At 41.3% G+C, this 288,358-nt stretch overlaps 3 protein-coding genes across 6 annotated transcripts; 1 reads left to right on the top strand and 2 right to left on the bottom strand.

Moving 5' to 3' along the window:
* The first annotated feature begins 52,081 nt into the window (after positions 1-52,081).
* Positions 52,082-216,030, top strand: USP24 (ubiquitin specific peptidase 24). Of its 4 annotated transcripts, none has more exons than XM_036911209.2 (70): positions 52,082-52,543; positions 86,405-86,567; positions 87,877-87,944; positions 103,526-103,669; positions 104,355-104,477; positions 109,530-109,565; positions 109,917-109,982; positions 128,178-128,243; positions 130,477-130,551; positions 131,166-131,324; positions 132,418-132,532; positions 132,771-132,874; positions 134,993-135,100; positions 135,298-135,393; positions 135,486-135,647; positions 135,849-135,896; positions 136,633-136,712; positions 137,783-137,846; positions 141,168-141,275; positions 141,938-142,087; positions 143,162-143,293; positions 144,139-144,250; positions 145,763-145,839; positions 147,073-147,213; positions 147,393-147,446; positions 148,450-148,565; positions 151,383-151,449; positions 151,578-151,688; positions 152,393-152,491; positions 152,585-152,758; positions 155,656-155,741; positions 155,891-155,984; positions 157,027-157,182; positions 162,297-162,394; positions 165,163-165,258; positions 165,375-165,603; positions 166,394-166,553; positions 167,342-167,497; positions 169,805-169,875; positions 170,536-170,696; positions 172,849-172,910; positions 174,763-174,954; positions 175,934-176,051; positions 178,235-178,379; positions 180,505-180,624; positions 180,908-181,033; positions 182,857-182,955; positions 183,632-183,714; positions 184,091-184,232; positions 184,447-184,566; positions 184,893-185,113; positions 185,480-185,604; positions 186,661-186,802; positions 187,284-187,434; positions 188,393-188,488; positions 189,162-189,265; positions 190,811-190,924; positions 194,912-195,008; positions 197,333-197,449; positions 197,872-197,964; positions 199,527-199,629; positions 201,216-201,337; positions 202,226-202,339; positions 204,291-204,356; positions 206,379-206,445; positions 207,637-207,715; positions 209,842-209,917; positions 210,336-210,422; positions 210,721-210,831; positions 213,260-216,030. In XM_036911209.2, exons 1-70 carry the CDS (start codon positions 52,220-52,222, stop codon positions 213,320-213,322), a joined length of 8,004 nt encoding a protein of 2,667 aa, XP_036767104.2. In that variant the 5' UTR covers positions 52,082-52,219; the 3' UTR covers positions 213,323-216,030. The 4 variants fall into 4 exon arrangements, with proteins under 4 accessions (XP_036767104.2, XP_036767103.2, XP_057356221.1 ...); XM_036911208.2 differs by having other exon boundaries at positions 86,402-86,567; XM_057500238.1 differs by lacking the exon at positions 136,633-136,712 and having other exon boundaries at positions 86,402-86,567; positions 137,787-137,846.
* Positions 216,031-248,004: 31,974 nt separating this feature from the next.
* Positions 248,005-277,315, bottom strand: BSND (barttin CLCNK type accessory subunit beta). The gene is made up of 5 exons (XM_057500236.1): positions 277,222-277,315; positions 260,683-260,892; positions 254,018-254,112; positions 251,981-252,247; positions 248,005-250,603 (listed from the first exon to the last, which is right to left on the bottom strand). Exons 1-5 carry the CDS (start codon positions 277,234-277,236, stop codon positions 250,174-250,176), a joined length of 1,017 nt encoding a protein of 338 aa, XP_057356219.1. The 5' UTR covers positions 277,237-277,315; the 3' UTR covers positions 248,005-250,173.
* On the bottom strand, positions 268,100-277,348 carry TMEM61 (transmembrane protein 61). Its single transcript, XM_036911207.2, has 3 exons — positions 277,222-277,348; positions 272,491-272,831; positions 268,100-268,519 (listed from the first exon to the last, which is right to left on the bottom strand). The coding sequence occupies exons 1-3, from the start codon at positions 277,234-277,236 to the stop codon at positions 268,243-268,245; spliced, it is 633 nt and encodes a 210-aa protein (XP_036767102.1). The 5' UTR covers positions 277,237-277,348; the 3' UTR covers positions 268,100-268,242.
* Between the last annotated feature and the right edge of the window lie 11,010 nt (positions 277,349-288,358).

The raw sequence follows: 288,358 nt of genomic DNA, 5'->3' as shown, positions 1-288,358 counted from the left end.
ACGTTGAACCTGTTCTGTCCACTTAAGGGTGTCCCCCGAAAGACTGAGGTCCTTCAGCCACTACTCTGGCACACACACGCATGTATATACACCTTGTCTACCTATATCCCACTCATCCTTGAGCTTTATGCTTGTAAATCACTCCTCATCCGGACAGCCTGCCCAGTTACCAGAGACTGAGGCTGGGGAAGCGGGGAGATGCTGGTCAATGGATACAAAATTTCAGTCATACAATAAATAAGTCCTGCAGACCTAATGTACAGCATGGTGACTATAGTTAATAATATTGAATTGTCTACTTGAAAAATTTGCTGAGACAGTAGATCTCAAGTGTTCTCACCACACACACAAAAATGGCAACTGTGTGAGGTGATGGATATCTTAGTTTTATTGTAGTCATCACTTGTGTGTATGTATACTAAGACATATTATACACCTTAAATATGTATACCTTTTCTTTGTCGATCATACCTCAGTAAAGCTGGTACTGGGGGAAGAAACCTAAATTGTACTTAGTAATAACAGCTATGATTATTGAGCTTTGTGTCGGGCACTCACTATACTGAGCACTATATATACACACATACATACATGTATATAATCTTATTTAATGATTAATCTCCAAGTCTCTTGGGTGATCATTATCACTGTCCTCATTCTATAGGAGGTAGGGGTGGGAGCTGGCAGAGAATGAGCCTCAGAAAGGTTAAGTGATCTTCCCAAAGCCATGCACATGTACGTGTGTGCGTGTATGTGTGTGTGTGTGTGTGTGTGTGTGTGTGTGTATGGCAAAACCAGAATTTGGGCCCAGGTCTGTGTCTCCAGAGCCCAAGCTGTGGGCCACCATGCTGAACAGCCTCAAAACAGCACGACTTACCCTCATACTCTCATGCAAAAGCCAGCGGCCTTCTGAGACCCAGTTCAATCCTGGCATTGTTCTCATCTTACTCTGACTTCAACTACTAGAAAAATTATCAGGTTGTGAATAGCCCATTGAACTTAGTCATCAGAAGTTGTCAATAAATAGCAAAGTATTTCCAAAAACTGATGCAAAAGAGATCACATGTTGGAAATGGTAAAAGAAAGGGGACTTGGGGGTTTGTTCCCATTTCCAAAGCTTGAGAAGGAACTACTGAAGCAAATCAAATAAGACCCAGAACATCAGACCATATACAAATTCACCTCACATCAACATTTCTTTATAAGGAAAGAGATGTATAACAAAAGAGATTTTGTTCCTTACTGCTTCTCCCAGAACCCAGAACAGTGTCTAGCACAGAGCAATGGTTCAAAAATTTTTTAAACTATTGAATGACTGAATGGATTCATATTAACCCAGATGACGGCATCACGTGGGTGGTGGTAGAGATCATGGGTGACCCCAAAGCACTGTTAAAAACTCTCCATATGTGGCACAAGTTTGTTTAATGTAAATGTAAATAGTCAAAATTACATCCACTTTTTAGGAGCACACTTATCCTTTTTTCTTATATCCTCCCTAACAAAAATAATAAAAATTGTTTAATATAAAATACACTAATAATTAAAGCACAATACTCTTCTTATATCATCCTTCACAATAATAACAATATGATATAAAATACACTAAAAATTAACACACAGTATATCACATATATGGATATGTTTGAGGAAAAACAGTGAACAGACTGTTACCAACTCTTGTGAAGGGCCAATAAAAGCCCATTGAGTGGAAGGGGACAGAGGAGCAGGTGTATGTTGAACAACAGAGGCCAGGGGATAGAGGAAGGAATGGAGAGAAGGCTCTGGAAATGGGGCAGTAGGAGGCTGAAGACAGATGAGGGAGTTTCTAGGCAGTGGCAAGTTAGGAGAGGTTTAGGAGCGGTGTCTGAAGGAGGGCAGGTGAGGCCATGCTCAGCAGCCCAGCTGGGTGCAGAAACTTTGCTTTCTAGCCCCCAGGACTCAGCCACTGTGCTCTGCTGTCTCTGCCTCCCAAGGCTCATTTGTTGTCTTTTTTTTTTTCCTAAATGCTCTGCCTTATTTTTAATCATGGGTATTCTGCAAAGCAATTAATCCACCCCACCCCCTCATTATGGAGAGCTAATTCTAAACCAATTAACAAACTCTTAAAATAAAAATGCACAGGAACTGGGAGGAGGTCTTTACAAAAAACTGTTAGAGAAAATGAGATAGATCGCTCCTGAGGAGCGGTAAGGGTGGCCTTTCCAACCCCTGACTCAGCTGCCTCTTAAAGCCTGTTCAGCCCTGACAGTAGTAGGTGGCTAGGAAGAAATGCCCTGAAGTGACACTGCAGTCATTGCAGCTGAGCCCATGTCCACAAGGGGGCAGTGATGTATGTGGTCAGAATCAAAGTTCAGCGGCTAAGATCAGCATTAGGGATGGCAATCTAAGATCCAGAGTCAGAGGGCCAAGGAGCAACACAAACACACACTCACAAACATATGCACATGCACACACACGTTACAGATGGGGCTCTGAGGCCCAGAGAGAAGGACTCGCCTGTGATCCTACAGAAAATAATTACAGAGCCAGACTCCTTCCCTCATCAGTGGGTCCTGTGCAGAGAGCTCCTGGTAATGTAACACTGGCTGCCACCTAGGCCCAGTGTTCAGAATCTCTGCATGGGGCTGAGGTATCAGTAGTTTCTAAAACTCTGTAGGGAGAAGGTCTACTTATTGCTGCCTCTCAACACAAGAGCTGCAAAAGAAAGAAAAATGTGAGTCTTCCATACTTTAATAGGTGTTGTGACACTAAACAGAAAGAAGTCAAGAAAAATATGCCATTTTATGAGAAAATGACTATGGAACATCACGTAAGTCATGATCCCAGCAGAAAGCAGATGTCTCACTCAAACTGGGTACCTGAAAATGAAAAAAGAAATTACCTATGTATAATCAGAGTGCGGAGAAACCACAATTAAGGGTAGAGTAGAACCTACCAGGACATTAGCCCCCAGGCCAAAGCCAGAGGAGGGAGCCCTTGACAGTCCAGAAACAAAGCAGGCTGGTGGGAAGGTGCTCACCAGAGGGAGGCGGCCCAGGAGTAAGTACCCCAAAGCCACTCCTCTCCACCCTCTGAGCTCCTGCCAGTGCTTCCCTTTGAGCCAAACAACCAGAAGCCAAAGGCAAGGACGCTATTGCGAGAGCCCCTGAACGGGCGTCAGGGAGGCGCCGGGTGGAGAGGAGCTCAGGGAGGACCCGCGAACACACTCCATCAAGCACCTGTCCGTCCAGCAAAAGCTGGGTGAGCACTACTATATAAAGACACTACTGAATGTAAAACAAGGCGACTTGAAATCTCTATGGGTGAGGAGCAGATGTTCTTTGCTGGTTTGAAAGCAGTCTAGGCAAAGTCACTTCAGAAAAAAACAATGACAGTTTTCACTGGACAGAAGAGGAATTCCTAAACATTCTTACTTTTTGAAATATAGCAATGAGCAACTTTTCTTAGAAAAGGACAACAGGAAAATGTTTTCATTAAGTTCCAATAAAATAAGTTTAGTAACTTCCTGATCGCAACTATAGACTCTTTTCTGAGGCATAGAAAAATTGAAATAAGTTCCTGAAACTTCTTATGCAAGATCTGCCCTTTCAAACAAGAGTCATATATGATCTCATTTATAACAGAGTATCTTGCTTACCATCTTACAGATGAAAAAGCTCAAACATAGAGAAGCCCAGCCATTCTCGAAAGGTCAGCAACAGAACAGGGGACAAAGGACAAGGCCAGGCCCTCTGATGTCCAACCCACATCCCCCAGACCCCCTGAAAAGTAGTGTTTATCTGACCCTGGGGATTGAGTCAGGGGGTTACAGTCAATAACTCAGCAAACCTGAGTCCCAGCTGTAACATGAGCTCACTAGATGAGTGTGGGCTTGTTGCTTCCCTTCTTTGGGCCTCAGTTTCCCCAATCATGACATGGGAGAGTTGAACTAGACTTGCACTGCCAAACATTTTTAGCAGGAGGACTTTTTCAAACAAAATCTTACATGGCAACCAATACTTTAACATATTTAGTAGCTCTGTTCTTGTTGAAACAGGGCCCTCTCACACCAAAACCCCTGAGGAAATTCTAGAGGACTTTTCAAATTCCTTCCTGGTCTGTGTTCTATATGGAATATTTGTTACATGAGGTAGTATAGTGTAAGCATTTGGGGAAAAGAGAAAAACATGGCCAGGTACGTGATCAGCAAAGCTCAGCAAATGTCTTTATTTACAGGGATTTTCACGGTCTTTCATATGCTAACATGTACTGTCACTCTCCAAGTGGGCAATATAACAGATAGTTGGGGAAACAGTGATCTAGACAAGGGTTTTGCAGTCTTTTTTAACATAATCCACAGTCATGATCTAAGACACAAACACAGAAACAAAAATTTCACATAACATTATCTTTACTGTGCTCTGATACTATCTCGTGTTTTTCAAATGTTTAGACTATGGGTGAGAGTGTCCATGCATGTGTCTGTGTGTTTCACTACATCATGATGCCAAATTGATTTCTCACTACAGGCTACAGTCAAAAATGTTTGAAAACTGCTGTCTTGGCAGCTCTCAGCTCTCTGACTCCAGCCATGCAGGCCGGCGGGCTTCTTGTGGGTCTCCAAGACACAAATTAACTGATTCTTTTTAGGACTTTAAACATGGGACCCTGTGTGCCTCTCCTCGCAGCTGAGTTGGGCCAAAGAATGTGGACAGGATGGCGTGAAGAAAGCTGGCACTGCCCTCGTCTGGGAGGTACAGCTCAGGAACAAAGAGTGAGTTTGTCTCAAGGGCTGCCAATCCCACCTCATTCACAGGCACTAAATTCATTCAGCCTCCACGGCCTGCAGTCATCCCTTCTCGCTTCTGGGCCTGCCAGCCACTTCTACAAGGGGTTAGTGTCAGATCTGGGCAGCTCTCCCTGCCTGATGTGATGGGCATTCAGGTCGCCTGTGAGAATCGGAAATGGAGTCACTCTTGTCAGTTGAAAAACGTCCTTCCCCCCACATGCTCCTTGCTTTCACCCCCACCTTCAAAGGGACCCAGGAAACAAACCTGTCTTGAGATGTGCAGCAGCCGTGGGAAAGGGCTCTGGCTGGCCGCTGTGCGCAGGGCCCCCAGGGTCTTCACTCTCCGTTCTTTTCTCCCTACCCTGTCCCCTTAACTGCTTACTCTGAAAGGGAGCAGTGGGGTCAGGAGAGGAGGAAGGAAAGGGAAGAAACCCTACTCTGGGCCAGGCAGTGCTCTGGTGCCATACGGCAAAACCAAGTGGTGTTCCCCATTTGATCCAGATGAGGAAAATGAGGCTGAGAGAGGTTGTCGCTCAAGTCTGCCTGGTTGCAAGATTCAAGACCTACTAAGCTGTGGAGAAGAGGGAGGGAGCGGGGATAGCAGGTCAACCTTGAGTGAATCCGAGGAAGCCTCAGGCTTAGGTAAAATGAGCAGCCATTTAAAGCATGAAGCCCCGAGGGGTCTGTGTGGACAGCTGAATACCATGTGAGTCCTGAGCTGAACACAGAGATGGGAGCAATAGTGTAAGAGAGCCCATTCTGCAGGCACATACTCACAGTTTTTTAATTAAGAATCTTTTTTTGAGCAGTTTTAGATTCACAGCAAAACTGAGCAAAAAGTATGATTTTTACATACCCACACACACCCCCAGGCTACCCCACCCCCTCATCAACATCACCCACCACAGTGGCGCATTTGTTACAATGAATGAACCTACGGGGACACATGATTATCACCCAGAGCTCATAGTTTATGTTAGAGTTCATTTTTGTACGTGATCCATCTGTGAGTTCTGACTAAGGTATGGCATCAGTCCATTGCTACAGTACTGCACACAGTCGCTTCACTGCCCTTAAAAGCCCTCAGAGCTCCACCTGTTCGTCTCTCCCTCCCCCAAAGCTCTGACAACTACTAATCTTTTGACAGACTCCATAATTTTGTCTATTAATGAAATTGAATTCATTTAAACTCTCCAAAAGCAAACATCCAGGCCAGACTTTTGTACTAGACAACCCTACCAAATGTTTAAAGAAGAATTAGTACTAGTTCTACACAAACTCTTCCAGAAAATAGAAGAGGGCCCGGCTCTCCGTTCATTTTATGAAGTTAAATATTATCCTGATACCAAAGTCAGACAAAGATAATAGAAAAAAGGAACACAAACCACAGACCAAAATTCCTCATGAATGGAGGTACAAAAATCCTTTAAAAATATTAGCAAATAGAATTTTAGTGACATATGAAAAAGAAGTATATACCATGACAAAGAAAGATTTCTTCCAGGGATGCAAGGTGGGTTCAATATTTAAAATTCTACCATGTTAACAGGCTAAGGAAGAAAAATCATATGATCATATCAATCAATGAAAATAAAATCTTATGACAAGACTTAACATTCATTCATGATAAAAACTCTCAGAAAACTAGAATAGAGGGAAACTTCTCAACTTGATAAAGATCATCTACAAAAGATCTACTACAGCTAACATATATCTGATGGTGAAAGCTTGAATGGGCTTTCTCCCTTAAGAACAGAATCAAGGCAAGGATGTATGCTCTTAACACTCTTAATCAATATTATGCTGGAAGTTTTAGCCAGTAAAATAAGGCAAGAAGAGGAAATGAAAAAATAAAATGCATACAGATAGAAAAGGAAGAAGTAAAACCATCCCTCCTTGCAAATGATGTAATTGTCTATGTAGAAAATCTCAAGGAATCCTCAAAAAATTTTTTAAATGCATAGTACTAAAAGTGAGTTGAGTAGGGTCATAAGGTAAGGGATAAATATGCAATAATTAATTGCATTTGTATAAACTAACAAATTAAAAATAAAACACCATTTAAAATCACTCAAAAAACATGAAACACTAAGGTGTAAATCTAACAAAATATGCATAAGGTTTATATGCTGAAAATTATGAAATAACAGTGAAATAAATCAAAAAAGATAAGTGAGAAACATACAGCATTAATGAATTAAAAGATTCAACATATTAAAAGTGTCAGTTCTTCAGAAATTGATCTATAGGTTAAATGTGATGCTTATCTAAATTCCAGCAAGACTTTTTGTAGATATAGAGAAGATTTTTCTAAAATTTATGAAAAAGCAAAGGAACTATAATAGCTAAGACAATTTTGGAACAGAAGAATGATGTGGGAGGAATCAGATTACTGCCTTTGAGACTTATTCTATAGGTATAGTATGCAAGACTGTGTAGTATTGGCAGAGTGACAGACACATGATCGATAGAACAAAATAGAGAACCCAGAAATAGATCCACACAAATACAAATGCGAAAGTCGTCCACTGGAGGAAAAAGAGCCTTTTCAACAAATGGTGCTAAAGTGATTGAACATCCAAAGAAGGGGGAGAAAATGAACCTTGAGGCAAGCCTTTACACCTTATACAAAAATTAACTCAAAATGGCAGACCTTAATGTAAGATGTAAAGCTATAAAGCTTGGGGGGAAAACATAGGAGAAAATCTTCAAGATCTATAAAAGGAAAAATAGATAATATGTACTTTATCAATATTAAAAACTTTTGCTCTGTGAAAAGGATGAAAAGACAAATTAGAGATGGGGGAAAATGTTTGCAAACCACACATCTAACAAAGGACTGGAATATATAAACATCAATCAAATTTCAATATTAAAAAACAAACAATCCAGTTAGAGACAAAAAGATACATAGAGACATTTCACTGAAGAGGATATTCAGATGGCAAATAAACGTATGAAAAGATGTTTAACATTGTTAACCATTAAGGAGATGCAAATTAAAACCAGTGAAATATCGCTACAAATCTATCCCAGTAGCTAAATAAAAGGAGTAACAACACCAAATGCTGGCAAGAACTCTGAGAAACTGGATCACTCACACACTGTTGGTCAGAACATGAAATAGTACATCCACTTTGGAAAACACTTTGGCAGTTCCTTTGAAAATTAAGCATGCAACTAACATACAAACTAGCACTAGAGTTTCTGGGCATTTATTCCAGAAAAATGAAAACTCATGTTCACATAAAAACCTGTACACAAATGTTTATAGCAGCCTTATTTTTAATACCCAAAGACTAGAAACAACCCAGATGGCTTCCCAAATTTTTTACAAATACCAACAATTCCACTGTAATGACCATTCTTGGGACGAGTCTTCTAGTAAGCACATGAGAGCTCAGCAGACACTGCTGGATGCCTGCCCATAACCCCTCCTCACCTTCTACACTATTTTAATGAATAAGACAGACATGGTCCCTGCTATTATATTGCTCACAGTTTTGTGGGAAGGATAGACAAGTAAAGAAATAAGTAGAATTGATTGCTTCAGAAATGGGCTGTGGTTATAAACCTGTCAGTTCATTGCTAGCCTAACCCGAAAAATGCCACACTCAGTAGGTGATTTCACCATTTTGCACAGAGAAGTCTAGGACTATTTTATATTTTTATGTAAAACTCAATACAAAACTTTCCAAAGGACTAGATGATGGCCCCAGAAACCCTAATTAAATCCGTCTGACTTAATTAGAAATGCTGAGGTTCTCTAATCAATGGAGCAAAGAAGAGTTTGCCTGACTTAATTATTTTGTAAAAAGGCTAGCTTTTCACCCTCTTCTTGGACCTATGTATTAGTGAGGAAATAGAGTAAGCAATTTTTTTAAAGTCCACCCAACTGAATCAGATAATCCCAACTTCCCCTCTTATTCACAGTAAGTGACCTTTACTTAACTTCCTTTAAGCCTCCGTTTCCTGTCTTGTAAAAAGAAACTTCATGTAAGTACCCACCTGATAAAGCAATTGTATAGGTAAAGTGAATTAATGCTATTAATGTACTCAGCACAATGCCTAGCACAGAGTAATCTCTCTATTCCATTATAGTAGTACCCCTTGCCTGAGGGGGATATATGCTCCAAGACATACCCAGTGGATGCCTAAAGTACCAAACCCTATGTATACTATGTTTTCTCCTCTACATGCATACCTATGATAAAGTTTAATTTATAAATTAGGTGCAGTAAGAGATTAGCAACAATAACCAATAACAAAATAGAACAGTCATAACAATATACTGTTATAGAAGCTATATGAATATGGTCCATCTCTCTCTCTGTCTCTCAAAATATCTTATTGTACTGTATTCACTCCTCTTGTAATGATGTGAGATTGATTAAATGTTTACGTGATGAGAAGTGAAGTGCATGATATAGGCATTGTGACATGGCATTAGACTACTGACGATAGGTCACAAAGAGGATCACTTCTTTCTAAATGGAAGTCAAACCATGGATAAGGAGGGGCTACTGTGTATGATAATAGTGAAACATTTGGATTATTTCCTTAGGATGATTCTTATAAGTAAAAGTAAAAATCAAAAAGTTTAAACATTTTTAGATCTCATGAAACATACCATAAAGTTATTCTCTAAGAATAGTTAGATGAATCTACATTCCTACCAGCTGTGAGAAAGCACCCTCTCTCCTTGTCCTTGACAGCTTTGTGTGCTCTTATTTTGAAGTCTTTGTAATTTGATAAATTAAATGTATGTATTCCTTTATTTTGTGTTCCTTTGATTATCTCAATGTTGAACAATCTTTTTAATATCTGTTAGCTATTTATACTTCCTCTTGGTAGAATGTTGATTAATAACCTCTACCTACATAATCTTCAAAGTCTTAATTTTTACTGAACTGTAGGAGCTCTTTATATATTAAGGATATTAGTTCTGTATTGGCTATGTAGCATTTAATAATATGTGTATAAGGGTTAAGAAAATTTCTACTGCTTTGTCACTAGAATGAAGAGTAATATTTATGAGTTGATGTATGTGACTTTCAAGTCTTTTAATTCTGCATGGATGGTAGAGCAACCATTTTTTGTTTTTTAACTACCTATACCCCATTTGCCATCCTACAAGACCTGAAGATACAACTTCTATTTATTATTTCTACACTAGCTATACTGAATCCCATTGGTGACCCTTTTCCTGCTCAGTGGATGTGAGTATTGATGACAAAATTCTGCTGCCCTTTTCTAGATGGAATTGCTCTGGACCAAACAAGAGCACCCTCATCAGAGAGCCTACAATAGTCCCTCCTCCACCCACCTGGCAACAGGCCTCACCCAGTAACTGACTGCCATCTGGGTACAAAAGACCCACTCCCTTACTCTGAGATGAGACTAACCCTGTGGCACAATTTGTGCTCTAGAGCTTCCCTATGGGAGCAGACTGAAGCCAGACTCAGGAGAGACCAGACTCTTGCTCAGCTGTTCTCCTCTGTCTTGTGCCACTTCCCTCTCTCTCCTTCCCCTGAGAGCATTCTCCCAGTAAGTCTCTTGAACAAGAATCCCTGTCTTATGCTCTGCACCTAGGGAACCCAAGCTAAGGCCATAGCCTTTCCAGGAATAAACATTCATTTGTACCTTTGTTGCCCCAACCACTCTTAGACACACTTCTTCATGGCCACCCTGAACATGTAACTACTTGCTTTTCCTTGATGGTTAGTTAACCAAGTGGTGAACTGTTTCAGTAACTTGACCAATGTCATTCAGTATGTTAATTAATATTTAGTGAGGCCCCTGAGGCGAAGTAACCTGAATGTGAACTTTGGGCCAATGGCAGCTGAAACTATTACTTGGCATGTCCCTGAAGAACTGAAATCTCACATCTTGTTCCCAATTTGGGGGTTGGCTCATTCTGAGCAGAAAATGATTCACACTGGCTCAGCGGCTCCAGTATAGAAGGTGCAGAAAACGCCTCTCCCCCAGAGAACCAAGAGGCTGGGACATGCTGGTTTACACAACCATGCACTCGTAGAACTGGAGAATGCCACAGTGATTATGGAATCGTACAATGGGGAAGCTGAGAACCAGAAAGGTGAAGTTACTTATTCAAGGAGAAGCAACAAGCCATCTGACATAGGGGGAAACATGGGCCGAACCATAATTTCTTTGCTTTGATCCCTCTTTTTCTCCTAACCTAGCAGCTGCCTTTCTGTTCCTTCTTTCCTATCAAGCTCAGCCTGTAGTTGGTTTGCCTGAAGAGACTCGCCTCCACTTTCTCAGCTCCTGCCTCATCTGTCTCTGTTGGTCTTCTTGGTTCCTGCACCCAGCTCTCCAAGTGCTGCTGGGGAAAATGGCATAGGCAGACTCATTCATGGCCCCCGCCCTCTGCTGGCCCAGCCTTTGACAGCCTTTTGCTAATCAGTGATTAACCCTCCCTCTTAATTCCATCATTGCTCACCCCAAACACACATATTCTGGACTTCTTTGAGAAAACAAAGGTGACAATGTATGTACCCCCTGAGCTTTGTCTCCTGCTGCAAGAGAATTTACATCTACACCCAAATACTTCATCTTTCCCCTGCCCTGTTCATTGTTCCCCCACCAGCTTCTGCTCCCAAGGGGCTGGGCCCTAGGGTATAGCTTCTTCCCTCCGGTACTCAACCGTGCTGTCTCACCCCTACCTATAAGCCTATGGACTTGCTCAAGGTCCTCACATCCTAAAAACAAACCAACCAACAAAATGCACCCTTGCTTAAAACCTTTCATTCAGGAGTCCATGGCCCAGAGGCCTGATCAGGCCAGAGTGGTCCTGATCTAGCCCCTAGCCCCTCTCCTCCAGCTCCATCAGCACCCACCACCCACCTCAGACTTGCTTGTGTGCATTAAGCTATTTCTTGCCTTGCTGTCTTTGCCTATATAGGTCTCTCCATTTGGAACATCTTCCCCTCCTGACTTCTCCCTTATTTCAATACTTGGTTCAGCTGACATTTCCTACAGGAAGCCTTGTTTGACAACCTAGTCTCTCTGCTTTCAAGCTAAGTAGAATTCCTCCCTGCGTGTGCATCCTGTTGTGTAGACAACCAGCAATTCCCTCCCTGCATTATAGCTAAGCTGTTTATTTCTGTGTCTGTCTTTTCCACTAGGCCTGCACCTGGCAGGCCAAAGCTGTGGTTTATCCCTATTTGATTGGGTTTCCAGCACCTGGCATATGGTAAGTTCTCAGTACCTGGTTATTCCTCCTGCTGTTCCTGTTCAGGGGGTTTCTAGGGACCCTCTGCCTTGCTTCTTTCACTCTCAGACATCACATGATGGTGCTATGTCAATACAAGTAAAACCATTACCCCCACCCTGTTGCAAAGTGCTGTGGCTATCACAGAAACTGAGCTCAGAAAGTGATTTCTAAAGAACTTGACCCTTTGTGTTTTCTAGCCCATGAGGGGGATTCATGCAGTAAGAATATGTGTTTAGAGTGTCCCCTTTTTCTCTCCTCCATTTCCCTGGTATGCCCCGGCTGCATCCATGCCAGTGTCCTCACCGCACGCCTTCATCTTTGCTCTTACTTTATCGTCCTTCTGACAAGGACCTCAAAGAACAAGCCTGGCAAAGCCAGAGCCTCTGAGCAGGACAGAGAAAGAAAGGAAGGTGGCATTCTTTTCCTGAGGAGGGAGGCAGGGGACAAACTGAGCACATGCATCCCAATTTATGGGTGTCTTCTCACTGACCTATTTGCCTCCTTCTTAGGGTGTTTCTGATGCTTTACTTGTGTAAAGTATATCTCAAAGAACATCTTTGGCCAGGGATGTTTGCCCCAGCACCTCTGCTTACTAGATTTTTTATTTTTGACCTTGAACAAGTTTCCTAGTCTCTCAGTGCCTCAGTTTCCTCATTTGTAAAATGGAGATTCCCACCTAGTAAAGTTGCTGTGAGAATCAAATGAGACAAAAAATGCAAAGCACTTAGAACAAGTTCTAGTTAGATGATGGTTGAGATTGTTGGCTTATTGTCATCAAGCCTGTACCTGACTTGACTTCTCAACTGACCACCAAACTGTTATGTTGACTTGGAAATCCCACAGGCATCTCAAATACATGAGAGTGAAGACTGTCATCACCAAACACCATCTCCCCTTCCACTTCGTCACCCACTAACTGGCTCCTTCTATTTCCCTCCTCTCAATAAAGGTCATTGCCAGACTCATATTCTCCCAAGTAATAAGCTTAGGAGTTGACCACCCACCCCAATTTCCTTGGGACTGAGGGGTTTCAGGACATAGGACTTTCAGTTTAAAACTGGTAACGTTCAGACAAACCAGGAGACTTTGGTCACCCTCATTCTTGACCTTCTTCCCCACTTCCCACATCCATCAGCCACTAACTTCTATAACCTCAACCTGCAGATCCATCCGTCACTCCACCACCAGCAACAATGCCTTATTCTAAAGCTTTTGTCTCCTGCTGTGACTTCCCTGCATCCAAGTCTGGCTCCCTCCTGTCATTTCCCCTAGGGCTATTAGAGTGACCTTCCTAAAAGACAGAGGCAGAAGCCTCCTGCTGAGATGCCCACTGGCTCCACAACTCCATACCCTGTCAGTCCCAGCTCTTTGCCAGCACTGGGGTTCTGTTTGTCAAGACTCCACTGATAGACCACTGTTTATGGCATTTTAATGTTTTATAATTACATATTACCTCTAAGTACTCATTTTGTATAAAATGATATTCACAGGTGTTGTGCTGACCTAATACCTGTAACTAATGTGAATGACAAAACATTTTGATCAGAATTCCTGTTAAGATGGGTAACCTATCTCTGTTGGCAAAATCCAATGATAAGTGCTTGGGTTGGGGTTAGTTTGTTTCCCTTGTATGAGACGGGAGGAATTTATGCACAGGCTCGAGAGAGGAGAAGGAGTTTTATAATTTATAAGAAGACAGACCCAGAAAATGGAGTACTGGGACTGAGAGAAGGCAGAAGGCTGTGTGCCTGGGAGGTGACCCAGACCTGGACTACCCCGTCCATCTTCAGTACATCACTAAGTTCATAAGAAAATCAGTGCATGTGGATTGTTTGTGGAGCTTGGTGGAAGGGCTGGGCTTTGCCTCTGCCTTGACTGGGGCAGCACAAAGCAGTGAGTGTTGGAAGAGGTCAGAGCCAGAGAGACCCATGTGGAGGCCTTGTGATGTCACAGGCCATGGAATTAGGGTTCAGGTCATGGTTACCCAGACTTCCCAGGTATAGTGAGTCCCTGTTGGTATCTAGATTACACAACCCACTTCAGAAACACAGTCTCACCCCTGCAGGTCCTGGTTTGGGTTCAAGCATTGCAATCCAACCACAGCACGGAGAGCAGAGAACTATAATCTATCTTCAGGAAGAATCAGGCCTCAACAAAACTTGGCCCTCTCTCCCTGATTCTGATCAAAGCCTGTGTTGGCTGCATCCTCTCCTGTCCACCCTCTGCTCCAGTTCCCATTCCCCTCATCCTTATTAAAACATATCTATCTTGTATGTCCCCCCTCAGATTCCACCACCAAGGATCCCTGTCATTTCTCTTCCCCCTCTCCCTCCTCTCACCCATATTTTGAAAGATTTTGTTGGCTAAACTGCATTTACTCTCAGTTCATCCATTTTCCATCGAGACTTCAGATTTGCTTAAGATAACAGAATTAGGGTTTAACTGAAATAATTCTGCGTCAAAGCAAGAAGCATTGTAGTTTAATAATAGCTAATGTTTACAGAAACCTTACCGCTTGCCAGGCAGTAACCCGTGGAAGCAGGCATTATTATTAACTTCATTGTATAGACAAAGAAACCAGAGAGATTCTCTTGCCCAGAATCCCTTAGCAAGTAGGTAACAAGGCTGAGATTCAAACTCAGATGATCTGATAACAGAAACCAAGCTTTTATAGACTTAGCTGTTGCCAAGGTGATTAAATATGTACTTAAAATATACCATTTCCATTATATTTTGTGAAATATAGCAAAAAATCCAGAGCCCCACCATCTTAATATACCTCCAACAGTCCTCAAATCCCAGATGAGGAAATATTGTAATGAACAAATCCCTCTCAAGATAATAATTACTTTTTACTTCAGTTTTCAAGAAGTTAGTTTTACCACTTATATCTAGTAGTTTTTTAAAAATCTATCTCCTTTTCTTTAACTTGCTTCTATATGCTTGCTTTCTCTTTAATTGAATACAATATTTAAACTCTCCAAAAATACAACAAAGGAGCTTCCCACACTAGTCATCTGCATAACTCTAAACACTTCTCTGATCCTTACTGGCATACAGATGTCAATTTTCTCTAACTTTGAGAACTGTGTATATACTCTCTGTGGTACTATTTTGCATTCTGTCCTTTTTACTAAATATATCAGATGCCCTCTATTGGCATGATTCATGTATTTGCCTTTGGAAGTCTGCTACCTTATGTTAATATGTGGCAGCTTGCCTCTCCACCTTCCAATTTGGGGTCATAGAGCTATGTGATGAATATGAACTATAAATACTTTATGGCTTTGGTTTTGTTTTAACCATTGACCTTTACTTTTCAAATTATTTACTTAGGACATTTTCTCAAAAGTGGGATTGCCAGGCCCAAGAGTAAAAAGGCACAATGGGGTTAGTACAGATGCTGGAGTCAGGCCTGTCTGTGAATCTTTTCCCATCACTTACTCTCAGGTGGCTTTAGACAGGTTGCTTCATCTCATCCTGAGCCTTATAAATCAAAAGGCAGTAATACTATCCCCGCAGGGTAGTCACAGGACTAACAATAAAACAAAAGACGTCAATCATACAATAGACTAACTAAAGGGAGGCAGCTACTGTTAGTATTACTAATTTAAGACTATTTTGCAAGTTACCATCTTACTTCTCTAGTTTGCACAATAAATAGCTTAATTATTAAGACAATAGTTTAGATTGATCATAGTTTAATGTTTTCCCTTTAAGGTATTTTTTTTTAATTGGGCCTCCCAGAGACAGCACACCTTAAGACAAACACTAACTGTGGAATTTATCAGCCAAAAACAAAATATAGAAGGAGAGGATAATAATAACAACAATATTCGGGGCTTTTGTTCACATCAGTGCCATATCGATAGCTGCCATGTATCGGTTACTATCTTCCAGGCACAGCTCAGGAAGCTATATTGTGTTTTCAGACTTTATCTTCACAGCTTTACAAATTATGAATCACAAAGACCATTTTAAAGATGAGAAAACTGAATCATAGGGAGGTTATATAAACCATACCGGGCTATTCAGATAGAAGAGGCTGAGTTCAGTTTCAAACCCATCTGACTCCCAAGTCCATGCTCTCTTTTTTAATCCAGGCCTTCCCAGTGAACAGGAATAAGAGTCTCAAAAGTAATCACTGATATGTGGACACCTGAGCAATAGCCTGGGTCATGATTGGATCTCTCCAGAATCTAGTGTTTTTGATAATTATTCTTTGCTGGACCCTTGCATGGGAGACCATGATATAATTTGGTATCCTTATCCCCAGGCCAAAATTTCATCAAGGGCTCCCTGTCTTCAGCTGTAGGCACACTTTTGCTATTTATTGACCTTGGGAAAGTTTCTTAACTTCCATAAACCTCAACTTTCTAATCTAAAGGTGAGAATAATAATAGAATCTAACTCAAGGGGTTATAATTAAGAAAATTAAATGAGCTAATATATGCACAAATTCTAGTACAGAATCTGGACCTAGTAGATGTTTAATAAATGCTGTCTATTGTTATAAAAATAACATGTTATTATTAAACAAGGAACTAACCTATTTCCAAGCTAGGTGTCCTTGTCCTGATCTCTTTCCTCCCCTGTATGTTCCCCCATCCTATCTCAAATGGTACAAAAGCTGTTTGGAGACTGTTTCTGCCTGGGGATAGGAATTTGGAAAGAAAACAAAATTAAACCAATCAGGCTATTAAAAGTCCTCTTTGCCAAGATGGCTTTGAGCCAGGCCTACTGGCAGTCAGCATGTATGAGCCAAGGGGAGATGAAGGGTACAATTCCCTTCAGAAAATGTCACAGCCAGGCTCAATCTCTGGCATGGAGTTAGAGCTCACCTCCTCCTCCTTAACAGGGTGAACTAGGCTGGAAAAGCAGCCTTGGTTGTCCCAGAGGCCGCTGCAGAGGTCAGGCCTCAATCCCCAAGTATCAATCAACCTGGCTTTCCCACCATCACAGTGAGGGCAGAGCCAGGGCCACCAGGGGGTCCCCTCTCATGGTGCTAGGCAGGCCTGGCCAGGATGTAACACATCCATTCCCAAGCAGGGCAGAGAGGTGATCCCCCCAGGTACCCAGAGACAATGTAACAGGGTAGGTCAGCAGACTAGTCATGACTAGAGCCAAGGTCAAGGTGGGGAAAGAGAGCCCAGTTATCAGGTAGAGAGAAAGCAAGTGAAAAGGTCCTGAAGGAGTGGTAGAAGGAAGGTATAAGAGTGAACAGAACATTACTGTTAGCTGGGCAGCAGTGAGGGAGGGGGAGAGGTGGTACCAGGTGAGGCTAGCTTGGGGGACTCATCTATCAGGACTTTCTGGCTGTATTGAGGATTTTCATTTTTATCCTAAAGTGAATGGGACATTTTAAGCAGAGGAGAGACATAGTCAGATTTGCATTTTTAAATTATTCACTCAACGAATATTCTTGAGTATCTACAAAGATCATGCAGAATACTAAGTGCACTAAGAACAAAGAATAACACCTACTGAGCACACAGTTTAGGGGGGCAATAAAATGAGTTAACAGATAATCATAATTTCAGTTAGAAAGATAATGTTTCCTTAGAAAACCTTTACAAATAGAGTACCTGGAATTCAAAGGCAGCGGGTAATATTTCTAAGTGGGGGATCTGGAAAGCTTCATGAAGAGTGTGGAATTTGAGCATAGAGAGATTTCCCATGTAGGTATAACATAGCCTAATGTTGTAGTGTAGACACTGTAGAGTGTGGACTTTAGTTAGCATCTGACAGCCTAGCCCCAGCCTGGTACTACCACTTACCTGAGAGTTGTGAGATGTTGAGCAAATTGCTTCGCCTCTTTGTTCATTACTATTATTCTTATTCAAGCCAGAACTTAAAGGAGAAATAGGATTTGGACATCCAGAGGTAGAGAGAGGGGGAGTAAAGAGGGAAACAGTGTCAGAACATCAAGAAAGACACAGAGGGCTTGAAAGTGGAAGAGCAGAGCAACTGCATTTGGCTAGGACAGTGTTAGAAGAATTGCAGAATCGAGAAGGGTATTAACACTTTTTGAATTTTTACCAGGTGCCAGAACTCCATACATATTAGTACATTTAATCTTCACAGCAACCCCTAAAGGAAGGTGGGATTTCCTTCATTTTATCTGCAAAAAGTCTGATGCTCTGTGACACTGAGCAGCTTGACCAAGCTTCTAAGTGGGAGGGAGAGGATCTGATCCCAAGCCGTCTCATTCCAAAGCTCACCGCTCCACATGACCACCCTTCCTCCCCGGCATAGCGCTGGAGGGGAACAGCCTATCCTGAGCTGACGCCCTGCATGCCCCAAGCACAAGGGTTGCTATCACTGAGCACATTCCAGAGTCTGGTCCACACCTCGGAAGGTAGTTCTGGAAAAAGTATTCTAAAATGCTTTGAGCAAAATGATATTGTCCAATCAAGTGCAATGCCTTCCAAGGGGCTCTTTGAGGAGTTTTACATTCATTTGGTTGTGTAAGATCTCTGGTGTTTTTTAAAGCATCAGTCATGTTACTTTATATTCACACCTACATGCTACTTTGGAGTAGTAACAAATTAAGCCAGAATCTGGTATTCACACTGAATGATTTTAGAGCTTTCTTTGCTCCCACAGCTTGGCTAAGTTAGCTGCAAGCTCCTTGCCTAAGGAAGCACGTTCAGAAGAAACTGCATTAAAAGGCTGCATAAATCTCACCAAGATTCTGGACTCTTTACTTTCAGAATTCCTTTGTCACTGACTCTCCTAGTTCTCCGGCACACAAAAAGAAAATGTATGGGCAAGGAAAAAAAGTTACTTCTTCCAAAAAGTACAATTAATGACTGAAGTGTGCCTTTTACATTGCAGAGTAAACGCTGCCAGGAAGAAACAAACAAACAAACCAGCATGTCTTTGACAACAGGAATTGACAGTTGAGACAGAATTGGCATTTGGTAGTTTAAAAATAGATACGCCAATAGAAAGAGCATCTGCCCGCTAAAAATATGAATCAATGCAGGGCCTGCTGCACTCTTGAGAGCTCTGACCAGGTTATTAGGCTATTTAATAATGCCCTATTTTTAGGGCTGTGGAGCCAAGAAAAACAGGCTGGCTTCAGTGGCTCAAACACATAATTCAAGGACATGCAGAACGTGCCTCCAACATACCTAGAAAAATAAGGGCTTTTAATATGGAACAAAATTTTGTGGCAAGAGATGATGGCATAAACTTTGAGAGGCTGCTGAGGTTAGTGGAAAGGACAGTGAAGTGAAAGGTGTACCCGTTCTCGCTTTGCTGGTAGATGAAAGAATCGCTAGCATTGGAGGAACCTTAGAAAGTTCTGGACATTTGATGTTGACTGGCTGTCCAGCATCTGAACCCTCTGATTCCTGCAATGGGAACCCTCCACTTTAGGAGGGTTAATGGTCAACAGAGTCTGCCTCCCTCTCTAGGACCCTCTGTTTTCCCAGTTCCACTACAGCTCGGACTCCAACATATGACCGAGCCCAGGACATCAGAGGCACCTGCTTCAACTTTCGAGTCAGAACTTCAGAGCACACAAGAGGAGGGAGAGTGGAAAGTTCTCTCCCCAGGTGGTAGCAAGGCAGTGACACCCAGCTCCCAAGGGCAGCATCCAGGGGCACCCACAGGGTGTCCGGTGCCCACTTCTGGCAGGGGCGCAAGCCGTGGCACTCAGTGTGCGGTGGCTGCGGCATTCTCATGGAGCCTAGCCATTCACTGAGACTCTGGCCTTGGATTTGCCTGTGTAGTCGCCCTCGTGCTTGCCAGTGCTCTAGGTCTGGTGTTTTAGGCTTCCTGTAATCCTGTGAGCTGGCCAATATCATTTCAATCAGTTCATTTTCTGTTTAAATGGCCCAGGGGCAATATTTGTCCTTTGTAACTAAGTACACTGACTGCTAAAATAATCCAACCCTATTTTACAGATGAAATTAAGAATGAGAGGGAAAATCACACAGCTAGGTATCATGAAATCCAGGCCTTGAAAGCAGTCTCCTGACACAATTTGGCATGCTTGCCCCCACATGACACAGCCTTACAGAGGCACAGAGGGTGCCTGTGGACATGTGCTGTGTGCCACCATGCCCTTTCCATTCTCTCCTGCCCAAAGGTCATCACTGTTGTGGCCCACCCACCAAACTGCCTGTATCTTTCCTGGGTCATTCCAAAGGTCATGACCTACCTGCCCTCGGTTGCTTTTCCTCTGCACCCTTCCAGGTTACAAAGTCTCTTTAGGCTTCCTTCCTTCCAAAAACTACTTATTTAAGCACTACTATGTGCCTGACACAGCACTAAGCACTAAGGATGAGGAAAACAAAAATGGATTCAGATATGACAGACTTTACAATGTAGAGGGGAAGACAGATATTAATCAAATAATCATAAGCATATAATCACAAACTGACAACAACTAAGAAAGAAAAGTATGGGCTGTCAGGACACCATTTAACTGAGGGGCCATACCTAGTATAGAGTTCCGGACTGCCTGAGGATGCAGCATTTGAGCTGAGATCTAAAACCAAGTCTTTTTGGTGAAAGGAGGGGAAGGAGAATTCCAGGCAGAAGGATTAGCACTCCACGGGTCCTGAAACAGAAGTACAAAAGTAGCAACAACCGAAAAAAGCCACTGTGTCTGGCAAGGGAAAGAATGAAAAGAGCTGGGCTGAATGTGGGCGTGCAGAGCTGGGTCGTGTAGGGCCTCCAGGCCTTGTTAAGGACTTTGCTCAGGGCAGCAAGCAGTCACTGAATGACTTCAAGCAGAGGAATGACATGGGCACACTGAATTTTGAAAAGATGGCTGTGGCTGCCGCATGATTAATGAATTGAAAAAGAGTGGGCAGATGCAAACAAATTAGCAGGCCATTCCATAGTTCAAGGGAGAAATGATGGTAGCTTAGAGTCAGGAGTTGAATTGGAGAAGGAGAGATACAATCAGACTGGAGAGATACTTGAGGACATAGTGTTTGGGGAGATTGGAGAGATGTTAAGAAAGATGCTACATTTCTGGACAGACAGTGAAGTTGTTCTCCAGAATAGACACTGGAGCAAGGCAGGTTTGAGCTGGAACACCATGAGTTTGGTTTTAAATAAATTGAATTTGAGACGCCTTTTAGACATTCCAATGCAAATGCCAAAATACTTGCATCTGAATCTCAGGAGAAAGAATTGGGCCAAAGACATACACTTATTTAACTGTTACTATTGTGTTGATGATCACTGAAGCCACAAGCACAGATGAGTTTGCTTGGGAAAAGAGGAAAGAGAGACAAGAGAAAGAAGCTTAGGGAAATCTTTTAGGAATTCCACTTAAAGATCATATAGAGGAAGGTAATACAGCAAGCAACACTAAAAAGGAATAGCCAAAGGAAGAGGAGGAAAATTAGGAGGTTTCACAATTGTCAAGTCAGCAAGTGGATCTGGAGACTACAGCATCAGATGTTCCTGAGAGGTGGAGTAAGCTAAGAATTACAGTGTTGCCAAGTCACTCAAGCAACAAAGAGGCCATCATCAGTCTCAGGATGGTTGCGACTGCATGACGGGAGTGGAGGCCGGGATGGAGTGAGCTGGAAGATGAGAAGTAATTTGGAGGTGAAAAAATGATGGCAGCAACGAAGGAAACAATCCTTTGGAGAAGTTTTGCTTTTCAGAGAAAGGGGAGACATAGAGTGGTGGGGGAATGAACTCCAGGGAGAATTCTTTAGGATGTACAAGGCTTGAGCATCTGTAGGTGCTAAAAAGAAGCATAAGCAGGAAGAAAGAGGGTTGACTATGTTCTATGAAATTGATCTGAAAATTATTAATGGGTAAAGTTAACATCACCCACCTCCCAGGAAACGTTGATGTTTTTATGTGGGTGTTTGATGAGTTAACCCAAGTAATGGATGATGTGGGACTTGGTAGTGTCATTTTACTGCCCCAGGCAAAGTTAACAGCTCTGTCCTCTGTCACCAAGACCTGATTGTGTCTGTGGCAAAACTCCCAATGTTGCAATGTGATTTATCATCTGTGTCTCCCACTCATTGTATATTCCTAATTTTATACATTGTGCATTGTATGCCTGTACATTGTATGTTCCATATTTTACCCATCTTTATATTCCTGGGCCAAGTATAGAACCTAACAGGGCTATGGCATTGCTCAAGTCAGGGTGTGCTAGAACTGAGTGACAGGGTGGCCTCGCCTGACCCATTGCATTCAATAAATATGTATTGAATGAATGGATGAGTAAATAACAAAAACAAGATAGAAATAGGAACTTCTGTACACTGGAATTCAAAAGTAATTTTTCACCTTCCATCAAATCTCACCCACTCAGATAGACTCTTCATCCATATAGCCAGCCCAGTGGCAGGATGATCCCTTCTTTACACTAAGCAATATGACTTCTGGTCATGCAGTGACAGTCATATGACCCAGGAATGGCGCTGACAGAAGATGTCACAAGGCTTTGTTGTCCTTGGGAATGAAAGACCTGGTGACTTAAATCAGCTCTTCTTCAGCCAAGACAATTTCTCAGAGAACTCATGCCTCTTAAATCAACCTTTGCCTTAATTCTTTGTAAAATCAAGCAACATTTTGGCAGGAATTGGCCAGAAATTATTGCAAATGTGGGGCAATTGCTTCAAATTTGGGCGTCTGCTGCCTCTAGAGACCAGCCCAGAGCATGCAGTCTTCTCTTCTTTCATTCAGTGCAGAGTTCAGGTCTGGATGATTTCATTGGTTTTTATGAGAAAAAAGGCACCCCAAAGTTTCTTATCCACTTCCACCTTCTCTCCTCAACGATTGTAACCAGAGGGAATCAGCTGCCTCAAATTTTTCTTTTACCTGGAATACCAAGCACATTGATATAATTTGGCAATTAATTATTATTTCACTCTTTTTGCCTCCCCCAACTATGCTCCCCTCCCTCCTGGGCTTTCTGTGTCCTAAGGAGTTAATACTATGGGTCCTACTCCCTGGTTCCCTTGCCCGTTGGGTTTCAAGGGGTTTGGCACCAGGGAGGGGGGATTGAGAGCTAGAGGAGTGTGAGGTCAATATTGTCCCTCCATCCCTCTGTGTTCTACACAGCGGTTGTGTAACATCCCTCCATGACCTCAGCCCTTGCTGGGAAGCCCCTCCTTCAAGATTCCAGCCCCCAGGAGGCCTAGGGAGGGGCCGAGACTTCCCACTGTGGCTAGTTCTGAGTGCCTCAGCAGTCCTTGTGGTTTCCCGAATGTTCCCTTAACTCTGTAAGGGACCCCTTCATCCAGCTCCTTCTGAATTTCATCTGGGGTGCTCTGTTTCCTGCCAGGACCCCGACTGACATATCTGCCTTTTTTCCCCTTTTCATGAGGGAAACAAGGGATAAACAGTTGAACATTTAAATGGCAGTATGAGTCAAATAATAATAAATACATGAGAAAAATTTAAGCACCTGTGGAGCCAGGGCTCTTACATTTTCCATCTTCCTAATTTATGAAAGTGGATTCCCAAAATCTGTCTTTAAAACACTTTCTTGTGGGTTTTAGGACGCCACTCATGTTTTCCACCAATGTGGATATATTTCTGACTAGAAGACATTTTCAAAGGTCAGTTGATTAAGATTTTTTTCCTGCAATGCTAAACAACACCGATTAACATGGGAGATCTGTTAGTTTTCTATGACTTGGTTTCCACAAGTAGGCATTAAGTAACATTCAGAGCAAATAAAAATCTGTGTTTCTCTGCCGTTTCCCTTCTTCATGCTGCTCTGGAGCTTTCTTGCATAGGAAAGCAAGCAGAAAAATTAGTTCTAAGCTATTAGTGACCTATGACAGCTCTTCAAAATCCCAAAATTATTCCAAAGCAGTGTATCTGGTTTTGTCATACAGCAACCTCTCACTCCTCTATCCCCTGGGTGTCACACACACACACACACACTCTCTCTCTCCCTCTCTCTTTCTCTCTCTCTCACAGAAACACACACATACGCATACACACACTGAAGCATTTGACAGAGAAGAGCATAAAGGTGGAGCTAAACTTTGTCGAATGGGCTCAACCCAAACCAGACAGAAAGGGAAAAAAATAATAAATAAATAAATATACACACACACACGTATGCACACGCACACACACAGCTGGAGAAATAGTGGGGAAACCTTCAAGAGGAAGCTGGATGTATGTGTTAAGCAATAGTGGTCAATGTGGTCATTCGGTGGTGATGGTTTAGAAGAGAAACTTTTCATTTTTCTTAAATGTTTTCTGTTTCAAGTTTCTTGGAGTTAGGGGTGTTGTTTATTCCCCACACTTTTGTATATCCCATATTCCTTTCCTCTGATTCTGCTGACAATTACCTTTTTTTAAATTGAAGTATTCCTGATATACAATCCTATATTGGTTTCAATTATACAGTGAAGTGGTTCAGCCATTACCCATATTATTAAATCCTTATCCCCACTAGTGCAGTTACTATCTGTCGATATAAGAAGATGTTACAGAATCATTGGCTATACTCTCCATGCTATACTACCATCCCTGTGACCAACTTAAATTATGATTGAGAATTTTTGTGCCCCTTTATCCCCCTCTCCCTCCCCACCCACTCACCCCTTCTCCTCCCCCTCCCCCATGGCAACCACCAGTCACTTCTCACTGTCTGTGAATCTACTGCTATTTTGTTCTTTTTGTTTTGTTTTGTTTTTATATTCCACAAATAAGTGAAATCATATGGGACAATTACCTTTTTTGTCTCTTATTCTTAGCTATAAGCCGGACCGCTTCGGATAATATACCTATTTGGTTCCCGAAAACTCTTATTTGCCATTAAAGGAAATGCTGTGGTTGTGGTTTGTAACTTATGAATTATCTTTTTTTCTAATTCAACTTCTGATTAATATCACACTTTACAGTAGCTGACAAATATGCATGTTAGGTGTGCTTTTATTGTTTTGGGGACAAAGAATTGTGGTAAAGACATAAACTCCACTAAGGCTTAATACTGTGCCTGCATTTGGTACCCATGTGAACTTAGTCATAGAAAAAGCAATCACTCACACCTCCCCAAATCATGAAACTGGCACTGAGATAAATAAGCAGATGGGGGTGGATAAAAAGATGTGCAACTACCCTCGGCTTCACCACAAACAGCTTCCCAATGCTTTGGCTAGCATTTGAGATGTTCTACAGGCTCCCTCCTACCTGTGTCTCAACCTTCCTCACCGGATTCTCCATCTGAGCCTGTACCCTTCAATCAGCAGGCTGACCTCTGTGCCTTATTCCCCAGCCCAATATGAGAGATGACCCAGGAATTCATCACAGCCTTTATTTCTTCCTTCTTTCATTCACACAGTATTTAGGACGCACCTATGTTCCAGGTGTTGGAGAAGGAGGGGCTAACCCTGTTCAGATCTGACTGGGACCTGATGTGTAAGGCTGCCAAAACTGTTAGCATTGCCTGAGCTATGCTTCTGAATTCAACCCAACAGGTAATAACAATATTTTCACTTCTGTTTTTACCCTTTTGTAATATTTCTTGCAATTGTTAGGAACCTAGAGGGTGAAGAGAGGTGCTGCTGACTGCAGGTGTGTGGAGAGGGAGGTGTCTGTGGGGGTCAAGCGGAGTCACTGTCTGAACCACTAGAAAAAATGCTATGTCTAAGACAGCAAGTACCCAGTTCCAAGAGTTTCCATTTCTGACGGAGGAAGACAGTTGATGAAGAAAGACAAAAGGTAAATTCAAACAATGGCAGGTGCTAGGAAGAAAATGAACTGTGTGATGACATGGAAAGCAACAGAGAGAAGGGGAATGTTTTAGATCTGGGGTAAAAGGATGTTTCTTTGAGGAGGTGGGGCTAAATGACAAAACATACAGATGAGATATGTGAGGAGCTTTTCAGGAAGGAAACAGCAGGCGAAGCATCTCAGAGGTGTGAACGAGCAGGAAGAGAACAGTGTGTGCATGGGAAGATTTGTGTGGGTGGCTTCAGCTTAATACAATGAAGAGTGAGATGAGGTCAGAGTTAGGCAGGGAGCTGATGGCATAAGGAAAGGAACTTGGAGTTCCTTTTAATGCCATGGTAAGCCATCTAGTGATTTTTTTTTTTTGTAGACAATTATTTTTTATTGAAGGGTAGTTGACACACAGTATTACATTACATTAGTTTCAGGTGTACAACATAGTGATTCAACATTTATATACATGATAATTCTAGGTACCAGCTATCACCATACCAAGTTGTTACAATATTTTGACTATATTCCTTATGCTATACATTACATCCCGGTTACTTATTTATTTTACCATTGGAAGTCTGTCCTTTTTTTTTTTTTTTTTGAGGGCATCTCTCATATTTATTGATCAAATGGTTGTTAACAACAATAAAATTCTGTATAGGGGAGTCAATGCTCAATGCACAATCATTAATCCACCCCAAGCCTAATTTTTGTCAGTCTCCAATCTTCTGAGGCATAACAAACAAGTTCTTACATGGAGAACAAATTCTTACATAGTGAATAAGTTACATGGTGAACAGTACAAGGGCAGTCATCACAGAAACTTTCGGTTTTGCTCATGCATTATGAACTATAAACAGTCAGTTCAAATATGAATACTCATTTGATTTTTATACTTGATTTATATGTGGATACCACATTTCTCTCTTTATTATTATTATTTTTAATAAAGTGCTGAAGTGGTAGGTAGATACAAGATAAAGGTAGAAAACATAGTTTAGTGTTGTAAGAGAGCAAATGTAGATGATCAGGTGTGTGCCTGTAGACTATGTGTTAATCCAAGCTAGACAAGGACAATAAAACATCCACGTATGCAGAAGATTTCTCTCAGAACAGGGGGGGTGAGGTTCTAAGCCTCACCTCTGTTGATCCCCAATTTCTCACCTGATGGCCCCCCTGCGACTGTGCCTGTCTTAGGTTGTTCCTCCCTTGAGGAATCTTACCCGTCTCTGGCTAACCAGTCATCTTCCGGGGCCATACAGGGAAATGTGAAGTTGGTAAGTGAGAGAGAAGCCTTATTGTTTGAAATGGTTAGCTTTTTATTTCTTTGCATATTTATGCCCTGTAGCTTCTATGCCCAGCATTTGTCTTGAGGTATCTTTACCACTTGGAAGAATTATGATACTCGGTAAATTTGATATGAGGCACGAATTCTATTTAAGGGTTGTAATTAGGAAGGAAGAAGAAAAGCTATAGAAGTAGCAGGCGGCAGAAAACCTGGGAAGATTGATTATTTCTTTGACATATCTTCTTGTAGAGTAACTTCAGCATGTATAGGTTTTAAGCTACTACTTAAATTGCGCACACACTTTAACATAATAGGAGTATAGTTACATAACCAAAGCATATCTGTAATTACCAGCTATCTCCAGTGAAACCAAGAAAACCAGTTAGGCACCTTAGGCATTTGTGAAAACTTATCTATGATATGGTGGATATTGTCCAACTGAACTTGAACAGTCTGAGAGAAATCAGACAAATTAAAACAACCCATTCCTGGGGAATGTTCACATCCCTTATGTTCTTTTAACAGTAAATAGTCTGTGGTTGTAAGATTTTGGAGCGCTACAATTTGCACTTCTCCTAATTCTTGGTTGAGTTCCAACAGTATAGATCCCATCTAGTGATTTTTAAGTAGGAGATTTGATATGATCTGATTTACTTTTTTTTTGAAATAATTATAGATTCCACAGAAAGTTACCCACAAATGTACAGAGAGGTCTTATAAACCTTTACCTCTTCTCACCCATTGTTAGTATTTATATAACTATAGTACAGTAACACCACCGTGACATTGACATTGCTGCAATCCACAGAGTATATCCAGATTTCACTAGTTATACATGTACTCATTTGTGTGTATTTGTGCATCAGTTCTAGGCAATTTTATAACATGAGTGGCTTTGCATGGCCATGGCCACAATGAAGATGCAGAACTCTCCCATTATGTTACCCCTTGTAGCCACACAGGCCCCCTCCCCTCAAGCCCTAGCCACCATCCCCCCAAGGGCAACCACTAATCTGTTTTCTATCTCTATAATTACAACATTTCAAGAATATTATGTAAATAGAATCATATAGTATGTAACATTTTGGAATTGGCTGTTTTCACTCAGCACAATTCCCTTTGAAGTCCATTCAACTTGTTGCCTATGTCAATAGTTCATTCCTTTTTATTGCAGTGTAATAGTCCATGGCGTGTGTGTACCACAGTTTGTTTATCACCCATTGAAGGACATCTGGGTTGTTTCTAGTTTTCAGCTATTATGAATAATACGAACATTCATGTGCAGGTTTTCACGTGAACATAGTTTTAATTTCTCTGGAATAAAAACTCAGGAGAAACTGCTATTTTCTAGAGTGGCTGTGCCATTTTATATTCCCACCAGCAATGTATAATTAGTAATCTAGTTTTTCTATATCCTCATCAGAATTTAGTGTTATCATTATTTTTTATTTTAGCCATTCTGATAGGTAAATAGCACTGGCTTATTTGTGGCTTTAATCTGCATTTGTCCGATGGCTAATAATGTTGAATATCTTTTCATATGCTTATTTGTCATCTGTATTTCAGTGAAATATCTCTACATGTCTTTTGCCCATTTTCTAATTGAATTGTTAGTTTTTACTGTTGAATTGTGAGTGATCTTTGTATATTTTAGATAGAAATCCTTTGCTTCTATGTGATTTTCAAATATCTTTTCCCAATCTGTAGCTTAACTTTTCAGCTTCTTAACATCTTTACAGAGCAAAAGTATTTAATTCTCATGAAGTCCAATGGATCATTTTTTCCTCTTTTGGACTGTGCTTTTACTGTCAAGCCTAATAAGTCTTTACCTTGTCATAGGAACTGAAGGGTTTCTATGTTTTATCTGAAAGCTTTATGGTTTTATGTTTACATTTAAATCTTGGATCTATTTTGAGTTAATTCTGTGAGGATTAGAGAATGGTTCTTTTTTATTTTTATTTAATTTTTAAATTACTTATTTATTATGGATGTCCAATTGCCAGCAGCATTTGTTATAAAGCCTCTCCTTCCTCCATTGAACTGCTTTTGCAACTTTGTCAAAATCACTTGGGCTTATTTGTGTAGGGTGTCTATATGCCATTGATCTACATGTGCCTGTCTGTCTGTCAGTACTGTACCACATTGATTACCATAGCTTAATAGCAAACTTACAGCAAGTAGACTGATTCCTCCCACATTACTCCTCTTTTCAAATTTGTTTTAGTTATTCTAGGTCCTTTGCCTTGGTGCATAAATTTTAAATTAAGCTTTTTTAATCTGTAAAAATTCTTGCTGGGATTTTGATAGGAATTTCATTAGACCTATAGATCAGTTTGAGGAGAACTGACATTGTTACTATGTTGACTTTCAATAAATGAACAATAAATGAAATGGTTTATGTCTCATTTGTTTAGCTCTTTGATTTCTTTCATCTGCATTTTGTAATTTTTAGCATAAATATCCTTTGCATGTTTTGTTAGATTTATATCTACTTCACTTTCTGTGGAGCTATTGTAATTGGTATTGTTTTTAATTTCTGTTTCCACACATTCCTTGTTAGTATATAGAATTATTGTGTTCATCTTGTAACCTGCTACCTTGTTGAACTTATTTGCTCTAGGATGTTTTCTTGTTTGCTTTTTGTTACAGGGATTTTTTGTTGTTGTTCCTTAGGGTTGTCCACACAATCATGTTTCTTGAAAATCAAAACAGTTTTACCTCTTCCTTTCCAATCTGCATGTCTTTTATTTCTCTTTCTTGTCTTTTTTGTGGCTAGAATCTCCAGTACTATGTTGAAGAAAAGTAGTAAGAGTAAAAGCTTCCTTGCCTTTTTCCTAGTCTTAAGAGAAAAGTACTGTTTTTCACCATTAACTACAATGTTACCTGTAGATTCTTTGTGGGTTGCCCCTTACCAAGTTGAGCTTTCCCTCTATTTCTAGTTTTCTGAGCATTTTCATGAGTAGGTACTGAATTTTTCGAATGCTTTTTCTCATCAGTTGATATGATCATGTGACTTTTCTTCTTTAGCCTGTTTATATGGTGTTTTGTATGTTATATAGCCTCCATATAAACTGATTTTCATTGAACCAGTCTTGTGTCCCTGGAATAAATCCCGTTTACTTAATATATGTGTGTGTGTATATAAATATGTATATCTATGCATGTATTTGTACATGGCTGGATTCAGATACTAATATTTTGTTGAACATTTTTACATCTAGATTTACAAGAGGTATTGGTTGATTTACATCTTTAAAAGATTGCTCTGGTTTCTTTGTAGAGAATGGATAGAAGAGGAAGATTGGCAGCAGGAAAGCTGGTTATTGTCCTTTTCTTTCAACCTTGAGCTCCCTCCTCAGCCTTAATCTGCATTTGCTTCTCAAACTGCATTTGCCTCCTTTGGGTGCTGGTAACATCACAGTTCAACTGTGTATAATCCTGGTGACTGCAACCCATCAGCTCCTCTTAGTCTGCTCCAACTCCAACAAAAGGGAAAAAACATTCCACTCCAGCCACACAAGTCCTTATGTTGAATGTGCTGTGTACCTTATTTATGCTCTACCCTCCCTTCAAGATCCTACCCAAGTCCTCTTTAAAGCTTTCCCAACCATTCCAGTCATTGGTAAGTGTTCTTTGCTCTCACTTCCTACAGCTCTTATTGTCTGTACTATTCATTCCATTTCATTAATTCACTTATACTTCCAACAGAGATTGAGTGCCTACTATCTTCCAGGCACTGTGGAGATACCAGGACACAGCTGTGAGCAAAAAAGATGCAGTTACCTTTCTTAATGGGACTCACTGTCTAGTGGAGGACACAACATTAAACAAAGGTTCACACAGTATATATGTGTACATATTCCATTTGTGCATATGTGTATGTGCACATACACTCTATTATATATATATATGTGTGTGTGTGTATATATATATATATATAGAGAGAGAGAGAGAGAGAGAGAAATACAAATCAACGTAAGTGCTGTTAAGAGAAAGTATGGAGTGTTCAAAACAGACTACTTTCATTTATTTTTTTCTGTGCATATTCCAGTTTAATCATAAGCTTCTTAAGAATAGAGACCATATTTGATTATTTGATGTTGCTTGGTTAAACTCAGATCCTGATCCATAGTAGGTATGCAATGGGTGTTTGTTAATGATGATAGGTGGCCATGAAGGGGAACAGTATTATTTGAGGATGACTCTTAAGTACCAGGAGCTGAAGTAAGCGACCTATGGAATACATTCTAATTATGTAGGCTTAAAGCATAGTGAGCCATCTCTGTGTTTTATCTCTGGCAAGGCTCTGAAAATTGTCTTGAAATACCTACCTACTTACCTCAAATGTACATGAATATCCATCCTTTCTCCAAGTTATCGTTTCCTAGGACTGTGTACAAGATGTGCTGGTAAATGTCAAACAAATGACTCTCAAAAAAAAAAGAAAAGATAGATATAGCATTTGCTGATTTCTGTAGTGTATGTTCTCCCACCATGACTAATTTAAAGCTATCAACATACTGTCACTAAACACAGAGATGTGAAGAAATGTACAGCTGCTCATTTGTTAAATACTGTACAGATACAACAGATACAACCTCAAGAGCATAGTTAGTAGTAAAATGTAGTAAAATATTAGGAGTGGTGAGGATTTTTTGAATATTTATACCTTTTTATATAATTTATCTGATTTTAAGTTCATATAATTCTGGTTTAATAATGACTGCTTGTCAGCTGGCTTACAATGCTCCTAAAAATGTACCAATTGGCACTCACGCGATGGTAGGACTAGCTCCAGCACCACTGACTGTGCAGCTTAATGGAACCATATATGTCCCAGAGGGGATCCAACTATGCTAAATTGGGTCTTTAGTTAGACAAAAGGGAAAAGGCAAAGCTGAATTTTGCTAACTGACCCTCAACTCTCCTCCATGTGCAGAACAGCTGAGAGTCATACTGAAAGCTTCAGTGTGGCAATACTTCAAGTTAGCTGGCCAAAAGACCCATTTCTGACCACCTCTCCCTTGTCTACCTCCACTATAAAGACTGAAAAAGCTAAGCACTCATTTTCTCAACTTCCAATGAGGCTGAGAGGCCAATGAGACATGAAACTACTGGTGGGTAGAGAGTGGTCTGGAAAAACTTTTTTGCTTTCCTGATAAAAGGACTAGATGGATCTCTTACCCTTCCTTGCTATCTCAGATATGAATATAATGGCTGGAGCTGCAGCAGGTAATTTAGGACCATGAGGCAATATGCATGAGGAAAAGGCCAAGAGAACTGAAGAGCTACTGACTGTGGGTTCACTGGGCTTCCAGACTAAAACCAAACTGCTGATTCCGTCAGACTTCATGTCGTGTAAGGGGAAAAGCTCTTATTTCCTTAAGCTCTTATGTTGAGTTTTCTGTTATTTACATCCAAAACCATTCCTCGCCCATGCCCATAGGAATTCCATCTGTTCAGGCTTCCATTACCCTAAGAGCTGGAAAGCGACTAAGAAGAGAGGCACCTGATATGCCAAGGATTGTGCGGGGTGGTTTTCACACTTTATGCTCTTCAAGTTTTGCAACACTATGAGAGATGGCATTTATAAACATTTATAATTTACCATAGCTAGTCACACTTTAAAGGAAGTGTGTTTTAAAGGAAGATTTGGCAGAGCTACAGATATGTGGACCTTGAAAAATTAATTTCAGTGTAAATTTGCAAAGGTTTGAACACTTATCCTTCTTCAGTAAATTAAAAGTACATCACACAGATATTTCCTTTGGATAAATTAGACACAAACTGCCTGCTGACAGATATAGCATAGTATCCACACCTACCTTCTGCCAAACAACTAAGGACATTTGGTTTGATTAACAAACACTGAAGAATACTTTTCCTCCTGTTGAAGTTGTTTTAGGTTTCAAGATTAAGAAAAGGCTTACCTCCCCTGGGACTGGTGGTGTGACCCACTAAAGAGGAGGAGAAAGTGGTGCTTTCTGTGGTGTGGGCTGGTCCTTTCTTAGGCAGGAAAGTGACCTGTGTTCCTCAGGGATCTAGAATTCTCCAGTGAGAGTCAAGAGGGAAATGGAAGACAGCACTGCCCTCCCAGGACCCAATCATTCAGTCAACAAGACTTAGAGTCCCTGGGCCTTCATAATATATGGAAGGGGAGGTTTCTCTGGCATAAGCCAAGGAGACTGGGAAATAGCAGAAGATGCCAGAAAGAAAAGCAAGGGCAGGGTGACAGAAGCCACATCAGAAATTATATAAATAGCAAAGGATATATTCTATCTCAAATTGTGGAATTCTTGCTGTTCATTCTTCAGTCATTCAGAGCAGAGAAGTATTAATTGTCTGCTCTGAGTCAGGCTGGGGATGTAGTAGGGAACAAATAAGCAGACGTAGATCCTGCTTTCATGAAGTTTACAGTCTCGTAGAGAAACCAAGTTACAATAAAGTGGGATGAGTGTTACAACATGTGAATGTTATTATTTCTATTCCTCTTCTTCCCTATTTATGGTGTTATTATGTGTGACATGGAATGAAGAAAGCACTGGACTAGAGTACTGGGAGTCTTGTTTTGTTCAGGTACAGGTAGTCTTCAGTTGCATGTCCCTGGAGAAATCTCTTTATCCTTTCCATGTTTCTTTTTTACTTTCAAACAAGGTCAGACTAGATAGTTATGATTCTATTATTTATGCTAAAAATAGTCTTGGTGACTTCTAAGAATAGCTCCCACCCTGCTTGTGACTGCCCCATTTTAACAAGTACCACATGTTTATCAGTGTGCATCAAAGTTAGTGTCCCAAGGAATACACTATTGCCTGAGCTTATCCTCTTTCTGCATGGTTCTGATCTGGGCTTTCTGGGCTCTCCTTGTTAGTATTAAAAGACCTGCATCTGAAGTTGACCAGTTTACTGCTGGCAATAAGAACATTCTACAGCAAGGCAAGATCTTTTGAACTGGTTCTTCTAGGTAAGTACATTTTTCAAAGCAGTAATTATTAACTCAAAGTCTCAAGTAACTTTGGAGAACCAAGGATGAACTTACGGAGTCCATCAACATCTTCAAAAAGCATGTTAAAAAAAAGGAAGAGAAATGCTGTGTGTGTGTGTGTGTGTGTGTGTGTGTGTGTGTGTGTGTATTTAGAGTTCCCATGGTTCATCAAATGAGCCCTGGCCTGGAGATATGATATAGTTATGACACGATCTGTCCATCCTCCAAATGCCCATGGATGGTTCTGGTACCTTTTACCACTATTACTACAGTGTTGTGCATTTTTTCCTACCAGACTATTCCTTCCTCAAGAGTGGAGATTGTATCTTATTGAAACAACAAGCTATAGAGGTATATATATACATACATATATATATATATATTTATTTATTTATTTATTTATTTATTTATTTATTTATTTATTTATTTTCAGACTAAGTGACCTGAGACAGGTTACTTGACTTTCAAAGTATTGTGCTGTTGGAATCCCTTTCTGGTCTTGTGAAAACATATCTTCCTTGTCCATAGGACGCATAACACTCAGTCCAAACCAATCATGGTACCTATTTCCCTGGCCATAGAGATGGACACATGACCCCCACTGGCAAATTTGAGTCCCTCTCCAGGATTTTGCTAAGTGGTGCTGAGGGCCACTGGGATCCTTTGCTTTCTGCTGCAGAGTAGTCCTGGCATGAACCTAAATTGTGCACAGTTGTGCCTCCATTCTTGTGAGGACACCTGCCGTAAAAGGAATGAATAGACTTGACAGACAGAGGGAAACAGGGGTAGGGGAAAGAGAACCTTGCTGGTTTCAATGTTCTAAGCTTCTCAGTTACATGAACTAATACATGCCTCTTCTCATTTAAGCAAGCTTGAATTCAGTCTATCACAGGCAACCAGAGCCTTGAGCCCATCCGTAAACAGGGATATGATACCTACTCCGAAAGTGTTTGAAGATAAAATAACATGTAGTGAAGAACCTAGCAGGAAGCTTCCACCCTGCCTGTGACTGCCCCATTTCAACAAGTACCCGTTATTTGTTCTTCAATGTATTGCAGGGAGCACGAATTATACAGGCAATTACTAGGTTTTCTTTTCTATTCTAAAATGATTAAATAATTTGAGAACTAGTTGGTTAAACAAAATTCTTTCCCAAGGGGCTTTCCAGAGTCTCCAATCTTGTAATTTGCCTCAAGAATTCTCAGTTGGGCAAAGAGTATGACCACAGAACCTTATGTCAGGAAACATCTATGAATGCATTTTAGGAACTGCTCTCTGTGTGGCTAATTCAGTAGTTGTGCTGTGGCAAACACTGCTTCAGTGAGAGTTTGACTCTCATCATCCAGTTCTTTCTCTGTTTGAACAGAAGTCTGGTAGGTTTTTGTCCCAGTTCTGGGGATTACTAGTTGTGAGACCTGGAAAAGTTATTTTAATTTTCTGAGTCCCAGCTTATACATCTGTCAGGTGATGATGTGAGACTCCATGACCTTGAAGAACCCATCCAACTATCCAATTCTTTATAAAAAATTCTCGGAAATTCAAATGTGGAGTGTATGGACATTCTCACCCAGGAAGGTTCAAGAAAGGCCCAGGCTGTTGAATGAGGAAAGTGAGCAGAAATGGTGTTCTCCAGTGAAAGTTCCCAGCAGTCACTAGAACCAGCTCCACTTTTGGGGGATTTTATGCCAACATTCCAGCATAAGCAATCTCTGGATTAATCCCAACTTTCTTAAATTGAGGTTTCTAATGGCACTAGATTCTGTGAGTATACACTTTAGGTTTGGATGGAACAAGACAAAAGCCTCAAAACAAAAGGTTAATGTGACTGAATGTTTGCCTTAATGATCCTCAAAGGCCAAGAAAACCTAACAGAAAGAGGTGGAGAGCAATGATTATACAATTTGGATTCTGACTCCTGAACAACTCTGTGTTCTTTCTTATTCCATCAAAATTTAATCTAGACAACTGTGAACCAAAGTTTCTTTTCTCTTCTCAACTAACCAACAGGAAACCTTAGGGCTGCTTAATAAGTATAAATAAAATGAAAAAGGAGAAAATATTTTGAAAACTGCAAGGCACTCCACAAATATATTATTTTTATTATCATTAACGTAACATGTAAAGTATAATTTTGGCTTTACCACAGACATGACTTCAGGCAAGTAATTCACCAGCTCCGCCCTTCATATAAAATGAATGCAGTAATGGCTGGGAAAGATTAACTAGAAAATGATGGTAGACGCCTTTGAAAATTGAAGGTCACTGCAATACTTACTAATTAATGGTAACCATACAATTCTGAAGTTATAAATAGCTTTGCATTTTGAGCAGAACCCAGAGTGTTCTGCTTTTTCACTTGTTGCCATTTTGATTTAGTCCATTAGCTCCACTAGCCTATAATTAGCACAACACCCTGGAAAATTAATCCAGGCTGGTGAGTCAACACTGGGAAAATGAAACAGACTTCTAAATCATGAATTAGAATCATGTTGGAATTAAACTGAAGCCCAGAGCCAGGTCCTCCTGATTTCAGAGGGAACTAAAAGCCTCAAATCTTGACTTTTCAGCTAGAGGAGTTCATGTTTCTATTTGCAACAACTGAGTTTACATTGTGTCTTGCCAATGGGTTTCAGCCCCGGGCAAGTTCGCTATGGATTCAGTGTGACCAAAGAAATTAACAGTAAAACGTTCTTTGGGGTGAAAGGGTTTATTACCCAGCTTGTTCTCCTGTGGTAGGTCGAGCACTAGCGTCTCTGTCTCAGCCCAGAGCACTGGGCCGAGCTCTCTATATAGCGCAATAATAGCTTATTGCCTAAAGGTGTGGAAATGGTATCCTAGCAACAGGCCAGTTACATCATCAGGTGGTTTAAGTTCAGTGAGGATCCTGGCCATAGAAACCCCAACTTCCCCACACTCCACCCCTCCAGGATTCTCGCCTTACAATCTACATGCTTCCAATCCTCCGCAATGGTCCCTGTGCAAGAAAGCTGGAGCACTGTAACCAGATTCCACAATAGCAACAGAGGATAACAACAACTTAGAGATAATAAAAATTAAGACATGGCAAGATTTTGATACAAAAATTATAATAATCCTCAAGCCAGAGGAGGTTCCCAATCCACAAAGACTTTAGAGGAGATAAGACACATGTTTTAATGCCACCAACATAGGCAAATCTTGTCCATCAGGTAGGATGCATGCAAGAGAGTGGTACTGTGATATGACTGTAGCAGGAAGGGGGTCTCTTCCAGGTCTAGTATACCATACTTTTACCCCTTTCCCCATGGGGGTTATTGAAGGGTCTATGTATAGTGCTACTGGAGGTGCATGCACTGGCCATAATGATAAAACAAAACTCCCCGGTAAGATGCTCTTACCTTCTGGCCGTTCAGGATACACTACTGTGACCTTTGGGGGCCACTCTGCTGTTATTCCAGGAATACACAGGAGGCCAGCTTCCAGGCCTTGTCCCCAAGGTGCCAGGAGAGCCAGCCATCATTGGTCTATGTGTCGAAAGGTCCAAGGCCATGTCCACTCAATGGAGTCTCCGGGGTTCCGTGCAGTTGGTGCTGGCAGCAAGATGTTATGCTGGTGGCCAAACCTCGGCTTCAGTGATTCTTCCTTGGTTTGTACTTGCAGTTGTATGGGGGAGGCAGCCATATGTGTTAACATGTCTACGGGGCTCAGGGCTCCCTTTCGAGGTCTCTCATTCAAACGCCGTAGCACGGTCCATAAGCGGACTGAACATCCCCGCAGACTATTGGTATCTGACTTTAGTCCGGATTTTAACAAGCCATTGTGCCTCTCTATCATGCCTGCTGTGGTAGGATTGTATAGCACTTGGAACTTCCACTTGATTCCCAGCTGTCATACCCATTCTTGCAGTGTATGTCCAGTAAAATGGGTGCCCTGATTACTCTCAATCACCTGTGGTCGGCCATAGGCAGCAAAGAGACGCTCCAGGCCTCTTTTGGTAATCTGCTGCTCTGCACAATGGGTAGGAAAAGCAACCAGAAGTCCAGTAGCTGTGTCCACACAAGTCATTACATACCGATATCCTTCTGACACAGGTAGAGGCCCAATATAGTCTATCTGCCACCTGATGAGGGGTATAGACCCCTTAGCTATTTCCCCATATTGCTGTGGAACTCGGTGTAAGTCCCTTTTGGAGCACACGATACACTCCTGCCAGGCTCTACTAACTTCTTCAAAAGTCAAAGGCAAGCCCCACCAATGGGCTATAGCCCACATTGTCTTTTGCCCCGCATGCAACAAATGCTGATGTAGCCATTGGGCTACATCAGAGGCAGGCTTTCCTTCTAACCAACGTATCTGGGTCAATTTATCTGCCTTATCATTTCCTGGGGATGCCAGTGGCAAATGACCTGTCACATGGTATACTGTAATTATTTTAGTCTGACCACAGGCCCATAAGTCCTGCCATAATTCTTGCCCCCAGAGGGGTCGGTGACCAACCAGCCAGGTGGCATGGTACCAGGTTGGTAGCCACAGAGTCAAGCCCCGATAGCCCAGCTGTCAGTACAGACAACTATAGGGGAGGGCTCCTTGCTGATCACAAGCCACACAGACTGCAACTCTGCCCATTGGCTGCTCTTCCCCTCACCATCTTCCATCCATATTGTCTCAGTCTTAGGATGGAAAGCTATGACCCTTCATTTTGGGGGCTGCCCACGGCTGGAGCCATCTATGTACCATGCATCTTCGAGTATAGGGGCTCTTCCCTCCCGATAGGGACTCTCTGCTACTAATGGTTCAAAAGCAAGTTCTTCCTGCTTTTCACTAGTATATGTCACCTGCCCTAACAAGCGTTGGTGTTCTTCGCTCAAGAGGCTACTAGAGAGGACACTACACTGCTGTAGGTAAGCACCCCACTTGGCTAGTGTGGGTGTTTGTGCCACACCACTCCTTGGCTTTTGGGTCCAGTCTCATACCCACCCCAAGATGGAATAGGTGGTTATTACCTTTATCCAGGCCATTCCAGTGATGGGTTCTGTAGCCAGCAAGGCATGATACACGGCAGCCAGTTGTTTTTCTATCAAAGTGTATCATATCTCTGCCCCTTTCCAGAGTTGTGACCAGAATCCAACAGGTTGGCGAGTTCTTTCAAGCCGCTGCCAGAGACCCCAGCCATAACCATCTTCAGTGACATGAACATCCAGCTCACAGGGCCTTGATGGGTCTATCACACTCAAGGCCTGCATGGCCTTGACTGACCGTTTTGCTGTAGTAATGGCAGATGCACATGTTCCATTCCCATCCCACCTGAGTCCCTTATGTACCAACCAATATAAGGGCTTCAGAATTTGCGCCAAGTGCCGTATAAACACTCTCCAGTAGCCTAGAAGAACCCCAAAACTCCTGTAGCAATGCTACAGTTGTGGGGGTAGGAAAGGCCTGGACTTTGTCTATAACTGCTTCTGGTATAACTTTGGTCTTACCTGACCAGACGACCCCCAAGAATTTGACAGACAAACCAGGTCCCTGAACCTTGGTGCTGTTCACAGCCCATCCTTTCTCCTGTAAATGTTGCAGCAGTCTAGGTGCTACACCTCCTAGATCTGAAAGAGAATCAATGTGAGCATGACATCATCAATATAATGGTAAAGCCGCACCGTTGGTGGTTTCTCCCATGTAGCCAAGTCCTGGGCTACAAGTTCATGACAGATGGTGGGGCTGTGGAGGTATCCCTGTGGGAGGATGGTGAAAGTCCATTGCTGTCCTTCCCACATGAAGGCAAACTGCTCCTGACTTTCCTGCTCAATGTCAATGGAAAAGAAGGCATTAGCAAGATCTACAACATAATTATATGTTCCTAGTTCATGGCTGAGGTTATCCATCAAGCCTGCAATAGAGGGGACAGCAGCATGCATAGGGGGTATGACTTTATTCAGTTCTCTATAATCCACAGTCATATGCCAGGAGCCATCTGGCTTTTTTACAGGCCACACTGGGGAATTGAAAGGACTATGGGTGGGCTTTATAATATCCACCTTTTCCAGCTCCTGGAGAGTTTCTGCAATCTCTTTACGCCCTCCAGGCAGTTTGTATTGTTTGGTATTAGTCACCCGCCAAGGCACAGGCAAAGCTGTGGGCGGGTGCCTAGCATGTGCCCTCAGAACTGCCTTCACCACACGTACTCTCAGTCTGAACTCACCTGCAGTGGTCTGCAACCATAGACCCTGCAGGATATCTATCCCCAAAATATACTCAGGAATAGGAGATATACACACAGTATACTCCTTGGGGGGTACTATTTCCAAAGGGATTTGGGCTTTTTTCACCCTGATAGCCTTCCCCCTGTATCCATCTATGATAGTGGGGGACCTGGGGAACCACTCAGCATTACCATGAATCAGTGAACATTCAGTCCCTGCATCCACCAGAGCCAGGACACATTGTATGTTCACTGGGGACCAATGGATAGCTATTTCAACATGTGGCCTCTGGTCCCCCCTGGTCCCTCAGGGTAGATACCTTGACCTTTCCCTCAGTCAAACTGTGTTCCCCAATCACTTTCCTGTGTGGGCTCAAGTGAGGTTGGCTCGTTCTCCAGCAGGAAGTCTTGCAAACACACCGGCTGGGCTCATGGCTCTGTCTCTGACCTCTGCTTCTTTGGTCTTAATGGCTGGAACTGCTGCTCTGGTTTCAGCTGTTGCCATAGCTCCAGTAAGATCCTATTTGACTCCCCATCTAATTTCCTTCCATCTGCTCCTGCCCGTATTAAATCAACCCACATCTGGGTCCTCGTAACCTTCATAGGGCCCTATAAATTCTTCTTGTGAGTAACAGGTCTTATTTCTTTCCAGATTCTCATTGCTTCTGCCTCTCCTAAGTCTGCTACTGTACATGTCACCTTGCTTATGGGATGCCCTAAGTGAGGGGAAAGAGACCCAAAGAGGGATGTGGGAGCTGTTTGAAGTACAATATTTCTCATACCAGTAATGAAAATCTCTTCAGCTGGGTTATAATTCTCTGGACTACAGATGGCATTTCTTATGCCTAGCTCTGGTAGCACTTGTTGGAGTTCAGCATATGTCTGCCATCTAACAGGCGTGGATGGCAGATCACCCGGATTGGGCCACACAGCTCGAAGTACAGCCATAATCCAATTGAGGAGGGAGTGACTCCCTGGGATCTGATGTGCATTTTGTAATCACTGCCTCAAGGCAGGCTGCACTGTCAGGGAAGACAGCTTTCCCATCTCTGATCCCGACAGAACAATTCCATCCACCCAAGTCCCCCAGACACAGGAGCCAAGCTGACATTGACTCCGAGAGCTTCTGCCTAAACCGGCAGCCCAAATCCACCAGCTCAGCCTGAGTATAGGGGTGGACCATAGAGGGCTCCATGACCTGGGGAGGGGGCTGCTCCTCTCCTTGGGGAACTTTCAGCTGCTGGGTCTTTATTTTCTTTACAACCACTGGGCGTGCTTTCAATACAGGAGGCAACAGTGCCTCCGGCACCACCCCTTCATCCTTCTCCAGCTCCTCCATTTCTAGGGCTGATGGCACCTTTCTCTCCCCTCCCCCAAGTGCCTCTTCTGCTACAATCTTTACCTTTTCTACTGTGCCTCGCAGCAATGCTACCTCAGTCTTCAGAAGGTTTCTTACCTTCAGCTCAATGCTTCGCAGCTGATGTTCTCGTGCCACCTCCGCCTGTGCTTCCCTCAGGAGTTTGTCTTTTTCCTTGATGCCTCTTTCTCCTTCAGAACACCTGGCAGCACTGCCGTCTTGTCTCCAATGGCACCTTGCTGCCGGCACTCTCATGCTGCCTCCTCCCGCATCAAGGCCATCTCCTCCTCAGAGAATCCACAGAAGTCTGCAGGTCACATTCTCGTGCCGCCTCTTGCAACAATGCCACTTCCCTCCTCAGGGAATCTACTGAAGTTTGCAGCTCGCATTCTCGCGCTGCCATTTCTTGGGCCTCCTCTGTACCCTTTTTAAGGCTGTGAGAAGCAGCCAACCCACAGTCCCCACTGCCTCACGGGCACTCTGTTTCTCAAAGGATCTGCTTACTATACCGAGGGCCACCCCTGCTGCCTCAGGTATCACCTCCACTTGCCTCCAGTCCTGGGGTGGGGCCATCCTCTAGGAGGCAAGCCACTTCAGACCACATACCCATGGGGGGATGATCCACTGTCTCCCCATTCACAGGGGCAGCCCGCTGAAGCACCCCTCCCATAAGGGCAGCCTGTCTTTTTCCTTGGTCAACAGTGAATCCTGCCAACTATGCCACTTGTCCTGCCAATGGGTTTCAGCCCCAGGCAAGTTCACTATGGATTCAGTCCGACCAAAGAAATTAACAGTAAAACGTTCTTTGGGGTGAAAGGGTTTATTACCCGGCTTGTTCTCCTGGCAGTAGGTCGAGGAGCACTAGGCCTAGCTCTTTATATAGCGCAATAATAGCTTATTGCCTACAGGTGTAGAAGCGGCAGCCCAGCAACAGGTCAGTTATATCATCAGGTGGCTTAAGTTCAGTGAGGATCCTGGCCATAGGAACCCCAACTTCCCCACACATTGCTATAGAGGCAATGATATTCCCTACCAGAATTTTCTATCAGATTTGCAAGCTGTTACATTATGACCATATATTCCTTATAAAATGTGGCTTTGGAGAAGCTAAAACTTAAAAATATAATTAAGATAAACTGCCCAAATCACTATCTGGCAGAGATTCTGTGTCAGCCTGAGCAGGAGGATTCTGAGGGTCTGGGCTGGAGAGAAAGTCTTGTATTGGAAACCGTGAGACTGCTGAAATCTGAGCCAGTAGAGAGAGAAATCCAACTAGCAGAAAGGGGAATCACATGTTACTATAGTGAAGAGGCCACAAGCAGACTAAAAACAATATGAAGGCTTGAATATGGTGTTGGAGGAGATTACTGAGAGGATGTGACTGCCAATTGACCCATAAACTGGACCCAGGCAATCAGAGGCTCCTTACCTGCTTCCCTGTCCTTGAAATATGCATTCCACTTGCCCTCCCCATGCTAGAAGCTGCACCAAGGACATAGCCTTGAAATAGTAAATGCAGTGCTGAGACCTTCTGAATAGTGTACGAGACTGAACCTTGTTAAAGCCTCTATAAAACTTTTAAGATTTGGCAGGCAGGTTCAGAGATCTAAACGTCTTGCAGCTGCCCAAGACTAACCTTGTAGGTTAAGTTGTCTTTTTTATTAAAACCACCACCTACCAATATGGAATGGTCTGCCTATTTCTTTAGTCTCTCCTTGCCCTCTGTCTACAGGGGCCAGTTTGCAAACCAACATATGGAACCAGCCACCCAGGATTAGGGAGTTGAAAATGAGAAGTGGGATAAAAATGGAACTATGTACTTGGGTTGCTTCTCCCAGAACAAGCTTTGCTCTCTTCAGCTGGCACATAGCATCATGTAGAGGTGAATATGCTGAGTTAAAGGCCAGGAACAAGGTCATCAAAGAAATAAATGGGTCCTTTCACCTTTCTCTTTTTATAAAATCTTCTCATTTTCCAAATTAAAGAGCTCCAGTGTTCTTGTATTGTAAATACCTATCAGCTTTGTTTCTTTCCAACTGATGCATGTGATATGATTGGGGAATTCCACAGGCAAACTTTTCTAGTTAAATGTCACCTCATCTAAGGCCAAAGTCATCTGCTTCCCTTCTATCAAACTCTGGCTTCAGATCATCCAGCCTTAAAATCTAGGAATCTTTCCTTTTCCTTGATCATCAAATCCAATTGCCGAATCCTAAAACGTCTTTCTTACTTCTCCATACTTCTTTTCATTCTCACCCCACAGATGCTGAATCTCTTATGTTCAATACACTAATGCCAGTTTAATCTTCTTAAAGTACATCTTCAATCATGTCATTCCCTGACTCAAAACATTTAATAGCTGCCCACTGCCTAACAAATTAAGGGAAAGTCCTCAGTTTTGCAGCCTTACTTTCATGTCTTTCTCCACTCAACAATCCAATGGCATGCATTTCTTTATGCTGTAGACTGCTGGATTCATACCTCATCTAGGACAAGTGACAGGCCTTCCAGAGTGGAGGCAGTGGAACCAATTTGCATGCCCAGGGAACAGATCTGCCAATTAGTCATGATGGCTCAGGAAAACCCATTGCTGGAAAAATAACCAAAGGCTAATGTTGGACTGCCATTAACTGAGTTTCATCATATTCTTAAGTGAAGGAAAATACCACATTAACTTTCAAATGATCCCCCATTTAGTAATATACTCCCTTTACTAAGGGGTTGGGGAAAACTTGGACTTAAAAATTACTTTTCCTCTTCTTTCTTTCAGCTTTCTCCATTTTTCATACTGACTTTTTTTTGTAGTAAATAATCAAAATCTAGATTTTTCTAAAAGTAATTGCTCTTTTCTCTCAATATTATCAGTGTATTTTGAAACAAAATATTAGCAAACTGAATCCAGTAACATATATACATTATTAAACACCATGACCAAGTGGGATTTAGCCCAGAATGAAAGAATGGTTTAACATCTGAAAATCGATTAAAGCAATACACCATATCAATAGAATAAAAAACAAAAAATCTTTCATGATAAAAACACTCAACAAACTAGGGCTAGAAGGAAATTATCTCAACATAATAAAAGCCATTAAAATAAAGAAAAAACACAGTAAACATACTTAGTGGTTCAAAACTGGTTGCTTTCCTCCTAAGATCAGGAGCAAGATAAGGATGGCTGCTATTGCTATCTCTAATACCACACTGAAAGTTCTAGGCAGGCCACTTAGTCAAGACAAATAATCAAAAGGCATCCAGACTGGAAAGAAAGAAGCAAAACTATCTCTTTTCATAGATAACACTATCTTGTATATAGAAAATCATTAAAAAATCTATGAAAAACATGTAGATTAATAAATTAAGCAAGATTTTTGGTTATGACATCAATATATAAAATTTAATTGTATTTTTATACATTTGCAACCAAACAATCCAAATATAAAGTAAGAAAACAACTCCATTTACAGTAACATCAAAAGGAGTAAAATATTTAGGAAAAATTTTAGCAAAGGAAGTACAAAACTTGTACTCTGAAAAGTACAAAACACTGCTGAAATAAATTAAAGATTTAAAGAAATGGAAAGACATCAATATTCATGGATTGGAAGACTCAATATTGTTAAGATGGTAATAATCCCCAAATTTGTGTACAGATACGATGCAGTCCTTATGAGAATCCTAGTTGACTTCCTTGTAGATATTGACAAGCTGATTCTAGAATTCATATACAACTGCAAGGGACCCAGATGGCCAAAACAATCTTGATAAAAAACAAAGTTGGAAGGCTTACACTTGATTTTAAAACTTAATGCAAAGAATAATAATAAGAGTGTGATATAGGCATAAAGATAGATATATAGATCAATGTAATAGAATTGAGATTCCACGTGAAAACCCATGTGTCTATATTTAGTTGATGTTTGTAAGGGAGCAAGACCATTCAATGGGAGAAGAATAGTCTTTTCCACAAATGGTACTGGGACAACTATACAGCCAAATGCAAAAGAACGATTAGGATCTTTACCTCACACCATATACAAAAATTAACTCAAAATGGATCAAAGACATAAATCTAAGATCTAAAGCTATAAAACTCTTAGAAGAAAATATAGGCCAAAACTTTCATGACATTGGATTTGGCAATAATTTCTTGGCTATGAAACCAAAAGCACAAGAAACAAAAGAAAAAAAAAAGATAAACTGGACTTTATCAAAATTAAAAACTTTTGTACTTCAAAGGATATTACTAAAAAAGTGAAAAGACGACCTACAGAATGGGAGAAAATGTTTGCAAATCTTTTATCTGATAAAGGACTTGGACCTAGAATAAAAGAACTCTTACAACTTAATAATAAAAAGACAACCTAATTAAAAAGGGGCAAAGGACTTGAGTAATCATTTCTCCAAAGAAGATATACATATGACCAATAAGCACATGAACAGATGTTCAATATCATTAGTCATCAGGGAGATGCAAGTCAAAATCATTAGATACCACTTCATACCCACTAGGATAGCTACAATAAAAGTCAGCTTATAATAAGTATGAGAGAAATCAGAACCTTCCAACACAATTGATGGGAATGTCAAATGGTTAGGCCACTTTGGAAACAATTTGATATTCCTCAGTAAGTTAAACATAGAATTAATATTGGACCCATCAGTTCCACTCTTAGGTATATACCCAAGAGAAATGAAAACATAAACATATGTTCACACAAAAATTTTATATAAATGGTTTTAGCATTATTCATAGTACCCAAATGATAAAAACAACTCAAATTGTCCATTATGAATGGATAAACAAAATGTAGTATCCATAAAATAAAATACTATTCAGCCATAAATTGGATCAAAGTACTGATACATGCTATACAATATGAATAAACTTGAAAACAGTAAACTAAGTGAAAGCAACCAGACAAAAAGAAGACCACATATTGTAAGATTCCACTTCTGTGAAGTTTTGAGAATAGGCAAGTATAGAGACAGAAAGTAGATTAGTGGTTGCTTAGCACTGTGGGGAATGAGGAGACAGAAGAGAGATAGCTAAAGGGTACAGGTTTTCTTTCTTTGATGATGAAAATGTTCTAAAATTGCAGTGGCAGTGACACATATCTTTGAATATACTAAAAACCATTGATTTATACATTTTAAATGCATGAACTGAATGGTATGTGAATGGAATAAAGCTGTTACCACACACACACACAAAAAAAGTCAATGCCCAAGTAGAGTATTCAAAGTATGGTCTTTGATTCCAATTTTCAGGTGGCTATTTTTATTATTTTTTAAATATATAGAATGGGTATGAATTTGCATCCATCAAAATATGGTACATTAAATAACACTTTATTTTTTCTGAAACAAAGGTCACCTGAACCTCTGTGTGCCAAAGTATTCAAATACTGCACTACAGTCATAATTAGGGTTCTCTCCCAACTGCAGGGGGTGATTTATACAAGTTTCATGGGTCTTCTGCAGTCTAGAACACCAAGAAAGTCCTGAGCCTATACTAGTTAACACTGAAATCACAGTCTAAGCCTGCACAGGCTTAGGTCCTTTGAGGGAAAGTGGCTCTGTTGCTTCCCTGCCCTACTAGAGGTTGGGGATTTTGTGGAAGTTGGAAATCTGAGGTCCAGGCAGTCATTTCTCCTTCAGCACTTTCTACTTCCTAGAGCACTGGGAGGCAGCAAGGCAAGGCTTTTTCTCCTCCAGGATCTCCAAAATGTTAACCTCTTCCTAGTCTTCAAAAATCTTCTGTCAGCATCTACTCCTTTTATCTCCTATCTTGAAGTACTTTTCTCCAACTTCTTCCCTTCTATGGGATTTCTGCTTCCAGCAGTGACAGATCTCCTTGTTTAAGACCATTCTTGTTATTGGGAACAACTAGACAAGCTGGGGAATAGAAGAAACATGTGTTTAAAGGCCCTGGAAAGATTCCAAGTGAGAACCTGTAGAGCCAAATTCCAAAGAGAAAATGAAGTACAGAGAGGTAATCCCATCATTCAACACTGCTTTTCCCTTTGATACATTTGTCAGTTTTTAATCAGCAACTAGGAGGCTGAAAAGCTGAGAAGAGCTTTGGGCAGTCTTACAGGACTGAGATGACAAATAGCGGAGATCAAGGGCCACTAAAGAGAAGGTACCCTGGTAAACACCCTAGGCTTTCATTTGGCAAGGCAGTCTGTTACACTGGTGGACCCTCAATGAACCACTAGCATCTCTACTGTTTGTGCTTTCGGGTTGTCCTCTTTACATTCGCTCTGGACTTGGCCATATAATTTATTTTTATCAATAGTGCATCACTAAAAGTGACAGAAAGAGAATCGATAAGCACTTGCTCACCACGGTTTGCACTTTGGGAATTCTCTCTCTTAGGACCTATCCTCCATTTTTAAGGAAGTCAAGGTTATTCCAATGAAAAGACAGGCCATGAGGAGAAGCCCTGCAGGATGGAATACAACACTGAGAGTGAGGCCATATGGGAAGCACCAAAATGTCCAGGCAAGCTCTCAGGTGAATGTTGTGTTGTTAGTGACCCCACCAATTCCAAACAGGGCAGAACTGTCCAGTCAACCCAGAGAATTATGAGAACTAATAAATCCTTGTTGTTTTAAGCCACAAGTTATGGGGTGGTTTGAGATATGACAAATAAAACAATTGGGAACCCTAAAGAATGCTAGGAGTGAGGGTGAACCAAAAGTAGATGAACCCTCAGAGAGACTGAAGTCTGGCTTCAAAAAAACACTTAATCTTTTTCTTTGGATTAATTTGCTCATCACTCCAATTGCCAGGAACTAAATAAATCCAGGAACTAAAATAAATCCTCTCTTAAGGAAAATAACATCATCTAGAACTTCAGGTCACTTATATGGTTTTAAACAATATATAATATATAAAATAAAATTCCCAGAAAGTTTTTGAAAAATTGTAAGATTTCAACCTTACAAAAATGTAAGAATTGACTGGCAATCAAAAGAAAATCAGATAGATAGAAACAGACCAATAGGAGATACAGATATGGAAATTATCAGACATGTAACTATAAAATACCTTATTTTCAAGACATTTAATAATAAGTTTTAAGAGTTTTATCACAGATATGGATGCCCTAAGAATTAAAGTTATAGAACTTAAATATACAATAACTGAATTTAAGAACTCAATAGACTTAATAGCAGATTAGATGTAGCTAAAGAGAGAATATGTGAATTAGATGAGAGGAAAGAAAAAAATATCCAGACTGAAGCAAAGAGACAAAAGAATAAAAAATACAGAAAACAACATAGGAGACAGATGTGATTCAGTGAAAAGAGCCTCACATTCATGTAATTGGAGCCCCAGAAGGAGAGGAGAGAGAGAGAATGAAACAGAAGTAATAATGGCCAAGAATTGTATAAGCTAATGAAAGACTTCAAGGCCCATGTTCAAGATACTCTACAAACTCCATTGTAGATAAATACAAAGAAAACCACCTCTAGACACATCACAGTAAAACTGCTGGACAAACAAAAAGACAAAGATTGTAGACTACATATGAAACAAACTCAAATCTGCATTTCAAAGTGGTTGCCTAGGAAGGTTAACTGCTCTTATCTCTTAATTGGATTTTCTATCTTTACTCTTCCTCCCTTCTAGACCTTTCTCTATATACTACATACTACATCCTTCTAAAATTTAAATAACATCACCCCTGTCCTCTACATAAATGCTTCAGTAGCTTCCCATTTTCTCAGAATAAAGCTCAAACTCCTTATCACAGTTTAAGTTGCCCTCTCAAATCCACTGTCTACCCTTCTAGATTCCTCTCTTGTTACTACCTCTCTGGAATTCTATATACTCCAGGCATACTCCACTGGCTTTTAATTCCTGAAATTGTTTTCCTTCCACCCACCCACTCTAGGGACTTTACACATGCTGCCTATTCTTTGGAACTCTCTCCCCTCATCTCTTTTTCATTTTCCTGGATTTCCTACTTTCTGATGGCTTATAGCTGAAATCATTTCCTCTGGGAAACTTTACAGATTTCCTAGGTGGTAATTTATCTCCACAGAAGAAATTCACCCCTTACATACTGAAATTCCCCTATTGAAGTACTATCACACTTTATTACTGCTTTAATGTCTATCTCCCTTAAAGACGGCAACTTCTAAAAGAGCAGAAACTGCATGTCCTTGCTCACACTTACCTCTCTAGTCCTCAGCCTTGCTCAAAGTAGACAATAAATATTTTAAAATTATTTTTATATTAGAAACCTTCATATTATCTTCAAGCCAGTACATCATACTTCCCTTCTACATGTAGATATTTTTTATTTTTCTTGTAGAAGCTTCTAGAGAAGGATAAATGTGAATTGAATGTAATTTTCACTTTTTGGGGTCCTTTCTACATTTTCAAGATTTTGCTGCAATGAAAATTAAATGGTAAGTGAAAGTATGAATATTTATACCATAGACTCTCCCCTGCTATCCCAATTCAACAGTTTTAAAGTTGCTTTCTTACATGCCAAACAGTGTGATTACACTACTTGCATCCTCAAATGACACTTGCTTTTCAGGCCCTCCAAGATCTGTTTCAAAATGGCCTTCCTTGTTTTTTGTGCCTTTTGTGGCTCCTTTCCAGTTTGTATCACACTTTGTTTTTCTGTTTCCTTCTTTGCTTCCTCTTCTCAGCTCAGTACCGCTTCCTCTGTCATGTTCTATAAACCTGCCACTGTTGATGAGGCTTTTATGTGCTAGCTGAATTGGTCGGCTCTGTCTCATTACCTCTTGGGTTCTATTTCAAATTTTAGTGGCAAACAATTTCTTTTTACCTGTTACTTTCTCTCTCCCCTTGTAGCTAATTTCCTAATTTGGTCACTGAATTAATTCTTCAAAGACTAAAATTAATGCCATCACTTTGCCATCATCAAATTTTGTCTGCTTTGTTTAGAGTTACATCATCAGTGCCAAGAACAGGACTTGGAAACTGATACTGAGTACATACTTGTTGAATAAATAGTTTGGCACATATTCTATGACAGGCTGCTTGGGTTTATTTACATTACTTTATTTCAGTATATATATTATGACCTGATCCAGTTATAAGCATTCTTCCTTAGCAGGTTCTGTGTTGTTCAGAAATATAAGTAGAGGATGTAATTGCTTTTTGTTATTTTCATTCACAAATTAAGATACTTTACTTCCTTTGGGTATTAGACCTAGTCTTTAGTCCAAAATCTAGTCTTTAATCACTATGATAAAAAGTCACTTCATTTAAATGTAATACTGAGATAAGGGAAAAACATCAGGATCTTGGGATATGGTGGAAAAAGAACCTATACGCATGAATTAAAGGAAACTTAAAGAGTAAAATAGCAAGGGCCAGGGCTTGCATGGTGGCGTTAAGGGGACTAGATGTGGCCGCTGAGCACTAATGCTAAAGGGAGAAAGAGAAAGCAAAGAAAATGGCCTTAAAAGAAAGAGGAATGCCCAAAGGTAGAAATGAACAGGTGTGGACTCTCCCCCTTAAATGGCAGAAACAGAGAAGGGGTGGAATTCTCCCCTCAACGGGCAGAAACAAAGGGAATCTGAGCCGAAAGGTGTAGTAGAGCGGGTGGGTGGGTCAGTATCGGGAGTGGGGCAGAGATCAAGGTGTTGCAGTAAGTCCGTGGCTGAAAGAGGGTTGTTGCAGCCTCGGTTCTGAGGTCTTCGTAAAGAAAGCACTGGGATTGAGAGTTCAGATTGTAAAAAATGTTTCACTCCTGGGAATTTCAGCTTTAGAGTTTGGTAGAGTTCAGTCAGGTTTGGTGGGGACAAGTGGTCAGTCCTTGTTGGAAGAAAAATTCAGTGTGGGCTGGGAATTTCGATCGGTTTCGGGCGATTTCAGGGAGAGTTGTTGGAATTTAGGTCAAGTGTTATCGGGGAGTGAATTTCCGCTCAGGTGGGTCGCTATGACGGGCGTAGGCATGAATTTATGGCGGCGTTGAGGTGTGTGTCGGGCAGCGTGGCGGGTGGATTTCCGTGGAATTAGGGTGAATTTTTTTCAGGGCTGCGGTGCTCTTCAGGCCGGGCTGGAGGTGGAGTCCATTTGGCAAGAGTTTCATTGAGGATGGGGGGCAAGCGAGTCCGGGAGTTGGTTTGGGATGCCAGGCGGAGCGGCATCCGGCAAGGCTGGGCAGCCCCAGGACTCGGGGACCTCGGGACGCTCCGCGAAGGGAGCCGCTCTTCCCTCCCGCCCCTCCCGCTCCCGCGGGAACCTGTTGCTGGAGAAATGAGCGGGCGGTGGCAGTGGCTGAGGATCCTCCCTCGCCTCCGCTCCGGCCTCACGGCGGCGCTTTCACCCCAGAGACGCTCCGCGGCGCGGCGCGGCCCCGCCCTTCGTTCCATTAAAAAAAAAAAATCACCTCCCCAGCCTTCGCCTGTAAACGGCGAACCTGGTGGCGGCTCGTGCTGCTTCCGGGAGCGGAGGCGCGGCCCCGCGGCGGGAGGAGGCGGAGGCGGAGGCGGGGGAGAGGGCCAACATGGCGGCGCGCAGGGCTGGGCTGGGCCGCCGCCGCGCTTGAGCGCCCCACCGCCCTTGCTCGGCTCGCGGCGCCCACGCCCGCAACCCAACCTGGCCCGGCGGCTGCGGAGCGCGCAGGTCAGGAGCGCGCGGGCGGCGCTGAGGCAGCGCCCCGCGGCTGCCAGGCCGAGCACCCGCCGCTTCGCCGTCCGCCGGCCGGCGCGGCCCGGAGGCCCGAGCCATGGAATCAGAGGAGGAGCAGCACATGACCACGCTGCTGTGCATGGGCTTCTCGGACCCCGCCACCATCCGCAAGGCCCTGCGCCTGGCCAAGAACGACATCAACGAGGCCGTGGCGCTGCTCACCAACGAGCGGCCGGGCCTCGACTACGGCGGCTACGAACCCATGGACAGCGGCGGCGGCCCCAGTCCCGGGCCTGGCGGGGGCTCGCGGGGCGACGGCGGGGGTGACGGCGGCGGCGGCGGCCCCTCCCGTGGGGGCGGCACCGGAGGCGGGGGCGGCTTCGACCCCCCGCCCGCCTACCACGAGGTTGTGGACGCCGAGGTGAGGAGGGGGGTCCCGTGACTCCCGCGGGAAAGGCCGCCGGGCTGGAGGTCCGTGGGGAGGGGACACACCCCACTGGCCTCGGAGTGCAGAGGGAGTTTGGGACGGGTGAAGGCGCAGAAAGAGAAAGGAGCTCCGGGCTCGTCAGGGACGGAGGTCACGGGACTAGGGTCAAGTGGGGAGAGGGACCCGTGGGGTGGGGCTGAATGGGAGTTAGGGATGCGGGGCAGGGCTGTGCGGCCGAGTCTCCTAGGCTTCCGGCTGATCAAGCCGTCAGAGCGGCCAGGGTCCAGAGGTAGCATCCGAAGTGGGGGAGGCACACACATTAGCCTGGAGTATGTCATGGGGCGACGCATGTTCAGGGATCAGAAATGGGTTCGTGGCCCCATTTCAGCGGAGTGGGGGGTTTCAGCGGAGTGGGGAGAGACACCAGGTTCAGAGTCGGAGAAAAATACTCTGGATGGGCCAGCCAGAGTAGCGGCCTTTGCTAGGGTCAGAGGAGGACTGCTGGGGCTACGAATGGGGTTTGGTTTTAGCCAAGGACCAGAAAGAGGGGACATAAGGCAGGGTTTAAAATCAAGAGGGACAGACCAGGGGCCCGCAATGACAGGATTTGATATAAGATGGGGGAGGGGCCTAGCCGCACTAAGGTCTGGCTTGGGGGAACCCACCAGAAAAAGGTCAGGTGTTGAAGCAGTGGATGTCGGACTCAAAGAGGTTAGAGGGTGAGAGGCACCAAGGCCTTGCAGGAATCTAAGCTGAGAACTAGAATTGGAAGATGAAGCTGGGACCAAGTCTGGGTAAGGGTGGGACTGGTCATCGATGAGGTCAGAACTGAAGAAAAACTAGAGGGAAGAAAGGCACTGTAGTCATACTGAGGGTGCTGTGCAGAGAGACGGGACAGGACGGGAGATTACTGTCAGTGGAGGAGTGTTACGGAGAAAGGGCCGTCTTGGTGAATGGCTTTGGTCAGAGACCTGGGTGGAGGAAATTAGGCGTGTTTAGTTTGGGATGTGAGCAAACAATGTGGGGAAGAACATGAACTTGAACTGCAATTTTAAAAAAGGATCAACCAGAAGCAACGGTCCCTGTGGTAATTACTTTGCTGAAAAATGGCAACTCACAGCAGGAATTTTGGTCAGATCCATTGGATAGTGTCTATTAAGGGTCAAGTAGAGCAGCTTGGCCTGATCACAGAGGAGCACAGATCTCAGATAAGGGGGTTGTGTTTTTAAATAGAGCTATGTGTTTTCAATAGAGCTTTGGATAATTCTTAATAAAGCTTAGCCCTCTAAAAGAATTTTTTCTAAATTGTTATATCCTTTTAATTACATGTTTCTGGAGCAGTTTCTTGGGCTGAAATAGCTTGGAAATGAAGGTGGCATTTCAAAAAAAAGGTTTCCTTACAAGATTTCTTTGGTTTCCAGACTTGCACATACTTGATTGATTCCACTCAGTTACCCAATAACTCAGCTGTATCATTGACTAGTGTATGGAAGTTTCTTCCCAAAAGATTGCTATTCCTAGTTTGGGAAGAAATTCCTACATAATTAAGTAACTGTACCTAAGTCACTTAAGAAATAAGCTCTTTGCAAGTCCCCATTACTCCTCTCCTTGTTCCTTCCAGTTTTGATCCAATTTTACAATCAGGAAGAAAGCCATTGCTTTTTTTGAATGTGTTTGTATAATTCTACAGGGTTCAGTGTATCCTCATTTTGTGAGAAATTTATTTTTTCTTTTGTCACACCTTCTAATTTCCTATAATTGAAAAATCAAAGTATAATGTTGGATGGTACTTTAGCATTAGCTGAACTGCCTATACATTTATGTACAAGTAATTGGGACTGGCTTCTTTAATGACAGGCTGAGGAGTTTGCTTTCAGGTAAAATCTAAAGAACCTACATCTTCCTGAAGAACTTTTTTCATTTTCTCTTGACTTGTGGATTTGGCCTGAGGAGGCTGCACTACCTAAATCTGAGAGTTCATGAGGGCCTGGTGACAGAGGCTGCTTTACCCAGAAGCAGATTGGCGGGAATACAAGCAGACGCTTCTCCAGCACACAGGAGCATGCTGAGAATGTTTAATCCAATTTTTGCTTCTAGTTTTTTACAAATCTTGCATGCCACCTGTGCAGCTTGTTGGTCATTGTTGCTGTGAACAGTGGGAAACTGAAGCTTTTGGTCTTGGGAAATAATAGGGAAAAGTGCTAATTGTTGTTGAGTGTCTAGCGTACTTTATATTTAACCTTCAGTGAGATAGTTAATAACATCAGCAATTTAGAGATAGAATTAGTTAGTGGCTGAGTCTGAATTTGAACCCGAGTCTCTTGGCTTCAAAGAGTGTGCTTTTTTACTCTGCTCAATTCATGGTTGTAGATTGAACTCATTTTAGGGTAAGAAGGAAAAACAAAGAGGGAAAGAGACATTTTGAGGCTACTGTACGGGTCTAGGAATGATGTGGCAAGCACTGAATCAAGGCATGGCGAATAGAATAATGGAGAACAAAAGGAGAATCATAGACTTTTGAGCAGAAGACTAGAAATTAATCACTTGTTCAGTTCCCTTGTTTTACAACTGCAGCTTGCTGGTCCTAAAGGGGAAGTGGCGTGTCCTCACCAGCGCCAATTAATAGAAAAGATGAGACTAGAACTCAAGCCTTCTCACTGCAAGTTCAGTGCACCTCTCCTTACCTGTTGGCTTCCTTTCAAATGCAAAAGAGTCAGAACTCATTGATGGGCTAAAGGTGATAGAGAAAGGGGAAGTATTGTAAACTGGATGAAGTTTGTCAGCTCTTGTATAATCTGTTTTAGTTCTAAAAAATGAGTACCTTATTTTAAATTATGTAAAGTTTTATTTCATGCATAGGAAAGTTCAGTGTTAACGTCCTCTTCAAAACATTTGGGAAAACACAGATTAAAATATGATTATTAAAAAGAAGAAATTACTTTATTTTTTATTTGCAGTTTGGGGATAGGAGTGATCCTCATTAAGTAAATATTTAATACCTCCCATGTCCTGGGGCTGGGAATAGAGTGGTGAACAGAACATGAAGGTTACATTCTAGTGGATCTTAGTGCAAGCCTCTCATTTTGCAAGAAGTGACTTCCCAAGGTCATGTAGCTAGTTAGGTAAATCAGTTTAGTAATTTGGGCCCATACTATAATTAGGATTTGGTTTACAAATTAAAATTTGGTAAGTAACAGCAGTTAACTTTTGGTTCAGTAGAAGCAAGGAAAACACAGAACACATTGAAATCACACAGAAATCCACCATTTAAATACCCTCCAAGGAAGTAAAGGTATTGCTTTGCAGAAGTTGTGTTTGATTGTTACTGCTATTGTTGAGTGTAATTCCTGGTCTTGGTCTGGAAGGGACTTTGAGAAGCTATCCAATTTTGGTTTTGAATGGCATTACTTCAAAACCTTTTCACAGCAGGTAAGAGTGTGTTGTATTATTAGAGTGAGATCTCACAGCTGCCCTAAATAACTTAGCCAGATGTTTAACACCCCCAACTGTCAGAATTTTTCATTCTTCCTTATGTGGCTAATGTAAACTGCTAAGTTCATGTCACCTGGTTCTGCCCTTCACAGAGCTGGGAGAGTTGGTCCTGTAAGAATTGTGCCAGGAGGTCAGTGAAATCAGAACCAGGTGCTGCTGTGGGCCTCTTAAAAAATTTAACAGTTGTGAAATGCATCTTACTCCTTACTGTTTCCTTATCTTTAGAAAACACTAAAGTGGAATTGCAAGATTTCAATTAACAGCTAGAAATACCTTCCATGGCTGTCTAGTTTTGTGATAATTAATAGTCCTAGAAGTGACATTTAATATTGTGATCTAACAAATATTGCAAACTCTTGTTTTGATCTTGTTAAAATGTGCACATTTCTTCAGGGGTGTTTTGTCAGAAGTCTTTGCAAGATTTCATTGCGTTTTTGTTTCATTGAGTGCCCCAAAGTTGGTCCTGTTGTAAGACACCTAAATCACCTTAATTTGTAGTTCCTTAATTCAGCTTATTTCTGCCTGTTTTTTCCCCTTTGGTAGTAAGTGATAGTTATAAATAAATTAAAATTATAATACTGTAAATATTTAGATTTAGATTTAGATTCAAGTTTATGGGTTTTCCCCTGAAAATACATAATTAGTCCTAGTGTATTTGAGTGTGAAGTAAAATATCAAATAAATAAATTTTAGTCAGTTATTAGCGATTTGAATACATGACCTACAGTTTGTGACTTACTATGATTTGGTAAATTAAAGAAAAAAATACATTTAAAGGTTTTAGAGTACAAAGTAAAATACTTCAAAAAATCAGTTGAAAGTAGATGAAATGAAAATAGGGAATCTGCAGTATTAATTAGCATAGCCTAATTTTTAAAATGAGAATTTCTTTATAATTTAGTATATATATCTCTTTGGGGAATTAGGCCTATGAGTTAATCTAACAGTTGGATTTTCATCTTGTAATTACCTGGCCGTATGGTTTCAGAATGAATGTAATTTGGCAAGAAGGAAGTACATTTGTGTGTTGGCTACTATAGTTCTAGTGAAATCATAGCAGGCAGTGACAGCTTTGTATTGGCATAATAATGCTGTTAGCTTAAAATCTAAAAATTACAGTATTAGGAAAGTAAATGTTTAATATTTTAACAATTTGGGAGAAGAATTTCAACTTTCATACAGCCTAAATAACAGATATCATTGTACTACATATTTTTGTTTATTGACCAAATATCATGTAACGTTGATTTTATTTGAATGAATGTGAAGATGAAAATTTTTCATTTTTAATGAGAACTGTTGTATTTAGAAAGATTTAATTAATACTTTTCATATGTGGAGTTCAGTTTTCCAGGAAATTTTTCATATTTGGAGCACCAGAGAGGAACAAGAAGTAAATGAATGAATATGTAAGATTGAGCCATATCACAACACTCCCACCCATTTAATGCACTAAAGCTTGTGCATTTCACTCATTTATGTTTTAACTTGTTTTTGTAAAAACATAGCTCAGGTAATTTTAGTGTTAGGCTTCCTGTCAAATTAGGAGTAGCAGACTGAAAGGGTGTGTAGTCCAGACATGAACTGATGAGCTGTTAAGAGGCCAGCACTTTGATAGTAGTGAGAAGTGACAGGCAGCAGCTCAGTGGTGAAGGGGGAGACAGGAGCACTTTAAAAGCAGACTTAGCCAAGCAGGTGAGCCAATTCGTGTAGGGCCAAATGAACCAGCTGTATGTTCTTCATGCCCTGAGGGGATAACGGTTTTTAGTGATGCCACACTCAAGAAGAGATTCCAGTATGCTCTGCGAAAGGTCAGCAAATGTGTAATATGTTTTAGCAAGGTTTTAGTTGTTAAGAAAAAAGAAGAAAAAATTTGGGTACATAATGAAGTAAGCCTCAGGTACCTGAAAATTCAGATACAAAGGACATTTCAGTTTGAGGATTCTAGTTTTCAGAGGCGCTACTAAGAATGTTGTGTTTCATTTGCAAATCAATATTGTTTCTCACCTTCCTTTTTTATTTTTTTTTAATTGAAGTATCATTGATATACAACCTCATACTGGTTTCAGATGTACAACACAGTTGTTCAACAGTTACCCATATTATTAAATCTTCACCCTCTCTAATGAGGTTACTATTCTATCAACATAGAAAGATGTTACAGAGTAATTGACCAATTTGTATTGTGATTGTGAACTATTGTGTGCCCCTTTACCCCCCTCACCCCTCCCACCCCTTTCTCAACTTCCTTTTAAGGAAGTTTTTAGTTTCTTTTTTAAAAGTATGTATTTCTTATCCTCATTATCATAGGAGTTTTTATTCATTATTAAACATTTTTCAGTCAGACTTTATAAAAATTTTTTGTTAAGCTCATATTAGCAGTAACATTATTGTTTATTGTTGATAATCTCTTTAGGCGAAGTGTTTTATAACCATTTTGTTTTTATGATACATTTATGAGGTCACAGCTCTCTCCAACAGTGAGACACCTGGTTACCACCATTGGTGGCTTCCATATTTTAATCTCTTTCCCTGTATATGTGGTTTGTGAGGGAAGTGGAATCTACTTGCTTTAGAAGTTAATCTTAAGCTAGTTAATGGAACATATAATTAGATTTGTTTTATTTTTATTTGTTCTGAAGAAAAGGGCTAACAAGTTGAAATTTTATTCTGCTACTCTTTGCAGAAATTGGAATGCTTCAGCCAAGATGCAAGGGCCTGGGGAATATTTTTTCTAGAGCTGAATTGAAGATTTGGCTTTCCTCTTAGAGATGAATTACATTTTAGGTGTCCACCAAAGTCTTGTCACTTCCAAAGACAAGCTTGTTCTAGTGTGCAGTTTGCTTTCCTTAGCAGTATCTTAGTTACTGTAAAATTCAGTTCACACTATATGATACGATTTCACTTAAGTTTAACGTGTTTATGTTAGAAATATTTAAGAATTTAGTGAATACATGATACATTCTTTATTGGTAAGTTTCCATAATGGTTTCTGAAATTAAAATCTTTTTCCAAAGACTTGTTGTTTAAACATTCTATTGCCAAGACTTTTGTGCTTTATGAGCTTTTGAAAACTAGTTTTTCATAAACAAGTCAACACTTTTTTTTTCCTCTTTCATTTCTCCTATATTGTCAATTTTGGCTTAAAATTGAATTCCTTTCTGAAACCTATAGTTGGAAACCTGTAGTGAAGCATTTTTATAGCAATTTAAAATATATTTCAGGTCCTAGGAAATAAAAGTATTCCATACTGCAAATGGCAACACCATCCACCAGTTCAATTTATTCTAGACTCTTTACTTTGTTTTCTTTTTGAATAGCCTGTTTATTCAAATCCTGTATATCTGTCCTCCTCCCCTTCTGTCTATCCCCACTGTTACTGCTCTGGTTTTGTTCATGTTCTTTCCTTAACTGTTTCTCTGTGTCACTTAGTGACACCAGAGTGATCTCTCTAAAATGCGAATTTTAATTACAGGGTAACCTTGCTTAAAAATGTTTGGTGGTTCCTCATTTTTATAGGTAAAATATAAACTACTTTTATCTCAAGGTCTCCATACTTACTTCTCTATTCTAATCTCTTGCCTTCCAGTTCCGTGCTCTCCATTGCAGTTTAAGGGCTATCAGTTGTTCCCCCCATCATCTCTAAACCCCAATATCCATCTGCCTGGCTGACAGTGATTCATTCTTCAAGATTAGCTCAAATGCCATTTCTCTTCCAGGTGCATTTGTCTCATATCACCAGTTTGCCCACTGCGTTTTGTGCATACACCAGTTAAAGCAGTGATTATATTTTAGTTAAAAAAAAAGTTGTGTTTACCTATCTGTCTTTCCCTTAGGCTTGAGGAACAGGACTATTTCTTTTTATCTCTGTGTCTGTAGTACCCCTGGCTCACAATATTTGATTGGATAGAGAAACAACTAAATGAATGGATGGAAAGAAAATCTTAAATAAAAAGTCAAATGATATATGAAAAAGTATTGAACCAGGAATTTGGGAGATAGTACATTTGTGTTCAGGGTTCTGTTGCTTGCTAAGTATGTCATTGGGCAAGTCAGTTTACCTCTTTGAGCCTCAGTTTTCTTGTCTATAAAATGGGGATCTTGGACTAGATCTGTGGTTAATTTTTTTCATTGACCTCTGAGAAATTAAAAGAGGTGAGGCCTCTTAGAAAACAGCATATATATAAATATACACACTTACTTTTTAAAATAACCTGGTGCTAAAATAGTAATACTGTTATTTTTGGGTGATGGGATCACAAATGATTCTCTTTTTCTGAATTAAGAAATATTTTTTAATGAGCCTTTAAAAAGCTTATAAGCTTTATTAAAATGAAGACAAGCCAAACTGTGGTGTCCATTAAAATGAGAGTAGCTAAAGCAACAACTGATAACAGCAGAAGCCCCAATACTGTAGTATTTCGTGAGTGTTTGGAAAATTTTACCTAGACACTGCAATTATTTTAAAACTTCACTACTAAATATAAAAAATATTTATGTTTTATCTAACTGAAATATAGAAAGCATACTGCTCCCTAGCTTATCATTGGGAATCTTAAGTCTAGGGTTCATATTTGATTAGCCACTTATTAGGTAGTTTCTGGTTATTTCTAATTACAAGAAAACTGTGGCTCAGAAAATATGTATGATTCAGCAGGACTTTTCAAATTTGAGTCACAGTTTAAGCTTTAATGGACCTTAGGTTTAGTAGTTTTTCCCTCCCTTCTCCTTTTCTGCATGTTCCCTCCAGCCTTCCTACTATCTCATAGCATTTTGCCTTATTGATTGGTTTTGGGATATTGTATATATAACACCAGTGTGTTTTGATTGGTCTTAAGATTACCTGCCAGTTTTTAAAGACTCTCAAAGGTCTATGTCTGTAGAAAACAGTTATCTTTGAAGAATAGATTTTTGTTTTGTTTTGCTTTGCCAAAGGGCTGGAGTAGAGATACACACTTGGCAGACACAGCCTTCCCTTGCCACCTCTATTTCCTGTGACCTGTGTTACTCATGATTGTTGGGCTCCTGGCTCCAGGCCCAATCTCATTTGTTCTCAAGAAGCATTCCACTCACTTGACTCTTTCTGTCATTCACATACTTTAATGTACCCTCTCATGTCTGTTTGTACATTTTTTAAGAGGGCAGGATGGCTATTTTTGGTATTTTTATTAAGTTGAGAATAGTTGAAGAGTTCTAAGAATTAAAACTCTAGATTTATATTAAATAATGATAACAAATCAAATTCCAGTGATAAAAACAGACACTAAACTAAAAATATCAGAGCAACAAAAAGTTAATAGCCCTTTTAACAAAATAGCTACTCATTCAGTAGGTTTTTATTGAGCTCTGATTTGTGTGTGAGGCACTGAACTAGATGATGGGAATACAGCGGTAACCCAATCAGAGCCCCTTCTCTTCATAGTTTCAAGGCTGGTAGATTTCTTAGGCTCTAAGTCTAATTAAGTGTAACGTTCTAATTCAGAAACTAGAGGCCTTGAAGAGTTACGAGTTAAATATGAAAGAGCTTAGATCTATCAAAAGCATTTGAATAGTGCCTCAGAATTTTTTGTGATGTGATTTGATCTATAGTGGTATCCATTGCCAGGAAACCATGTGATATTTGTTTCAAGTGATATTTCTTTAGTGCCATGGAATGTACAGAATTTGTACTTACTTATTTGTGGGATGTTTAATATTAGCAGGTTAATGATTATCTCAATTAGTATGTCTTCCAAGAATGGTGCTAATTATTTCAATTAAATGTCATTACTTTTTGCCCAGTCATCATGAAAGTATATAGTTTTTCCTAGAAAAGAGAAATTAGTCTAGTAACTGTTCTTATTTTTGGCTAAAATACTTTATGATTGTTGATAATACAGAAAAAGCTATTTTAAAGCTAGAGGAATGTTGATTTTAAAAAGACTTGTGATGGTGGAAATAGCAGTAACTTTGTAAATGAAAACCTGCCTGGGATTAGTTAACAATAGAAATCCTTAATTTAATTTTTAATATTTTTGTTTTTGTGGCCATTTTGATGTTGAAGTGGACTGCCTTGCTAAAATAGTACTTTGTATTAGTAATTTCCATTTTGTAAGATTTACTACTTACAATGTCTGCTTCATTTGAAATATTTAAGTGAGTTATAGTCATGACAGATCAACCTATATTTCACTAGTTTATGTATCATAGTTGTTTTTGAGAAGATGTTAGTTATCTATTGAACAACACTCAGTACTCTGTTGAAATTATGCCAGACAAAACTGTATGTGTGTGTGGGGGTGCGTGTGTGTGTATAAAATATATAAAATTTGAACCATAAAGACAACTGGTTCATGGTACATATACAGATACACTGACACCTGTATGGAATAACAAGAAAGTTATGTTTGCATTTGATTACTGAGGTTTTTGGATTGGAATATGAAACATACTTTGTTGAAGGAATTCCAAGATAGCATTTATCCCATTGTATTGGATATTTGTCACCCGCCTGAACTGTGAGTCTTGTTGAGGACAGAGTCTGATCTTTATTTCCCCTAAGTCTAGGGTAACACTTGACATGCAAGGTACTAAATTAAATGAAAGAATTTGATCTGAAAAAGATTTAGTTTACATTACCATTTTGGAACACATTTTCCTTCACTCGTATGTATCAGCCAGTCTCTTAAAGCTAATCTTGCCTAAAATAACCTACTCCATAGCGTGAAAGTCACAAATATTTTGGTAGTTTTATAGCAGATTTCTGTCATGGTATTTACCTTATTTTACAGTTTGTGGGAAGGAACTTTTTTTTGAACTGTTGCCAATATCTTTATAGTGGACCCCATTTGGGACATAAAACATTAAATCTGAGCTTTGGTATTCAGTACTACTCCTTTTGCTTTGTAAGTTTTTTTCTGTAACTCACATAGAAAAATATTGTACACAGGAAAGAACATAATGAATGCTAAAAGAAACAAACCTTTTTTTAGCCTTTGGTAGGACTGTTTGCCATTCTGTTTTTGTATAGTTTTGTTACGTCTTGCTTGAACTCTACATCAGTAAGGAGATTATTTGCAGAGATTGTTATTTCTGAAGAAGAGAAAACATGCTATATAGTACAATTAAAACAGGAAACTGATTTTTACTGTTTTTTTATTTCAAGTTGTCTTATTTCGTTTATCACTATAATGATTAATGTACTCTTAATTCAAGTGAATTTGTTTTACAGTAGAGTTAATGAGAAACTGTTCATTTTTTTTACTCCTTTCTCATCCCAGTATAAAAAAAAAAGTATGTGGAGGGGAAGTAGGAGGAGGAAAGAAACAGTAATGTGGGGCCATTTGTTCAACACTGAACAAATATTTATCAAATGCTTTTGCGGCTGGTCTGGCCTCTGATTGCTAAGACACAGTCCCTGCTTATAAGCAGTTCAGAGCCTATTGCAGTATTTCTGAAGGGTAGGCAGGGATGGCTGGCACCAGATCAGAACCACTTGTGTTGCCTTTTCGGAATAGCTTCTCCCCAACAGAGCCTCCAAGTATCCCAGGAGATTCTGAGAGTGGGGAGTGTTGGGTGAAAGTACTTAATATTAAGTGTTAGGAAAGATGTATGTGTAATGGTCACTACAAATCTAATGTGGATGTAACTTGGTTTCTATACTGTACTTTTCATAAGTTTCTATTTTAATCAATTTCCAACCTACAGAAAAAGTTGAAAGAATAGTAGTGAACACTCTGTATACCCTTCACTTTAATGAATATTTGCCAACATTTTGTCACATTTGCTTCTTCTGTCTCTGAAGACACACACACACACCTTTTCTTTTTCTGAACCTTTTGAAAATAAGTTGCAGACTTCATGACACTTGACTCCTAAATACTTCAGTATGACTCTCCAGAGGAGAAAGACATTCTACAGAACCCACAACACTCTCACCTCACCAAAGGAATTTAGCAATGATACATTAATATTCTCTGTTATTTAGTCCATATTTAGATTTTCCCAATTGTACCAGAAATATCCTTTAAAACATTTTAAAAATAAACTAAGACTGGATCAAAGATTATGCATTGCCTTTGGTTATCATGTCTCTTTAAAGTAGATTCTAAAATAATCTTTATATCTTTTAGCCTTTGATACTTTTTTGAAATAACCCAATTTTCTTACTGTATTTTGAAAAGATTTTAAAATTGAATCAGTTTAAATACACAAGCTTTATCATTATCTAGTAAGGTAGTAAGGAAAACTGAACAAAGATTTTAACTTCTTTCATGTCATAATTTGTTCTCCCTTAGTAATAATGCACTTTCAGTCATCTTTATTCTGATCTTTTATAGAATTTTAGCATGTTTAGAGCCAAAGGCAATCTTAGACCTAGAAGTAAATGTGTTCCTTTTGTAGATGAAACTGACAGATAACAGGTATCAAGTCTTATCTAAGACTGGTTCTCAGGCAAGGGTGATATTTTGCCCCCAGGAGACAAAAATTCACACCCAAAAAAAAAGGTTCACAAAAATTACATCCCATCTGTTGGTGATGAGGTAGGTATTAGTCAAAATTACACGGAGAGAGATTTCAGTTGAACTTTTATCTGTGCAAAAAAGGAACAGGCAGTCTCAAAATGTCATAAGGTCCTGGTCTCTAGACATATCTAGGCAGAGGTTCTGGGATATTTCTGGGGTTATAGAAGGGATTTAGGTATCAGATAAAAGTTTAGACTTTAGAAATAGAATGGAATCTGGATTATAGCTCCTCTCATTGAATAACACAATCTAATTGGGGCACCAGACCTGTAAGTACATAAAGTTAAATAGAACTCAGTATTTGATGATAAGGAGATAGAAGAAGGCATTTGAAGTATTCCATACTCTCTCTTTAATGGCAGGCCCTCACACAGACAGTTCTCTGGGCCTAGAATCTTTTCCCATTCCTGAAACTTTTGTGAGTATTTATTAGGTGCTTAACGTTCATTCATTCACCAATTGTTTGTTGAGCACCTACTCTGTATTAGGGACTATTGAAGATAATGCAACAAACAAAACAAAAATTCTTCCCTGGTGGAGTTATATTCTAGATTAGGAGAGACACAACAAATAAGATAAATAAATAAAATGTAACTTGTCAGATGATAAATGCTATAGGAACAAGGCAGGGAATGGGGATGGAGTCATGCTGGACTAGGGTGAGTATGACAGGGCTGCCTTTTAAAGTAGGTTATTCAGGAAAGGCTTCACTGAGAAGGTCATAGTTGAGCAAAGGCCTGAAGGAGATGAAGCAAACTGCATGGTTATCTGGGAAGACTGTTTCCAAGTCAGGTAGGCAAACTTTTTCTATAAAAGGCCAGATAGTAAACATTTCTACTTTGCAGGCCGTGTAGTCTCTGTTGCATCTGCTCACCTCAGCTATTGTAGTGTGAAAGTAACCATGGACTGCATAAACAAGTAGGCAGGTCTGTGTTCCAGTAAAACTATTTACAAAAAGAGGCAGTACATTGCCAACTCTTGCACTAGTGGAAGGAATAATCAGTGTCCCTATGTGGGAGCATGGCTGGCATGTTTGAGGAGCAGCAGGAATGCCAATATGGCTGGAACTTAGAAGGAGGGGAAGAGCAAGAGATAGGCTGGAGGTGAAGGATCGGGCAGCCCCTCACTAGGACCTTGAAGGCAACTGTAAGGATTCCTTTTTGTCAAAATGAAGAAGGCAACATCAAGGATTCTGAACAGGAGGGTGACTTGATCTGGTAAGAAAGATCAGAGTTTATTTTGGAATGTGTTAAATTTAAGATGCCTATTAAATATCCTAGTGGAGATGTCAAAGGGAGTTGGATAGATACCTGTAGTCTAAGGAAGAGGTCTATACTGAGGCTGAAACTTGAGCGCCCTAGGCTTAGAGATGATTTTTAAAATCATTAGATTATGCAATCTCAGCAAGGCCAACAGCACTCCAGAGGGGGCAAAAATTGGTTCTTGGGGGGATTAAAAAAATCTTAGGTATTACAGTGGTTTGCTCCAAAGTTCAACCCTACCCAACACAATCTAATACTTTAGTATTTAATTAATAAATACAGGATGATTAAGAAAAAAGTGTTTAAAAGCCTCCTTAAAGGAGTGATAATAAAAATAGAGTTGAGACATACTGTTTTAGATTCGACTCAGTGAGATGACCGAGGGAGTGTGTATATATATATATATATATATATATATATATATATATACAAAGACAATAATGAGACCTGGGCTCTAGGGTATTCTAGTGTGTAGAGATAGGGTGATCAGGAGGAACCAGCAGAGGAGCTTGAGACTGGCTAGTGAAGTAAGGAGAGCCAGGAAAGGGCTTTGTACTGGAAGCTAAGAGAAGAAGTGTTTCAAAGAGAAGGGAGTGGTCAGGTGTATTGAATGTTACTAATGGGCTAGGTAAGCTGAGGATTGAGAAATAGCCATGTCTATGAGATTGTGGTAAAGAAGTTAGATATTTACTTAGGTCTCATCTTAAATGTCATTTATAGGTTGCATTTGACCATGATTAGGGTCTCCTTAGTATTATTCTAATTTTTCAAAAAACTACGGTAAAAAAACATCTTAGCCATTTTTGAGTATACTGTTCAGTAGTGTAAAGTATATTTATTTACACTGTTGTGAAACAGATCTCCAGAACTTTTTCATCTTATAAAATTGAAACTCTATACTCATTAGGCAACTCCTTTTCTCCCCTCCAAGCCCCTGCTAAATAGTACTCTACTTTCTGTTTCTATGAATTTGACTACTCTATAGATACCTCATATAAGTGGAATCAGACAGTATTTGTTGTTTTGTGACTTGTTTCACTTAGCGTAATGTGCTCAAGCTTCATCCATATTACAGGATTTCCTTCCTTTTTAAGGCTGAATAATAGTCCGTGGTTCCTCCTTATATGCTTTCATAACTCTCTGTCATTATAATGGGCTCCTACAAAATAATTGTAATCTCTTTTTTTTGTCTTCTCTGATAGGCAGTGAATCTTAAGTCTTCAAAGGCACAGTGTGTCTTATTCATTGATGTATTCAGTTACTGGGAAATATTGAATAAGAATCTGTATAAAATTAGAAGACAGAATACCTTACTTTGATTGGAGGAATCTTGAAAATTTTGTTGAAGTGATGATACTTGAACTGGTTTTGAAGAATGTCTTAGTCTCTTTGGGCTGCTAGAGCAAAATGCCATAGATTAGGTGGCTTATAAGCAACAGAAATTTACTTCTCACAGTTTTGGAGGCTGGGAAGTCCAAGGTCAAGGTGCAGGCAAATTTGGTGTCTGGGGAGGACCCGCTTCCTGGTTCATAGACAGCTGTCTGCTTGCTATAACCTCACATGACAAGGAGGAAGGGAGCTCTGTGCAGTCTCTTTTATAAGAGCCAGAGCTCTGATGACCTAGTCCCCTCCCAAAGACCCCCATTTCCAAACACCAGCACACTGGGGACTAGGTTTCAACATAGGAACTTTGGGGGGACACAAACATTAAGTCTGTAGCAAAGAGCAAGTAGTGATTTATTAGGTTGAGAAAGGGCATTCTAAGCATTCTGGGCCGAGGAAACAGCGTAGAGCTATACACAGTTCCATGACAAGGCCTTGTGTACTCAGGGGCCTGCGCAGTTCCTTGTGGTTAGAACAGAAGCAGTTAAGAAAGTGGCAGATGAGGTTCTGCTTGTAGGTTGTGGTTGGGTGGTAAAGAGCCTTACATGCCAGGGCAGGAAACTTGCTTTTATTTTCTAGGCACAGGCAAAGATTTCTTTCTTTGGTTTAGTTTTTGACTTTGAAAGGAAGATCACTCTGGTGACATTTTGGAGGGAGCACAGGAGTGGGGATGGAATGGTGGCAGGTATGGCAGAAGGGTTGCAGCAATCTAAGCAACTTGCAGCAAGGACTCCAGCTGAGACAGTAGTTGGCTAGGAGAGATGATTCAGGGGAAATTATGAGGTAGATCCTTGTGGCATTGTGGTAGCCTATTGGTTGGGAAGGTGACACAAGTTTCAGAGAAGAATAATAGAGAAGAAACATATTTGAAGAAGAACACTGAATTTGTTTTTGTGTGTGTTGGTAAATTTGAAGGGTCTTTAGTGCTCTGAGGGTGAAGAGTGTGACAGGAAGATAGAAACACTCATCTGAAGTTTGAGGAGAGCTTTAGGCTACTGTTAAGATGTGCCTGTTTGCTGTAGGTGGCCCTGTACATGGATTATCTATCATCTGCATGTAATTCTGTAAGTCAGACACTATTTTTATTTGTATTTTTATTTATTTATTTTTAAAGAAAAATGATAATAGGCTCTGGTGGAGAAAAAACTTAATGGAAACATTCTCCTTTCCTTTTCTGGATACCCCACTCTAATTTTTCCTTAAACTATTTTTATTTTTTATTAAGAAAACTAAGACATACAGAGGGGTTAAGAAGCTTATTCAAGGTCATATAGCTAGCAGGTGATGGTACTAAATCAACATTTAGATCTGTCAGATAGGAATATTTAGTAAAGGATGTTTCAAAAAATTAATGGTAAAAGGTAATTGCTTATGCTGGATAACCCCTTATCCAAAACTTCAGGAATATCAATGGATGCAGAAATACTAGTGCTTTGGAGGAAAGAAAAATTAATTAGTAATCGTCTTCTACCTTCCCAAATCTTGGTTTAGGGTACAGTATGTAAGTGTTTTTTGTTTGGTTGGTTTTTTATAAAAACGTTTTACCCCCATTTTGGAGTGGTGGTTTTGGGGTCTGTACCATTCTACCGATTTTAGGAGGAATTGGAATACTTAAAAGTGTGCTTAATCTAAACTGAGTTTTGGAAAAACCTTGGCTTGAATTCTCATCCCTTTCTGAACCCAAGAATGACTATTGATGTTAGGCAAGAGACCTAAGAAGGGTATGACTGAGTAATTTGTCTTATTTGAGCTTCAGTTTACCCATCTAAAAAATGAAGGTGATAATTCTTGTCTCATGGAGTTGGACACAATTCCTGACCCATGGTAGCTACGTACTCAGTAGATACATTCGTTCTCCTTTTGCCAAGCACTCGCTTCTTTCTCATCTGACTGTAGCTGTCTGTTAAAACTGAAGGTCTGACTTTAGCTACCTACTTTTTTTTGTCACTGGGCTCAATAACCTGTAAGTCCCAAACCTTAAATCTAAATAAAAGAATAAATTCCACGTGTAAGGTATCACCTTTTACCTGTAAGACAACCTCTCATGAAAACTCCTTTCTGTATATTCTAAATATATGAATAACCATCAAGTTTATGAAAGAAAAGGAACACAAAAAATGCCAGCTTTCATAGAAAAGTTAGGAAATTCTCTACTACTTAAAACATGGAATGAAAATTAATTCCAAGAAGACAATTTGCAAAACAGACTTGAGACACAGTGTATTAGTAACACGAGTACTGCCTCACTTGTCTGTCATCTCTTTCCAAGAAGCAGTATTTTAGGAAACATTTTCTGTAGTCTGAAATAGCAGAAGGAATATAGATCTGCATAGAATTGTCTGAATTGTTTTGAAAAACATTTAATAAGTAACCCTGGTAGTCTCAAGATTTAGTGAAAGGTATTATAATGACTTGGCATCAAATGTTTCATGTTTTCATGTTATTCCTTAAACACTTGATGTATATGGTTATTGTTGTTTATTTTAGGTAATAGACAAATCCATTTAAAAGGATTGTGGAGGAATCAACTTGGCATCTTCATTTTTCTGTATATTAATCAGAAACTTAGAAGCTCTTTTGAGTACACTATTGGTTAATAAAACAGTTCAGTAATTGAATTTAGTATTAAAATAATCTTAAGCAATATTGGCAATCTACTGTCTATTAAGTTGCATAATTTTCTTTATCTGTATTTATTGTGTCGTTGGGTAGACAGGCATTTATCTCTAAACTAACAGGCATAGGCGGAACCTATGTGAGTAGGTTTTGCCTTTTTAAACAAAGGATTAAATTTTAATAATATATCCTTAAGTAAGGATATATTTTAAGGATATTATATATATTGCATAATATATATATATATTGCATAATATATGTATATATTGCATAATATATATATATAATTATATAAGGACATAATCTTTATATATCCTTATTAAGTTATATAATGATATAATTTACTGAGTTCAAGAGCAAAGGGCTTGTCTTTTTTAAAACTCAAAGTAGTTTTTTAAATGAGAAATTCTGTTATTAACTTAAAAGCTTATGTGATGATATTTTAAGACTTATTTGCAAAGGTTAAATAAACTATTATCTTATGTACTCAGTCCCCAATTAAGATACTGCCCTTATTCACATTGGTTCATCTGCATTTCTCACACAGGCAAGATTCTGAATATGGGTAGTGACATATATGAATATGTCTAATTGTAAATGGAAGGTTTCATACAGAAAAATATTTCTGTTGAAATAATCCATTTGTTAAATCTAAAGATCTTTGCTAAACTCTTTGGGGGTAGATTGACACTCTACAGTGACAGCATTTATCAATTCCTTGAAAAAGTTCATTTCCAACAATTAAAAGTTCTAAGTTGTCCTTCTAAGTAAGTAAATAAAAAGCTTTATGAACAGTTTGCCAATAGATGAAGTTATAATCACAACTATTTGAATTTCTACATACTTACGACACTATCAAGTATTACGGGAGCTACAGAGGCCTAGTTTATATTTTCATTCTATTTAGGGGTATAAATAAGATTATATGTTTGAGAATAGCCTGATTATATGTCTAACAATGTTAATTGTTTTGATTGATCCTGAAATGACCAATTTGGAAATCATGATTTAACGCATTAGGTCATCTGTTATTTTTCTTGGATGATTTAATATACAAGATTCAGTGTTATTTGAAAATTTTGAGGTTAAAAGTGACATTGAAAAACTATTTGAGAGCTCATTACTCTTCTGCCTTGCTGGCAGAATTGTACATCTCCAACAAATGCTGAATTCACCTAAGAATTGTAAACCATTTTAAAAATCAAGTATCTTTAAATTTTAAATGAAATTTCAAAATGAATATACTTGAAATATTAAGTAATACTCGTTTTGAAAATAATACACTCTGTAACCCTCTGCCTGGAATACTATTTCCTTTAAACTTCTTCAACTTTGCCTACATCCCCACTGCACATCCAAGCACAACACCTTCTCTGCTTCTACACTGTCCTGCTCTTCAAAAACAGGAATTGTGTCTTTATCTTGTTCCCCAGCACTAAGCACCTTGTCTGGAACATAGTGAGCTTTTGGTAAGTGTACTCTAATCAGTTTGGAGTCATTGCTTGGGTTAATGGTTAGTTGGGTATCATTTGGATTTGGCATTTAATGAGAAATTAGTATATTACTATAATAGAATTAGAGTTCTTATTAAAATCCCAATTCTTATGTCTGTTGGGAGCTGTTTTGAAATAAGACAATTCTGAGCTGCTTTGTGTGTGTTCTCTTGCTCAAGATGTAATACTTGCCAAGGATAGGCTCTACTCAATAGTGATGACTCAAAAATATTAAACCAACCTAAATATGGGTTCATGTCACTATTTCCTCTTGTCTTGTGATTCCCTGTCTCTGTGTTGACAGCAACCTCCTCAAAATGTAATGCTGCTTTGCATCATTCCTTAACCCTAGGTTATACTGTGTCCATTTTCTTCTTTTTTTTTTTTCATTTTCTTCTTTTTGAAGACCAAGCATGTTAACTGCTTAAGAGGCCGCGTGAAATTTTTCTCCTGTTAGGTCTTAAATATATTATATTTTAAGTTACTGTTTAAAACTGTCTACTGGGCATATTATCATTTTTATTATAGATCATCAGGTACAACTCTTCATTTTGAAATTCATAGATATGATATTTATATACTTACACCTGATGACTGTAATCATTTAACTTATTTTTTAATTGAAGTATTGTTGATAAACAGTTTTATATCAGTTTCAAGTATACAACACAGTGGTTCAGCAGTTACCCATATTATTAAATCTTCACTCCCACTTACTATCTGTCAACATAGGAAGGTGTTAGAGAATAATTGGCTGTATTCTCCATGCAGTGCTACCATCCCTGTAACCAACTTTTATTATGATTGAAATTTTTGTGCCCTTTATCCCCCTCACCCTTCCCACCCCCTCCACCCTAGCCACTCCCCCATGGTAACCGCTAGACATTTGTCAGTGTCTTTGAGTCTAGTGCTATTTTGTATAGTTAGTTTTGTTTTTGCTTCCACAGATAAGTGAAATCATATGGTAATTGTCTGTCTCTGCCTGGCTTTTCACTAGCATAATATCCTCCAGCTCCAGCCATGATGCTGCAAATGGCAGGATTTTCTTTCTTTTTTATGGCCAAATAATATTCCATTGTGTATATGTACCACATCTTTTGTTATCCTTTTCATCTGTTGATGGACACTTTGGTTGCTCCCATATCTTGGCTATTGTGAATAATGTGTCAGTAAATATAGGGATGCATATATCTTGTCAAACCAGGGATTTTGTTTTCTTTTAGTAAATTCCAGGAGTGGAATTCCTGGGTCATATGGTATTTCTATTTTTAGTTTTTTGAGGAACCTCCATATGCTTTCCTCAGTGGCTATACCAATTTGCATTCCCACCAATAGTAGGAGGGTTCCCTTTTCTCCACATCCTTGCCAGTATTTGTTAATTCTTGTCTTTTGGAAAGTGGCCATTCTAACTGATGTTAGGTGATACCTCATTGTGGTTTTGACTTGCATTTCCCTGATAATTAGTGATGTGGATCATCTTTTCATTTGCCCATTGGCCATCTGTATTTCCTCTTTGGAGAAATGTCTGTTCAGGTCCTCCACCCATTTTTTTAATTGGGTTATTTATTTGTTTGGGGTTGAGTCATATGAGTTCTTTATATATTTTGGATGTTAACCTCTTATTGGATAAATTGTTTATGAATATATTCTCCCATGCTTTAGGTTGCCTTTTTGTTCTGTTGATGGTATCTTTGTTGTACAGAAGTGTTTTAGTTTGATGTCATCCCCCTTGTCCATTTTTCATTTTGTTACCCTTGCATGAGGAAATGTGTCCAGGAAAAACTTGTCATACTCAAGTTCAAGAGATTTTGACTATGTTTTCTTCTAAAAGTTTTATGGTTTCTTGTCTTACATGTAGGCTTTAATCCATTTCAAGTTTACCTTTGTGTTTGGAGTTAGACAGTAATCCAGTTTCATTCTTTTGCATGTAGCTGTTCAGTTTTCCCAACACCAGTTATTGAAGATGCTGTCTCTTCTCCATTGTGTATTCATGACTACTTTATCATATATTAATTGGCCATATATGTGTGGGTTTATATCTGGGCTCTCTATTCTGTTCCATTGATCTATCAGTCTGTTCTTGTGCCAGTACCAAATTGTCTTGATTACTGTGGCTTTAGAGCTTGAAGTTAGGGAGCATAATCCCCTCTGCTTTGTTTTTTCTTCTCAGGATTGCTTTGACAATTTGGGGTCTTTTGTGGCTCCATATGAATTTTAGAACTATTTGTTCTAGTTTGTTGAGGAGTCCTGTTGGTATTTTGATAGGGATTGCATTGAATCTGTAGATTGCTTTAAGACAGGATTGCCATTTTGACAATATTAATTCTTCCTACCCATGAGCATGGGATGTATTTCCATTTATTGGTGTCTTCTTTAATTTCTTTCATGAATGTCTTGAATAGGTCTTTCACCTCCTTGGTTAGGTTTATTCCTAGGTATTTCATTCTTTTTGGTGCGGTTGTAAATGAAAATGTGTTCCTGATTTCTCTTTCTTCTAGTTCATTGTTCATATATAGAAATGCCGGTGATATCTGTGTATTAATTTTGTATTCTGCAAGTTTGCTGAATTCAGTTATTAGTTCTTGTGGTTTTGGGGTGGGTTCTTTAGGATTTTTACATACAATCATGTTATCTGCAAACATGGACAGTTTAACTTCTTCCTTACCAATCTGGATCCTTTTATTTCTTGGTGTTGTCTGATTGCTGTGGCTAGGACCTTCAGTACTCTGTTGAATAAAAGTGGGGAGAGTGGGCATCCTTGTCTTATTCCTGATCTTAGAGGAAAAGCTTTTAGCTTTTTGCTGTTAAGTATGATGTTGTCTGTGGGTTTGTCATATATGGCCTTTTTATGTTGAGGTACTTGCCCTCTGTATTCATTTTGTTGAGAGTTTTTACCATGAATGGATGTTGAATTTTGTTGATTGCTCTTTCAGCATCTATGGAGATGATCGTGTTATTTCAGTGCTTCTTTTCGTTGATGTGGTGTATGATGTTGATGGAATTTCTACTATTGTACCATACTTATATCCCTGAAATAAATCCTGGAAAAATGGATCATGATAGATGATCTTTTTGATGTATTTTTGAATTTGGTTTGCCAATATTTTGTTGAAGAATTTTGCATCTATGTTCACCAGGGATATGGTCTGTAATTTTCTTTTGTGGTGTGTTTGCCTAGTTTTGGTATTACAGTGATGCTGGCCTCATAGAATAAGTTTGGAAGTATTCCCTCCTTTTTTACTTTTTGGAAAACAATAAGGAGGATGTGTATTAAGTTGTCTCTAAATATTTGATAAAATTCAACAGTGAAGCGATCTGGTACAGGCATTTTTTTCTTAGGTAGTTTTTGATTACCAATTCAATTTCATTGCTAGTAATTTGTTCAGATTATCTGTTTCTTCCTGGGTCATTCTTAGAAGGTTGTATTTTTCTAGAACGTTGTCCATTTCTTCTAGGCTATCCAATTTGTTAGCATATAATTTTGCATAGTATTCTCCAAAAATTCTTTGTATTTCTGTGGTGTCTGTAGTGACTTTTCCTTTCTCATTTCCAGTTCTGTTTATGTGTGTAGACTCTCTTTTTTTCTTGATAAGTCTGGCTAGGGGTTTATCCATTTTGTTTATTTTCTCTAAGTTCCAGCTCCTGGTTTCATTGATTCTTTGTGTTCTGCTCTTCTTGATTTCATTTATTTCTGCTCTGATGTTTATTATGTCCCTCCTTCTACTGATTTTGGGCCTCATTTGTTCTTCTTTTTCTAGTTTCAGTAATTCTGAATTTAGACTGTTCATTTAGAATTGTTCTTTCTTGAGGTAAACTTGTATTGCAGTATGCTTTCCTCTTAGACTGCCTTTGGTGCATCCCACAGGTATTGGGGTATTGAGTTGTTTTCATTTGTCTCCATATATTGCTTCCTCTCTGTTTTATTCAGTCATTGATCCATTGATTATTTAGGAGGATGTTGTTAAGCCTCCATGTGTTTGTTGGCTTTTTTGTTTTCTTTGCATAATATATTTCTAATTTCATACTTTTGTATATGAGTAGCTGGTTGTCACCATTTCAGTCTCTGAATTTACTGAGGCTCTTTTTGTGGCCTAGTATGTGATATATTCTGGAAAAGGTTCCATGTACACTTAAGAAGAATGTGTATCCTGCTGCTTTTGGGTGTAGAGTTCTGTAGATGTCTGTTAGGTCCGTCTGTTCTAATGTGTTGTTCAGTGCCTCTGTGTCCTTATTTATTTTCTGTCTGGTTGATCTGTTGTTTGAAGTGAGCGGTGTGTTGAAATCTCCTAAAATGAATGCATAACATTCTGTTTCCCTGTTTCGTTCTGTTAGTATTTGTTTCACATATTAGGTGCTCCTATGTTGGGTACATAGATATTTATAATGGTTATATCCTCTTTTTGGACTGACCCCTTTATCATTATGTAATGTCCTTCTTTGACTCTCATTACTTTCTTTGTTTTGAAACCTGTTTTGTCTGGTGTAAGTAGTATTACTCCTACTTTTTTCTCCATATTATTTGGATGAAGTATATTTTTCCATCCCTTCACTTTTCATCTGTGATGTCTTTGGTTTGAAGTGAGTCTCTTGTAGGCAGCATATAGATGAGTCTTGTTGTTTTTATCCATTCTGTAACTCTGTCTTTTGATTGGTGCATTCAGTCCATTTACATTTCAGGTGATTATTGATGATATGTACTTTTGCCATTGAAGGTTTTAGATTTGTGGTTACCAAAGGTTTAAGGACAGCTTCCTTACTATCTAAGAGTCTAACTTAACTAACTCACTTAGTATGCTATTTCAAACACAGTCTAAAGGTTCTTTTTTTTCTGTCTTCGTCCTCCTCCGCTTTTTATATATTAGGTATTATATTCTGTACTCTTTGTGTATCCCCTTGACTGTGTGAGTAGTTGATTTAATTTTGCATTTGCTTAATAATTAATTGGTCTGCTTCCTTTACTGTGGTTTTATTTTCTGTGGTGACAGGTATTTAGCCTTAGGAGCACTTCCATGTATAGCAGTCTCTTTAAAATACACTGTAGAGACGGTTTGTGGGGGTAAATTCCCTCAACTTTTGCTTATCTGGAAATTGTTTAATCCTCACTTCAAATTTAAAGAATAATCTTGCTGGTTAAGGTATTCTTGGTTCAAAGTCCTTCTGTTTCATTGCAGTAAATATATCATGCACTCCTTTCTGGCCTCTAAGGTTTCTGCTGAGAAGTCTGATAATAGCCTGATGGGCTTTCTTTGTATGGATTTTTTTCTCTGACTGCTTTTAGTACTCTCTTCTTGTCCTTGATCTTTGCCATTTTAATTATTATATGTCTTGGTGTTGTCTTCCTAGGGTCCCTTGTGTTGGGAGATCTCTGCACTTTCATGACCTGAGAGACTATTTCCTTCGCCAGATTCCAGAATTATTCAGCAATTATTTACTCAAAGAGACTTTCTATCCCTTTTTCTCTCTTATTCTGCTACCCCTATAATGCTAACAATGTTCTGTTTGGGTTGGTAGCACAGTTCTCTTATTATTCTTTCATTCCTAGAGATCCTTTTTTCCTTCTGTGCATCAGCTTCTTGTTTTCCAGTTCTCTAATTTCTTATTCATTTACCATCTCCTCTACCACATCTATTCTGCTTTTAAATCCCTCCATTGTATGTTTCATTTTAGATACTGTATTTTTCAAAATTTCTGTCTCTTTCTTGAAGTCATCCCTGAGATCTTGACTATTTTTCTGTAGCTCTGTGAGCATGTTTATGATTTTATTTTGAAATTTTTATCAAGAAGATTGGTGATTTCAGTTTCACTTAGCCCTCTTTCTGGCCTCTTCTCCTATATATTTGTGCAATTTTTTTTGGTGTGTCATATTTTTAGTGATTCCTATGGAATAATAACTCTGTATATACGGCACCCTCTAGTGCCCAGAAGCTCTACTCTCTGGAGCTGCTGATCACTCCAGAGAGTAGCAATTGCGAGGGTCACAGGCACACAGAGCACTGGCAGCTGGCACAATGGTGGGGGCAGCAGATATGCAGACCAGTGCCTGCCAGGAGGAAGGAGCAGTAGGTTGTGTATTGCAGTGGGAGCCATGGGGCTGCATTGCTGGCCAGCGGGTGGAGCATCTGAAGCTCTCTGAGTTTTCAACCTCCTGGACTGAGTGTTCTGGGATGGTTTTGTCCACCTGCCCTTTCTTCTGAGCAGCGAGCTCTATGTAATCTTTGTTCCTTTAGCATCCTTCTCCCCGTTGGGAGGTCTTTCAAAGTGCCTGCTTTTCTTTTTTTCATGGCAGGCTGGTTGTGCATACCTGTTCTCCACAAGTGGCTCGAATCTCAGTCTCTCCAGGTATTCAGCCTGTCTTTGCTTTCTAACCCTGCTAATCTCCAAAGCACCAAGTAACATGGGTTCATGCTCCCAGAGCAGATCTCCACAACTGGGTGTTCAGCAATCCTGTACTTTTATTCCCTCCATGCTCCCTTCTCTTCTTCCTGCCTGTGGGCTGGGTTTTGGGGAGGGCTTGGATCCCTCTAGATGGCAGCTTTGTCTACTTTACTCTTTTCTGTGAGGTCTTCTCTTTTCCCCAGCTGTAAGCAGTCTGTTCTGCAGTCTTTGGATGGCTCTTTTAGGATTAGTTGTATTTGCTATATTTTCCTGTTATATGTAGTTTTGGGAGTAGGTTTCTGCCTTGCTTCTCACACTGACAACTTTTTCCCATCCTATTTCCCCCTACTTTTTTGGATACTTTAAGAAGTATGGGTATTACTCTTCTTTAAATGTTTGGTAGAATTAAGCTGTGAAGCTATCTGGTTCAGAACTTTTGTTTCTTGGGAGTTTTTTAAATTACTAATTCAGTTTCATCACTGGTATTGCTCTGTTCAGATTTTCTGTTTCTTCCTGTATCAGTCTTGGAAGGTTGTCTTTTTCCAGGAATTTGTCCATTTCTTCTAGGTTGTCCAATTTTTTGGCATATAATTTTTCATGGAATTCTTTGAATTTCTGTGGTGTCCATTGTAACGTCTCCTTTTTTCTTGCTGATTTTATTTGTGTTCTCTTTTTTTCTTGATAAATCTGGGTAAGGCGTGTGTCTGTTTTATTTTCTCAAAGGACCAGGTCTTGGTTGCGTTGATTTTTTTTTTTGCTTTGTTTTATTCTCTTTTTTCTTAAATTTCTGCTCTGATCTTTATTATATCCCTCCTTCTACTAACTTTGGGTCTCATTTCTTCTTTTTCTAGTCTCTTTAATTGTGAATTTAGACTTTATTTCACTGTCCCCATATTTGTAATTAACTTTGAAAATAACAACCTTATTGAGATATAATTCTCATACCGTAAAGTTCATCCTTTTAAATTGTGCACTCACAGTTGTACATTTTATTTTTAGACTATTTTAGAACATTATCTAATTTCAGAATATGTTCTTCCCCCTAAAAAGAAACTGTATTCATTAGCAATCACTTTCCCTTTCTCTCTCCTTCTATCTTGTAGCAACCACTAATCTACTTTCTATGTTTGCTATTCTAGATATTTCATATAAATAGAATCATAATATGTGACCTTATATGTGTGGCTTCTTTCACTTAGCATAATGTTTTTGAAGTTCATGTTGTAGCATGTATCAATACTTGGTTCTTTTTAGGGCTAAAAAGTAATCCATTGTATGGATGTACCATATTTTATGTATTCACTCATTAGTTTTGATGCCATTTGGGGTTTTACCAGTCTTTGATTTATTAACAATGCTATTATGAACACTCATGTCACGTTTTTGTGTGGACATGTTTCATTTATTTTGGGTATATCTCATAAGTATACCTACAGGTAGGATTGCTTTGTTTGTTGAAGTATGATTGACTTTTGAGGAACTGCCAAACTGTCTTGCAAAATGGCTGCACCATTTTATAATCTAACCAACAATGTATGAAGGTTCCAGTTTGTCCAAATTCTTACCAATACTTGTTACTGTCTTTTAATTTTAGCCATTCCAGAGTGTGTGAAGTGATAATCTTTTGTGTTTGATTTGCATTTCCCTGATGACTAATAAGGCTGAGCATCTTTTCATGTGCTAATTATTGGCCACTTGCACATCTTTGGAGAAATGTCCATTTAGATCCTTTGCTCATTTTTTATTGGGTTGTCTTTTTATAACTGAATCATAAGAGTTCTTTTATCTTCTAGATAAAAGTCTGTTATCAGATATAAAATATAAAATATTTTCTCCCATTCTGTGATTGTCTTTTCATTTTTTTAATGATGTCCCTTGATGTACAATTTTTAATTTTGATGAAGTCCAAGATTCAAAATTAATCTTTTTTTCTTTTGTCATTGTTTATGGTATCCTTTTCCAAGAAATAATTGCCTAATACAAGGTCATATAGATTTACTCCTGTGTTGCAATTTTGAGTTAATTTTTGTATATGATATGAGGTAGGGGTTCAGTTTCATTCTCTTGTGTATATTCAGTTGTCACAGAACCATTTGTTGAAAGGCTAACCTCCTTCCATTGCTTTTATACCGTTGTTGAAGTTTATATTGTCACCCTTGTTGAAACTTAATTGACCACAAATACAAGGGTTTGTTTATGGAATCTCACTTCAGTCCCACAGATCTGTATGTTTGTCACTATTCCAGTACGATATTGCCTTGATTACTATAGCTTTGTACTGTTTTGAAAGTATGGAGTTTTTTTTTTTTTTTCAAGATTATCTTGGCTATTCAAGGCTCCTTGTGTTGCTGTGTTTTAGAATCAAGTTTATGAATTTTTGTAAAGAAGCCAGCTTCAAGTTTTAAAATTTTTTATTAAGGTATCATTGATATATAATCTTATGAAGCTTTCACATGAGCAACACTGTGGTTACTATATTTCCCCTATTATCAAGTCTCCACCACATACCCCATTACAGTCACTGTCCATTAGCATAGTAAAATGCTATTAGAGTCACTCCTTGTCTTCTCTGTGCTATACTGCCGTCCCTGTGCACCCCCATATTATGTGTGCTCATCATAATACCCCTTAATCCCGTTCTCCCTCCCCACCCACCCTCCCCAACCCTTTGAACTTTGGTAACCACTAGTCCATTCTTGGGTTCTGTGAGTCTGCTGCTGTGTTCCTTCAGTTTTTGCTTTGTTGTTATACTCCACAAATGAGTAAAGTCATTTTGTACTTGTCTTTCTCCTAAAGCCAGCTCGAATTTTAACACCCACTGCATTGCATCTGTAGACCAATCTGGGGAATATTGCCATCATACCAGTATTAAGTTCCAATCCATGAGCATGGGGTATCTTTTATTTAGGTCTTAAATTTCTTTCCATAACATTTTGTAGCTTTCAGTGTACAAATCCTGTACACTTGTTAAGTATTTTATTCTTTTTGATGTTATTATAAATGAATTGTGTTCTTAATTTTATTCTAGGATTATTCATTGTTAGTGTATAGAAATATAAGTGATTTTATATATTGATACTGGATTCTGCAACCTTGCTGAACTCATTTATTAGTCCTAGTAGGTTCTTTTGTGGATTTCCTTAGAATTTTCTATATACAAGATCATGTCATCAGTGAATATAAAGTTTTACTTCATTTCTTCAATGTTAATGAACGCTTTTTATTTCTTATTTTGCCTAAGTGTCCTGGCTAGACACTCTAGTATAGTGTTGAATGGAAGCTGTGAGAACAGACATCCTTGTCTTGTTCCTGATTTTAGAGGAAAGCACTCAGTCTCTCACTATTTATTATGATGTTAATTGTAGGTTTTTGTAGATGACTTTCATCAGGTTGAGAAAATTCCCTTTTCGTTCTTTTTTTTTAATCATGAGAGGTGGTTGGAATTTGTGGGTATTTTTTCTGCATCTGTTGAGATGATCATGAGCTTTTTATCCTGTATTTTGTTACTATAGCATGTAATATTGATTGATTTTTGTATGGTAAACCAACTTTGCATGCCTGGGATAAATAACACATGGTCATGGTTTATAATCGTTTTTACATATTCCTGGATTTGGTTTTCTACTTTATTATGAAGGATTTTTGTATCTATATTCATAGGTATATTGGTCTGTAGTTTGGAGTTTTTTCCCCTAGTGATATCTTTGTCCCTTTTTTTAAGTTACAGCAAAATGTACTTAACATTAAATTTACCATTTCAGCCATTTTCAAGTATACAGCTCTATGACAGTAAGTACATTCCATTGTTTTAAAACCATCACCACCGTCCATATCCAGAACTTTTTCATCTTTCCAAATTGAAACTATGTACACATTAAACAGTGACTCTTCATTCTCCTTTTTCTCCAGCCCTTGACAACCACCATTCTACCTTTTGACTTTATGAATCTGACTATTCTAGTTACCTCATATAAGTGAAATCATATTCTATTTGTCCTTTGATGACTGGCTTATTTCAGTTAGCAAAATGTCTTTAAGGTATGTGCATGTTGTAGCATTTGTCAAAATTTTTTCCTTTTAAAGGTTGAATAATATTCTGTTATATGTATATGCCACATTTTGTTTATCCGTTAATTCATTGATGGACACTTGGGTTGACTCCATTATAGAAATCTGTTCAAATCCCTGCTTTCAATTCTTTCGTTGGATATATATGCAGAAGTAGAATTGCTGGGTCATGTGGTAATATTTACATTTAATTTTTTGAGGAACTACCATACTATTTTTCACTGTGGCTGCATTCCCACCAGCAATGCACAAAGAATTCAATTTCTCCACATTCCTGCCACTATGGTTTTGATAACAGCCCTCCAATGGATGTGAAATGTTTTGTTTGGTTTTAATGTCAGGTTAATACTGGCCTCATAAAATAAATTGTTAAGTATTCCCTCCTTTTCTTTTTTTGGAAGAGTGTGAAGGATTAATGTTAATTGTTCTTTAAATATTTGGTATAATTAACCAATAATGGCATCTGGTCATGGGTTTTTCTTTGCAGGAAGCTTTTAGTAAAGCACTCTCTTTACTTGGTATAGGTCTGCTCAGATTCTCTGTTTCTTCTGGAGTCAGTTTTGGTAATTTATATCCTCCTGAGAACTTTTGCATTTCATCGAGATGTCTAATTTGCTGGCATACAATCATCAATAGAATTTCTTAAAGTCCTTTTTATTTCGCATGTCAATATGGGTACCTCCTCCTTCATTCGATTTTAGTAGTTTTGGTCTTTTTTTCTTGGTCAGTCTAGCTAAAGATTTCTCCATTTTGTTGATCTTTTCAAAGAACCAATTTTTAGTTTTATTGTCTCTATTGCTTTCTTTTCTCTCTTTTATTTCCACTCTAGTCTTTATTGTTTATTTATTTCTGCTTGCTTTGGGTTTAGTTTGCTTTTCTTTTTTTAGTTCTCTGCAAGACTTGGTTAGATTACTGATTAGAGATCTTTTTTTTTTTAATTTCCGTATAGTCACTGCATCACATAAATTTTATCATACTGTTTTTAATTTTCATTTATCTCAAAACATTTTCTAATTTTTCCTGTGACTTCTTTTCTTATTCATTGATCATTCAGGAAATGTTGCTTAATTTTTACATATTTTTGGATTTTCCAGATTTCCTTCTGGTATTGATTTCTAATTTCATTCCATTATGGTCAGAGAACATACTTTGTATGATTTTCTTCCTTTCAGATTTATTGAGGCTTGTTTTATGACCTAACATATATTTTCTCATGGACAGTGTTCCATGTGCACTTGAGAAGAATGTATATTTTGTTGTTACTGGGTGAAGTGTTCTAAAAATGCCTTTAAGTTATAGTTGGTTTTTAGTATTATTTAACTCTTCCATTTCCTTGTTGACCTTTTGCCTAGTTTTATTATTGAAAGCGAGGCATTGAAGTCTCTAGCTATTCCTGTTGAATCGTATATTTCTCTCCAATTCAGTCAGTTTTTACTTCCTGTACTTGTGTCTCTGTTGTTAGAGGCAAACATGTTTAAAACTGTTAATGTCTTCCTGATAGATTGATAACCCTTTATCATTAAAAAAATCCTTTGTTTCTAGTAACAAATTTTCACATGACATCTATTTTTTTCTGATATTAGGGTAGCAACTCTAGCTCTCTTTTGATTGCTGTTCTCATGCTATATGTCTTTCCATTCTTTTGTTTTATCTTCCTGCTGTATTGACCTTTTTGACATTATGAAATGTCCCTCTTTTTCTCTAGTAATATATTTCTTGTGGTAACATCTATTTTTGTCTCATACTAATGTAGTCACTCCAACTCTTTTATGTGTGCATGATATATCTTTTTCTATCCTTTCATTTCAACCTTTAAAATCTTTGAAACTAAAGTGTATCTCTTGTAGACAGCATACAGCACATAGTTGGACCATTAAGAATCCATTCTGCAAACCTTTGCCTTTTGACTGGAGTGTTTTATTTTAACATATTACTGATAAGACAAGATTAACATCTGCCATTTTGCTGTTTGTTTTCTGTATATGTCTTAGGCATTTTTGTTCCTCTAATCCTCTGTTGCTACCGTCTTTTGTATTAGGTAGATATATTTGAGTGTGCCATTTTAATTTCCTTCTTTTTTTCTCTCACTATACCATATTTTTTAAGTTTTTTTCTTAGGGTTTTCCCTGTGAATTATAGTTAACATCTGAATTTATAGTAATGTAGTATATAGTCTCCCTCTCCTCAGGCCTCCCTAGTCCCTGAGATACAACAATACTGAAATTAAAACAATTAATAACCCTACAATCGCCTCTAAGTGTCCAAGTGAAAAGAAGAGTCCATGTCTCTCACTTTAAATCAAAAGCTAGAAATGATTAAGCTTACTGTGCATGTTGAAAGCCAAGACAGACCGAAAACTAGGCCTCCTGTGCCAAACAGTTAGGTAAGTTGTGAATGCAAAGCAAAAGTTCTTGAAGGAAATTTAAAGTGCTACTCCAGTGAACACATGAATAAGAAAGTGAAGCAGCCTTACTGCTGATACAGAGACAGTGGTCTGGGTAGAAGGTCAAACCAGCCACAACATTCCCTTCCTTACTCCAAAAGCTAATCCAGAGCAAGGTCCTGACTCTCTTCAATTCTGTGAAGGCTGAGAGGGGTGAGGAACGGGTGAGGAAGCTGCAGAAGAAAAGTGTGATGCTAGCAGAGGTTGGTTCATGAGGCTTAAGGAAAGAAGCCATCTGTGTAACATAAAAGCACAAGGTGTAAAGTAGCAAGTGCTGATGTAGAAGCTGCAGCAAGTTATCCAGAAAATGTAAATAAGATCATTCATGAGGGTGGTTACACTAAATAACAGATTTTTAGTATAGACTAAACAGCCTTCTATTGGAAGAAGATGCCATCTAGGTCTTTCACAGCTAGGCTTTCAAAGCTTCAAAGGACAGGCTGACTCTTTTGTTCAGGGTTAATGCAGCTGGTGACTTTAAATTGAAGCCAGTGCTCATTTACCTTTCCAAAAATCCTGGGGTCTTTAAGAATTATACCAAATCTACTCTGCCCATGATCTATAAACAGAACCATAAAGGCTGGATGAAAGACAGTACATTTATTCACAACATGGTTTAGACCACTGTTGAAATCTCCTGCCCAGAGAAAAATTCCTTTCAAAATGTTACTGCCCATTTACAATGTACCTGGTGATCCAAGGGCTCTGATGGAGATGTACAAGATTAATGTTGTTTTCACACCTGCTAGCACAACATCCATTCTGCAGCCCATGGATTAAGGAATCGTTTTCAACTTTAAGACTTATTATTTAAGAAATACATTTCATAAGGCTATAGCTGCCATAGATAGTGATTCCTCCGATGGATCTGGGTAAAGTAAATTGAAAACCTTCTGGAAAGATTCACCATTCTAGGTGCCATTGAGAATATTTATGATTCATGGGAAGAAGCCAAAATATTAACATTAACAGGAGCTTGGAATAAGTTAATCCCAACCCTCCTGGATGACTCTGAGGGGGTTCAAGACTTTAGTGGAGGAAGTAACTAGATGTAATAGAAAGAGCAAGAGAACTGGAATTAGAAGTGGAGCCTGAAGATGGGACTGAATTGCTGCAATCTCATGATAAAACTTTAACCAGTAAGGAGTTGTTTCTTATGGATGAACAAAGAAAGTGGTTTCCTTAGATAGAGTCTGTTGGTGAAGATGTGGTGCAAATTATTCAAATGAGAGCAAAGGATTTAGACACTATATAACCTTAGTTGATAAAGCAGCAGCAGCATTTGAGAAGACTGACTCCAGCTTTGAAAGAAGTTCTGTGGGTAGAATGATATCAGATAACATCACATACCACAGAGAGATCATTTGTGAAAGGAAGAGTCATTCAATGTGGACTTCATTGTTGTCTTGTTTTAAGAAATTGCCACAGCCACCCCAACCTTCAGGAACCGCCATCCCAACCTTCAGGAGCCACTACCCTTATCAGTCAGCAGCCATCAACATCAAGACAAGACCCTCAGCTAGGAAAAAGATTATGACTCATGAAAACTCAGGTGATGGTTAGCATTTTTTAGCAATAACACATTTTTAAATTAGAGTATGTATACATTTTTTAAGACATAATGCTACCGCACACTTAATAGATGACAGTGTAGTATAACATGCCACAACATTCATTTGACTCACTTTGTTGCAATATTCACTGTATTGCACTGGCCTGGAATTGAGCCCACAATATCTCTGAGGTATGCCTGTATAGTGTTGAGTGGTGACCATAACAATAGGTAATTTGGGAGAATAGGAACCCTAAAATCTATATTGGTGTGGTGTCAGAAACGAGGCAGTGGTGAGGAGTTGGAGACAACAAATACAGATAACTCTTTGGAGAAACTTATCCCCTTAGTGAAAAAATAGCAGATAAGAGATACAATGGCTGTAGGTGAGAGTGGGTTTGATACTTTATAATGAGAGATTGAGAGAATGCATTTTTTAAGGAAAAGATGGGATCACCTGAGGAAGGGATGCTGCAGTGATAAAAGTTGAGAATATTTGAGATAATCTTGGTGAAAAATATGATTATGGGAAAGAAATGTGGAATCCACACTATTGGTATTAATAGCTACCATTGATAAAGCATCTGCACTGTTAAATTTAAAAATTTTTAAGCAGTCACTAATTAGTTGATTATTTTTTAAACCATAATCCCTTTTTTGTCAGAAGAATGATGAAAATGGAAACTGCTCAGGGGAAGGAATTGAATTCCCTACAACAAATTTATATGAATTGGAAAGCCGTGTTTTGACTGATCATTGGTCTATCCCTTACAAGCGGGAGGAATCACTAGGCAAATGCCTGTTGGCGTCTACCTACCTAGCAAGACTTGGTAAGTGTTCAGACCTCATGACACATGAGGACATTGTTTTTTGATGGGAGGCCTGACTTTAATCTTTACTCTTGTCATTGTATACCTGTATAATCTTGAATCATTTACTCTCTTAGTCTTTGTTTATCCCATGATGCAAGCTTTTAATTTAATCAACTGTTTTCTTCTAGCTCCTATAGAATGTAAGATTCTTTAAAATATAGTTGAAGTCTTTATAGAAACCGAAATGAACTTTTTCCAGACAGCTGGGGCACTGAATTCAGTGGCTTTTTTGTAAGAGAAGAAAGTAATACTAACAAACATTTTGTGCTTATTAAGTCCTTTACAGATATTAAACTAAGAAAGTGATTAAGTATTTCTGGGTTGGAAGAAGAGATGTCAACATAAGGTTCTATGCTATAAATAAAATAAAGAGAAAATAATTTACTTTCATATTCAATTCAGTTATAAGATGAATTGGTCCGCTATTGTGGATCATTTTTTTTTTTCTCATTAAAAGTGTGCATAGTTTACCGCCATGATTAAATATAAGGCATATCAAAAGGAAATACTTTGATTAGGATTACATTTGATCCTTCTAGGTTTTTCTGGTGCATTTATGACTGGCTCCTCAGCAGCAGCAGCATTTATAGAGTTCCTGTTAGGGTATAGGTAATGTGCTAGGCAGTGGGTCTGGGGGAAAAAAAGTGTGTTCAGCAATATTCCCAATGATAAACAAAATCCATTATCAAGGTTTTTTTATTTAAATTTATTCTAATGGATTCATTTCAGTGGATTCATTCATTCACTTAGCAAGTATTTATCACTTACAGTGTGCTAGGAGCAGTTCTGTCCATTTTATTAAAGAGAGTCCTTCAGTTTATTTTTGGGAAAAAGTGATTGGCATTTATTCAGAATATTTGTGTTTTTATAGAGCTGCTTAGGAAAACAGTAATGGCTAGTAAGTACCTGTTGGTGGTGTTTTATTGAATATTTAACCAGATGATTTAAGGTTATTCTGACAATGAAAACATAAGTTTGACCACTTTAGTTCTAATTCGTACGTATTTATTATAGTATTAACAAATGCATAATTATAATTAATAAAAATAAATATATTGTTGTTTTAATAAATACATTAATATGGTGGTTGTTTCTCAGCCTGTTCCTTCATCAGAATATGTATATCCATCCTGCCTTTTAGTAATTCCTTAGGAATCAAGGTTTCTATATTAAGGAGTTCTGTTGTATGTATTTAGAATGATGTATATGATTACTACAAAGTACCTAAAATCTAAATAAGGTATGTTGCTTCATTTATTTTACTAAGGTCTTTCAGAGTCTGATGAGAATTGTAAAAGATTTATGGATAGGTGTATGCCTGAAGCATTTAAAAAGGTAAGAAAATTTGCTAGTCTGATTTTTTTTTTCTTGTGGGATTAAGATGAATAGGCTTTTTGTTTTAGTTTTAGTTTTATATGTGTAAGACCAGTTTATGAATTTTGTTCAACTGTGGAATCCTCTAATATTAAATAAGTAGAATTTAGGTCTATTAAATTATTTGCTTCTTTTATGTTTAATTGTATATGTCTTTGGTTGAATATCCCTTTTACTTCTATTTAATTGCTAAAGAATAGGTTGACTTAATTATACTAGGAAATTATGCATATTACTAAACTAAGGATTGTGGCAGTTAGAAACATAATATTTATCAAAATATAAGCCATTTTATTCTTATTCTGTTGAGACAGAAGCAGATGTTTTAAACTACAGAAAGTTTGACTGAATTGAGTATTCTACTGGCATATGGTAGCATCTCTGTCAGAGCTAGAGTGATATGCTTGCTTCCATTCTGGTCACATCTCTTATAAAACAGTTTTTCTCAACAGTGAGAACAGGTCACAGGACTTGTGTTTCTAAATGCGTTCTACTTCAGCATGATTCCCTTTCCAGGACACGAGTCCTGAATCCCCACAAGAGCAGGAACAGTGTCATAGACAACGTTGTTTTCCCCAGTGTACAACCAGTGCCTAGCTCAGAGGAAGAGCTCAATAAATTTTTGTTGAACAAATAGATGAGTCTCCTGCTACTTTATACTTCTGAGTTTGACTTCCAATTTTGTCCCATATGCATATAAGTCACTGGAACAGACAGGTAGTTTGTATTTATCTTAAAACCCAGTAAAACAAAGTGCCCACTTGCAAACTATTAATCCCATCTGCATCTTGATAGAATCTCCTTTGATTTTGGCTTAAAAATAACAAAATTAATTTTAGGAACAAAAATAGCTTCCTCTTTGAAAGAAGAAGGAAATCTTTTTAATTGCCCTTAGGTCAGGGATTACATGGAATCAAGATTTATCTTCATATTGGATGAATTCATCTACCAACTGGTAGTTTTTAGTAATTATGTTAAGAATTGTAGCTTTTTAAAAATACTTAAATTTTTATAATGTAACACTGTGACTCATAAAAATACATGGATAGATTTGTAGAGAAAGAAAGTACAGGTTTATGCAGAGTCATGGAAAAGGATTTATTAGTGTAAGGACAGAGCCTTTAGGTTGATGATTTCCAGATCCAGAAAGCCCTGTGACAAGTTAGCTTGCTCACAAGGTGCACATTGGTATATAATACTAACTCTACACAGAGGTACTTCCCTAAACTGTATACATTAGCTGTTTGTAATAGTATAAAATGATCAAAAATGATTGTTTCTATTTTCCTCATATAACAATGGGCACAAATGTAGCCTGCATTATGTTGTTCAATGTCATTTATGTAAAAATGTATATGTCAAATTTTCTTAGAGTTTAGAGCTATTAAAAAGGTTTTTTTTTACCCCATCAATGATGCATACTTTTATTATTATTAAATAGGAGAGCTGTAGAATTATGTGTGCTTTTAGACTTGGCTGCCAGAAAACTCATTAGTATTTTATATAATTGGTATTGCTTGGTATTGCTTCCCTTAGCTGTATTCTCTGGTATAATGACTCTCCCTTTACTCTCGTCACTATTATAAGCTGCCCCATAATATTTTAGAAATAGGGTAAAATAATAAGCAATTGTATGAATAAGGTACACAAAAGGAGCTTTCTTGTCAGTTCTGCTCTCTTCACCTTTCACCAGACTAGCCTGGACTCTTTTCTTTTAAGGTATCATTGACATACACTCTTATGAAGGTTTCACATGACTAATGTGGTTACTACATTCACCCATATTAACAAGTCTCCCCCACACCCCATTGCAGTCACTGCCCATCAGTGTAGTAAGATGCCACAGAGTCACTACTTGTCTTCTCTGTGCTACACTCTCTTCCCCATGACACACCATGTGTGCCAATCATAATGTCCATCAATCCCCTTCTCCCTACCTTCCCGACACCTCCCATTTGGTAACCCCTAGTCCCTTCTTGGAGTCTGTGAATCTGCTGCTGTTTTGTTCCTTCAGTTTTGCTTTGTTGTTATACTCCACAAATGAGGGAAATCATTTGGTATTTCTTCCTCCTCCTGACTTATTTCAGTGAGCATAATACCCTCTAACTCTAATCATGTTGTTGCAAATGGTAGGATTTGTTTTCTTCTTATGGCTGAGTAATATTCCATTGTGTATATGTTCATATCTTATCCATTCGTCTACTAATGGACACTTAGGTTTCTTCCATATCTTGGCTATTGTAAATATTGCTGCAATAAACATAGGGGTGTATATGTCTTTTTGAATCTGTGATCCTGTTTCGTAGGGTAAATTCCTAGGACTGGAATTTCTGGGTCAAATGGTATTTCTATTTTTAGTTTTTTGAAGAACCTCCATACTGCTTTCCACAATGGTTCAGATAATTTACATTCCCACCATCAGTCTAGGACGGTTCCTCTTTCTCCACATCCTCGCCAGCATTTGTCTTTTGGATGTTGGCCATCTTAACTGGTGTGAGGTGATATCTCATTGTGATTTTAATTTGCATTTCCCTGATATTAGTGATGTGGAGCATCTTTTCATGTGTCTGTTGGCCATCTGAATTTCTTCTTTGGAGAAGTTTCTGTTCATATCCTCTGTCCATTTTTTAAATGGGTTATTTGCTTTTTGGGTGTTGAGGCATGTGAGTTCTTTATATATTTTGGATGTTAACCCCTTGTGGTATAAGTCATTTACAAATACATTCTCCCATACTGTAGGATGCCTTTTTCTTCTGCCGATGGTATCCTTTACTGTACAGAAGCTTTTAAGTTTGATGTAGTCCCATGTGTTCATTTTTGCTTTTGTTTCCCTTTCTTGAATAGATGCATTCAGAAAAAAGTTGCTAATGTTTATATTCAGGAGATTTTTGCCTATGTTATCTTCTAAGAGTTTTACAGTTTCATGACTTACATTCATGTCTTTAATCCATTTCAAGTATACTTTTGTGTGTGGGGATAGACAATAATCCAGTTTCATGCTCTTGCATGTAGCTGTCCAGTTTTGCCAACACCAACTGTTGAAGAGGCTGTCATTTCCCCATTGTATGTCCATGGCTCCTTTATCGTATATTAATTGACCATATATGCTTGGGTTTATATTTGGGCTCTCTAGTCTGTTCCATTGGTCTATCAGTCTGTTCTTGTGCCAGTACCAAATTGTCTTGATTACTGTGGCTTTAGAGCTTGAAGTTAGGGTGCATAATCCCCTCTGCTTTGTTTTTCCTTCTCAGGATTGCTTTGGCTATTTGGGGTCTTTTATGGCTCCATATGAATTTTAGAACTGTTTGTTCTAGTTTGTTGAATAATGCTGTTGGTATTTTGAATAGGGATTGCATTGAATCTGTAGATTGCTTTAGACAGAATTGCCATTTTGACAATATTAATTCTTCCTACCCATGAGCATGGGATGTATTTCCATTTATTGGTGTCTTCTTTAATTTCTTTCATGAATGTCTTATAGTTTTCAGGGTATAGGTCTTTCACCTCCTTGGTTAGGTTTATTCCTAGGTATTTTATTCTTTTTGATGCAGTTTTAAATGGAATTGTTTTTCTGATTTCTCTTTCTGCTAGTTATTGGTTAGTGTATAGGAATGCAAAAAATTTCTGCATATGAGTTTTGTATCCTGCAACTTTGCTGAATTCAGATATTAGTTCTAGTAGTTTTGGGGTGGATTCTTTAGGGTTTTTACATGCAATATCATGTCATCTGCAAACATGGACAGTTTAACTTCTTCCTTACCAATCTGGATCCTTTTATTTCTTGGTGGTGTCTGATTGCTGTGGCTAGGACCTTCAGTACTCTGTTGAATAAAAGTGGGGAGAGTGGGCATCCTTGTCTTATTCCCGATCTTAGAGGAAAAGCTTTTAGCTTTTTGCTGTTAAGTATGATGTTGTCTGTGGGTTTGTCATATATGGCCTTTTTATGTTGAGATACTGGCCCTCTGTACTCATTTTGTTGAGAGTTTTTACCATGAATGGATGTTGAATTTTGTTGATTGCTCTTTCAGCATCTATGGAGATGATCATGTTATTTCAGTGCTTCTTTTTGTTGATGTGGTGTATGATGTTGATGGAATTTCTACTATTGAACCATACTTGAATCCCTGAAATAAATCCTGGAAAAATGGATCATGATAGATGATCTTTTTGATGTATTTTTGAATTTGGTTTGCCAGTATTTTGTTGAAGAATTTTGCATCTATGTTCATCAGGGATATAGTCTATAATTTTTTTTGTGGTGTGTTTGCCTGGTTTTGGTACTACAGTGATGCTGGCCTCATAGAATGAGTTTGGAAGTATTCCCTCCTATTTTACTTTTTGGAAAACTGTAAGGAGGATCAGTATTAGGTCTTCACTAAATGTTTGATAAAATTCAGCATGAAGCCATCTGATCCAAGGGTTTTATTCTTAAAAATTACAGATTCTATTTCACTGCTGGTAATTGGTCTGTCCAAATTTTCTCTTTCTTCCTAGGGAAGTCTTGGAAGGTTGTATTTTTCTAGAAAACTGTCCATTTCTTCTAGGTTATCCAATTTATTAGCATATCATTTTTCATAGTATTCTCTAATAATTCTATTTCTGTGGTCTCTGTAGTGATTTTTCCTTTCTCATTTCCAGTTCTGTTTATGTGTATAGACTCTCTCTTTTTCTTGATAAGTCTGGCTAGGGGGTATCTGTTTTGTCGAAGAACCAGCTCCTGCTTTCATTTGATTCTATTATTTTATTCTTCTCGATTTTATTTATTTCTGCTCTGATCTTTATTGTGTCCCTCCTTCTACTGATCTTGGGCCTCATTTGTTGTTCCTTTTCCAGTTCATTAATTGTGAGTTTAGACTGTTCATTTGGGATTGTTCTTCTTTCCTGAGGTAGGCCAGTATTGCAGTATACTTCCCTTTTAGCACAGCTTTTGCTGCATACTGCATATGTTATGTGTTGAGTTATTGTCATATGTCTCCATATATTGCCTAATCTGTTTTTATTTGGCAATTGATTCATTGATTATTTAAGAGCATGTTATCAAGCCTCCATGTGTTTGTGGGCTTTTTGGGTTTTTTTGCATAATTTATTTCTAGTTTCATACCTTTGTGTTCTGAGAAGTTGGTTGGTACAATTTGAATAGTTCTGAATTTATAGAGGCTCTTTTTGTGGCCTAGAATGTGATCTGTTCTGGAAAGTGTTCTATATGCAATTGAGAAAAATGTGTACCCTGCTGATTTGGGGTGAAGTGTTCTGTAGCTGTCTATTAGGTCCATCTTTTCTAATGTGTTGTTCAGTGCCTCTGTCTCCTTACTTACTTTCTGTCTGGTTGATCTGTCCTTTGGAGTGAGTGGTGTGTTGAGGTCTCCTAAATGAATGCATTTCATTCTATTTCCCCCTTTAATTCTGTTAGTATTTGTTTCACATATGTAGGTGCTCCTATGTTGGGTGCATTGATATATGTTTTAAAATTTTTTATTAAGGTATGATTGCTATACACTCTTATGAAGGTTTCACATGAAAAAACAATGTGTTACTATATTCGCCCATATTACCAAGTCCCCACCCATACCCCAATGCAGTCGCTGTCCATCAGTGCAGCAACATGCCACAGATCCACTATATGCCCTCTCTGTGCTACACTGTTCTCCCCCACCCCCTGTGACCCCCCCCGACACCATGTGTACTGAACATAATACCCCTCAATCCTCTTCTCCCTTCCTCCCCACCCGCCTTGCCACAACCCTCTCCTTTGGTATCCACAAGTTCATTCTTGGAGTCTGTGAGTCTGCTGCCATTTTGTTCGTTTAGTTTTGCTTCATTGTTATACTCCACAAATGAGGGAAATCATTTGGCATTTGTTTTTCTCTGCTTGGTTTATTTCACTGAGCATAATGTCCTCCAACTCCATCCATGTTGTTGCAAATGGTAGGATTTGTTTTTTTCTTACGGCCGAATAGCATTCCATTGTGTATATGTACCACATCTTCTTTATCCATTCATCTACTGATGGACACTTAGGTTGCTTCCATATCTTGGCTATTGTAAAAAGTGCTGCAATAAACATAGGGGTGAATATGTCTTTTTGAATCTGACAAATTGTATTCTTTGGGTAAATTCCAAAGAGTGGGATTCCTGGGTCAAATGGTATTTCTATTTTTAGTTTTTTGAGAAACCTCCATATTGCTTTCCACAGTGGTTGAACTAGCTTACATTCCCACCAGCAGTGTAGGAGGGTTCCCCTTTCTCCGCATCCTCGCCAGCATATGTTGTTCTGAGTCTTTTCAATGCTGGCCATCCTTACTCGTGTGAGGTGATATCTCATTGTGGTTTTAATTTGCATTTCCCTGATGATTAGTGATGTGGAACATCTTTTCATGTGTCTGTTGGCCATCTGAATTTCTTCTTTGGAGAACTGTCTCTTCACATCCTCTGCCCATTTGTTAATCGGGTTATTTGCTTTGCAGGTGTTGAGGCATGTAAGTTCTTTATATATTTTGGATGTTAGCCCCTTGTGGGATAAGTCATTTACAAATACATTCTCCCATACTGTAGGATGCCTTTTTGTTCTGTTGATGGTGTCCTTTGCTGTACAGAAACTTTTTAGTTTGATGTAGTCCCATGAGTTCATTTTTGCTTTTGTTTCCCTTTCTTGAGGAAATGCATTCAGGAAGAAGTTGCTCATGCTTATATTCAGGAGATGTTTGCCTATGTTGTCTTTTAAGAGTTTTATGGTTTCATGACTTACATTCAAGTCTTTAGTCCATTTCGAGTTTACTTTTGTGTATGGGGTTAGACAATAATCCAGTTTCATTCTCTTGCATGTAGCTGTCCAGTTTTGCCAACACCAGCTGTTGAAGAGGCTGTCATTTCCCCATTGTAGGTCCATGGCTCCTTTATCGTATATTAATTGACCATATATGGTTCAGTTTATATCTGGACTCTCTAGTCTGTTCCATTGGTCTGTGGGTCAGTTCTTGTGCCAGTACCAAATTGTCTTGATTACTGTGGCTTTGTAGTAGAGCTTGAAGTTGGGGAGTGTAATGCTCCAACTTTATTCTTCCTTCTCAGAATTGCTTTGGCTATTCGAAGTCTTTTGTGGTTCTATATGAATTTTAGAACAATTTTCTCTAGTTTGTTGAATAATGCTTTTGGTATTTTGATAGGAATTGCACTGAATCTATAGATTGCTTTAGGCAGGATGGCCATTTTGACAATATTAATTCTTCCTATCCATGAGCATGGGATGAGTTTCCATTTATTGGTATTTTCTTTAATTTCTCTTGAGAGTGTCTTGTAGTTTTCAGGGCATAGGTCTTTCACTTCCTTGGTTATGTTTATTCCTAGGTATTTTATTCTTTTTGATGCAACTGTGAATGGAATTGTTTTCCTGATTTCTCTCTCTGCTATTTCATTGTTAGTGTATAGGAATGCCACAGATTTCTGTGTATTAATTTTGTATACTGCAACTTTGCTGAATTCAGATATTAGATCTCGTAGTTTTGGAGTGGATTCTTTAGGGTTTTTTATGTACTATATCATGTCATCTGCAAACAGTGACAGTTTATCTTCTTCCTTGCTAATCTGGATGCCTTTTATTTCTTTGTGTTGTCTGATTGGCGTGGCTAGGACATCTAGAACTATGTTGAATAGAAGTGGGGAAAGTGGGTATCCTTGTCTTGTTCCTGATCTTAAAGGAAAAGCTTTCAGCTTCTTGCTTTTAGGTATGATGTTGGCTGTGGGTTTGTCATATATGGCCTTTGTTATGTTGAGGTACTTGCCGTTTAAATCCATTTTGTTGGGAGTTTTTATCATGAATGGATGTTGAATTTTATCAAATGCTTTTTCAGCATCTATGGAGATGGAGATGATCATGTGGTTTTTGTCCTTCTTTTTGTTGTTGTGGATGATGTTGATGGATTTTCGAATACTGTACCATACTTCATCCCTGGAATAAATCCTACTTGATCATGACAGATGATCTTTTTTATGTATTTTTGAATTCTGTTTACTAATATTTTGTTAAATATTTTTGCATCTATGTTCATCAGAGATATTGGTCTGTTATTTTCTTTTTTTGTGGTGTCTTTGCCTGGTTTTGATATTTGAGTGATGCTGGCCTCATAGAATGAGTTTGGAAGTATTCCCTCTTCTACTCGTTGGAAAACTTTAAGGAGGATGGGTATTAAGTTCTAACTAAATGTTTGATAAAAATCAGCGGTGAAGCCCTCTGGTCCAGAGGTTTTGTTCTTAGGTAGTTTTTTGATTAACAGTTCCAATTTAGTTGCTGGTAGTTGGTCTGTTCAGATTTTCTGTTTCTTCCTTGGTCAGCCTTGGAAGGTTGTATTTTTCTAGAAAGTTCTCCATCTCTTCTAGGTTATCCAGTTTGTTAGCATATAATTTTTCATAGTATTTTCTAATAATTCTTTCTATTTCTGTCGTGTCCATAGTGATTTTTCCTTTCTCATTTCTGATTCTGTTTATGTGTGTAGACTCTTTTTTTCTTGATAAGTCTGACTAGGGGTTTATCTATTTTGTTTATTTTCTCAAAGAACCAGCTCTTGCTTTCATTGATTCTTTCTATTGTTTTATTCTTCTCGAATTTATTTATTTCTGCTCTAATCTTTATTATGTCCCTCCTTCTACTGACTTTGGGCCTCATTTGTTCTTGTTTTCTAGTTTCATTAATTGTGAGTTTAGACTGCTTATATGGGATTGTTCTTCTTTCCTGAGTTAGGCCTGCATTGCAACATACTTTCCTCTTAGCTCGGCCTTGGCTGCATCCTACAGATTTTGCAGTGTTGAATTATTGTTGTCATTTGTCTCCATATTTGCTTGATCTCTGTTTTTATTTGGTCATTGATCCATTGGTTATTTAGGAGCATGTTGTGGAGCCTCCATGTGTTTGTGGGATTTTTTTCATTTTCTTTGCATAATATATTCCTAGTTTCATACCTTTGTGGTCTGAGAAATTGGTTGGTACAATTTCAATCTTTTTGAATTTACTGAGGCTCTTTTTGTGGCCTAGTATATGATCTATTCTTGAAAATGTTCCATGTGCACTTGAGAAGAATGTGTATTCTGCTGCTTTTGGGTATAGAGTTCTATAGATGTCTGTTAGGTCCATCTGTTCTAATGTGTTGTTCAGTGCCTCTGCCTCCTTACTTATTTTCTGTCTGGTTGATCTGTCCTTCAGAGTGAGTGGGGTGTTGAAGTCTCCTAGAATGAATGCGTTCATTCTATTTCCCCTTTCAATTCAGTTAGTATTTGTTTCACATATGTAGGTGCTCCTGTGTTGGGAGCATAGATATTTATAATAGTTATATCCTCTTGTTGGATTGACCCCTTTATCATTATGTAATATCCCTTTGTGTCTCTTGGGACTTTCTTTGTTTTGAAGTCTATTTTGTCTGATCCAAGTACTGTAACTCCTGCTCTTTTCTCTCTATGAGTTGCATGAAATATCTTTTTCCATCCCTTCACTTTTAGTCTGTGTATGTCTTTGGGTTTAAAGTGAGTCTCTTGTAGGCAGCATATAGATGGGTCTTGTTTTTTTATCCATTCAGTGACTCTTTGTCTTTTGATTGGTGCATTCAGTCTGTTTACATTTGGGGTGATTATCGTTAGGTATGTACTTACTGCCATTGCAGACTTTAGATTCGTGGTTACCAAAGGTTCAAGGTTAACTTCCTTACTATCTAAGAATCTAACTTAACTAACTGAATATGCTATTACAAACACAATCTAAAGGTTCTTTTCTTTTACTCCTCCTTTTTCTTCCTTCTCCATCCTTGATATATTAGGTATCATATTCTGTACTCTTTGTCTATCCCTTGATTGACTTTGGGGATAGTTCATTTAATTTTGCATTTGCTTAGTAATTAGCTGTTCTACTTTCTTTACTGTGGTTTTATTACCTCTGGTCACAGCTATTAAACCTTAGGAACACTTCCATCTTTAGCAGTCCCTCCAAAATAGACTGTACAGATGGTTTGTGGGAGGTAAATTCTCTCAGCTTTTGCTTATCTGGAAATTGTTTAATCCCTCCTTCAAATTTAAATGATAATCTTGCCAGATAAAGTAATCTTGGTTCCAGGCCCTTCTGCTTCATGGCATTAAATACATCATGCCACTCCCTTCTGGCCTGTGCGATTTCTGCTGAGAAGTCTGATGATAGCCTGATGGGCTTTCCTTTGTATGTGATCTTATTTCTCTCTCTGGCTGCTTTTAACAGTCTGTCCTTATCCTTGATCTTTGCCGTTTTAACTACTAAATGTCTTGGTGTTGTTTTCCTTGGGTCCCTTGTGTTGGGATATCTGTGCACCTCCATGGCCTGAGAAACTATCTCCTTCCCCAAATTGGGGAAGTTTTCAGCGATTACCTCCTCAAAGACACTTTCTATCCCTTTCTCTCTCTCTTCTTCTTCTGGTACCCCTATAATGCAAATATTGTTCTGTTTGAATTGGTTACACAGTTCTCTCAATATTCTTTCATTCCTAGCGATCCTTTTTTCTCTCTGTGCCTCAGCTTCTTTGTATTCCTCTTCTCTAGTTTCTATTTCATTTATTGTCTCCTCCACCATATACAATCTGGTTTTAGTGCCCTCTATAGTGCTCTTAAACTATTGGGTCTCCGACCGGAATTCATTCCTGAATTCTTGAATATCTTTCTGTACCTTCATGAGCATGTTAATGATTTTTATTTTGAACTCCCTTTCAGGAATAGTCATGAGGTCCATGTCAACTTTCTCCAGGTTATATTAATTTTGCTCTGAACCAGGTTTCTTTGGCGTTTCATATTTGTATATGGCACCCTCTAGTGTCCAGAAGCTCTACTCTCTGGAGCTGCTTAGCCCCTGAGGCAAAGTCAGGGGTCGCAGGTGGTGGGATTGGTGCCTGGGGGAAGAAAAGAGCTGTTTCCTGCTTCCCAGCTGCTATGCCTGTCTGCACTGCCTGAACCAGTGTGCCGAGCACACAGGTATAAGCTTTTGCCCCAGAGCAGACAGGTATGGATTCCTGCTCTCCACAAGTGGCTGGAATCTCAGTCACTCCAGGAATTCTGCCTGACTTAGTTTTCCAACCCCATAATCACGAGAGTCTCATGAAAGCACCATGAAATGTAGGTGTGCTCTCAGAGCAGATCTCCAGATTTAGGTATTCAGCAGTCCCAAGCCTTCCACTCCCTCCCCACTCCGTTTCTCTTCCTCCCGCTGTTGAGCTGCGGTGGGGGAGGGGCTCGGGTCCGGCCGGGCCACAGCTTTGGTCCATTACCCTGTTCCATGAGGTCTGCTGTTTTCTCTAGGTGTATGCAGTCTGGTGCAGTCCTCTTTCCTGTTGCTCTTTCAGGATTAGTTGTATTAATTGTATTCATATTATATGCGGTTTTAGGAGGAAGCCTCTGTCTCACCTCTCATGCCAACATCTTTAATCCTCTCCCAGGGTGCATAGATATTTATAATGGTTATATCCTCTTGTTGGACTGATCCCTTTATCATTATGTAATGTCCTTTGTCTCTCATTACTTTCTTTGTTTTGAAGTCTGTTTTGTCTGATACAAGTTCTGCAACTCCTGCTCTCTTCTCCCTGTTATTTGGATGAAATATCTTTATTCATACCTTCACTTGTAGTCTTTGTGTGTCTTTGGGTTTGAAGTGAGTCTCTTATAGGTATATAGATGGGTCTTGTCTTTTTATCCATTCGATAACTCTATGTCTTTTGATTGGTGCATTCAGTCCATTTATATTTAGGGTGATTATCAATAAGTATGTACTTATTGCCATTGCAAGCTTTAGATTCATGGTTACCAAAGGTTCAAGATAGCTTCTTTACTATCTAAGAATCCAGCTTAACTCACCTACTATGCTATTTCAAACACAATTTAAGGGTTCTTTTTTTTTTTTCTCCCTTCTTTTCCTTCTCCTCCATTCTAAGTATTAGATGTAATATTCTGTACTCTTTGTGTATTGCTTGACTGACTTTGGGGGTAGTTGACTTAATTTTGCATCTTGTTAGTAATTAATTGGTCTGCTTCCTTTACTGTGGTTTTTTTTTCTCTGGTGATAGCTTTTTAGCCTTAAGAGCACTTCCATCTATAGCAGTCCCTCCAAAATATACTGTAGAGATGGTTTGTGGGAGGTAAATTCCCTCAACTTCTGCTTATCTGGAAATTGTTTAATCCCTCCTTCGAATTTGAATGATAATCTTGCCAGGTAGAGTATTCTTGGTTCGAGGCTCTTCTGTTTCATTGCATTAAATATATCATGCCATTCTCTTCTGGCCTGTAAGGTTTCTGCTGAGAAATCTGATGATAACCTGATGGGTTTTCCTTTGTATATGACCTTTTTTCTCTCTCTGGCTGCTTTTAATACTCTATACGTGTCCTTGATGTTTGCCATTTTAATTATTATATGTCTTGGTGTTGTATTCCTTATGTCCCTTGTGTTGGGAGAGCTGTGCACTTCTGTGGCCTGAGAGACTATTTCCTTCCCCAGATTGAGGAAGTTCTCAAAAATTATTTCCTCAAAGACACTTTCTATTTTTTTCTCTTTCTTCTTCTCTTACCCCTTTAAAGTGAATATTATTCCATTTGGATCAGTCATGCAGTTCTCTTCATATCCTTTCATTCCTAGAGATCCTTTTTTCTCCCTGTACTGCAGCTTCTTTGTATTCCTGTTCTCTATTTTCTGTTTCATTTATCATCTCCTCTGCCTCTTGTAATCTGCTTTTAAATCTCTCCATTGTATGTACCATTTCAGATACTACATTTTTCAAAGTTTCTTTTTTGAAATCATCCCTGAGATCTTGAATATATTTCTGTAGCTCTGTAAGCATGTTTATTATTTTTATTTTGAAATCTTTATTAGAGTATTGGTATTTTCAGTTTCACTTGGCCCTCTTTCTGGTGTTTGTGGAATTTTGGATTGTACCAGTTTTTTTTTTTGCCGTTTGATATTGTAATGAATAATACCAACAATAACTTGGTGTCAGCAGCGCCCTCTAGTGCCTAGAAGCTCTACTCTCTGGAGCTGCTCAGCACCTGGAGTGGTGGTGGGGGTCTCAGGCGCATGGTGCTGGTGCCTGCTGGGAGGAAAGAACTGTTTCCTGTTTCCCAGCTGCAGTGCCTGCCTCCACTCCCAAGGCCAGTCAGCCTAACATGCAGGGGGAATCCTCTGTGCCATGCCTCTGTACCTGCCATTGGCAGAGCCTCCCTCTGGCTAGCCTGTCGCAATGACAGGGGCAGCCAGTTTGTGAACCAATGTCAGCTGGGAAGAACAAGTGGCTGGCTGCATATCATGGTGGGGCGCTTTGGCAGGTGTTTCCAGCCAGGGAAATGGCATGCCTGAGGCTCCTGAAAGTTCTCAACCTGCTAGGCTGAGTACACCGGGACGATTTTGTTCACCTTTCCTTTTTCCTGAGTAGCAAGTTCTGTGTAATCCCTGCCCCTTTAGAAGCCCTCTTACTGTTGGAAAGTCTCTCAGAGTGCCTGCCTTTCTTGTATCCCGGAGTGGCCGGTTTGGGGTACCTGTTCTCCACAAGTGGCTGGGATCTCAGTGTCTCCAGGTAGTACACCTGTCTTAGCTTTCCAACCCAGCTAATCTACAGAGCACCATGTAATGTAGGTTTGTGCTCCCAGAGAAGATCTCCAGGGCTGGGTGTTCAGCAGTCATAGACCTCTGCCCACTCCCTGTTGTATTTCTCTTCCTCCCACCAGTGAGTTGGGGTCATGGGAGTGCTTCGTTCCCACCTGATAGCAGCTTTGTACTTTACCCTTTTCCGTGAGGTCTTCTCTTTTCTCCAGATGTAGGCAGTCTGTCATAGTTTTCTTTCCGGCCACTTTTTCAGGATTAGTTGTATTTTCTATATTTTCACATTGTTTGCGGTTTTGGGAGGAGGTTTCTGTCTCACTTCTCACACCACCATCTTTAAGCCTCTGCTCTTGCCTGGTTTCTTTACTAGTATATTCAGTCAGGGAAAAAATCTAGGTCTAGCCATAGCACATAGTTGTGTTTAAATCTTGTGCAGAAGATGCACATCTTCCTCCACAAGGTGCTGCCTTTCTTTCTCTACCTCTTCTAGAAGGTAGGTAGAATTCCATTTTCAAAGTAAAAACTGAACAAATGAGTTAACAGGAGGGCTTGGTGTTTAAACCACGTACACTTTATTTTGCAGTCACATGAAACTTTAAAAATTTTAATCTCTGCTTCCCTTTATTATTTAATCTGTGCATATAGAAAAATAAGCAGGCAAAAAAAATAATTTATTGGTTATATAAAATCAGCCATATGATTATTGCTCATTTGAGCAAATGGTGTAGCTAATTGACATTTAGAAAATCTGGAACTGAGGTTTTCCTTTGTAGCTACAGCAGGGTAGGCTCTTTGAGCTGCTCTTGTTAAGGGGTTCTCAGTGTGGCCAAGATGACATTTTTATTGCACAGTATTTTTCCCTCTGAAGGGGAATTTTACAAAAACATTAAACCACCTTACCAATTTGCCATTATTTTATTAAGTGAAATCCTTTGATTTCTCATTTCCTACTCTGGCAGTTGTTTCTGAATTAGACTTCCTGAAAGATAGGAAAACTGAGGATTGAGGAAATTCAATGAGAATGATTTTAAACTTAACTATGACTTTTCCCTGCTTTTTAACAATACTAAGATGCTGAGTGTAAGATGCACCACTGTTTTATATTTTGTGTTTTATATTTAAGAAAAGTAGCTGAAAGGTAAAGTGTTACAGTAACTTATCACTTAGAGCTATTTTTGATTTGCTTAAACTTTTTTTAAATTGAATATTAATTTTATACATACCAAAAAAGAAAATATAAACAAAGTAAGTTGAAAGGTATTTCTGAAGTGTTTTCACATTCAGAGTCCTGCTGTAATCTAGTCAATAGGTGAGAAGATACAGTCCTGTTTCTGAGATACAAAAGGGAGGAAAAGAATGTGTATATTTGACTCCTGAAATAATAGCATCCATTTCTTAGATTCCAGGAATATTGATTAATATTCAGCCAAGATTGATTTGTCATTCAGCAGTTAATAACAGTCAAGATATATTCATAATAATACTTTACTGTTTATAAAATTCAGTTTTGTTATTTCTTTTGATGCTCATAACATCTGTATGAAGGGGACAGAAGTTATGCCTCTTCAGAGAGGAGAGAACTGAGCCTCTGAGAATGCAGGTAAATTTGTCCAAGGCCATGCAGCTAGAGGACCATGGTGGCAGGAAGTCATCTTGGGTTCTTAATTATTCCACACTGTTTGACCTCCCCTAGTAATAAAGAGAAGTAGAGGAACAAATAAAAATTTTCTTTTAAACAAACTGCTTTAATGTAAGGGAATTGAAGTTCAAAAACAAAACTCATTGTTGACTGTGAAATAAATGAATGGAAATAGATGGACTGTAGCTATGGACTAGAGCAAGTCATCTGCCTAAAAATAAAAATTATGTTAATAATCTCTTGATTATTTGAGATTGAATTGATAAACTATAGACTTCTCTTTCCAGGTTAGACTCTAAGCTCCCCTTTATATTTTTGTAGCTCCTGACATCAAGTGCAGTTCACAAGTGGGGTACTGAAATTCATGAAGGAATCTACAACATGTTGATGCTGTTAATAGAACTGGTTGCAGAAAGAATTAAACAAGATCCAATTCCCACTGGTCTTCTGGGTGTGCTTACAATGGTATAATACCTAAAATGAAGTACTTTGTGTTTTGATTTTGTTTAAAATACCTACTGTCCTCTGGCTTGTAATTAATAATGAGTGATAATGAAATTATCCTTAAACATATTAACTTAGCTGTTAGGGTCCTTGCTTTTTATTTTAAAAACAGAGTGATTATTCTGTGTTTTGGTTTTAAAGAAACACCTTCCTAATTCTAATAGCTTTTTTAACTCTTAGAGTGATTAAATAGCTTTCCATTATGTTTTCCTGATAATTCACATCATAAATACTTCCACATAGGGTGTTCATGTAGTTTAGTTTCTGGCCTTTCCCCCGACTAGTAGCAGTAGCCCCGTGAAGAAGGGGCACCCGTGGTTTCCCTCCTGAGTTCTGTCTTCACTGCCTTGCTGCCTAGCTCTTCTTGGGGTGGCCCTAGGACATCTGGGGTATTGGCATTATCTTGCTTTAAAGCAGATCTCTTGTCCTGTTAACCTTCTTCTCTTTGCTGACAACAAACGTGGAGGAGAACAGGAGGGCACCATTTCTCCTCAGCCTGAGCTAAGGAATATGCTTGGTTGCGATACTTGAAAGACTCCATTAGCAAAGAGGCCCAAGGCTATATTTTTATCGTCTTTTCTAATGGTAATATGTGTTGCTATAGAAATAGATAATAATAATATTTTCCTGTTCTCTTTGAATCTAGGCTTTCAATCCTGATAATGAATACCATTTTAAAAACAGAATGAAAGTGTCTCAAAGGAATTGGGCAGAAGTGTTTGGAGAGGGAAATATGTTTGCTATTTCACCTGTATCTACTTTCCAAAAGGTAAGCATAGTTTTGTTTCATCTTTTTATAGGGAAATTTATTGAAAAAGATTTTCTGTGCTGTAAAGATGACAATTTATATGAAAGGATTAAAACAGTCTATGAAAAATGACAAACAGTCCATGTGGCTCATAAAATTGCTTAACATTTTTTTGGGTGTGGGGAGTATTGCATATTTTTCCATTGCTTTTAACTAAAATCATGAAATGATGTTTAGTGGAATGAGAAATGACCACATGACATCAGTGCCCTATTTACTGAATTATCACAACCCCAGTTAAATGGGTGTTCTAGTTTCTTACAGATGTTTTGAGAGGCTGAAATATTTTAAATCATTTGAAATGACTAATTATACCTAGAAAAAATGATCTAGTAAGTTAGTCTCATATAGTTTTCTTTCTCTATAAGCATTACAACTTTTGTTCCTTTTTCAAGCATAGAACCAATATTTTTATTTTATATTTAAAGGCCTGCAGTGTGCCATTAACATTATACCCACATGGAGTACATCATTTAAACAATCTGTTGATGAAACACTGTTTGGTTTTTGAAAAACAGTTGAAAGAAATCAATTCAATGGATAGAAAATTTATCCATTGCTTTAGTAGAAGCAGAGATTTAGTTTTCAGGCATTTATTGAGCATTTACTCTGTGTCTGGCATTATTCTAAGTGTGAGAGATATAAGTAGTCTTTGTTCTTAATATGAAGAGAAATAAGATGTAGTTCCTAACTTGGAACATAGTACAGGAAATATGAAAACAAAAAATTACAGTGTGACAAACAGTAGGTACAATGCTAATAATACGTGCTGTGTGTGGAATACAGGGGAGAGGGTAGTTAATGCAGTCTCGAAGCATCAGGCAGTACTCCAGGGAGGAGGTAATAGTTGAGTGGAAAGGGTAGAGAGTATGTACTGTGGAATTTCATTCCCACAACTCTGGGTTAGGTACTATTTTTACCCCCACTTCCTGGATGAGAAACTGAAGCACACAAAGTTAAGTACTTGCTCAAGTCCACATACCTGATTGTAGGAAAAACCCTTCCAGTCTAGCTCCATAGTCTGCATTCTTTAACTATATGGTCATGCCTCCCAAAGTATTAAAATCTTGTATTTAGTTTTTTTGTGAAGAGTAAATAACAATGTAAATAAAAACATTGAACACAATGGTTCACTATAGTAAGTACTCAGCAAATGTTTCTTCTCTTCCCCCGAGTGTTTGTATGCAACATCTGAAACCCAGAAAGATTCCGTCTGTTTATTTCCTCTGATTACTACAAAGGAATTCTCTTTCCTACCAAGGCCATAGGCCTCTCCTCATGCTTTCTTGAGCCGTCTCCTCCTGAGGTTTTCTGTTCTTTGTTTGTTCCCCTCAATCTTGTCCTCTCTGGTGGACCATTCCCATTGTACACAACGTGTTGTAGTGTTTCCCATCTTTAAAAATTCTGCCTTTGCTACCACATCCCTCTCTAGCTTCAGTATGATTCTCTGCCCCCTTTACAACCATACCAGGTGAAAAATTCCATGTCCTCCTCTCCCACTTACTCTTTTAGTGGTTACCTGAAATTTTTAACTAAACAAAAGCCAAATTCCCTCAATATCTTTATCCTCCTCTGAGCAGTACACAATGACCTTAGAATGTTATGTGTACTCACTCCCAGCCTGACTTATTTATTACCCCTTTGTCTTTATTATACATTGTCTCAGTCCTCTCCTTTCTTGTTTAAACCCCTCAGATAGATATCATCATTGTTGTTTTATACAGTGTTTTGACTTAGCTGTATTTGTACACTATCTTTGTGTACTACTTCTTCTGTATCTCAGACCTTCCATTGGGATAATTTTTCTTCCTGAAGTGCGTCCTATAAAGTTTCCTCTAATACAAGTCTATTGATGGGTTAAGTGTATTTTTGATGGTCTGAATTTGACTTTATTTCCCATTCCTTAAGGAATATTTTCACTGGACTTCAAGTTCTAGATTGACATATATTTTCTGTCAGAATATCAAAGACACTCCAGTGTTCTGGGTTTGATTTTTGCTGTTGAGAGAGTGGTTGCTGGTTTAACTGTTGTTCCTCTGTAAGAACTCTGTCTGCTCTCCATGGCTGTGTTTTGAAATTTCTTTTTTCTTTTGGATGTTTGGCAGTTTGACTCTCATGATATTAACCAAAGTATTCTTTTTATATATTTTGCTTCAGATTCGCTGGGCTTTTGAATCTAAGGATTAGTATCATACCAGTTCTGGGAGAGTCTCTACCATGACCTTTCTAAACATCACCTCTTCCCCATTACTCTCCCTTTTTTAGAACATAAATTAGGTACATGTTAAACTTTCTCATTCTGTCCTCCTTAACCTCTTTCATATTTTCCATCTTTTTGTCTCCTTATACTGCATTTGTGATAATTTTTTTCAGATTTATAGTCCAGTTCACTAATTTTGTTTGTTTGTATCAAATACACTGTTTTACCTGTTCATTAAGATTTTAATTTCAGTTACTTTTAAAAAAATTTCTGTAAGTTCTGTTTGGTTCTTTTTTGACTCTACATAGTCATTTTTTGATTATCTCATATCTTGGCTCATATTTTCATTCTCCTCTTTGTTTACATATGACGTCTGATATCTACAGGTCAGATTCTGCTGGATTTTACTCACTAGTTTTGTACATATGTGTGTGTATATAGAAAATTATCTGTACTTGTTTATTTTCCTGTGAGCTCATGTTTCTTGGAATTTAAACTAGGAGGAGTTTTTGAGGAGAGTTGAAAGCTCTTTGTTCCAAAAGGATTTACTTCTTCCAGTTGCCTGGGTGTACTATGATCTGGGACCACTTTAGGATATATTCTCTGCTTAAAGTTTTTCATACCATAAAGTCAGTGTGAATTTGAACAGCAAAACCATGTGAAGGCAATTGTGTGGTCACGAATTCTTGGGAGAATCTTTTTCTTCCCTCCATCCAGTACCAGTCATGGTAGGCAGACGTCCTTGTTTTCCTTTTCTGCAGGTACGTTTATTTCAGTCCACCTCACACTGCAGGCTTTGTGTGATAATCGTGTAGTCATCCAGCCCCCACGTGGGCTTCACGCCCTGTTTCTCAGTCTCCATAAGGCTATGAAAATGGAGGCTAGAGATCACTAGGGTTACACTGCCTGCAGAGTGAAAGCTGGCTTCAGAGTCTGCTTACCTCACAGGATTTCTGCTTTCTTTGTTTTAAACTTCTGACAACTTTGTGCCCATTCAGTTATATGTTTTAAAAGATTTTTTAAGGTGTTTATCCAGTTGTGTTATTTTTCAATTGAAGAGATGTTTAGGGTAATGACGGCAGTCCCATGAACTCTCCAGGGCATCCCATTCTGCCTTCTCTCGCAGCACTCCACTGAGGCCGCTTTCATTAAGGAATCAACACCCTCCATATTTCCCAGTCCAAAGGAAATGTCTTCCGACCCCGTCAGCAGCAATGGTCACAGTTTCTCCTTCCCTGAAACCATGTCTTCCTATGGTCACTCGCTTTGCAGCCTACCCACAGGCCACATTTCCTATCTTGACTCCTTCACCTCCATACAGCTTTGATCCAGAACCTTCTTCTCATTGTTCACTGTACTTTCTCTAAGAAAATTCTTTGGTTCCATGGATTTAGATGCCATCTTTATGCTGATGACCCTCTAGTTTATATCTCTGTGGCCCAGTCCCCTTTTCTGAGCACACCAGGCTTGAAGAGCCAGCTATCTCTTTTTGGTTGCCACACAGACATCTCAAACTTAGTGTGACTAAGATGCAACTTCATTTTTGTCCCAGCCTTCTCCCTATAACTAAATAGCATCATCATCTACCTAGATGTTCAAGCTGAAAACACAGGAGTCAGCCATGATTCATCCCTTTTTCTTATTCTCCATATCCAAACCATAAACAAGCCCTTTGAATTAATCTCAGATCTATCTTCAGTTGACTTCTCTCTGTTCTGCTGCTGTCCTACCCCAAACACCATCAAGTCTTATCTAGTGATTGTACTAGTATTCTATCTAACCTGATACCTCTACTTTTCACTCTTACTCATCTATTCTCTTCTCCACAGAACTGCAAGACTGGTCGTCTTAAAACAAAATGTATCTCTTTCGTACTTAAAACTCTTCTCTTGCTTTCCTTTTGATCACAGTCTGTGTGTTTCTGCATGATCTGGCCTTTGCCTATCTCTGTGCCACTCCCCTCAGGCTTAGCATGTCTCAGCTCGGAGAGTTTCCTCTCAATTCTTCAAACAAGGTAAGCTCCTTCTTACCTTCCCCAAATAGGACCTTTGCCGTTTCAGCCTCTGCCTGGACTATTTTTTGAATGATTGAATCTGTCTCCTCTTTTAGATTCCAGCTTAAAGACCATCTCTTCAGAGAGTTTTTCCATGACTGCCACTTTGAGCAGAGGAGGCTGCTTCTATTTCTCATTTGAGGACCTTTTGTTTTTCCTGTTGTGGAAGTTATTGCAGTTTGAATTATCTTAGGGATGTGTAGGTTTACCTGTTTTTTTTGACCCTGCTAGAACATGAGCTCCATAAAAGCAGGTACCACATCTCTTCTTAGTCACCTTTCTATATCCAGCCCCTACAACATTATTCAGCCCCTAGAGCAGTAAATGCTAAGGAATGCAAAGGAAGAAAAGAAAGTTTCTCAGGGTCACAAATTAATGGTACAACTGAGACTAAAACTTTAATCTCTTTATTCCTGATTGCTACTCTTAAATTAGTGATTCTTAATTTCACAAAGTAATTTTCTTAAAATTTAACTCAAATTATCCTATATCTTAGAGAGCTTAAACAGTTGGTATCAGCTACCCAAAAATGCATAAATGCTCCATATTATAGCACATCCATCAAAATACACACTTACTAGACTCCTAAAATTGTATGCAGTAATGTCAGAGTCTCACATTAAAAAACATTTGGAAAACTCTTTTGTAGTATTTTTCAAATTTTAATACTTTTTCCTCCAACTTTTCACTTAGGATAAAAGAAATATAAAGGTTAATGAAGTTTTATTGCCATCTCAACTTCTGTTTTCTTTTCTCATAGGAGCCTCATGGATGGGTTGTGGATTTGGTGAATAAGGTATACAACTTTTATTAATATAGTCATGTTTTCCAGTTTGTGATGAGATCTCCTATAATTTGGTATTATAATTAAGCTACAGAGAAAAATTAGAATATTTTTTCCCAAAGAGATTCTGTAGTTCCTCCTATATATGTGCTGTTACTACAGACAAACATTAGGTGTTAGGACGTAGCACATCTCCTGCAGTATATTAAAGGGGCATTAGAATGATTTTTGTGATGACTATCTCAGGACCAGTATTATAGAGCACACTGACAGTGTAGAATGTTAACCATAGTTCTGTAAATTTTTACATTTTACATAAATATTTAACATTTTAAAATTAGTTTGTGCCTTTTTTCTTCTCAGTTTGGAGAATTAGGTGGATTTGCAGCAATCCAAGCCAAGCTTCATTCAGAAGATATAGAACTTGGGGTAAGTTAAACCACTATATATGCCTAATATGGAAGTTCACTTTATTTGGCTGGTATGAAACTCAAGGAATATGGGATTAAAGATGGCGGCATGAGAGGTAAGACAGAGACTTCCTCCTAAAACTGCATATAATACAAAAATATAATTAATACAACTAATCCTGAAAGAATAGCAGGAGAGAGGACTGCACCAGACTGCATGCACCTGGAAAAAAGAGCAGACCTCATGGAAAAGGGTGTATAATCCTCTGGTAGGGCCTTGTTTCCTAGAAGAGGAAACACAGTGCCACCTCCTCTCCTGTGTGAAATCGCAATGCCTTGAAGATGCCTTTGTAGTAAAGTGTCAGAAACTGATGCAGGAGATTGGATTAAAAATGGCAGTGTGAGAGGTGAGACAGAGGCTTCCTCCTAAAACTGCATATAATATGAAAATATAATTAATATAACTAATCCTAAAAGAGCAACAGGAGAGAGGACTGCGCCAGACTGCACACACCTGGAGAAAAGAGCAGACCTCACGGAACAGGGTAACGTACCAAAGCTATGGCCCGGAGGGACCCAAGCCCTTCCCCCACCCCAGCTCACCGGCGGGAGGAAGAGAAACAGAGTGGGTAGGGAGTGGAGGCCTGGGACTTCTGAATACCTAACTCTGGAGATCAGCTCTTGGAGCACAAACGTACATTTCATGGTGCTTGCATGAAACTCTCATGATTAGGGGATTGGAAAGCTAAGTCAGGCAGAATTCCTGGAGAGACTGAGATTCTAGCCACTTGTGGAAAGCAGGGATCCATATCTGGCTGCTCTGGGACAAAAGAAAGGTGGGTAGTCTGAGAGACTTACTAACAAGGAAGCCCTTAGCAAGAGGGATACTAAAGGGGCAAGGATTGCACAGAGCTTACTGCTCAGGAAAGAACAGGTAGACAGAATTGTCTGGGTGCACTGTGTACAGCAGGTTCTGAACTTAAACAGTCTTCAGGCGCTCCAGCTCCCTGGCTGGCTACACAGCTCCAAGGACCCCCTCCGTGATAGGCAGCCTACTGAGCCTTTCTACCAGCCAGCCCCACCTGGCTTGTAAACCGGCAAACCCTACCCCGGCATTAGGCCAGCCACCGGGAAGATCTGTCTACAGCAAGTACAAATGCAAAGCATAAAGGCTTATACCTGTGTGCTCAGCCCACTGGTTCAGGCAGTGGAGACAGGCATAGCAGCCGGGAAGCAGAAAACAACTCTTTTCTCCCCCAAGGCACCGATACCACTCCCCTGCAACCCCTGACATTGCTTCAGGGGCTGAGCAACTCCAAAGAGCAGAGCTTCTGAACACTAAAGGGCACCATATACAAATTTGAAATGCCAAAGGAACCTGGTTCAGAGTAAAATTAATATAACTCCTGAGAAAGATGACATGGACCTCACGACTCTCCCGGAAAGTGAGTTCAAAATAAAAATCATTAACATGCTCATGGAGGTATGGAAAGATATTGAAGAACTCAGGAATGAATTCCAGTCGGAGATCCAATCATTGAAAAGCACAATGGAGGGTATTAAAAGCAGATTAGACATGGTGGAGGAGACAATAAATGAAATAGAAACTAGAGAAGAGGAATACAAAGAAGCTGAGGCACAGAGAAAAAAGGATGTCTAAGAATGAAAGAATATTGAGAGAACTGTGTGACCAATCCAGACGGAACAATATTCGCATTATAGGGGTACCAGAAGAAGAAGAAGAAGAGAGAAAGGGATAGAAAGTGTCTTTGAGGAAGTAATTGCTGAAAACTTCCCCAATCTGGGGAATGAGATAGTCTCTCAGGCCAAGGAGGTGCACAGATCTCCCAACACAAGGGACCCAAGGAAAACAACACCAAGACATTTAGTAGTTAAAATGGCAAAGATCAAGGATAAGGACAGACTATTAAAAGCAGCCAGAGAGAGAAATAAGATCACATACAAAGGAAAGCCCATCAGGCTAACATCTGACTTCTCAGCAGAAACCTTACAGGCCAGAAGGGAGTGGCATGATGTATTTAATGCAATGGAACAGAAGGGCCTTGAGCCAAGAATACTGTATCCAGCACTATTATCATTTAAATATGAAGGAGGGATTAAACAATTTCCAGACAAGCAAAAGTTGAGGGAATTTGCCTCCCACAAACCATCTTTACAGGGTATTTTAGAGGGACTGCTCTAGATGGGAGCACTGCTAAGACTAAATAGATGTCACCAGAGCAAATAAAATCACAGCAAAGAAAGCAGACCAACCAAATACTAACTAAAGGCAAAAATAAAATCAACTACCCACAAAAGCAGTTAAAGGAAACACAAAAGAGCACAGAATAAAATAACCAACCTATAAAGAATGGAGGAGGAGGAATAAGAAGGGAGAGAAATAAAGAATCACCAGACTGTGTTTATAATAGCTCAATAATCACGTTAAGTTAGACAGTAAGATACTAAAGAAGCTAACCTTGAACCTTTGGTAACCACGAATCTAAAGCCTGCAATGGCAGTAAGTACATATCTTTCAATAATCACCCTAAATGTAAATGGACTGAATGCTCCAATCAAAAGACACAGACTAATAGAATGGATAAAAAAGCATGACCCATCTATATGCTGCTTACAAGAGACTCACCTCAAACCCAAAGACATGCACAGACTAAAAGTCAAGGGATGGAAAAAGATATTTCATGCAAACAACAGGGAGAAAAAAACAGGTGTTACAGTACTAGTATCAGACAAAATATACTTCAAAGAAAGTCACAAGAGATAAAGAAGTACATTAAATAACAATAAAGGGGTCAGTCCAGCAAGAGGATATAACCATTATAAATATATATGTACCCAACACAGGAGCACCAGCACATGTGAAACAAATACTAACAGAACTAAAGGAGGAAATAGAATGCAATGCATTCATTTTGGGAGACTTCAGCACACCACTCATTCCAAAGGATAGATCCACCAGACAGAAAATAAGTAAGGACACAGAGGCACTGTACAACACACTAGAACAGATGAACCTAATAGACATCTGTAGAACTCTACATCCAAAAGTAACAGGATGCACATTCTTCTCAAGTGCACATGGGACATTCTCCAGAACAGACCACATACTAGGCCACAAAAAGAGCCTCAGTAAATTCCAAAAGATTGAAATTCTACCAACCAACTTTTCAGACCACAAAGGTATAAAACTAGAAATAAATTGTACAAAGAAAGCAAAAAGGCTCACAAACACATGGAGGCTTAACAACATGCTCCTAAATAATCAATGGATCAATGACCAAATTAAAATAGAGATCAAGCAATATATGGAAACAAATGACAACAACAACACAAAGCCCCAACTTCTGTGGGACGCAGCGAAAGCAGTCTTAAGAGGAAAGTATATAGCAATCCAGGCATACTTAAAGAAGGAAGAACAATCCCAAATGAATAGTCTAACATCGCAATTATCAAAATTGGAAAAAGAAGAACAAATGAAGCCTAAAGTCAGCAGACAGAGGGTCATAATAAAGATCAGAGAAGAAATAAATAAAATTGAGAAGAATAAAACAATAGAAAAAATCAATGAAACCAAGAGCTGGTTCTTTGAGAAAATAAAATAGATAAGCCTCTAGCCAAACTTATTAAGAGAAAAAGAGAATCAGCACACATCAACAGAATCAGAAATGAGAAAGGTAAAATCATGACAGGCCCCACAGAAATACAAATAATTATGAGAGAATATATGAAAACCTATATGCTAACAAGCTTGAAAACCTAGAAGAAATGGACAACTTCCTAGAAAAATACAACCTTCCAAGACTGATCAAGGAAGAAACACAAAAATTAAACCAATTACGACCAAAGAAATTGAAGGGGTAATCAAAAAACTACCCAAGAACAAAACCCCAGAGCCAGATGGATTTACCTCGGAATTTTATCAGACATACAGAGAAGACATAATACACATTCTCCTTAAAAGTTTTCTAAAAAATAGAATAGGAGGGAATAGTCCCAAACTCATTCTATGAAGCCAACATCACCCTAATACCAAAACCTGGCAAAGACCCCACCAAGAAAGAAAATTACAGACCAGTATCCCTGATGAACATAGATGCAAAAATACTCAACAAAATATTAGCAAACTGAATTCAAAAATACATCAGGGCGGAGCCAACATGGCGGCGTGAGTAGGACAGTGGGAATCTCCTCCCAAAAACATATATACTTTTGAAAATACAACAAACACAACTAGCCCTAAAAGAGAGACCAGAAGACGCAGGACAGTGGCCAGACTGCAGCTACACCAGCGAGAACCCAGCGCCTGGTGAAAGGGGTAAGATACAAGCCCCGGCCCAGCGGGACCCGAGCGCCCCTCCCCCCAGCTCCCGGCGGGAGAACAATAGGCAGAGCGGGAGGGAGACGGAGCCCAGGACTGCCGAACACCCAGCCCCAGCCATCCGGGCCAGAGCGCAGACACAGTATATGCCCAGGGGGCCCTGGATACTGGGGGAACAGGGAGTAAGACCTCTGAGCGGGTGCCGAAGCTGATGCCCCTGTGACAAAGAAAAGCGGGGGCTTTTTGAAAGTCTTAAAGGGACAGGGACTTAACAGCTTGACGGAAACAACCCAGGTCACAGTACAGCAGCTGGAAATTACAGGGAAAACCGGGTGCACTAACCCCCTGGGCAACAGCTCTGAGACCCCTCACGGAGGCAAACAGTCAAGCAGCCCCCCCATCCATCACCCCACCGGGCGCTGCGAAAGCAGAGAAGCAGCCTGAGACAAATTCCGCCCACAGAAAGGGAAATTTCTCCCTCCCAGCCAGGCAAGACACAAAGACCCACTCTACACGCAATTACCCAACACAAGCCACTAGGGGTCGCAGTTGCCCCAGTAAAGAAAGGCCAGTAGTAAGTGAAAAAAATTTTGGCCCTCCCAGCTGACAGTCAATAGCACCTGTCAACATGAAAAGGCAAAAAAATATGATCCAGACAAGACTAACCCAGACAGCTTCAGCATCTGCTACATCTTCCCCTGAGAAGGAATCTGGGGAGATAGATTTAGCCAGTCTACCTGAAAAAGAATTCAAAACAAAAGTCATAACCATGCTGATGGACTTGCAGAGAAATATGCAAGAACTAAGGAAGGAGAATTCAGAAATAAAACAAGCTCTGGAAGGACTTCAAAACAGAATGGACGAGATGCAAGAGACCATTAATGGACTAGAAAACAGAGAACAGGAACGCAGAGAAGCTGATGCAGAGAGAGATAAAAGGATCTCCAGGAATGAAAGAATTTTAAGAGAGCTGAGTGATCAATATAAAAGAAATAATATAAGAATCATAGGCATTCCAGAAGAAGTAGAGAGAGAAAAGGGGATAGAAAATGTCTTTGAAGAAATAATTGCTGAAAATTTCCCCAAACTAGGGGAAGAAATGGCCTCTCAGACCACAGAGGTACACAGAACTCCCATGACAAGGGATCCAAGGAGGGCAACACCAAGACACATAATAATTAAAATGGCAAAGATCAAAGACAAGGACAAAGGATTAAAGGCAGCCAGAGAGAAAAAAAAGGTTACCTACAAAGGAAAACCCATCAGGCTATCATCAGACTTCTCAACAGAAACCCTACAGGCCAGAAGAGAATGGCATGATATACTTAATGCAATGAAACAGAAGGGCCTCGAACCAAGACTACTGTATCCAGCACGAATATCATTTAAATATGAAGGAGGGATTAAACAATTCCCAGACAAGCAAAAGTTGAGGGAATTTGCCTCCCACAAACCACCTCTACAGGGCATCCTAAAGGGACTGCTCTAGATGGGAGCATTCCTAAAAAGAGCACACAACAAAACACCCAACATATGAAGAAGGGAGGAGGAGGAATAAGAAGGGAGAGAAATAAAGAATCATCAGATTGTGTTTATAATAGCTCAACAAGCGAGTTAAGTTAGACAGTAAGACAGTAAAGAAGCTAACCCTAAACCTTTGGTAACCACAAACTTAAAGCCTGCAATGGCAATAAATTCATACCTTTCAATAATCACCCTAAATGTAAATGGACTGAATGCACCAATCAAAAGACACAGAGTAATAGAATGGATAAAAAAGCAAGATCCATCCATATGCTGCTTACAAGAGACTCACCTCAAACCCAAAGACGCGCACAGACTTAAAGTCAAGGGATGGAAAAAGATATTTCAAGCAAACAACAGAGAGAAGAAAGCAGGTGTTGCAATTCTGGTATCAGACAAAACAGACTTCAAAATAAAGAAAGTAACAAAAGACAAAGAAGGACATTACATAATGATAAAGGGCTCAGTCCATCAAGAGGATATAACCATTATAAATATATATGCACCCAATACAGGAGCACCAACATACCTGAAACAAATATTAACAGAACTAAAGGAGGAAATAGAATGCAATGCATTCATTCTAGGAGACTTCAACACACCACTCACTCCAAAGGACAGATCCACCAGACAGAAAATAAGTAAGGACACAGAGGCACTGAACAACACACTAGAACAGATGGACCTAATAGACATCTACAGAACTCTACATCCAAAAGCAACAGGATACACGTTCTTCTCAAGTGCACATGGAACATTCTCCAGAATAGACCACATACTAGGACACAAAAAGAGCCTCAGTAAATTCCAAAAGATTGAAATCCTACCAACCAACTTTTCAGACCACAAAGGCATTAAACTAGAAATAAACTGTTCAAAGAAAGCAAAAAGGCTCACAAACACATGGAGGCTAAACAACACGCTCCTAAATAATCAATGGATCAATGACCAAATCAAAATGGAGATCCAGCAATATATGGAAACAAATGACAACAACAACACTAAGCCCCAACTTCTGTGGGACGCAGCAAAAGCAGTCTTAAGAGGAAAGTATATAGCACTCCAAGCATATTTAAAAAAGGAAGAGCAATCCCAAATGAACGGTCTAATGTCACAACTATCAAAATTGGAAAAAGAAGAACAAATGAGGCCTAAGGTCAGCAGAAGGAGGGACATAATAAAGATCAGAGAAGAAATAAATAAAATTGAGAAGAATAAAACAATAGCAAAAATCAATGAAACCAAGAGCTGGTTCTTCGAGAAAATAAACAAAATAGATAAGCCTCTAGCCAGACTTATTAAGAGGAAAAGAGATTCAACACAAATCAACAGTATCAGAAATGAGAAAGGAAAAATCACAACAGATCCCGCAGAAATACAAAGAATTATTAGAGACTACTATGAAAACCTATATGCTAACAAGCTGGGAAACCTAGGAGAAATGGACAACTTCCTAGAAAAATACAACCTTCCAAGACTGACCCAGATAGAAACAGAAAATCTAAACAGACCAATCACCAGCAACGAAATTGAAGCGGTAATCAAAAAACTACCAAAGAACAAAACCCCCGGGCCAGATGGATTTACCTCGGAATTTTATCAGACATACAGGGAAGACATAATACCCATTCTCCTTAAAGTTTTCCAAGAAATAGAAGAGGAGGGGATACTCCCAAACTCATTCTATGAAGCTAACATCACCCTAATACCAAAACCAGGCAAAGACACCACCAAAAAAGAAAACTACAGACCAATATCCCTGATGAACGTAGACGCAAAAATACTCAACAAAATTTTAGCAAACCGAATTCAAAAATACATCAAAACCATCGTACACCATGACCAAGTGGGATTCATCCCAGGGATGCAAGGATGGCACAACATTCGAAAGTCCATCAATATCATCCACCACATCAACAAAAAGAAAGTCAAAAACCACATGATCATCTCCATAGATGCTGAAAAAGCATTTGACAAAGTTCAACATCCATTCATGATAAAAAGTCTCAGCAAAATGGGAATAGAGGGCAAGTACCTCAACATAATAAAGGCCATCTATGAAAAACCCACAGCCAACATTATATTGAATAGCGAGAAGCTGAAAGCATTTCCGCTGAGATCGGGAACTAGACAGGGATGCCCACTCTCCCCACTGTTATTTAACATTGTACTAGAGGTCCTAGCCACGGCAATCAGACAAAACAAAAAAATACAAGGAATCCAGATTGGCAAAGAAGAAGTCAAACTGTCACTATTTGCAGATGACATGATACTGTACATAAAAAACCCTAAAGACTCCACCCCAGAACTACTAGAACTGATATCGGAATACAGCAAAGTTGCAGGATACAAAATCAACACACAGAAATCTGTGGCTTTCCTATATACCAACAATGAACCAACAGAAAGAGAAATCAGGAAAACAACTCCATTCACAATTGCATCAAAAAAAATAAAATACCTAGGAATAAACCTAACCAAAGAAGTGAAAGACTTATATTCTGAAAACTACAAGTCACTCTTAAGGGAAATTAAAGGGGACACTAACAGATGGAAACGCATCCCATGCTCATGGCTAGGAAGAATTAATATCGTCAAAATGGCCATCCTGCCCAAAGCAATATACAGATTTGATGCAATCCCTATGAAACTACCAGCAACATTCTTCAATGAACTGGACCAAATAATTCAAAAATTCATATGGAACCACCAAAGACCCCGAATAGCCAAAGCAATCCTGAGAAAGAAGAATAAAGTAGGGGGGATCTCACTCCCCAACTTCAAGCTCTATTATAAAGCCATAGTAATCAAGACAATTTGGTACTGGCACAAGAACAGAGCCACAGACCAATGGAACAGACTAGACAATCCAGACATTAACTCAGACGTATATGGTCAATTAATATTTGATAAAGGAGCCATGGACATACAATGGCGAAATGACAGTCTCTTCAACAGATGGTGCTGGCAAAACTGGACAGCTACATGTAGGAGAATGAAACTGGACCATCGTCTAACCCCATATACAAAAGTAAACTCAAAATGGATCAAAGACCTGAATGTAAGTCATGAAACCATTAAACTCTTGGAAGAAAACATAGGCACAAACCTCTTAGACATAAACATGAGTGACCTCTTCTTGAACATATCTCCCCGGGCAAGGAAAACAACAGCAAAAATGAACAAGTGGGACTATATTAAGCTGAAAACCTTCTGTACAGCAAAAGACACCATCAATAGAACAAAAAGAAACCCTACAGTATGGGAGAATATATTTGAAAATGACACATCCGATAAAGGCTTGACGTCCAGAATATATAAGGAGCTCTCACGCCTCAACAAACAAAAAACAAATAACCCAATTAAAAAATGGGCAGAGGAACTGAAGAGACAGTTCTCCAAAAAAGAAATACAGATGGCCAACAGACACATGAAAAGATGCTCCACATCACTAATTATCAGAGAAATGCAAATTAAAACTACAATGAGGTATCACCTCACACCAGTAAGGATGGCTGCCATCCAAAAGACAAACAACAACAAATGTTGGCGAGGCTGTGGAGAAAGGGGAACCCTCCTACACTGCTGGTGGGAATGTAAACTTGTTCAACCATTGTGGAAAGCAGTATGGAGGTACATCAAAATGCTCAAAACAGACCTACCATTTGACCCAGGAATTGCACTCCTAGGAATTTACCCTAAGAATGCAGCAATCAAGTATGAGAAAGATCAGTGCACCCCTATGTTTATCGCAGCACTATTTACAATAGCCAAGAATTGGAAGCAACCTAAATGTCCATCGACAGATGAATGGATAAAGAAGATGTGGTACATATACACAATGGAATACTACTCAGCCATAAGAAAAGGGCAAATCCAACCATTTGCAGCAACATGGATGGAGCTGGAGGGTATTTTGCTCAGTGAAACAAGCCAAGCAGAGAAAGAGAAATACCAAATGATTTCACTCATCTGTGGAATATAAGAACAAAGGAAAAACTGAAGGAACAAAACAGCAGCAGAATCACAGAACTCAAGAATGGACTAACAGGTACCAAAGGGAAAGGGACTGGGGAGGATGGGTGGGTAGGGAGGGATAAGGGGGGGGAGAAGTAGGGGGGTATTAAGATTAGCATCCATAGCGGGGTGGGAGAAAGGGGAGGGCTGTACAACACAGAGAAGACAAGTAGTGATTCTACAACAGGTTGCTACGCTGATGGACAGTGACTGTAAAGGAGTATATAGGGGGGACCTGGTATAGGGGAGAGCCTAGTAAACAAAGTATTCGTCATGTAAGTGTAGATTAATGATTAAAAAAAAAATGCAGTTCCTATGTGGTGACCTCTAATGAGTTCTACACAATGATATAAAGGACATATAAAAGTGTAGGCAAAGGGTCTGTTTGTGTTTATACAGAGGATCAAAGCCTAATTTGGCTACCCCGAAAATGAACTAAGAAACGATATGAAAGAGAACTTCCAACATCAGCACTCTCGGGAAGACTCATGCCAGAAGATGATCATCAAAAAACCCCAACAAAGATCCACGCACTGCTACAGCTGTAGATGCACTCATCCCACCAGCTCCTGGACTTGCCATGGGAATGAAGGAGATATCTAAGCTGGCCTGTGCATACAGTAAAACAACAAATTTGACTGGATCTATACTGTTGGAACTCAACCAAGAATTAGGAGAAGTGCAAATTGTAGCGCTCCAAAATCTTACAACTACAGACTATTTACTGTTAAAAGAACATACGGGATGTGAACAGTGCCCAGGAATGGGTTGTTTTAATTTGTCTGATTTTTCTCAAACTATTCAAATTCAGTTAGATAATAACCATCATATCATTGATAAGTTTTCACAAATGCCTAGGGTGCCTAACTGGTTTTCTTGGTTTCACTGGAGATGGCTGGTAATTACAGGTATGCTTTGGTTATGTAACTATACTCCTATTATGTGAATGTGTGTGCGCAATTTAAGTAGTAGCTTAAAATCTATACATGCTGAAGTTACTCTACAAGAAGATATGTCAAAGAAATAATCAATCTTCCCATGTTTTCTCCCGCCTGCTACTTCTATAGCTTTTCTTCTTCCTTCCTAATTACAACGAATTCTTAAATAGAATTCGTGCCTCATATCAAATTTACCGAGTATCATAACTCCTCCAAGTGGTAAAGATACCTCAAGACAAATGCTGGGCATAGAAGCCACAGGGCATAAATATGCAAAGAAATAAAAAGCTAACCATTTCAAACAATAAGGCTTCTCTCTCACTTACCAACTTAACATTTCCCTGTATGGCCCCGGAAGATGACTGGTTAGCCAGAGACGGGTAAGATTCCTCAAGGGAGGAACAACCTAAGACAGGCACAGTCGCAGGTGGGTCATCAGGTGAGAAATTGGGGATCAACAGAGGTGAGGCTTAGAACCTCACCCCCCCTGTTCTGAGAGAAATCTTCTGCATATGTGGATGTTTTATTGCCCTTGTCTAGCTTGGATTAACACATAGTCTACAGGCACACACCTGATCATCTACATTTGCTCTCTTACAACACTAAACTATGTTTTCTACCTTTATGTTGTATCTACCTACCACTTCAGCATCTTATTAAAAATAATAAAGAGAGAAATGTGGTATCCACATATAAATCAAGTATAAAAATCAAATGTGTATTCATATTTGAACTGACTGTTTATAGTTCATAATGCATGAGCAAAACCAAAAGTTTCTGTGATGACTGCCCTTGTACTGTTCACCATGTAACTTATTCACTATGTAAGAATTTGTTCTCCATGTAAGAACTTGTTCGTTATGCTTCAGAAGATTGGAGACTGACGAAAATTAGGCTTGGGGTGGATTAATGATTGTGCATTGAGCATTGACTCCCCTATACAGAATTTTATTGTTGTTAACAACCATTTGATCAATAAATATGAGAGATGCCCTAACAACAACAACCAAGAAAAAGTACACACTTCCAATTGTAAAATAAATAAGCAACCGGGATGTAATGTATAGCATAAGGAATATAGTCAAAATATTGTAACAACTTGGTATGGTGATAGCTGGTACTTAGAATTATCATGTATATAAATGTTGAATCACTGTGTTGTACACCTGAAACTAATGTAATGTAATACTGTGTGTCAACTACCCTTCAATAAAAAATAATTATCTAAAAAAAAAAATACATCAAAAGGATCATACACCATGACCAAGTGGGATTCATCCCAGGGATGCAAGGATGGTACAACATTCGAAAATCCATCAACATCATCCACTACATCAACAAAAAGAAGGACAAATCCACATGATCATCTCCATAGATGCTGAAAAAGCATTCGACAAAATTCAACATCCATTCATGATAAAAACTCTCAACAAAATGGGCATAGAGGGAAGTACCTCAACATAATAAAGGCCATATATGATAAACCCACAGCTAACATCATACAGCGAGAGGCTGAAAGCTTTTCCTCTGAGATCGGGAACTAGACAGGGATGCCCACTCTCTCCACTGTTATTTAACATAGTACTGGAGTTCCTAGCCACGGCAGTTAGACAAAACAAAGAAATACAAGGAATCCAGATTGGTAAAGAAGAAGTTAAACTGTCACTATTTGCAGATGACATGATATTGTACATAAAAAACCATAAAGACTCCATTCCAAAACTACTAGAACTGATACCAGAATACAGCAAAGTTGCAGGATACAAAATTAACACACAGAAATCTGTGGCTTTCCTATACACTAACAATGAACCAATAGAAAGAGAAATCAGGAAAACAATTCCATTCACAGTTGCATCAAAAAGAATAAAATACCTAGGAATAAGCCTAACCGAAGAAGTGAAAGACCTATATCCCGAAAACTATAAGACACTCTTAAGAGAAATTAAAGAGGACACAAACAAATGGAAACTCATCCCATGCTCTTGGCTAGGAAGAATTAATATAGTCAAAATGGCCATCCTGCCCAAAGCAATATACAGATTTGAGGCAATCCCTATCAAATTACCAGCAACATTCTTCAACAAACTGGAACAAATAGTTCAAAAATTCATATGGAAACACCAAAGACACCGAATGGCCAAAGCATTCCTGAGAAGGATGAATAAAGTGGGGTGGATCTCACTCCCCAACTTCAAGCTCTACTACAAAGCCACAGTAGTCAAGACAATTTGGTACTGGCACAAGAACAGAGCCACAGACCAGTGGAACAGAATAGAGACTCCAGACATTAACCCAAACATATATGGTCAATTAATATACGATAAAGGAGCCATGGACATACAATGGGGAAATGACAGCCTCTTCAACAGTTGGTGTTGGCAAAACTGGGCAGCTACATATAAGTGAATGAAACTGGATCATTGTCTAACCCCATACACAAAAGTAAATTCGAAATGGATCGGAGACCTGAATGTAAGTCATGAAACCATAAAACTCTTAGAAAAAAACATAGGCAAAAATATCTTAGACATAAACATGACCGACTTCTTCATGAACATATCTCCCCAGGCAAGGGAAACAAAAGTGAAAATGAACAAGTGGGACTACATCAAGCTGAAAAGCTTCTGTACAGCAAAAGACACCATCAATAGAACAAAAAGGTACCCTATAGTATGGGAGAGCATATTCATAAATGACAGATCCAATAAAGGCTTGACATCCAAAATATAGAAAGAGCTCACGCACCTCAACAAACAAAAAGCAAATAATCCAATTAAAAAATAGGCAGAGGAACTGAACAGACAGTTCTCCAAAGAAGAAATTCAGATGGCCAACAGACACATGAAAAGATGAATGCTCCACATCGCTAGTTATCAGAGAAATGCAAATTAAAACCACAATGAGATATCACCTCACACCAGTAAGGGTGGCTACCATCCAAAAGACAAACAAAAACAAATGTTGGTGAGGTTGTGGAGAAAGAGGAACCCTCCTACACTGCTGGTGGGAATTTAAATTAGTTCAGCCACTATGGAAAGCAGTATGGAGGTTCCTCAAAAAGCTCAAAATAGAAATACCATTTGACCCAGGAATTCCACTTTTAGGAATTTACCCTAAGAATGCAGCAGCCCAGTTGGAAAAGACAGATGCACCCCTATGTTTATCGCAGCACTATTTATAATAGCCAAGAAATGGAAGCAACCTAAGTGTCCATCAGTAGATGAATGGATAAAGAAAATATGGTACATATACACAATTGAATATTATTCAGCCATAAGAATAAAAGAAATCCTACCATTTGCAACAACATGGATGGAGCTAGAGGTTATTATTCTCAGTCCAATAAGCCAGGCGGAGAAAGACAAATACCAAATGATTTCACTCATATGTGGAGTATAAGAACAAAGAAAAACTGAAGGAACAAAACAGCAGCAGAATCACAGAACCCAAGAATGGAGTAACAGTTTCCAAAGGGAAAGGCACTGGGGAGGATGGGTGGGAAGGGAGGGATACGGTCAGGGTAAAAGAAAGGGGGTATTATGATTAGCATGTATAATGTGGCGGGGACATGGGGAGGGCTGTGCAACAGAGAAGACAAGTAGTGAATCTACAGCATCTTACTCTGCTGATGGACAGTGACTGATGGGGTTTGTTGGGGGGACTTTGTGAAAGGGGGACCCTAGTAAACATAATGTTCTTCATGTAGTTGTAGATTAATCATTACAAAAAAAAAAAAAAGACTTATGCACCCCTATGTTTATCGCATCATGCCTTACAATAGCCAAGATGTGGAAGCAAACTAAATGTCCATCAGTAGATGAATGGATAAAGAAGATGTGGTACATATACACCAAAAGGTCAGCAGTCAGAAAAATAAAAAATTAAGTTATTCCCTTTACTACATGGTTGAAATTTTTAGAGAAAATGGAGCTGGTCTATTCGGCCATCAGAAAGAAACAAATCCTACCATTTGCAACAACATGGATGGAGCTGGAGGACATTATGCTCAGTGAAATAAGCCAGGCGGAGAAAGACAAATGCCAAATGATTTCCCTCATTTATGGAGTATAACAATGAAGCAAAACTGAAAGAACAAAATTGCAGCGGACTCAGAGACTCCACGAATGAACTAGTGGTTACCAAAGGTGAGGGGTGTGGGAGGGCAGGTGGGGAGGGAGGGTGAAGGGGATTGAGGGGTATTATGTTTAGTACACATGGTGTGGGGGATCATTGTTTTAAGAGTGTATATCATACCTCAATAAAAAATTTTTTAAAAAAACTCAAGGAATGTGGTCTGGACACATTAAACTAAACATTTAAGTATAAATTAATCTTTGCAGGAGCAGCCTCAACCGTTCTGATAACCAAAGAAATGTTTATTTCTAATTGTAACCAAATCTTGATGTAGAGTGTTCTGGTTTTTTACCTCATTAATTCCTCTTTGCCTATGGTGTTTTTCTCTTAATTAGTGGTAGATGCATGAAATTATCTTAATTTTTAAGGACACTTTGCCATATGTGGCAAGTACATATGTACACAACATTTTTGTATCTCAGTTAAATCAGATTTTATTTCATAGTCCCAGACACAAATACAATACTTCATTTTAAGGCTGTTTAATAAGCTTTTTGGTTTTAGAGAGGTAACAGAGGGCTCTAAGAAGAGCTGAGAGTCATCCCTCAAATGCAGGATCAGTTTTTCATGTCAACTCCATTTTCTCTAAAAAGTTCAACCTTGTGGTAAAGGGAATAACTTAATTTTTAATTTTTCTGACTGCTGACCTTTTGGTAACTGAGAGCACTTTATTCTCTTCTCTAGTTAATCTTTCAGTTAAAAATATTTCTGAATGTACTTACCATGTATAAGATACTGTGCTAGATAATGAGATTTGATCAGGGCAGAGAATGATACGCTAAAATAATTCATTGCACCTGAGTGATGCACCATTGTGCTTAGAGCAGCAGTTATTTCTGTGGAACCATGACAGAATAACTGAATCCCTTGGCCCATCTTTAGATGAGAGGAATAACCAAGAGGGGACTAATGGTTTGGTTAGTAATAAACTGACCCTTTCTTGCAGCCCACTGTTTATCCTTAAAGATCAGATGTCTGCTAGATCATAAATATTCTATAGACTGATGAGGGAGCCTCTTCTACCTTCCCTGAACCTTAACTAGGTTGTTAGGCTGTTATTTTGATCCCTATTGAGTAGATCAAGTATATTAGAAATGAGTTTCAGAAAAACTGTGTATTTTGCTGCAGTTGATATAGAATTACATTGTTTAAGTTGTGTTTAGGAGATGGTAAAATTCAGGCATAGGAGAAGGAGATTCCAAAGATTGAGACTAATTTTAACAAACAAGTATGATTAAAATTGCACAATTAAGTGCCTGATTTCTGACCATTAAAGAAGGTGACTGTGGCCCAGAGTAAATTTAGGCCATATTATAAGACATACTGTACATTGTAAGTACAAGTAAATGTATCCATTTTATATTTACATATTTTGAATTTGAAAAATAATGGGAAAAACCACCATTCACAATCCTTCAGATAAAAATACCTGTACAAAATAAATTGCCTGTCTACTCCTCTTTCCCCAACATATGTACCTACCTCCTAGGTAATGGTTGCCATTTAATGCCTACCCTTCCTGACTTTTCCCTATACTTATATATCTGTGTCCATTCTCTCCCTCTTTCTTTGTTTTCAGGCTATACCTAGTAGCATATTTTCATTTAACATTAAATCATGAAATCTTTCCAGGTTAGTACTGTCAGTGTTTTTAATGGTTCTAATGTATTTCTGCAAATACTGTACCATGATGCAGTCACTTATTAATGGGCACTGGAGTATTTCTAAGTTTTTGCTGTTACAGAGAGCATTCCATGTAAATTTGTCTTTATGTTCATATGCTACCATTAATGAAGGATAGATTTCTAGAAAATGGGATTTCTGGGTTAAAGACTATATACTTTTTAAAATCATAGTTGATGGTAATCTCTTTCTAAAAAGCTGTACCTGTCTGTACTCCCACAAACCCATTTCCTATACTCTTGTTAGTACTGAATGTTTTCAATCTTTAATTTTCCAACAAAATGGACAGAAAATAGTGTTTTATTATTTAATTCGTAATACTCAAGATTTCTTGTGAATTTGAGCATTTCATCATGATTATTGGCTGTTTGCATCTCTTCTGTAAATTTCTCTGGTTATTTAGGTCTCTTCAGGGTTATTTAGCTTAATAATTTTTAGGATTCTTTTTATATTAAGCATATTGATGCCATCTGTATTTTGTATGTTTATAAATTTTTTCTTCCAGTCTTTTGCTTCTCTTTTCATTTTTATTGATGGTGTCTTTTGTTATTCAAAAGTCTTGAGATTTTATATAGTCAATTTTTTTCCTTAATGGCTGAAAAGTTTTCTAACTTGCTTGGGAAGTGTTCCCCCATCCCAAGGTTATAAAAATACTCGTTTTGTTTTATGCCTTTACAGTTTTATTTTTTTATACTTAATTCTTGAATTAATTTAGAATTTATTTTTGTATGTTATATAAGATAGAGATCAATTTTATTTTCTTCCAAATGGGTAAATAATTGTTGGAAGATCTTTTATAATGAATAATCCATTTTTTTCTTTACTATTTTGATTATTGGCTTTATCATTTGTCAAAGTCCCCCATGTACATGGATTTGTTCCTGGACTTCTGTTCTAGTCAGTCGTTCATCTGTTTGTTCGTTCTTTAGCCATTCCTATACTATTGCTCCCCTGTTTTAATTATTAGTAGTGCCCAACATCTTCCTTTTCTCAAATTTTCTTTGTCATTCATTTATTTTTATTCTTCTGAATGTAGTCAACATGTCAGGTTTTCTTGTGTAAAGTCTTACTGAGATCATATTTGAAATTGTGTTAATTTTATAAGTCAGCATGTGGAGAACTGACATTTTTACAATATGCACCCTTTCAATTCAACAACATGGTGTCTCCTCATTTACTTGGGCTTTCTTTGATGTACTTCAGTTAAGTTTTATAATCTTTGTACAAATCTTATGTATCTTTTTGTTAAAGGCACATTTCACTCCTTCCCCAACTATTCTCTTTTCCAAATAAAAACTTTTAGTTTTCTACAATATGAACTTTAGAATCATTTCATCCAGTCCTCCAAAGAAGTTTTATTGGAATATGTTTTAAATTACATTAAATTTGTGTTATTTAAATGGATTAACATCTTTATATCAATTCTTCCTATCCAGGAATATAGTTTGTCTAGCCATTCATTCATGACTTGATCAAATCATTATTTAAAATTTTCTCTGATATATTGAGAAGAATTTGTTTAATGTTCAAAGGGAAAAATCTTCTCTTCTATTTCTAACCCTCACTGTCTTTGCAGGCAGTGTCAGCACTGGTGCAGCCCCTAGGGGTGTGTGCAGAATACCTCAACTCCTCAGTGGTACAGGTAAGATTGTCCATTTGATGTTTGCTTGAGGAGGTGATCTAAGACATATAAACAGTAATAATTATCTTTTTATCAGGTTTTTCAGAATTGTGCCTAATCCAGAGCAAGTTTTTTTTTTTTCAGATTAGCTATCCTAGTAAAAACATTATCAAAAGATAAATAAAAAATAGTAATTTCTGATACAGGAGACCTCTAGCATTTAAAAAAGCTGTTTACCTTTTCAATTTATCATTTTATCAAATATAATTTATATATGATAACATATATTTTTTCTTTATTCCCTTATCTATAAAATAGGTAGCATATGTCCCTACCCCCTTCATGGGATTATTTAAGGGCTGGGTGCTATTATGTATCAAATTAGGTGAGTGTTGAGCAGTCCACTGAGCTCACTTACTAGCTAAGTTACTCACTACTGAGTAACAGCTTTACAACACACCTTGTCTGATTCCTTGCCTCTGCAGATTGTAAGTCACCAGGTCATAGATTAGTCAATGCTATGAGTGTTCAGTTTTCTGATGCTTAAGGCCCATGATACATTCTTGTTTCCTTTCCATTTCAATTAACTTTTCCTGAATAAAAAGTCATTTTGAAATAATTCCATTTATTATTTTCTTTATAAATAAATCTGTGAAACTTTTAACTTTTACAGACTTTTTTTTATATCACTATAAAAGGTTGTGAAAGCCATTGAGGGCCAATGGGAGCAATATTTTTGTATGCACTATTCTTTCTTATATCTAATTTACTTAAGGCCTTTTTAAATAGGGGCATGTTTTCTTAGCAGATTTTGGAAATTTCTACTGTAATGTTAAGTTCTTTCAATGTCAAAATAATACTACAAGATTTTTAAATGAAGTAGGATGGCTATTTATGTATTTCTTCATTCTGGAGATTAAGCTCTTTAGAAACATATAGTGTTCTTTCAGTTTATTAAGCATAAATATAATCATTAGTTTTATAGCTGGTGTACTAAAACATAATAGGCAAAATGACTTGACTTTTTAATAATTTAATAAATATTAATAATTAAGCATTGGCTTTTTAATATATCAGAGCCAGGACTGGATTTTTAAATACATGCTCTTTACCCATGTATTGCTCCATGGAAAGAGATTTAGATTAAATATTCCAGCTGCCAATTAGTATAAAATAATAGGGTTTATATGTAAGCACAGTATACTTAAAAAGAGGAAGAAGTATATGAATTTCCAACCAAAGCATATTTAACTGCATTTAATTATATCAAACTATCCAACCTTAAAATCATTCAGCAGTAAATTCATACCATAAACTTATATTGTATTCATACCATGTTACTTGACATAAATTAATAGTTGGGTGACTTTGGGGGCTCTCTTGTCCCCTCCTGGCCTGAGCCAGGAGCTCTGTCCTCTCGCTTTATCTCTAAATAAAAGCCTCTCACTTGCTCTCCTAAAAAAAAAAATAGTTGTGTAACTTCGGAAGACATATAACCTCTCTGCCTGGCTCCCTTATCTATAAAATGGTGAGAATAGTCATGCCTGTCCCACAGAGTGAGTTAAGCAGGGCTGGCACATGCTGACAAGAACAGTGGGACTTGCCTCTTACCCTAATAGGCCTCAGTCCTCACTGTACAACTGGCATAAATATAAATGAAGAAATTCTATTTGGATAGTTGGTTGATGTAATTTTAATTCATTGCTAATGTCTTCTTGGCTTTGACAGTCAAATAAGTTTTTAAAGTTATTTTTACTACTTCTCACATACTGTGAGCTAACATTTTACTACTTCTCACATACTGTTTACAATTTATCTGTTTGTGCTACCATTCTGGAACAGTGTGTTGTATGAGTCTCATTTGCAGGCTTCATTTATATCAGCAAGCAAAAGTAGTGCATATAACAGCATATTTTTGTGGTCTCTGCTTACATTCATTTTTTAAAAATCAAATGCAAAATATTAACATTGTTCAAAAATAATTTACATACCCATGTTTTAGAAGTTAGTCCCTGTGTCTGTCTTTGGCTGCTCTTCAAAAAGACTCTTAATAAGGTAGTAGTGACAAGGATTACTAAAGGACCTAGTGCCCAGAGTCATTTAAGGGTTTACTTGAGGAATGTATTGTTAGTTATTGGCAGCTCTGATACAGAATTTAGATCTTTGCATGGCACTCTCTCTTTTGTGAAATATGAATGAAGAAGTATCTCATGTCTAGTTTTGGAACAGACTCAGTAGTGCTTTGTTTCTGCAGCCCATGCTAGATCCAGTTATCCTTACTACGATCCAGGATGTGCGGAGTGTGGAGGAAAAGGACCTCAAAGACAAGGTAAATGCTGTCTCCAGCCAGGTAGGCCCCTGTGCCTGTTAGTCCGTGGAGGCAGAACCAGGACTTGGGGCAAGGTTGACATTACCATTGCTCTGTGGATTCTGGTACACAGAACTCACTCACATCAAGTTAATATTACATTTCCTAACTGAAAAATGCTTTTTTCTGAAATGCCAGTGGTGGTTGGTGTTACCTTAGTAAAGAATGAATATAGGGTTCTCAGTATCACCTTTCAGAATTTTGCTAGCCTATTGATTTTGATAGGATTAAAATTGGTATAGCACTGAAGAAGCTTTAAGGTAATTCAATACTCAAAGCTTATCCAAAGTTGTTTAAAGCAATCTTGACATTTAAATTGAACATGATTTATTTTGTCTGCCTTGAATTTCTTCCCTTCCTTTGCTTACCAATGTGCTAACTTCTGCTTAGAAGCAAAATGTAGTTAATCAACCATATGGAGTATATTAGATATCAGTATCTGATCCAATATCAGTACCACACCATTGTTTTTGAAAATGTCTTATAATCCTGTGAGTGTTAAAAGAAGTGAGATCAAAATGTTTTCATGGATCCTTTTTTGTTTTTTGTTTTTTTGTGTGTCTTTTTAATGAAAGAGATTGGTTAGCATTCCTGAGCTCTTATCTGCCATTAAGTTACTTTGCATGCGCTTCCAACCGGAGCTGGTAACTGTTGTGGACGACCTTCGACTAGACATCCTACTGCGCATGCTGAAATCACCACATTTTAGCGCTAAAATGAATTCTCTCAAAGAAGTAAGTTTTTCATTTATTTCTAGAAGACTTTTTTTAAGTACCGGCACTTTAAACTCTGCCAAAACTTGTGGTAATTATTATAAAAATCTTAGGACTTAAAGAATTTTTTGTAATCATACAAATAAAGAGATAACAATGGTTGCATATAAAATAGTGTATATATTTATAATGGTTAATAAAATGACCTGAATTCCTTGGAGTATACAGTTTGAGACTTACCTTTAATAAATCTGAAATGTACCTAAGTGTACAATTCTATTAATATATTTCAGGTTAAGTGTTTACTTAAGCCAAATCTTCTAATTGGGGTTAGAACAAAAACATGGACTACAGCTGTGATGTTTTCTAATAAGCAAAATGATAGAAATAATTTTGTATAGCTACCTAAACGTTATATGAGCATAGGCAGTTTTGGTCAGTGACAGGTGAAGCCAGTACAGTTCAGTCACAATTCCAGTTATTTTTCCTTCAGTTGTATATTAATTAGGATTCTTGCTACAAGTGAAATAAACAGCTTGAACCACCTTAGACCAAAAGAGGAATTTAATGGAAGAAGGCCAGACCATTTCATATGAATGAACAGTTAACTGGCCAAACCATGTAACTACAGGGTCACATGAATGCAACAGGGAACAATTAGAATTTGAGATTTGACCCCTGCCAGGACTCTGTCCAACTTTGTCTCTGCTTTTCTAAGCTTGTTGGCTTTGTTCTCTCTCTGCTTGCAGAGTTGATACCTTTCATATGAGAAATATCATGGCCATGTATAGCTCCCATCACCGAGAGGGACTGACACTTTCTCTCTGGTCCCAAATACAGAGTTTGGAGGATGTGCCCTGCTTGAAGTTTGTCAGGTGCTCATCTCTGAGCCAATCAGCAGTGGCCCGGGGAATACGAGCTATAAGTTGTCTGTGTTCTTTTTAAAGAGACATCACAAATTAGTAGTCTGTTCACTTGTAATAACTGACCTTGGATACATTTTGGGAATTAGCAGACCACATTGTAACATTATAAAAGTCACAGTATGTGTGTGTGTGTGTCTTAAGATTTTGATGATGTGTGTTTCCATTAGATTTTAATCCTATCTTTTTAGGTAACCAAACTAATAGAAGATAGCACTTTATCCAAATCTGTGAAGAATGCTATAGATACAGACAGACTGTTAGATTGGCTAGTTGAAAACTCAGTTCTATCCATTGCATTGGAAGGTAAGTTGCTTTAAATATATATATATATATATATATATATATATATATATATATATGTTACCTAACAGATTATTATAAAAAATGTGTATTTGTTTTTAAAAAGTTGTGAAATTGTTACTTTGGCTATATTAGCCTTTAATCTTATTAGCAAGTTAATGTTGCTTTGAAGTAATAGAATCATGTTTAGAAAGTCAGTGTTCACTGTATCTGTCTGCCTCTTTGCTGTTTCTTCTCTTAGGCAATATAGACCAAGCACAATACTGTGATCGTATAAAGGGAATTATTGAGCTCTTGGGCAGTAAATTGTCTTTAGATGAGCTTGCTAAGATTTGGAAGATACAGGTAAGTTGATTGGAATTACTTTTGCCTTTTTCTGACATTTTGTTAGTAGGAGAGGTAGGAGGGTGGTGAATGAGCAGAGAAGTAACCAGAATAGCCCTGGTCAAATCTGTTTTACATCTTAGGGTTTCTGTTAAGATTGTATATCTAAAAAGACTTGAACTACTCAAAAGATGTAAGACTACTGATCAAGGCTAGTATTCCCATTTCTCAGATTATAAAATGAAAAGCCTTCCTGCAGGCTCCATAGCAGTTAGTGGCAAAACTAGGAGTAGGTATGTCTTTTGTTTATCAGTCCAGTATTCTTTCCACTATATTGCATTCCAGTTTTCATTGATAAGCTTTCCCTGTGTAATTCTATTAACTGAGGATGATACTAATATTTACTGAGTTTACAGATCTGATCTCACTAGAGTTCTCAGCAGCTGTGACAGGATTGACCCTACGCTTAATTTTTTTCCTTCACTTTGTTAATAGTCCATTCTACTGGTTTTCCTCCCATTTTCTGGCATTCCTTCTTAAGTCTTCTTTACTAACTTACTGTCTTCTACTTTTTAAACAGGAGTTTTTTCAAGCCTTATTCTCACTGTATAGTGTTTCACTAGTCAGTTTCATCCACTCCTGGGGCTTTGACCGTATTTGGATGCTGCTGACTCTCAGAATTATATCTTTAATTTAGACCTCTTCTTGAACTCCAGTGCAGAATATCTAAGGATACAACAGTTACACCTTCACATGTGTTATCTCATAGGCATCTCGAATTCAATATGTCTAAACATAATCATTTTCCAGTCTTCTTCAGTAATTGTATTCTTCATCTAGTTGCTAAGCCAGAAAGAAGCCTGGAACTCACCTTATCTGTATTCACTTAGTCACTGTGTCAGTTAGAGTCTACTCAGGAAACAGAAGCTCTGCTAGGTATTTCAGAGGGAATTGAGTACAGAGCTTTGTTTGCAAAAAAGTGTTGCTAAGGTGGAGGGGCAAAAAGGGAAGTATGAATGCTAGGAGAGCAAATGTAAAAGGGCGTAGTAAGTCCAAGAAAGGAAGCCCTTTTGGAGGTGCTTTCTCTGCAAGTGCTGGAACTATCAAAAAGGGGACACTGCCACCAGCACCTCCAGAATCCCCTGGTGCCACAGATGGCAGCACCTTCATCCAGTCTGAGCATAAACCAGAAACACTTCTTCCTTCCTCCTGCCTTCTCCTCTCCCCACAGTGCCTCTCATTGACAGAATACAACGGGAGTACAGCTGGCAGAGGAAATATAAGTTGCCAGCTCCCAGTCTAGCATTACAAACCATATTATATTAAGTTAGGTGCAAAACTACAAGAAAACAGTCCTGAATCCTATAAATTTTACTTCCTACATCTTGACCTTAGTTGAATACTCATGTAATTTTGTTTTGTAAATATAAGTTTTGAATCCACATAAGGTTGAAGATTAGAGACCATGATGTATAATATTGTATGTCCCTATTACATTCAGTAAATGTATGTGTATGAAAGATACTAAGAAAATTCTTATAGAATTGAATCTAAAAATGTTCCTTGCCCCTTCAAAGTCTCTCACATGTGAACAGTGAGGCATGGCAGAGCCATGATTGAGGTTGTAAAGTAAGTATCAACCATAAGTTCTGTGTCTCTGAAGCAGAGACTTACTACCTTTCACATCAATAAATATTAATGAAGTCATAAAATATATGAGTAAAATAAAAAATGAGGCAAGTAATATTCTCAGCTGAGGCCCTCAAGATCATTTATAAAATGCCAAAAGTGAGTAGGTTTGTCTTGTAATCAGCTGGATTTTCTTTTTTTAGCCAGTTGGAAATAATTTTGTTCTCTTGAAATGAGTATGTCAGTTTGAGAACTAGATTCTCTTCTCTTTTTACATTGTCTTTTTCAAGATTTAATGCTGTTAGGAATTTAAACAAGGCCAACCGATAGCTGTTAATAATGGTTGCTTCATTGTAGTCTTGCCAGTATTATCATGCAAGTGAGTGCTGATTATGCTAGAGTCCATTAATTTTTGTTACTGTATTGCTTTTGCTTCTATAAATTGCCAGGGAGAAGACAGGTTTTTCCAAGTGCCGAGACTTAACTTTTTCCCAATGTCTCCTTTTCTAGTCAGGACAATCATCTACTGTGATCGAGAACATTCATACCATTATTGCTGCTGCAGCTGTCAAATTTAATTCAGATCAACTTAATCATTTGTTTGTTCTCATTCAAAAGGTATGTTCAAACGTGCTTACTTTTCTAAAATAAGCTTATTTTGAGGTCTCCCCGCTCTAAATTAGCAGTGCTTAAATGTGCTCTTCTTACTTCATTTAGCTTTTTTAGCTCAAGTTTTAAAGTTTTCTGCCTATTTTTGCCAGTGTGATAAAATTGGATTGTGAGGCAATTCCTGTGTTTTCTTTTCCATTCTGCAGAGCTGGGAGACAGAGAGCGATAGAGTAAGACAGAAGCTATTGAGCCTGATTGGACGAATAGGCCGGGAAGCTCGCTTTGAGGCTACTTCTGGAAAGGCAGGAGAATCAAATGAATTTTTCTAGCTACAACTACTTGAAGCAGTTTTACTTGAGTGTTGCAGCGCTCATCACGTGTGGTGTCATTGTAGGTGTTAGATGTGCTCTGGGACCTGGCTCATCTTCCAACCCTGCCCAGTAGCCTTATTCAGCAAGCCTTGGAGGAGCACCTGACAATTCTTAGTGATGCATATGCAGTAAAGGAAGCAATCAAGAGGAGCTACATCATTAAGTGCATAGAAGATATTAAAAGGGTTGGTTTTACCTGTGGTCTAGTTTTGTTGTCAGAACAAGAGTATTGTATGAGTAATTAAAGCCAAATAATTGTCTTGCCCTCTTATGTAAATTAGACTAAATGTCCTATCTGGAAGCTCTTACCTTAGAGTATAAGATTGGGAAATTATAGATACTGCTTTTCCCAAATCACTTATGTTTCTCTTAAAATTAATTTTCAGCCTGGAGAATGGTCAGGTTTGGAAAAAAACAAAAAGGATGGATTCAAGGTAAGAATTTGCAGATGGAACCAACTAAAAGGTATACTAACTTAATAATTCCTCTTAATTAATTAATTATATAATTTTAAGATAATAGTATGTTTTAGTGTTTCTTAAAGTGATATTCAGATACAAACTGCTGTTGAAATATTCATTTTTGACTTATGTTTTATTATTTAAAGCCTGGGGAGTTACTGACTCTCAAAGGGGAAAAAAACAGGTTACAAGGGTAGCTTTATTATATTATTTTCATAAAATTATAAGACCTTAACTTTGTTTTTCTTTTTTAAATTAAATCCAAAGTGTGCACAAATCCCTGCGATTCTACATAAATATCGTGCCCATTTTTCTCCCATAAAGGAGACATGGAGGGCCATTCACAGAGTCAGAAGAAAGAAAGAAGGGAGGAAGGGGGTGGTCATTCAGTGCTGGCACATATTCATTCAGGTGCTTGATTCAGCTGTGTTGCTAAAGCAGTTTCTTAGACAAAGATTGAGTGCGGGCCTGCTGCTGGGGTTCAGTCTGAGACATAGGCTTGGGTAGTGACTGCAAGACGGAGCCCTTCCCTTTGGGGCTCTTGCCTCCAGGTTGCTGTGGCCTTCTAGACTGTCATTTGGAAGGGTGGTTAGCAGTGAGCAGTGGTGATTATGGCTGTCCTGTTGCTGCAGTCCTTGCACATCAAGTCTCTCCTCTGAGACGGCTCATCTCGGTGGCTGCTCACTGGAACCTGTTTCCACTGTTGCAGCAGCCCTGTTCAGAGAGGTGGTCTCCTCCCGCACAGGCCCTCCAGTTGCCCAGACCAGACATAAAGCCTCGCAGTGAGAGGTATTTCATTTTACTGTTAACATAGGAAAAGTTTTTGGTAAATAGCTAGTGCCTTAGTAATTTCACTGGTAAATATTTTTCTTGGCTTTCATTAATATGTATTTCTTTAAAGGATCTTGAAGACTGCTGTGTCATTGATATATTCAGAGATTTTTAGTTCTCGTTAGAGGCTTGGTGATTCAGTGGGCTTTATTTTTTTAATTATGTTTGGTCATAAAGATTAGTTGGAGATATTTAAGAACTTTGTTTTATATTCTGACATTGAAATTTGATCAAGTGGATTTCCTACATGTAATCTAGCTTTTAAGATTTTAAAAGTGTTCAGACTGGAGCTGGTAATGCTCAGGTTATGAGGAATTATTCCCTTAATTCAACAATAATGCTGTCTTTCTACTCAGATACATTTGAATTTTTCTAATTTTCTTAGCTCAGTGATTCAGATAATTAAGCAGCCTCTGTCTTTCTGATTGAAACTCATCCAGAGTTATTTAAAGTTGTTCCTTCAATACTAATAGTAATAGAGGAAAAGGGTATCTGGTCTTTTCTTTTCAGATAAAGATCTGTACAGATATCAAGGTCAAAGCTGAAGGGACTTTTCCCTCCATCCAGGGAAATGGCTTTTGAAACCAGAAAGTCCTTCCTGCCCTCTGCTCCTTCCTAGTTACAGCAATGCATCACTTAGCTCTTCCAGTTAACATCATCGTTGCATCTTTATTGCTTCTCTTGTTGTCACTTCATTCATGTCTGTTGTTTTATGTAACAGAACTCAAAAAGTAACAGGGAGATTTTGGAGTCATTTTGTGAGACTTGAATATCCTTCCTTTTTTATTTCCCACTGCTCCCAAGTAAAATTCTGATGTACTATTATATCATTCCAAATAATAGTATCTTGCCTTTACATAGCACTTGTCTGTTGACTAAGTGCTATCACAGTTACTCTCATAAAGAACACACATAGCTGAAGGGGGGCAGTTGGAAGTTCAAAGCCCCCTGGATATGACTCCAAGCAGGGGGGTGAATTATATACTGCCACTAAAGGTGTTTTTCTATGCTATGCCCTTTCCTGCCAGGCAGCAAGGTGGGCTGACTGGGGATTATGTCTCCCTGCCAGGCTACACAGAAACTAAGCGAAGGGTAAGACAAGATCACCCACCTCTTACTCCCCTCCCACCCTCAGCTACCTCTGTTCCCCCAACTGATTGCCTTTCCCTCGGCTTTTGACACTCTTAAAATTCCCGGATTCCACTGTTGTGTTGAGAAATTCTGACCTTTGTTTCTTAACTTTATTTCTACAGATTCTGCCAGGATACTCTTGGCTCCCTTGGTCCTCTTTCCTTTGCTTCCTTTACACCTTCCACCATTTACCCCAACCCTCTCCCTCTTTTATTTCACTTTTTCCTTCAATTAAAACGTTTAAATGTACTCATCCAAAGAAAAAAATTACTAAGCCAAAAAATAATTTTTATTCAATTAGTACTATATTGCATATTCCTTAAGTTTATCTTAATTTCTCCTAGCACAATGCCTGGCAGCCTTTCAGTAAGTGTTGTTTCCCTTCATCTTACTTCCTCCCCTCCACCCTGTGAGGACACTAAACTCATTACTGACCTGTAGTTGAGTGGCCTCTTCTCGCCAAAACATCATTGAAAGTAAAAGTTGCAAGATGCCCTCAGTATATAGTATCACAGTGATGTGGTCAGCACAGGAGGAAAGACTTCTTTAAAATGTCCTCCCATGCAAAAAATATTACTTTGAGTCTGGATAAATGTCTGGGTCTGGAAAAACAAGACAGATGAGGAAGTGGGTATGTTCAGCTTTGAGAGGAGAGAATGTAAAGAATGTAAAAGCTTTTTCTTCAGATTTTTAGAGGATTGTTGTAGAGAAGTTTGATTCAGCTTACTTTTCATATCTCCTAGAAGTTATGGGAAGGCCTGTTTCAGTATGATAGATCAGTGAACTCTCTGTGAGAACAGTCTGAAACAGAATACACTGCCTCCTGAGTTCCTCGTCACTGGAAATACTAGGAGACAAGTCATTTAACAAAAATAAATAGGGAGAATATAGGTGTAGGTGTGCAGGCTAAACCAGTTCACCTTTGAGGCTTTATCTAGTGTTAAGAGTCCAATTTGGACATACTATTAACTCCTGCTTATGTAACCTCAGCTCTGTTATCAGACATTATCAAATATGTTCATCTTAATTGTTCACCATAGTCTTCTGCTCTTTTATAAGTGGAAAAGAGTAGTTTAAATTTTTCTTGTAATGTAGCAGCATAGTGTGAAAGAGATGATGGAATAAATAACATCTTTCCTGTTTGCTAAACTTAAGAAAGCCTATGTCAGAAACACTTTTTAAATTCAAATTTTATGTGAATTTTCTCTATTTTTATTGGATAGTGAGCTACCTTCAAAGGGTGATTTTCAGTGTTGAATAAAAATACTCTAACCGTAATTGACATAATTAGTTAAAATGAAACTTTAATACATCTGCTTTTTGCTAAAGTGTTCGTATTTATATCCTAACATCTTTTAATCCCTTTGGAAAGTGTCCATTTGGACTTAAGCCTTCCAGTTTTGTAATTTGTCATTTTGCAACTTTTATATCTTAGCAGAAATATTCTAGATAGTCTCATAAATAGTTGGCTTTTAATATATACCTTATTTCTGTGATTCTAAAATGCCAGTGATTACAACCTGCATCACAGATTTAGTAAGTTTGCAAAGAAGAAAGAAGAAACTGTACATTTTACTTTTACCATCCGTGTGTTTAGAATCACACTCAGAGTGTAAGTCTAAGTCTCCTTTGACCAGTATGTACAGCTTCACTTGTGACACACTGCTTTTCATTGTCAATAGTAGTGCTCTGGACCTCTTTGAAATCTTTAAGATTGATTGTATAATTAGAGGCATGTTGAAGAATATGGAGTTTTGTGTCCTTGTCCTTTTTTGTAAAACTCAAGCTGCTTTTTTCCTTAGTTGAGTTATGTATACCACAAGTTAAACAGCTTCTCTTGAATTAAGATACAGCTTTGGACAAAGAGACATTTAGTGCTGAGTGATACAGACCTTCACAGGGTATGAGTCTGTTGCACCAAATTCTCCTGGCTTTGAAAATGCTTTAGTCTGAGGCCACTGGTGACTTCCTTTGCTTTTAATTGAATGGATGGACATGACAGGCTAGTCAGTACCACATCATAGTGTAATCTTTTTGATAGCATGTAAGTAACAAATCAGTAATCTAAATTTAAGTTAAAAAGCCATCCTTGTTTGGTGCTACCTATACCTAGTAAAAATAAAAAAGACAGGTAGATCAGCAATACCTTTTGTACCCAGTGAAGTTTGCACATGTTCAGGTAAGGAAAGCTGTGTCAGAACTTACTCTTATGCCTAGTGGCTGGTAAGTTTCTTTTGACATAACTGTAAAAGGTGACAATTTCAGAAATGTTAAAATTTATCAAATCTGTATCTTAGAATCCAGAAAATACGGTATTTGCTGATTGATTGGCTAATCTCTAAGAAAGCCAGTATTGTTTTGGCATTAGCTCTCTCATACTTACATATGCAGTAGTAGAATGTTTTTCCCCAGAAGACATCTAAAGTATTTTTCCACCCTATAGAGATCTTCATCTTATAGAAAGACTTGAGGAAGCAAGAAGGATTTTTAAAAAGACAAAATTCAGACTTTAAAATAAATGCTAAGGACTTAAACTTTTCTCAGTTTTTTAAAGACTTAATTGATAAATTGATAGTGTTTAATCTAGCAGTTCTACAACTATGAAATCTCATAGTTCAGAAGATGCTATATATTAAAAAGCAATTCTCTTTTTAAAGATTATTGCATGAACATCAGACATTTCAGATAGGTACTACGAAAGATCTGGATTGTCATGTATCAGTTTCAGAAATGTCTTTTTGAAAAATATAAAGTATAAAGTGGTTGAAATAATAAAGATAAAAATCTCTCTTACAAAATTGTTTTAACTAGGAAATATAAGCAGATTATGAATATTTTCTTTATATTCAGACCACTCTCAGTAACTTGATCATATCCTTGGTATTTTGTACTTATCAGCCAGTTCAGTATTATCCAAGTCAAGCTTTTGCCACCAATTTACTTTGTTATGTCAACATGTCCTAGCAGCCTGCACTACTTAATCTATCTTCTGGAGTTGCTAATTCTTTATTGTCTGTTTTTTGCTGATGTACCCCTACACATTTACTGTCACTTCACATCCACTCCTGTTTGCAGTTCTTGGCTTTAGGAAATTGCATGCAGAATAAGAAGTTGAAGACTGAATTATGAATGCATGGAGATAAGCTATAAATGAGCAGTGTGAAAAGAAAAATAATAGAACATGTAACAATAAAGCCTAATTGTTTTTATTTTTTATAGCTAATAACTTTAGTCTGCCATTCATTTCTAAATTTAACTGATGTAATTTCTTTTTAACTTCAGTCAGCTCAGCTTAATAATCCCCAGTTTGTATGGGTGGTGCCAGCTTTGCGTCAGCTCCACGAGATTACCCGCTCATTCATAAAACAGACCTACCAAAAGCAAGACAAGGTGAGAGTATAGCTATATTGTATTATCATATAATTAAATATATAACCTTTTGTACTAACAAAACATGAATAAAATTGCTGTGTTTTGTGGTCAGTATTTTACTTTTTTGTGCTTAATAATACAATTAATTTATATTACTTAATATGTCTTGAGTTTACATATCATTTTCCTTTGGTTTCTGAGGAGCTTTTCTTTTGATATATCCCTAACTCATTTCCTTTTTATTTCCTTAACTTATGGAAATAATTAAGCCAATTTTTGAAAGTTAGAATGGTATTTTAGAAATTTATTTCAAAAGATTCAAGACTAATTTTAAATTGCAGAGAGATTAGATTGCTTCAGGAGCTAGAACTTCCTCAGTGTAGTGGACTTGGGAAGAAAGATCTGGAAAAGTACAGATGAAGTGAAATAGTTCTTTTAAAAGACTTTTTTAAAAAAAGAATCTCTTTACAGATATTTGTTATTGATAACAAAAATTAGCAAGTTTATTATTAATTCCCTAGTAACTGTACATACCAGGTTGATTTTATCTACACTGATGTCATTTCAGTTTGAGTGAAGAAATCCTGTTTGCTTTCCCTCACCTAGGACTGTATTTATATTAAACTGACATAATGACTGCAAATTCTCATACCATTTTACTTCTTGTTGTTTTTGCCAAGAGCATTATTCAAGACTTGAAGAAAAATTTTGAAATTGTGAAATTGGTAACAGGAAGTTTGATAGCTTGTCATCGACTCGCAGCAGCCGTGGCTGGACCTGCAGGCTTAACTGGTTCAACCCTAGTGGATGGCCGATACACTTACCGGGAGGTATCCGGCATTGTGCTTTTGTTTCATGATTTACAGCATTCATTTGGCCACTTTGCCCTTAAACTATAAAAATAGTATCTGTTGGGTGTAACTCTAAAGAGGTAATAACATGAGATACCTTTGTAGTGATGGAACAGTTTTGTATTTTAACTAAAATCATTTTTAAATAAAATTTTTTTAAATTGGTATTTGTAGGTAAATCAGTAAATCATGTAAGAACTATATATGATAAAAATATAAAAATCATTTTATTTTGTCTTTGATCTGAAATAATAATTGTCAATTCTCTAGAAGATTGCTTTTGTTTTTCAAATCAGTTGATTAGTAATATTGTTTCTAAAAAACTAGGAAAAAAACATCTTAACTCACCACATGTGAATTTGTGGTGTTTTGCTTTGAGATTGCTGAAATTATAGTAGTCCTCAGGAGATTGTTCCAAGACCCCCAGTGAATGCCTGAAACCACAGTGTACTACCCTATATATGCTGTGATTTTTTTCCTATACATACATATCTATGATAAATTTTAATTTATGAATTAGGCACAGTAAGAGATTAACAACAATAATAACAACATAGAACAACTATAACAACGTATTGTAATAGAAGTTATGGGAATATGGCTCTCCCTCAAAATATCTTATTGTACTGTATTCACCCTTGTGATGATGTGAGATGATAAAATGCCTGCGTGATGAGATGAAGTGAGGTGAATGATGTAGGCTTTGTGATGTAGCCTTAGGCTGCTGTTGGCCTTCTGATAATAGGTCAGCAGGAGGGTCGTCTGCTTCTGGGACAACAGCTGATAGAGGATAATTGAAATGCAGAAAGCAGAACTGCAGATAAGGGAGTGGTGAGGCAACTGTATGTTTTATGGCATCTAATGTCAGCTGAATTTGTAATAAACTTGAAGTAGCTTTTACTACATTGTATTGTCAGCTTGTAAACTGGTTTCTCATATCTACCATAAGTTATATGAAAAAGCACTAGGTAAACTTTAATTTTAACTTCATTTTTTTAAATTTTGCTTTGAGATAGGAATTCCTGGATTAATTAGCATCACTTCTTTTTACAGTATTTAGAGGCCCATCTAAAATTTCTGGCATTTTTCTTGCAAGAAGCTACTCTGTATCTGGGTTGGAATCGTGCCAAGGAAATCTGGGAGTGTCTTGTGACTGGCCAGGATGTTTGTGAATTAGATAGAGAGGTAAGATGATGATACTATGAATAAAATAAGGCAAAAGTGGTACTTAAATATTTTACTTTTTTCTGTCTCACATTATTTTGTGTGTCTCACAACATCAATTCTAAACACTTTTCAGCTTACTAAGCTTACCTTTATACTAATTGTCCAGGAACTGTAAGTGCTGAAAAAATGTTTTATATAATATATATGTATGATACAAATTAATGTGTGTGTTCCTTGGTAATTTTTATACCATTCTGGATAAAACCAAATTCAGCCAAGTGAGTACAGCTAAAGAATTCTTCGTATATCTTTTAGGTTTTTGTTTCTGTCCCATGAAGCTAATTTTAAGTTAGCAACAGAAAACTTTTAATTCCTGTAATGATGTTGTACCCCAGAAATACTAAAGAATAATAAATGCCTAGACAGATTTTTAAAACTGTAATTAAGCAGCTGAAAATGAATGAAACCAGGAGAACACCTACTTTGACATTTTCTAACAGTGGATCACTGTTCCCTCATTTCATTTTATAGTTAATGACTATTTCATAGGATTGTTGAAAGAACTAAATATGTGACAGTGCCTTTAACACAGTGCCTGACACATAGTAAGGCTCATTAGTGGAAAAACCCAAGTATAAAGTTGAATGAAAAGTGTAAGTATATATTTTCATTATCTAGGACAAAGACTGCTAGTGAGCTGCTTTATTTAGTGTCAGAGTGCCAAGATTTCACTTTTGAGTGGTATTTTGGTAATAGAAGTTTTCAGAGAATTAAGAGTGATTTATCTTTACTCTCCCAATTTGGAATTTGTATTTGTCTGAAATGGATTTTAGTTATAGGGTGATATTTGTCTTGATCCACAGATGTGTTTTGAATGGTTTACAAAAGGGCAACATGATCTTGAGAGTGATGTTCAACAGCAGCTTTTCAAGGAGAAAATTCTTAAATTGGAGTCATATGAAATCACTATGAATGGTAGGAGAAAAACAATCTTTTTTTTTTTCCAATTCTTTAAGTAAGAAATTCTATTCTTTCCTTTCCTTCTAAGCCACTTCTCAGATACAACTAAACAGTTTAAAATATCTTTCTGAACTTTTATTTATGCGTATAGAGACCCACCATTATATCCATGTGTTTATGTACACAGATAAATTTCTTTGTATAAATGGTTTCTTATAATCATTGTAAGTTTTAAATATATGGTCTGATAGCTCAAATTGCCAAACTGTCCTCTAATGAAATTACTTAGATGGCAAAAGCATTCATTTGAGGCAGAAATTTGGCAAAGTATAGAAATCCTCCTTTCAGGTGTTTCTTTTAATTGAAATTTTTTAATTGAGATATAATTCACGTAACATAAAATTCACTTTCTTAAAGTGGACAGGCAATGGCTTTTAGTATATTTACAAAGTTGTGCAATCCCCAGAAGAAACCATTAGCAGTTACTCTCCAGTTCCCCATTCCCCCAGACTCTAATCTATTTTCTGTCTTTATGGGTTAGCCTAGTCGGCCATTTCATATACATGGAATCATATAATTTGTGGCCTTTTGTGTCTGGTTACTTTCATTATGCCAAATTATAATGTTTTCAAGATTCACCTAAGCTGTAGCATATATCGGTAGTACTTCATTCCATGTCATGACTGAAAAATATTCCTTTGTGTGAATATACCACATTTTGTTTATCCATTCATCAGTTGATGGACATGTGGATTGTTATCACTTTTTGGCTATTACCAATAATGCTGCTGTAAACATTTCTGCTCAAGTTTTTATATGGACACAGGTTTTCATTTCTCTTGGGTATAGAGCTAGGAGTGGAATCATATCGTATAAATATCATCTGAGGAACTGCCAAGCTCTTTGGCAAAGTGGTTGCACCATTTTGTAATTCTACCAACACTGTATGAGGATTTCTAGTTTCTCCACATCCTCACCAAAACGTGTTACTGTCTTTTTTTATTTTAGCCATCCTAGTGTGTGTGAAATGGTATCTCATGGTTTTGGTTTGCATTTCCCTAATGACTAGTGACAATCATCATCTCTTCGTGTGCTTACTGGCCATTTGTATATATTCTTTGAGAAAATGTCTGTTCAAATCTTCTGCCCATTTTGAATGTGCGTTTTTCTTTTTATTGTTGAGTTGTAAGAGTTTTGTATACTCTGCATAGTAGCTCCTTATCATATACATGATGTACAAATGTTTTGTCCCGTTCAATGGATTGTCTTTTCACTTCCTTGATAATCCTTTGGAGCACAAAAGTTTTTAATTTTTATGAAGTTCAGTTTATTTATTTTTTGCTGTTGTTTCTTGTGCTTTTGGTACCATATCTAAGAAACCATTGCCTAATCCAAGATCTTGAAGACTTGTGCATATGTTTTGTCTTAAGAGTTTCATAGTTTTAGCTCTTAATAGACTTTGAGTCACTTCATTGGTTGTTTGTGTCACTTAAAGTACATGAATTTATCTAACATTTATAATTTCAGGTTTTAACTTATTTAAGACTTTTTTTGAAAATGTGAATCTTTGTGATCATCGATTGAAAAGACAAGGAGCTCAGCTGGTAAGTACGTTATTCTCAAATCTACATATTTTGGATAGTCTGGTAAGATGTTCAGTAAAAACATGTTACAATTGAGAGAAAACATGAAATTGTTTTAAAAGAATGGACCTCTAGTTGTGTGGGGTCGCAGGTAGGATAGTGTAGCTCAGAGAAGACAAATATAGGGACTCTGTGGCATCTTGCTACACTGATGGACAGTGACCGCAATGGGGTATGGGGAGGGACTCGATAATAAGGGTGAATGTAATAACCACATTTTCTTGTGAAACCTTCATAAAAGTGTATATCAATGATACCTTAATTTAAAAAAAAAAAAGAATGGGCATCTCCTTGATTGCCATCTTCTGCACTGATAACAGAGCTTCTTGTCAGGTAGTGGAGGCTCCCTTTCCAGCACAGCTGTACCTTACCAGCTGCCTGGGAGAACACAAGTGACTTCTCAAATCCCTCTTTGTTTCTTGCAGATCTGGGGCAGCCAGCAGTCTCCCATGGCTGGGTGAATGCAGAGTAGAGGTAGTTCCATCTAGGCTTCCAATTCCTCAGATGCAGCAATTCACATGTGCATCAGAAAGTAACAGAATCTTCAATTCAGGGTTCACAGTGGCAGGGATTTGGGGAGAAAATTTTAGGAACAGACAATGAGGCAGGAGAATGAGGATCTGTACAAGATGCACAGCTTATGTTTTTATTTACATGTGTACCTCAAAAAAGAAAAGCAAAAAGTAACTTTTTTCCAAAGGATAGTTCATTCCATTCAAGACCTGGCTTCCTGGATGGTAAGAATTTTTGCAAGATCTCATAAGCCCTGATCCTGCCATTTTTAATTAAGCTTTGAGAACAGTGGATTGAGCCCTGAGGATTAGTAACCACTTCTAGCTTGACTTACTTTCCTTTTTGAAGAAAAGGTCCTGAAGATGGTGCCCATCTCACTCCTGTGCTATACAGACAGCTTCTGTAGCTCATCTGGGTAAATTTCCAGCTTGGGTTTAGGGATATCTGAACAAAAACCTGTGTATCTATCTTTGTTCCCATGGAAATTGCTCAAGGTTTCTGTGGCTCTTTGTTTTGTTTTAAAGTCCCATATCAGAACACTAGTGTTCTCATATGTAGCTTGTTTTTTTGCAGCCTTCATTCATACTGAACTGAAGAAGTATGATTTTGATGTAACAAAATAATTATCTATAATTTTTTGGCCCTGGTGTGCTATGTAATTTTTTTTTTTCTTTTGAATAGTATGTAGAAAAGCTGGAATTGATAGGAATGGATTTCATTTGGAAAATAGCCATGGAATCACCTGATGAGGAAATTGCTAATGAAGCTATTCAGTTAATCATAAACTATAGTTACATTAATCTGAATCCTAGGTTAAAGAAGGTGAGTATCTAAGGAAAGAAGGAACTCATGCACAAAAAAGCAGAATACTATATATTTTTTATTGATAAGTTGTGATCCTTGACATGCCTGAGAATTGGCCTCTGTATTTTGATGTTTTATCCTTAATGATTACAACTAAATGCATATTAATTTTTATTTCCATATACCTCTTACTTTAGGATTCTGTATCATTACATAAGAAGTTCATTGCTGATTGCTATACAAGATTAGAAGTGAGTAGCAAAGTTTTATTTAACTTTGAAATAAATGTTCTTGTTTTTTTCCTTTTATAATTTTATATTTTGAGATCATGTATAATGTTGATATGTGTGGCTAGATCCTATTGAAGAATTTTTTAACAGTACTATATTGTCATATAGGAACAGAAATTTGTCTTAACGTCCCCACTGCAAAAACATACTTTACAGGAAATTTCCTTCTCTTGCTACTACCTCTCCTCTCCACTCCACCCTCCCCACCTTTTAGGGTATAGGAACTGTCTTCAGAAGATAGGTCACTATACATTCCACATTTCTAACAGATTATTTTTCTCCTTTTCTTATTCTAGCTAGGAATTTTCTACAGACACTTGGCGTTTCCCATCCTTCCCCGTGTTTCATCCAGATTTTATTATAAATACTATTAATGGCCACAGCAAGACCCTCAGTAGTAGGTGGTATTTGGTCCATTAGAAGCCTGTTGTGTAATTCTGTATCACATATATTTCAGTGCCTCATCTTCAACATGATGGTTAAAGCATTAAATGTTCATTTTCATTCTTAATTTGTGCTTAAGTTTTATGTCTAATAAAGAGTATTCCAAAAACATGAAATGTTACTTCCCCCAAATACCAATGTGTACTAGAATCTGTCCAGGATTTCCCAAGTTGTGACTTCCATTGAAATGTCATCATATAAACCATTTGAAGTATTCAAGTAATCCTAAATGAGGTACCATGTATTAACATATGTAGAACAGTATTGTTTTGCTTATTTTGCCTCCCAGGGGTCATTTGGCAGTGTCTAGAGGCCTTTCCAGTTGTAACAACTAGTGTGGTACTGTTGGCTCCTAGTGGTGTGGTGGGTGGGTAATGTGTGGAGGTGAGGGATGCTGCTAAACATGCAGCAGAACCCAGGTTAGTCCTCTCCTCTACCACAAAGAAGTTTCCAGCCCAGAATATCAGTAGAGTCACAGTTGAGAAACCCTGATACAGAATAATTATTTCATATCTCATAGGCAGCCAGTTCTGCACTTGGTGGTCCCACTTTAACACATGCTGTGACCAGAGCAACGAAGATGCTTACAGCAACAGCCATGCCAACTGTAGCTACGTCAGTTCAGTCTCCATATAGGTAAGTGTGCGGAAATCACAACAAACACACAATGCGTAAATTTGTATCATCTTAAAAATGTAACTGCTGTCTTTTTTATCTACGGAGATCTCTCAGCTATTGGTTTCCTCATTTTATATCATAGTTTTTGCAAATAGTCATATTCTGAGAAGTTAGATGTTCCCTATCATACATCCCCAAATTTGAAGAACTATAGGTTATTGTCACAACTACCCAGGTAATGCTCTGCCCCTACACTTCTACATAGTAGACAAGTTTTGTTGTTTGTTGTTTTGTTTTTATTTGAATTATTTTACTTTTACTCTGTAAACATAAGTAACCTACTCTGTATAATGGGATAAAGATATATTCTTTATACAAAGAGTAGTTTTTTCAAGTTCGAAGTATTTACTTACTTAAAACATCTTAAAACTTTCCTCTGTGAATAGTCAAATCCAGGGCATTAACAGCATAAGCAAAATGAAGTGGAAGATAATAATTAATTAAAGTTGTGCACTATAATATAATCATAGTTAAAATATTACCTACAATTATTTTTCAAAGTAGTTTTTAATGCAAACTTTAATTCTAAATATTTGTGTTAAAACTTTGACTTTTCTTAATTACATTACTGTGTTGTGTTTGGTGTTTTCAAATATTAGTGAAATATGATTTCAGTATTTGCTGTAGTTCTTTGATATAGCAAGGAAGGTAGAGGACTATTTACAAACATTAGCTCAAAGTAACTAACCACTTTTGTGCGGCTTTATGAGCCTTTCATTACTGGGAAGCAGCCCCAAGTCAGTGATGCCCGGGAAACCTTGGCAGGTGCGCAGAGAAGGGCTTACTCTGCTGCCCTCTAGCGGTAGGTGCTTGTCCCATGTTCCTCTACTCCTGGAATGACTGTGTGTCCACATATTCATGTATTTTTTACTTGCAGTTAGGGATGTACATTTTCTTTTTAAAGCCTTCCTTTAGAAAAGGAATCAAGGCAATATCCTTGCTCAGTTATTTTTTATATGAGTTGAGTACTGTGTGGCAATACTTTATTAATATGAAAGAAGCCAGTGTAACTCAACTTTCTCTGACCTCTTTTTTAAGTGGCAAAGTGATTATAGAGTCAACTCAGGATAAGAAGACTAACATGACTTGTGCATTCCCACATTCTGGGAAACAGATCTCAATAGATCTCGAAATACACTTCATTTAAGAATGTGAATTAATTACATGTTTGTAAGACATAGTCCATCTCTGTCACCTAGATCCTTAATGACTCATTTGTCTGGCAAACTGGAATAGAGATGCATTTAGGAACTACTGGATTGAGATTTCCAGACTGCTGCTTCACTAAATGAGTTCACTTTTTGTTTTTTACTTTTACTAACTGCTTTGTATTTTAAATCATTTCATACTGACTGGCTATAAGAGCAAAACCACATGATAGTTTTAATATTCTTACTAGAAACACTAAACAGAATTAGTAAGTGTTTAATTTCAAAGTTGCATTTTAGTCAGGACATTTATCTCATGTCACCATTTTGAAAGAACTTTTCAATGACCATAATTTTCTGACTTAAGGGAAAAGAGTTACTCTCATATGTACAGTGTCACAGTGCTGTCTGTGATTTAATTCATTACTGAGGCATAATTAAAAGTCACTCAACAGTCACTTACTGTAGCACTCAGATATTTTCTAAAGATTTTCCATCTGAATATCAAATTCTAGTTCTTGTCCCTAGACTGAAAGAATTTAGATGTTAAATTGTAATTAAACTGTTAAATTTACTTAAAAGGATTATTAAAATATGTTTAACCAATGCTTTTTAAAGTAAATTTCCAATACTACTAATCAGCATATCAGACCGGTTAGCTGTTAAAAATTGTAGTACCTCTTTTCAGATTTAGAAGTACACCTTTTGAGACACCTAGACTTTCTGGGATAGCAAATGTTTAAGGGCACTTGGATTTTCATCTCTTTGTGTATAATAATATATCTATAATGGTGATAATATAATCCATAATGAAATGTAGGCCTTGGCTATAGAAGCTGCAGAATGTTAGAGTCCTGTTATTTCAAATGATAAGATTCCGTAAGTCTGGCCAAGAGAGACCTGAGGTCTCACTTTCAGCATGTTAAGAGCTCCACACTCCCTTGCTTTTTTTTTCCTGTCCTAGAAATGGTTATATCTTCTGATATGTGTTGATTTCTTAAGGACTTCTAAAACCTTTGGGATAACAAATTCTTACACTGTGTTTTTTAACTATACAGAATTCTCACTTAAGCCAGATGAACAATTGTATATATATCCTCCCTTTCCTCCTCATTCTTAGGCTAATTAAAACACCAACTCTTATGATACCCTTCTCCATTTGCATTTGTCTTCTGCTTTTCAGGCTTTTCAAAACTTTGTCAGATTCCATGTGTTTACAGAATTACATGTCATATTTTAGTTGTAAGATTATGAGAATCAAATTCACTGATTTTTCATTCATGGTGGATTGATGGACAAATGGGCATGGAGGCCCAGAGGAGACCCAGGTCCTCTATTTATGCAACAACTGTTTAAGAAAAGAAAAAGAAGAAAAGGACAGGACAGGAAAGGAAACTTGGGGAGAGGCAGGCTTCTTCTCCCTTACCCCATCTGTGTACCACAGCTGTGACCTGGTTGAACCACCTCCCCTTGGGCATAAGGGAAGTTTAGTTGTTGCGAATTTCAGTCTTTGGCACTATAGTGAGTGCTAACCGTGATGTGGTTTTGGTGAAGCCAACTGGAGTTGAGCTCAAGTCGGTAATTAACTTCAGATATGTTCCAAAAAAAATTTTTTTTTTAACAATAGATCCACTAAACTTGTGATAATCGAAAGATTGCTGCTTCTGGCAGAACGTTATGTGATCACTATAGAGGTAAGACTTTCTTCTTTTTAAAGCAATTTTGTTGTTGGATTATTAGTCTTAATGTGTTAGGTATGTATTTTTGAGACATTTAACAGTGATGCTGTGTGTCTGACTGGTTTGCCTTTATTTTTGTCAAGGATTTTTACTCTGTTCCACGAACTATCCTACCTCATGGTGCCTCATTTCATGGACATCTTTTAACTCTTAATGTTACTTATGAGTCTACCAAAGATACCTTCACTGTAGAGGTCAGTTCACATTAAGCTCTGTAGCCATTTTCATTACTTTGATAAGAACACTGTTGATTGCAATAGCTGTATGAATGACTAGACTAAAAGCTGTCTGGTAACAAATTTAGAGTAAAGACCTGAAATGAAAGGAAACTGGTAGAGATAAGCAGACACACAAAGTAAATATGTAATATCAGCTTGTGATGAGTGTTATAAAGCATAAATAAAAATAAAACAGGATAATTTGGTAGACAGTGACGGGTGCACATGAAATACCATTTTAGATAAAGATGGACAGGGAAAAGCCCTCTGAGGTGGTGACACTGAACAAAGACTTAAGTAAAGTGACAGAGTCTGGGGGAGAACATTCCAAATAAAGGGACAAAGGTACAGAGCCCTAAGGTGGGAGTCTGCTTGTCTTGTTTAGGAAAAGCAAGGTGGCTGGAGTGACTGGAACACTGTAAGAAAGGGAAAGAATGGAGACACTGCAGTGGACAAAGGACTTGAAATGTTTTACATGAATGATGGGGAGGGATTAGAGTAGTAAATTGAACACTTAATTTCAGTAGAAGGGAAGCCTCACAAGGGTAAGGATTCTTGTCTTTGGATTCTCTGCTGTGTTGCCAGCTTTTAGAACAGTGCCTGGTACACACTGATACTCACTAACAGGTGCTTAAAGAGTAAGTAAACAAATTACAACAATGTATACTTTTATCTTGCAGGCTCACAGTAATGAAACCATAGGGAGTGTCCGGTGGAAGATAGCCAAGCAGCTGTGCTCTCCTGTGGATAATATTCAGATATTTACAAATGATAGTCTGGTAAGTTTAAGTAAACAGTTTGTGGCACTTTAGCCCGAATCAATATTCTGTTCTTCCTTTCCCTCTCAATAATGGAGAAACCACTTTTTGCAGCTGACTGTGAATAAAGATCAAAAGCTACTGCACCAGTTGGGCTTTTCTGATGAACAAATCCTTACAGTAAAGACTTCGGGCAGTGGGACGCCCTCTGGGAGCTCAGCAGATTCCTCAACCAGCTCCAGCAGTGGTAGCAGTGGCGTTTTCAGCTCATCATACGCCATGGAGCAGGTACTGAGTGATACAGTTCAGTTCAAACATAAGAATTTAATAATCTTTATCTTTTTGCCTACAGCTTGTATAGATTGGGGTCGCTGTGTCCTTTCCTCTCAGACAAATTTCTGACTCTTCAGAACTGCGTCACTGAGAAGCTCTGGGCTTCATTTGGGAGAAGATACATGATTTGTCAATCTTGTATCTTCTGAGTCCCTGAATCATTCTGCACGCCCACTGTCGCTGCTCTTCTCATACATCTCTCTTTGTTGATTCTTTGATTTTCTCTCTACTGGGTCATCTCCATTAGCATTCAAATATGCTGTGTTATTTCTACCGTCTTTAAAAAACTCTTCAGCCCAATTCTACCATTAGGTCCTGCCCTTGTTTTTCCTTCCCAGATCAGCAAAGTACCCTGAAAGAGTTATGTAAACTCCCTTTGCCATCCTCTTCTTGACCTCATCAATCCTCATCAGTCCTCACCTTGACATTTCAGCAGAGTTCATCGGTGATCACTTCCCCTTCAGATCCTTTTTCACTTGACTTTCAGGACTCACTTGGCTGTCCCCTCCCCCTCTGGCTCTTCCCATTTTATCTACTCAGAGTCCTTTCCCTGAGTTAGGGGGTAGTTATCTCCCCAACCTCTATACAAAGGAAATCCCTGGCTCAGTCCTTTGACCTCTCCTCTGTCTACGCTCATTCCCTTACAAATCTTACCAGTCTCAAAGCCTCATATATTGTATATACTTTGATAACTCCAGATTTTATCTTTAGCTTAAAGTCCAGACATATGGATACAACTACTTACTTAACATCTCCTCTTCCATGTGTAATAGGTACTCCAATCCTCATGTGTACCAGACTGAACTGTATTCCTTTCCCCACCACTACTTCATCCCCCAGTGCTGCCCTATCTCAGATAATGGCATCTGCATCCTTCTAGCTGCCCATGCCAAAATTCTTGGGTCACTTCTTTCTTTCATACCCATATCCATTAGCAAATGCTCAACTCTGCCTTTAAAAAGCGTCTAGAATCTGGCTGCTCCTCCATCTCCACGGCCTCCACACTGGATCAGGCAACCATGTGGCCACCCAGTGTGGTTCAATAGAGTCCCGGCTAGTCTCACAGTCTTGCCCTTAGACCAGGTCTGTCTCTTCTTCTCTCTACAGCACTGCAACCCACAATCTTTACAGAGAAACCAGGTTGTGCCACTCCTCAGCCCAAATGTTCCAGTGGCTTCTGTGTCATGCAGAGTGAGAACCAGAGTTGCCCTCACTGGAGTCTCTCTGAGATCATCCATGAGCCTCCCTCACTCACACCCCTGCAGCAGCACTGGCCTCCTTGTTGGTCCTCACACTTGGAAGGGCCTGTGCACTTGCTCTTCCCTGTGTCCAGAATGTTCTTTCCCAACATCCACGTGGTCCTTTCTCATTGTCTTCAGCTTTTACTCAAATGTTGCCCTCTTGGTGAGCCTTCTCTGGCAATGCTGTCTGAATTTTCAACCCATTCCTGCCCCTGCACTTCTTATTTCCCTTCCTCCCTTAATTTTGTTTAGCATACTATATATTTTATTTGTCTTGTTACATGTCTCTAGTAAAATACAAGCTCTGTGCAGGTAATGACTCTAACGTCGTACTACGGTAACAGACAGTGATTGCAATAGCGGGGGTGAGGACTTGATAATATGGGTGAATGTTGAAACCACAATGTTGTTCACGTGAAACCTTCATAAGATTGTATATCAATGATACTCTGATTAAATATATATATATGTATGTGTGTGTATATATATATATATGTGTGTGTGTGTGTGTGTGTATATATATATGTGTGTGTGTGTGTGTGTGTGTATATATATATATGTATATATATATATATACAAGCTCTGTGAGAGCAGACTTTTGTCTCTTACCCACTTCTGTCTCCCCAGCACCTAACACAGTGTCAAGAACATAATATATAGGCAGAATTTGTTGAGTAAGTCTGTGAATTAGTCCATTTATTTTGTACCTTCCCTGGGTCAGGAGCTGCACTTGGCACCCAGAAAATAAAACTGACAGGACTGTTCTGCTCTTCAGACTTCTGTAGTCTGGAAAGCAGATCATACTGGACCTTGTGTAAACTAAGACATTTAAATGACTTACAGGGGGTTTTCATAGTTATTATGTATGTATGTATTTAATTCCAAATGCAAGATCTTGGTGTGCTCTATCCTTTTAACTTAGTATAACTTATGTTGTAGATAACAAAGAACTCTTCAGGGTGAGTATTAGTATTATGGGTTTTTTTAAGTAATTATATAGCAAGAATTTAAAAAAGAAATCTCACTCTGAGTAATAACATTTAATAATACAGTGTACATAGCATCAAGTTTAACATTTTTAAATTATATCATATTTATCTTGAGTTTATTAGAAATCTTCCTGAATATAAAATACATTCTGTAGTGATGTCTAGTTTCTTACCTTTATAACCTGAAAAGAATACTTTACTCACATCTGAATCTCCTCCATGTGTTATGTGTGAGTGTGTACACATGTGTGCACTACTTTACTCTTGCTTTTAAATCTTCATTGCCTTGATTGCTCCTGACAAGCTGTGATCAGCCCCTCTATTCTATTAATTCACCCTGCCCTGTGTTTTACCTCTCTTCTGCTGCCTACCTTTTGGTGCCATAGGCCCTTCACCAGTGGGTGAAGAGGAGAGAGCTCAGACCCTAAGTACCCTGGAAGGTAGTGGTCCCTCATTCCATGTTCCCATGCACTGTTCTTCAATGCAGATGAGCACTGTGCCCCCTTTAAGCTTTGAAGCAGCCCATCTTTCAGAACTGACATTTTTATTGTTGGTACATTTGATAGGAAAAGGAGAAGATCCTTTTATAAATGTATATTTATATTTTGCTTTTCTCTCTCAGGAGAAATCCCTCCCAGGTGTTGTGATGGCACTTGTATGTAATGTATTCGACATGCTTTACCAGCTTGCCAATCTAGAAGAGCCCAGGTAAATATCAGTATTTATGAAGCTTGAAAGAGAGAACTTTATTAAGGTTAGGGAACCAATGAAATGTATTTTACTTTATGTCTCATACTAAATGACTTTGTTATTATAATTATAGCTTATGTGTAAAGATTTGTATTGAAAATTTTCAGGATAACTCTACGAGTACGAAAGCTTCTGCTCTTGATACCCACTGACCCTGCCATTCAGGAAGCTCTGGATCAACTTGACTCTTTAGGAAGAAAGGTACAAGTATCTCCAGTAATTATGTAACTGGTATAGAAACTCTGTCTCAGGATTCAGTGAAAATACAGTATGGATCACATTAAGGCCATATAAAATCATCCTTCCCATAACAATTTTTCTTCTTTAGAAAACTATCTTTGCTATAAATGGAAATCAGAACTTCATGTTGGTTTTTAAAGTATCTAGAATCAATAATGATGTCAAATTTTAGAAGTGGAAGAGCTTTTACTATATCTGCTTCCACCTTCTTCATGTTATTATTACTAAGAAACCAAAGTCCAGATTGATGAAGTGCCTTGTCCAGGACCAGACTCTGGTTCTGATTCAGCTGAGGTGTTCTTCTGTCACGACACCTCTCCGAATGTGATTGTTGCATATGTCTGAGTTACCTGCATAATTGATGATCATTTAATTTTTTTCCATAGTTGATATTAAAGTTCATCTTGTTTAATTTTTTGAATCTTGTTCTTTAAGAATTTAATATATAGTGAAATTCTGTTTTTATCTATAATATGTTTAATTTTGTTCTCAGAATAAATTCACTTAGAACAAAGTTGTTAGAACAAAATTATAAATATTTCAGTGGTTGAAGTTGAGATCAGCTCATAGTCTTATCACATATGGCTTATGAATCACGTCGAAGGAGAAGGGAACTAATGCAATCACAAAATGGGTCACTAGTACGAGCTAGAACATTTTTCAAAAGTACCACTTGTGCAGTCTTTTAATTTAACTATCAGGATATAATATAGATTTTAAAAACATGGAAACAAATGAAACTGAGCTTGCTATTGTTGCTTAGAATACATTCTCAGAGGCATTCATGTTGGGCGGGAATACTGATGAGCACTTAAAGTTTGTGTGATGGTGTTTGATGTTCTGTTAATAATTACAAAGTCATGTGTCTCAGGTTAACTTTTAGGAATTTTCATTGGTGTGATTATATTAAAGAGGAAAAGGATATTAGAATATGTACTGAGATCTGTTTTTCTTCAATTTATTTCTAAGACATGTATTCCTCTTTTGCGTTCTTTTAATTCAGAAAACACTGCTGTCTGAGACAAGTTCCCAGTCTTCAAAATCTCCATCCCTGTCTGCAAAGCAACAGCATCAGCCAAGTGCCAGTTCAATTTTAGAAAGTCTGTTTCGATCTTTTGCTCCTGGAATGTCTACCTTCAGAGTACTCTACAACTTAGAAGTAAGAAGCCTAATTTCTTTTCATTTTGACAGATTTATTTTGGTTTGAAGATTCATGCTTTCAGATAACAAAAATAAGTAAATAGGTTTCTGTTATTATTGGGTGGTATATTAAAATATGGTTTTGAAAAAAGTAAAAAAAAAATAGAATGTAAATTGAAACATTGTATAGTTTTTGCCTTGGAAAATGTTTTAATTTTTTTCAGTTTATACCTATATATATTGTTATACTTACAAAATAACATCTAAATTAATAATCAGGAAATACTAGATTAAAGTGTGTCATTACCTTCCTCTAGAAATTTTATAGGTCTGTATAATATCAATTATTAATCCTCAGCCTTGTTATTAAATGCATCCTAACTTTTTTAAAAACTTGTAAATTGTTGGCATAAATGAAGCTTTAAGGAATTTGTCAGGAAACACATTAGCATTATTATTTCAAAGTTTAAAAAAAAAGCATTTGGAAGAATTTGAGCTAGAGAATATTTTTATTACCCTGCTTTCCAAAGGTAGCTTTAAACTAGTAGATTGAGTTCAGTAAACAGTTACTAATTATTTACTGCCTAAAGGTCATTGTGTTAGTTAAAGAGTCAGAATTGAAAAGATAAGATACTTGCCCCAAATATTATGCATAAGGCATAAGGTAGTCTGTATACACTGAGTCTTCAAGGCAAAGCAGTAACAGAATATGGACAAGTGACAAGGCAGGTACAGTCCCAGTCTTGGAGGGGAGTGAGGGGTCAGGCCCTCTTGCCACTTTAGGTCTGGAGAAAATAAAGCTCTAAACGATTGTTCTGTCCTAGGATGTTACATCCAGCAGTTATTAAAGAATTTAGATCAATGCCTATGCAACCTTAATTATCAGAGTATTGTTTATCTTGGGTAGGTTTTGAGTTATGACAAGTCATTATTGGTAAGAAGGTAAAGAAAGTACATGCTTGGGCATTTTTTCCAAGTTTTATTTCGTCTGACAGTCTGATTTGGAGTGTATAATTATATTGATTGATTTTTCTGCTTCACTTGTTGCTTTATGATGAAGCTGTAAAAATATTTCATAATAGTCTTAAAATAATTGTTCTTATGAAAAAAATCATTCCTTGGGTTCAAAGGAGAAAATATTTAGCAAAATATTTTTTAAATAAAGTGCATCTCATTTAATGTGAGCATTTAAAAATATTTACAATATTCCAAAACAGAAAATTGCCTACAATTTTTTGGCCAATTTATTAAAAATTTTCCACCTTGCAGTTACTGCCAGATTTGTCATTTGCTTTTGGAACAATTGTCTCAAAGAGGTCACGGTATAAGATTCAGCATATATACCTTATACACAATTAAGAGTATCTAGAAAAACAGAATGGTCCAGCAGTGAGTCTGCCTTGACATCAGCTACCTAGATTGCATTACTTGGAGCCAAAGGACAATAGTAGTGAAATATCTCCAGTACAATTTTAGGACTTCTGATTAACTGGGAATGCCTTTGATAGATAGTCCTTTGCTTTAAACAACACAAAACATTTGGGGAAACCCAGTACTTCCAAAGGCATAGTTTATGTTTACTGTTCCCTGAAAGGTTAATTGCCTTGCATGTTTAGCTTATGTTTGTCTACTAGGAAACTTCAAAGTGGATATTCCAAATACCCCTTTTTTTTAGAAGAAACCTTCAAGCTTTACTAAATTGTCCATGAAGCATGAGGAATGCATATATATGGCTATCAACACTCAGGAAGGAACAGAAAACAGAGGGTTCCCATTTGCCCATGTAACGCTCATAATAGGAGGTTAATGAGCCTGAAAAAATCCAACACTAAAAAAAATCTAGTCTCATAAAAACTCATGGATTCATAGAAGCAAATATTTTAGAATAGAAAAGGACCTTAATTATCTACTTCAGTAACTTGGAGAAACTGAGGCAATGACTTTTAATTTTCAAATCATAACAACTAAATAAACAGTTATTTACTCAGTGTTTATTTTGTGCCAGTGCTTGTACTAAGCTAAGCACATTAAGCTTGTGTTACCTTATTTAATCCAAGCAATCCTCTGATAAAGGCAAATATCCTGATTTAGCTGATGAGAACACTGAAATAAAAGAGAAAATTACATTCATGAAATCCCTCAGGTAGTGGGTGGTAAAACTAGAAAGTGAGCTAGATTTGTAGTCTCATACTATAGTATGAATATTTATATGAGATAATTCTCACCATACCAAAATATTCCAGTTAAACTTCCCTTCAGGTAGTATTACAGTGTCATAAATGGTGCATGGATATCAGAGAGAGACACATCTGGATATGAATTATAACCCTGGGTCCTCCAGTGACAGGTCACTTAACCTCTCAAGTCTTAGTCTTTACCTATAAAGAAAATACTTATGCCATACATAGTGAGATTAAGAGATAATACACATGTTAAAAACTTCATCTTATTTGTATTACATTGTAAATAATTAATAGATTAAGATCGGAAACAAGACAAGAATGCCCACTCTCCCCACTTTTATTCAACATAGTTCTGGAGGTCCTAGCCATGGCAATCAGACAACACAAAGAAATAAAAGGCATCCAGATTGGCAAAGAAGTCAAACTGTCCCTGTTTGCAGATGACATGATATTGTACATAAAAAAAAAACAAAGACTCCACTCCAAAACTACTAGAACTAATATCTGAAATCAGAAAAGTTGCAGGATACAAAATTAATACACAGAAATCTGTTGCATTCCTATACACTAATGATGAACTAGCAGAAAGAGAAATCAGGAAAACAGCTCCATTCACAGTTACATCAAAAAGAATAAAATACCTAGGAATAAACCTAACCAAGGAAGTGAAAGACCTATACCCTGAAAACTACAAGACACTCTTAAGAGAAATTAAAGAGGACACTAGTAAATGGAAATTCAGCCCATGCTCTTGGCTAGGAAGAACTAATATTGTCAAAATGGCCATCCTGCTTAAAGCAATCTACAGATTCAATTCAATGCGTATAAAAATACAAACAGCATTCTTCAATGAACTAGAGGAAATAGTTCTAAAATTCATATGGAACCACAAAAGACCCCTAATAGCCAAAGCAATCCTGAGAAGGAAGAATAAAGCAGAGGGAATTACGCTCCCCAACTTCAAGCCCTACTACAAAGCCACAGTAATCAAGACAATTTGGTACTGGCACAAGAACAGTCCCATAGGTGAGTGGAACAGAATAGAGAGCCCAGATATAAACCCAAGCATATATGGTCAATTAATATACAATAGAGGAACCATGGATATACAATGGGGAAATGATAGCCTCTTCAACAGCTGGTGTTGGCAAAACTGGACAGCTACATGTAAGAGAATGAAACTGGATTATTGTCTAACCCCATATACAAAAGTAAACTCAAAATGGATCAAAGACCTGAATGTAGGTCATGAAACCATAAAACTCTTAGAAAAAAACATGGGCAAAAATCTCTTGGACATAAACATGAGCAACTTCTTCATGAATATATCTCCCCGGGCAAGGGAAATAAGCAAAAATGAACAAGTGGGACTCTATCAAACTAAAAACTTCTGTACAGCAAAGGACACCATCAATAGAACAAAAAGACATCCTACAGTATGGGAGAATATATTCATAAATGACATATCCGATAAGGGGTTGACATCCAAATTATATAAAGAGCTCATGCACCTCAACAAACAAAAAGCAAATAAGCCAATTAAAAAATGGACAGAGGAGCTGAACAGAAACTTCTCCAAAGAAGAAATTCAGATGGCCAACAGGCACATGAAAAGATGCTTCACATCACTAATCATCAGAGAAATGCAAATTAAAGCCACAATGAGATATCACCTCACACCAGTTAGGATGGCCAACATCCAAAAGACAAACAACAACAAATGTTGGCAAGGATGTGGAGAAAGGGGAACCCTCCTACACTGCTGGTGGAAATGTAAATTAGTTCAACCATTGTGCAAAGCAGTATGGAGGTTCCTCAAAATACTCAAAATAGAAATACCATTTGACCCAGGAATTCTACTTCTAGGAATTTACCCTAAGAATGCAGGAGCCTAGTTTCAAAAAGACATATGCACCCCTTCGTTTATCACAGCACTATTTACAATAGCTAAGAAATGGAAGCAACCTAAGTGTCCATCAGTAGATGAATGGATAAAGAAGGTGTGGTACATATACACAATGGAATATTATTCAGCCATAAGAAAAGAAAAAAAATCCTACCATTTGCAACAACATGGATGGAGCTAGAGGGTATTATGCTCAGTGAAATAAGCCAGGTGAAGAGAGACAAGTATCAAATTATTTCACTCATCTGTGGAGTATAAGAACAAAGGAAAAACTGAAGGAACAAAACAGCAGCAGACTCACAGAACCCAAGAATGGACTAACAGTTACCAAAGGGAAAGGGACTGGGGAGGATGGGTGAGAAGGGAGGGATAAGGGGGAAAAAGGGGCATTACGATTAGCACACATAATGTAGTGGGCAGGGGGGCATGGGGAAGACAGTATAACACAGAGAAGAGAAGTAATGATTCTATAGCATCTTACTATGCTGATGGACAGTGACTGTAATGGAGTATGTGGTGGGGACTTGATAATAGGGGGAGTCTAGTAACCATAATGTTGCTCAAGTAATTGTACATTAACAATATCAAAATAAATGAATGAATGAATGAATAAATAAATAATAGGAATTAGAATCATTACTAGGGAGCTTATCTAGCATTTTTTAGTAAGTGGGTTTTTTAATAAAACTTTAGTCTTCATGTATTTCTCAAGAACATACCTAGCACATCACATAATGTTTCTGCTTCTATCTAAGCATGGGAGCCTAAGACATTTATGTTTGCTGGTTTTGTGAAAAGAATACATAAGCTTTCTTCAAAACAGATTTTTCTTGGTAAATAAGTAGAACTTGGAAAATGTTTTAATTCCTTATTATATGAAATTATTTTAATTTGTCAGCCTCCTTATTACTTCTGGGGGGTGGGGGAAATAGCATGAAACATTTAAAGAGATTCTGATTTGAGTTGTCTGATTGTTTTACTTAATAGAGGAGTCATTTCTGCTGGAAATGTTAGGAAAATTAATTGTGCTTGTCTATTTCCAAGGTCCTAAGCTCCAAACTCATGCCAACAGCTGATGATGACATGGCAAGAAACTGTGCAAAATCCTTCTGTGAGAACTTCCTCAAAGCAGGAGGGTTAAGGTTAGAGTTTCAATATAATGTATTGTAGAAAATGAATATAGTCATTTAGTTAACTTCTCCTGCCAAGCCTTGCTTATTCCTATAAGGTATTGTATGAAGCCTTATGAGAGTTATAATAAGAAGGAATGATATTCCAGTCTTTGGAATATTTAAATTCATTTTGTAACTTCTTATTATTTGGGAAACTTGACGGAAGCATGTCTCTTTCCCCTCTGATACTTGAGGAAATTCTGAAGAGTGGAGGGAAGAAGGCTGGTCAGTTTCTATCGATTCCCATACCAGTTTGAGATAAGGTGAATTTGATTCCCAGTAATCCATGTGGTACAAGGCATAAGTGCTGTGGATGCAAAGATAAACTTGATCTTATCCTTGCCCTTGAGAGTCTCCTAACTTAACAAAGAACAACGAATAGTTATTGTAAGTATCAAAACAGAGGCTAACAAAAAGTGCTTTGGGTGGGAGGAGGCAGGGGTTAGGGAAGAAAGTAGTGGCTGAAGTGGTTAAAGTTGGCTTGGGATAATCGGATGAGGAAATGCTTCACAGAAAATGACATTTGAGCTAGGAATTAAGAAACAAGTAGTAATTTCCTAGGTAAGTAAGCAGGGAAAGGGCACCTGGATCCACAGTATGGTGGGATGAGTACAAGCATGAAGTCCATGGCCTGTCTCAGGAACTGCGGTTGCCTGGTGGGGCAAGAACAAAAGATAAAGAAGAGAACTGTGTACACAAGGTCACACTGAGGAATTCCAACATTATCTTGTAGATCATGGAAAAACAGGAGGTCTCCATCTTATCCAAGAAAATTACCTGAACAATTATTACTTTGGCTGCAGTGGAGAAGATGGATAGAAGTGGGCGAGATGAAGGCAGGGAGAACTTTGAGAGCTATCACAGTGGTCCAGAGAGGAGATGATAGGGTCTAAGTTTAGGGCCATTAAGTGACATTTATAGGGTAAAATAGGTAAGTCTTTATGACTAAATATGGGGTGGGAAATTTATAAATGCCCCTGTGATTTCTAGCTTGGGAGAGTGGATGAATTGTGACTCTTTAGTTAGTACAGGAAATAACATGGAAGGAGCTGGAAGAAGTTGAGAGCAGCGAATCTGATTGCGCACAAGGCCCCTGAGTCATGCAAGGTGGATGGTTTGGGTTTGCTCTCAAGAGACGTGGGGGATGCCATCAGAGGTCAGAGGGAGGCATCAGTGCATCGGTAGAGCCATTAGGGCACAGCAGCTCGCGAAGTGACCAGTGTAAGGATGGGAAGCAGAATTGATAAGGAGAAATCTCTGCTTTATGATGAGGGGGAAAGGCAGCAGCAGGGCCTTGAAGGGAAAGGATAGCTGAGGGAAAAGTTTGCTTTTCTGTTTTGATTTTAACTTGTAGCAAACTAGGTTGTCTTTGCAGGCCGACTAAAAGGGGCCAGTGAAGGAGAAAAGAAGGAAGGTAAAAGGAAAAGAGTAACTGTTGGGGCTAAGTTCTACTGCAGTAGAAAGAGGATTTGCTCTAGAAAGGATGAAGCCTGCCATTTCATCTGCTTCAGGAAGGAGGAGACCAACTTGAAGCTTGAGCAGAGTATAGTTAAGGAGTTCCTCTTTGGAGGCCTTGAGGGGAAGACGAGCTGGGCAGAGACTGGGAAGGAAACAGGGAAGTGGGCTAAAAGGATTCCCAAGCATGTTGGAAAGCCTAGTGCAAGTATAGTTTATTCTTTTTTCAACATTGTAGAGCTATTGGTAAAAAATCATTTCTGAGTACTTAGCCAGTTACAAAGCTGTGGTTATAAAGGCATTTTGCTTCCAGTTTATTTTTGTATGTCAGTTAACATGCCAGGCATTGTTCTCGAACAGAGCAATGGATAAATTGGACAAAAATCCATATCCTTATGAACTTTATAGTCAGAGGGAAGACAAACAATAAAGAAGTAAAAGTAGATGTGTTTGTCAGGTGATAAGAAGAGCTGGATGGAGAGAGTGTTGATTTTCAGTAGGGCAGTCAGGGAAAGCTTCACTGATAGGAGACATTTCACAAAGACCTTGAGATGAGGGAGTAAGACCGAGAAATACCTTGGGGGATTGCGGGGAGCCATCCAGAGGAGCAGCCCGTGCATGCCTCTGCCTAGGACAGACCTGGTGCCTTCAGAGACCAGCAGGCCATTGTGGGTGGGGCAGAGTAGAGGGACATGAGGGTACAGATGCGCCAGAGGTCAGGTTGTGTAGGATCTTGTAGCTTCACTCTATGAAGACTGCCTTTTTTCTCTGTAGGAAATTGGAAGCCATTGGAGGAGTTTGTGCAAAGGAGGAGTGCCATGATCTCACTTTACATTAAATTTTAAAAGGATTGCTCTGATTAATTTAAGACTAAAGCAGGGAGGACAGCTAGGAAGCTTTGATGTAATATAGAGTGTAGTAGATGTGAAAAACAATCTTTATTGACTATACCAATTGTGGATGTGTTTTTTTAATAGTTCTACTAGTATGAAGATAGTTGATCAAGAAACAAACAAAAAAAACTTATCAGTGCAGAGACCTACCAAAACACTATCTTGGGTATCTTTTTTGGCTAAGCAAGGAATGTGATTCTAAATAGACCCAGGGGGTTATAGGTATTATAGATCATATGATAGAAATATATATGGTCCATTTATATGTAAGGGTCATGTAGAATTGTTAAGCAATTGATAACATTTACACACAATTAAATTACAGAAAATTTCCTATACGAAAGAAGTAGAAGTCTTTAATATTCTGCCTTTTTTCTTTTTTCTTTGAAGTTTGGTTGTAAATGTCATGCAGAGGGATTCCATCCCATCAGAAGTAGACTATGAAACAAGGCAGGGAGTTTATTCCATCTGTCTACAACTTGCCAGGTATGTAAATATATTAGTCTCACAAAGCAATACTTGACTTTTTCTTCCCATATTCCCATCATTTTAAATAATATGAAATGACCTTGAATAAGCCTAGCTTTTTCCTTCCTATTAAGATTTTTACTTGTTGGACAAACAATGCCCACATTATTAGATGAAGACCTTACCAAAGATGGCATTGAAGCACTTTCTTCTCGCCCGTTCCGAAACATCAGCCGGCAGACAAGCAGGCAGATGTCCTTATGCGGTACCCCGGAGAAGTCATCCTACCGGCAGTTGTCGGTGTCTGACAGGTCTTCTATTAGGGTCGAGGAGATCATCCCTGCTGCACGAGTTGCAATACAAGTAAGTGGTTTGTGTGTTTAGGGAGTACTAAGTACCTCCTGTGTAGGATGCATCAGTTAAGGAAGGGCTATAATGACAAAATACAAAAATACTGCCTTCAAGGAACTTAATCGTGGTTAAGAAAGAGACTACTAGTGCAGAAATGACTAATTCAGGGTGGAAAGTATTACGTGTTATAGAAGAACTAATTACAGAGCAGAACACTCTGTGGGCCTTCAGAGCAAGTGGAAGAACCACCTTCACCTGTGGCTCTCAGGCTGCTCTCATGCAGGAGGTGGTGTTTGAAGTAGGCTTTAAAGAATAGAATAAATAGGGATGAGATATATGGATACATATGGAAAGCTGGAGAGAAGAATTTCTTGAGCAAAAGGGAGGTGTGGGGAAAATGGAAGTTCCTATGGCCAGGATCCTCACCTGACCCTAAACTACTTGATGATGTGACTGGCCTACTGCTAGGCTAATACTTCCACACCCATAGGCAGTGAGCTATTACTGGCTGAGTCACTGTATAAAAAGCTCTGCTAAAATGTAGTGGGTAAAACAGCAACTATGGTAAAAGAAAATTGGTGATGGGTAATGTAAAGTCAGAGCATGGAGAGCAAAGTCTCTGATTACACATAGAAAAATATTGAAAGTGTTTGAAAACCATGGAAGCATGAAAAAGGTTATCCTTCTGGATGATTTTGGAGAGGATAGTCTGACAAAACAGGCCAATAAGAAGGTCATAAAAGTCAGTGGAATGTGTTCAGGTATTACCATTTCTCACGACACTCTTTCCATCCTTCTTCAGACAATGGAAGTAAGTGATTTCACTTCCACTGTGGCTTGTTTCATGAGATTGTCATGGGCTGCAGCTGCAGGACGACTTGACCTCGTTGGGAGTAGCCAGCCAATTAAAGAAAGTAACTCTCTGTTTCCTGCTGGAATTCGAAACAGACTCAGCAGTTCAGGTACTGACTGAGAAGGAAAGTAATCAGAATTTTGGGCAAGAAATTCACTGCAGAGATCATCCATTTACAGGTTGTACAGTCACAAAATAGGAGAAAGCCTTTTCACTTGCTTTTCAGCATGAATAAAAGTTCACCAAGCAATGCACTTGAAATTTATGCACATCACTGAAATGTGTGTCATGCTTCATTTAAGAAAAAATTGTTCATAAACAGAGTAAGTGGGAAGTCAAATTTAGTAGTTTTTAGCTTGCTGACTCATGAGGCTAATAATTGTGGCTATAATAAAAATTCATCTAGAATTCCTACCTGGAAAAGGCATTTTCTTAGTTTGACCAGTCATTTTCTAATAGGCTTTTATAAATAGCTTTATTTCTCAGCTTCATTTGGTTTCCCTGCTCAAACTATACATGGTTTTAAAAATATATGACATTTATAAAGTGGAGAAGTGTTCAATGTATAGGAGTTGAGGATTTGTGTAACCCATCTAGATCAAGATGACATTCCTAATACCCCAGGAAGACTCCTGCATGCTTCCAGAATTTCCCTTTTCTTACTTCTTTGACCTGAAATTAGCTTTGTGTCATAACAACATGTTGTATGCCTGCAAATGTGTTTAAGTACAGAGCAGTTGGGGTCAAAAAAGTGATTAGGTCTCTCTTGTTTCCTAGACCAAAGTCTCCTTGAACTATTCAGTTTCACTTGAGGATTCTGGAACATATTAGAAAGATACTATAATATCAGGAGGGTCCTGTAGGATCTGCAGTAACCTTCTGCCTGCCCATTTTTAGGAAGCAATTGCAGCTCTGGAAGCGAAGGAGACCCAGTAGCCCTGCATGCAGGCATTTGTGTGCGACAGCAGTCAGTGTCCACCAAAGATGCGCTCATTGCCGGGGAGGCTTTGTCTCTTCTTGTTACGTGCCTGCAGCTTCGGAGCCAGCAACTGGGTACGCAGGAGGCTCATTTGCACTTTATCTCTTCTAGGGAAAGGCCAGCATTCTGTTGGGAATTATTCTTTCATTGATAAGATCACATTAATAGAGATGGAAAAGGGGGGAAAGTTGGTGTGTGGCATAGGTAAGAATGGTGCTAGCGTAGTTCTGTTTATTCTGAACTAGTATTTATTAAGCACCTTCTATTTACAAGGTTCCACAGTGGATGTTAGTAGTGGCATGTTAACGGTATATCTGCCCTCCAGGAGCTTACTATCTAGTTGAGGAATTAAAACAACCCAAATTCATAGAGCATAAACTGTTAGAATTATAAATCAATTCCTAAACTGATAATGACTCCACAATCAAATATTACAAAAGTCAAGATTTTCCCTTTTACCTTTATTGTTGGCTTTGGCAAACTGGGGCTATTAATAATCATACCTTCCATGTTACAACACTGCAGACTTGGTCCCTCAGTACTGTCTCTTTCTTGTCTACTCTTATTCTCTCAGTTGATCTCATCTGCTCTCATGGCCTTAAATTCCTTCTATATTCTGGTAACACCTAAATTTGGATCTATGGCTTGGACCAGTCCCCTGACATCTCCACTTGGATATCAAGTAGACGTGACAAAATTAGTGTACCCAGAAAGAAACTACTAATCTGGTACATATCATCCAAGAGTTCTCTGCGATTAATCAAAGAGTGGTTTCATTCTTTCAGTTGCTCTGACCAAAAACTTCATTGTCATCTTTGATTCCTTTTTTTCACAACCTCACTACTAATTGGTCGACACATCCCCCTTCAAACTATATCTAGATTCCAACCCGTTGTACCACCTTCACTGTTACTACCCTCTGATCTGCCATCATCTCTTACTTGGTTTATAGCAATAGTGCCCTAACTAATCTCCCTGCTTCTACCCTTGCAGTTTATACTCCACACAGTAACCAGAATGGACCTTCTAAAAATGTAAGTCAGATTGTATCACTCCTCTGTTTAAAACCTTGCAGTGGCTTCTCTGTTCACACTGAGTAAAAGCCAAGTCTTTACTAAGGCCTTCAAGACCTGATACAGTCCACCCCCTTGTTACCTCTGTGCCTGTACCTTTTCCTGCTCTCCCCCTCACTCAGCCAACCCTGGCTTCCTGGCTGTTCCCTTCCCACACACCAGGCTCATTATCCTGCCACAGGACCCCTGCACTGGCTGTTCCCAGTTCCTTGTATGATGTTCTGCATCTATCCATGTGGCTCTCTCTCCATTTCCCACAGGTCTTTGCATATTGTCACCTTCTCAGTGAAATGTTCCCTGACCACCTTTTTAAAAAAGTCACAATCCCCCCTCACACCAGCACTATCTAAACCCCTTATCTTTGTTTATTCTATATTGCTTGCCACTTTGTGGCATACAGTATAATTTATTTACTTAATCAATCATGTTATTGTCATCATCCCCTCCCCAACTAGATTGTAAGCTCCATAAAGACAGAGACTTTTGTCCGTTTTGTTCCCTACTGAAGGTCTAGCACCCAAACTGCCAGGTGTGTAGTAGGCCCTCAATAAATATTTATTCAGGAATGAAGTGTCAACAGCTGCACTTGTAAAAATTGTGCCAACACATAGAAGCCCTATTCTTCTCTGTTATTACTGATTCAGACTGCCTGTTAATGTACAATTGGTGATCATTTTTTTATCTAGTTTAACATCCAAACTCATCAGATCATATAAGATAATCAAGGTAAACATATAGAAGTTAGACATTTATGGAACAGTAAAATAGTATTCCAAATTATTTACTTTGAGCAAAAATGCTTTTGAAGGTTTATATATGAGAAGTGAAGTCATTGTGAAATGCTTTTTTTTTTACATACGTCCTACTCTTGAGCTGAAAGTTCAGTTTTCGTACAATTGTTTAACTTTAGAGATTTTTTCAGATCAAAATGAAAAAATTACAACCTCCTTTCAAGCTTTTTTATCATTTGTAAGTTTAAAAAGTACATTTTATAGTTCACAGTATTGATAGTTTATCAGAGCAAGACATATTTATTCTGCAGCTGATATGTACAAGGCATTGTGCTAAGATGGGGGGTACAAAGATGACCAAGATGTGGTGCTGCTCTTGAGCCCCTAGGTGCCATGGGGTAAGCTTAGAGACATAGAGGCTGTTGGAGAAGATACCGAATTCAGTTCTATGTAGAAGAAGAGGGAATTTCTGTTACAGTTAACCTTAGGAAATTATTTAAAATTTGTGAAATTTTGAAAATGTATTTCCTAACTTAGCTTCCCTTCCACCCCCAATTCTCTTTATTCTTATCATTAGCATCATTCTATAACTTGCCCTGTGTTGCTGATTTTATCATTGATATTCTGCTTGGATCACCCAGTGCTGAGGTAAGGATCTTTTACATTACCATATAAAAACCTGTGGCCCTGTTCTGTCCTGGGCTCTCTGGGTACCTGTGACATTGTGGAGAGTGCTGAAGGGATGGTATTTAGTCCTCTCAGAGAGTCACACAATGGAACCACAGACCACTCTGAAAGCAAGGGACCACTGCGACCATCTGCCCTCCTTTCTATTCCAAATTACATGAAAAGTTAAGAGACTAGTGCTATGATTAATTTGTGTTTGTTTATAACCAAGTGTTAACAGCCAGTGTTGAGCACCCATAGCTAACAAAGGCAGCTGGCAGGAAGTATTAACGGGTGGGTCAGAATCAAGAAAGACCAACTTCAAGCCATGAACTTACATTAGACTTTTTATGATTCTGGTTATTTTACATGATCTTGAAAATTAACTTTAAAACACTTGGAGAAGAGTTTTGTAAGCCTGTCAATTACAGTAGAATAGTAGACTAATTTGAGAAATCCCCTTCCAGACTACACTTGTTTTTAATTAGTTCTGGTGTATTTAGTGTAAACTTTTCCACTAATTATTTAAATGCTCATACCCTTAGAGTACCCAGAGTATGGACTTTGGGGGAAAGTAATTTTTTAAGCAGTCTATAAGTGTTGGTTGATGTGCGTCCTTTGCCACTAATAATATAATTTCAGATTCGTCGTGTTGCCTGTGATCAGCTGTATACTCTTAGTCAGACAGACACATCAGCTCATCCAGATGTACAGAAACCGAATCAGTTTCTCCTAGGCGTGATTCTCACAGCTCAGCTGCCTCTCTGGTCCCCAACTAGTATTATGAGAGGAGTCAATCAGAGGTATGTACTAAAGATGAAAAAGCCCACATTACACAGAAAAAGAATAATGATTTTGTACTGCTCCCCTGAAATCTAAGGTGCATTATTGAAATGGCAGGATTTCTCCTCCCCTCATCTAACATTTGTGCCCTAATAGAGGGAATTTCAGTTTTCTTCTTATTCAGGACAAGAAAGTTAGAAGAAACACTCCTGGGCTTTCTTCCCTTCCATGCTCCCCAACTCCCACCTCCACCCCATCCGGTCCACATACCAGAGGAGTTCACCGGTTGTTGAAAGGCTGAAATAATTCAGGCCAGATCACTGTGGGAAGGTCACACTGCTCATGTTCTCTTGCACATCACTTGCTCAGTTTAGCTGCACACTTTGTAACTTCATGTCCAGATGTAGCTGAGATGTCCTTCTAGGTTTCTTTCTTGGTTTTCTACATGTCTACACATGTAGGTAGGCTTGTGGCCCAGGCTCATAGAATGACCAGAATAACTCCATCTGCTTGCCCCGTCTTATCCCTGTAGGCTAGTCTGTAAGCAAGGGTGCCCTAGTCTAGGCCCAGGTTGGGAGGTAGGAGATCCCCCACTGACCTCAAGTTCAAGCCACTTTCTCCAGCTCAGCTTACCAGAGGGCACCTGCTGTGGGGCTTCCAAGGTGTCATAGAGATTTGGGAAATCACTATCTACTTTCCTTATGTATGTGCCCTTGAAGGGAAGGCATGTTAGAGCTACTCTAAAACCCCCAACATATAAGCATCCAAACTTGATCTCTTTTTAAAAATGTGGTAGCAACCTAAGTGTCCATCAGTATATGAATGGATAAAGAAGATGTGGTATATATACCCAATGGAATATTATTCAGCCATAAGAAGGAAAATCCTACCATTTGCAACAACATGGATGGAGCTAGAGGGTATTATGCTCAGTGAAATAAGCCAGGCGGAAAAAGATAAGTATCAAATGATTTCACTCATCTGTGGAGTATAAAAACAAAGCAAAAACTGAAGAAACAAAACAGCAGCAGACTCACAGAACCCAAGAATGGACTAACAGTTATGAAAGGGAAAGGGACTGGGGAGGATGGGTGGGAAGGGAGGGATAAGGGGGAAAAGGGCATTATGATTAGCACACATAATGTGTGTGGGGGGCACAGGGAAGGCAGTATAACACAGAGAAGACAAGTAGTGATTCTATAGCATCTTACTATGCTGATGGACAGTGACTGTAAGGGCGTATGTGGTGAGGACTTGATAATGGGGGGAGTCTAGTAACCATGTTGCTCATGTAATTGTACATTAATGATACCAAAAAAAAACAGTGATGATGATAATAGCAGTTACCATGACCTACTGTGTGCCACACTGCATGCTAAATTCTTTGTATATCTTTATCATTTAATCCTCACATGGGTCAGATGAGTGTGGCATTTTTTTATCCCCGCTTTTTTAACAGTCTTAATTCTTGGTTCATTATCTATTATTATTAGTGCATTCTTGAGCCCTTCATGTATGTTTGTGTGGATGTTTTATTTCTAATATTCTAATGAGCATTTTAGAACTTAGAAAACTGAGAGAACTTGAAAAAAGTTGTCCCTAGACACCAGCTATAAGTAGTGGAGCCATGATTAAAACCCAAGGTCTGCCTGACTTTAAAACCTGTGCTCTTCACTACTGTAGCTGCAGAAAAAGCTTCACTGATCATCCTAGATAAAATGATTTATTACCTTTCTCTTTGTTTTATTACTCTGCTCTATTTTTCTTCTTTGCACTTAATCACCAGGTGACATATGTATGTGTGGTTTTATTTGTTGTCTGTCCCTTTGTTCACTGTTTCCATGAAACAGTTGCTAAGCCCATACTCAGTGTTGGCTGATATTTGAACAAATGAATGTAATCAGTGCATCATGTATGCAGTCAGTGTGTACGTCATTACAAAATATGAGAGAGGAGTACGTTTTCTCTCTTTACGGTTATTTCTATACCGTATCTGTGCTAGTAAAATCATTAGTGTGCTTTTCACTAAAATATTGAAGTTCAATTAATGTAAAAGCAGTTATTTTATGTTTAAGAAAATTCTCTTGTTCAGTTTTATGAACATTCTTCACAAGGAAAATGCTTTTTATTTTCAAATCTTCCTTTTTTTAATAATTAAAATCTGTTTTTCAGGCTATTATCTCAATGTATGGAGTATTTTGATCTGAGGTGCCAATTATTAGATGATCTAACAAGTAAGCAAACACCTAACTGATTTGTTTGTTGAGGGAGTGGGGAGGAGTAGAAAAGAAAGCAAGTGGTTGTTAATAAATCTGACTTAATGTATCTCAGATATAAATGAGATTATAATTATTGTTTGAAATTGAATTTTATTTTCTGGGAAATAGCATGTAAGCCCATGTACCAGTTATTTCTTCTAGTATATATCCAGCCATTAGTGTGTTGAGAAGATTTGTTAATTTTAAAAATTCTCAAAGGCTAGTATTTTAATTACACTGATGCAGAACCATTAGGAAAAGTCTTTCTCTTTAATATAGTCAATTCTGACTATTTAAATATTGATTGTTGAAGGAAAGGAATTTCTTTTGTGGTATGGTAAGAGAAGTAAGAGAGTCAGTTAATTATTTAGTGTTAGGTGATTAAAATACCATTGTTAGAAGTTCTGTTGTTAGAGTGTTTCAATTTTAATCATCTGTACTTAGTCTGAATGATGCAAATGTATGTTGGAATGCTCTGTGTAAAGTTTCCTTGTTCAAATCAAGACTTTGTTAGTTTATTCCCCACCCTTTGCACAAAAGGTTTGCTTCAGCTTTTAAGAAATAAATAAAAATCAGTATCAACAAAAATATTAATTGGAAAAGAATGTCAAGGCCAGGAGAAAAAGAAAACATCTTGCATAAATATCAGCTATAAAGCCCCACAGTTAGAATTTGGTTGTGAGGTTATTGGAAGACAAAGTAAAAAGGAAATAAGCATATATGGTTGGTTGTTCTCAGTACCCTAAAAGAAGAAACAGAAAGGTTTCTCAAAAGAAACAAATATTTTTCCCAGCACTTAAGCCTAAAAGACACTTCCTACAAAGGTCTTCGTGTAATGGAGATGCAAAGACATAATAACTAATAAAAGAGCCACAGCAACATCTCCAACACAAATACCTTCATCAGTATCCTAAGTTTCTCAAGAGCTGAGGACACAGTTCTCTGAGCAGTGTAGGGAAATTGGTTTTACTGGAGCCTGAGGTGATATGGTCTGAGTCTATGACTTGACTCAGGAATAAGACCTGTACCATCTGAAGCAGTGGGTGGACTACATGGCCATCTAACAGTCTAGCCTAACACTGCATTTTTCGACCAGACTTCTGGTGATAGTTGGGCAGCAGCCACCAGGGTTTTGCTGTCTGGCTTGGACTTGGAGAGCCTTCCCTGTATCACCGAGTGACAAATGAGGGATCCAGGGTCCCTTATTGGTATGTTGAGGGCAGGATGAGAATATATCTAGAAACAAAAAAATTTGCCATTTTGGGAGTATTTTCTGTATGCCAGTACCCATATGAGGTGCTTTATACACAACACCCTGCAGTACAGGTGTTAGCTTCATTCTATAAATAAGGAAAGAAGGGCGCACCATGAGTAAGCAGTGGAGTCAGGAATCACTCAGTGCCAGTCCCGCTCCGACTGACTCTCAGAGTCCCTTTGCATCTCACCCCGTGGGGCCCTTCTTGCTGTGGCTCTAGTATGGTAGAAGCAGAACGTGACCACCCCCCTTCTCTTCAGTTACATTTTCCAATATGGAATCTTGTCTTAAATCCTTGTTTGGAAGGGAAAGTTAAATGCTTAATACATGAGAACAGAGTAGTTATCCAGAGTCTGGCTTATTTCCTGTTTGGAAATCTGGGCTCCGTTGCTAATGAGTATATATGAGCCTTCATAATTCTTGTGGGCAACAGCGATAGCCTGCTATTGATGACAGTCTTCTTGAGATCTAGGAAATGGAAGGTTGGGACGTAGCTTTTGCTTACTTTAAAAGGATTATAACTCCATGAAGGCACGTCGTTTCTTCAAAGTGGATTTCTTTTTTCCTTCTTAGCTTCAGAAATGGAGCAGTTAAGAATCAGCCCAGCTACCATGCTGGAAGATGAGATTACTTGGCTGGATAACTTTGAACCTAACCGCACAGCTGAATGTGAGACCAGTGAAGCAGATAACATCTTATTGGCCGGACACTTACGGCTCATTAAGACCCTCCTTTCACTCTGTGGGGCAGAAAAGGAGATGCTTGGTAATTATTGCTTCATCTTACCATGTGACAGAACACCTCAGTTCTGTTATTGCCATAGTATTATGTGTAACTGGAAAATAAGACAGGTGCTAAGTGTTCCATAGAAAATTGACCCTTCAATGGAAGATTGTCTGGGATTCTAGTGGCTAATAAATCTAAGGTATATTTGACCTGTATCATTAAACCATACAGAGAATTCTACAGTGTTCAAAACAACTAGATAAATTTTATAAGTGAAAATTACAAATCAAAGTAGGTTTTTCTCTTTCTGCTGTTACGTACTTTATAAAATATAATCTACTGAATATCTTACCTTCTTTTAAAGGTAATTCTCATCTGGGGAGGCAGCCCCCAACAACCATCCCTGATTGATGGGGTACATATAAGTCTCCTGGAGTACACATAATTTGTAAAAGCATATTCAGGGTTCTAAGTTATATTCAGAAAACAAATCAAAACATTATCACTTTTATCGCACAAACTAAGCTCTATAAAAATCTTCTTGGCTACTGGGGATACATAGAAAAGAGTGATTCTAAACCAGGGTGAGAAGGGTACATCATTTTTACCTAAAAAAGGCAAGATTTAAAAAATTTCAAAACCCCTCAATGTGGACTCCCCTATTCCCAGAGTAAGAATTAATTATTCACTCAAACCATTCTGCCTTAAGGTGTTCTTGGCATTTGTTTCTAACATGGAAGCTTGACTCCTTTCAGTCCATCGTAAGCTCATAAAGGAAGGTGTCCTCACTTGTCTCTTTGTGTCCTGTCCCCTGGATCTCCCACCCATCCCCACCCCTCTGTGCCACAAAGCTTCACCACATATTACAAGTGCTCGAAAAAATAAGCATCACATTAAACTGAATGCCCTGCCTTGGGTGGCCTTGGGTGCCTTTATGCTCTAATATAAAAGTGCAAGACAGGATCTTTGAGTTAAAATATGTGTTCATCCTCAACATGAATATTATGCTCTATTCCAGGTTCATCACTCATTAAACCATTGTTAGATGACTTCCTTTTCCGAGCTTCTAGAATTATTTTAAATAGTCATTCTCCAGCTGGCAGTGCCGCCATCAGTCAACAGGACTTTCATCCAAAGTATGGAAAATGCACGTTGTGTTCAGTTTTGGTAAAAATTCTAAAATTGAAACTTTAGTCCAAAAAGATTTTAAGTTGGAGTTTGTCTTCCATCTTGTGAGTGTGTATAACTTATAAGATATTATCTATTATATAAAGAAATGCATGTAAAGAGGTTTAGGATAAAACCTGCCTGGCACATAGTTAAGTGCTGAGCAGGTAGATTGGTACCATTATTATCATCAAAATGTAGCAGAATGAGAATTAGAGATGTAGAAGAATAAGTAATAATGTAGTTAAGTTGGTCAGTAACAAATTCCAAGAAAAACTGAAGTTGTAAGAATTATGCCCACATTTAAAAGTAAATAGGCCCTGAGACTTGAGAATTTCTTGTAGGAGAAAGGTATAGTGCATGAACCTTGTGATTTACTGAGTATTGACTGTGTCCTGATAATTAAAACTGCTAGTGATTTATTACAGTGGTAATTTTAGCATCAGACTTTGTATTAGTTTTTATGGGCAGAAATTTGGAAGATCCTTTAGTAATCTTGACTCTACTTGGATGCTGTTTATACTCTTTGAGATAGGAAGCAGCTACAAGCTGTCATCTTATTTGCTCTGAATGTAACCTTGTTCTTTTCTCATGAAAACCAGAGTTAATTGAGTAATCCTGAAGACACTGAGAATTTGGAATTGAACCAGTCAAAAAAATTCCCATACTGGTTTTGGTGATTATTGAAATGGGCATAATAAGCAGTATTTTATGGAATCTTAAGAAATATCTTAGTATGTATGACTACTTCTCTATCCAGAAATTCCTTATTAGTAAAATCTATTTTAGGTAATAAACCTTCATTAGAACCCTGAGATGTCCCTCAGGCTGTGACTCCCATTCTCACCCTGTTGCAGTCTTATTCTGGAAGATTTGGAGCTCTTAGAGCAGTAGAAGTACATGAGTTAACAGAGAAAATAAATCTTGGCAGTTTCATTGAAATTTTTATGAATCCTTCCCTTTATATTTATTAAAAACAATACCTCCATCAGCAAGGAGTTGGGTTTTTTAAATTATATACAGTGCCTTGATTAGAAAGGCAACATTTTGTTTCATCCCTCGCAGGTATACTGATTGATGTTCATTTATCACAGTGCTTCCCAGGCTTTTCCCACCTAAATCCTAAAGCCAGAAGAGATTTATAATACACAGAAACTCTTGTCACAAGTAATACTTGTCTTACATCACATTAACGAAAGAACTTCTTAATGTGTAGCCTGTGTGTATGGTACCTCCTCTTCATTCTTTGTCTGCCCTTTGTAACCCGGAAGTCCAGACGCGAAGCAAAGGGCAGTGCCAGCTCCATGGCCATTACCCTCGGTGCCTGGTGTGGTGCTGACCTAAAGCCCACAGCCCACTCTTGAACTCACCTCCTACACTCCTCTCCATGAGCACTTCTTTCATCAGAGGTTGGATGTTCTCTTTTCTGTGTATCCTTCCTAACCTGTGACCTCGTGGGTAATACAAGGTTGGCATAGGTAACAGAAATTACTGTCCATCCCCAAGGTGATTTCTGCTAAAGGTGAGCAGTATAAAAAGCCTTTAGTTTCCTGAAGAATGCTTGATAGTTATCTTTATCTGTCATTTTAAACAAATTGATTTGGCAAACTCTGTATTTCTATCTCCATTTTTTCCACAAAATGGCAAGTTGATCTCTGTCCTTAGAGAATTTTTATCTGCAGGCACATATAAAATGTCTATGGGCATCTACTCTGATTGGTATAGCTTTCCTTTTCTGCCATTTAGATACTTGAATTTCAGGGTGGTATCTCCAGAACCTTTCTTGCTACCTACTTTAATCGAAATATAGCTATTCCCGTGTTGTGTTTTAGCAAAAGTTTCAGATTCTTTATCCTCCATTGTTGCTGATCCATTCCTTAGATAAGAATACTCTGGAGTAATATGTGAAAGATTTTGCTAATTTATCATCAGGCAAAGATACTTAGCTCTAAACCCATAATTATCCCTTCTGTGTTCATGGTCTCTTCCCTTGTTAAGTAAGCACTCCCCACTAGATGACTGCCTTCAGATGTGACTTACCCCTGTTTCAGGAATTGCAGCTCTAATACTTTCATTTCAATTGTTGATGTAGTTTAAAGAGCCATTTAAGTAGATTATTCACCACTGAAATTGACTTGTCTCTTGTTTTTAGATGTAGTACAGTAAATAGCCGATTGGCAGCCTATGAAGTCCTTGTGATGTTGGCTGATAGCTCACCTTCAAATCTTCAAATTATTACAAAAGAACTACTTTCTATGCATCATCAACCTGACCCTGCTCTCACCAAGGAGTTTGATGTAAGTCTGTAGACCTAGATGCACTTAATTTTTTAGAATGATCTCTTAAACATAGAATTTTAAAACTATGTTTGCATTATCCTATCACAAAAAAGTATTACTTTGCTTGTCATGTTCACATACTCAAATCAACTATAATCCATAGTGTATTAGACTAATACACTATAGTATATTGCTACATGGTACCTTTTAATTAATTAAAGAAAAGACATTTTCAAGTCAGTTGATAATTACTCTCAGTAAATTGTAGCATTTCAACCTATTTTTTGAGTAACACTGTGCTTAGCACAGTACCTGGCACTGGAAATACAAACTCAAACATAGGCTCTGTCACAATACAGTCTATGTTCAGTTAAATTCAAGTAAGATTCATTGAGTTTACTATGCCCAAAGAGGTTGGAGCTCAAAAATGAAGATGAATCCCAGCCCTCAACAAGGTAAGTGTATATTGGAAGAGAGACGCATAAGCAGATTTTCAGTATAATGTGGGAAATTATAAGATCAAGGTATGTCCTGAATGCTCTACTAACAGAATGCTCTACTTCAGCACCAAATGGTGGTATCTTAGAAAGCTTCTTAGAAAAAACGAAATTTAAAATAGAAACTTCAAGATTAGTGAGCCAACTAAATCAAGGTGGGAAGGTCATTCCAGAATATTGTCAAAGTTCTGGAGCCATGGAACAGCTTAGTATTTGTGAAGGTCTGCAAGAGAGAAGCAAGTCACAGGTGCACGAGAGTACCAGACCACACAGAGGAGCACCCTTTAAAGCTGCCTTTGCATTCTGTACTAAGCTCACAGAGAGTCAGACTTACCCTTGGATGCCTGAGCTAAGTACTGTGGAACATAAAAGTTAGGCAGAAAAGGAGGTGGGAACAGGTGTTCCACATAGAGGAAATAGCACTTGCAATGTGATATGTGAGCATATAACTTGGGAACTGCTTTGGTATCAAAATGTTTATGATGCTTATTTTAGGCTATGCTTTAGTTTTATATGAATTTACTTAATCAAATTTAAATGAAAATATTTTTTCATAAGTCAGGGATTATATCAGCATGATGAAGAAAATGTGTCTTACAGAAATACTTATATTTTTAGCACTGTTTTGAACCAGTTTTCCTTATTTTGTAACTTTTTAAAAATCTTTTGCTTTGGACTACAAATAGTGTTAATTACATCTTAGAAATCCCATTACTCTTAAGTTGATGTCTAATGTTAATGAAAAGCATGTAATATTTAGCAGTTCCTTGAGTTCCAGAAAATCTACAGGTTTTTGTCAGTTGGTTGGTTATTACATGGATGTAGATACTTGATAATTTGCAGATTAGGTGATTCTGGCCTTAACATTAGAACCAAGATTCTGCTGTAGTAGCATTTCAGAGTATGTCCTTACAATATCCTTTTCCACTTGGAGGAGTGCCATGATGAACTTCTTCTAAGATGTCTTTTCTGGATTACTTATACCCAGAAAAGCTCTGTACTGGAATCTACATTATTACAACATATCTTTAAGTGAAATGCTAGGGTATTTATTTAATTGTATGCTTCTGAGAAGTGGTTCAGTAGAAGAATGTTACCTTCTTAAAAAGGAAGGGAAGGAATATGGTCTTCCTTGACCATCCAGATTGGTCAGGATTCTTCATAGTGAACACTTCATAGAACCCTATTCCTTTTTTCAGAGTACTACCTCAATAGGTAACTACAGATAAATATATTTATCTGATTAAGGCCTGTCTACCCTGCCTAGATTGTGAAGACCTTGAGATCAGGGACCAGGTATGTTTCTGTTCTCTTCTGTATCCCTGGCCCAGTACCTGTCACATAGTAGGTTTTCAATAAATATTTGTCAAATAATAATCAAGTGGCTGAGTGCATGACTATGTAATAGATAAACACTCATTATGATAGGTTTTTTGTGGCCAAGAAAGCAACGTGAGATAGTAGTACTTCGTATTAGCATTTGCAGAGGTACTTAGTGAACTTAGGTTTTGCTAGCATGACTCATAACACACTGGATGGATAAATCTGTGAGCATACCTCTTTTTCCTCTCAGACATCTCATGTAGCTATGGTGGGAATGTGCTGGCTCTCTCTCTCTCTCATGTTTCTGCTCCTGTCTTTCCTAGTACCTTCCCCCAGTGGACAGCAGGTCCAGTTCGGGATTTGTGGGGCTCAGGAATGGTGGTGCCACATGTTACATGAATGCAGTCTTCCAGCAGCTGTATATGCAACCTGGTCTCCCTGAGGTGATTTCCTTCTTTTTTCCTGTTTTATATGATAAATAATATGTACATTGCCTGAAATTTGTTCCATATTCATGTATGATATTTTTGGGTTTATTAAAACTAGACATAATTTAGGATTCTTCAGTAGCTTCTGGAATCTGTAGACATGTTCATAGTCAAACATTTTTATAAATCTGCTGAGGTAATATGCTGCCAGTCTCACAGATAGATTTGACCTAATGTGATTTTTGAACTAGATTTTGAACTGTATTGGAAGCTTTTAATACATTTCATTTCTTTTCAGTCATTACTTTCAGTGGACGATGACACAGACAATCCAGATGATAGTGTATTCTACCAAGTGCAATCTCTCTTTGGGCATTTGATGGAAAGCAAGCTGCAGTATTATGTACCTGAGAACTTTTGGAAGGTATTTCACCCAGTAACTCTTTAGATTTAGATTTTAGATTTAAAGCTACATTCTTTGTCTAGTGATAATTGTTTCCACCTTTATTAACTCTAGACTATCCCATTGCCAAGAACCTATAAAATAATTGGCTATACCATAATTCATCTTAAAATTGGTGTTTGATTTCAAATGATGAGAATATTGAGAATAGTTTTTTATAATTTCTGGGGATTTGCTAGTCTTAATTATTTTGAATATTTCTTATGATTCCTGTTTTAGCTCTTGGAAATATTTGTTCAAGTGACTCCAAGTTCACTAATCTTCTAAATAAAGAACATTCCTTTTTTATTATTATTATTAAGGTATCACTGATACACAATCTTACAAAGGTTTCACATGAGTAACATTGTCATTATTACATTAACCCATATTATTAAGTCCCCGCCATACACCCCATTGCAGTCACTGTCCATCAGCGTAGCAAGATGCCACAGAGTCACTACTTGTCTTCTCTGTGCTAAACTGCCTTCCCCGTGGTCCCCCTATGTTAACACCCCCTAATCCCCTTCTTCCTCCTTCCCTACCCACTTTTCCCACCCCTTTCCCCTTGGTAACCGCTAGTCCCCTCTTGGAGCCTATGAGTCTGCTGCTGTTTTGTTTCTTCGGTTTTGCTTTGTTCTTATACTCCACAAATGAGTGAAATCATTTGGTACTTGTCTTTCTCTGACTGGCTTATTTCACTGAGCATAATACCCTCTAGCTCCATCCATGTTGTTACAAAATGGTAGGATTTGTTTTCTTCTTATGGCTGAATAATATTCCATTGTGTATATGTACCACATCTTCTTTATCCATTCATCTACTGACAGACACTTAGGTTACTTCCATATCTTGGCTATTGTAAATAGTGCTGCAGTAAACATAGGGGTGTATGTGTCTTTTTCAATCTGGAATCTTGTTTTCTTTGGATAAATTCCTAGGAGTGAAATTCCTGGGTCAAATGGTATTTCTGTTTTGAGTTTTTTGAGGAACCTCCATACTGCTTTCCACAACGGTTGAACGAATTTACATTCCCACCAGCAGTGTAGGAGGGTTCCCCTTTCTCCACATCCTCGCCTGTATTTGTTGTTCCTTGTCTTTTGGGTATTGGCCATCCTAACTAGTGTGAGGTGATATCTCATTGTGGTTTTAATTTGCATTTCCCTGATAATTAGCGATGTGGAGCATGTTTTCATGTGCTTGTTGGCCATCTGAATGTTATCTTTGGAGAAGTTTCTGTTCAGATCCTCCACCCATTTTTTAATCGGATTATTTGCGTTTTGGGTGTTGAGGCATGTGAGTTCTTTATACATTTTGTATGTTAACCCTTTATCAGATATGTCATTTACAACTATATTCTCCCATACTCTAGGATGCCTTTTTGTTCTACTGATGGTGTCCTTTGCTGTACAGAAGCTTTTTAGTTTGATGTGGTCCCATTTGTTCATTTTTACTTTTTTTTCCCTTGCCTAAGTAGTTGTGAAAGAACATTACTTTTTAAAATTGCTTGTGTTCCACAAGGAGTACGTTGTGTTTTCCCCGGTGGGCTGGGTTTTCTAAGAGACAAACTCTCTATTCCATAGCCTTAGCTCTCACCCTGTGTGGTCATAGGCTTGTTATGGTTACAGAGGGACCAGGAAAAAGCACAGATGGCCGAACCTATGCTCATATCCTTCAGTAAACACTTCTGCATCCTAATAGTGAACTTGGCTTTGAGAAGCATTTAAGTACTCTTTCATATCCCTTTTCTACTATACTCAGAAATGGCTACTTTTCCTTTAACATGTTTAATTCTTGTTACATAGATTTTCAAGATGTGGAACAAAGAACTTTATGTGAGAGAACAGCAGGATGCATATGAATTCTTCACTAGCCTCATTGATCAGATGGATGAGTATCTCAAGGTAGAAAAACTTATTTTCCCTCTAACTCCCTCAAACTCTGTAAAATGAGAGCAGTGTTTTTTAGGAATTGGGAGTACTATGAATTTGACAAATAAGGTATTGATCATCTTTAATACCACAGCTGTAATTCATTTCTTCTGGGTTTGAATATAAGTTTTTTGTGGTGATGTTTAAGCCCAAGACTTTCTACCCCTGCCTAGTATAACTTATGACAAACTCCCTAAATGGTATTGCTTTCTAAGTGACAGCCTGCCTCCCATCATTGCCACCACTGGCCTTATCTCTCATCAGCAGGCACAATCTATCCATTTCTTTTTTTAAGATAACTTACTCATTTACAGCACACACAAAAAGAAAAGGTTGCAAGAGAGTTGCTGTAACTTGGTAAAGTGGCATGGGGAGAAAGATCCCGAATTATCAGGGAGAAGGCTGTCCTTGTCCTCAGCTCTGACCAGCCCTCTCTCCTTCTGCTTTCCAGTTAGACCTTCCTCTGACAGTGGGTCTAAGGGGTTATAATCCCACCATTAGTTCCCATCTTAAACTACTGAGATGACTTGTTTCATTTTGGTGGTTAAATCGAAATCTGTGCTTTAGCTTAGGTCTAAATAAAATTCTATATAAACAGCCTATAAATTCTAGGTGCATCAACTAAAATTTTAACTTTTTATCCCAACAGAAAATGGGGAGAGACCAAATTTTTAAGAATACTTTTCAGGGCATCTATTCTGATCAGAAGATCTGTAAAGACTGTCCTCACAGGTTAGTGAAGATCACCACTAACATCAAAAAATCATCATCATCATTAAATGATTCTTCTAGTATGTTGAGAATTTTACATTTGTTGAGAGACTTGGCAGATCTCTCTCTTGTGGACCTATAAATGTTTATTGAATTAAATTTCTTTGGTTTGCATTTGTAAAATCTCTTTGTTAAAATTGATAATTTTAAATAATTCTGAATTATCGAAAATTGGTATTTTTTTTTTGGTAGTTTACTTTGTAAAAAGAAGAGGGAAAGTATGTGTTGATTTCACTGGCTGTAAATTTAGTTCTGTGTTGAGTATCTGGTACTTAGAAAGTTTCAAGATTTTAAAATTCAATTGTTGATCATGGTTTTCCTGTTACTTCCTCATCAGATACGAGCGTGAGGAAGCTTTCATGGCTCTCAATCTAGGAGTTACTTCTTGTCAGAGTTTGGAAATTTCTTTGGACCAGTTTGTTAGAGGAGAAGTTCTAGAGGGAAGTAATGCATATTACTGTGAAAAGTGTAAAGAAAAGGTATTACATCTGCCCTTTTTAAAAAGCAAGATCAATTTGTTACTCGCGTGCTTTGCTTTGTCTTATGTGAGGTCAGTAATAGCCCCTCTTGTCACCTCCCTCATGTCCCATTACTTGTCATGTGGGACAGGCTCATAGAACCTGTGGCCTTTGTATTGGTTACTTTGCTGTTTTCTTTTCTCCATGGAGATAATTGGGTTTTGCTTTCCTTTAGAGAATAACGGTGAAAAGGACCTGTATCAAGGCTTTGCCTAGTGTCTTGGTAATTCACTTGATGAGATTTGGATTTGACTGGGAGAGTGGACGCTCCATTAAATATGATGAACAGATAAGGGTAACCTTCTTTTCCTGAAATTTCTCATAACCATTACCTTGCTTGCTTTTATACTGTTTCCTTTTCATATTTTCACATTTCATCTAAAACGTGAGGGCTGTTGGTCTCAGTATTCTGAGGAATGCAGAGCCCTTTGACCAGCAGCTGCTGCCTGTGGAGCAGGCAGATCTATAAAGAGCAACCCTTATGTGGAGAAGGCATCCACTGATGGCAAAGAGGCAGTCCTAGCTGCAGCTAGGAAACCATGGCTCCTATTTGTTTCTGATTTGTGGTATTGGTGTACGTGTTCTAATCATCAATAATGTGGTCTTTCTGCTTTCAAATAGTTTCCCTGGATGCTAAACATGGAGCCTTACACAGTCTCAGGAATGGCTCGCCAAGATTCATCTTCTGAAGTTGGTGAAAACGGGCGAACTATGGATCAGGGAGGTGGAGGGTCCCCTCGAAAAAAAGTTGCCATCACAGAAAACTATGAGCTTGTCGGTGTCATTGTACACAGTGGGCAGGCACACGCAGGCCACTACTATTCCTTCATTAAGGATAGGCGGTAAGGGCTTCTCCCATCACTCCCTCACTCTGCCTTTCCAGTGGTCTCTCTTCCCATCCCCCTGCCCCCCTCCATCCTTCCTCCACTCTCCCCTCTACCACGTTATCATCTACATGTATTATCGGCAGGGTGCAAAGGAGCTTTTGCATTGTTCTGTGGTCTTATTTCATATGAATTTTTAAAACTTAATATAATTGTTTTTACTTCTTCAGTTTGAAAACTTGCTTTAGAAATTTAAATTTTTTTCCTAGATATTTTCAAATGGTAATTGTCTGCTATATTTGTAGACAATACACAGAGATAAATGCTGGGAATAGGTAAGTTTGCTTTATAAGGTTATAATGTTTGTTATCTCTTGACTCTTAGGGGATGTGGAAAAGGAAAGTGGTATAAATTTAATGACACAGTTATAGAAGAATTTGACCTCAATGATGAGACCCTGGAGTATGAATGCTTTGGAGGGGAATATAGACCAAAAGTTTATGATCAAAGTAAGTATTTACAAATGGATGTTTTCCATTAGCTTTGTTTTTTAATGTACAGTTTTCTATCAAATTGGAAACAGTATTCTACATACAAATATAATAGATTTTATTCTTTTTACACACCACCACTCTAGCACATAGATCCACAAACTCCTTTATAGCCAAAGTGAAAATGTTCAAATACAGAAAAATGTTTAAAAATAATTCCTTACAACAGCCTGGGATGGAGGCAGATGAAGTAGAGGGGTACATGTGGGGGGTCTAAGTTAAAGAGCCAGAAACGAATATCAAAGGGAAACTAACAGAAACAATTTCAACCTTAAAAATAGTTTCAGGAGAAGTATCTGTCCACTAAAATTTTCAGATTTCCTTTTCCCTTATATAGAGGTAAGATTAATTAGGAGACATTTCTAACCACCTGTGTTTTTAAAACTGTTTTATGCAGCAAAGAAATCTTCCCACAACCCTCACCCCCAAAAGAAAAAGTCTGAGAAGTATCATCACAAAATCTAATCAGAATTAGCTATTGAAAAGAAAATGGTTTGCAGAGACCTCAGTATTTCTGAACCTGATTTTGAAATATGCTAGGGACATTTTAAAATTTCTACCTGTATTATATCTACTACATTGGATTTGATACCATACAATGACAGTCATACATCCAATAGTAGCAATCTATAATAACATAGTATCATTGCCAAAATTTTCTTAGATTTGTCTGTTCCATACATAAATGGTCATGTGAGGCCAGTAGTAATCCCATCCAGTGCCACAGAACTAATTTTTAAATCTTCCCTGCCTTTTGATAAACTTTAGATTTGCCTGAGAATATCTTCTTTCTCTTACTCCACTGTCATACAACCACCTTACACCCTGCTACTCTATATCACCTTCCAGTGATATAAGCAGTACTGTAAAAAGACACACATTTTCCTTATACTTTGCATTTAACAAATTTAGTAAATGGTTATTTGCTGGATTTATGAATCTTTGTTCTAGAATGTCAAGACAAGAAACTTTTTTTATTTATAAAGATTTCTTTCCTAATGTCTTGTTATAAAGCAAACCCATATACTGATGTACGCCGAAGATACTGGAATGCCTATATGCTCTTCTACCAGAGGGTATCTGATCAAAACTCCCCAGTATTACCAAAGAAAAGTCGAGTGAGTGTTGTACGACAAGAAGCTGAGGATCTCTCTCTGTGAGTTTCTCTTCTAAATATTTTGTTCTGTGATTTTAGTAGATGATCCTGTGATCTTTAGATCATACTGTTTGGAATTTAAAGGCAATTAGCTAAGCTAGACAGAAATTTTAAAAAGAAGATAAGTAAATCCCTCCATCCCTTTTCTTTCTTATTACCATTACATGATCATTATTTCCTTAGCAAGAACTTACTTTGTATTTAGAAACATCCATATAAATAATTTCATTCTAGAGAATCTTTTTGTTTAATCTCAGCACTTATTGAATATACTTTATGTCCAAAGCAGAGTGCTATGCTAGCACTGTCAAAAGTTTTTTTTAACGTCCTGTTGTCTGTGAACTTGCATTTTAAATTACTGGATCAGGAAAATATACAATTTATTTTTAAGTCTAGTACCCTGTTTTTGTAAGTTTGCCAGGTTGTAGTAACTGCTGACACAGTGGCCACTTTACACTAGAGTTCTCTGATTCTGTCTCAGGTCAGCACCATCTTCACCAGAAATTTCTCCTCAGTCATCTCCTCGGCCCCATAGGCCTAACAATGACCGGCTCTCTATTCTAACCAAGCTCGTTAAGAAAGGCGAGAAGAAAGGACTATTTGTAGAGAAAATGCCTGTTCGAATATATCAGGTAAGCACCATATAAAAAAATTCTAAAGAGAAAATCCACCTAAAAGCTGAAGTCTGCCTCATAGGTCCAGAAGTACTCTACCTGCTTTCTTGTGGAATTAGCTGTACCTCTAGTGCCACATTTCTGACCCACCTTGTTTCATGGTTGCAAGGGTGGTACAGACTCAGCATTGGCCAGTACTGTGACAGACCTGCTGTATGACTGTGGGATGCCACAGATAAACGAAAGGGCAGTGGGCAGTAAAGAAACACATTGTCAGAATTAGTTTACTGTATCTGGAGAGAGAAATAAGTTAACAGTTCATAACCTTTGGGTAGAATTAATTTGACAATGATGACCATCAGTCATTGAGTTACCTACCCTGTGCTACATGCTTTAAACAGATCCCTCATTCTTAAAACACTTGTGGAGTAGCAAGTTTTATTCCCATTTTTCAGAAGGAAAAATTGAGGCTCAGGAAAGGAAAAATGATCTGCCAGTGTCACAGAGCTAGGATTTGAATTCAGAACTGTCTACCTAGTCCAGACTTTGTACACTAAGGAATTAAAAGCTAAGTAGCCAGACCAGAGAATTTAAGAAAAATATGGAGTCTTTCATTAAGAGAGAATTAAGCCATCTGAGACAAGGAAAGCATGGAAGTGGCTGTACTTGGGGGAGCTCTGTTTGTCCCTGCCTGCCTGGAGTAACAGGTTAGAATTCACTTGCCTGTCATGCAGTGGTGGTCCTAAATTTCCCAAAAGGGTTTGGTTTTATGAATAATAATTTGCCTTTTTACAGCTTATACTTGAAAGAAAGATTTTCCTCTCTCTCTTAAATGTCAAAGCCTTAGAGAAGGGTTCTTAGGAGCCCCTTTTACCTAATATAAAACCCTTTTTACTCCATGTAGCACTAAAATGTCTTCCAAAAATTGAATATTTTATACTGTTTCTTAAAAATAATTACTAATTTTCTTCTGCAGATGGTGAGAGATGAAAACCTCAAGTTTATGAAGAATAGAGATGTGTACAGTGGTGATTATTTCAGTTTTGTTTTGTCTCTGGCATCATTGAATGCTGTAAGTACTAGTTGGATTGTTAGTAAAGGAATAAAAGGATTGTAGTTAAGTATCTTTCAGCTAAAGCCATCAGTGACTCATCTTCCCTCTGAGTTGTTAGCACTCAGATTAGATGCCCAAAAAATTCCCACAGATGTGCCATCTGTTGGGTGGTACTGAAATATAAGCAGTGTTCAGAATGTATAATGCAGATGGTGAGTAGGTGTGGGCTTCTCCACACTGGTTTTTAAAGTGCTCTTGTTTAAGTTTCATACAGAATCTGAGAGTAGCCTTGAGGTAATGTCAGTGAATATGGAGCTCTGTGGAGATTAATTTTTCTAGTTAATAATCAGACATTGTCAGACTCAAGATTAACTTCCAAATACTTCTTTTTCTTGAATACTGTGATTATAATTTTCAATAAGGAAAAAACTTTCTCAATCTGTTGATAGATTACTTAATATCCTGTGGTCTGAAGGCTCCATTTTGAGAAGCCTTCATAAAAGAAATGAAGAGGATGTCTTCTCTTAACTTCTTTTAAAATTCAAATGGAACATTTTCTATACTGAACTGGCTAGTTTTTTCTTATTAGTATTTAACTTTATTATGTGTCATTATTTAGTTTGTAATAATGTATAATAATCTATAAAGCATCTATGAAAAATAGCGTCCTTTTTTTCTCCCTTTCTCTCAGACTAAATTAAAGCATCCATATTATCCTTGCATGGCAAAGGTGAGCCTACAGCTTGCCATTCAGTTCCTTTTTCAAACTTACCTACGGACAAAGAAGAAGCTCAGGTAAGAAGTGATATGTTTCAATAGTCTGTTATGACAGAGCCACTGTTTAATTCATTTAAAGTTAGATTTGAGTGCAACTTTCAAAGCATTATGAAGGCAACTATGTAGTATACCCAAATGATTAAAACATAGTTCCTATTTTAAAGTATTTGAAGTCCAACAGGAAAGATAGATAAAAAAAGAAATTAATGTGTAATCCAATAGGAACAGTAGATTAAAAAAGCAAGGCATAAATGCTGTACATCTTAGAGAACTAGGCAGAATCACATACAGATGTGGGGACTGGGTAGACATTAAAGACATTGAATTCTCAGGAATTACGAAAGGCAGAAATATAGAAATGAGGTTCATTCTAGATGGAAGGGGAAAACCTGAGTGATGTACAAGACATGCCTAAGGAGTCATGAATGACTGTTTTCCTCATACATTTAAGGACCGCATTTGAGGTGAGATCAGATGTTGGGTTTGGTTGAGCTCATTGAGTGTCCGAGGGCCACCAGAGGGAGTCTGGGCCGTGTTCAGTGGAGGACCACAGAGGGTTTTTGAACAGGGACAGTATGTGCAGTGTTGCTGTACGCACTCTAGACTGTGGCTGCAGGTTACTCACTGGTTTTTATCTTTAGCACCTGGAAGGTGCCTGACACATTACAGGTTCTGGGTAGATAGTTGTTTGTGAATAAATGATGAAAAGTGAATAAAGGATGAAGAGTGATTGCACATCAGTTCGTAGGATATCTACCTGGAGCAAGGAGAGGCTCAGGGTGAGGAAACCAGTTAATTAGATGACCATTGCAGTTCTCAGTCTTTCCTCCCTCGTGAGCACAGTGAACTTCTCCATGTGTGGAGAGGTTTTTAGAAAGATTTTGCAGTCAAGAAAGTCTTGAGAAGAAGACAAAATGGCAACTTTATTTTTACATGTAATAATCAAAGATATATTAAATGATAGCAGTCATTGCGTTCCTTTCTTTTAATGTCTTGCACAGGATTGACTAAGGAAATTTGGTTACTCTTACTTGTCAGTATTTGTTAAGCTTAACTGTATATGCATTGAACACTATTCCCATTTTGTTGATATTTACCTATTGGGGTATGAGAGACTGGAGGAGGTGGTGTAAGGACTTGGATAGTATAGTTGTTTTTTCATTCTAAATACTTTATTCCATAAAGTAGGATATTAATGGTCATAGCAATAAAGTATAAAAATATTGCTGTAGTAACCTATTTTGAAAGTGGGCATTTTATAAATATAAATTAATTAATCAAAACAAAATGCTATTTGAAGAAGATACAGAAGATAAAAGTTGAAGACTAAGACTTAAATTTCTTCACACTTTTTTTGGTTTGGGGGAGATGGTGAGTCACACCTCAAGTACCAAAAAATGAAGAGAACTTGCTTCTGGGGTGCATTGAGCCTTGTTAGTCAGCAGTCATTGAGTATTTTACTTATCCTCAACCCACTCTCCACAAAACAAATAAACAATGATTCTCCATGGGGTCATTTTCTGGGGCCACATTCCTAACATTGCTGTCTTTGCTTTTTTAAAGGGTTGACACTGAAGAATGGATTGCCACTATTGAAGCATTACTTTCAAAAAGTTTTGATGCTTGTCAGTGGCTGGTTGAATATTTTATTAGTTCTGAAGGACGAGAATTGATAAAGTAAGTGTCAAGATCTTCTAATTAAAATAAATTTGTGTCTCTTCGAGTGATCAAGAGCTGAAGTTTCTTATAACTATTTTTATTTCAACTTGAAAATATTTTTCTAATTGGAGACCATTTTAAACTGTCTTCACTGAAACCTGAGGAACTTCTTCAGGTCACCCCAGAATCATTCTTCCCAGAACTGTCTCCTTTGGACTGCACTTGGACAATTGTTCAGTGAGTGCAAGGAGGGCATGTGTGCAGACAGCCAGGTGCTCACAGGCAAGCATGGCCTGACCCCTGCTGTAGTTCAGGGGATTCCAAAATACAAGCCCCTTCCCTCAGGGACTCTCAGTCTGGTGGCAAGGTAAAGAGGTCAGCGATCCTTGGTTACTACACAGCGATACCATGGTATTGTCTGTGTTTGGATTCTGGCTAAAGTATTTTTCAGAAATCTACTGATGGTATAGTACCTATGACAGTATATTTACCTATGTACCTGTAATTAAAAAACAAATTGCTTTTTCTGGTAAAATTTCCAGATGCTCCAGTCACTGTGAATGTTTGCACCTTACTCCCAGTGAGTACCTTCATCTCTAAGCATCAGTCTCTTTCATCCTCAGTGGGCTCTTCCTTCACTGTCCCCAGCTTTACCTTTTCTCAAACATGCCATGATGGCTCTCCCCACTTCTAGCCAGTGACCTCACCTCAGATGTCACCAAGCAAGTACGAGTAACAGATGAGCAGTCCACTGTCCCCATGACAAGCTACACTACCTACCAGAGTCTGTTCACATCTTCTCCCTTCTTCCTATTATATGGAGGAAGTGTCCTCTCTACTCTTAAAATGAATCTCTTTCATGAGCAGACTTTCTCAAGAAAGTTGGCCCTTTAATTATTGATTCTCATTCCTGCATCTTTACTTAAAAATTTTTCCACTTGGTACTTCTGTTAGCATACACGCATGCCCTAGTATCTCTCAACTTAAAAAAAAGAGACCACAGATAATTCAAAAATGCAATCTCATTCCACGGGGAGATCACATTAGGGTAGCAAGTTAGAGATCTAATCGAAATTCTTGACTTCCTATCCCCTTCATCTCTAGGTCTGAGCTCCAGACCTTCATTTGCCTACTTGATATCTCCACTTCTTCCTCCAATCTGCCTCAAACAGCAACAAAAGTATACTTTGTGAAACAAATTAGATCATGTTACCTTTATACTATCTCACTGCCGATAAAATCCAAAGTCTTTATTTACCATAACCCACAGGCCTTGCTTGAATCTGGTCTTTTTCCTTCCAGGCTTATCTCATTTCACTTTCCTCCTTGCTTATCATGCCATGACCACACTGGCTTGTTGATTCCTTGAACACACTAAGCTTTTTTCCTGCCTGAAGACCCTTGTACCTGTTACTCCGTCTACCTAGAACAGTCTCGCATCCACTCTTTGCATCTCAAGTGCTTTTTCATCCTTCAGATCAGAGCAGCTGTTCCCTCCCAATTGCGCAGTCTAAAGTAAGTCTGCCCTGTTAGTCTGCTCTGCTGTTTTGCCTCTCTTCCGCACTAAACTCTAGCTTCTTGAGGGCAGAAGCTAGTCTCTGATGCCCTGCTGTACATGAAGAGCCTGGCAAATAGCAAGCACTCAGATGTCTGTGCATTCATAGAGAGCAAATGCATTTCTTTGAAGTGTTAATATATGCCTGTCCCTTTAGCATCTGCATTAGAGATAAGCTTTCACCCATTTTTCCAGTTTAATTCCAAAGTATCTTCCCAGTAATAGTAGGACTCTTGATTACTATTAGACTGTTGAATGTCATAGAATCGTCATCCATGGAAGGAACATGGCAGATATTTAGTTCCTTCCATTGTATCCAAGCAGGGCTGCTTTTAAATATCTGCAGAGAAACTCTCGCTCCTTTGGTGATATGTTTTGGTTTTTTAGTATTCCCAATGGTCAAGAATACCAATGAATTACCTAACCTAAATTCTACCTGTTAGTTTATTATGTTTTCTCTCTTTCTCTATAAGGCCCAATTATCAGTCATTATCAGTTGCTGATTTCATATTTCTGAAGAATCAGTATTCTCCTTTCTCTAATTAATTTCCTTAGAATTTTTTAGTCACTTAGGTTATCATTGTTAAAAGTAAAAGATAAATATATACTCTACTGATATTTTAGTAACTGTAAACCTGAAAATGTTCTCTCTTATATTAGTCTCTCAGGATAGCCCTTTTTTAGGTCAATTTCTAAATGTAATTATAATTATAAAACTTTAAATCAGTAGTAAATACTGCCTGCAAATTGATCTAAAGAAATTAAAACTAATAACATGAAGGATATTTTACATCTTTTAAAAAATTTGTATTGTGGAACTTTTAAAACATGTACCAAGTAGTCAGAATGAGAACCCTCTCCCGCCTCAGATCATCGCACTTGGCCACTCTTGTTTACTTATCCCAGCTCCCCCACAAACTCACATGCATGCTATTTTTTTCTTTGAAGTATTTTAAAGTAAATCTCAGACACCATATAATTTTACTATAAGTTTTTCAGCATGTATCTCTAAAAGATAGTTTTAAAACAATAAATATTTTGCCATTATCACACTAAGCAAAAATAATAATTCATTCTTACCATCCTATATCCAGTCTGTATTCAGATTTCTCCGGATGTCTCAAGAATGGTATTTTACCATTGAGTTTGTACAAATTAGAATTCAAGTGGGCCCTACATGTTACATTTGGTTTATATGTTTATTAAGACTTTTAATGTAATTGTTCCTTTTCCCTCACCACCTCATTTTGTCCTGCCAGTTATTTGGAGGAGAGACTTGCCCTCAAGAACTCCCCATATTCTGGATTTGTTTACATTCTTGTGGTGCTTCTTAATGTCTATTACAGGAAATGTGGGGCACCTGCTATAAATATTCTTGCCAAAAGAACTGTACCTAAATCTTACCAAGCCCCTAGAGCTAAATATTATAGGGGTACTGGTTGTCTATTAAACTTTCTTATAGTTGCCACTTTGACTCCTAGTGAGTTTAGAACAGAGCCTCATCTGTCTGTTTCACATTAAGTAGCTAATGTGTAGCAGTAGCAGTTATGTGGAATGAGCAGAAGTCGAGTGACTTCAGGAGGATCCACTTTGATCTGCCAGTTGTTGGGAGACAGGTCAGCAGGTCAGCAGGGTTATTAGCATGCTCTTGAGGAGGAGAAAGGAAATGCAAGGCCACATGCCAGCAGAGAGAGAGCGGCCTTCACTGCTGTCACCTGAGACAAGTGCCTCAGCAAAGTTTTAACTTGAGTCACCAAGTTAGGTTGTAGTCAAATCCTTCCCATGGAATAATGGGGGTTTTCTGTTAAGAAATATTAGCAGTGATAGATGAATTTTCACTTTGCTCATTAAATATGGGTTGTCACACTAAAGTGAGTGTATATGAAGCCAAGAAAGAAAGAAAAGCCAACTGTGGAGAAGCATGTGGCTACCTCATTGCTCTCAGGTAATTACCACCACCACCCAGACCCCCAGGCCCCAGCAGTTGTTTTTGGCTGACTGTGCCCTCCATCACATGTAAGGCTTCCTCACCTACCACAGTTGTGTAAACGATTAAATTAAGTAATGCATTTTCCTGCAGTTTAGCACCTGACATGCTGACCAGAAAATTCCTGACTGACTGCACTTCTGGGAGATGAGATTAGGTCAGGTATTAAGCCCCAGTTTGGTGACTTAGCCTAGCAAAAGTGACGTCGTGTTGGGCCTGCGTCTTCCTTTTTAACAAGGGGAAGAGAGGAAGGAGGGGGATTCTGCTTTTCAGTATTTAAGGCTCTTATTTTCCTGTTTGGCATTCCTCCTTCATGGTGGCCTGTGAATGTGTGCTAAGCTCTCAGGAGGCTTGAGCTAACATCTTGGAGTGATGTTTCTTGGGTATAGGTCGGCCTGGTGTTGGGAAGGTTGGGCCATAGAACCTATCTTGCTTTTTGACACGACATTTCTCTTTATCTTAGGATTTTCTTATTGGAGTGCAATGTGAGAGAAGTACGAGTTGCTGTGGCCACCATTCTGGAGAAGACACTAGACACTGCCTTGTTTTATCAGGATAAGGTCGGTCTCCTTTTTTAAATTTTATTTCTACTTTCTATCTTTACCAAATGACTTAAACCATACATAATAAGAAAGAGAGCCTAGGATTGGAATCTGATAATTTTGCCACATTAAATGTACCTTCTGTAAGGTGCATTCTGATAAGTGCCAGGGTAGAAGTCATTCTGTTGTTTCCTCCTCATATCCCAGAAAATAGGTTAGGCCAGGAATTTAGGTCTGCTCTGATCTGCTTCAGGACTTTCTTTCTAGAACACTCCTTTTTCAGAATCTTCTCTCAAAAGTTTGTATTAGATCTCTCTGAACTGAGACTACCTGAGTCTAGAGACTCTACAGTCTAACCAACAGATGTTGTGAAACACCCCTGGCTTTGTCTCCTTCCTCGTAAGCATAACCTTCAGTTAGCTGCCAAACCAAACAGTGCCTTCCATCCAGGGGCATTGCCCAATAGTTCTTTCATTGGTCTCCATTATTCCCTAATCTTTGTTCCTGGTTTTTTGAATTTCATCTTCATCCTAACCCTATTTTCTACAACATATTTTCTGGTTCATAATTCCACATGCTAAAACAAACCATGGTATTTATTGCCATCCTCAGTTCCCCCCAAATTTTAAGTCTTAGGGAATAAATGACATACAGTGTAAGTGATTATTCAATCTGTTATTCAGTCTTAGCAAATACAGCAGTTACTTCCCAAGTCTGCTGTTTCAAACAGCTGACACTACATGGAAAACTTTGAAAAATGTTATTTTCAGAAATAATTGGCTCCTCATAAACATTGGCTGGAGGCAGTATGTCTCAATAAACTAAAGGCAAATTCTAGGAATTGCTGCGTTAGATACAGATATTGGCTATGCTATTCAACCTTGAGCAAGTCCTTCAAGGAAGGTGTTAATCCAGATGCAGTCAGTGCCTGGCACCCAAGCACTTAGTTCCTTCAGCATTGTCTGACCCAGGGTGTGCTGTGAGGCCAGACAACCTTAGGAGCTTTACCCAATCCAGAGTAAACAAGGAGGTCAAATATGCCCTTCAGGAAGCACCTCAAAGATGACTGTCCCTCAGTTCTAGGAATCATAAGGAAATTGAGGTTTACTCTCAGCCAGTGTTTTTCAATCAGCTTAAACAACAGAACTGTTTTTCAGTAAAAGCTTACCTGGATGCAGAATATATAAAATAGGTTATTAGGAGCTGACCAAGGACAGTTTGGGCACCTTGGCTCTGAAATACCCTGTGGAAGTTTTCTGAGATATTTAACATAAAAACCTTCTCACTCTCCTCATTCAACCCCAGAGGATAAAGGCAGAATTAGTGTAGTGTCCCGTGCAGATGGGGTCAGGCCACAGCCTCCCAGCCCCTCAAGCTCTAAAGGCAGGACTACAGGTGGTAGAAAGGGAAGGGGGTGGAGGACAGAAGCATGGAAGCCATTTGCCTCAGTAAATTCTCTTTGATATCCAGTGACAGATTTTATGTCCGCTTTTCCCCATAATGGGATTGGTGCCTCTTGCCACCCACTTTAAGCTTGTAAAGTACTTTGAAAATGAAGTGCTATATAAATGGTAGATTTTACTGTATTCATAATGGGTGTGACAGGATGCATGGGACTACTTCAGAAGTCTATGAATGCCATCTTCAAAGGAAATAAACTAACAAGAGTAGTGAGCCTGGTCTTAATTCTCAGATCACAGATGAATTTCTAGGAACTTGTCCAAAAACAGTTCGGGTGGGAGGGAAAGAAGAAGCAATGTGATAACCAAAATGGTTTCTAAACAAATAAAATGTTTTTCAAAGCTTTCCATGAGGCATCAGCGGGCTTTCAAGTAAGTTCACAGTTGAGTTGATATTGCCGTTGTCATTCTGTCAGGCTGTTGCTCTCCATTTGCTCCATTGGCTTGGTTTCTAGCCCCTATGCCTGTGTCTGTGTTTTTTATTCTTTGCATCTGTGATTATGTAAATAAGTAGCATAGTGGAGGGAGGGATTCAGAAATATGTTTCCTCTAAACCCCCTGTCTTTTTTTAAGAGACAGAGAAATTTGCTGAGCAGAAAATGTGACCATTAGGTGACAGAATCATGCCATTGAGTCTGAAATCCAGGGAACAGACCTAGGTTTTCCTATTAATTATTTCTACAGTACCAGTCTTTCCCTGGGAGGTAAAATTGCTAATTCTGGTTTTGCTCTCCAAAGCATAAGTCTATCTGAATCTGAGACTGGATTGTGTCAGTCAGACTTTCCTTTTGTTCTTAGGGTGACTTTCTGCAGACTAATCCTGTTACAATGTCTTATCTTACATTCTGTTTCTTTATGTAATTTCATCTTTCCTCTAACCAGTTGAAAAGCCTTCACCAGTTACTGGAGGTCCTACTTGCTCTCTTGGATAAAGATGTCCCAGAAAATTGTAAAAACTGTGCTCAGTACTTTTTCCTGTTCAACACTTTTGTACAAAAAGTAAGTAATTTTTTTTCTAGTGTCTTTTCCTAATGTAGAAGATTTATGGTCCAGACGAATTTTATACATGGAAAAAAGGCTAGTCAATATAGGGTCTATATGAAAATGGTGTAGGAGTGTTTCTTCTTAAAAATCTAAATTTGTACATTACATTACTTGCCAGAATTCTGACGGGTGGAAATACTAGTTGATAGCAACAGGAGGCTGCCTTAAAACTAGTGGCTGGTTGTGTGTCTAGCCCTTGTGAAGCTGTGGAAACTCAAAGAGATTTTGTTAGATTTTTAACAAGTATTTTCTATATGCAAATTACAGCATATTTAAAAACTTACCGACTCCTTAAAAGTTCTCATTTAGCTGTGCTTTTGAAACAGATTTCTGTCTGGATAGGGATGTAATTTATCATTCTCACTGTCTTGTGACAGCAAGGCCTGAGGGCAGGAGACCTCCTGCTGAGGCACTCAGCCCTGCGACACATGATCAGCTTTCTCCTTGGGCCCAGTCGGCAGAACAACCAGGTAACCCTGCTTGACAGCCCAGGGATGTGGCCCTGGTTCTCACAGCCATGCCGTTTCTCTAGGTGATGACTGTTTCTAATTTTGTAAGAGTCCAGTACAGAGTAGCCTTTACATTTACTTGGAGTTCAATTATTTGTACAGCCTTCGTATAGAGTTTAGTCTAATAATAAGCCCTGGAAATGACTGACTAGGAAATCAGTCAGAGCGGGAAGTGCCAAGCATCCCAGGAGGAAAGATGGCTCGCAGCGGGGGAATGCGGATGCCTTCAAGAAATGACAGCACGGAGTCTCCCGCCGGCTCTCTGGGGCTGGGGCTGGGCTGTTTGGGGGAAAGCGCCTGAGAGGGCCCTGGCAGCCTGGGACTCGTAATGTCCCACACTAAGTGGTGCTGCTACAGAGGTGATACTCATGTTCAGAAAATGAAAAGGAAGGGATTTTGGAATAGTAGGGTTAGATATATCCCAGATTAACTCTCCTGTTTGAAGTTCCTGTGTTGACGTGTTTCTCCCATCATATTTACTTTGATGGATTTAAAATACACAAATGTGAACATGCAGTGATGATAAATATTGTTTATGGAATGCCTACTATGTATGAGACACAACTGGTCAGTTTACCCGCTCTTTTACCTCTGATACAAGGCAGTAAAACAGGCAGTTTCATCCCTATTCTCAAGCAAGAATTAAAGCTGAGAAAAGTTAAGTGACTTGTTCAGGGTCATAAAGCTAAAGCACTGTGGGGCAGGGATTCAGACCCGGCTCGGGTTTCCGATGTATGTAATGCATGGCGTAGGAAAGATTTCCTTTATTTATTAAGGGAGACAGACTTGATGCTTAGGCCTCCTCTAAGCGTCCTGTCATATGTCACTGTGCTGCTCTCACTCTTTAGTGCTAAAAACACAGTACTGGCACACTAGCTGTTCTGTGTGTTGATAATGAGATTCATAATGTCTGTTTTTCACTCCAGACTCTTCTGTATCAGGGACTCTGTTGACACTAGCAATTGACTTAAATTGACTGGAATTGAAGACTTAATTTAATGTTGCATAATTAATATTATTTTGCATTTATGGAACATATAACATTGAAATAATTTCCACTTTTAATGTTTCATTTGGTCCTCACAACCACAAAGAGGGTGAGCAGGTAGGTTCTCTCTGCTGTTCCACCAAGAGGTCAGGCGCTGTTACGCTAAAGGACTTGTCCATGTCCACACACACTGTGAGTGGCAGAGGGGGGCCTGGCTTCCAGATCACCAGCCTCATGGGCACCCCCTGACACTGAGGAACAGGAAAATTATCTAGCATATTATAAGCACTCAGTACCTACACTGAATATAGAAATGGATTTGTTTTAGAATATGACATAGAGTTAATGTATCTGCAAGGGAAAATACTCAAGCTAGCTTACACCTGTGGCTTTTTTATACTTTGACTTCTTCTCTTACCAAACATTGAGAAAGAATTGTGGCTCAAAATATTGTGAACCAGCACATCCTTTCCCTTCCTTTTCGTGTTATTTTTAACCAAAATTCTAACGTCTATTTTATTTTCTCTGACAACAGATACGTCGATGGAGCTCAGCACAAGCACGGGAATTTGGGAATCTTCACAATACAGTGGCATTGCTTGTTTTGCACTCAGATGTCTCTTCCCAGAGAAACATTGGTAAGCCTCAGTATGTTGTTAATACATGTTAATACAGCAGAGAAATGGGGAGAGGGTGAACCTGTCAGTAATGCACACAGAGTAGTAGTGTTGGCAGTTAGATGGGTACTACTTGTTTCTCATTTGGCTACTTGATATTTGAAGAACACTTAAAAATTTTGTATTATTCATGTTAAACTTCACCTCACTTTACTAGTTTGTCACACGAGAAAGTAAATCATTTATTTGGTGGAGAGACATATATAAATATTAAAAAAACACCCTAGGATTAAAGGCAAATTCAGAGTTTCCTCATTACCGTATTTGGCACAACTCATCTAGTGGGGAAATAGTAAGGTGTGGGTTGGTGTCTCCTAGCAGTGTGTACTTGACCAAGCCCCTGAGCTTCTGATCCTCAAAACACAATGAAAATATTAAAAACATAACCCCCCCAGGTGTAATGAGGATTAATGAGATAAAATGTTAAAGGACTTTATTAAGATAAAGAGGATTCAGATGTAAATTCTGTCAATGAAATGTATTTAAATATAAGATCCAGTTGGGAGCATTTCCTATTTTGTCACCCAGAACCAATAACTCAGTCCTCATGTGATAGGGCTGAGACACAAGTTATCTGTATGATTGTCAGTCGTCTAACCTATGTCTGTGCTCTTCTTACACTGTTCTAGGCCTTGTCATGGAAGCACCAACACGATGACAATAATAACACAACAGAGCAACTAAAGAGTGTTCAGTGGTTTCTGTGTGCTGTGCCTCTCCTTGGTGCTTTATGTTTATTGTGTTTAATGCCCTCTGAACACCAGTGAGGGATAATCCCCCTGAATATATGAGGAAAGTGAGGCACGTGGGTTTAGTAACTCCACAAGTCTCAGCTGGTAAACAGCATAGCAGCCAGTATGTGCAGACCTCTGACCACCAGCGACTATACTGAGTTGTCAATGTCATCTGACCAGGAAAATCTGATAAAAAATCACATAGCATCTCTGATCTAAAAATGCCTTTTGACTCTATAAAGGGACATTGCAGGAGTGCTCCTACACTGTGAGCTAGTTTGCTTCCTAAACTCTGACTCATGCATCTAAAAGGACAAGGCTACCTAATGCAGGAGTTCAAACAAGTTTGTGAAAGAAAATGAGAGTGTTACTCATTGTCTTTCTAGCAAATGCAGTAACCCTTTCCATATAGGTTGATTTTGCTAGTGTATGCAGTTGGTGCCTTTATTTGAGGATGGTGGTTTGAGCAGCAAAAGTATCTTGTGCAGTGTTTCTTCAGAGGCACTGGGGGCAATTTTTTTTCATATAGTCTTTATATTTTTCTTTCAAAAACTGTTTTGGGTGGGAATCACTAGGAGTCTAGAGATCTTAATAGCTGCACCTACAGCTTAGGCATATGCTGAAAGAATTAGAAGAAAAAGAAATCTTTACTCCTGTCTACACGTCTAGATTTCCTTGAGACTGTGAGGGAACAGGTTTTAAGTATTCAGCAATCCTGTGTGTGAATCCTGAGAGAATTGCTTCACCTTTTAGGTGTCTATTTCATGAAATAATATCAAGTGGGCTATGTTTTGTCTCTTTGGTGTCCTAAAGCTCCTGGTGTATTTAAACAACGGCCGCCTATCAGCATTGCCCCCTCAAGCCCTCTGCTGCCCCTCCACGAGGAAGTGGAAGCCTTGTTGTTCTTGTCAGAAGGGAAACCTTACCTGTTAGAGGTATGTGTACTTACTTTTCTCAAGCCATTTTTTTATTTTCATTATTTTTTATTTGGGGAAAAATGCCTTTTGTTATTAGTTACATTTTGCATGTTACTCTGATGAAGGAGAATATTATAAAGAGAAGAAATGATTCTTTCAAATTAATTTTCTTCCTATGTAAATGTCAGAAAGAAAGAATCAGTTGAAGAAAATATTTATTAGTTCTCTCAAGAATTGGTCCTCCAGGTCCAGCCCAGCTAACTCCCCTGCATGTTTCAGGAGGAAGTAAATGACACTTCATCAATCACAGTTATTCAGTTTAGTATCAAAGGGTTTTGTTCCCAGTCTTTTTGGTGTGTCCCTGCACATGCTCTTTAAACCTCAGGAGTGTGGAAGTGCGCTGCTCACAGTCCTCCACCGTGTCATACGCTGTGCGGCCCATCCACAGCCTGAGTCCCTTCCTTCCCAGGCATTGAGCTACTTGCTCTTGAGAACTTCCTCTTCCAGTCCTTCTAAAACTTGATTTACTTATGTACAAATCTATTTGTAATATGTCATACTGGCTTTTTAATAAGTCAGACAGTGCTGTGCTAAACTTTTTTTTTAGCTTAACATTATGGATTAGCTTAAAATTTGAATCTGTCAGTTATTAATTTGGAAGTAGGCATTTACCTTCAAAAATCTGATGACAGTAACTCCAAAAAAAATGCTCACATTTGCACAAATTGTGTTAAATTTGGGACAGACTTAAGGCACCCCTACATCTTCCCATAGACGTCAGCAGTAAGGAAACCCTATTTTGGTGCACTGGTGCTGATCTTAAGTCAGTATATTTCAGTTAAAGTCAGAAGTACTGTATTGGCTGTAACTTAAGGAAAGCTTACCCCTGCTCCACCCTCCCCTCAGGTGATGTTTGCTCTGCGGGAGCTAACGGGCTCGCTGCTGGCGCTCACAGAGATGGTGGTGTACTGCTGCTTCTGCAGCGAGCGTTTCTCCTTCACTGTGCTGCATCTCATTAAGGTAGGCTCTCAGCTGGACCTGGTCATGGCCTGATAGCCTGCAGCTCAAACTCTAGGAACCAGTTCTTTCTTCCCAGGCAGTATGCTTCCTTTAGAAGCCTTAATCGTTTTCCTAATTCATTTTTAGTATAGGTGCATTTTTTTAAAATGAAGAATAAAAGAACTCAAAATCCACCATTCATTGATAACACCATGAACAGTTTCTTAGGTTTCCCTTTTATTTTCTATGGATGTATTTTAACATAGTTTGAATTTTATTGTCGTTATGATTTTGTGGTTTTTTTCACTTGACATTGTAAGTATTTTCCCATATCATGAAAGTAATCTGTGAGTGTGATACTTCATCCTCTAGGGTACCATTATTGCCTTAACATTCCCTTCCAAGTGATGCACATTTGCATTGGGTTCAATTTTTAACTATTAAGAATAATTCTTTGTATTTAATAATGCTATAGAGACATTGTATAAAGTGGTTTTCTAACTTCAGATTATTTCCCCAGGCAACATTTTAAAAATCAAAAGTAGATTTTTCTCACCTTCTGAAATAGTGATATAGTTCATGATGAAGCTCTAATCAATATGGTAAATACTATTTATATTGCACTTACTGGATGCCCGTCACTACTTCAGGCATAGTACATATTTAACTCACTTAGTTCTCAAGTAATCCTATGATACAGATACTATTACTGTCACCATTTTATACTTAAACAGGCTGAAAGTAAGTGACTTGATTATGGTCATGCAACTAATAACTGGCAGAGTGGACATTTGAACATAGTCTGTCTCCAGAGCTGTACTCTTAACCATATTGTTTACTGTCTTTCTAGGCATTACTAGAAAACTTATAAACCTATATGTATCATTTTTATTAGTTTTTAATGTTTAATTTTTAATTACATGTATAATACATGACTACATTCTATTTGTAAAAAATTTAAACATGTAAATAAGACCAAAGTTCTCTTTGATCACTGCCAACCAGCCATGTCCCCCTCTACCCTACCCCAAGGACTAGCACTGTCACCTTGGTGTGTGTCCTTCAAGACTTTTTCTGTGAATTTACACCATACATACTAGTTTCTACCCACAGAATTTCTGCCACACCTTCTTACCCGCACCGGGATTTGTAATCGTGGTACTTGAAATGTTAACAAGTAGCAGGAATTAGTGGATTATGTCCTCAGGCCATTATTAAAATGTGTTTGCCTTCATTGTTTCCGGTACAGACTTTTATCAGGTGATTGCGTTCCTGTCCTTACTATTTACTAATTACATAGCCTTGTACAATTTCCTTCTCTGAAAAATGGGTGGAAATATGAGTTGATCTCACAGATTGTGAAGATTCCGTGAGGCATGACATATGAGGTGCTTACTTAGCACCAATCTGGGACCTGGAAGTGCGGTGTTGTAACACAGTGTACTTCCCACCATTTGTATGCATGAGGTTATTAAAATGCACAGTGGAGTGCGAGTTTTATGAACGTTGCTTGCTTCACTTAGGGAAGTCTTGGCAGATTTTTCTATTTCATAAGATGACTTTTCTTATGTACTTCATTTATAGCATACTTATCTCAGAGCATTTTCATTTGTTTTCTCATAGCTACACCTAAATATTCTAGAAAACAAAACAGGAAATGTATAAATGAAATGTAAATTGGGGTCTGTTTAATCACTTAAAGTTACCTCTTTTCCTTTCTGCTTTTCTTCCTCTCTCCTTCCTAATTTTGTAGTAAAGCATCAGGGAACATTGCAGCTTGGAGGACCACAAAGGGGGGTTGTTACAGCTCTCAGATTTAGTATCTGGGGAAACTGAGGCCCAGAGAGAATTGATTTGTCCAAGGCCAGCCATATAATGGTAGAACTGGGGCTTGGATCCAACACTCTTGGTTGCCACTCCAGTTTCCACTGAGGACTTAATGGAGTTTTTATGCTTTTAAAAAATATTTCAGAACCAACTAGAAACAGCTCCACCCCATGAACTAAAGAATACATTCCAACTACTTCATGAGATATTGGTAAGTCATAAGTGTTCTGATTTACTTGTATTTATTTAGGTATTTATTAGCATGTGTTTGTAAATTAAAAGTTGTGTGTCCTTGTATCATCTTTGCATTCATTTGGTCTGTATTTTACTGAGTCCTCTTCATATCTGTCATTTTTCTGTGCATTACTGATTTAGAGGTGAGCGAGAGTAAAACCCTACCTCACAGGAGCTCGCAGGTTAGTGAGGAAGCCAGACAAGTGCACAAGCAGTTACAGTGCAGAGAGCAAAGGACCGTGGATAGGAGCAATGTGGAGCACAAATACTGTCTGGTTGAAATCTCAGAGGTAAATTGCTGACTCTGCAGTTCATTCCCATCTAAGACACCTTGCTTTTTTGTGTAAAAGTATTTTTTACAAGCCACGGAACTGGAATATAATTGACGGTAAGGTGGCATGCCAAATTTGAAAGTACGAGTGAGGAAAAATTCAGATATAATGAGTAAAGTAACAGTATTATTAGAAACTGTGAGAGAGGTGGAATGATTTTGCCCCAGGCCACCCTTTAATAAGTGATAGAACCAGAATCTGAGCCAAGCTACTGGCCCCAGAGACCATACTATCTACAAAGCCCCTGGTTTGCTCAGGGACTGTAAGCAGGTGGTATGACCAGGAAGAGGGCAACTGAGCAGGGCTTGGCGAAAGAATCCCAGACCCGACCGTGCACGGCTTCAGGTGCTGGCACATGTGGACTTCTTCCTGTAGGCCCGTGTTACACGCTGGTGGCCAGGTTCTGCCTACGTGCCTATTTTATTTGGCCCTGTAGTTCTGTTTTTTTTATTTGTGAATTCTAGCCTCTTTTGAGAAATCAGGTAATCAGCCTTACTGGTCCCATTTCCTGCCTGCCACAGTCACCTAGAGCAGAAGCAATGTGAGGCATATGGTCTCCAGTTGCCTTCTGTCCTCACTACTCGTTATTGTCTGATACTTAGGAGCCCACTTTGCTCATTTCTAGTTGTCCTGGCCTTTGTAGACATTTAAGTTTGCAACTTCTGCCATCAGTGATGGGACACTGTGGAAGGGTTTTAAGCAGGAGAGTAACCTGATTTGAGTCTTAGAAAGAATCCCTTGGCAACTGTTTTGAAGGATGGACTCAAGTAGGAAGCAAGGTTGAAGTTGGAAGACCATATAGGGGCAGTAACTAGAGTGTAAAGTAATAGGCCTGTACTGTGGAGAGACAGGAGAAAGGGGAGCAAGGGACAAATGGAGGTGTTTTGGAAAGAGAACCATTCGAATGTGGTGACTGGCTGTGAGCTGATGTGAGAGACTAGCCAAGACGCTCGTTAAAGGGAGGCAAGGACTGCATTCCCTTTAGGTCCCTAGGATTCACTACTGTAGGGCTTGGCATGGGGTAGGCATTTAATGAACACTTTTGAATAAGAAAGTACATCATGGGTGCCATTAACAAAAGGCCTCCCTTTCTGGTCCTTTACCTCCTTTGGTCCTTTTATAAACTTCAGAAGATTGTTATTCCTCAGGGGTAGGACCTGTATCATCCATCTTCTCAACAACAAACCCTTTAGCTTTTACTGCACTGTGCACAATATTCTGTGCCAGGCGCTAGAAATATAGCCACAGGTAAGACACAGACCCAGCCCTATGTGGCATGGCATAAATGTTCATGTCAACTTGTAGAGCCTCTATTATAGCAAAACTTTGACATGCTTTTGGTAAACAAGTTAGACCATAAAACTCTTGTCCTTAGGATCAAGAAATATACACCATTGTGACCCACAGAAACGGCAGGTATAGCTGGTAAGAACACACAGATAGGAAATAAATGGGTTTTCAAGTATCACTTAGTTTAAACCTATAGTTTAAAATTTAAGATATTGCTGGGATATATGCCAGTTATGATATTGTTGAGATATATTTGTTTGTGTTTAACTTTGTTAAGTTAGAAACTAAATCAATTTCTTGAATTGTTTTTAAAAGACACCAGTGCCATAATATAAGTTTCTTCTTTCATTCACCAAAATTTGTTTCCTTCCTCACAGGTCATTGAGGATCCCATACAAGTAGAGCGAGTCAAATTTGTTTTTGAGACAGAAAATGGATTACTAGGCAAGTATGCCTGGCCCCATTGAGAAACATCTGTGGTGTATGTGCAGACAGCCTGCTGTTCTAGTTCATCTCCTCCCTGACAGGTCTGCCACACCCACCCACCCCACTCCCTGCAGACTTAATGAGGACCCCAGGAGCAGCGTGGTTAAGGCCACTGAGACCCTTCATTCTAACCAGGAGAATGAGACCCAGAGTGTCATTACCCAGGACACTCGCCTACTTGGAGTCAGTAAGATGCAGCTTGGAGTCCTTCTCCTGAGAAGAGATTTCAGAGGTGCTGGGGCTTTTCTCAGCAAGCTAGAGAAAGGCCACTTTCTGAGGAAGGAAATCTTTCATTCCAACTGTACAGCCACTGGGGGGGAAAAACTGAACCTTCAGACTCAGGGCGCTGTTAAGCTCATGTAACATGATTCTTTTTTTATGTCTGAATACACCTAAATTTCTTTTGTCTTACTCATAAAGATTTTTTGGCAAAGTTTTCTTTTTCAGAAGGCTTAAGTGGCTTTAATGAGCTATTTCTTAGGAACAGTTTGGTTAAAAATAGTCTTCTCCAAGTCCCACCATCCACCTGTATTTCTAATTGATCCGAGTCATTTTAGGTTTTGCTATGCATTACGGATTAGGACTTTCTTTTATTGCAGAAAAGAAATCGAAACTAACAAGTTCTAGACCTACAACATTCTGGGCCACCCCTTTATAATGGTGTACTCAGAGCAGCACCCAGGCACTTGAAACTCACATACTCTCCCCAAGAGCAGAGATCAGGTATTACTTATCTTTTAAATTCCACAAAGCAGGAAATATTTGTTGGACTGAACTAATACTATAAATTCCCGTTTATCTAACTAAGAATATTATGACTACTCTTCTGTCAGTAGCATGGTAGATGGAAAAGTTTGGAGGTCTCTAGGTGCATAATCAGCCACTATAAGTTTTAGTTCCTTTCAGTTCTCTAAAAAGTCAACCTTTCACCACCACATATATTTCCTGAGTGCTATTTAAAGTAGAGTTTCTACCCATTAGATTTTGGGGAATCCTACTGAGTCAGCACCCCCATGCTTTTAGTTAAGTTTCTTACCTGCCTAGCAAAATAGTTTTGCTATAAATTTTCAGAACAAGAGAGCTGTTATTACTTGGACCTGCTTTCCATTTAAGGTTTTATTGTTGCAATTGCCTCTTCTCTTCTTTTAGCTCTGATGCACCACAGTAATCATGTGGACAGCAGTCGCTGCTACCAGTGTGTCAAATTTCTTGTTACTCTTGCTCAGAAGTAAGTATTGACTCAAAATGCAAGGAGGAAATGGTGTTAGTAACAAGTCAAATATGGCTAGAAGGAAAATCTGCCTTGTTGTGTAGTACCTGGAGTGTGACTCAGTCAGGGCGTGCTTGCTTGAATGGTACAGAAACCCATCCAGATGATCTCAAAGAGATGTGAAGGGAGAGTGTGAAAAAGCAACAGATCCTATGCAATTCAAGGAAAAAAGCTAAGTCACTAGGCCTTCTGCAGGAATGGCAGAAATCAAGACGATTTAGGAACCTTAACAGCAAGAGTTCATGAACCTTCACTCAAGATACCTTTCATTCATGTAACTTAACCACCAGCTCTTTCAGGTTCTTAGCCCCCACTTTCAAAATCATGAAGGATTTGGAAGTGAGACAGAATCATGTTGTAGCTGCATACACCTGTGAGCCTCGGCATGGTGCTGAATTTTTGTCTCTATTCTCATTTAATCTTTGCAACAACTTTGTGAGGTTAGGTACTGTGATAAGTCTCATATCACAGGTGTTTTAAGTGAGATACCTGAAGGCAGAGCTAGGACTTGAGCATGGGCCAGCTGACTTTAACACAAAGATTCTCTTTTCTTTTTATTTAATTATGGCGAAGTATATACAACGTGAAATTTACCATTGTTACCATTTTTAGGTGTACAAATCAGAGGCATTTGTATACATTCACACTGTTGTGCAGCCATCACCAGCACCCACTTCCAGAACTCTTTCATCTTCTAAAACTGAAACTCTACACCCATAAAACAAAATTCTCCAGTCCTCCCTCCCCCCAGCCCCTGGCAGCCACCATTCTGTTTTCTGTCTCTATGAATTTGGCTACTCTAGGTACCTCATATAAGTAGAATTATGCAGTAATTGTGCTTTTGTGACTGGCTTATTTCATTTAGCATTATGTGTTCAAAGTGTATCCATGTTGTAGCATGTGTCAGAATGTCCCCTTTTTAAAGCTGACTAATAAGCCATGGTATGGATATACCAGGGATTTTTTTTGCATTTCTTTTGATCTATCAGTAGATACTGGAAAACAAAGATTCTCAGTGTTAGAAGGAACCTTAGTGGTTTGCCGCTTCAACTCCCCTGTTTAGTACCTTGGCTAACAACAGATCAGAGTGACTGCATGATAACCATAAAAACCCACAGTTACTGAGCAGACTATGCCGCCATCACTGAGTCTTGCAGTGAGCCTTCTTTATAGCTTAATTCACTTTGCTCCAGATTCTTGCTGATTCTTAGGCACAGGTATTGCCATCCTTGGGCTTGTACCAGAATAAAAATGAGAAATCTCTTGGGCCTAATATGTTATATTTGAGTGTCTTAAACAGATATAACTAAGAGCCCAACTGAAATAATGCATGAAGATGCATTTTCCAGATGACAAAACATTGTAGACACAGCTGGAAATCATCCTGCCACAGTTGTGGGTGTCTTAACTAGGCTTGGTACCAGGAGCGTGTCATCATAAGTACTTGCCTCTGAGTGGCATTTCCAAGTAGTGTTGGAGCCACGTGCTATGTCTGATGCCAGCAGATACTCAGTACATGTATCAGTGGCAGATACCTCAGTACAGCTATGAGTGTGTATAAGTACCTCCATATCCTTCACACATACATTTTATACACACATTAGTGGCAGTGTCACCATCAGTGTTATCTTCAAATAAGAAGGACAGCTTTCTAGATGGCAAATAAAGATGGAAAGAGAGGGGCTGCAGGACCACACTTTAAAATTGTTTTTCCATATCATTCTTTTTCAAATCATAAAAATTAAGGATTTGATTCCATCAAGAGGTCATTTATTAAATGTACAATTTGTTGTGGGGTTTTTTTCATTATTTTCCAACTTGGAATTTTAATAGAACTGTGTGGACAAGTTAGAGATAGATAAGAGACTTTTCACTGCATAATTACCTGTGACTGTCTTTTGAAGTTTAAATATGTGAATATTAAAATTGCAAATTTGTAGTTTAAATATTCAAACAAAAATAAAAATTTAATATAAAGACAACTGAACTTTAATTGAAATATGATTTGTTTCAAAATTAAAAGGTACTGTAGATTAAATAAGATACTTGAAAACATTTGGCTAATGAAAATCTCCAATCACCAGGTGTCCTGCTGCTAAAGAATATTTCAAGGAGAATTCCCACCATTGGAGTTGGGCTGTACAGTGGCTACAAAAGAAGGTGATTGCATTGTGAGCTTTTCTGCCTATAACATAGGGAACCATAACAGCACATCTGAGCAGGGAACATCTCAAACTTACTTTGAAGACTGACCTCAAAGTATTTTCAGACTTCAAACTTCTTTTAGTACAAATGATACCTATCTTTATGCATTAAGTCTGTGTCTTACTTAATACATGTTTCTTAACTTTATAGGTGAAAAAGTAGGGATGGTTATGTAAATAGTATTTTATGTTACTGAGCTCTTGAGAGTTGAAATGAAATCTTCCCAGAAAGAGTCTCCTCATGTGAGAGAAGTTCTGGGTAGATTTATGTGCTATTTCAGATGCTTTGTATTCTAATATCTAACAGTAGCACACTGTGGTCTCATGTGGGCTTATTTGTCATCTCTGATGGCATTTTTGATCTTCCATCTCAGATGTCAGAACATTATTGGACACCGCAAAGTAATGTCTCCAATGAAACATCAACTGGCAAAACCTTTCAGCGAACAATTTCAGCTCAGGTGAGCGTTCTTTTGGTTTTGTGTGGCTTGAAATCTCTTAGGTAGGATGTTCAGTATGTTTCTCAGAAACTGCAGCCTCAGAGAAGAGAGGTATAGGTTGAAAATGAATAAGGGCACAGATTTCTGTGAAAAGACAGCAAGTTGGTGTACAGTTTACAAATTATTTGCCTAGAAGAAAGCAATGTGGGCTGGCCACAGAGGGCACAGAGTGGCCACAGAACTCAGGGGGCACTCTGGATGGCGCTGATGCCTGCACACACACCCTGACTTTTTCTCTTTGTGTTTAAATCTCCTGCAGGACACGTTAGCATATGCCACAGCTTTGCTGAATGAAAAAGAGCAATCAGGAAGCAGTAATGGATCAGAGAGCAGCCCTGCAAATGAGAATGGAGAGAGGCACTTACAACAGGTATAGACGTAGGCCGTGTCCTGTGTGAAAGGATAGCATCTGCTCTGAAGGCTTCCAAAAAGAATTTCCATAATCAAGAAAAAAAGACACCAGCCCCACCTCTTGTGATCTCATTCAGGACTCACTCACAGTGTGCTTACAAAGTGAAACAGTGCTGCGGTGTAAAATTAATACACGGCTTTGACCTCAATCTGTGGCTGGCTGTTCTAATCATCTTGGAGGAGTCCTCATAGATGAACCGATGTGTTAGTTCCAGCTTACTCTCTTTGCTCTGCTAGATGACAAAAATCACCCTCTCCACTTTTTGCTGTCACCAGCCTCCTTGGAAACATGGATCCTTGAAAAGAGGGGATTCATGTCATTGAAATCTACCTACTTGTCACAGGAGTCAAAGAATAATTATAAGCTTGTTTTTAAAAAAAAATTTTAATACTAATCACTATAGTAAAAAAAGGGATGAAATATTTATTGAACTCCTACTATGTGCAGAATAATGAAGCATGTGTAAATGTAATGGCATGTCTCATGTCTCCCCTCTGCTCTGTGACCTTCTCAAGGACAGTCTCTTCTATAGCTCCAGCACAGTGCTTGGCACAGAGGCCTCATGAAACCAAATCGTACTGATTTTACTCATGCCGTTTCTTTTTAATCTTTCAATCCTCATAACAACCTTGTGAGGTCACTATTACTCTGATTTTACGAAAGTGATTTAACCCATGGTTATTCTCAGCAGTTCACATTGTCAGCTCCCTTACTTGCAGAGAAAATAAAAGCTATGGGACAAGAGCTCCTGCAGCTGCTGGCTGCACACTTCTTGCTCTGCCAGCCTCCAGCCTCCTCCCCTCCTGGCACAGGGAGAGGGGGGCCCCCCAATGCACACAGATTGTCAGAGACTTTATATTCTGTCTTTTTTTCCCCTCTCTCCTTCTTTGATATCTTGACCCTCTCCCTCTTGGCAGACCCCTTCCAGCAGTCTTTCAACACACTCAGTGCTCTCCCATCCTTAAAAAAACTCTTCTTCCCTGTTATCCACTGCCTTCTTTCCTCCTCTTCACAGTCAAACTTCTCCAGAGAATTGTTGAAGCTTAACTATCTCCCATTTTCTCTCACTCACTCTTCAGCCTCTTATAGGCTGACTCCCCCCTCCATCCCTCCTCTCTGAGTCAGCAGTTGGGGTGACAGGCCACATTTTTTTCAGTCCTCATTTTCATTGACCACCCGGCAGTAGCTGACACTGTGGCCACTCCCCTATTTGGGGAACACTGTCTCTTGGGGCTTCCATGACACCTCACCTAGATTACCTCCCACCCCTCTGGCTGTTCTTTCCGTCTCCTTTCCAGTTGGGCCTCTTCTAGGCTGCCAGTAGTCTCTGTCCTGTGTCCTTTTGTCCCTCGCTCACGGTCACAGCCTAGATTCTTCTGAGCGCCAGATACAAATATCCATGCGGCTCTCCCCTTCCTGATGCCTCTACTTAATATGTCTCCAAGATAACCTCAAACTCAGCATGCTCACTGAAGCTAGTCATCAGTGGCCCCCCTTGTGTATCAGACATCTGGGTGTCATCCTGGACAGCTCTTCACACAGCCGTTGGGGTCACTCATGTGTCAGGTTGACCTTTAAGCATCTCTCACCCACCTGTTCTGTCCTCATAAGCACCTTAGTCTCCTGCATGTCTGTCAGAATCTCCCGGCCTAAACTCTTGCTTCCCTCCATCTAGTTCATGTGCTTAAGCCAGCTTTCCATTGATGTTAGGATAAAGGCCGGAATCCTCAATGCAATCCTCCTGATTCAGCGCCTGTTCACCTCCCCCTTTGTTTTCTAATTCTAGATACAGCAGCCATCTTTTAGTTTATCGTATGTACTTTGTTCCTTCCATCCCAGGCACCTCCCACTCACCTCTGAACTCCCTCTCAGCTTAGGCATCATGTTGCAGAGACTTCCATGTCTCTCCCCCTCCCTCAACTAGATCAGTCCCGACAAGTGCGGTAGGCATCTGAAACTGTTTGTTAGAGTATAAATCAAACTCCACACAGGTGGTGACAGGCAGAATTCAGACCCAGGAATGACCCAGAGCCACCTTTGGCAGAGCGGCACATGGCAGATGTAAGGGCAGCCTGCGCCTTGCTCTGCTCTGTCACATTGCTCTCCCAGAGTTCCTCTGAGAGCTGCCTATATCGTCACATAGCAGCATTGTGACTCTAAGCAAGTGACTGTGTAGTTGCAATAACTAAATGAGAACATAGAAATGATAGTTTTGCACAATCAGGAATTGTCACATATAAGGTGTTACAGCTGTGTTTTACTTCCCTCCGATCAACATCAAGTTGTTAAATGAGGACATGTTCACAGAACACAAGTAAGTCATTCAGCATAGAAAAAACTTTTCTCTAACTTTACTATGTATAAATCTACCTTTTCTGTCTCTCAGGGCTCAGAGTCGCCCATGATGGTTGGCGAGCTGAGAAGCGACCTTGACGATGTCGATCCCTAGAGGAGCGTGTCCAGCACACAGGCAAGGGGTCACCACAGGTACTGGATGCGCAGCGCCTTTCTGAAACCAGTGTCACCCCTGAACCCTTTAGAAGAGCCTGCAGACTGACCAGGGGAGCCTGCTGTGAACTCCGCAGGAGTATGTTTTTAAAGAGCGCTCTTCAGCCCCCGGAGAACGTTCAGGAGCTGTCTGGCAGTGGGAGAACCCCGGCCTGTGGATCAGCTCTTCTGGGGCACAGTCTATATGTGAATTAACATTTCTGTGGAGATTTTAGGAAATAGAGCCGGTGGCAGACTTTTTTGTTACATGGACATACAGTAGTGAGTGAGCATAAAGCTATTGCTTTCTCTATGATGCTACAAAAGAAATTCCTTTGGTTTTTATATAAAAAAAAAAAAGCAAGCTGCCTTTAGATTATATGGGGACAAATTTTTAATCTTAATATTAAATAGGAATATCCAATTTAAAGTGATGTAAAGATACATGATAAAATACCTTTTCATTGTAAAATAGTAAAGAATTCATTTTACACAGACCTTTGTATTTAATATGTCTCCCTATTTGTATAGAATTTCAGATGGGTCTGGAGGAGAGCCCTGGGCATAAACTTGGAACTTGATGAAGTGTTACCAGGATCAGAAATTGGGAATTACTAAGCTCTTTAAGGTATTTTTCTGACATAACTGAGATCAAAAAGAGCAATAAAAATCTCTGTGGTCTCCAAAAGTAAAGGGTACATTCTTTGACATCAGTCACTAAAGAAGTTATGAGTTTATTCCCCAAACAAATTTTAAAGATTTGTTAATAACAGAATAAAAAAACAGAAGAGAAAGCACTTTAATACATAATTTTATTGAGTTTTACTTCATGAAATCATCTTTTTAATGCTTGGAGACATATTGAATAAACTGTAGTCTTAAATCATGTGATCTGCAATCATTTGCTTTTGCTTAAAACATAATTACTGAAACCCTTGTGCTCGTTGTATGTGAAGTTAAATATTTGAGTTGGAAAGCACTGCTTTGTGAGTTTCCAGGAATCTTAATGCAGAGAAGGAATTTGAGACTTTGTTCCTCTGCAACATGACTAACACTGAAAAGACAGGGACAAGGTTTATTTTTTCCAGAAATAACTCGAAAGCAATTGAACAGCCATCCAGTTAGTTGTATTTCCTCATTACAGCACCATTCACTCATTTCAGGTTATATACCATCTACCCTTTTTTCAGGGGGAGAAGAGTTGCTGTGCCAACATATTTCATATGTTTTGTACATTTTCTTGTTTAAATTGCTACACCTATTTTCAGCCTTGCTTTTGCCTTTAGTTATTTGTTCTGCCGTGTTTTCAACACACCATGCTCAGAGATAGGTAAGCCTTAGGAAATGCCAGGTTGCCGCAGTCAGATTTGCCAAGTTAAGAGAGGCACAGCCAGCCCCAAAGTGCCTTTTTGTTGCTTTTGCATTGTGTGGACACATGACAGGAGGGACAGCTTCTCATTTCTGCGCCCTGCCAATAGCCCAGTCATCTCACTGTTGGACATTGGGGTCACCATGCAGCCAGGCTTCAGCTTGTAATTGTGTGACTTACCACAGGCCAGTGATGGCTTTCTTCAGAGACACTGAATAGCTGAAGGGGCCAGCATATAAGCAGAATTCACTCTCAGAGAAAGTTGGAGGATGAGATGGCAGGTTTCATATGGTTCTGATGTTCTTGCAGTTTTGAATGTGATATGTTAAAACTGGCTTTGAGTACACAAATATCCCATGTCCTGCTCTTTTCCCTTCCCACTCTCCCCTTCCCTCTACCCCATCCTCACAAGATTGTGTGGGCATGACGCTGACATGCCGGTGATGATACGGTTGGGATATCATTGCTGGCAACTGCACTCTCAGGAGCCCCAATTCAGGAGTGAAATTGCCACTTCTAGTCCCTTATTTCCTATGGAAACAACGCCTTCCACAGCCCCCAGCGCCTGCTGTCCTCACTGTAAAGCTTCATCAGGATCTCCGTCACTGTGGTGTGCTATGCACTCTGGTTAACTTTGCTAATGTTACCGCTGCACCAAGCATCATGTGCACTTTTCCAGTAACCACTTGGTTTCCAGCAATTGCACTCTACAAACCTGCTGACGACTTTTTAATATAGTACAACAAAGTGACAGTTACGATGGGCTTACGTTGGAAGAGTTGTCATTTTTACTGCCAACTTTTTGGATGAAGATGTTTTTATAAATCTTTCAAAATGGTCTGCAAATCAAGTAGGAATTGCACATCTAAATGCTGTGTATTCTCAAGATGTTCCCTTTGTGGGTCCCATTTTAGGATGGCCAAGTCTGCCCGTCGCAGGTGTTCTGGGAGAGAAAACAAGTGAGCATCCCCAGGCATCTGGTCCCTGGCTTCCCCTGGAGCACTCACGTGGTCACTGACAGCTAGAACCAGTCATAGGGCCTAGAGCACCATTCATCAGACATAACCTGTCTTGCCCCACCCCACCCGCCTGCCTGCGAACATTGAGGCGTGTGCAGTTACCTTTTGAGCTTGGAACAAGCAGACTGGAATTTTCCTCTGCTACCTCTTGTGTACAAAAATGTGTTTATAAAATTTCAAAAAGAAGTAGAGAAACGAGGGAAGAATGTTAATTCTAAATTTGGTTCATGAGTGGCAGAGTTCGTAGTGCTAAGAGTGTAAAATAAACTTTTCAAAAATGTAGAGTTGGAGTCTCACGGACATTTTTCTGCATATATCAGAAAATGCCATGGGGTGTGGGGGAGAGGGTGCCATGGCGTGTGGCCTGGTGCAAAATGGTGCTCTGGTTCCTTTTACACTTGGTGCTAATGGTGTGAATAAGATCAACTCTAATAATGAGGGGCTGATGCATCCTCCAAGCCTTTTGCTGTTCTTTCCTCTGGATAGCTGGTCCATCCAGAAGATGTCCATGTATCTTAGCAGGTCTCCCTGCTTCTGCCCATATCCCCTGCAGTCTCTTCTCAGCTCAGTGTCAAGAATGAGCCTGATCAAACCCAGGTCAGGTCGTGGCCCCTCAAGGCTCAGGACACTGGACACTCAAGCAGAAACTAGTCCTTACTGTAGCCCGCAGACCCTCCTGACCTGGCCCTGTGCCCTCTCTGGTTCCCTCACTCAATCAGCTCCCACCTCACTTGCCACCTGGTTGTTTCTGGTGCCCTCCTGGCTCGCTCCCACCTCAGGACCTTTGCCCTGGCTGTTCCCTCTGCCTGGAACACCATTCCCTTTGATGTCCTCCACCTTCTCTGTAAGGCTTCTCTTGAATACCCCCACCACATTCCGTTCCCTGCTCTATTTTTCTCCATAGCATCTTTTAAGTGCTCAATAATATTACTTCTCTGTTTACTGCCCTCCCTGCTAGAACACACTTCAAGAGAGAAGAGCTTATTGGGTGTGTATCCCCAGTGCCTGGGACAGTGCCTGGAACACCACAGCCCTCAATGCATGCTAAGCTAGTGGGCCTGAGACAGTCCTTGCCCTCCAGAAATGCCTCATCCAGACCACAGTCACCATAGTCGTGCACCTTGAAAACCATCTTTGGAGTTCATTTAAGAGTGGACTCCCAGGGCTCCATTTTAAGCAATGCCCTGTGGCCTTTAAAAGGAGACTTACGGCACAGCCATGATTGCAGTCAGCACTGGTGTGTTCTGAACCCAGCCCTCCTATCTCAGGAGAGTTGCTCTCTCTGCATGCCCTCCCTTGCCACCCTGCTAACTGCTCCTCCACCTTTAGCACTCAGCCCAGGTGCCCCTCCTCTGGGTCATGGCTGAGTCATCTCTGTGTCCCCACAGTCCAGTGGGGCACTTGGCCCCAAGCAACTCCCAGCAAATTTGTTAATTAAATGGATTAATCAACAAATACATGTACTGCATTTCTTTATGAATATTTTTGTATATTCTCTGCAAGGGGCAGCAAGGTGCCCAGACACCAAACCTGCAGGACAAAAGCAAAACTGGCCAGCCAGCCACACACACACACACACACACACACACACACACACACGCAGGACAGAAGCAAAACTGGCCAGCCACACACACACACACACACACACACACACACACGCTGTTCACACAGTGGCAAAAGCTGATGACAGCATCCACCCCAAAACCACCCCCAGATATGTGAGGGTGTGGTGGTGACACAGAAAAGCTGCACAGGACAGACACATGCCATCCCTTGGGGTGCTAGGGCCCATCCCATCTGCACGTGCATCTTTACCTTCCCTGCAAGGCCCAGGATTCCATGCAACCTGACTTTGTCCTCCAGACCCAAGGCATGGCAGCAGGAAGAGTGGACACTGGCACCTCGTGGCCCACACACTGGTCAGGCTGACCCCTGGGTCCTTGGCACAGGCGACCCAGAGGTGCTGAGGTCCTCCATCTCCTAATGGAGCTGCAGCCTGAGGCAGGAGGGAGGGCCAGCTCAGACACTTGGATGCTGGTGGGGGTGGGGTTCTGTCTTTCCTTCCACTCCATCAGATTCCATCTCTTTAGGTTTGAGGCTGGAGCTGGGAAACCCAGAACTCAATCAAATAGGAAAGAGACACTGGCCTGAGTAACAGAACTCCAGAGTTCTCACCTCTGCTCAACTCTGCCACTGGCCTGCTGTGTGACCTTGGGAAAGCCAATCAACCTCTCTGAGCCTTAGTTTTTTAGGGAAAACATTGTATCCTTTGCTCCCAGAGATGGAGAACAATGGGGCAGATGCTCCAAGGCCTGGCATTCTAGACCAGGAGACAGAACTACCCCAGACCCTTCTCTACCCAGCCACCCAAAGACGCACTTGATATTTCTCTGGGGCACTTGGGGCCTCCCTCCATGGCCTTGGGAGTCAGACACATACCATGGCCACCAACCCTTCGAGAGTGGTATTCAGCTATACCAAGCCTCAGTTTCTCTATCTGTAAAATGGAAAGAGTAACAGCACCTAATCCCAGGGAGGCTGTGAGGATGAAATAAGGACATTCATGGGAAGCCGAGCCCAACACCTGGCATGGGGTAAGTTAGGAGCACAGTTACTAGGGTCTCCCATATCCAACTGTGTGGCCTTGGGGAAATCACTCAGCATGTCCACAGTGCAGTCCCTGTAACTGAGAAATGGGACTCCGTTGGATGTGCTTCGTAGGTAGTGAGGCTCTGTGACTCCCATAATTTCGACTAGCACTTGCCTTCAAGATTATATGCTGGGGGGAGCTGATTCAAGATGGCAGTGTGAGAGGTAAGACAGAGAACTCCTCCCAAAACCGCATATATTATGAAAATATAGTTAATACAACTAATCCTAAAAGCAACAAGAAAGAAGGCTGCACCAGACTGCATGCACCTGGAGAACAGAGCAGACCTCACGAAACAGGGTAACGTACCAAAGCCTTGATCTGGCAGTACCCAAGCCCTTTCTCTACCTCAGCTCACCAGCGGGGGAAGAGAAATGGAGCAGGGAGGGGGTGGAAGCCTAAGACTGCTGAATACACAGCCCTGGAGATCTGCTATGGGAGCACAAACCTACATTGTATGGTGTTCTGGAGATTAGTGGGGCTGGAAAACTAGGACAGGCAAAATACTTGGTGAAACTAAGATTCCAACCATTTGTGGAAGACAGGGACCCACATCCAGCAGCTCTGGGACAAAGGAAAGGTGGGCAGTCTGAGAGGCTTCCTAGCAGTGAGAGGGCTGCTGAAGAGGTGGGGTTTGCAGGGAGCTTGTTGTGCGGGAGAAGGGATAAGTGGACAAGGTTGTCTGGGCACGCTCTGCCCAGCAGGTTGGGAACTTGGAGAAGATTCAAGCGCTCCATCCCCCTGGCTGGCTACTCAGCTCCAAGGCCCCCCACTGTGATATTCAGCCTGTTGAGCCTTCCTCCTGACCTGCCCACACCAGCTCGCAAACCGGCAGTCCCTGCCCTGGTGTCAGGCCAGCCAGAGGGAGGCCCCGCCTATGGCAGCTGCAGACGCAAAGCACAGAGGCTTACACCTTTTCGCTGGCCCACTGGTTCTGACAGTGGAGACAGGCACAGCAGCCGGGAAGCAGGAAACAGCTCTTTCCTCCCCACAGGCACCAGCGCCACTCCCCTGCGATCCCCAACATATTTCCAGGAGCTGAACAGCTCCAGAGACTAGAGCTCCTGGGCACTAAAGGGCAACACATATGAATATGAAACATCAAAGGAACCTGGTTCAAACAAAAATCTAGCAAACACCAGAAAAAGAGCCAAATGATACTGAACGCACTGGTTCTTCCTGAAAGTTCAAAATAAAAATCATAAGCATGCTCATGGAGGTACAGAAAAATATTCAAGAACTCAGGAACGAATTTAGGACAGAGATTCAATCATTAAGAAATTCCATATCTGAAATGAAACATACAATGGAGGGATTTAAAAGCAAGAGTAGATGTAGTAGAAGAGACAGTAAATGGAATAGAAATTAGAGAAGGGGAATACAAAGAAGCTGAGGCATAGAGAGAAAAAAGAATCTCTAAGAATGAAAGAATATTGAGAGAACTGTGTGACCAATCCAAAGGGAAAGGGAACAATATTTGCATTATAGGGGTACCAGAAGAAAGAGAGAAAAAGGGATAGAAAGTGTCTTTGAGGAGGTAATTCCTGAAAACTTCCCGAATCTGGGGAAGGAGATGATAGTCTCTCAGGACATGGAAGTGCACAGATATCCCAACACAAGGGACCCAAGGAAGACAACACCAGGACATAATAAAATGGCAAAGATCAAGGATAAGGACAGACTTTTAAAAGCAGCTAGAGAGAGAAATAAGATCACATACAAAGGAAAACCCATCAGGCTATCATCAGACTTCTCAGCAGAAACTTTACAGGCCAGAAGGGAGTGGCATGATATATTTGATGCAATAAAGCAGAAGGGCCTCGAACCAAGAATACTTTATCTGGCAAGATTATTTAAATTTGAAGGAGGGATTAAACAATTTCCAGATAAGCAAAAGCTGAGAGAATTTAGCTCCCACAAACGATCCTTACAGTCTATTTTGAAGGGAGTGCTCTAGGTGGAAGTATTCCTAAGGCTAAATAGCTGTCACCAGGGGAAATAAAACCAGAGCAAAGTAGAACAATTAAATACTAAACAGATGCAGAATCAAATCAACTACCCCAAAAGTCAATCAAGGGATAGACAAAGAGTACAGAATATGTTACCTAATATATAAAGAATGGAGGAGGAAAAGGGCAGAAAAAAAAAGAACCTTTAGGTTGTGTTTGTAATAACATATGAAGTGAGGTAAATTAGACTGTTAGATAGTAAGGGAATTACCCTTGAACCTTTGGTAACCATGAATCTAAAGCCTGCAATGGCAATAAGTACATACCCATTGATAATCACCCTAAATGTAAATTGTCTGAATGCACCAATCAATAACATAGAGTCACTGAATGGATAAAAAAACAAGACCCATCTATATGCTGCCTACAAGAGACTTACTTCAAACCCAAAGACATACAGAGACTGAAAGTAAAGGAATGGAAAAAGATACTTCATGCAACCAATAGGGAGAAAAAAGCAGGAGCTGCAGTACTTGTATCAGACAAAATAGACTTCAAACAAAGAAAGTAACAACAGACAAAGAAGGGCATTACATAATGATAAAAGGGTCAGTCCAACAAGAGGATATAACTATTATAAATATTTATGCACCCAACACAGGATCACCTAAACATGTGAAACAAATACTAACAGAATTAAAGGGTGAAATAGAATGAAATGCATTCATTTTAGGAGATTTAACACACCACTCACTCCAAAGAACAGATCAACCAGACAGAAAATAAGCAAAGAGACAGAGGCACTGAACAATGTATTAGAACAGGTGGACCTAATGGACATCTACAGAACACTCCATCCAAAAGCAACAGGATACACATTCTTCTCAAGTGCACATAGAACACTTTGAAGAATAGATCATATACTAGGCCACAAAAAGAGGCTTAGTAGATTTAAAAAGATTGAAATTGTACCAATGAGCTTCTCAGATCACAAAGGTATGAAACTAGAAATAAATTACACAAAGAAAACAAAAAGCTCCACACATGGAGGCTTAATAATATGCTCCTAAATAATCAATGGATCAATGACCAAATAAAAACAGAGATCAAGCAATATATAGAGACAAATGACAACAATAATTCAACACGACAAAATCTGTGGGATGCAGCGAAGGCCAGGCTAAGAGGAAAGTATATTGCAATACAGGCCTCCCTCAGGAAATAAGAACTACCCCCAAATGAACAGACTAAACTCACAATTAACAAAACTAGAAAAAGAAGAACAAATGAAGCCCAAAGTCAGTAAAAGGAGGGACATAATAAAGATTAAAGCATAAATAAATAAAATCTAGAATAATAAAACAATAGAAAGAATCAATGAAAGCAGGACCTGGTTCCTTGAGAAAATAAACAAAATAGATAAACCTCTAGCCAGACTTATCAAGAAAAAAAGAGAGTCTACACACATAAATAGAATCAGAAATGAGAAAGGAAAAATCACTACAGACACCACAGAATACAAAGAATTATGAGAGAATCCTATGAAAAATTATATGGTAACAAACTGGGTAACCTAGAAGAAATGGACAACTTTCTAGAAAAATACAACCTTCCAAGGCTGACCCAGGAAGAAACAAAAAATCGAAATAGACCAATTACCAGCAACGAAATTGAATTGGTAATCAAAAAACTACCTAAGAACAAAACCCCTGGACCAGCTGGCTTCACTGCTGAATTTTATCAAACATTTAGTGAACACCTAATACCCATCCTCCTTAAAGTTTTCCCAAAAAGTAGAAGAGGAGGGAATACTCCCAAACTCATTCTACAAGGCCAGCATCACTCTAATACCAAAACCAGGCAAAGACACCACAAAAAAAGAAAATTACAGACCAATATCCCTGATGAACATAGATGCAAAAATACTCAACAAAATATTAGCAAAACAAACTCAAAAATACATCAAAAGCATCATCCATCATGATCAAGTGGATTCATCCCAGGGATGCAAGGATGGAACAACATTTGAAAATCCATCAACATCATCCACCACATAGACAAAAAGAGGGACAAAAACAACACGATCATTTTCATAGATGCTGAAAAAGCATTTGACAAAATTCAACATCCATTCATGATAAAAACTCTCAACAAAATGGGTACAGAGGGCAAGTACCTCAACATAATAAAGGCCATATATGACAAACCCACAGCCAACATTATACTTAACAGTGAGAAGCTGAAAGCTTTTCCTTGAAGATCAGGAACAAGACAAGGATGCCCACTCTCCCCACTTTTATTCAACATAGTTCTGGAGGTGCTAGCCGTGACAATCAGAGAACACAAAGAAATAAAAGGCATCCAGATTGGCAAGGAAGAAGTTAAACTGTCCCTGTTTGCAGATGACATGATATTGTACATAAAAAACCCTAAAGAATCCACTCTAAAACTGCTAGATCTAATAACTGAATTCAGCAAAGTTGTGGGATACAAAATTAATAAACAGAAATCTGTGGCACTCCTATACACTAACAATGAACTAGCAGAAAGAGAAATCAGGAAAACAATTCCATTCACAATTGCATCAAAAAAATAAAATACCTAGGAATAAACCTAACCAAGGAAGTGAAAGAGCTATAACCTGAAAACTACAAGACACTCATGAGAGAAATTAAAGATACCAATAAATGGAAACTCATCCCATGCTCATGGATAGGAAGAATTAATATTGTCAAAATGGCCATCATGCCTAAAGCAATTTACTGATTCAATGCAATCCTTATAAAAATACCAACGGCATTCTTCAACAAACTAGAGCAAATAGTTCTAAAATTCATACGGAACCACAAAAGACCCTGAAAAGCCAAAGCAATCCTGAGAAGGGAGAATAAAGTGGAGATTACACTTCCCAACTTCAACCTCTACTACAAAGCCACAGTAATCAAGGCAATTTGGTACTGGCACAATAACAGACCCCATAGATCAATGGAACAGACTAGAGAGCGCAGTTATAAACCCAAGCATATATGGCAAATTAATATACGATAAAGGAGCCATGGATATACAATGGGGAAATGACAGCCTCTTCAACAACTGTTGTTGGCAAAACTGGACACCTACATGCAAGAGAATGAAACTGGATTATTGTCTAACCCCATACACAAAAGTAAACTCAAAATGGATCAAAGACCTGAATGTAAGTCATGAAACCATAAAACTCTTAGAAGAAAACATAAGCAAAAATCCCTTGAATATAAACACACACAACTTTTTTTCTGAACGCATCTCCTTGGTCAAGGGAAACAAAATAAAAAGTGAACAAATGGGACTACATCATGCTAAAAACCTTCTGTACAGCAAAAGACACCATCAGGAGAACAAAAAGGCATCCTACAGTATGGGAGAATATATTTGTAAATGGCATATCCAACAAGTGGTTAACATCCAAAATATATAAAGAACTCACATGCCTCAACACCCAAAAAGCAAATAACCCTATTAAAAAATGGGCACAGGATCTGAACAGACACTTCTCCAAAGAAGAAATTCAAATGGCCAATGGCATATGAAAAGATGCTCCACATCGCTAATTATCGGGGAAATGGAAATAAAAACCACAATGAGATATCACCTCACACCAGTAAGGATGCCAACATAGAAAAGACTAGGAACAACAAATGCTGGCGAGGATGCGGAGAAAGGCAACCCTTCCTGCACTGCTGGTGGGAATGTAAATTAGTTCAACCATTGTGAAAAGCACTATGGAGGTTCCTCAGAAAACTCAAAATAGAAATACCATTTGACCCAGGAATTCCACTCCTAGGAATTTACCCTAAGAATGCAGAATCCCAGTTGCAAAAAGACAGATGCACCCCTATGTTTATCACAGCACTATTTACAATAGCCAAGAAAATGGAAGCAACCTAAGTGTCCATCACTAGATGAAAGGATAAAGAAGAGGTGGTACATATACACAATGGAATATTATTCAGCCATAAGAAGAAAACAAATCCTACCATTTGCAACAACATGGATGGAGCTAGAGGATATTATGCTCAGTGAAATAAGCCAGGCGGAGAAAGACAAGTACCAAATGGTTTCACTCATCTGTGGAGCATAAGAACAAAGCAAAAACTGAAGGAGCATACTCAACAAAATATAGGCAAACTGAATTCAAAAATGCATAAAGAGGATCATACACCATGACCAAGTGGGATTCATCTCAGAGATGCAAGGATGGTACAACATTCAAAAATCCATTAACATCATCCACCACATAAACAAAAAAGAGGGACAAAAGCCACATGATCATCTCCATAGATGCTGAAAAAGCATTCAACAAAATTCATCCATCCATTCATGATAAAAACTCTCAACAAAATGGGTATAGAGGGTGAGTATCTCAACGTAATAAAGGCCATGTATGATAAACCCACAGCCAACATCATACTTAACAGCGAGAAGCTGAAAGCTTTTCCTCTAAAATCGGGAACAAGACAGGGATGCCCACTCGCCCCACTGTTACTCAACCTAGTACTGGAGGTCCTAGCCATGGCAATTAGACAAAGAAATACAAGGAATCCAGATTGGTAAAGAAGAAGTCAAACTGTCACTATTTTCAGATGACATGATATTGTACATAAAAAACCCTAAAGACTCCACTCCAAATCTACTAGAACTAATATCGGAATTCAGCAAAGTTGCAGGATACAAAATTAATACACAGAAATCTATGGCTTTCCTATACACTAACAATGAACTAACAGAAAGAGAAATCAGGAAAACAATTCCAGTCATAATTGCATCAAAAAGAATAAAATACCTAGGAATAAACCTAACCAAGGAAGTGAAAGACCTATACTCTGAAAACTACAAGACAATCTTAAGAGAAATTAAAGGAGACACTAACAAATGGAAACTCATCCCATGCTCTTGGCTAGGAAGAATTAATATTGTCAAAATGGCCATCCTGACCAAAGCAATCTACAGATTCAATGCAATCCCTATCAAATTACCAACAGCATTCTTCAACAAACTGGAACAAATAGTTCAAAAATTCATATGGAAACACCAAAGACCCCGAATAGCCAAAGCAATCCTGAGAAGGAAGAATAAAATGGGGAGGATCTCGCTCCCCAACTTCTTGCTCTACTACAAAGCCACAGTAATCAAGACAATTTGGTACTGGCAAAAGAACAGATCCACAGACCAGTGGAACAGAATAGAGACTCCAGACATTAACCCAAACATATATGGTCAATTAATATACAATAAAGGAGCCATAGACATACAATGGGGAAATGACAGCCTCCTCAACAGTTGGTGTTGGCAAAACTGGACAGCTACATGCAAGAGAATGAAACTGGATCATTGTCTAACCCCATACACAAAAGTAAATTCAAAATGGATCAAAGACCTGAATGTAAGTCATGAAACCATAAAACTCTTAGAAAAAAACATAGGCAAAAATCTCTTGGACATAAACATGAGTGACTTCTTCATGAACATATCTCCATGGGCAAGGGAAACAAAAGCAAAAATGAACAAGTGGGACTATATCAAGCTGAAAAGCTTCTTTACAGCAAAGGACACCATCAATAGAACAAAAAGGTACCCTACAGTATGGGAGAATATATTCATAAATGACAGATCCAATAAAGGGTTGACATCCAAAATATATAAAGAGCTCACACATCTCAACAAACAAAAAGCAAATAATCCAATTAAAAAATGGGCAGAGGAGCTTAACAGACAGTTCTCCAAAGAAGTCCAGATGGCCAACAGACACATGAAACGGTGCTCCACATCACTAGTCATCAGAGGAATGCAAATTAAAACCACAATAAGATATCAACTCACACCAGTAAGGATGGCCAACATCCAAAAGACAAACAACAACAAATGTTGGCAAGGTTGTGGAGAAAGGGGAACCCTCCTACACTGCTGGTGGGAATGTAAATTAGTTCAACCATTGTGGAAAGCAGTATCGAGGTTCCTCAAAATACTCAAAATAGAAATACTATTTGACCCAGGAATTCCACTCCTAGGAATTTACCCTAATAATCCCACAGCCCAGTTTGTAAAAGACATATGCACCCCTATGTTTATCGCAGCACTATTTACAATAGCCAGGAAATGGAAGCATGGACACTACTAAGTGTCCATCAGTAGACGAATGGATAAAGAAGATGTGGTACATATACACAATGGAATATTTTTCAGCCATAAGAAGAAAACAAATCCTACCATTTGCAACAACATGGATGGAGCTAGAGGGTATTATGTTCAGTGAAATAAGCCAGGTGCAGAAAGACAAGTAACAAATGATTTCACTCATATGTGGAGTATTAGAACAAAGGAAAAACTGAAGGAACAAAACAGCACCAGACTCACAGAACCCAAGAATGGACTAACAGTTACCAAAGGGAAAGGGACTAGGGAGCATGGGTGGGAAGGGAGGGAAATGCAAATCAAAACCACAATGAGATATCAACTCACAGCAGTCAGAATGGGTAGTATCAAAAAGACAAGAAATAACAAGTGTTGGTGAGAATGTCTCTGAAGGGAACTCTCGGGCACTATTGGTGGGGATGTAAACTGGTGCAGCCACTATGGAAAACAGTGTGGAGGTTCCTCAAACAACTAAAAATAGAAATACCATATGATCCAATAATTTCACTGCTAGGTATTACCACAGAAAACAGTAATTCAAAAAGATATATACACTCCTATGTTTATTGCAGCACTATTTACAATAGCCAAGATACAGAAGCAACTTAAGTGTCCGCCTATAGACAAACGGATAAAGAAGAAGTGGTACATATATTCAATGGAAAATTACTTAGCCATAAAAAAGAATGAAATCTTGACATTTTCAATAGTGTAAATGGCCCTCGAGGGTATTATGCTAAGTAAAATAAGTCAGACAGAGTAAGACAAATACTATATGATTTCCCTGACATGTGAAATCTAAAAAACAAAACAAACAAACAGAATAGAAACTGATTCATACATACAGAGAACAAACTAATGGTAGCTTGAGGGAAGAGGCTAGGGGATTGGCAAAATAGGGGAAGGGGATAAAGAGGTATAAAATTCCAGTTACAGAATGAGTAAGTCACAGGGATGAAAAACATGTCATAGGTAATCTGGTTGATAATATTGTAATAACTTGATATGGTGACAAACTAAACTTATCACAGTGAGCATTTTGTAATGTATATAATTGTAGGATCACTATGTTGTCCACCTGAAACTAATATTATATGTCAACTATACTCCAACTAAAAAATAAATAAATAAAAGAGAGGTGACAATCCTTCCTAGAGGTTGTTTTGAAGATTCAGTGCTGGTTAGATGGAGGAATGAAGTGTCTGCATGATACAGGGGAGATATCCAAGGGTCAGAGAGGTTGAGTGACTTGCCCATGGCCACATAGCCACTAAATACTGGAGTTGGGACTTATATCCACACTTTTGGACTGCCTCTAGAGTGGGTCATGAAGGTGCTCGAATGGAGAGAAAGTGATTTATTCTGATTGGGGGATGGGAGAGGGAGGTATAAATAGGAAGGCTTCTGGGAGGAGGTGGTCTTTAGGCAGGGCTTCCAAGGGCAGCCAGACCTTGGTCAGACCTGCAGAGAGCTGGGTGCAGTTGCAGAGGAGAACCTGTTGTTGAGTGTGGCAATGGTACCCATTTTTGCCTGACTGCCAAATGGAAGTGTTGTATAAACTAAGTTAATACTAATAGCGGGCCTATCTGTGGTTTTTTTGGGTGCTAATTTGGTAACTTCAGAGTTCTTTACTCTGTTGCATTTCTTTTGCCGTAACCCTAATTTGTAAATAGAGGTGGGTAAGGAACACATTTTTTAATTTTTTTTTTATTGTCATCACGTCACTCCTCCTTGCTTGGGGCCAGGATGCCTGGAGGCTGCTGGGCACCTACTGGTGGTGATGACAGAGGAGACCCCTGCTCCCAGATGGCGCGCACTGCTGCCACCTGCAGGCCCAGGCCGTCCACTGGGTTACCTCTGTAAGACCCTGCATGCCTTCCATGACCTCTTCCCCAGCTTCCTGGTGAGGATGAGCAGCAGCCTGCTGGACCTGGCGCGCCCCCTCTCTGAGCATGTCGCCTCCTGAAAGGACTGGGCTGCCTCCTACATACTGGGCTGTGTCCTCAGTGTGCCCGTCGCTAGAAGTCAGGAGATGGCAAACATTCATTGAGCACTTACTGAGTACCCAGCACAGTGGCTCCTGGCTTTGCATATGGAATGCCTTTTAAGCTGGCCTTACTCCAATGGTGTTTCCATCATCGTCTGAAAGATGAGGAGACCCAGGTTCAGAATGGACCACACAGAAAGCCAAGGGCAGAGCTGGGCTCAAACCCTGTGGTCTGCCTGCTAGCCGTCCTTCTGCTGATGAACTTGCTGCCTGTGGGAACCCTATCGGGACAAGGCCCTGAGACATTATTGAAGTCTGAGTCATTTTATAAAAGCATGACTCAAGGGCCCCAGATTCCTTTGAAGCTGTTGCTATTCAGAAGTGTCCTCTTGTAGGACAGGGTTCTCTTCTCCCTCCAGCTTGGCCCTGATGTCACAGCTTTGGTGGAAGGGCAGAAAGAGGCCTGGGTAATTGAGGACCTCTGGCCTCCATTCTCCTGACCCTGGCCCTAGCACTTCAAATGCAAATCTTTCTCGTTTTAGCCTCTGCCCCCAGCCCCTGTCCTCCTAACTTAATGAGAACACACGGTTCCCATTTCCACATGGACTCTCTCTTTGGCCGGGGAAGCCTCCTGTAGACGCTGAGACGCAGAGTGGGGAGGGTCTTGCCTTAGGTCAGACAGCCCGTAACTGGACCCAGGTCTCCTAGCCCCACTGTGCTAGTGCCACAGGCTTAAGTCACTTCAGGACAGTGGCCAGAGAACTAATTTGTGTTAAGTCCTGTGGGGGCAATGACATAGACTGGGCAGGGTCCCAATGACATAGACTGGGCAGGACTCAGTCTGATGGTGAAACATCAAGTAAATGCCTTCACTAGTCTGTGCAACACATATTTAGAAGTACCTGTTGTGTGCTGCAGATAGGAGGGTGAACCAGCCCCAGCCCTTGCCCTGGAGCTCATAGTGTAGGAGGAGAGACTGAGAGGAGATGGCCAGTACAGTTAGTGTATATACACCGGTATGACATGCTCAGCACAGTGAAGGAGAAGGAATAGGTGCCCATACATACATATCGCCGGACCATAGTGTCAGACGGCACACGTGAGCCCCAACAGCCAGGGCAGCTTTGCCAAGCTGAGCAGCGGGCCACAGATGTTTGCCATCGATAGCTGGGCTTTGACATCCCACCGACGTGGGTTCATGTTCCAGCTCAGCCCCTTACTAGTCTAACCTTGGGCGAGTTCCCTCACCTTGCTGAGTCTCAGTCCCCTATCTATAAGCTGGGCATGAACATAGGAGCGATCATTTAAGGACTAAATGAGATTGGGGAGTATTTAAGCAGGTGCTAAATACAGAAACTCACTGAGGTATGGATAGGTTAAGGAAGCCCATGGGGACTAGTTGCCCTAGTAAGCTGTTACCACCTCTTGGTCTGAAGGACAAGCACTGTTGCCTCTTCCCCCCGGGGAGCCGGCAGCATGGAGGAGGGGCTGCCAAGGGGGAGCTGTGGTCACCAAAGGAAGCAGCCACTGGTGGGACCTCACACAAAAACAAGGAGGGCATGGAGAAGACGCCCTTTCACCCCCCAAACTCCTGCTGGTGCTCCCACTGGCTGAGCTCAACCAGAGCTGCTGCAAGGGGCCCGGTTGCTGCAGGCAGCCTTCTGTGAGCCTCCCGGGCACTAGACAGGGTGAAGGAGGGTGGCGAATGCATCTGGGGCAAACAGAATGATCAGTACAGTCATCATGATTTGGGGGTGGAGTCCAGGTCCAGCCGGCCCAGAGCCTGGGCACGGCCTGGCTCCCCAGATGCCATGTCAAGTTCAGAGTCCTTCCTCCAGGGAACTTCTGTACCATGCGGTGCTGGGTTCAGTTGCTGAAAGGTTGGATCGCTGCGTTCCCCAGCTGATGCAGAGGGGAGGAAAGCTGAGCACCAGGAAGGAGTCTGCAGGGACAGGGTGGGAGAGTGCTGGGGTGTGACTCGGAGACAGCTTTGCTCAGATGAGGTAAGGGCTGTGGTTGCGCTTGCTGCTGGCCAAGTGGCTTTTGAACCAGAGCTCCCTGGCCCCTTGCTTCTGCAGGCCCACCTCGAATGCACGAGGAGGTTGAGGAGGACTCCTCAGTGTTTGCCCAGAGTATCCTGTAGAGCCTGGAGCAGATTGTCCCTGCGTGGCACCAGGTGCATGAATAGTGCCCCCCAGGGAAGGCCCCAGCTGTGCCCCGCCCTTGGTTTGAGCTGAATCCCCTTGCTCTGCTCTTGCCTCTCCTCCCTGCTCATGGTCCTCACCTCTTAGGGGCTTTGGAGCTCAGCACGCTGCACCGACTTCTTCTTTTCCGTCCCAGCCCCCACTCCCCCAGCCCCCAGCACATGCCTTCCCACAGCTCCAGGTAGAGTGCGGAGTCCTCCCTCAAGCGAGCCTCTTCCACCTTCTCAAAGTTCTCGTTTGCCTCTCTCTCCATTTGGAACGGCAGCAGCTGCACTTAGGACAGGGAGTGAGTAAACTGACCTTGAACTCTCCCCTAAGGCCCACAGGTCTCAGAGACCCCAAAGGCCTGAGGACAGGACTGGACCCCCGACGGGATGGCTCTCTGGCCTCCTGTTGTGCCCTCTGCATCATTCAGGCTCTGGGATCCCATGTCCCCGTAAGCCTTTCCTCCCATTCTTCCCTTGGTCTGGGGTGGCCTGGCTAAGGGCAGGCAGGGAGCAGGAGAGATCAAGGAAAATGGCCTGGGTTCTACAGGGCCTCCTAGGTGGGTGGAGGTGCTATTTATTGGGTTGGGGAAGACTGGAAGGAAAGACATATAGTTTGGGGAAAAGATCAGTTTGTGGGGCCAGTGGGATGAGTTCAGGAGCCTGTGGAACTGTGCCAGGACTCAGCCAGACGCGGGAGTGAGTTCAGCCTCCACCCACTACCATGTCCCGTGGAGTCTTAGAAGCCCTTTCCCCCTCCGAGCCTCCTGTCCTCATCTGTAAAATGGGCATCGAGCCCCATCCTGCCCTCCCCACAGGGTTGTTGTGAGGCTCCAGTGAGGTGAAGGGTGTGCAGATGCTCTGGGAGCTGAGGCCGGTGGCTTCTGAGTAGCTGTCATCATGACAGATAACAGACCTGGGGCCTCCCAGGGCTCTCAGCCAGGTGGGGAGATGAGGAGGATGTGTGGCACACATCCCACTGGGCAGCGGGCCAGAGGGGAGAGGCGTGCTCTGGTAGGGTGCGCTGGCCTGGTGTGGGCAGCCTAGGGCCAGGGAGACTCTGCCCCTTGGCAGGAATTGCTGCCCCTCCCCACCCAGCCTGTGCCTTTGTCGGTGGAGCCCAGAGCCCAGCCTTCAACATTAGTGCCTCAGGAACCTGCCAGAGCCAGCTAGTTTGGAATGGGGAGGAGACCCTGGACAGAGGGCTAGAAGAACCCATGCCAAGCAGGAGAGAGGAGACCATAGCCCCTAAATCAGCTTCCCAGGGCTTCTGTCACCAAGTTGCCCAAACTCAGTGGCTTAAACAAACAGAAATGTGTTCTCTCCCAGTTCTGGAGGCCGGGAGTCTGGAATCCAGGTTCCGTGGGCCAGGCTCCCTTCAGAGGCTCTGGGGAGAGCCCTGCTGTGCGTGGCCAGCTCAGGGGAAGGTGACTGCAGCACGCTTTGGCCCGCAGCTGCCTCGCTCCGCTCTGCCTCCTTCACGTGGCCTTCCCCCTGTGTCTCCCCTCTTCTTTTTATGACACTTGGCATTGGGTGTAAGGCCCACCTGGATAATCCTGAATGATGTCATCTGGAGGTCAATAACTTATACCTGCAAAGACCATTTTCCCAAATAAGGTTTCAACCACAGGCCCTGGGGGTTAGAATGTGGACATACCTTCCTGGGAGCTACCATTTGGCCCATTGGCCCACTGCAGCCCCCCAAGCCAGAAGCAGACCCAGGCGCCCGTGGAGTGCCTTACCCTCACATGTTCCCGGTGGCTGCAGGAAGTGGCAAGAATGGAAGGCAAGAGTATAGAGCCCATCTGGAGTCACAGAAGGGCATGGCTGGACCATGCCCCCTGGAGCTGTTGGGCCTGAGTGGGCCACATTGGGGCCATGCAGATAAGGGGAGAGTGGGCACTCCTGGCCAGAAGGAGACCCTTTCTTCACAGAGAGACCACACAGCACAAGGGACAAGCACAGGCTCTATAGCTGCCTGCCCCACTCACCCACTGCCTGGCCCAGAATTGGGCACTCTCAAGGTGTGTGACCTTGGATAAGTCACTGTCCCTCTTGGAGCCTCAGGTTCCTCTGCAAAGGGAGCTAGGGATAGTTCTACTTCGGGGCTGTTTGAGGGTTAAATGCTATAGCCCACATTCAGCCGTGTCCAGTATATAGTGAGCAAACTGGCGTTTTACCCCACCTTCTCTTCCACTTCACATGTGCCCCATGCTCCCTGCACTACGCTAGGGGCTGGGGATGCAAAGATGAGCAAGATGGGTTTGGTCTCTGCCCTGCTGTAACTCCTGGGAGAAAATGTGTTCTCAGCCCAGGGCAAATTACCTTTGAAGCCAAAATCAGTCAAAGGGAGAAATAAAGTGGGAGAAATCCATTTATTGCTTACAGGCAGTTGTCCACTTCTGCTTGTCCATATCTCTCATGACCCGGCTGCAAAAGGGACCACACCAAACCTCTCCCATCCAGATGTACCCTTGCTCCCCGACCCTTGTAATCACCTGTTGATATGGAGATGCACTAAGGCCAGGCAAGAGATTCTGGAAGCATTGCAATTTTATCCACACTCTCATAGAGCTCTAGTGTGTGAGGAAGGTTAATCCATTAATGAAACAAATAGCTCCAGGAGGTCAGTTAGTTCCTGATGGGGTAGGAGCTGTATAGAAGTCCAGAGAGCTGTGAGCATGTGTAAGAGACAGACCCCACTGACAGTTGAGGAGTCAGGAAAGGTTTCCTGGAGGAAGTGACATTCTGGCCAAGATCCGCAGTAGGTCTCCATCAGCTACACAAAGGGGAGGGAGTCCAAGCAGAAGAATGAATAAGGACTAAAGACCAGAGGGAGTGGCCTTCAGGGAAGGAGCACAAAGATCATGGGCAGGGGCCTAGAGTTGGTGAGATGGGTGGAGGTGGTGAGGGGTGCACCTGAGCAGAGACAAAAGGGAGAACTTGGCTATAGTCTGAGCTTCTCAAGCACAGCAGGGCCTGCCTGGTGGGAGTGAGTGAGCTCCCCGCTCTGGAGATATGCAAGCAGGACTGGGCACCACCTGCCAGAGGCCACAGCGCTTCCCGCACCACTCCAGAGGTGGGATGAGGCCACTCCAGGATGCCTTTGGCCCTGAGAATATAACTCCTCTTGAGCCCTCTGTGGCAGAACAGTAGTCCCCATCTCATATGGAAGTACAAGGATAGAACTGTGGCTCCTAGGACTGGCCCACCAAGCACTGTGGGCCACCCGAGCTGGGCCTCTGCCCTTTCTGGCATCCCACTGGAAGCCTAAGGATTTACCTGCAGGTGCCTTTGGCTTATGCTTCACTCAAGCCATGCAAGGAGTGGTGGGAGCCATGTGTGGACTCTCCATGCTGGGAGCCTTTCACCCAGCAGCATCTAATGCAGATCACCTGCTCCCGTTGGCCATGCTTGCAACCTCCTGTCCCCATGCCAGCAGGCAGCAGGCTTGGGTGGGCTGGAAAAGCACCACTATTCTCCAGTCTGTTAGGAGGGTAGGAGCTACCTGTCCAAGCCTCAAGCTTCTGCTAGGGCACACCTCAGGCCCTTGCCAAGCTCAATTCAGATGTGACCTCGCAGTGGTCACGTTGCCGCTCAGTCACCCAGAAACAGCTCCTGGAGCAGTCAGTGGTCCTGGGTGCAGGTGGGCTGAGGAAGGACTCTCGCCTGGGTTGACATGACAGCTTTCTCAGCTTTCTGCTCACCCACCTTGAGAAGCAGGCCTGACGCTTGCCTGGCATGCTCTCCTGTAGATGCGTGTTCTGTGTAGGAACACATCTATAGGGAGAAACAGCTCCCCTGCCATGGCCCTCTTGCATAGCTTTTATCCCACTGGCTGGCTGCAGATGTGTCCATCTCCTTCCAGCCTGGAAACTCTGAGGGCAGACTTCAGGCCGATTCCGAGCATCTGTGACCCCAGCCCTGGGCCTCTGCTCAGAGCACAGTGGCCAGCATCCTTTGGCTTCTGGGTATCCTCAGGCCTGAGCTCAAGCCCTCCTAGCCCCATCCCTTCCCAGCATGGCACCTGGCACATGGTAGGTGTCCACTGATGAATGATGACTACTAACACACTCAGAGGAGGGGTCTGAGCAACCAGACTCCTCCCATGTCCTGGGTATCTACCCAGCTTGATGGAGAAGTGATCGAAGTATTCATGGTACTGACCAGTGGAGGCTGCTGCCGAGACTGGAGGCCCTGGGGCAGGTGGGCATGACATGGAGCCAGGGGGCTGACGGCCCGGGTCAGACCCTGCTTTGGCTCTTTACCAGAGGTGGCGTGGTGCTGCGGGAAGACGGGCTAGGGCTGACCTGGCGTGATCTCCGAGCAGCCACTGAACTGCTCTGTGGGTGGCTGAGAGGTGGCCACCACAGATGTCACCCAGCATCTGTACGTGTGTTGTCATTTGGTAAAAAGGCATCCCAGGTGTAATTAAGGGTCCTGAGACAAGGGTCATCCTGGAATATCTGGTGGACTCCAAATCCAGTGACAGTGTCCTTGTAAGCAAAAGGCAGAGGGAGGTTGAAGACACACACAGGGGAAGGCCGTGTGAAGACAGAGGCAGCTACATGCCCAGGATGCTGTGAGCTGCCAGAAGAGGAAGGAAGAATTCTCCCCCAGAGTCTTTGCACAGAGTGTGGCCCCCCTGACATCTGGATTTTAGACCCTGGGCCTCCAGAACTACAAGGGTACATTTCTGTTGTTTCAAGCTACTTTGCACATGTGTGAGTAGATCTGTTTCATAAATTCCTAGAAGCAGAATTCTACATAAAGAGAATGGTAATGCCTTATATGGATAGAATTCCACCAGCAAGGCTTGGGGAATCAGAACAGGCTAGGTTCTGCCTCAGTGCCACACAACCCTCAAATCTTAAAATGACAGAGGCTTATTCTCTCTTGCATGACACACGTCCACCATAGGCTGTGCTCCGCTGTGTGACCGCCTCACCCCAGAACCAGCCGGGAGAAGTAACTGTCACTGGGCACATTGCTGTGCACCTCGGCAGAAGGAAAGTGGAGGTGGGGAATCACTGGGGCTCCCACATAGAAGAGACCCACATGCTTTCCACTCCCATTTCAATTCCCAAAGAAAGTCACGGGGTCCCCCTAGGCCCCAGGGTGGAGATGTGTAATCACACCAGTGCCCAGAAGGAGGAAAATGGGAATGTCTGTGCGCACCACAAGCAGCTGCCACGCATAGTCACACCCAGGCCATCACAGACAGTCATCAAACATTTTGATCTGTCCCATATTAAAACATTGTCTACATTTGTCTTGAACTGTATCTTCATGTCCTTTGACTAATTTTTCAATTTGGCTGTTGGCCTTTTGTTTAAAGACTCATAGTCATTTTTTTAATGTATTAATCAAAATTAGCCTGCTGTCTGTCATATATGTTGCAGATCCATTTTCCCCATTTGTCGATTGACTTTTGATCTTATGGTATTTTATTCCATAGAAAATTTTGATTTCTATGGAGTCAAATTTATCAGTCTTTTATTTAATGACCTCTGGATTTTGTGCAGTGCTTTTGGAGGTCCTCCCCTTAGCACAACCATATAAAAATTCTCCTTTTTTAACATTTAAATCCTGACTTCAGCTGGAATTTGCATTTGTTTAAAGAGTGAGGCTATCTTTTTCAGAATGCAAGCCCTTTGCTCCAGTACCATGTATTCAATAACCCACCATCTTTTTGCCACTGTTGGAATGACATCAACTAAATTCCCATATGGTTTTGCATCTATTTTCAGTCCTGTTTGGCTCCTTTAGTACCAGCTCCTTTTAGCTGGTACCAAACTGTCAACATGTGCATGCATTCCGACCTAGCACGTTTATTTCTGGGAATTCATCCTAAGGAAGTAGGCAAGTGGCCAAGAGGTACTCTTGGTTCAAAAATACGAGTATAAAGTAGGAGTGGGGCCTGAGAGAAAGCGGAGGCAAGGTCTTTGGAGGTGGAGGAGCCCAGAGCCCAGAGCACTCATTGGGCTATCTGTGTGCATGTTGGAACCGCCCCAGCAGGAGTGACCATGAGCCAGGTCTTAGGGACAAAGGGGTGTAATGTGATGACAGGAGCTTCCACACTGAGTATTATGGAGACAGGACAGTGATCTGGAAGAGTCAGTGAGGAAGCAGGAGGACCCGTACCCACCTAATGCCCTAGGTTAAGGGCTGTGGGAGAAGAACATGAGGAAGCAGTGTCTTGGGGAGCAGGGGGACTTTGGGCAGAGCAAGAAGGAAAAGGATTGTTCTGAGAGGCATTTGAGGGCGAGGGGGTTGTAGGTGGTGGACCAGGATTTCAAGGGCACAGTGAAGGATTTCAGGAAGGGACGGAGGAAGGAAGGAAGAGGGAAGGGAAGGGATGGGCCCAGTGAACAAGGCCTCTGCCAGAAGTTCCTGGCTGATTTGGAACAGTGGCTGTGCCCATCTTGGCCAGCAGAGGGCGCCCAGTGCACAACATGAAACCTAGGTCCGACTGCCACCATCACTGAGAGTCCACTATGGCCCCTAAGATGATCAGACCCTGCCCTACCCTTGTCTCCCCTTTCAGGAAAGCAGGAAGGGTACAAGCCTCTGTAATGAGCGGCAAGGGGATACAGCCATACAAGGAAGGGATAGGCTAGGTGCTACGGGAGCCTAGTCGACAGGCATTGGATCAAGGCAGGCTTCCTGGAGGAGGCAACTTGGGGTTTGTGGTCCAGCTGTAATGGGTGACACATCTAGGAAGCAGTGCATGGCACAGCTGTGGACACTGGGACAGGAGGCCGGGTTTTATGAGGCCTCTTCCCGTGGTTGGGGTAGGGGGAGAGTGTCCTGGACGATTCTGAACAAAAGGTGGTGACCAGAGCGCCAGTCTCGGTAATGCTTTAACCTCTTGCAAAGGTCCTCCTCTGGAGCTACTCCAGACCCACCACGCTCCAGCCACCCACCCCTCTCTTCCCAGGGGCTCCCTTGCCGGCCACTTCATAGAGAAAATGGAGGCCATGCACCCACCTCACACACCACCTCTCCCTGCCGCTTAGAGGGAGGTGTCTAGCTGGTTGAGGGCCCCATCCTTTCCCCAGCCTCATCCAAACTGTTCTCTGACTTCTGTCTCCAGCTGGTACACACCCAGGCCCCCACTATTACCTTACACATGCCACGTACTGTTCTAGACGCCGGGTTACTTCAGTGAACAAGACGGAGCTCGTGCCTCAAGCGGTTCTCACTCTTGTAGAGAAAAACATAATAAAGTCAAGTGTGTACATTGTGAGGTAGAGATAAGAGCTGTACAGGAAATGAAAAGGGAAGGAGGAATGTGTCAATAGGGGGAGGGATGGGAGCATTGGAAATGGGGTGGTCCAAGCGGGTGGGCTCTTGCAGCCACCCCCCTGGCTCTCTCTACGCCTGCCTCACCCTCCACCCCTGCACACTGCTGCCCTCCTCTCTCAGTCCTACTGTTTCCCAGCCTTACATCAAACCGCAGGGTGGGGTCAGGAATCCAGCCATGGAGAAGTGCAGATTCCTCTGACTGACTCGGAATCTCAGAGCTGGGCCCAGGAATCTGCATTTCATGAGCCCTCTTAAGGGTTCTGAGTGAACCACAAATCCATTCCTTGAAAAATGAAAATGTGGCACTGCTTGGAGGGGCCCAAATTGCCCAAGGCCACTCTGCAACCCCCAGGCAGGTCCATGCCTTGGCACATGCTGCCCCCTACTAGGGTGCCCTTCCCAGCATTCTTCATCTGATAACTCTTACGCATCCTTTGAGATCCACCAGGATTTCAAGGGCACAGTGAAGGATTTCAGGAAGGGACGGAGGAAGGAAGGAAGAGGGAAGGGAAGGGATGGGCCCAGTGAACAAGGCCTCTGCCAGAAGTTCCTGGCTGATTTGGAACAGTGGCTGTGCCCATCTTGGCCAGCAGAGGGCGCCCTCCTCCAGGCAGTACTCCCGAAACAGACAGGCCTGGGCAGCAGAAAAGAAAAGACCCCAGGGTGGGTTCTAGGATACAGTTCTAATCCCAGCTCTGCCACTGAATCCACGGTGTGACCCTGGCCATGTCACTGCCCGTCTCCAAGCCTCCATTTACTCATTAGTAAAATAAGTGACAATAATTCTGACCTCATTAAAGCCAAATGAGATGTCAGTTCTGAAAATGCTTTATGTTCTCATAGCACAAACAAAGGGGAGGGATTCATCATGTTAGACCCTCACTGGAGGGAGAGGAAGGACCACAGGGACTATAAAAGGTCGGCTGGTGGCTCTACCCCTCCACACAAGCACCCAACTGCATCACCAGGGACTAGCAACTGGCATCCAAAGACTCCAAGGGCATGCACCCAATTTGCATCAAGTGCCCTGAGGTCTAGGGTGAGAGGAAAGAATCCCCGGCAGCTCCAGGGCCCCAGGGCAAGTGAAGGCAGGGACCAAGAGGAATGTGCCATTGCAGCTTCCGGCCACTAGCCCTCACCCCCAAGCAAAATATTTCCATCACCTCCTCTCCTGGTCAGGGTGTTAATGGTGCAGGAAAGGCAGCCATGGGAGCCTGGGCAGCCAAGCCCTGAAATGCACTCTGCAATAACCACCTTTACCTCCCAGCCAGACCATGCATGGGCCCTGGGAGGCAGGTGGGCCACACTGCTACCCCATTAAGGGGTCAGGAGACTGAGGCTGGGGAAGATCCCACAGGCAATAAGGGGTGCACTCTGGATCCTACACCCTGAGCAGGGAAGATCAAAGATCCTCCTTAGGAAGAGGTAGGGTGGCATTGACTGTTATTTCCATGGGAAAACTGAGGCTCAAGCAGATGGTTTGAGCATCATAATTCAGATGGTGAAGGAGCAGAAGGGAGGAGGAGGCAGGAAACAGAAGAGAGAAGGAAACGAGTCATTACTGACATCAAGCTGTTTCACACTGTTTCAGGTCTACCCCATTCTAAAGGAAAAGGGGGCAGTCATAGCTAATACCTGCTAGGCAGGAAAATAGACATGAGCAGGGTGGAAAGAGAATAAGGCCAGTAAGCACACTAGAAGGGACTCAAACTTTTTATTTTTAACCAGTTAAAAATAAAAAGCTCGAAGGCCAGGAGCAACTTGGCTTAGAAGTTGGAATACTCCCCAGATAAAGAAAAGAATCTCAGCATAGCCTGTGTCTTCACTGTGTCAATTAGAACACACCAATGTAAGATTTACATTAGCCTGCTCAAAGGCCCAGCTTTAAGATAGAAAAAAATTCCATCTTAAAGCTAAGATTGCATTTTAATCAAAAGGACAGTGGCTCAGCCCACCTTGGAGGCAGGGCAGACAGTCTTGATCGATATGCTTCCAAACAGAAGCTGATATCCTGGAAAGGCATCAAAGAAGTGTATTTCTTGTGCTAAGTTTAAAAAAAAAGAAACTTAATATCTTATCAAAAATGAACATTTTAGGGCAATTGGCTGGTCTGCACCTGGCCCTTTGTTGTTTTCCTGAAAATCCTCAACTGCCTATAAAACCCCACACCCTAAACTTTTCAGTGCACTCCCCTCTCTGAGGTTGCCCACACTTTCCAAGTGCGTAGACTTTCCTCTCTCAATAAAACTTAAACCTTTCAAGGTGCCTCTCTTCCCTGAGATCACCTGCTGCACTTTTTCTCTCTTTAAGTAACTTTAAAAAAACTGTTACTCTGCTTCATTACTGTGTCTCTGCCCTTCAATTCTTTGTTGTGGTGGGGACAAGAACTGAGGGTAATACACAATGCTCCCCCAACAAATCCAGACTCCTCACAGGAATGAATGCTGGTAAAAACCATACTGATGGCCCAATCTTCCCTGACCCCAGGAAGAAACCTGCTGCCCTTAAGGGATCTCTCTCCCTTGTGCTGTATCTTCTGCTGCTAGGCAGAATCCTGATTCCTCCCTGGTGACACCACCTTCCGGGGAGAAGCCTAGGTTAGCTGAACTGTGCACCTGGCTAAGAACAGCACACGGGAGAAGGCTGGCTGTTGTCAGCCCAGCTGCGTCCCCCTGCGGCACGGTGATGCCCCTGGAGGTGTTTGCTGAGGAGAGAACACCACTCCCTAGGTGTGTTTTCCCTTCCTTCTCTGCTGGCAAGTTTTTTCCTCTTTCCTCTGATTTCCCAGGGTCACTTTCACAGAGATAATCCCTGGTTTGTTGTGGGAAGAGACGGCAGTAGTGCTTGGTATAAACCTGTGTTTATAGCCAATACAGATGCTGCTGACTCCCAGTCCCCCTGCAGACCCCACAGCCACGCCATCCCCGAGGGGCCTCAGGCCCAGGTCCTGGCGTGGCCCTTCCTGCTGGTCATCCAGTCATACCCCCGCCCTTGCTGAGAACGGGCTTGGCAGATGGGCCAGCAGAGAAGGCCTGGGGGCCTAATCTCAGGGCGAGCATGACACATCCTGTGGGGGCCAAGGGACGTGCTCAAAGCCCAGTAGGAGGGGGGTCCTCGGATCTGCAGGTGGGGGCAGGAGTGGGAGAGGACAGGAGGGAGCTGGAGAGTAACTCCCAGCCCCTCGCAGCCACACTGGGGCCCCTGCTCAGTTCACCCTTCCTCACAGAGCCTCTGGTTTCCTGCTTCCCTGGGACCATGACATCGGCCTTCATCCCTCATAAGGCTGGACTCACACCTGCTTTGGATGGGACCTTTGTAGGTCAAGTTCCGCCTCCCTCCACCTCCCACCCCACCGTGGGTGCCTGAGTCCCTTCTCCAGCATGCCCACAGCAGGTGGCCACTGGGCTTCCCTCAACTTCACTGATGAGGTGAGAGTGGACTACTTTCTGGAAACTCAGATGTGTTTATTTTTTTATTTTAAAAAACTTTTTTAAATTATTGTGTATTTTCCGAATGTAGAAAAGTTATTTTCTTATCATTATTTACATGCTTATTATAAAACTTTCATAAAGGATCCCATCACCCAGAGATGTCTTTAATTTTTTTCTAGTCATATTTGTGCAAAGATATACATGGGATCATAGCCTGTGTCTGCTGGGAGTGAGTTCAACTGCAAGCTCAGCGGCTTACACAAATAGGGGTCACGTTATCTCACATAGCTGTGATCCCTCCGAACAGTACCAAGGAAGGAGAGTTTTCTGCATTCTACTTTTTAATCTCTCTTTTATTAATTTTATATCATGAGCATCTTTCCACGTCAAGCACTTTTTACAATAGCCAAGATATGGAAGCAATCTAAGTGTCCGTCAGTAGATGAATGGATAAAGAAGAGGTGGTACATATACACAATGGAATACTATTCAGGAGTAAGAAAGAAACAGATTCTACCATTTGCAACCACATGGGTGGAGCTGGAGGACATTATGCTCAGTGAAATAAGCCAGGCGGAGAAAGACAAATGCCAAATGATTTCCCTCATTTGTGGAGTATAACAACAATGCAAAACTTAAGGAACAAAACAGCAGCAGACTCAGAGACTCCAAGAATGAACTAGTGGTTACCAAAGGGGAGGGGTGTGGGAGGGTGGGTGGGGAGGGAAGGAGAAGGGGACTGAGGGGTATTATGTTTAGTACACATGGTGTGGGGGATCACGGGGAGAACAGTGTAGCACAGCGAAGGCACATAGTGGATCTGTGGCTTCTTACTACGCTGATGGACAGTGACTGCATTGGGGTATGGGTGGGGACTTGATAATATGGGTAAATGTAGTAACCACATTGTTTTTCATGTGAAACCTTCATAAGAGTGTATATCAATCATACCTTAATAAAAATGTTAAAAAAAAAAGAAAGAAATATAGACTCAGTCATTCATTTCACAATTATTTATTGAAGGCCTACTGTGCTGCAGGAAGTTAGCTAGGCACCAAGGACGTGATAATGAACACAGTTGGGTCCTTGAGTCCTTGCCTTACTGGAGCTTAGAATCGAATGGGGAATACAGAAAGTCTATCAAAGAGCTTCACAAAGTGAAGTATTGTGAAATTACAGCTATCCTGCTGCACTGTGAGAGCAGGTGGATGGAAGGAGATTTGATTCCATCAGAAGGGTCACCATTTTTAATAACCACATAACTATTCCCTTGCACAGTGTAGCATAATTACTAGCCATTCTCCTATTGCTCGATGTTTAGGTTCTTTCCACATTCGAACTGTGATGAACAATGCCACAATAAAGTCCATCTTGGTGTACCTGTGCAATTAGTGCCTTAGGATAAGTTCCTACTAGGGGAACTGTGGAATCAGGGGCGGCCCACCTGTGGAGGCACTTACCACGTGTTTGCCATTTGCCCTCTGCCAAAAGCTTGTGTCATTTCTACTCCCACCAGCAAAGTAAACAGCCCTGTCCTTCACAGTCAGCCAACACCCCTTGTTATTATCTTTACAAAATACACCCATGTTATGGGCGAAACACGGTTTCTAGTGGTTTTAGTTGGCACCCCTTTGATTATTCCTGAGCTTGACCGTGTCTTCGTTTCCTTCTTTCATGCAGTCACTGATGCTCCCTCTGGGTGAATGCCTCTTCTTCCTCTGTCTCATTTTTAGCACTTCTCTCCCCCTCTGTCTCTCTCCGTTAAGAATTATAACCTCTGTCTGCTCGATGTTGCCGCCCATTCTTTGGGTAGCTCTGAGTGCTACAAAGTCCCCCTGTGGACACTCTAGCCATGTCCTTGTCATTCAAATAGGCTGAGGCTTCCCCTGAGTGCTAGGGTGGGACCCACAGCCCATCCTGGGTAGGACCCCACCCATCACCCTGTCCTGTGCAGCCACCATAGACAGCTACCCTAAGCCCTGCTCACACCTACCCCTGGGCCAATCCTTGAACATGGCGGGGTGACTCCGGAGTTCCAGCCTTTGTCCAAGCTGCCGTTCCTCCCTTTCTTCCCAAATGAGCCCTTCAGCACATAGCTCTGTGCGAGTCACCTCTCTGAGAGGCTCTTGACTCCCGCTGTGCTTCCCTCTGCACTGACCGCCCCGGCCTGTCACTGTTCATTCTGCAGTTACCCCAAGGGAGCGGGGGTCTCCAAAGTCAGGTGCCCGCAGACAATGCCTGACATGGGGGGGTGGCACCAAGCAGGTGCTTAGGGAGTACACATAGCCAGAATAAATGAATGGATTAATAAAGGAGTGATGGAATGAAATCTTCCCCTCCCTCTCCCTGCCCCAGGCTGGCTGAATGGGCACCCAGAGCTTGCTGTTGCCCACCAACCAGCCGCCCCAAGCTGCTCTTGTCTGGGTTCAACCCAAAGGATGTACAGGTGGCTTGGGAACATTCACCATCTGAAAATCACCTGTGGTGTCTGTTATCTGACCTGGGCATCTGTGGGTCACTCAGGCCCCGCCCCCCGGGCTCTCTCTGAAAGGGGCAAGGCCTTAGCCCAGGTTCCAGTCTCTGCCACGGGGTCCCCTGCTCTGCTCAGTGGGGCTTGTGGCCAGCAATGAGGAATGTGGGACACTGGCTCCACCAAGCTTCAGTGCTGACCTGCCATCCACTCAGTGCCACCCTCACCGGTGGAGGAAACCTCTTACAGGCCAGACTGGGAACTGAATCCCTGCCACAAGCCACAAGCCAGCTTTCTTGCTACCAGTTTGTTCCCCTTCATTCTCTTTTACACCTGTTAACCAGAATATGCCCTAAACATTCTTCTCTTTGTGTCCCCACTTGCCCATTAGATGAAGTCTGAGCTCTGCAGCAGGAATTCAAGGAGCCCCATGGCCAAGCTGCAACCCCAGTCTCCTGCTCTGACTCCGTCCTCCGTCTCTCCAGCTAGGTGAGTGCCCTCCAGCTTCCCAGGGCCGCCTCTTCCTCCCTCCTTCCTCTGGGGCTGTGCCTGAGATTCCCTTGTCCCTTCATTCCCTCTGGTTAAATCCTGACTTGCAAACCCCATGCTCTCTGGGTCACCTTCCAACTATTCCAATTCTTGATAACCCCTTAAAAACAAGACTAAGCCTTTATGCACTCTAGAATAACCTGGTTCACTTATTCAAAGTCCAGACCATCCCAGGCCTCTCTGGAAGTGGTTCTAGGACACTGGACTTTAAACGCTTCCCAGGAGAGTCTGATGCTACCAGCTCAGCCTGGTCTACTGACCTACATTTGGGAAGTGCTGGTAATACAGTGCTTGAATGCCAATTCCAAGTCTAAACCGGCTCCTGATGACTACACATTGTACACATTCCCCCCATCTCTGCAAATGATAGTAATAATGGCAACTACCACTTCCTGAGGGCTTGTCAGGCACCAGGCACACACTGAGCACACAATATACACAAAGTCATCTAATCTTCCCAACATGCTGTCAGGTAGATAATATTAGCCTCATTTCACGGATAATTAAAGGCCAGAGAGGGTAAGTGTCTTGGTCAAAGTCACAGAGCTTGCCAGGAGGAAGCTCAGTCTCAAACATGGCTCCTTATGCCAAGGCCAGCACCCCTCATTCCTGTGTTGCTATGTAGTTTGTGTGCCTGGCCAGTGAGCCCTAAAAGTGGGCACCTGGTTCAGTTCAGTTCTGGTCAGTTCGGTGCTGTTCCACCAACTCTACTGCCATTTGCTTTTGCCAAGTCCTGACACAGAAATACAGCTAGGAAGAGGCCCTGTCCTCTGAGGACCTCTCAGTCAAGGTGGCAAGACAGGCATACATAAAAAGGGCTGGACCTAGAGTGAGAAGGGCTCAGAGGAGAGGGTGGGATGGGAGGCAAGAGACGGCCAGTTCGGATGCAAGGGAACAGGTGGAATTTGGGCTGAGCCTTGAAGGACGATAGGAAAGGAGATGAAGGTTATCTGGGGGAGGGCACAGCCTGAGCAAAGGCAGGATAGCTTGAAGGGTCAGGTTTCTAGGGGCTGATGCACTGGGGGAAGGATGGACAAAGTGGCCTGAGAGGATAGTCCAGGCTTCTCAGATCATGAAGGGCCTCAAACCCCAGGCTGAGGAATCTGTCCTTATCCTGTGGGCAGTGGGGAGTCGTAGAAGGTATTGGAGCAGGGAGCGTCTGCCCCCAGCACTAACACAGGGAAAGGCACAGACAGCTGCTCAGGGAGCCCTACTGCCTGGTGTGTTAATGTATGTCTCACTAGGGCCAGAATGACCTGGGCTGCTGGATGATTCCTACCCTCCTCTCCTCCCTTTATCCCTTCTCTGGAAGGACGGGCAAATTATATAACCTTTCTGGGCCTCAGTTTCCTCATCTGTAAGATGGGGACAACATAGCAACCTCGCAGGCTTGAGGATTAAATGAGATCAGGTGAACAGAGCAGAGCAGCTGCATTATTCAGTCATATTGTATGTGTGAACCAGGTGGCACGGCATAAAGAGCACGGGCTCAGAGGACCTGTCTGAATTCCAGCTCTGTCTCCAGGAATACCCGTCTCTCTGGGATGGTAGCAGGATTAAATTCAGGGAGCTAACACACATGGGGCACCTGACAGCCAAGCAGGTGCTCAGGAGCCTGTTTACTGCCTGGTCTGACCAGACATGAGCAGTCCTGTGCCTCCCGCTTGCTCTCAGCACTCTATCCCCTCCTCCCCTCCTGCAGGAGGTATTTTATCTGTGCCTTAGCTCCAAGCTGCTTGCTGTCAGCTTTCATGCTACTTAACACCTGGCACCCCTTAGATGTTCTTTGCCCTTTGCAAAGAGCTTTCACACGCATCTTCTCCTGGGTGAATCCACTCACTTACTGTCAATTTATAAGCAAGACAGAGTGGATCCCACTGTGCAGATGAGGAAACCAAGACCTGGAGAAGGAAGGAAGGCCACCAACACGGTCTGAACACCTATGATGTGCCAGAAACATTAAATCCATTAGTATTCCTTCACGACAGCCTAAGAGGTAGGTATTATCTTCCCCACTGCAAAAATGTGGACACTGAGGCTCAGAGAGGGGAAGTGACTTGCCCAAGGTCACACAGCAAAGACCTGACAGAAGCTGAGTGCAAACTGAGGTCTTTCTGATTCCAGAGTCTGGGATTTAGAACAAATATTTGTCATGTGGGGTTGACAGAACTGTCCCTAGGGCTGTTTCGAGGCAGATGGAGTAACAGGTGTGAGGGTGCCTGGTACAGTGGGTAAGGACTCAGAGCATGACTGGACTCTTGTCCCCCTCCACCCAATCCGGAGAACAGGGACAGAAGTCCACGGAGGCTGCCACGTGCTCAAGGTCATGGCGAGCAGTGTGGAGAGTCCCGGCTCACTGTCCCCAGGCCCACTCTCTTTCCCAGTTTAGGGCAGGGGAATTTTTCCTCCAAGGCTTTTTCCTCCCCGGAGAGTGGAAACTTCCAAAGTCTCTCTGACCTGACAGGAGTATGAGAAGACCAGGAATTCCTGCCATGGTCCATGAATCCAGAGCCTGGGGCTGAGAGCTGGGGGCCCAGGGTTTGCCAAGGCTGTGCCTCCAGACCCTTTCAACATCCCGGCTGCCCCCAGGACCCGCTTGAAGACCCTGTGCTGCTCTCAGTTAATTAGCCCAGAGGCCTGTACTCTTCGTGGGGACTCAGAGTTGGCAAGGCCAAAGGAATGGAGTGCATGGTAGGACTTCAGCTGTAAAAAGCTGGTGAGGAAATCAGAGAGCTGGGGAAGGTCAGAGCCCACCAGGACAAGGGTCCTGCCCAGCTCTTCAAAGTTCTTCCTTTAAAGAACATCCACAGCACCTTCTACTCCCACCCCACATTGCTCTCCCACCATCACCAGCGGCCCCAGAGGAGGACCCCTGGGCACTGAGACCCGAGGAGCGGCAGCCTGTGGCCAGGAGCCAGCCTGGCCTCACAGCTCAGCTAGGTGTTCTGCCGAACGATTTCCCAGAGCACCAGCATTCTGCGAGGCCACTCTGCAACCGTGATGGGCTAAGCCAAATAGAGACCACTCAGCAGCCATGGCTGAATGCACACAAAACATGAACATTGTCTTAGCCACAGGAATAACCAGACACCTACCCTCCTGGCTGGGGGTGCCTGCTCTTCTGCCAAGACAGCCCTAGCTTGGCTCTCATCTCCCCTCTTCTAGATCAGATTGATGAAGACGCCCAGCCATAGAATTAGCCCTGCTTCCCAGCAGTAGCCAATCAGGAGCAGAGCCCTACTTCCCTAGATGCTCCCCTAAATCACCCAACACCAGCCCAAACCCCATAGTAAGTCCGTATTCACCCTCTTACAGAGAGACCTCAGAGTTCCCATGCAACCATTCCCCTCACTGCAATGAGTACTAAACCCAACTATTAACTACAGGGAATCTGCTGGTGTCTCCTCCTTCAGGGCACTGGCAGGTGGCTTCTATCGAATACCACCCCCGACCCCTGCAGAAGTCAAAGATGGGGGTCTGTCATCTATCTCCCTCTTGCACATGAGGAAAGTGAGGTCCACAGAGGCAAATGAACTTGCCCAAGGTCACAGAGTAGGTAAATGCATAATTTATCGTCCAAATGGGATACCTTTGAGAGTGGAAGGGTACTAATAACTAAGTGGGGACTGTGGCCATACCCAAGACTGTCCTGGGCAGACCAGGTGCATGGGCTCCCTATCACGCAGCAGGGAGGGCGGTTGGGTGGGGCCGGAGCTGGAACCAAAAGCCTAGTCTCACCACCTCTTCCCACTGCCCCGAGCCCCCTAGGCAGTCCTTGGAGCTCAGCATCTGTTCACTGGTGGGCCTGGCAGCCAGAGGCTCTTGGTTCTCTGGTGAGGTCTGGGGCATGCGTGCAGCTGTGATTCAGGGATGGGGGCCCCTCCTGAGATTCCGTGCCACCTGCTGTCCCACTGTACTTGTTGGTCACTTTCCAGAGAGTGCCCGGAGGACTGGGCAGATGTGACGCCTCATTCACCCTGCCTAGAGGGGGAATGAGTGCTTCCCATAAAAGAATTTGCACTTAAATGAAGGTGACCCCTTTAAACATTGAAACCTTTTTTATTTTAGCCATTTGTGCTGGTGCTCTTTCGGATACAGGTCACCTGCTCCTCTGCCTTAGTAGGCAGGACACAGGGCCATGTCTGGGGGTCATGAGTGAGAACATGTGACAGCAGCAGGGATGTGCCCTGTGGAGGCTTTCCTGATGGAGGTAACAATGGCCCAGAAAAAAGGGGGGGGGGGGCTTTTCCAAGGGTATGCCCTTCTGGCTCAGAACTGGGGCATCTCATTCCAACCCTGACCCCCAACCCGGACCCAGAGGCCCAGCTCAGGTAAGTCTCCCACTCCCAGGTGGACCAGGATGCAAGCTCTGTGTGTGGACCTGGTCTGAGGTGGTGCCACTGTCCCTTTCTCGGAACCTGCCTCCTGAGGCACAGAGGGGCTTTGCACAGATTAGCCTAATAAAAGCATCACTCTGTGATGCCACAACACAGGGATATTTTCAGAGGATGCTCAGGCAGCCTGAGCTATTTCTCCCTGCAATCCACAGCCCCAGGTGGATGTGCGGTTATCACTCTGTCAATTTTTAACTTCTCTGCTCCCACCTCAGCTTCTGCTCTGCTTTCTGCCCTTAACTTACAAGACCAAGCTCACTAGATTGTGAGCTGTTTGAGGGCAAGAATAGTTATCAGTTCATGTCCCTTACCCCTAAAGATCCGGGACAGTGTCTGGCACACAGTAGATGCTCAGTAAATGCCACCTGAACCAAACTGGATGAAGCCAGGAAGCTTAATTTCACCTACAATCCTAAGCCATTACAGATGTATTCTGCAAGAAGAGGGTAACCCCTGGGGACATTTGGGCTGATTCTGTGACTCCTATGCAGGCAATATGGAGGTCTGAATGCCAGAGAGTAAAGGGGCTGGAGCCTAAGGCTTAGGGAAGTGGGGGAGAGCAGCATTATCCACAAAAGGTGCCTGGGTCCTGGCCAGTTCCGTACATCCTCAGTGACCACTGACTCTGGGCATGGGAGATGCTGAGGTGAGAAAAGCAAGGTAGAAGCCTTGAGCAGCTGTCATGCTGCAGCGATAAATGTGCAAGGCCCAAAGGTGGCCCAGAAGAGCCAGGACTGACTTGTTTCAGGAGGCTGTGACATCAGGAAAAGCTTTCAGAGAAGGGACGTCTGCACAGGGATTTGAAGGATGAGCCCGAATTTGCCAGGCAGACAAGTTCAGCAGAGGTCAGTCGCAGATGGTTTTGGATCCTGAGGCACTGGGAACCCCAGGAGGGATGTGGGTGCGATCGATGTGGTTAACTCTGAGTAGAGATGGATCATAACATCTACCATGTGGACTAAAAGACTCAACAGGAACAGGAGCCCTGAGAGGCCTTCACAGAGGATCAGGGACCCAGGGGTAGCACCAAGGCCAGCTTGGGGAAGGAGAAAAGTCTCCTGGGGGCCCCAGCTGCTGCATATCTTCTTAATGAATCATAGTTTCCCTTCAAAGCTTCACCAGAGAAAATGGACAGTTGGAACAACCACGGCCCATTGATAGTAACTGCCCCTCCCTGTGTATTTCCCCGCATCGCTCATGCTCTCAGATCTGCTGGTGCATATGAACCTCCAAATAACCCCATTCTGCAGATAAGAAAATTGAGGCCTTGTGAGGTCCCCTGTGGATTAGTAGTGGTGCCAGGCTAGAACCCAGGGAGCAGTTCCATCTCAGCCCTGGGCGTCCGGCTCAAAGCCCAGTTCCTTGTCCGGAAGGGGGTCCCCGGGGCTGTCTGGCAGCCCATAGTACAAGTCTTCCTCTTCCTGCTTTGGCTCCTCCACACCTGTGTCCAAAGCTGCCTCGTCTTCCTCCTTTGCCCTGGGGGACTGCTTCCAGTAGCTGGACAGGGCTGCAGCCTGCTGTTGCCCCTCTGGAGGCACATCCTCCAACATGGGGGCATCAATCATGGCAAAGTCATGGAAGCGGTCCAGCTGGCACCTGGAGGCCCAGGGCACCTGCGGCATGGGGTGAGGCTCCTCCCCCTCAGGTGGTGATAGACTGGGGCTGCCGTCTCCACTGGAGTACACGTCCAGGTCATCTTGGAAGGAAGCCAAGGGTGCAGGGCCCTGGGGACTGGCCAGGGAGCTGCAGGGGCAAAGGCTGAGAGAGCGAGGGTGGCCCTGAGTCAGACTGCCTGGGTCCAAATCCAAGCCATTTGCTGCAAGGCCCCAGGTAGGTGAGTTCACCTATCTGGGCCTCAGTTTCCTCCCCTGGAAAGTGGGGGAATTAATAGTACAGTTGTCCCCCATTATCCACAGTTTCACTTTCAGCAGGTTCAAGTACCCACAGTCAGCCACAGTCTGGAAGCAGATGATCCTCCTGACGTTAGTCAGAAGGTCAGCAGGAGCCTAAGGCTGCATCACAGTGCCTGTGTCATTCACTTCCCTTCATCTCATCACGGAGGCATCACATCATCTCACAGCATCACAATGGTGAGTACAGAACCATAAGATATTTTGAGAGAGCAACATTCATGTAACTTTTATTACAATAAACTGTTGGAATCATTCCATTTTATCATTTTTTATTGTTGTTCATCTCTTACTGTGTCTGAGATCTAAATTAAGCTTTATCATAGGTTTGTGTGGAATAAGAAAGACCAGTACGTATGGGGCTCAGGACCCCAAGGTTTCAGGCACTGCTGGGGATCTCGGGAGTATCCCCCAAGGATGATGAGGGACTACTGTATACATTGCTGTGTTGTCTCCTAGGCTTACAGCACAGAGTGTGTACGGGGCACTTTGCACAATGTCTGGCACATGGTTGGTGCTCAAGGAATGGACCATTATAATGTTATTATCCAAACCCGGTCACTCCTCCCCTCCAGGGGTCTCCTCTGGACCCTCAGTCCCCATCACACTGGGTGTCACCTCTGTTTCCTCGTCTGCCTCCCCCATTTGGACTGGGAGCGCCTGCAAGGTGGGGACATCAAGGTGTGGCAGAGAGTAGGTGCCCAGTACTGTTGATAGGACGAGTGTAATGTGAATCAATAGGTGAATGTGGAACCCAGTTCATAAAAAGCCAAGGACGTGTGGGGAATGACCTGCCTGAGGCAGCGGTGCACAAGAGCATCAGAGTCTGGACTTGCGCTCAGGTCCTCTGGCTCCCTGCCTCCAGCTACTCACAAAGCCAACTCAGAGAGCCCAGGGGCCTGCGGTGTGCCTGGCACTTAAATGCACTGTTCCAGTTCTCACATAACCCTCTGAGGAGTGATTATGCCCGTGGGGAGAAACTGAGGGTCACGAGGGCAAGAAGCTTGACAAGGTTACGCAGCAGAGGAGCTGGGATTTGAACTCAGGCGCACCTGACGAAGCCCAGACTCATACATCGGCTACACCTGCTGCCTCTCTGGGCGTCTCCAGCCTCACTGCCCCCCTTACTCCTAAAATGTCCCCAGCCAGCTCTCAGTCGCCCACGTGCCCTCCTCTTCAGCCCGGGACTGGGCAGCACCCCCACCCCTGCCCGCTGCACACTTACCCGGGCCTGCTCCGAACTGGGTTTCTTTCTCCCTCTTCCTCGTCTGAGCCCCTGTGGACAAGCACAGCAGCCGCCTGCCCGGCCTGAGCGCGGTGAGGGCCACCTTCTCCTCCATGGCTGGCTCCCAACTGAGGCTGTCCTTTGGGGGCCAGCAGAGGGCTGGGGTCCTTTCTGCAGCCCATGTCCTTCATCCGGATGTGGCTGAAGTCAGGCAGACTCTGGTCATAGGCGGCTTCCTCCCACAGCCTGATGTAGGGAGCCTGAGAGCTAGACGTGGCATGGCAGACAGTGGGAGAGAGGACAGGCGGGTGGGCAAAGGTCCACCCAACAGATGTGAGTGCTGTCCCCTAGGCTGCTGCTCTGGGCGTCTGCTCTCCCCTGACCTCAAAGAAGACTTTGGGGGACGTAACTCTATCATGTTCATGCCTGAGGAGGCTGAGGCCCAGTAAGAGAAGTTAAGCGGGAGAGTTCAGACTCTCAGTCCACTGTTCCTTTCACTCCATGTCTCCAAAGTTAACCCAAAGGGGCAACTGCAAAACGAAGACTAATTTGCATTGACTGAGAGTTTTCTGGGCTCCAGACAGCAGGCTAAGGGCATTACCCCATCCCTCCATTTAATCTGATCGACCCCTTGAAGCACAGTGATAGTTCCCACTGTTCGGAGGACATCTCGGCAGGGAAAACCCAGCCACTGGTGCTCCTTGCCTGCCTGCCTCTGTCGGTTAGCTCTCATCTAACCCTCACCAGAACGCTGGGGGACACGGGAGGAAACCGAGGCGCACAGAAACTTCAGACGGCGTGCCTCAGTGGGGACCCAGACATGAAGTGGTGGTGCTGGGGCTCCAGGCACTGCCTTCTCTCCTGCTCTCTACAGTCCCTCTGCACAGTGGGGCTCAGAAACTAGGTCCCTTGCCCAGGGTCACAGGGGGAGGAGCCCAGAACTCAGGGTCACACCTGAGGTCCAACTCTGTCACAGCAGCTCTTGCCATGTGACCCATCCTGAGATCGGCCCCCGTGCCCACAGGGGTTTATCTGCCTCATTCCCCTGGGGACATTTCATCACTCTGTGTGCCAGGAACAGAAAATACCATCACTACTCTGCCCACGCAAAGTAAAGAGAGATCCAGAGCCCTGGCCACAGACCCTGGCCCTGCAGCCCAGCCTTCTGAGCATAACGTCACAGCGTCCAGGGCTGGGGAGGGTGGCTGGTCCCACTGCCTCTCCGGGCTGGAGTGTTCTCTGCCATGCCATGTCCGTCTGAGCCAGGGCTTGCACCTCCAGGGAGGAAGGCAGGTCTGGCCTGATTCAGTGTTGACTTCCTGTGAGGTTTAGGGCCTGTGACTGCACTTCTTGAGCTTCGTTTCTACGTCTGTATAAAGGGCTCATCACTCCCCACTTCACAGGGTTTCTATGAGGACTGAAGGAAGAAATGGGTGCAAAATGTTTGGTTTGGTCTCTGGAGCATAGGAAGCACTTCTTGCTAATGACGAAAAACACTTACCAAGGGCCTACAATGCGCCAGGGTCTGTTCTTAGCACTTTGCTTGTACACTTAACCCTCCCTGGAGCCCTAGGAGGAAGGTACTATTAGTATCCCTATTAACAGATGGGGCAAAGAGAGGTAAGTTGCTCTCCCAGAACCACATAGTCGATGAGTGGCAGAGCCCAGGGCTGTGTCTCTAGTCACTTGCCAGAGTAGTAGTCACAGCTTCTAGGGATTTAGGGGCACACCTCTTTTTGTTTTCTGACCTGCCACTAGTTCACTATAAACAGGATAACAGATCTGAGCCTCAGTTTCCTCATCTGTAAAATGAGAATAATAATGCCTGCCTCGTAGACTTGGGAATTCAAAACAATCCATGATTTCTAATAGTATGTTCTCAGTTAAGTGGGAAAGCAAGACCATACCTGGAGCCAGGGGAGGAGACAACACCCACCCCTCCCACCCCACTGCCTCACTCACCCCTGAAAGGGGACACTTACCTGAGGGGCTCACTGCCCCTCCCCTGTATCCCAGGCCCCAAGGGCCAGCACCTACCTCTTCATTTCATTAGCGAGCCCATTCTCCAGTAGTCCCAGCACCTTTGGGGACAGGATGCCTTGGAAATCAGAGTCAGCGGGTGTGAAAGTGATCTGCAGGGCAAAGGAGACAAGGCTTCTGTGCGGCTGCCTAGGTACATCCTTGGTGGCTGCTCACCCCAGAGCATGGGCCTGATCTCTCCATGTACCATGGGAGGGAATCTCAGCCAGGGTGGCCTCCCCATCTGAAAGCAGAGGGGCCTTCTCAAGGCCCAGCACCAGTAGGTGGATGGATCTCTGGGCTCCTGCCAATTCATTCACCCATTTACTGAGCAATGCCAGGCATTTTTCTAGACACTAGGGGGCAGCAGTGAGGAAATGAGACCATCCCTGTCCTGCAGAAGATCATATCTTGTCATTTCCCAGGGTCCTCATCCAGTGCCCAGAATGTGCCTGGCATGGAGCAGGTGCTCCATCAATATGTGGTGCATTAGTGGAAAGTGGATCATTGTCGTGTTTCAAGGCACAGAGACTGTGGTGGGGAACAGAGAAGTGGATGGCTGAGGTTGTGCCCACCAATCCCTATCCCTGAACTTTCAGAGATAAATCTCTTTGAGTGCAGCACCATGGGGCAAATACCGGGTGGCAGAGGTGAGGTAGGTTGTGAAGGAGGCAGTGGGATAAGACAGAAGGAACCCTGCCTTTGTAGCCTGGGAGACTGGATGAAAATCCTCGGGCAGGTCATCTCCCCAAAAACCTTCTGTGCTTCTTTATGAAATAGGGCTAGCTTCAAAGAGACATTTGCAGCACTATTCCCAGTAGCCCAAAGGTGAAAGCAGCCCAACTATCCTTCAATGGATGAGCAGATAAACAAAATGTGGTATATGCATACAATAAAACAATATTCAGCCTTAAAAAGGAAAGACATTCTGATGAATCTTGAAGAAATAAGCCAGTCACACACAAAAAAATTATGTAGGATTCCACCTATATGAGGTTCCTAGACTAGTCAAATTCATAGAAACAGAAAATAGAATGGTGGTTGCCACAGACAAGGTTGGGGGATGGGGAGTTGTTTAATGGGTACACCATTTCAGTTTTGCAAGATGAAAAGAGTTCTGAAGATGGATGCACAATGTGAATGTAATTAGCACTACTGACCTATATACTTAAAAATGGATAAGATGGTAAATTTTATAGTATGTGTATTTTACTGCAATTTAAAAATAATAGGGCTTCATATTTGAACTGACTGTTTATAGTTCATAATGCATGAGCAAAACTGAAGGTTTCTGTGATGGCTGCCCTTGTACTGTTCACCATGTAAGAACTTATTCACTATGTAAGAATTTGTTCTCCATGTGAGAACTTGTTTGTTATGCCTCAGAAGATTGGAGACTGACGAAAATTAGGCTTGGGGTGGATTAATGATTGTGCACTGAGCATTGACTCCCCTATACAGAATTTTATTGTTGTTAACAACCATTTGATCAATAAATATGAGAGATGCCCTCACAAAAAAAAAAAAAGTATACACTTCCAATGGTAAAATAATAAGTAAACGGGATGTAATGAATATAGTCAAGATACTGTAACAGCTTAGTATGGTGATAGCTGGTACCTAGAATTGTCATGTATATAAATATTGAATCACTATGTTGTATACCTGAAACTAATGTAATGTAATACCGTGTGTCAACTACCCTTCAATAAAAAAATAATTATCTAAAAAAAAAAATAATAGGGCTAATGATGCCTGTTCCCTGGGTTGCTGCAAGGATTCCATGAGACAATATATAAGGAATTGCCCAGCACCATGCCTGGTACATAGTAGGTGCTCAATCATAGTTTGATGCTATTGAAGGTGAAATCAGATGACTTCTCTGAGTCTTGCTCTCTTCAAGTGAAAACTTAACAAATACTTGATGAGCCCCTATGGTGTTATATCAGGGTCATAAAAAGCAGCTCCTTTTCTCCTTTCCCACAGGATCCAGTGAGTAAAAGACACTTGTCTGTACCAGAAAAGCTCCTTCCTGCTGAGGAGAAGGGAATGATGGATGGAGAGATTCTAGCTTCCCCTAAATGTCTAGAAATAAGTTATGGGCCTGGGCATCTTCCATACCACGAAGGATGCTCTGCATCCTCTGTACTGTTGGCTCTCTACCTTCTAGAAGCTGCCCCTTCCTCTGCCTCATGACCTCATGGCCCAGTCACCATCCTCATCCTCATCATAACCACCATTACTTCTACCACCACCACCAACCTCACCACCACCATCACCCTCACCATCACCATCACCATGGTCACCATCACCACCATCACCATTATCACCCTCACCACCACCACCACCATCACCCTCACCATCACCACCACCATCACAATCACCATCATCACCATCACCATTACTATCACCATCACCATGACCCTCACCCTCACCATCATCAGCACCACCACCACCACCACCATCATCATCACTATCACCATCACCATCAACATCACCACCACCATCACCATAACCATCACCATCACCAACATCATTATCACCATTGTAATCACCATCATCAACCTCACAACCACCATCACCACCATCACCATCACCATCATCACAATCATCACCATCACCAACACACCATCACCACCACTACCACCACCATCACCATCACCATCATCACCATCACCACCACCACCATCACCATCACCCTCACCATCAACACCATCACCCTCACCATCAACACCACTACCACCATCATCACCGCCACCATAACCACCACCATCACCACCATCATAACCACCACCACCACCATCATCACCACCATCACCATCACCACCATCACCATCACCATCACCCTCATCACCATCACCCTCACCATCATCACCATCACCACCGTCACCATCACCACCACCATCACCATCACCACCACCACCATCACCATCACCACCACCACCATCATAACCACCACTATCACCATCATCATCACCACCACCATCACCACCATCACCATCACCCTCACCATCAATACCACTACCACCATCATCACCATCACCACCGCCACCATAACCACCACCATCACCACCATCATAACCACCACCACCACCATCCATCACCAGCATCACCATCACCATCACCACCACCACCATCACCACCATCACCATCACCACCATCACCATCACCATCACCCTCATCACCATCACCCTCACCATCATCACCATCACCACCGTCACCATCACCACCACCATCACCATCACCACCGCCACCATCATCACCATCACCACCACCACCATCATAACCACCACTATCACCGTCATCATCACCACCACCATCACCATCACCACCATCATCACCATCACCACCATCACCACCATCACCACCACCACCACCACCACCATCACCATCACCATCACTATATATCATCAACATCACTGTTGTGAAAAGCCTGGAGGAGAAGGAAAGGCCAAAGCATCTTACAAGTCCTTTTAAGAGGGGGGATCTAGCAGAGTTGAAGCTTAAGACAGGAGATAAGACATGAAGCTGAGTTAAGCCTTTATCCAGAAGCAGTGGGAGCCCTGGAGTTCTCAGCAGGAGTGCACACAGGCAGACAATGTGTTCAGGTGGAGCACCGAGCAGTCCCCAAAGGGAGAGGGAAGAGGGAAGGGGAGGGCCCCAGAGAAGACAGATCCATCAGCCACCAGTCAGGGGGCTGGTCCTGGGCTCCAGAAGGGTGGGCAGGAGTGGGGGTTAGGGGAACTGTGGGCAGATGCAAAAGCTGGACCGCTCCCGTGCCCCATTGTAGCCAACAGGGCAACATCCCTAATTGCCCCACCTACAGATCTGCCCCGATTCTGTCTCCCCTTTCATGCCTGAGGCCCAGATGACCACCAAATACGACCAAGTTGCTTCAGAAATTCAATGTGATAAACCAGATAGAAGTGCTTGCTCCGTGCCCAGCTGCAGCAGGTAACATACATCTGATGAACGGGAAATGTCTTCTCAGTTCCTATAGTCCTATAGTTCAAATTCTGCCTTAGCCACCTTAGTCACCCGTCACCTGGACCAGAGAAGGAACCTCCTGCACTGGTCTGGCTGTCCCTGAACCTTCCTCTTCCGGATGTCAGCCTGATTACTTTCCTGAATTGCTAAGTTGGTCGTGTCTCTCTCTTGTCTCATCTAAAGGGTGAGGTCCACATTCTTTAGCTTGGCGTCCCAGACCCTGTGGAGCTGAGCCCCACTCCCTCTGTACCTTCCTTCCTCCCCGAACTCCCCAGCAGCTGTGTTGACATGTTGGCCTTGCTCTTTCGCCCTGTGCCTTTGATATGCTCTTCCTTCAGCCTGGAATGCCTTTCCCCATCTTCTCTGCCTGGTGAACTTAACCTACAAATCCCAGCTCATCTTTGTGAAGCCTACTCCCTCCCTATCAGGCAGAAAATTGTCTCCCTCACGAGACCCCCAGCCCCTCAAAAACAGGGACAGCTTAATTCATGTTGGTATTTGCTGTTCCTTACCTCCAAATCTTAATTGGATGATTCTATTCCCTCATATTTATATTTCTTTAATCCAGGAAATTCCCATTTGTCAGGCACTGAGAGGCAGGGGAGGATGGGCCCCAGCATTTGCTGAGGGCTCTGATGAGGCCCCAACAAGACCATGGAGGACGTGGGGGCCTCCCCCTCTAGCACGCCTGCCTGGTTTACAACATACTTTCCTCCCTTCCCTTAGTGTGTGGCTCTAACGAACTACATGCCTTACCCACACAGACCCACACCAGTGCACACACCTAAACACACACACAGAGACCCACCCATGCCACAAACACTAGTCCAGAGAACAATGTGTGGTGCCCGGTCCCCACACATGAGACCCCACTGACTCCTCCCACAGGGCCATGCATGGCTCAAGGAGGCAGGGGACTCCCTCTGTCAAGGTCAGAGAAGTGGAGCACGAGGGAGGAGGGATTCGAATCCTGGCCTGGTAGACTCTAAAATGTGTGCTGTTTCCACCCTGCCATGCTGCCTCCACAGCACATGAACACGTGAGTCCATCAACAGTTATTCATTAATACCCAGCAATATGCCCTCTCCCCTCCCCTCTCCCTCAGCCCCCACGGACACCCCAGTCACTCAGCTCACCGCCCCAGAGCCACCTCTGGTAAAGGGGGAGAGGGCAGAAAGGACACCCCCCTCCACAGCCCTGTTGTTCCCTTGCCAACTCCCAGACCCAGCCTCCTCCTGGGAGGAGGATGACGATAGAGTTGGTGACGTGGGTGGCTTGGGCCCCAAGGATCTCTTGTTTCGGTGACCTCTGCTCAGGGCATTACACAGACAGCGGTAAGTTGACTATAAACTGCTCAGTCAATGACTGCAAACCAGCCCAGACCGCCCCAGCACTGAACAGCAGACAGCCCAGGGCCAGCCTTGGAGGGGGCAGGGCTGGGGAGAGCTGAGCTCCGGTCCCCAGGAGCCTCCTCCTTCCTTCCTCTCTTAACCTCCTGAAACACCCAGGTGGGAGGTGAGGAGGGGCTGCAGGTGGTGGGCGCTGCCTGGGGCCGGGAGCCCTAGACATTAGGACCAACAGGGCCCTTATATTCACCCCCTTTCTCATTCCGCTTCCTGACTCACACATTGTACAAATAAGGAAACTGAGGCTCAGAGAGAAAGGGCTTGTCCAAAATCTCCCAAGCAGTCAGAGACAGAGCTCAAGTTAGAATCCATGCTTCTTCCTTATCTCCCTGGGTCTATCTGGCCAGCTGTGTGACCTTGAAAAATTCACTCACCCTTTCTGGACACTGAAGGATTATAGCTCCCAACATGCCCATTTCACAGGGCTGCTGGGAGGGTCAATAATAGTAAGACTGGAAGTCCTCCTAAATATAACACTGTGCAGTTTATAAAACATGCCTAGGTCCCATCTCTTCTCTGCTCTTCATAATTCCTCTGTAAGGCTTGGAGAACGGGACCTTAGGGTCCCATTTTGCAGATGAAAAAAATTGAGCCTTAAAAAGACAGAAGTCACACAAGCTTGGGGACAAAGCTGGAACCAAAACTCAGGACCCTCAAACCTATGCTCTTCCTATCAGTAACACTCATAAGGCCGGCAGTGCACTAAAACTGAAGGACAGAGCACCGCCCAACCCGGGCCATCAGTGTTACACCTGACCTACCCCAGAATGCTCAGCAGCCCGGGACCCAGGGACAGCCCTCCTGAGCTGCAGAGCTGTGGTTTAAGCCACACACCTCTAAGCTCCAGTCCCAACTCTGACATCTAGGAGCTGTGAGACCTTACCTTTCTGAGCCTTGTGTTTCTGCATTACAAAACTGAACTACAAAGTGCCAAAAAGCTCAGGATGAAGATGAACTGTACCACGGAGGCAGGCGTGCCTGGCAGGTGGCACACACTTTTTAAGTTTGGTTTCAAGCACATGGATTGTGTTTCAGGTTTTGCTGTGTCTCCCCTGCGGTGCCTAGTTCAGGGCTGCGCATCCAGGGTGCTTCTGATCAAGTCTTAAGATAAGGGAGGAAGGAGGGAGGGAGGGATGGAAGAAAGCTCAAGAGAGCAGAGAAGAAAAGAGAATAGAAAGGGGAAGATGAAAACAGCATTGAAGGATGGGGGATCGTGCCTGGGATAGAGGCACAGCCGCCTAACCCTCCTGGGCCCTGGCCCACAGCCAACCTGTCTCTATCATCACCTACCTTGGGGTAGCACTGGCACATGCTCCAGATGACACCCCCGATCACCATGATGCAGCCCATGGCGTAGAAGGTACCATAGACCTGGGGCCGATCGTGGCTCATGAGGAATGTGCCAAGGGCCAGCAGGAAGAGCCCCAGCACAATGAAGCCAATGCGGAAGGTCTTCTCATCAGCCATGGCTGTCTGGCGAGGCCCTGGCCTGTGCACCACCTGCAGAGGGGTGCCAGCAAACCAGTGTAGACACTCAAACACGCTCACATCGAGAAAGACAATGCACCAGGGTCACTGCAAATTGCGGCTTAAAGTTAAAGGGAAGGCAGGCTCCCTCCAGGCCCAGCTGCAGTCCCTAGGTGCACTAGGTCAGTTCCCCAAGCTGCAGGAGCTCCGCTTCAATGGCCCCGTGCTCCCCCCAACACCCACCCACCTTCACTGCCTCTCACCTTCCCTCTGGGCCTGGCTGGAGTGTGCGTGTGTGAACCTGAGTGAAGGAGAGCAAAAGGGAGGGCGGGGCTGGGTACAGGGGCTGGGCCCCAGCCAAGGCTTGACATCACCTCATTTGCCTATGTGGGGCTGAGCTGTGTGGACAGGCAGCCTCAGACCGTCCAGTGAGAAGCAGGGCACAATGCTACACCCAAAGACACCAGCATGCCGCTGGAGGATTCCAAGCTGGCGTTTTAGAATCCTGAAGAATTCTAGACTCTCAAAGTCACATGTCCACCTGGGGTCCGGGAATAATCGATTTACCAGATGGTGACTGCATGCATAGCACTGTTCTAAATGTGTTATAGGTACTAACTCGATTAAGGGGAACCCCATGAGGCAGGTGCCACTATCCCCACTTTACAAATGAGGACACAGACAAGTAAATTCCCCAAGGTCCTAATGTTGGAATTTCAGTCTTGCAGACAGGCTGATGGGAAAAACCAGATTCCCATATAGTATAAGAGGAAAATGAGGACCTCTGGTATCTAAAGAGAAAACATTACCTTGTAGTTTTTACAGGGTTAAATTGCTGCTGGGGGATGAAAGGTTTTCACTGGCATCCTGACAGCAGACTTGGGGATTTTCCTGTTTATCATCATCACATTTTCTCTCCCCCGAGCATGGGCTGTGCTTATTCCCAACACCACACTTAGTGCTCACACTATACCCTCTGCCTGGTGCTCCTGCCACAAACACTTTTACCAAGAGCGATTTCTCTTTCACTAATGCTACCAGCCGGGCTGCACCCCACAATTTGGAGCGATTGCTGGGGGTCAGCGAAAGGGCCGAGAGTCACCAGCCCACATCCAGGTCGGATTCCGCCGGTGAACTTGAGATGGTAGTCCATTCTGGGCTTGAATTTTCACCTGTGAATTGAGGGAGGTATCAGGCCCACCCCCCAGGTATTGTGCAGGGAACTGGCCTAATGGAGAAAAAGCGCTTTGTGATCTGTGATTATCGACACAACGGGACCCTCCAGGGAAACACTGTTACCACACCTTACAGAGGCTCAGAGAAGGGAAGTGATGAGTGCCCCTCCCGAAAAGGAGCGGGAGGCCCAGAGGGACCTGCACCAGCCCAGTCTGGTCCTGGCACCTAAGTCGACCCTGGGAATGGATCTCTTAGGTTGTAGTCCAGCAGGAGCCTCTTGCGCCCCCTGGTGGCTGTCGTAGCAAGCGCTCACACCCTTTCTCTCAGGCCTCTGACCCTCAGCCCTTCATGCCCATTCCACACGCAGGAAAACAGCCTGCGGAGTGACAGAAATTGGCCAAGTTCTCCCCAAACTGAATCAGTGGTTAAACAGAGACATAACCCACGCAGGCCCAGCCCCAGTGTAGATGGATCTGGTCCTTAGCCCTTCCTCAGAGCCCACACCTCCACCCTTCATCCGAGCACTTTCCTCCTCAACCCGCCTTTTACTTCCTTTCCATGACTAGCCTCCTTAGCCTTATTTTCTCCTCTTAAAAAACAAATAGGGAGTGAAAACAATTAAGAAGCTGGGACAAGTAGGTGCTCAGGAGAATGGGTCCAATCTGACCTCTTGCGCAGAGCTGTGGGGAGGGGGTTAACTGGGAACATGCATGGGAGTGCTGTGTCATCCACGGTTTCTGGCCCCCTCGTGCCTGCCTGACTTTTGCCTTCCTCCAGAGCAAAGCAGGGACGGCAGGAGGAGTGGTTAAGGCCCTTGTCATCTTCCAACAGAGGACACGTTAACCACTGTTTCTCACTGTCAGACCAATTCAGGATCCTTGAGAGATCCTCAGAGGCGGGGAAGGGAACCATCACAACCATTGGACAGGCTCATGGAGGCAAGGTGAGCATTTCAAGGTCGCAGAACCTGTAAATAGCAGAGCCAGGATTCAACCCAGACATTGGGTGTATATGCTTGGCTGAGGTGCCAATAGGATGAAGCCATCATCCGTGGGATTATGACTGATCACTTCTAAATCAGAATTCCACCCAGCAGGAGGAACAATACTGCAGCTCCACGGAGTCTCACCTCCCTCTGCCTCGGATAGCTGTCCTTCCCCAACGATACCACCCCCCAGTGGTGGGATGGTCTGGTGCAGAGAGACTCTCCTCCTGGGAAAAGGGTGTAGCCATAAAGGGGGTCACCTGCTTCCCCCCCATCATTGATGTTCATGGGGAGCCTGGCACTAAACCATTCATAATGACATGCTCTGGGTCAAGGTTTCCCAGGTAGCAGAGCAACTCTCTCGCTGCAATCTATTGAAAGTCAACCTGTTGTTGAGCACCTACTATGTGCAGGACTCAGGTGTGAGGCATTCTGATAAACACAGAGTCTACGAGGCCCTAGATGATTTTGCCACCCATCCCATCACCCCTCTGAGCTCATCTCCTGCCATGCCTCTCCTCACTCACTCTATTCCAGCCATGCTGGCTCCTCAGAACACGCAGACACCCCAAGACCTTTGCACCTGCTGTTCCTTCTGCCTGGAAAGCTCTTCCTCCCTTACCTCCTCAAGTCTTTGTCAAGTGTCAGTTTCACCATGAGGCTTTCCCTGGTGTGATATCTAAAACTGTACACCCCTCCCCCAGGTATTTCCTGTCCTCCTTTCCCAATTAACTTTTCTCCATAGTATACTCACCATCTGTCATAGTTCATACATTGTTGTCTTGTCTTGTCTTGACTGATTTGAGATGGTCACTCCAGGGAGTGGGGTCACCAGCCAACCCTGAGGAATACAGAAGCCTGGGAGGGGCCCAGGGAAAGTGAGGGAGGGGTCCAGGGAAAACAAGAGAGAGGCCTGAGCTCCAAGGATCCTTCACATCCCAGACCTGGGGGCAGGCACCAGAGATGGGGTCTGAATGGTGGGTGAAGAAACCAGATAGCCAGGTCTAGGAGGAAGGAGACCAGGAAGCAAGCCAATGCCTACTGGGGCTTCAGAGTGACAGACCCAGCCTCATGGGGCTCCTTCATCCCACATCTGGCCGGTGGGCATGAGGGCCCCCAGTTCACAGCAAGGGCACTGCAGCACAGAAGGGGACAGTGGCTTGCCTCACCAGGAGACTGGCTCCGTGGCCCTGGCTGGGCCTCCAAGGCGCTGGTGACCTTGTGCAAGTTACTGCCCTTCATAGGGGCTTTCACAGATGAGAAGGAAAAGCAGAAAAAGTTTTTCCAGGCCTCCAGCCCTCCCAGCCCTGCCGCTGCTAGCTCCTGCCCTCAAAGGTGGTGCCTCCAAGTCACACCTGCAGCTCATTAACTCACCCGCCTGGGGGAAATTCCTCAGTTCAGGAGTAGGAGGGAAGCTGGGCTCTGCTTCTCAATCTGGGACCCCATCAACCCTTTAGAAACCGCGGAAGGCCTGATGGCACCGCCTCCCCATCCTTGTGACACAGGTGGGAAACGAGTGCGTGCGTTTCTGTGTGTGACCAGCAAGGAAACCTCCATCTCCCTAATAGCCAGTAAGGTGAGGCACAGATAGGGAGAAGTCAAGGAGGGAAGGAAGCCAGCATGGGGTCGGGACTTGATTATGGGGGAGGGGGAGGATTTCAGAAAACCCACAAGGTGTGGCTCACGTGGCTGAGAGACGGCTCAATGATAACAATAGCTGACATTTATCTATTCACTCAGCCAGCCAGCAAGTATCCCCTGAGCATATTCCATGCACAGGCACTCTTTCCAGGCTTTACGGATACAAATGTAAAGCAAAGAACCACAAATTCCCTGCTCTAGTAGAGCTTAGTGCTGGTGAGAAACATGCAATAAACAAGCAAACAAATCTTTTAAAAGGGAAAATGTTAAATGATGACAGTTGTTATTTTGAAAAATAGAGCAGGCAGGAGGCTGGGAATGCAGGGGCCTGGGTGGGATTCAGTTTTAACAGCGGTCAAGGAACTCGCTACAAGTGGGACAGAGGGGAGATGTAAGAGAGGTGAGAAGCAGGCTGAGGAAGGGCTTCTGGAGAGAAGGGCAAGTACAAAGGCCCACAGTGGGCTGGATTGGCACCCAGCAAGCGGGGAAGGGCAGGATGTGGGCCAGACCCTTCCCCCTGGCACCACCCAGCCTGCTGGAAGGGCTTCCCCTTTATTGGATGTGAGCTGGAAACCGGCAGAGTTCTGAGCCCAGCAGGGACGTCAACCTGGTTTGATCAGGCTCATTCTGGCCACTGAGGTGTTTTTTTTTGGTCAATTTTTTTAATTTTTCAAATTTATTTTTTATTTTTATTTTTATTTTTATTTTTATATCATTAATCTACAATTACAAAAAGAACATTATGTTTACTAGGCTCCCCCCTTCACCAAGTCCCCCCCACATACCCCTTCACAATCACTGTCCATCTGTGTAGTAAGATGCTATAGAATCACTACTTGTCTTTGTGTTGTACAGCCCTCCCCGTGCCCCCCACACACTATACATGCTAATCGTAATGCCCCCTTTCTTTATTCCCGCCCTTATCCCTCCCTTCCCACCCATCCTCCCCAGTCCCTTTCCCTTTGGTAACTGTTAGTCCATTCTTGGAATCTGTGATTCTGCTGCTGTTTTGTTCCTTCAGTTTTCCTTTGTTCTTATACTTCACATATGAGTGAAATAATTTGGTACTTGTCTTTCTCTGCCTGGCTTATTTCACTGAGCATAATACCCTCTAGCTCCATCCATGTTGTTGCGAATGGTAGGATCTGTTTTTTTTGTTATGGCTGCGTAATATTCCATTGTGTATATGTACCACCTCTTCTTTATCCATTCATCTACTGATGGACATTTAGGTTGCTTCCATATCTTGGCTATTGTAAACAGTGCAGCGATAAACATAGGGGTGCATCTGTCTTTTTCAAACTGGAGTGCTGCATTCTTAGGGTAAATTCCTAGAAGTGGAATTCCTGGGTCAAATGGTATTTCTATTTTGAGCATTCTGAGGAACCTCCATACTGCTTTCCACAATGGTTGAACTAGTTTAAATTCCCACCAGCAGTGTAGGAGGGTTCCCCTTTCTCCACAACCTCACCAACATTTGTTGTTGTTTGTCTTTTCGATGATGGCCATCCTTACTGGTGTGAGGTAATATCTCATTGTGGTTAATTTGCATTTCTCTGATGATAAGCGATGTGGAGCATCTTTTCATGTGCCTGTTGGCCATCTGGATTTCTTCTTTAGAGAACTGTCTATTCAGCTCCTCTGCCCATTTTTTAATTGGATTATTTGCTTTTTGTTTGTTGAGATGTGTGAGCTCTTTATATATTTTGGATGTCAATCCTTTATTGGATCTGTCATTTATGAATATGTTCTCCCATACTGTAGGATACCTTTTTGTTCTATTGATGGTGTCCTTTGCTGTACAAAAGCTTTTTAGCTTGATATAGTCCCACTTGTTCATTTTTGCCTTTGTTTCCCTTGCCCGGGGAGATATGTTCATGAAGAAGTCACTCATGTTTATGTCCATGAGATTTTTGCCAATTTTTTTTCTGAGAGTTTTATGGTTTCATGACTTACATTCAGGTCTTTGATCCATTTGGAGTTTACTTTTGTGTATGGGGTTAGACAGTGATCCAGTTTCATTCTCTTACATGTAGCTGTCCAGTTTTGCCAGCACCATCTGTTGAGGAGACTGTCATTTCCCCATTGTATGTCCATGGCTCCTTTATCAAATATTAATTGGCCATACATGTTTGGGTTAATGTCTGGAGTCTCTATTCTGTTCCACTGGTCTGTGGCTCTGTTCTTGTGCCAGTACCAAATTGTCTTGATTACTGTGGCTTTGTAGTAGAGCTTGAAGTTGGGGAGCGAGATCCCCCCCACTTTATTCTTCCTTCTCAGGATTGCATTGGCTATTTGGGGTCTTTGATGGTTCCATATGAATTTTTGAACTATTTGTTCCAGTTCATTGAAGAATGCTGTTGGTAATTTGATAGGGATTGCATCGAATCTGTATATTGCTTTGGGCAGGATTGGCCACTGAGTTTTGAGGAGACAGCGGGGGATGCTGGCAGAAGCAGGAAGACTGAATGGGCAGCCACTGAGCCAGTCCAGACATAAGTGGGAGGATCCCAGGCCTGGAGCTCAGCCAGACCTGAATGAAAACACTACCTGGAGCAGAGTGGCATTGAGGACGTGAAACAGTGGCAAAAGGCCCGGCCCAGCACACAGTAGGCCCTCAGGAATGCCACCCTTACCAGCTGACTGAGCCCCAGGACTTTGAACCTCTGCTTGTTGTGTGACCCTGGGAAGGTTACTTAACCTCTTGGTGCTGACTTTCTCATCTGTGAATGGGATGGGTGAGGTAGAGACGTAGGGATGCAAAGTGTAGCTGGACAGAAAGCAGACATTTCTGCTATATCTGGAAAGGAAAGGTAGTGAGTTCCCTGTCACAGGAGGTATGGGAGATGAGGCCAACTTGGCACTTAGTGGAGGGGAGTTACCTCTACTAGCAAAATCTGACAGTCAATTAATAGGAATAGACACCTGCCACAGAGTTAAGAAATCTGCATTTATTATTTGATGCATTAGCACAGAGCCTGCAGGATTATTGTGAGCTCACAATGTCATCTGTCATCTCATTTCATCCTCACACTCGGCTCTCTAAGGTAGGGGATCGTGCCACTGTAATTCCCAATTCCTATTTTACAAATGCAGAAACTAAGGCAAAGAGAGGTAAAGTCACTTGTCTCAGATCACTCAGCTGGTACCTATCAGATGGAACCCAAGCACAGATTGTCTGAATTTGGAGTCCACATTCTTTTGATTATAAACTTAGTGTGTGACCTCATGCCAGTCCTGACTCTGCCTCTGGGCCCCAACTGTCTCACCTGCACAACAACATCTCTCAGTTGGCAGCCCGCACTAACTGCCAGCCACATGGATGAGCCACCTTGGACACTCTGGCCTAGCTGGGCCCCTGATGACTGTAGCCCCATCAAACATCAGGTGAGGCAGAAAAACCACTCGGCTGGGCCCGGGCAACCCACAGAATCATGAGAGATTATAAAATGGATTTATTTTAAGCCTTTTGTTACACAGTAATAGGTAAATAAAACAGCATTCATTAAATATTTTTTGAGTGCCTCCTGTGTACTAGACACTAGGAGCAGCTCCTCATTTGTCTCCAACCCTGGGGCCTGCTAGGGGCCTTCAGCTTCATCCCCCTGCAGTCTGAGCTGTGCTGGGCAGGAGCACGCAGCGCCCCGTGTTGTCTCTCCAGAGAGGCCATCAGGAACAGGGATGATGCTCTCGTAGCTGGGTGGAAGCAGTGGGGGCCAGGGCCCAAGCAGGTCATCTTCAGAGGCGCTGCACCTCAGGCCTTCCTCCACGTGGTAGGAAGGTGGTTTGAGGGGCCCCTCGGCCAGAGGGCAGCACACAGCCTCCTCATAAGTGGGGATGAAGCCCACCTTTGGGATCCTACAAGAAAAGAGGCTGTTGGCAGGGATGAGGGCAAGGCCTCCTTCATGCCGGGGACAGAGTGAGGAAGGCTGGGCTGAGAGTCTTCATGCCCTGTTCCAAGCCCTTTGCTGCCCCTCATGTGAGCTTCCACTGCCCCTCGGGGACATGGCCCTTCTCTGGGCAACATGTCTTCTGAGCCCCAGCCCACTGCAGCCCTCAGAGTAGCTGGCTGGGGACATAGGCTCACTGCCCAACTCTATGACAGGGTCATGAAGCAGGCTGGTGGGGAGCCTGGAGCTGCCCTCCAGCCTGGGTGCCAGTCTGATGGAGGGTACTGCCAGGAGCCGAATCTGGGACTCCCCCTCCAGTGCTCTTGCAAACTTCTCTCATTAGACTCTCCTCCAGAAGACAGCCCAGAAGCCCTGCAGCTGAGGAAGCTGATAAGGGACCTCAACTCCCCTAAGCACCCAGCATCCTTTGCAGGTAAGGGCAGGCAGAGAATATTGCTTCTGGAGGTAGGCAAGCCAGCTTCTACTGCTGTGTGACCTAGGCTGTGCTCACTTCCTCCCTGGGCCTCCTTCTCCTCGTCTATAAAATAGGGATTCCCATTTTATAGATTCAGGGGAAGGGAAAATGGAAAAAGCTTAGCCAACGCTCAGAAAAATGTGGGTAATAAGGCTCCCAGAGCACCACATCTCCTCGCCTGCTTACCTCCCAGCCACACCTCTACCACTCCCCAGTTCTCCAAGCGCTGTAGACATGAGACAGGCTCTGGGTATGCCGGGGGCCACCCCAGAGGAGGCAGCTGGCAGGGCAGGGCAGGGCACAGGTGACAGGTGAGCCCTACCTGCAGCAGGAAGTTTGCTTAGAGGGCAGATGTGGAATGGCCTCTTGCCACCACCTGTTGTCACCTTAGTAGCCAGCTTGGCCCAACCAGCTCCAAGTTGGTCATGGCCTAAAAGGCTGGGAACTTGGGGAACACAAGGCCCCATGCAGGGCAGCCATGTCACATGCTTTAGGACAGAGGCTCCACTCATGTTCTCTTGATGTGGTACCCCGCAGGTGTGTGGGGCAGGCCTGCCCCTGCAGTCCCTGTGCACAGGAAACCCCACTGAGGCTAGTGTTTGCCCCACTCCCTGGAGCCTGGTGGGGATAGGAGACCTGGGCCTGGCACGGGCATCTCCACCCTTCAGCTGAATCAGGCAAACACAATAGGTTAAAGGGAAAGGGACAAGGAATGAAATACTATTTGCGCAGGACTTAAACCCTCTAATCTATTTCACATTTGTGCCAACTCTGGCAGGTGGCAGCTCTCAGCCGTTGTACGGGTGAGTGAAGGCTGTGCATCAACAACTAAAGGGCAAAGCCCCAGCTCTGTCTGACTGCAAAGCTCAAGCCAGCTCCTTCTCTCCCCACCTCAGCCCCTCATCTCTCCACACCTTAGCTTTCTCATCTGTAAAATGAGCCTAATCCTTCCACTTTACCTCATAAGCAGTTGAGGCTAAAATCAGTTAGTGAGCATGAGAGTGCACTGTGAACTCAAAGCACCGGAACAGCAGCAAAAGCTAATGTGTGCACGGACTTCACAGTACATGTACTTCCTCACCTATCATCTCACCTGAGCTTGACTGCAATCCTAGGAAAAAATTCTGTCACCCCCAGCTGAAAGATGAGGAATCAGACATGGCTCAGAGAGTCTAAGTAACATGCTCAAGGACACACAGCTTATAAGAGAAAGAGCAGAGACTGAAACCCTCATGTCTGAAGGAGGCCCATTCATGTTCTGCTATACCCACCAAGGGTGGGGCCCCTGGGAAGACCAGCCACCTCATCTAAGGGTTCACACTTCAGGTGGGAGCTCCCCGAGGGTAGGGGTTTTGTCGGTCTTGTCCACTACTGCTTCATCAGTGCTCTGCCTAGGACCCAGCACACAGTAGGTGCTCAACAAATACTGGGTCAGTGCATGAAAGAATAAGTAGATGAATAAATAGGGAAACTGGGGTCCCAAATGGGGAGGGACCTGCCCTAGCCATCAGTCTAGAAAGATTTTGTCTCTGTCCTGAATTTACCCACAGCCGGGCCCCCTCAAAGAGCAAGATTCCCAGGACAGAGGAGTGGCCTCTCATGGAGGCCAGATGCTAGGCTGTGCAGATAGCAAGCAGGGCTGGGCTGTGTTGGCCCCAGTGTTGGGGCAGAGCCATTAGCACCAGCAGCCTCCCCAACACCCAGCCACCCCAGTTCTGAATCTAAGACTTGGGTCTCTCGGCCTGATGGGCCAGAAGCACCCTGCAGCCTCCTGAGTGGGCCTCTCCATGGTGGCCTCACTGGGCATGAAGGCCAGGTGGGGCCACCTGATACACACAGCTGTAGCTGGGACCTTGTTGGGTCAACCTGGCTGTGTGTATACAGACAACACCCACCCAGGCTGCTGGGGAGGGAGGCTCCTGTCCAGAGTGCCCTGAGGCCCAGCCTGGATCCAACTGGACACTGAATCGCTGGGTGACAGGCAGGTCACTGGTCTCCCTGAGAGCCAGCCTTCTCATCTGAGTGCAGTGTGAAGGAGTGGCTAGGAAGTCCCTAAGGCCCTGCCCTTCCCTCTAACTCAGGAAAGAAGGGTCCCCAGGTCCCAGGCCAGCCCGTGGATGTCTGCTCTAGCCCCTAACACATCCACGTCCAGTGCCCACTGAGCAGTGTGGGGGAAGGCAAGCTTCACAGTCAGAGGCCTCCACTTCCCAGCTGTGTAGCCCTTGTCTTCTCCTGTAAATGGCAATAGTAATTCTTACCTTGTACGAAGACAGAAGGACTGGAGAAGACGTATGCAGGCCCCTGATATGTAGGCATACCTGATACTTGGTTGAATGAATAAGTGCATAGTAAGTGCATAATGTATGCATCCTCACCAGGGCAAAAATCGGTTCTTGGTATCTTGGTTATACTTTGTTTATGTATAAAACACAGATATATACACAGAACATAAACCAATGTACAGTATATCTGTGGCATTTTCATTAAAAGTTTATAAAATTAAGAAAAAGTGCCTACAAAAGCTCCTTAGAGGGAGTGATGGTGAAAAAAAGATTGAAAATTATTGTCTTAATACAAGATTTTGTCACCCCTCAACCCGTCCCATCCCACCCTTGAGCCTTTGCACATGTTCTTCTGCCTGCCTAGAAGATAGGCACCTCTGGGACACTGCTGAGCTCTCCACATATCCACTGGATAAAAAGTTGACATTGCTGTGCACCTACTGTGTGCCAGGCCCTGGGCTCAGTTCTATACACACGTCATCTCATTTAGTTCTCCATGTCCCTTGAGCTAGGGAGTGGGTGACATCAGACTCTGGGTTCAAGTCCAGACTCTGACACATACTAGCTGGGTGCCCCTGGGCAAGTTACTTAACATTTCCTCATCTATAAATGGCGTTAGTAACAGTATTTACTTCAGAGGGCTGCTGTAAGGAATGAGTAAATATGAAAAGCACTAGAACAGTGTCAGGCATAACAGTGTTATGATTATTACTGTTTTTATTATTCTTGTTTTATTTCGGATGAGCAAGCTGAGGCTCAGTAGGGTTGCATGATCTTCTTGAAGTCCTACCACTGGACTTCATGGAACCAGGAGAGAATCCCAATAGGTCTGACTCCTATGTCTGGGTTCTGAACCTCTGTGCTCCTCTGCCCCATACTATGACTCAGCTGAGTGCAACTGCCACCTCCCCCAGGAAGCCTTCCTGGATTTCACTATGTCTCCACAGGACCATGTCTGCTGTTCTCACACAGTTCTAACTACTCTGGTTTGTCGATATTTGCCAGTGCTATGGGGCTTTACACTCCTCCAGGAATGTGCTGATCAGCCTCCAAGTCCCCAGGGCATAGACAAGGCCTGGTCTCCGGGAGGAATCCCTTGAGAGTTTGCTGAACAAGTGCTTGATGGTGTGGTAACGTCCCACCCACTGCCCCTACCCACCACCCCGATCCTGACTCACTGACCTGCAGCTCCCCTCCTCTGAGGGCTCCACAGTGAGGTAGTACAGGTCTCTGGAGAGGTGATATGGGTCCCATCCGGGTGGCCCTCGGGTGTTGGCCTTGACAGACCACAGCAGGCCAAAGAGCAGCAGCAGACCGCCTGAGCCGCAGAAGAAAAAGCTGACTGGCCGGAGCAGGGGGCTGGGGGCGCCAGGTGCCAGGTGCCCGGTGTGGGGAGCCGGCTGGGCTTGGGCATCCCCTTCGCTCCACCAAGCGAAGCACAGTGTCCCGGCCACCAGAACCACGGTGCCGCTGACCATCATGCAGTAGCGGACGGTGGAGGCCACTCGGCCCCCATCACACGTCTGGACATAAAAGAGAGAGAAGATGTGGACCACGTAAGAGGCCTGCTGGGTCCTAGAAACCTGAGTTTCAGTCCTCCTCTGCCTGAGGTCACTGTGGAACCTCGGCGAGGTCATCTGGCTCCTCTGTGCTTTAGTGTCCTCCTCTGTGAAAGGCGGGGTGATGCTCCAAACTCTGTAGAGCTGTTTTGAAGGTCACGGATAATGTGTCTTAGGTTCCTAGCACCATGCCTGGGGCCCAGTAGGAGCTCTGTAAGTGTGCATAGGTTCACTTTGGGCCTCACTCCAGGCCTCAGAGGCCTCAACTGCCTGGAGGGGATGACTCCCCAAGGTGTCTAGCACAGGCTGGGAGGAAGGGGAATAAACATTTGTGGAGTCCACCGGGCCGGCTAGGACTGGCACTTGCTGGTCACACATTGCCTCACTTCACCCTGGTCATAATCCCGAGAGATCAGTGCTGCTATCTTCATTTGACAGAGGAAGACACCAAACCCGGGGCGAGTAAAGGAGCAAGTGCGAAAAAAGGCATTGAGCAGTCGGGAGGTGAATTCACAACATGAAGCAAAACTTTGTGCAAATTGATGTTCCCCAGGGCCTTATTTATAATGGTCCTAATTTGGAGCCTAAATGTCTGGCTAGAGGGAAACGGAGAGTAAACTCTTGATGGCATATTAATGACTCATTTAAAAAACTCAAGCTCAGCATAAATGTTTAACAACGGGGGAGAAATGCTTATCATATCTTACTTTTTTCAGCTTAGTATGCCAAATTATGCATACAGTGTTATCTCAACTAGGTAAAGAAAAAATGCACAGGAAAAAAACCTGGGAGGAAACCTGGCCCCAGATCATACAGACAGGACGGAGCTGAAACCCATGTCTGGGCTGTCCCCATAGCTAACCTCTAGGCTGCTGTGCGTGCTGTTCCCTCTGCTTGGTAACCTGCCATTATCTTTCAAGGCTCAGTTTGGCCCTCACCCCACAACCTTTGCTGGTGACACTTTAAACACCAAGTCTCCTGGGCCTTCTTGGACCACAGCATACACTTGTCTGCGTTTGATTTCTCCTTTACTTGTCCTCCCACCAGACAGTGAGCTTCCTGAGGGCAGGGTCCTCATTGGTGGTGTTCACTGCTTTATCCACACTGTCTAACACATAGTAGCTACTCAGTAAACATTTGTTTAAGAAGGTCTCTTAAATGAGGGGAAGTGTTGCTGGATGAATGGTTGTGTAAAAAGCCTCATAGCTGAGAGGGTCTAGAAGAGGAGAGGGAACACAGGATTCCAGATGCCACAGCACCGAGCCATGGAGTAGAGGCCTGGCATCGGGCCTCACCCTGCACCTCACCACCCTGTGGTTTACTCCTGAGGTAAGCTTCTCAACTGCTCTGGGCCTGTTTCCTCATCCTAAAAGGGCACCCTGTATAATTGCAGATTGTTCAGAGATTTTAAGGAGACACTGTCTCCTCTTCCAAAAGCTAAGCCAGTGAAGCAGGAGGCTGGGGAACTCATACACCTTAGGGAGACTTCAGTGACCAGAAATGGGGGCTTGCCCAGCCAAATGCAACCATGGTGCACCTGAATGATGCCCAGCTGCACAGCTGCTCAAAGGCATGCTCCTAGGGGAGCTGAGGGGCATTGCAAAATGTTCAAGATATATTAGGTGACACTAGGTTTCAGAAGGGCATGTTCCTAAATGTGCTTAAACACATATGTCTGTATGCATGTATGAGAGAGAGTGCATACATGTAACAGGGGCACTCTAGGAGTAGACCCCTATCTTTCTGAGTCTCCAGACCACTGGTAGCATACAGAAAAATGCCATATGTAAATCACCTGCAGTTCTCTTCCTGTGAATCTGTCTGTGGAGCAAGTTCTCCTGTCTCCAGGTCAAGGCATTTTCATGGTGGGAGGAAAAGGCCCTGACTATTCCCTCTTCAAAGTTAGACAGCGATGAGAGGCTGTCAAGAGGAAAAGCTGGAGAAATCAGTGTGGGGAAAAAAACAACACAGCAATCAATTAACAGTAAGCTGTTGCCTATATATCACGGCACTTGACAGTTCCCCTTCACACCCAGCATCTCATCTGACTTCCCATAACCGAGGTGGGTGGTGAGGGCAGGGAAGGAAATTCCTGTTTTGCAAATGAGGAGACTGAACCCAGAAAAGTGAAGGACTTTGCCCAAAGCCAGGTACAGAGGAGTTTCTCAACACTTCAAGAACTCACTGCTACATAAGGTAACTTAGGATGCTTCTAAATTTATATAAAAGCAATAGTTACTCATTGTGGGAAAAGAAGAAAACCATAGAAGAGAATAAAAATGAAAAATATGAATCGCCATTAATCCTGCCCATCAGAGATAAGTATGATCAGTAAGTGAATGTTCCCATTTCATTTCTTCCTTGGCCTACATACATGATGATGTTTGCCATCTTGTGCAAAGATCATGTTTGCCATCTTGCCATCTCATCATCACACCTTGCTCCTCTCTGGGAGGCAGGAATTTGACCCAGTCAGAGATGCTGAGCAGCCTGATCAAATCACAGAACCAACAGATAGAATGATCATAGTCAGAGGGGGTGATAAATCTGATGCAAGGCCTCCTGTGGATGGTGGGAGGTGGGGTAGTGACAGCAGATGTGTACTGGTCATTTACATGGGCTGAGCACTGATACCAAGCACTTTACAGGAGTCCCCTGACTTAATCCTCACAATAACATAATGTCCCAAGGACACTGGAGCTGTGAGGGTGACAGCTTGTTCGAGGTCAGTGCTGAATTTGAACCCAGGTCTAGTCTGACTCAAACCCCTGTGTGTGTGCCCAGTTAGATCTATCTAGATTGTGTAGTATATAAAGTTGGGACCGTGCTGTGAATAGATGTAGCTGTAAGTCTTTGGCACAGGTAGTTCTTGCTTTCTAGAATGCACGGCCCTCCTTCCTGGCTCAACAACTCCAGACCTCAGGCTCGCCTCTGCAACTGCCCTTAGCATGTTCTCACCGGATGTGATGGTCATCTCCTGTGTGGGTCTCTCTCCATGTGGACCCTCCCCCACCCTACCGCAGGCAGGCAGAGCACATGATAACCTGCTATCCCCAGGAAGTGAAGAGTGAGGCTGTCCACTGGATGGAGAACAACCTGTTCTGTGGCTGTGGGGTGGTTTTTATTATTATTGTAGATCAGGGCTCTGGTACATTCTTAGCAGGGCCACCTGTCCCAAGACTCCCTGGAGCCATTTGAGAGAGGTGGTCTTCAGGCAGCTCACTCACTTCTGGTGCTGGTATACCCTACACCCTGATGGGGGAGGAACAAAGGGCTCCCTGCCCTGGAGGGCATAAGTCCAGCCCTGGGGCAGGAAGGAAACCTCTCCGATCCCAGAGTGCCAATCCCGGCACTCAGTCAGAGCCTGCCACACTGGCTCCCTCATACCCCACTACCCAAACTCCTGCCGCCTGGGGTCCTCTACACTCGGATCCCTCTATCCCCATCCAGGGCCCTCATTTCAAACACATCCCCCCAACTTGAAGCCCCAGGGCAATAAAGAGGCACAAAATCTCAATCATAATATAGGTTGGTCATGAGGATAGAAGTGCAGCATGGAGAATATGGCCAATGGTTCTGTAACGTCTTTCTATGTTTACTGACAGTAACTGCACTAGTTGGGGTGGGGATTTAATAATGTGTTTAACTGCTGAATCACTGTTGTATACTTGAAACCAACATAATGTTTTATATCAACTATACTCAATTTTTAAAAGACCCAGCCCAAACAACAACTCCTTCCAGAAGCATTTCTGCTGTGGCTACCCGACCTCCCACCAGCCATGGGAAGGCCTTTCACCATATCAGATTTATCAACCCTCTGACTATGGCCATTCTATCTGTTGGCTCTGTGAGTGACCCTGATCAGGCTGCTCAACATCTCTGACTGGGGTCAAATTTCTGCCTCCCAGAGAGGAGCAAGTTGTGACAATGAGATGGCAAGGCAGCAAACTGTAAATGAAGCCTGTTGACACAGAGATGGACAGAGGACGGACCTGGCTCTGACACTGGGCAAGTTTCCTACCTTTTCTATGCCCCGGGTCTCTTCTCTGTAAAGGGGGCACAACAACACTATCATCTGTGTTACCAACAAGGGAACTTTAGGTGCCAATTTTCTGTAAAAACCTAAACCGTCTGAGCAAGAATTGGACCTCAACCATCCCCAGCTAACCACTGGGTACACCGAGGCCTTGAGCGCCGTGGCACAAGCGCGTCAGAACAGTTAGAAGACCTGAGTGTCCAGACTTTGCCAGGACTTCACGGTGGTCAAGGTTATGGAAAGGGATGCAGGAATCTGCGTTGGGAAGAGCCCAGATTGCTTCCGAAAGGGGGCGAGAAGGAAGCTTATACCCACCTGGGGCGCAGGCATAACGCGGCAGGCAGTCAGGCGTGGTCCAGGCGCGGGGAGCCCGGCGTGGGTAAAGGCATGGTGGCTGTGGACCGGAAGGCAGCGCCCACTTGGGGACCTCGGTAAGGTTCCCTTGGCCCTGTAGTGGGCGCCCGGTGTAAGGGGGTGGCCCTGGCTGTGGTCCCCCAGACCCCGCTCTCCGCGCCGCACAAAAGGGCCAGGGTCCGGCTCCCGACCGGGTCCGGGGGTCTCACCCGCCCCCAACTCGCCAGCCGCCGTCAGTCCCTGCGCTCCCGCCGCCTGCGTCCCCTTCCCCGCCCGGTGAGGACAGGTGCGGAACCGGACTTCCCGCAGGCTCCCGCCGGGGTGCTGCGCGCCCCCCTCAGGGGCTCTGCAACCCGCGGGGGTGCTAACGGGGGCTTGCGGAGCCTGGACTTCGTCCTCGACTTGCGTGGTGACCATCCCCGCCCCCGGCCATCCCCCGTACCCCTCCCGACCTTGGCCGACTGCGGCAGGGCGCCCTGGGCTGGGGCTCGGATCCGCGTCCTCGAGGCCGCCGGTCCAGCGGAGACTCCGGGGTGGCCTGGCTCCGGGAGACTCCAGGTGCCGCGCCACCGCCCGGTCAACCCCGCCCGCCCTTAAAGCGACAGCGCGACCGGTGCTGGCCGGTGTTTGGGGTTCCCGGCGCGGAGCGGGCGGCAGGACCGCTGTGAACCGGTATACCCCTGGAACTGTTGGGAGCTAGCTGTCCTGGGGGCCGGTCTACCCCTTTACCCCTGAGGCCGGCTTGGGAACGAGAGCCACCAACGCCCAGAGAGGGCCCTAGGAGGCCAGAGCCTGTGCCTCCACACTCCCATTTTACGGGAAGGGAAACTGAGGCCCAAAGAGGGGAAAGTCACTCGCCTAAGTGTTCACCACACACTTCATTACATAATTGCCTTTTCTTCTCACAGCAGTCAATCTGAGAGCAACACCCTCCCTCAGGGCTCTGAGACCTCACATCCTGAGGAGATGTTTGTACACCTCAGAAACACTGGCGGGCATGTAAGTGCTCCTCCAGCCCGTACAAGAGGTCACTGCCCCAACCAGCGAGATGCTGGGAGCAGGGGCCTGAGGGCAGGGCCTTCCGCCTGCTGTGTGCCCTAGCTTTTCCCAACCTTCCTCCTTTGTCAAAGGAGGGCTGACCATCCCAGCTCACAGGTCTTGGAGCGCTAAACAGTTATGCAATGCAGGGTAAGTGCTGAGCCATTTGACAAGTGCAGGCTAAAGGCAGTTTTTGTAGATAGGTGATTTAGGAATCTGGTGGAAGGGCTTGCTGTGTGTGAGTGACTTCTTCTACAGCAGGACACCCAATTGTCTGAGGCAGAGGGACAGCATGTACAAAGGCTAGACAAAGTCACAGTTTGGTTAAAACTTGACAAATTCATGTGCATCAAAGGGAGCCAGTTCCTGGACCATCTGAGTCTTCGTTTTACTTTTGTCTTTCCCTGCTGCTCCAACAAGCTAGAGGTCTAGGCCAGATTCCCCTCAGCCATGGCTGAGGATTCCCCACTGAGAGTTGGAGAGGGGTGACCAACTCTTCTGCCAGCCCAGGGACACAGAAGGCTGCTTATCCAGTGGAGATCTGAAACTCAGAGAGGGGAAACCACTGTCAGAGACACAGAGCAGGTCAGCGGCAGGGCCCAGACCCCCAATTCCTAAACTCCTTGTCTTAGAGGAAATAGGTCACCCAAGAGCATTCATGTTCTCTGAGCATGGGATCCTCTGACCTCTGATGTCCTCTTACACATTATTTCTTTTCATCTTCACTGTGTGTGTGGTCTGTATAAATGTTCCTATTTTACAGACAGGAAACTAAGGCTCAGAAAGGGGCAAAGACCTGCATAAGTCCACAGAGCTTAGAAGTGGCTGAACTGAGGCAGATTCCAGACAGACCTCAAACCAGGACCTCCAGCTCTGCTCTGCTCAGCAGACCAAAGGCCACCAGCAGCTCTTTGGGTACTCTTGGGGGCTTGCTCAGAGTAGACAGGAGCGGGAAGCTAGGGGCCGTGAAGCTGTCAGCCTCACTAATTTCTGAAGGGGCAGCATCCATGCAGGGCATAGGCCCCTCACTGATCAAGACTCACCCTCCCCTCCCTGCCTGTAGGCTCAGGGGTAAGTCACAGATTGGTGAGGTTAAGGTACAGGTCTGGGCACACCCCTGACCCTGCTTAAACTTGAGTCCCCTGGCCTTTAGGCTAGACACTCAGGCATTAGAGCTGGACAGGCTGGGACTCCTGTCCTGAGTCAGTCGCTTCCAGGAAGCAAGACTCTGGCCACATTCTTCTCTTTAAGCTGCAGTTTCCTTACCCTTTTTCTAAATGGAGACTGTGGCATCTCCTTCCCACGGTAGCTTTGGGTGGTTTAATAAGACTTTATCCTTAAGGAACTGCCCTGGGTACACCCCCACATTACACACTGGCTCTATTTGTGAATTTCGCCTGGTCGATGTTGACCTTCCTAAAGGGGGACAGCATGTGGCTTGGCTCAGGGCCCATCCAGACCCAGCACAGCTGGGACCAGAGGGGGCTAGGACTGGATGCTGAGTGGAGCCCAGTTCTGCCTTGGATGTCCTCCTCCCCAACTTTGGGAGCTCTGGTCCCAGCCCGCATCTGCCATGATGCCCTGACATAGTGCTGGGTCCCACTGGCTCGGATGTACTTGCAGACCCTCTCTGAACAAGCAGCCTCAGCCTTTCCCTGGCCAGCTGGCTGTCTCAAAGGACAACATTGTTCACCAGCTTCTGCCACAAGGGCATGGAGAAGGGGGCTACCACTTGCACCTGTTTATTACATATCACCTGCCAGCCATTTTTCACATTTAGTTGTCACCTCAGCTACTTCACTGCAGCTGAGAGAGAAGTGTCACACTGTTAGTGAGTGGGGAGTGTGGGTGGGGAGAGATAGTGCTGAAACCCACCTTAGCCTGAGTCTTGCAGACCAGACGCACATTTCCATTCCCGCCACATGGTCCCCTCCTCAGTTACCGCCCTGGGCTGCTGCTGCCTTTCCCTGGCTTCTCTGCCCCAGGCTGTCTGCCCTTTGTGATGCACCAGATTGAGCTTCCAAATCTGCCCCCCAGCGGTCCCTCACCTGCCTACACCTTTATGTGCTCCCCCCTGTCCTCAGAATAAGAATGCCAGCTTCTGTGTGTGCTCATCTCCTGTGCTTCCCCAGGCCACTCCTGGACTCACGGTCCACTGTGTCCACAGTGCAATGCCATGCCTTTGCTCCAGTGGTGCTTCTTTCTCACCAGTTTTACCTGGTGAGTTCATATACTTCCTTTCAGACTCAAATCACAGGGTGACTTCTCCTCAGTGTCCCAAAGCAGAATTATCTGGTCCCTCTGCCAAGCTCCCATAGGACTTTCCATCGGGCAGAGCCCACAGCGTGCCTATAAAAATAAAACCACCTGCCTTCCCTTTCTCCTTTGCAGTAAAAAGAAATAGCTGGATATTGCAGAAAATTAAAAAATATCAGTAAGTTAAAAGAAACCAGAATATCCCCCTTCACAGATAAAAACGTCTCCAAGCCTGTAAAGGAAGAAACCATTCCACTCAACGCAGCCTCAGCTGCACAGGCTCTGCCCACTCTCTCACACCTACCCTCCCACACTCTTGGGCAGGTTATGCTAGGGCCTATGGTCCCAGGCCACATGTGGAGAAGCAACAAGATATAAGCACTGGGATCAGACAGGCCTCTTAGGGTTATTATGGGGACTAAATGAGTTATTATATAATATGCTTAGCAACAATGTTTGGCTCACAGTAAGTGTTTAGTAATTGCTGGAGTCCAGCTCCAGCAGGGGGGTGTGAAGCCCGAAAGGCTGAGATGGAGTCTGTGCACGGAGAGACAGGACACAGAGTCAGATGGAGGAGGTCTCTCGACAAAGTGCTGATGACAGCTTTATTTATACCATTTTACACAAGGATATGATTATTTTTTATTGTTCTGTTGATTAATTGGTATAGGCGGTTGATTAATAGGTATAGGCAAGCTTTTTTCTTTCTGTTTTCTTCCAAACTATACATGGTTAGCCAAGTGTTAGACAGGTGATCTTTTTCTGTTCCTTGACCGAAACTTTTCCTAGCAACATGTACTCTATTGTGTCTCCTGTTTCTATGCAAAGCGGTTTCTAAGTAATGCATGTGACCACAGAAACATGCAACATGTAATAGTGACTATGGAGTCTACCAGCTCAGGGTGAAATACGGGTCACTCACTGCTACAGTTAGCTAGGCAGGTATCATCATCTATATTTCTAATGCTATGGGTACATTTTATCTCCTCATATTTATTCTATCGTAGGTAGATGCAAGATAAAGATAGCATGATTTAGAACTGTATGAAGGCAAGTGTAGATGATCAGGTTTGTGCCTATAGACTAGGTATTAATCCAAGCCAGACAAGGGCAACAAAACATCCACGGGTATAGACAATTTCTCTCAAAACTGGGGGGATGAGGTTCTAAGCCTCACCTCTGTTGGCTCCCATTTTCTCACCTGATGACCCCCCTGCGACTGTGCCTGTCTTAGGTTGTTCCTCCCTTGAGGAATCTTACCCGTCTCTGGCTAACCAGCCATCTTCCGGGGCCATACAGAGAGATGTAAAGCTGGTAAGTGAGAGAGAAGTAATATTCTTTGGAAAGGTTAGCTTTTCACTTCTTTGCGGATTTATGTCCTGTGGCTTCCAGGCCCAGCATTTGTCTTGAGGTATCTTTACCACTTGGAAGAATTATGGTACTTGGTAATTTCACATATGAGGCACAGGTTCTAGTAGAGGGCTGTAATTAGGAAGGAAGAGAAAACACCATAGAAGTAGCAGATAGAAGAAAACATGAGAAGATTGATTGTCAGACAGGGTTATTCTATTCAATATTCCCCCATAACTCTATTTCTCTAATTTTCTTATAAAACTCTTCATCACTAATTTCACTAGCATTGCAAATAAGGGGGGCATTCCCACTTAGGTGGAGATGGGGTAGTCAATGTTTGACTAACTGACTGCAGGTTTTGGTATTCTATGCCAAGATTGCCATCTGACCTCTGCATGTTCTATTCTTCAGGACCACTGTCCTGTAAAGCTTCTAGGAAGTTTATGTTCTCCTCCTTTCCATGCTGCTTAGCAGAGGTTAGCTTAGCCCTTGGCAACAATGCAAGCAAAAACAAAGCCAATAGTATAATGGAGAAAAACAAAATCCAGGGGGGTAATAGGGGCAGCCAGTTGGGAAGGCCCCTGCTTTGTGGTGGTCTTCTTCCAGCCTGAGCTTCGCTACACAGCTTGAGTAGCATGGCTCCCAGCAAGTAATATTGGCCATTATTATTTTATCTGTAAGTACAAGAGAAGCAATAAGAGAATCCATGATCTTTCTGGAAGAGTGCCCTTCCCTCCACCCCCACTTTGCGCCTCCAGGACCAGGATCCAGGGATCACCACCTAGAAACAACTAACCACTATAACATTTTGATATAACTCTTTACAAGTGTGCACATTTTACAAAAATCTTATCATGCATTGCATACCATTTTTAACAGGCTTTTATTTTCATTTAACACAATCTATCTTGAACATCATTCCATATCTCGTGGCACTCTAATTATTTGTTAACATATCTGTCTCCTCCACTGACAGCACCTTGTGGGCAGATGTGGACACCTGTGCCCTGTCCTCACCCTGTGCCATCTGAACACTGGGATAATACAGTAAGCCCCCCATAAACACAAGTCGTGAACAGCATGGGATGTGCTATGGTGAGCTGTCTGTCCCCTGCCTAGGAGCACAGCACTTTCCATAGGGAGGGAAGAAGCCTCGGGGAGGGGGACACCCCAAGGTCTGCCAGCAGTGCAGCCAAGGCCAGTCAAGGTCAAGCAGTGGGAATGTTTTAAAGAATGATCTCAGTACATTCCATAATGGCAAATAGCAACAAGAGTCTGAGGTTTGGCTTCATGAAAGAAGGGCCCCAGGCCAGCGTTCTCTGACCATTCCCCGAGAGGATTTGGCAAAGTATGGAGACCTTTCTGTTTTCACAACTGTGTTGGGTGGGGAGATGCTATCTGAATCTAGTGTGTATAGTCGAGGGATGCTGCTTAACAACCTTTGATGCACAGGACAGCCCCCATAACAAAGAATTATTCAGCCCCAGATGTCAAGCGCCAAGTTTGAGAAACCCTAGTTTAGACTAACTTAGGCTTTGAAGACTGGCTGATTCAAAGGATTTCAGACTGTGTTCCACAGAAAGAAGAGAAAATAAATAAAGACGAGTATATAATGCAAAGAAATGTAAGGAAAAATAAACCTGAGATTCTAGGAATTCAGCCCTGTCCTCCCATATGCCATAGAAAAGTCTCAGAAATTCTAATATGTCACTTCTAAAGTGCACTTCCCGGAGTGTCTCTTGTACATAAAAAGTAGAGAGGGTGGAGCAGGCAGGAGTAGGAAGGCACCCTGACCCCTTCCCAGCCAGGCAGCACAGGTGCCCTGTGTCCGTTTTCGATACTAGGGTTCTGTGCTAGCTTTTTTGGGGGGGAAAAGACCTGGGGGGTGGGGAATGTGTAGAGAAAAGGTTTGCAAACCACTAATCTGCTTTGATCTCTGTTCTGTAGGCCCAGAAAAGGAGAGTGAGTGAAGTCACACAGGGAATCTGATATAAAATGGACCTAGACCCAGACTTCTGAAGTACAGTGTAGGGACCAAGTGCAGGAGGTTTATCGGGGTTGCTCCTCTGGGAAGGCCGCTGTGCAGTCCCTTCCTTCTGACTGCCCAGATCGTGTCATCAGGCTGGCGGTTTGGACCGGCTCCCAATATTCCCCAGCACCAGCCTCTTAGCCACTATATGGCATCACCGATTCTTTGGGCTTGGAGTCAGGCACCTGGAGGGTGAAGGGGGCAGAAGCTGGCAAACTAGATCCAACAGACCAAATCTGGCTCACAGCCTGTTTTGTATGGCTTATAAACAAAGAATGGTTTTTATGTTTTTTATTGGTTGAAGAAAATCAAAAGAAGAACAATATTTCTTGATAAGTGAAACTTCCATGAAATTAAAATTTTAATGTCCATAAATAAGGTTTTAATAGAACACAGCCATACTCATTCTCTAGCTATTGCTTTTGTGGTACAGCATTAGATAGAATTAAGTGGTTGTGACATAAACCATATGGCCCCTAAAGACTCAAATATTAACTGTCTGGACCTTTACAGAAACTGTTTGCTAGCCCCTGCCCTAGCTTCTGGCTCAGCCCTCCACTACTGTGCTCTGTAATCCTAGGCAAGGGGCCACACCTCTCTGGGCTCGTCACTTATCAAATGGGGAGAAAAATGTCTCTCCACAGGTGGGTGCTATATTCACTTTCTATTGTTGATAACCAATGACCACAAATTTGGCAATCAAAAATAACACCTATTTGTTACCTCACAGATCTGTAGGTCGGAAGTCCAGGTGGGTGCACCAGAGTTCTCTGCTTGGGGTTTCATAAAGTCAAGTCCAGGTGTGCTTATCTGGGGGTTCCGGGGAAGAACCCTGCTTCCAAGCTCATTCAGGTCGTTGGCAGAATCCCATTTCTTATGACTGGAGGACAAGGCCCTGTTTTTTCTCTGGATGTCAGCCAGGGGCCACCCTCAGCTCTCAGAGGCCACTCCCGGGTCCTACTCTGTGGTCCCTTCCATCTCAGCAGCAGAGACTCCCTTGAGTTAAATCGGCCTCAGTGTTTGAATCTCTCTGTCTGCCTTTTGGGCTACCAGCAGAAGGAAACTACTTTGAAAGGGCTTCTGTGATTAGGTTAGGCCCACCCATCTCTTTATCCTAAGGTCAGCTGATCAGTAATTTTAATTACAGCTACAAAATTCCTTTTGCAATGTAACCAGAAGGCAAAGGACGTGAGGTCCACCTGAGAATTCTGCCCACTACAGGTGCTGTGCCAAGGGAGACTGAGCATCTGAATTGTAAACACTTTTGTTACAGGATCTTGCCCTCTATGCCAGGTGCTGGAGACAGGGCAGGACACAAGGAGAGTGTGTTCACAGAGAATTCGGGAACAAGCCAGACTGTGCTGAGGGCTTGCCTCAGAACGCCCAAGGATTTCTAGGTGGACCAACAGGGAGGCTTTGCACAGGTGGCATCTGAGCTGGGCTGTGATAAGGGAGGATTCAACAAAGAGAGGTCTAGGGTGGGCGTGCAGGAAAGGAAGGGCCACCTGCTTAAAGCACAGCACTGATTACCAAGGATTATGCCATTCTTATACTGACAATGGACACACTTTTAAGTTTTTAATAAACCAGTCTGTTAAGGATTATCAACAAAATAAAAGGTAGCATCCACTGACTATACCAATGCTAGACACTGTGTTAGGTACATTGTATACTTAGGTCATTTACTGCTCAGAAGAGCCCTAAATGATAGGAATTATTTTTATAGCTTTATTGAGCTATAGTTTACACACCATAAAACTCACCTATTTAAAGTATACAATTCAGTGGTGTTTGGTATATTCACAGAGCTGGGCATCCATCACCATAATCAATTTTAGAACATTTTTATTACCCCAGAAAGAAACCCCACACCCTTTACCCATCACACTCTAATTCCTCAATGAGTCCCAGTCCTAGGCAATAATTAATCTACTTTCTATCTCCATGGATTTGTCTATTCTGGACATTTCCTATAAATGGAAACACATAATATATTGTTTTCTTGTGTCTGGCTTCTTTCAGTTACATACTGTTCTCAAGGTTTTTCCCTGTTGTAGCAGGTATCAGTATTTTCTTCCTTTCTGTTGCCGAATAATATTCCATCGCATGAACATATCACATATTGTTTATCCATTCATCTACTGATGGATGTTTGAGTTATTTCTACTTTTTGGCTATTAGTAAAACTGCAGCTGTGAATATTCATGCACAAGTTTTTCTGTGGACATATGTTTACATTTCCCTTGGGTATATAACCTAGCAGCAGACTTGCTGGATCACATGGTAACTATTTAACCAACTGAGGATAAGGGAGGAATTTTCCTTTCCCTTTAGCATTGAGGAAACTGAGGCTTAGAGCAGTCAAAGCAGCCACCCGAGATCAGAGAACAGAGAAGGTTTAAACTCAGATGAAGCCAACAGCCAGCAGCAAAGCTCTGTACCTCCTACCTATGGAGGAATACATAAAATAGTACAGAGCTGTCTTTTAACCATCCCCCTCTTAGAGGAGTAATTTCTTGAGAGCAGAGATCTTTATCTGTTTTAGCTGATTGTAAGTCTGGGGAGAGGAAATCTCAGGGCAAAATACCTGTAAAAACCAAAATCAAAGGGAGAGATAGTTTAAAACCCATTTATTGCTTACAAACTGCAGTCCCGACCACCTCTCTCTCCTGCTCCAGCAGAAGCAAAAACAGCCCTCTCCCTCCCCTCTCAGGTACAGATAAGCCTTCCGATGCCCATGTAATTACCCACTGATATGGAGATGAACTTCTCTCCAACCCTGAGGAATGATGCAAATGCACTAAAGCCATACTTCTTTCCACCTCTGAACGCCTATTGATACACAAATGTACTAAACCCCAGGCAAGATATTCTGCAAATATTACATTTTACCCACACTGATATATCCAGAAAGGTCTTGTGCCTAGAAAAGGCTTGGCACATAGTAGGTGCTCATTAAAAACTTGTGGAATGAAGGGAGCATGAGTCAGTGTGGGCGATTTGTGGTTGGACAAGTGGGACATCCTGTTGGGTCCAGAACTGAAATGGACTTGGTACCAGGATGAATTGTTCAGACTTTTGGAACTGGCACCCTGCAAGGGACATGCTCTTCCTCTGCAGTCAACCTTGAAAGGCCCATTGTCTCCTATGGCCCTGTGGGTTCCTGGAATTCTGTGCCTGGGGGACAGTCTGTTTGTGGAGAGACAGAGAGCTGCCTTCTCTGAGTTTATGTTCTATAAAAAGAAACTGCTTTCCATGAGTAAGAAAAGGATTTGAACTTCAAGGCCTTGACTTCCTTGGAAGGCATTTTCTGCCCTAGGGAGACAGCCCTGGGCTATTTTGGAGCCTCTCTTCTAGGAGTGCTGAGACTGGGCTTGCAGCCCTGGAGTGCAGGGGAGATTCCTGCCAGTAGGGGAGGAAATCTCATCTGGGAGCCAAAACAAAGGGCTGAGAGGTGGGAGGGACTGTGGATGGAGGGCTGGCCACAACCTTGACTCCAGAGATGACCTCAGGGAATTCGGGTGGGCAGACACCTAAAAGGCCTCCCATTCTGGGAAACAGCCAGAAGTTCCCTCTGCTTCCAGAGATCCTGAGAAAGATACAGCATGGCTGCCTGTCTGTGGAGACCTAGTCTCAATATGCTGAAATGTCTGGGAGGGAAGAGAACTGTCTTAGCAGACCAGAGGGCTGGTTTGGGTCAGAACTGTGACTTGTCGCCTTAGCCAAGTCTTTGTCCTCTCTCAGCCTCAGTTAACCTGTCTAGAAAGTGGACGGTCCTTTTAAGTTCTAGATCTCTATTCTGTTGCTTAATTCTCTGTCTTCCTCTCCTCTTTCCTCTTCTGAATTTTACTCAGGAATCTTCAAGTTCCCATCCAAGTCTAACAGAAATCCTGGACTCTAACTATTCAGAGTCAGTGCCTTCTTTACAGGCGTAAGTTCAGGGAGAGGAAATCCTGGGGCAAAATACTTCTAAAAACCGAAATCAGTCAAAGGGAGAAATAAAGTTTAAAACCTGTTTATTGCTTACAAACTGCAGTCCAGGGCCGTCTCTCTCCTCTGCTGAAGAAGCCAGCCAGCCAGCCAGCCCCTCCCTTTAAACTATCAGGTTCAGACACACCCTCGGTTGCCCAGGTAATTACCCATTGATATGGAGATGAACTTCTCTCCACCCCTGGGGATATGCAAATGAACTAAAGCCAGGCAAGGTATTCTGGAAATGTTACAATTTTACCCACAACAGGTATCTGGGGCTCTTCTCAAACACCTACCTTTAACCCAGGATTTCCGAGAGCCCATTTTCTGCCCCAATTCCTGATTCCTATGCCCATCCACTCCTACCCCCAGCCCTTCTCACCTAAGAACCTCCCCATCAGCCTGTCCAAAGCAGACTCAAAGAGTGAGGCTGATATGACTGGAGGGAGC

This window comes from Manis pentadactyla, chromosome 4, assembly GCF_030020395.1.
Source record: "Manis pentadactyla isolate mManPen7 chromosome 4, mManPen7.hap1, whole genome shotgun sequence".
NCBI lineage: Eukaryota > Metazoa > Chordata > Mammalia > Pholidota > Manidae > Manis > Manis pentadactyla.
Note: the sequence above shows the minus strand (reverse complement) of the source record. Positions and strands in the feature narration are given on the sequence as shown.

Excerpts from the sequence above, each read along its gene's own strand:
- BSND (XM_057500236.1), bottom strand. Across the intron at positions 252,248-254,017 it reads CTCGCTAATGAAATGAAGAG|CTCTCAGGCTCCCTACATCA; the intron begins GTAGGTGCTGGC and ends TGCCACGTCTAG. Across the intron at positions 250,604-251,980 it reads CCAGTTCGGAGCAGGCCCGG|CCTTTGCCCCTGCAGCTCCC; the intron begins GTAAGTGTGCAG and ends TCGCTCTCTCAG.
- USP24 (XM_036911208.2), top strand. The coding sequence starts at position 52,220 with ATGGAATCAGAGGAGGAGCAGCACATGACCACGCTGCTGTGCATGGGC. Across the intron at positions 130,552-131,165 it reads AAAAGGACCTCAAAGACAAG|AGATTGGTTAGCATTCCTGA; the intron begins GTAAATGCTGTC and ends TTTTAATGAAAG. Across the intron at positions 148,566-151,382 it reads TCAGTTCAGTCTCCATATAG|ATCCACTAAACTTGTGATAA; the intron begins GTAAGTGTGCGG and ends TTTTAACAATAG.
- TMEM61 (XM_036911207.2), bottom strand. Across the intron at positions 268,520-272,490 it reads TCAGAGGAGGGGAGCTGCAG|GATCCCAAAGGTGGGCTTCA; the intron begins GTCAGTGAGTCA and ends CTTTTCTTGTAG.